The sequence below is a fragment of the Colias eurytheme genome, chromosome 21, assembly GCF_061535395.1.
Source record: "Colias eurytheme isolate Ceu_HAF_F1 chromosome 21, ilColEury1 Martin Lab GWU primary, whole genome shotgun sequence".
NCBI classification, from domain to species: Eukaryota; Metazoa; Arthropoda; class Insecta; order Lepidoptera; family Pieridae; genus Colias; species Colias eurytheme.
This window is the reverse complement of record NC_143000.1, coordinates 5,251,115-5,539,472: the sequence shown is the minus strand read 5'-3', so window position 1 is coordinate 5,539,472 and position 288,358 is coordinate 5,251,115. Positions and strand designations below refer to the sequence as shown.

The window sequence follows — 288,358 nt, the reverse complement described above, 5'->3', positions numbered from 1 at the left end:
TATTAAACAGTTATCTGTTACCAAAGATGATAGCTTTGAAGAGGAAGAGGAATCTGATGAAGAAGAAGTGAGTTTTTTTATACGTATTGATAATATTTTTAAGCTAATTTTTTAATATTTAATGAGTATTCATGTAGCTGTCATTTAAATACGGTGTGTTAATTACAAAAAAAATATGTGCTATTTTTTAATAAGTCCTTGAGCCATTTTGTTGTATTTTTAATTAAATTATTGTTTACATTAATATTTTTGCAACACATTACAGGAAGAATCAGAGGAAAAGAAACAAAAGCGATTGGAGAAAGAAGTCCGTAACATGCGTAACAAGATTAGGCATTTGAAAGAAAAACAAGATAATATGAAAAGAGAACGAATGGCCTACAAGATGTCGCTAAAGAACACGCAAGCAGCTTTGAAGTAAGTAATAAAAACATTACTTTTTAGCGAAATATTAAGGTCAAGTTTTACTCTTTTTATAAAATAAAACGCAAAGATAATATGTATCTTAAAGCTAGAGCTAAAGTTAATTACGCATAACATATTTTATCACTAATTGCAGGAATGAGAAAAAGAAATATAAAGAGCTTAAGCGAGAGGTCGATAAAATGGCTGCTATGATGAAGGAAGTTGGGTCTGACGAAGATGAAGATGAAGAAGTTGAGGAAGAGGAATCCGAGGATGAAAAGAAGAGTGGGTCTGAAGAGGAGGAAACGGAAACTGAAACAGAACAAGACACGGAAAGCGAGACCGAGAGTGAAAGTGAACCTGAGGTAGGACAACTTAATTTAGAGCATTTTAGCTAAATCATGGCTTTGCTATTTAAATTGACCTTACAAAACTAGTAGTACTTATTGTAACTAACTAATTATAATATTTTTTTTCAACTGAAAGTCAAGCTATAAGTCACAGTCAAGGTCTTTTGTATTAATACGAACTTGTAACTTTACAGGATGCACCTCTGCCAAAGAAGAAAGATAACCTAACTCAACGACTAAAAAGACACGAAACAAGGGTGAACGCGTTGAAAAAGGGCAATACGTTGTTAATGGCAAATGTAGATAGACTTAAAGATGACGTCCTCAAGCAAAAAGAAATGTCCCTTACTCTTCAGAAAGAGTTGGATTCTCTAATTGACGATCTCGAGTAGACTGTACAGTTTATAAATTACTCACTTTTGTACTTTTATAAATACCAAAAATTAGATAACTATTAATGAATCCATTAATTAAACTTAATTTGTGATGTGATGCTTTTGCTTAATTTCATAAAATCTCATTTAAATCAAGTACACATTTAATTTTTATAAAGTAACGTTTAAATAAGTTTTAACAGGAAATGCTTGAGTGGCTCTGTAATATTGTTAATAATTAAGAGTTCAATATTTATTAACCAACATTCATGTAACTTATAAATATAATGTAAACATATACCTATTATATATTATACGCATTATTACATAAGAAATCTATGTTTTATTTTCTTCCACGTACGGGCACGGGCAGTGGGCACCCTTTTACTAGTAACGTGGCCGCTCGAAATTCAGAATTATAATTACTAGAAGTTCAGTAAGTATTAATAATGAATAAATCGTCATTTTTGCACAAATTATAATTAATTTAATGTTAATACGGGTACACAATAATAACTTTTTCTAGGGCCTAAGTAGGTATATATACTTATTTGTCTACCATAATCACTTGGACGTCAGTTGGTCCGTAAACAAGAAAAACGAAAAACTCAACATTATCTACTTGGATTTTTTTCATTAACTTTAGATTTCCTTTGGAAGAAGAATTTCGGTATCGTACACCATCCCGATAATTAATATTTAAGAAATCCAATAGGTACTCGTACTGTCCACTCATAATTTTTTTGTAATAGGTACCTATCATATGAAATATGCTTTTTGATGAAATTAATAAAATTCAATTAATAATTCGAAATCTTAGTTTGAAACAGTAGGTGAGTTCCAAACATTTGTTTTTTCCCCAATTACCTAATTCGCTTTTGAAAAACGAACGTGTAATTTGTATATTTTGTCCGAAATCCGAATTATAACAAAATAAGACGTCACAATATGGAGTTGAATCGGTCCTATTCTTAGTTGGATGGTTTTATAATTCATGCGATACACATAGTTATTATATTAATTATTAATATTAATATGATTACCTGTAGGTAGGTACCATGAATTACGAAATATATTAATGTAAAGATTACTGTGTCATCAATTCCTACACTCAGCAAATTGTCACCATGTTTTCTACTCATTAAACTTTATCGACATCTATAATCACTCGTATCAATCATACGATGTAAATACCTACATAGGTATTATAAAATACACTTGTACTTACCGCTTGATAAATATTCTGGAATAGTACAAAATGTATGCAGGCTATTTCTTCCAGTTATATCAATAACTAGCGGTCCGCCCCGGCTTCGCCCGTGGTACATATTTAAGTTTTCTCTACATAAAAACCATCCTTGTACTTCAAGGAATATAATAAAAAAAGAATTATCTAAATCGGTTCAGCCGTTCTCGAGTTATGCGCTTACCAACACATTTTGCGATTCATTTTTATATATAAGATTATCAACATTTAAGGCGGTTTATTTGAATTTTGACGTCTCAATTATAAAAGTTGTTAGAATAATTATGGACTAGATGGCGCTGCGACAAGCACGTCCGCCCTTGTGTCAACCACAAACAATGAGTATAGCCACAGATAATAATATAATACCACAAAGAAAAAACGAAACTTTCAAGATGGTTTTTGACTCAGAGGAATAAACCTATAGAGTACTTGTATCGAGCGTATACAATTTACATATATTTGTTTCTCTCTATCTAAAGAAAACGTCGTATGAAAGAATGAGATAGCTATAGACTACAAGCTACGTTTCAACATAGTCATGGCACCACTTTTACTATAGGTACGTATTTAGATAGATAGAAGGTGATAGTGATGGGATGTGCTTCCATCGATAAAATCGTGAATGCATTTTGCATTTACGGTTTCGTGAAATAATAAATAATAAAAAAAAAAAACAAAATTAATCATAAATTTCAGTTGAATACATTATTTGTTTAATCCTACGAATATAATAAATGCGAAATTATGCGAGAATGGATAACTTTCTCTTTCACTGCTGAACCGATTACAATGAAATTTTGTACATACACACATAGGATAGGTTTTATACCGGAAATCTCACGTGAACGGGAACTGTGCGGGATTTTCTTTAGAAACGCGGGCGGAAAGCTAGTATATTTTAAAATAAATTTTAAAACTTGAAATGTAACTAATTTAAAATAAAGATCAATAAAGTTAAAGGAGTGAGGAGAAAGGCACAGTCAGCATGAATTTTAATAAGTTCATAAAAGGACAGTCTTAAAGAAAACATTTTCCTTACATCCTACTAATAAAGCGAAAGTTTGTGAGGATGGATGTTTGTTACTCTTTCACGCGAATACTACTAAACCGATTACAATGAAATTTGGAAAAATTACTTTTGATCCCGTAAATCCCACAGGAATGGGAACTATGCGGGTTTTTCTTTGAAAACGCATGTATATTAAGTATGTATTTCAATAGTAGTTTCTCATCTATGAGAACTGTCATTTAATCAACCGTTTAATTTTCACATAGTTACATTTATTATTTATTAAAGTAAATGTGTAAAAAAAATTCCAAATAAAAATTCACTCACACACAAATGTATTTATTATCAAAAGGAACAAAAAAAACGTAAGCGTAAGATTGCACAATTCTTCTAGAGTATCCATCTTGATAACACGCAGGCTCGAAATGCAGTGAACACAATCTAGCAAATTTCGACGGCGTCCAATCTACACGTCTCATGTTTTATACCCATTTTTTATTTAGCTCTGGAAATCTAAAACAAAATGAATTTATTAATAATCTTAAAGAGAAACAACAAACTAAACAGATAAGTCAAATAAAACAACCACGTGGTATTTTTTATTTTCCTGCTGTAGAAAATTTACATCTATTATTTGCTACAACAACTACATATAAATCTGATATAAGAAACAAAATAAATAAATCAACGTTAATATGAAATAGATTGTTTGTCATAAATCGATAATATACGCTAGATGTGTTACAACACTACGGTGGTAAACAAAATGCCAAACGTGATAATATTGTGACATTTTTTAAAAATTATTTAATTCTTTTGTATTCCACAACCCCATTAAGTGGGTAAATGTTACAGTTACAACATAAACTTATAAAAAAGCGCTTGATAAAACCTTCAAATAGGGTTAGAACATAAATATTTATCAATTTGCTGAAAATCACTTACCGATGGAAAGATATTTTTTCATTGTTTTCATCCAAAACTCCCATTCGACTAGTAATAGCCGGTAGCTAAACATACAATAGTCATTTTAGCACACTGACAAATAAAAAGAAACACTATACACTTTATATTTTCTAAATATTTCGTTAAAAACACTTGACGCACCAAGACCTCCAGCTGGAAGGCAAACAAAACATAGCCGGCGCGCTACGTTTGAAGACAGTGCAGATACTCTATCGCTATCTCAATCTGACTTATGCTGTTATTGACTAAGAGTAAGTAGATTAGAAAATATGTATTTTGTTCTGTCTCAATATAAGAACTCTATAGGTTTATTCCTCTGAGGTTTTTGACCTTTTCATCTTTTTCATCACCCGCTGATCTTTATTTTCATCTGTGATTTTCATTTATATTTGACATAAATTAGTAATAGCTGTCGAGCGAACTGCAATAAACATTCGATTACCAAGTCGGATTCATTCAACTTAACAACTAGCTAGCTAGAGACTGTCTTGAATTTTATTTTAATATTCGCCCAAATTTATACTGAGTCTTATCCTACAGGTGAATTTTTACAAGAGTGCTTAAAGTAAAATTAATTATTAAATAAACATCATTGGAAAAAGTGAAATCACAACATAAACAATAATTTTAAACTTTAAACATTTAAAATTATTACATATTTATGAGTCTGTATGGTTTGAACGTGGGATCGTGGTGGGATCCCTCGGTGGCGTAGACAGAGAAACCAATAGACAAATTGATATCTTATGTCGCATTCACACAAGAAAAAGAGCAACTTATGCCGGTGTTGTGTAAAGAAATGAGAGAGAATGATAAAATTTTTTGTTTCACCCAGCGTGCCGCTTTTTTCAAGAATAGCAACCTACTTTGATAAACAAAGTTTGACAGCTAGCCATCGTCTTCCATAAAAATATAGTTTTTACATGTTTTAAGTTACGTAATTCATGGTATGTTTGGTTTCAAATGATTTAGACTTACTGTTAATACTTTATAAAATAATACCATGGTGCGGTGTAGCGTTAAAGGGTGTAAAAGTGATAGTGGAACGAAAATGCCTGGATTGTCTTTTCACTCGTAAGTATACAACTCTTTATCAATTTATAGGCCTTCATGATATTTCAGCGTGTTAATATGTTGTGTATCACGTGCTGTTGACTTGAATACATTGTTTAAAAACCACAAAAATAACAATTATAAATTTTAACCTAAAAAAATTTGTGTTGCCAACTTTTCTACAAATTGTTACCCACTATTATGGGAAATAATAATATATATTCTGCAGTGTGTATTTAATTAAATATCTGAAGACTGAAATATTCAATGGCTTGTTCCAGTTTTCCTGAACCGGATAATTTACGACAAATTTGGATTGTAGCTACAGGATGAACAGATTGGAAACCAAAACCGAAGGTTAGAAAGTATTACGGCAATCACCACCACCGCGACGCTGCCCCGCCGAAGACAATGGACACTCTTGGTTCCAACATTGAACCGGAGGGACGTAGTTAATTAAGTTAGAGATATTTAAATGTAATTTTTTTATTACAATAAATTATTATTAAGTAAATTTCGTTTTTTTTTGCGCCTTCGCGGGTCGGTCAATATAATTAACGTGTGTACATCTGTTAATACTTACGAAAATAAACATTCTTTTATTTTTTTTATTTTATTTTATAAAAAATAAAACGAAATATCGTATTTTATAAAAAATAAACAATCGAGTTTTCATCTACATTATCATTACATACACATTTTCATATGGGATTATGATAATGATATATATTCATATTATATAATATACTAGCTTTCCGCCCGCGGCTTCGCCCGCTTTGTCTAAAACATAATAAATTATATAATAATAATTAATAATTATATGTATAATAAAACCTTCCTCTTGAATCACTCTGTCTATTACAAAAAACCGCATCAAAATTCGTTGCGTAGTTTTAAAGATTTAAGCATACCTACATAGGGACATAGGGACAGAAAAAGCGAGTTTGTTTTATACTATGTAGTGATAGGTATTTTGTATATACATAATATGTATTACCCATCTAAAAGTAATATGTTTATAATATACTAGCAGTCCCCCCCGGCTTCGCCCGTGGTACATAGTTACGTTTTCTCTACATAAGAACCATCCTCGTACTTCAAGGAATATAATAAAAAAAGAATTATCGAAATCGGTTCAGCCGTTCTCGAGTTATGCGCTTACCAACACATTTTGCGATTCATTTTTATATATAAGACTAGCTGCGCTCCGCGGTTTCACCCGCGTGGCTCCACTTCTGTTGGTCTAAGTGTTATGGTACAATATAGCCTTCCTCGATCAATGGGCTATCTAACACTGAAAGAATTTTTCAAATCGGAATCAAAGTAGTTCCTTCCCTCCTCACCTTCACCCTGTCCCGCACTACGCCTCCTCATTGTATTAAACAGTATACCTACTATTTTCTGTAAATTGACACTTTTATTCATTATATTAAAAAATTCATTATATCTTTTGAATGGATTATCGCGGACTTTCTTGTAGATATTGGTCCATTCTATAATACCGTAGAACATTAATTATTTGTTCTATTTTCAATAGATTCCGCAGCGCACGCGATGACAGAATTTTTATTAAGGATATATTATTGCATTTTTGGAAAGGATCTCTAATTTTTTTGAAAATGCAATATAGCCTATGTTGCTCAGTGAAGATGCAGCTTTCTAATGGTGAAAGAATTTTTGAAATCGGTCCAGTAGTTTATGCGTGAAAACCATACATACATACATACATAATTACAAACATTTCCTCTTTATAATATTAGTATAAATTAGTTTATACATGTAAGTAATGTGGATATCTCATTATTATCCACTTATGTTATGTGAATAATGATAGAGAGATTTGTATCTTACAAATTGCGGGGTAAATTTTCCCTCACATGGTAACCCTAAATATTGTGACGTATTCTTTTTTATCTCTTTCTGCGACACGCATTGCCGGTGTCTATTGGATTCTCTGTCTACGCTCGGTGGGATCCCATGTTATAACAGGCAAATTTGACATTATTTGACAGTTGACATTTGACAAATAATTCAAAAATTCAAAATATTTTCAAACGGTAACGGTTGTAATAAATGTATTCCGGGTTGTTTTGTGTTTATACTTAAAAAAAACTGATCTCTGTTGTAGTCTCTGTAAGACTGTAAGATAAATTTGATTTTAAAATGCCTCACGTTGAAGTAGAGGTTCCACAAAAAGTGGATAAACCAAACCCACGAAATAATCCAGCTATTTTTAAAATATTTCAAAATGTCCAATACAATGTTGTGCAACATAAAAAATACGTGAAAGAGTTGATAAAACTTTATAAAAAGGTAAATTAAATGTACTATTGTTTTATTTACTTATATTTTACAAGATTCTTTATTATTTGTTTAAATTATTTCCCTGTTGTTTTTACAGATAGATCAAGATTATTTTCGTGAAAGCTTTAAGAATGCATTGCATTATTTGTTTACTTTTGGAGATACGAGTGCAAACGTTGATCGTGTTGTACAATTTGTAGCTACATTTTGCACTTCTCTTGACGACGAAGAAGAGTTTCTCATGTTTATATTTGATATCATATTTGATGTAAGTATCACCTGTCTAGAAATGTAATAATGGTAAAAGCTATATGAATATATTTGTATAAAATAAATAGATAAATAAGTGACGTTTTAGTACAAATGTATTTGCTTGACGATGTAATAAAATCGTTTATAAAATATTTCAGTGTCAGTGTGTGTCAGGACAATCCGTGAGATACAGAGCGAGCCAGCTGCTGGCGGCTGTGCTTGCTGCACTCGGTGATGATGCATCTCTTGATGATGATCTGTGTGATAAGTTGTTAGCATCTCAGGTAAGTTTGGTGATGAATTTAGATAATAGAGTCATAATTTAGTAGGTAAGATGACTTGAGTGGGTATAAGTAAAGAATATAAGTTTCAATCTCAATTGTTAAACATTTTGTTTATTACATATTTTTTTATGAATATAGTAACAACACAGTTTAGTATAGTTTCAGTTTGTTTGATAAAAAATACTTTAATTCAAAATAATAAACAGCTTGTAGTCATTATATTACTTACTAGCTGTGGTCCACGGTTTCACCCGCGTGGCTCTGATCCTCTTGGTCTTAGCGTGATGATATATAGCCTTCCTCGATAAATGGGCTATCCAACACCGAAAGAATTTTTCAAATCGGACCAGTAGTTCTTGAGAATAGCGTGTTCAAACAAACAAACTCCAGCTTTATAATATTAGTAAAGATTGCAAATTTAAGTCATAGTTCTTATGTGTTTTTTATTTTTAATACATGACAAAATTATATTTTATAGTCTTACATAAATTGCTTGAGCTAAATTTTATCTTAATATATATAAATCTAGTGTCACAATGTTTATCATCAATGGACTCCTAAACCACTTAACCGATTATAATAAAATTTGCACACCATGTGCAGTTCGATCCAACTTGAGAGATAGGATAGGTTATATCCCGGAAATCCCACGGGAAAGGGAACTATGCGGGGTTTTCTCTGAAAACGCGGGCGAAGCTGCGAGCGGAAAGCTAGTAATATGTAATAATCTGAATGTGTTTAGATGCAACGGCTTCAAGACACGCGCGGCGCTGTACGATGTCGAGCTGCGCTGGCTCTTCAGCGATTACAAAACCCCATGGAGCCAGATGATGAGGTGACACGGGCTTATCGGTTTCATATGAGCTGTGATCCTAGTTCGTCTGTTAGAAGGTAACACATGTTTAAGATCTATTTAGAATGCGTTTCGTTTATCGCCTTTTTAAAAAATATGTACTACTAGCTGTGCCGCGCAGTGTTACATGATAGCTCCACTCCTATTGGTTTAACTCGGTGATATATAGCTTAAAGTCTTCCTCAATAAATGGGCTATCTTACATTGAAATAATTTTTCAAATCAGACTCATAGTTAATAGAACATTTAACAAACCAAACAATTCCTACAGCTTTATAATATTAGTATAGATTAACAGAAAGTATTAATAAGTTCTGTAAAACTGATTCAGCTTAGGCTTCAGCACCGCTACATTATTATTTTATAGCCTAGCAAAGTTTTGCTAAAATTCTTCAGTGATATATAAAATATTTTTTTTTTTATTTTAGAGCCATAGTAATGTCGATAGCTAAATGTAGCCGTAATGTGCCATTTGTACTAGAGAGGCTATGCGATGTTGACGACGCAGTGCGTCGAGCCGCTTTTCTTTATATATCTGCTATAAATGTTACTCAGCTTAGAGTTAAACAGAGATTGCTCACTTTGAAGGTAAGTTTAAATTAAGGTATTATTTCTATGTTTAATTTCTTTTTGTGAGTAATTATATTTTTGTAATCTGAATAACTAATATAGGGTTAATATGAAATTTTCATCATTTACTTCTTATTAATAAAAAATATCCACAATTTAGTAAAAATTATATATGGAACTTTGTTTTTTGTTTTAGACGAATATTAATTATTTGAAAACTAACAACCTTTCTTTAACATATTTTAGACGTGATTATATACATTATATTTATCCCTTTCTCTCATTTGATTAAAAAGAGCAGAATATCAGATCATATGCAGAAATTATTATTGTTAATTATTGTAATACACTTCTCATTTATTACAGGTCGGTCTCACCGAACGTAGTCCGCGCGTAAAGAGGGTAGTTGAAGAGATATTGATACCTGGCTGGTTAAGTACTTTTGAAGGCAATATTGTGCACCTTTTAAAGGCTATAAGATTGGACAATGCACATGATGCGAAGGATTCACAATATGTTGCTGGCAAATTGTTGGAATCACTGTTTAAGTAAGTCTTTGTTAACATTTAAATTGAATCATATACTCTGAGGAAAATAAATCTATTTTAATTTTGAATGAAAACCAAATACAGTTCAAACTAGTTGCAAAGACCAATTTTGTGTAGTCAGTGGATCATGTATGGATTGAACTTTATGATTTTATATCAATAAAAATATTTATATTATTTTTTAACTTCGTAGTTAATCTTGATAGAAAATTGTTAATATCTCAACTATATTTTTATTATGTAGCATTCTCCATATTTATCAGAATGTTTGTTTTCTAGTCAATTATATTTTATTATTAATTTTTTCACAATTTTTACAGACGTCTATCAATCTCTGAGCTATTAGAGTGGTTGCCAACAGAAAAATCCCTGAGATTAGTACCGGCTGAGAAGTTGAATAAAGAAACGGCGTGGTATTGGCGCCATCTTGCGGAACATCTGCAAAAGATTGAAGATGACGAAACTTTGGAGATAGTTCTACCTGATTTGGTAGTTTTGACTGGATATATTAGAGCGTAAGTTTTGAAAGTAGTCTTATTTACTAGAAAATAGGAGCTTGAAAGTTGTATTTTTCTGAGTTTGGGTAAATATGTGGCCGAAAGGTCAGATGTTGTATGATCAAATATTTTATATTTATAAATTTTATTATAATATGCTATCAAACTAAAACCTAGAAACAACTGAATATTTTAAATATAAATTCCATCAATATTTTCTTTCTTGTTAAAGTCTAAAACTCGAAATATTTTCAGTATTGTAGAGTCACCATGTCCTTCAGAAAGCGAGGACCCTGTGGGGTTCAGTACTCGTCAATATGTGTTACATGAACTGGCCAGTATGCTGAAGGTATATGATGCAACTGATCCCACTGGCCGTACTGCACTACAAACACTCATCACTGATACTCTTACTGGTAAGTAAAGATAATATTAATAAAAAAATGTGTTTTATATTGCTGCAAATTTTACTGGTATATTAGTTACTTAAGTTTTGTCAATATGTCTTAATTAAATACACATAATTTCTTAATTATTATGTCCAATATGTTTTCTAATTATAAAAAAGTTAATATGTAAAAGTTTATAAGTTCTATTACTTTGAGAATATAGAAATATTTTTACCAACATATAACATATTAATAAGAACTACATATGTATATAACACAGTTTTATAACTATAGCACTATGAACCATTGAATTACATGTACTACGTAATAATACCTCAATGCTATGAACTAGATTTCAAAGTGGTAATTTTATTATTTTTTAATATTAACAAAATTTCATAGGAGAATACGGGCCGCTAGACGCAGACGTAATTCGTGCGTTCGTATCAGCCCTAGAACTGGTCGTATCGGATGTAACGCACCGTATGGAGGTCGTGTGTCAAGTGATATCGGCTTTGCGAGATCCGCCCGAAGTCGAGACGGTTGCACCGCCGCCTGTGGACAGCGCTGAGGTTAAACTTAAGGTGGGTTGGGCGATAGTGGTCTCTATTGTCATAGGTATAGAGTTGAATTCTGTTTCAATTAAAATAACTACACACTTCCACATCCTTCCGATGTAGATGTTCGCAACGCCGCCTGTTAAGACAGAACTGAAGTTAAACTGAAATTGAGTTATGGGAAATTGGACTTTATTGTTTGGTATATAGGGTTTTATTTTGTGTTACCTCAGAAAGTAGAACATGTCGAGGTTAAACTTAAGGTGTGTAATGGGAACGTGAACTTTATTCTGACGGATGAAATTTGTGAAAAACAATATAGTGATATTTGTGTCTGTAATAAGTATGTGTTGGCATATTATTTTATGTCACTTATAGCAAAAAAATAATAATGCCTTAATCGATTTATTCCAGAGAGCGAGACTTCGGGTATCGCTAAATGTTGCCATAGAAGCTCAAGAAGAAGCTGTGAGGGATGAGAACTATGCACTCGCAGCTGAATGTAAAGTCAAAGTAAGTATAATACTATAAGAAACAAAACTTAATATTTATTCAGGTTACTAATTATAACATAATATTTTAATTTTATTAAGAAATAAGAATTTAATGATGTTTTTGTATGTACTTAGGTTGCTGATATTCAAAAGAAATTGGAAGATTTAAACACTGAAGCCACGCCGCAACCGCCTATACCTGTAAGTATTCATTTTTGTAGACATTATTTTTAATAATAAACCAATATATTATTATAATATTTTATTTTATGCATAATTTTACATCTCACGAACTCTAGTAGTGTAGTTGTTATAGTGTTTTTCAATATCATGACATTTATATATTTTAAACTACATATTACTAAATTTAACTAATATAATAAATGTTCTAAAAATTATATCCAGACGATAAAAGAAAAAGCGACAGACACAGAAACATTGAACAAGTGCCTAACAATACTCAACAGTGCATTGGACACGCCGCAGTTGAAATCTGTTACGCCTATGTTACAAATGATGTTCACTGAACTGGAGGTAAGCTATATTTTTACTTCTATAAAACTTTATTTTAAACCATTGAGGTATTATTACTACGTATAGAGAGGACACCACGAACAAAATCTGTGTGAGGCGCGGGGCGGCTAGTGAGTCACTTTGTAGATATTCTGCCTCTTATTACTTATAAATTAAAACCAATCAATGTAACAAATAAATATTGTTTATCTTATTAAAAAAATATGAATAAACATATCAATTAAAACCAATCAATGCAATAAAAAAAATTGGCTTGAGACGATTGACTCTAACTCGTGTTACAAATAGTGTAGTAGCGACGTCCTCTCTAGTACGTAGTACATAGTAACTCAATGTTTTAAACCTATTTTTATGTAAAAAATTATGAGCTCCTTCCTTATTTATCTACTCATCTATTTTTGTATGGTAGGAGTTTTAAATATCACTTATAAATAAATTTTTAGTTATAATAATTGAAACTGAAATGTTTAGTGTTAGGTTAGGAAAAGCTTATTTATTTTTCTTCTTTAATTTATGTATGTGAAAGATCGTTTTTATTATTTCTACATTTCCTTTAATATTTTTTTTCAGGACGAAATATTCCAAAATGCTGAAATATTGGATAATGCCTTGGAAACGGTAGCGCTGTTTGGAATGCTTGACAAAGAGTTTGCAAGAGAACATAAGGCTTTCTTTTTCGCTAACGTAAGTCATAATTATTTAACACTAGCGGTCCGCCCCGGCTTCGCCCGTGGTACCTACCTACCTACATGTTTACGTTTTTTTTTCATAAGAACCATCCTCGTACTTCAAGGAATAGATTCCGCAGCGCACGCGATGACAGAATTTTTATTAAGGAATTTTTTACACCTTGGGTTACATTATTGCATTTTTGGTAAGGATCTCAAATTTTTTTGAAAATGCAATATAGCCTACGTTGCTCAGTGAAGATGCAGCTTTCTAATGGAAATTTTTGAGATCGGTCCAGTACTTATTCCATCATTATTTATATAATTCCTTCCTTTTTATTGAGTCTTTTTTTTAGATAAACTATTTTTTTTCTACAGAACTCACGTGTTTTCTTGTTTCATGCACATTAAAATAAACACATTTGAAACATCATTCATAATGAACCATTTTTTTTATGTTTTTAATTTCCAAATTTTCAGCTAATAGACACAACAAACGAACCGACGGTATCAACAGTGTTGCGTTGTATAATAGATCTACTGTGCGTGCACGGCGCGAGAGTTTTCGAAGATAATGACGTCACACAGAACGATACCAAAGTTAGCAAGAAGAAACGAAATACAATGCAATCGGTAGATGCTACTGAAGAGGATGGTGAGTGTTGATTATTTTAATTAAAAAAACGTCTTTAAAATTTGTTTTTGTGTCTTGTTTGCGTTACAACGCGTTTGTAGCCTTTTAACCATATCACAACATGAACTAGTATTTATTTCTTAACTGTAACTACAATGCTTTGTGCTTTTTTTATTCGCTTTCTTTTCAAACTATTTTGATTTCTATGTACCTAAACCTTAAATAAAATAGATTCGATTTTTTTTTATCCTAATCTATTTATATTATCTATTAATTTATAACCATTTGTTGCAGGTACATTGTCTGAATCAGCATTATCAATATCGCCTACTCATAGCACAGTTATTGAGTTGCTTTTGAAAATAATGGAAAGTGCTGTAAGTATTCTAAATTATATTTATTCTACAAAGGAGCTCAGGGGGCGAATTATAACTTCTTATTTCCAGACGGTTTACGCCGTGGATTGAACTGACTGGCAAATTCATATTATGATCATAACCAGCCATGATTATTGTGTATGGCACCAGTACAGTTTTTACGCGACTTCTAAATTAATAGTAACTCCATGTTCGGCCTGAATATTTCTTATTTTTTTGCAGTGTGCTTCATATCGGCTTATTATTGTGGAAGGCATTTGTAGATTACTATATTTGGGCCATCTGGAATCACCTGCAATTCTCAGCCGTTTGATGTTACTCTGGTTCAATCCTGCCACAGGTAAAGTATATTTATGTATAAAGCGTATTTATTTTTTAAAAATAAGAATGTGACATATGATTTATACTCGTAATAACTAATTTTAGTGGACGAAGATATGTTACGCCAAATTATAGGCGTATTTTTCCAAACATTCCCTATAAGCGTGGATGGAGCACAGGAACAAATTCAGGTTCGTTATATTTATTTAACTTTTAATATTCATCTTTATGTTATTACAAGATATCATATGAATGCCATTATTGTTTAAATAAGAAATCAGATCCTACAGTCATCATCTTTTTCTCATTGAAAAATTGACGAATGATGAAATTTTTGGGCACGCAAAGTTAACATACAACTTACATATTTGTACTATCTATTATAATATTAGGTGGGCAAAATAGTTTTAAATATGTGTTGTTTTTTTATATTTTTTCAATAGCATTAACCTCAATTCACTTGATTATGTAACAGAAAGCAACATTGCCAACATTACGAGCGCTAGCAAACGCGCCATCTAGTTCTCCAATCGCTGAGATCGACCAAGAGGCTGTGGTCAGGTTTATTGTGTCCCTCACTAGAGTTAACCATGAGGTAAGTAATAGATTCATATTACATATTAGTTATGTTTTATATATTTGACGAACTCTGCTTTTTTATTGAACTGGGATACTAAATATGTTATGTTATTATAGTAAGTAAATAAAGGTTGAGACGTTTTGTTGATAGGAAGTAAGAATAAAATTACATGTTTAACAAAACATACGAATTTTCATGGATATTAATTAGTTTTAATATAAATGTGAGTTGGCTTATGAAACTCAAGTATAGATTAAATTTTATTTAATATCATTTTTACTTTTAACACTTCTTACACAGGAAAATCACTTCTAATGCTGGGGCCACACTAACGGGAAATGCCATTAATTAACGCGATAATGGACGTTAACTTTAGGTGTAGCCAGTATTATTTAACAACGGCATTAACATTGCCGTTTGGCGAGGCGATAGCTTTATCGCGAGAATTAACGCAATGAAGCGGTCACACTACGTCCATCTTGCTAGAATTTTAGTAAAATTAACGCCGTTTTTATCGCCAACAATCGGCATTCACGTTGACCGTTCAAGTGTAGCCACCCACTTAACGCCTTAAAAATTATCGGAATAATTATCGCGATAAAGGGCATTAGACGTTAGACGTTAGTGTGGCCCCAGCATAATGCAGTGAGCATTATATTGCTCATTTTTCCACGTACCCAACCAAGTATTACTAAATTATGTCTACGTTCTAGTTTATAGATAGTCAAGGAGCAATGGCGATGGTGCTATGTGGATACTTAGTTCGTCACCCGACGGCCCCCGAAGTGGGGTTAGCGTGTCGAATGTTAGCTCTACTCTCACCGCCTAGAGAAGAAAATGTGGCTTCTGATTTGGCCACTATGTTGCGGCATTTGTGTACGGTAAGTTTCAATTGGACGCAAATTTAATAAAAATTCATCATCATCAGCCCATTATGCTCCTACTGCTGGGCAAGCATGGGTTAAGGGATGTATAATGTCGTTTAAACATGTCAAATTTTGATTTTTCGACATGTAGAAACCATAAAAACATCATTTTTAAACCGTACCAATGATGTCTTTGCTGTTTTCCATAGTTTTTGTCACATTATTGCAAAAATTTCTAGGAACATAAAGAACTAATTACCCTCTTAAATAGAGTGTACTGTATATCATGTACATATTATATTTTTACATTTTAGAAACTACCCGACAAACAATCGTGTCGGAACTTGACTCGGTATCTCGGCGCGTTAGAAGCGATGGAAAGGGCGAGTCTTAATAAAATGTCCAATACAGGTAAAAAATGGTGATATTTATTGTATATTTTAACATGCTTTTTATTGGTTCCTTTTGTGCACATTTTTTATTACTCCTAACCATTGTTTTTTTTTTAATAAGGTATAACTGAAGGAACAATGGCTAGTGAAGACACATTAGGTATCCTAGGACGGACCACATCTTCTTTACGTAAGTTCTATTAAGTAATATTTTTTACAAAGTCTAGTAATTTACAGTTAATTAATAAAAGAAGAAATTTTGTTTTCTATAAACAATTTGCTTTCAAGGTTTCTCGTCAAACAGCAGTATTCGTACGACAATTTTTACGTTCAAGAAATTGGCGTTAAGTGCGTTTTTTATATCATTAATTTTCGTTTGTTTGTTGTCGGATTTTTTATTATTAATGTAATTTTTCATAATTGTAATATAAGTTCACATAATGTATAGCGTAAGGAAGTTGCTGTAGATTGTTTAATGATATATTTAGTGGTTTGCCAAACTACATCTAAAAGATCAAGTTATATTAGTCTAATTCGATATTATAGATGGTTGGAGCTTGGAACATTGATGTTTAGTATATTCCTCGAACTTTAATTAGGTAGTATATATATATAGTATTTAATATGCTCATTCCTATTAGACTGTGGGCATCAAAAGAATAATTGATAATTTAAGAATAGAAAAATAATAATTAACAGATGAGTACATATGAATTACAGCTCAACCCTTAGCACGCAGCACGCACGTAGTTATAAATGAAACGGTTGAAGAAGAAGTGGAAATTGATGAAACATCGCCAACGGAACCATCGCAAATATCCAAAGGTATTTTTCGTTTTATAAAAATGTAAAAAAAGTATTTCTGAAACAATGATAATTATGCTCTCCAGCTTTGTCTAGTTATTTTGTCTAGTAAAAAAAAACGTCTCACTCGATACGACCGCTTTTTGTTTAATTTCTTTTGTGTAATTTTGTATTTAACACTAGATTTGGTACACTAACTATAAAATAAAACTAACTATAAAAAAAATAAAAATTATATGTTTTATACGATCCGTAATGTAATTAAATTGAATAATTTATTCTACTACTTATATAATTCCTAGTACAAGTGGAACCAATTCAAGAAACGCGGACATCTGCCCAATCATCAGACACAGATTCTGTTGTACCGACCAAGGATGCTTCGAATAGCGCTTCAGAGGAAAGCAGTGGGGTATCACCGGTGAAGAAAGCCAAAATTACTAAAGGTATGTTAAAATCACTTTGTTATATTATTTAAAAAAAATGAAAATCTTCAATAACCTTGTTTATTGATTACTAGGAAGGTAAATTGCACCACAAAGCATACAAATTTTTTCTTTAGCTTGATTCGTTAGCGTGCATTTTCACATTTTTTGCGTTTTAATATGAAATAATAAAAAATATTATTTATTTCAAATTACTACGTATAAAATACATTATCTCAATTAAACAGGTAGGAAAAAGAAGCTATCAATGACTAAACAAACAAAAACAAATGCTAAAGAAAAAGACAAGGACAGCAAGACGGCAAATGAGAAGAAACAAACAGAGAAAGGAAATAAGAGGAGTCGGTCTCAGCGATCTGTAGAAGATGTTGAAAGAGGTGAATAATATTCCAACTATTTTATACATTTTTATGTCATTTTTCTAATAACTTTGTGATTGGCTTTTATGAAAGAGAATTTTTGACTATTAAATAACAATAACGGTTTTAAAGTGAACATTATCTTATGTGTCAGATCATTATTGCTATTTTATGTTGCATTTACGGGTGCATCTTTTGTTATTTATCAAATAAATTACGTATAAAATCAATTCAATTGTTCAATACAATTTTCGATATGATAGTTTTTAATCAAAACGAGTTGTGCTAAATTAAAAGTTCATAATTTTACATAACCTTATATAATTAAATTCGATTTTTATCACAGCAAAACCAAAAGCCGCAAGCAAGTCAAAAGTACCAGAGGAGCAGAAGTCACCGGTATCTGATCTAGATGTGTCCAATATAACGGTTCGCAAGACACGCGGCGGAAAGTCAGGTTCGAGCTCGGACTCCCCTAGTTCGGGGAGAAGTGGCAAGGGCAGTCAGAAGAAAAAGGAAGAGAAAGGTATTATTGACATATTTATACAAAACTAGCAGTCCGCCCCGGCTTCGCCCGTGGTACATGTTTACTTTTTCTCTCCATAAGAACCATTCTCGTACTTCAAGGAATATTATATAGGGATTCATTCTTATATATATATAGAGATCTATTAACAAAGGGAGTGTTTAAGACAAATTTATTTAATGCATGCATGCAAATAGCATTTGAATCACAGAACATTAAAAACAAATAGAAGTGCTATAATGTCATAATTACTATGAAAACCAGTGTCGCCAAACCCACACATTTAAACCGATAGTTATACAGTACACTACAAGTAATCTATGCCTTTGATTGGACAGCTTAATTTGGCGTATTACCCTTGGTCCCCCCGCTATGTCCCCCTGTGGGTCTACGGGTAATATTTTTTCCCCGTGGACCCACTGCTATAGAATGATATGACAGTGGGTCTACGGGCACTGGGAAGTACTTTTTACCCGTGGTCCCCCGCTACCATGCTCTGACCATTATAAGTAAAAACTGACTTAGGTTATAAATTCAGCATTTCAATATGTACCCTAACGCACCATGTTACGGCTTATTTTAGTATAACATCCCTAGGTATATTAGCTGTTTTGTTTCTCATTGCACAGAAATTCCAAATTCGAAAACATCCAGCTACTCCACAACAGAGGGCGTTAGTTTTCGATAGATATAACTTTGAACCTCAACACATATAGATAACGTTGAAATTTGTGTCACTCAACATTAATGATATTAACTTGATATTTATATGATGCTATGCCCTGAGGGATGTCAGCCTTGTTATCGATAATTCACAAATAAATATTTTTTGTGTATTTTTTTTCTTTCTATTATGTATATGAGTATAGTATAATGTGACACATTTTGGAGTATGTTTATTACTACTAAGTACGTCTTTTTATATTATTATTATTAAATAAAAAACGGAATAGAATAGTATTAATCTATATTTACAAAATACAAACAGAAAATATGCATTATTTTAAATCTTGGAACTGCAGTAGGTTTGCTGTATCGGTGGCCTTTGTTAGACCGCTTAGTGATGTTCGGCATCCAGTTAACTCGTCACGTTGCATTTATCCATTTCTCTTTTAAATTAGCCTCTTTGGGAAATCTATAAATAAATTGGACAAATGAAAGCTAAGGAAAAATAAAATAAAATTTAAAATTTATAATGTTTGTCTTTTCTAAAGTATCGATACTGTCGATATGCGCCACAAGCATCACTAAATCGACACTCGTTTGTTTATTGCAATAATATTCCAGAAAGTCTTGTTTGCTGTTCAATCTATAATAGTACTAATTTCTTACGGATTAAGGTTCATTTTGACTAGATATTTGTATACAATTTTGACAAATTACAAGCGAAGTTATAACATAAAATATTATATGTAAAATAAATAAAAATAAGACTTTCCGATGGTATGAAATGCCTCCATTGCTGATATTATTTCGTATGCTATCATTTTTGCACTCTAATACTGAACAACACGTCCTAATTAATGAATAAATATGGAAAAAAGGTTTGACAGCTGACAACCGACTCTAATATTTTTCTGCGCACAACTGAGAGCAAGTTAGGTGATCTTACCTTACAAGTGACACGTGGGCCACGCCCACATCACACTTCTATCTACTTTACTGTTCTGTGATTTGAATGTTATAATAACTAAACGTCAAATTTAACTTCTGTAGTTCTGCATGCATATCATTTGCTTGAAGGAAAAATACTTTTGGAGCTGTGATATGACCGAGGTTATATTTATTTTGGTTAACATGCTTGTTTCTCTGTGACTATATTTAATCGTAAAATGTAATTCTTATGTAATTCTTATGGGTATGTGTTCAATTCTGTTAAAGCATTATCTCTATTTTCAAATTGTCGAAATTTTAATGAAGGAGTAATTAATTTTATGTACAACAAAATAGTGTTTTATAATATTAATTTCTGAAATATATTCCGTCATAATTTTTCTTTTTTATAAATCATTTGAATACTATAAAACTAAGTATCAAATTCTGATATATAAATTTATAAAGAATAGAAAAAATTCGATCACGAGGCGGGACTCGAACCCGCATCCTTTCGCGCCATTCCGGGGCGGATGCCTGACCAATTCAGCCACTCGTGACCCGCCAGAGCAATCGAATTTATTCTATTCTTTCAGTTTTATGTGTCTAAGGTGGAACGTCAATGAAACAACGAGTGTGGAGTCTGACTGGTTTATTAAAAACTGTTAGAACTACCGACAGTGAATTATTACCAAACCACCCTCCATTTTTCCCCTCTTTAAAATACATACATATTTGAATACAAAATACAACTTTAAATAACAAGAACTTAACAAACTTAACATTTTAATTTTTTTTTTTTTACTCGTTACTAAACAACTTACGAGAACGCTCGTAAGCTCGTACAGCTCGAGCGGATGCACCGTCAGGAGGAGGGGTGGGGGAGCGCGTGACTGAATTTGCGGTCGATTTACCTGTATCCTTATCGGTCGCGTCCTGGTCCGCCTCCTCCTCCTCCGCCACATCAGCACATGTCCCGTCAGCACCATAGCTTGCGGGGGCACAATCAGTCGATTTATTCAAATTCGGCCGGGATAAAGAGAATCGACTTTTACGATTCCCGCTATCCAGTGAAATAATTTGATCTTGATGCCTACGCCATTCGACCCCGTCATCAACCTTCACCTTATAAGAAACAGGGCCGGTCTTTTGCGTCACATTACCCTCGACCCATTTAGGCGACTTACTGGAATAACTACGTACAAGTACGGGATCCCCGTTCTCGAAATTCCTATCCTGACCTCCCTTGTTAGCCATCTGCCGCTGCTGTGCCGTGCGCACCTCTGCAGCGACGTCCGGACGTAACGCGTCTAAGCGACCGCGCAGACGGTGGCCTAAAAGCGCTACGGCCGGCGAAACTTTAGTCGTGGCGTGCTCCACGTTACGATATTGAAATAAAAACTTCGACAGTGCTTTAGAAATATTTTCGCCTTCAAAAATAGCCCTTTTAATTACCTTCTTTACCGTCTTAACCGCATTCTCCGCGGCCCCATTACCTTGTGGTCTGTACGGTGCCGACGTTACATGTTGTATACAATTTTTATTACAGTAAGTTTTAAAATCTATAGACGAGAACGGGGGGCCATTATCAGTAACTAGCTGTGACGGTAATCCGAATCTAGCAAAGATAGACCTCAACACTGACACCGTGGATTCAGTGTCTGTTCGTTTCATTGCAATTACCTCAATCCATTTCGAGAAAGCGTCAACTAATATAAAATATTTTACACCCCCACATTCAGCAAAATCCGCATGAACCCTTTGCCAGGGCCCTAGGGGAAACTCCCAAGGATGTAAAGTGGCGTGGGGCGGAGCGTCCCGAACCACTCGACATGCCTCACAAGATCGACACAAATTCTCTATATCTGCATCCAAAGCAGGCCAATAAACGTAATTACGAGCCAGACTTTTCATTTTGTTCACTCCTAAATGCCCTTGGTGAATTTCCTCCAGGACCCTCGCGCGTAGCGGAGGTGGAACAACAAGCCTGTATTTAAAGATCAGACACCCCAATTCGTGTATGATTTCGTCCTTACGTGCGAAATAAGCCTGCTCCTCCTCACAGCTGGCGCGAGCCGGCCATCCAAACAAAACATATCCTTTGATTTTACATAATAATTTATCTTTATATGTCTCCGCCGCAATATCTTTAAAACTTACAGGCAATGAATCTTTAACTAAATCTACATAACTTAACGCTTCCGTGGGGCTCCGCTCACACGGAAGGGGCAGACGAGACAACGCATCCGCGGGACCGTTCTCACAAGATCTCACAAATTCTACCTTGAAGTCATAGGCTGATAAACGCACGGCCCACCTTTGTAAGCGGCTTGCAGCTGTTTGTGGTATTCCACCCTTTTTACCGAAAATATGTGATAAGGGTTGATGATCGGTACGCAATATGAACGATCTCCCATACAAGTATTGATGGTGTTTAATTACCCCAAAATAAATCGCGAGCGCCTCCTTGTCTAACTGACTATAATTCCGCTCCGCCGAATTGAGCGACCGTGAAACACAGCTGATAGGGCGCTCACTCCCGTCTGAGTAGCGATGCGCCAGGACCGCGCCCACCCCATACGCACTGCTGTCCACTGACAACATGAGTTCCCGACCGTCTTCATAATGCGCTAATACTTTATCACAGGTGAGAGCATTTTTAGCTGCAATAAAAGCCTCCTCACATCTCGAATCCCATGTCCAATCGATGTCTTTTTTTAAAAGTGCATGCAAGGGTTGTAACATAATGCTTAAATTTGCAATGAATTTCCCATAATAATTTAACATTCCTAAAAAACTTTTTAATTGTGTAATATTCTGGGGCCTCGGGGCCTCTGTAATAGCGGCTAGTTTATTTGGATCGGGACGTAATCCTGTTTTATCGATGATAAAACCTAAATATTTTACACTTTTTTGTAAAAAACTGCATTTTTCAAATTTAACAGTAAAACCCATAGCCCGTAACCGTTCTAATACTGTACGTAAATTTCTTAAATGACTTTTCCTATCCACCCCGGTAACACAGACGTCGTCCAAGAATACAACGGTATTTGGAACACCCCGAAGGGTTTCCTCCATGATCTTTTGAAACTTCTCCGGGATACACGACAAACCGAATGGAGTGCGACGATATACAAATGTACCGACGTGCGTAGTTATAGCCGTATAACGCTGTGAATCATTCGATAACAAGCATTGTTGATAACTATGTTTTAAATCAATTTTTGAATACTCTTCTCCCCCACTCAGTGAAGCGAACAACTCCTCGATCCGAGGAAGTGGATATGGATCACGCTTAAGAATCGGATTTATAGTAATTTTATAATCACCGCAAATTCTTATATCGCCGCATTCTTTAACCACGGGTACTATCGGCGTCCCATAATCGGATGACTCAACACGGTAAATAATTCCCTCTCGCTCTAACCGCGCCAGCTCGCTCTCAACGCGAGCGCGCAGTGCTAACGGCACGGGTCGCGCGCGCACGTATACGGGCTTCTCATCCTTTACATATAACGTTATTGTTTTTTTACAAGTTCCTAACTGATCTGTAAACACCTCCGGAAATTCACACATTAATTGACTTACAAATGGATCGCTCTTTACATCCACATTAATTTCCTGTAAATCTATGGCTATATTTTTAACTCCAAGAGCGCGTACCCACTCTCTGCCTAACAAAGGACGTCCCCCGTTCTTAATTACATAAAGTTTACAATTATACACGGAGACCTTACCGAGGGTTACATTTACATTAATAAATCCAAGCGAGTTTATCGTCGAACCGACATAACTGCGTATGTTTATATTATTAGATAATACAGTTTTATTACAAAAATTACGCCTAAAAAAATCTTCGCTAATGGTCGAAATTCGGCTGCCGGTATCGACTTCGAACTCGATTGGACGTCCATCCACTTTAACCATAACTAAATAAGGTTGGTCACCTGTACCGTCCACTTGGATGTTGAAAAATTCCTCGTCTCGCTCATCGTCACTCACGTAATTATGTCGGGCGTTCGCCCGCCCTTTGCCACTCACTGATTTACACATATTTTTTAAATGGCCACGCACACCACACTCATCACAATTATAATTAGCAAACCGGCACTTATCCGGCCGGTGCGGCCTCCCACACCGCCAGCAGCGGCCGGTGCCGCCGGCCCCGCCGCCCGCGCCGCTCCCGCCGCCGCCGTGCTGCGCGGGCGGGCGCGCGGCCCCGCGAAGCTGCGAGCGCCGTACGCTCGCCTGGTGCAGGCCTTCGCCCGCCGCCGACCCGCTGCCGCCGCCCACGCCTGCTGCGCTCGGGGCTGCGCTCACCTCTGCGTGTCGTTCCGCCGCCTCCAAGGCCAGAGCCAGCTCCACGGCCTGTTTATAATTTATGTCTTTTTCGGCAAAAATTCGCGATCGCATCGCCTCACTCGCCAATCCAGAAACGAACTGGTCACGTAAATTCTCTTCTAAATTGCTGCCGAAATTGCACGTAGTCGCCAAATGTTTTAAATTATGTAAATATTCTGTGAGCGGCTCGCCGACGAGTTGTCGACGTAAGCGAAAAACATGGCGCTCGGCTATCTCAGAACGCTGTGGTTCTAGGTGTTGTCTCACGAGGTCAACGAGCTCTTCAAACGACTTTGATTCGGGATGCTCCGGCGAACATAAATCGCACATTAGTGCATATGTTGTCTCTCCCACAACAGTAATTAGTAATGGCACTTGCAATTCATTTCTGATTTCGTTCAACAATAAGAATTGTCTCACCCGGCGAATATATGCTGGCCATTGTTTGGAGTTAACATCAAACGGCTCCAATTTCCCTATAGGCATGTTCACAACACTTTACTCACGTCACGCGTAGTTCCGACTCGTCGCCAATGGAACGTCAATGAAACAACGAGTGTGGAGTCTGACTGGTTTATTAAAAACTGTTAGAACTACCGACAGTGAATTATTACCAAACCACCCTCCACACACGACACACCGCGCGCCATCTATTGGGATGATTAACAACCATCTCAACCAATATGAAACACTTTTCAGCGAATACAATATTGTAACGATGGAGCACGACCTTTTTTGTTGAAATTGATATTTATTGTTTTTATGGCATTCAAATGCTTTTTTTTTTTTTTTTTTTTTTTAAAAGGCACCCGTCATCACAGGGTGTTCGCGCCACCTCTGGAATATTGTCCAGAGACATTATTTTCATTTTTTATTTGTTTACAAATACATAATTTTCAGCCACATAATAAATTAAAAATAAAATTATTACTAAATTAAAAATATTACAAATACAAAGTCAAAGATATTAAAATACTGGGTAAATAAAATAAATGCTACAAAATTGAAACTATCCTAATACTAATATCACAGAATCACATCACACGCCATTGTTACGCTTATTGACTACTTCTACAATATATTTACAATATTTAAAGAAAGTATCCCTACACTTGTCCCCCAGGGCGGAAGGCAGATTCTCACCCGTCATCGCCATGCCCAATTTTTGCTCAATAGCATATCTATTGCTTGCAAAAATCGGGCACTCGAGTAACAGGTGAGGAACCGTCTCCTCTACTCCGGGCTGACATAGACACGACGGATTCTCCTTCAGCTTGAATCTGTTCAAGTAGAACTCAAATGCTTCAAAGAATTCAAATGCTTTATAAATATAAATTTATAAAGAATAGAAAAAATTCGATCACGAGGCGGGACTCGAACCCGCATCCTTTCGCGCCATTCCGGGGCGGATGCCTGACCAATTCAGCCACTCGTGACCCGCCAGAGCAATCGAATTTATTCTATTCTTTCAGTTTTATGTGTCTAAGGGACACACCGCGCGCCATCTATTGGGATGATTAACAACCATCTCAACCAATATGAAACACTTTTCAGCGAATACAATATTGTAACGATGGAGCACGACCTTTTTTGTTGAAATTGATATTTATTGTTTTTATGGCATTCAAATGCTTTATAAATATAAATTTATAAAGAATAGAAAAAATGCGATCACGAAGTGGGACTCGAACCCGCATCTTTTCGCGCCATTCCGGGGCGGATGCCTGACCATTTCAGCCACTCGTGACCCGCCAGAGCAATCGAATTTATTCTATTCTTTCAGTTTTATACTACTAGACTTAGTGTGTCCCTTAGACACATATCAAATTCTGATATTTTCCTCAGCGCCAGCACCCCGTCGTTCGACTCGCTCGTCGACAGGCTCCCGCAGCAGCATGGCGGAACAGTTCATGGCGAACGATTCAGCTGATGAAACAGAACTGCATACTATTGTATATGATAATGATTTTGTAAGTATAAAAATATATTTTTGTATATTTATTCATGATTATGTCAGATTTTTTTTTAAATAAGCCTAATCTAATAAACTTTATTTTCCTGTCTCAATTCGTGCTTCAGAGGATTGTCAATTTCGTTAGTTTATCTACGTTCAATAATAATAGTCATATTTTCGTTATGCCATTTTATAAGAAAAATATAATTTAATTCAATTTACAAATTTCAAATGCCCTGAAATAATTTATATTTATATATTTAATATAATTTTATATATATTTTTACATATTTCAGCAACAATCCTTACTAAATGAAACAGAGAATGATAGCAAAAGAGTAAGCAAGTCCAACATTACGATACCAGAAACACCGAGTGAAGGGTAAATATTATATTTAAATTAAATCTAAAACCTACTTAAATCTATACTATATAATATTATAAAGTTGAAGAGTTTGTTTGTTTGTTTGAACGCGCTGATCTCGGAAACTACTGGTTCGATTTGAAAAATTTTTCGGTTTTTATCGAGGAAGGCTATAAGGCTATACATATATCATCTCGCTAAGACCAACAGGAGCGGAGAAATGCGGGTAAAACCTCGGGGCACATCTAGTCATAAATGAAAGAACCTACTGAAGTTTATTATAAATCACCCAATCTCTTATAATTTTTAATTAGCAGAAACTGAAACATGCAGCTTATTTGCTTAATAGTTACCTTTATATTTTAGCAGCTGTACAAACTTACAATATAATTTTGTTTTTACAGATCGGATTCTGAACCAGAACCAATAATTCCAAAAGGGAAAGGAAAACGTACAAATAAGAAATAATTTTAGCATATTAAATTATCTTTATTTTCATAATACCTCTTTTATTACTAATAACTTATAAGTAACCTTTTAATTACTTATACATAACTGTGGTTCAATACTTTCCCGTAAAAGTAACCCAATACTCAAATACTTGTACTTAATTTTTAATTGAACGCTTTAAATTTTATTTTGTGGGGTTAACATTGGACCACATGTTTAATAACAGTTTTGTACTAAATCTAAAAAAAATAATCGATACATGTCATGCCCTTTTCTTGCGTGCATAATTCATCTATTTTAATAAATTTTTCATAATGATCATCTAATTGGCATACTTATATGATTTAAATAACTTTATATAATTAATAAATATAATAGTTTTCTTATCAGATTCACAATTAAATATTAAATACTTATATTTATTCTACATATAAATCGGCATTTTATCTAGAAATTTGATGATTAACGTGATTAACCCGATTGTGTCGGTACCAATCTTGCGGTTTGTATGAGTTTTGCCAATTCTTATTCCACGACCACGGTCTGTCGTCCCACTTACGCCACCTGGTGATTAAAATACAACTTGAATTAGTATGCTCATAATTCATTTTAGTTTTAAAATCGTTTTATCGGAGTTGGAATTTAGTCAACTTTTTGGGTTAAAATAAGTAATTTTGTACATTTATTAAAGGTATATTCATTGTACATGTCTTACTTATTTTTGGACTAAATGGCGGCCGGTAATAAAAAATCTAATTGTAAAAAAAAAAATATTTGGATGCTATGTTATTTTTAACTGCCATACAGATATGGACATTATAAAGATGGTGTTTTAAGTGAAGATTCACTAATCGTCGAAAGCCAATTATTTAGCTAATGTTATCTCACCTGTCATCATTATTAATAGCTCCTCCCTTAGTAACATTATCATTGCCATATCTATTCTTGAACCTCTGATGCCTTGTGATAACGAATTCTGCTCCTCGCTCCCCGATCATGATTGCGGGAGCGGCTGTGTTCGCTGAGGGTACTGTTGGCATTATAGATGCGTCAACTACTCGCAGACCTGGATACAAAATAATGTAAAATGAGTTATTCTATTGTAAACTTCCTTTATATTTCTGGTTAGATTCTGAATAATAATTATTTTTTTTTTTAATAGTAGGCGCGATTATTTGCGGTCGTTTCAATGTAAAAGAGGGTGTTACACTCATAGTCACGAAACATATTGGATAATAATCAACATTAAGGAGATCGATTTTATCAAGCTATATAAATAGTAAAGATCTAAGAATTCACAATTCTTCGTTTTATACAACCGAAACGAAACCTAGTCTACGATATCTATTTAAGAAATTTCTCATTTTACATGATATTATTACATTCAGTACTTTCATATTACCTTCAACACCATACACACTAAGCGAAGGATCAACAACTGCCATAGGATCGTCATTAGAGCCCATCTTGCAAGTGCCCACTTGATGGTTTTCTGGAGCAGTGCGTTGTTGTGCCAAGCATCTGAAGAAATCGTCTGTGGGGTTCAAACCGCCACCAGGACATTCCTGCCCGTATCCTTCGGTTGGTTGCATGCCGTATTTTTCGCGGAGAATCTAAGTGAAAGATTTAAAAGTATGTGACCGTTCTTTGTACCTATAGATAAATCTTAGATAAATCAAAAAGGGAAATCTTGACATCTAATTTTACTTAGGTGAGTGCAATATTTTTATTAATTATCGAATTTTTTGCAATATTTTCGATATAGAGAGTTTTGTTATGAACTTCAATTACGGTAATTAACAAAATATAATAAAATATCTACAAAATTAACAAAAAAACAAATATACCGTAGTATTAGCCAGACGATATGCTGTTCTCGCAGCTTCTATAAGCACATTAAGCTCGTGTTCATTGTAGAAATAGTTGGGCTGCATCAGAGGAGGTTGAGTCGGGTCCACTGACTGCAGCGTGAGGTAGCCTCGACTGCGTGGTTGTAGGGCTACTGCTGATATTCTGCAATAAAAAAATATTACACATATTATAGCATACAAACATTCAAACCATTTCATCTATACCTATAGGTTTATAAAGGTTGATTGGTTCAAAAATTATTTGTAGCATATAATAACTATTTCGCATTTTATTGTGTTAAATTGAATTTTGCATATCATTTTCATATCTATGTAAAGATTTCAGTCCATAGAGCATTAAATTGTTGAAAAATTGATTAACAACACTGAACTGGTTTCTAACAAAACAAAACTTTAGTACGCTCACCTACATTGATTTTATTTCCTAAATTTGCACTGCATGCAGCATGACAAATAATCGCATTCATATATCGTCCCATAAGATCTATCTTCTCTTGCTATTAAACTGTTTTCGAAGATCACACACACACAATCTCTACTAAAAATAATTAAAAATCCTTACTGATTTTATAGTTCAGTATAGACATAACATAATATTACACTTACGATATCCTCCTCTTATTGGCGATCTGCTCCGGTTTCGCCACGTTCCCGTCACCGCAGGACGCGTGGTAGCCGCTAAAGAAGTACTGGATGTCAGGATGGCGCCCGCCCGCTGACGAGAGGCGGGAGTTTATCATGCCCGTTAGCTGAACCAAAATAGCATGAAGTATTATAGTATGTCAACTAAATAACGTGCCAGAACATACCTAAATATAATGTTGGTATCTATAACATTCAGGTATATTTTATAGTTTTATAGTAATTTATTAGCCTGCTGTAAGTTGTCATGACATCAAGAATATCATGTTGATATTTTAACCCAATTTTATAAACAAAAAAGTCTGCCCAGTGATGTCCTGTTTAATTGCGGTCGGTATTCCTTTCCACGTCTTTCTTAATTATCCTTCATGCAAGTCTATTTTACATTATATAGTGAATAAAAGTCGTTAATTTACCTGAGACAAACCAGTTCCTGAAAGCGGTCCTTTTCTCTCCAACATATACTCCATAGCACTTTCCCATGACAGCTCTGGAATATCTGGTTCCTTCGTCAAAGTAAAGTCCAGCGTTACTCCAACATGATTATGAAGATTCTGACCAACTCCAGGAAGGTCCACGATAACAGGTATGTTGAACTTGTCCAACGTTTGTCGAGGTCCTATGCCAGATAGCATGAGTATTTGTGGCGAATTCATGGTGCCAGCTGATAAGATAACCTAGAAAGAAATGGAGCTGAAAGTAATACGACATTGACCTGGGTTGGTTGCATGCGGGTATATGTGATAAATTTAGACTGAACGGTAAAGAAATGTTGCGTTTTTTATGAATGTTTCAGTATGAATTTTTTATTTCGGATGGGACAAAAAAGCTTAGCCACTCCTATCCTCCTAAGCTAATAGAATAATATTTCTATTTTTTCACATAAAATAGAGGTACTTAACCATATCATGCTAAAATATGTTATATTATTACACATTAGTAGATAGGTGATTTATAAATTACCTCTTTCGTGACACCAATAACCTTAGTCTCTCCATTCTTAACATACTCCACTCCTGTGACTCGCTTCGTGCCGGGATCTATGGTAACCCTCGACACCAGTGCATTTAGCATGACATCAAGATTTTGCCGATACGCTGCTGGTCGGAGGTATGCGCGAGCCGTACTGTATCTAGTTCCATTGCTACAATAATTCAAATATATTTTATTTTTCTATAAATTATTTCTCTAAAAGGCCATTAAAATTATTTTTATTTGAGTAGGTACATTGTCATTCAAATTAGAATCAATTTACTTATTAAAACGTAACGTTTAAAAACATTAGGTCATTATATTTCTAAGTATATTATATGCGATTTTATCTAGGTACCTATAGAAGTTGCACACCACCATATAAGTAGTTATGATCCTGACTGGACTCTGAACACATAAATACACTTATACCTATTCAATTAGTCTGTCGATTCTTATAAAATACTTACTCATTAAAGGCTTGTGCGATGGTAAATCCGGTGGTAGTTTCCCCGTTCAAATCTCCAGTTGGTGGATAACCTAATTCAATAGCAGCCGATACCACATCGTGAGCGAAGCGAGGTGCATAGCGGAACTGCAAATAAAGACATAGATAATAATTATATAATGTACATCCGATTCATTTTTTCATATAGGTTGCCCAGTGGCCAGTAACCTAACCAGGGAAACATTGGCTTATACAAATTCGAAGTACCTTGTAGAAGATCTCTTAACTTATAAACAATGGTCATTTTCTGCCCCAGAATTGACTCCCATTGATGATTGACCCGACGAAAAAAGATACCATACGATATAACATATAAGATAAAATAAGATATAAGTTAGTTACCTTATCTATAAAATGTATTTGGTAGTTTCTACTCCTTGAAGCTACACTTTTTCCTGTTTTGCGGCGATTAATAATATCAAACAATATAAAATATTGAAAGTGTGCTATGAAATTTATGATCACATAAAAACGACAATGACCATTTATTAATGTATTTTATCACCAAAGTAATGAGGATTCAAGTTCTAGATGTTTTTGGAACGACCGGTTTGTTCAAATTTCTCGTAGCTTTCACAATCCTTTAACATTGTTATTGAATTTTAAAACTTGTTTATTTAATTTTGTTTGTAAACATAAGCATAATTTCATCGTACAATACTTTCTTACCTATCATATAACTGATATACCTAATATACCTATACGAAACTATTCCATATACTATACATATTTCGAAATATATCCTCGCTATTCTTAATAATGAAACTATAAAACGTTATTCATTTGATAAAGTTCATTTTAGAAGCTTTACCTTTGTAGAGCATGAGATAGTAGGTATTGGATGTTAATATCTGATATACATTTTAACAAATGCTTATCTAAAGTATTAAGCCACCAATAAGTAAATGTTATAATCGTTCTGGTGTATTCGTAAGTTCCTCTATATTTACTAAATTACATTTAATATGGGCGAACCAATATCAGATGATTACCCTTTGCACGGGAAGTGGCCCGCCAGTATTATGGTACTGTCCGGACACTCCAGATCCTATTTCCTTATTATCTTCGCTCTTGAGGAAGTAAGGCATTACTTCGAACCACGACCAACCAGTCGCGCCGTTGACCGCCCAACCGTCGTAGTCCGCTGCATGACCACGCATGTACATCATGCCGTTGACTACTGAACATCCTCCTACAATATGGAATTCATATTCATTATATTGGTATACAAATTCAAACATTTATTTATTTATACAGAAAAATTTAGAAAAATTTACCACCGATTCGGAAAGCAGTTTCTACGGAGAAAAACCGGCAAGATACTCCATAGTTGCTCTTTTAAAATCATAATAATGTAACATTTAACATGTTGTGTTTACGCTGCTCTTCTAATGTTATAACGTGAAAGCTTACGAAGTTGGATGCATCCTTTCAAGCAAGAAACACTGTCAATGACTGATTTTGATGATGATGATTGATGATGAGGATTTTGATGATAGGTTAGTACCTATCATCAATAGGTAAATAATGCATGACCTATTATAGGTACTTACTGCTTAGCACTTGTGTAGCTTATGTAACAAAAAACTTAAAACTATGGAATGATTTGCTTTGCCTGTGGTTTTTTCCATGGGTGAAACCGCACAGCGCCCTTTTTTATAAGGTACATTTTTTGCGATCTGTTTTCTAAAGTAACGCATATTGTTGTATATTTATTAATGATCATAAATCGTGATTATAAGTATGTTATTCTTAAATGCTGAAATGTTCAATATAGTAAATAATGAAATCCCAAAATTACCTAACATTTTCCCTCTATGCCAAGAGCACCTCCCACCATTAGATAGACAGGCTTTTTCTTGCGGTTCCGTATAATAATTCCAATCAGTATCATTTCGACTCCAATAAGCTGTGACCCACGCTGGCACTGACGATTGAGAGGGTTCATCACCACCGGCTTCTATTAGCAAAACCTTTAAAACATGATTTTATAATTAATTAATTGGTGTTTGGAATCAATGGTCAAAGAAGAACAAAATCTATTTTAGTGGCAATGATTTTCCGCGTAATTATTGTGCTATTATCAATCTTATAATAGCAAAATAAATTATAATAAAGTCTATAAAACATAAAACCACATTACACTTGAAATATTACACGTTTTTATGGCACAGGAATCTACGAGATGCATCATAGGTATGGTAAATAGTTGGAAATTTTAGATGAATTTCTTACAACAAAAATATATAGAGTTGGTAAGAACTGTTACGAAAATTAAGAATAAATTATTAACAATAACTAGATATTCCTTAAAAAAGCAGATTTTCTTCATACAGCTGGATATATCACAGGTGTTGGTGTAGGTATAACTAACAATAAACGGATCTACGCGTTAAATTGTTATGGATGATTAATTGGCTTTGTCCGCGTCTAAAGCTATTTTTAGTCAATACATACTTACCTGTCTAACTAACCTATGTCAGAAAATGCCCTAAGAATCCGTGATCTTAGATACCTAGTTTCATCAGTAATTTACAGCAATCTTATAATTATTTCTCAATCGTATAATAATTAAACTCTCCACAACAACTGCATAGTATTAACATTTACCTATTGCATATATACAAGCAGTACAAACCTTCCATTGCGGATTTTCCGATAATCTAGCCGCCACCACCGATCCAGAGGTACCACCGCCAACCACCACGAAGTCATAGCTGTCCTGCAACGTCTCTTTCTCTGGCACTCGGTTGCAAGGGTCCACAAGATCGCATCGACCATTGACGAATGACTCCAAAATGCTCATGAATAACAAGAATTGACTCCCGCAGGAACCGGCCATTGACGGCCCTATCTCTCGCAACGGACATGCACATGTCTGAAAAATTGTGTTTTGTGTAATTAGCTGAACAAATAAATAATTAGAATTTTACTTCTTAAATTAGGGGATGCAATTAGGTAAAATATTTAACTTTTCGTTGACTCTACAATAGATTTTTTTTACTGATAATATAGGTATAGTAATACATGTTTATTTTATTATTATACTAAAAAAATTGTGATAGTAATTTCTTATACATACTTCAATATAATATTTGAACGATTATACATACAAGTTATAGTAAAAACAATAAATATAATGCTATTTAAAATAGCCCAGTATTTGATAATCGAGAAGCAAACACTGACTGAACAAAGGAAGCGAAAGTGTTTGGGGATTTCGGAATTGCAAATGCTAGGTGACATAATTTATAATTATTATAGAGCCAACTATTCATTCTCTACGGGACAACTTACTTCCCCGATGCCAATCGAACCTATAATAAACGTTAGATAAAATATGTAGGTATAATCTATACCTATCTAATGATTAACCTAAATCATAGCAAAAATAAAAATAAATACTTCTAAATTTATGTAGAGCCGGATTTAACATTTTCGCCGCCCCTTGGTATAATATTGTAAGTAACACCGCAGTTTCGACTAAATTTCGCATGAATTTTATAATGTTCATATTATAGGCACTGTAACTTTTTTATTTATTGTATTAATAAAAATAAAAAGTATATATTCTTTGTCCCACTTAAATATTTGTGTTCTCGCTATTTACGATAATAATTAAGAATTTCCAATTTTTCTTCATCTCTATAAAAACGAGCGTGCCGAGCACACGTGACCGAAGTGAAACTTTTTTGGCAAGATTCAAAGATTCCAAAATCGTCGCCTTATTCCATGACGTGATGGTATTGTCATGACGCGGCCTTAAAATTTTATTCTCAACGCGCCTTTCTAATTTCACTTCAAAAAATACATTTACAAAAGAGACCCCACGGTTTTAGTCTATATTATAAGCTTTATATCTTTATCCCTATAATATGAGTAAATACAAGGTGACCGATTTACTTCCTAGTATAAAATCAGGCCGCACAAATAGTACGTATCTCATTTCCCAGTTCAATAAAAAACTAAGTATAGGTATCTACCTAAATGATGCAAAAACTTAATGTTCAAAACCTTCAGACAAAACGTCTAATTCATTGAAATTAGAGACTAAAATAACGATTCATAATGTGCTTAACCAAAAAGGAACCTTCATGCGATTATCGTTTTAAATAACTACAAATTTTTAGTATGAAAATTAGGTAACAACGTAAGTACGGTCTACTTGCTGTATTCTGAAATATATTTTTATAATACTTTAAACGAAAAGCTCTTTATAAAATACAACACAGTTTAATCCCTTCAAAACACTATACATGCAGATAAAAAAGAAAATTAAGTTTAATTTTTATCATAATATTATTAAAATTATTATTTTTAAACCAATTATTATTAATATGTGCCAAGTTTGTATTATAATCTCGTTAAATTGACAGACACTTCGCAAAGAGCAATTATATAATTTTCTAAATAAAACTAGCAAGACGTAGCATCATTATTCTAGTAATCATTAATTAATTACTTAGGTACTCATATAACAACGAGTCATTTCATTTTAAATAATTATTTATATTTATTACATCTATTCTATGATACGAGTAGATACCTACTGAAATTAAATTACAAAAATAATAAATAGAAAGCATTTCACCCCCTATAAGATAGATTCATGAATGCGTTTGTATAAATCTTACTAACAAATAATTTATATAATAACAATTTTTATGATAGAGAATTTTAATTAATGTGTCTATAGTGTTAAATGTAAAAAAAGTTTAGTCTTGAATGCAAGTCGGTTAAATATACAAAAACGCGACACGCATGCAACAATTTATAGTTAATACAATGAGTTAATATGATTGTAATTACAGTGACAATAACAATGAAAAGTATTTGAGGAATGTGGTTGTGATTTCTTTTTTCTTCGAACTATTTCTAATTATTGTTTGACCTATTGTTTTGACCTACCCATTGATTACGGTCATAATTACATAGTAAACTACGTACATGCAATTTGTAGGTATATTAATCCCATTTTGCTGCTATATATATCGATATGTAAAAACTGGGTATCTCCGACCAAAATAGATTACCAGCCGTTTTTATTGAAGATTTTGGAGATTTTTTTTACTAAAATGGAAAAAAAATGTTTGAACTAATCGTATTGTTGTGGTTTTACTCTTATAGACGTAATTTCATCTCATACTAAATTCAAAAGCTTGGTTCCATATCATTTCTCACGAGAAAGTATAAGTTCTCTTTAATTCAATATTTTAATTTTGTAAGACAATTTTTAATATCACCATCATCATCAGCTAATATTTGTTCCTGCTGCAGGAGAATATGAACTACCTAGTTACTAATTTTAGAAAAATTGTGTAGATTTTTATGATCAAAAAGAGAATCTTACCTCCGCTGCTCTAATCATTGTTGCTGACATCTAGGTCTATAATGTATGATATACTGAAACAAAAAGTTAACCACCATTTATATATTACAAGCTTGATAACCCTAGATAGCGTATATAAAGCTATTTTGATATTTAAACGAAGCATTATTATATAACATGTATTGTATGATATAACACTAATTACATACGATATTACCATATAAGTAAAAATTAATATCTAATTGATTGAACTATTTCATTTTTCACATTGTTCATATGCCAAGACAATCAAAGCTAATTTATTATGTAAATTATGAACTTTTTATAATAAGCTCTTCATACGTAACATTTTTCACATATTATCGTAATTGTATGTAAGTACCATCTACTAAATAAAAATTAATAACTATTTTTACCAACGCACGCATTATGTGCATTGTGCATACTATGCATTTTTCTCTAGCCTGCCAATTTGAGATCGCACATTATGTTTTTTAACTTTATGTTGGGTACTTAATAATATCATTCAAATCACATTTTTTTCACAGTTCCTTGAAATACCCGTACACAGTAAGTATACATGTAGTACCGAACATCCTAGAGCCGCTTTTTAAAATGAGCTTTTGACGTAAAGAAAGCTTTCTTGTCAAGTTCGTCCTACATAAACCGATCCAAGTATCATTCAGAACACCACAAAACCAGTTGTTCAAGAGTTGACACTTGGGTCAAGAGTTTGTATTGATTTTTGCGAACGTGATCTTGAAGAAACGTGCAAGGAATAGTAACAGTGAAATGTTTTGTTAGGATTCGTCACGCGTGGCCAACTGTAGGCATCGATAGATGGTGCAGGTTGAATGGCTCCTCGAAAACCATGAAATTGCGCAGGCATCTCACAAAATATAACGGATTTTGGTTAGCTCATAGCCGCATTGATGTTTCATGTTGAATAATATAAGATATTTTTGCCATAGTTTGTTTCAGTAGTGGCATAAAACGGAACACTTATGGTGAGATTTCACTACCCATTTGTTCGCTATTTTCGTTTTCCTTTCGATCTTTGCATATAGGTATTAGAAACTAGCAGTGCCCGCAACTTTCAAATTATTTTCAGATTCAAATTTAAATTAAACCCTTCAAATTAATTATAGTCCATATGTAGCCGACGACATATATACATATCTATAATATAAAAATGAATCCCAAAATGTGTTGGTAAGCGCATAACTTGAGAACGGCTGAACCGATTTCGATAATTCTTTTTTTATTATATTCCTTCAAGTATGAGGATGGTTCTTATTTAGAGAAAACGTAAATATGTACCACGGGCGAAGCCGGGGCGGACCGCTAGTTACCTATACATATCTAACGAACAGTTTTATTAAAATCCGTCCATTAGATTTTGCGGGAAAACCCGGACAAGAGACAGACAGAAGAGACATATACTATATTATGTAAACAGTATAGATATTATACAAAAATGGGAAGTAAAATATGTATGCACAAATGTATGTTGCGTGTGAAACAATTAATTATTTAAATATGTAATACGTATTTAATAATTAAATATTTAAAATGTCTGGCAGCCGGCTCTACCTTGAACGTGATTCTAGACTGTCAATAAAAAAAAGTGTTATAGTCCGGGATACATCGCCCATTTTTGCAAGTGATTACTATCAAGCTAATTTTTCGTGAGTAGCTTTATTTTGATGAGATGCCCAATAATTTCATGTACAAAACTCTCGATTGTGGTAGCTACCAGAGGAAACAAGGATAAAATATTTTGATTTGATGGTTCTCAAATATTAATTACTAACTGAATGTTTTTTTTTTGTTCAATCTCAAGATAATTATCTAAATTATTCGAAAAAATATTTGTCCCACAAAATCTATGGTTTGATCAAAGAGTCCCCCTTTCCAATGTGTATCGATAACGAAGTCATCATAAATGATTACTAACCAGCAGTTTTATTTATTTTCACTTATTTAATACTTATATAATCCAACAGACATATTGTCCTACAAATTGCGTAATAAATATTTGAGAACCATCAAATCAAAATTTTTTATCCTTGTTACCTCTGTAAGCTACCACAATCGAGAGTTTCATACATTAAATTATTGGGCATCTCATCAAAATAAAGCTACTCACGAACAATTAGCTTGATAGTAATCACTTGCAAAAATGGGCGATGTATCCCGGACTATTATTAATAAAGTCAACAATTATATAATGTAAATAATGATATCAGGAAGAAATTTGAGACATACTTATGCGCCTTGAATAGCTTTGCGAATATTATACTTTTATTTTTGTTAACTATGTTGGTCATACTTAGTAATATTTTTATATTTACTGAACGTGGTTATTATTTCTAATGTGATTTAATATATTCTCATTTAATTTGCTATTTACATTTTTGTAATGCGAATTTTTAAGGTCGGTAATATTATAAAATTATTAACATGGCGTAGAAAGTGAAAATTAAAGGGAAAATGTTTATAACAATAATTATTTATGAATTTTCGTGGAAAAAAAACTACATTAAAAAATCTTTATAAACACTCATAAAAAATATTGAAGCTAGGTTCTTGAAGATAGTATCAATATAAAAAAAATATGCACGTACCTAAAATCACATAGATTATCACAGTATTTTATTTATTTTTGTTTATCCGCGGCGCCCGCGCCGGTACGCGTTCGAATGAAGACGCGCAAGCAACCACGACTGCTCGTGCGCAACTTAAAGTTTATATTGATGTGCCTCTACAGTGACATAAGTTATTAACTGATGCCTATTAACCTACCTAAAATAATCAACACCGAGCCATAAATATACATACTAAAACCCATTTTTTATAAAGTTACAAATATATATTGTAGTGTTTGCTACATACATAATGGGAAACTAAGCACAATTGAAACATGTAGAAGAATCATTTGGTGTATGTTCAAGTTAATATTATATAAGTAGACTAGCGGCCCGCCCCGGCTTCGCCCGTGGTACATATGAAAAATAGATGTTGGCCGATTCTCAGACTTACCCGATATGCACAGAAAATTTCATGAGAATCGATCCACCCGTTTCGGAGGAGTATGCAGACTAACATTGTGACACGAGAATTTTATATATAAGATATTATAATGAATTATTTTATACGGAAAATGATTCGAAAGTGCAAATGTCTCTACATCGAGCTGTCTACATTTCTTTCCAACAATAAAACTATATTTTAACAGAGTTCAATAAAACCTAATAAGGATCTGAACGAAAAATGTATCCTATTGTTTATATCAACGATAAATAAAACAAAGAAAAATTATTAATAATAGTTTTGACCCTGAGGACATAGTGAGTTATTAACTTATTACCTACTTACCTACCTATGGAACACAATAATTAACGTCTGATAAAAACGATCATTATGAATGAATAGAAGTAACGAAAACCTTAGTATTGACTAGTAGCGATAAAGATTGAAATCCCGTGTCCCCTTGTGAGGGGGCAGACAGATACATTATACATCTGTTTCACTGAACGATATTCTTTAGGCATGTTTTCAACCTTCTGTTTCCTATCAGACCGAGACATTTCTTTTTCTTATAATAATATAGGAATCTACTTCCCAGGAAAATTTTCCCGATGGAAAAACCCGAGTATAACTTTCTGTTTTGATATCCACTTTCACTGATTACTTCTAAAAAATATAACTTAGTGTAGAGCTTTTTTTGCATAGGTTTAGGTAACAGAACATTTTCATAGAGTCAGTTCATAGAGTTTTATCTACTCGTGAAGAATCTAAAAATAATTACAACGGCAATTAATGAACAAGGAAACATTAGTTTTTATATTCGGTAGTCATAACGAAAAGATTATTAACACAATAGAATGAAATATGGAGACACTAGTAAAAAAAGGGATAAAAATTCATAAGATGTTCTTTAGGATTGATTTATTTCCCAGATAAGCCACTGTAGAGTTGTTATGTTATTTGGATCATTTTTCTAGAATCGAATGATGTAATATCGAGATATACCTATATGTTTAATATTATATGAATATATATGTAGAGCTTGTGAGATTAATAAAATGAAAAAAATGATAGAAAAGACCTTAAAACAGCCCCAACCTTATTCTGTTCCTGTTAATATTTTTGTTTTTCCTAGCCCTGGTGATGTGAAAAGGATTATAACTCTCACCTTTACAAGTATTAAGAATACGTGCTAAAATTATGCAGTATAAAGTGCTTTCGAAATTTCTTTTAACAATCACCGATGTTTATAATATGACCTATTATCGGGTGAAAGTTCTGACAATCGTACCTTTGGGTTTGAATTTATAAACTTAAAGTATCAGTGATAAATTATATAAACATATATCAATTTTTTTGATAAAAATGAAATCTATATAATTCTTACCTATTCTTATGCATATTATATTTTCAACTCCTTAAAATACTCATAATATTACTATGGCTATCCTATTATGAGGGAAAACTATCTATTAAGTAGGTACCTAAAATTAAAAATTCCGTAATTTATAAAAAAAAACTTTTTCTTCTGGGTCATTGTCACAGAACTTCTAAACGGCTGTACCCATTTTGCTCTAGTCACTTGTATTTTTACGTAATATTATAATATTATGTGTAACACCTTCAGCATTGTCACATTGATCATAATAAATAGAAAACATTGGAACCATTTCGATTCGCACAAATACTATAGACCATATATAATTCAGTTCAAATTTATTTTACTTCCGTGAAACGAATTCTAGGACAATGGATGAGGATGAGGAGTGAGTGGCATTTTGTTTAATCGTTTTTACATAATTCTCATGATGTTGTTTAAGAACTCTTTATCAATTTACCTTACTCTAAAAATGTCTTTCTTAATGTTTATGTATGTACATTAGTACTCAGTTGCTATAAACTGATAACAATAATTATAGTTACATACTTTGGTTGTGATGGATAAACAAAAAAGAATATTTTCATATACGTATTTTATTTATTAACCCAGATGAAGCTAGATCAAGCGGCTGGTTACATAAAATTCGTCATAAAAATCGAACTCGAGCAATAGCAAAGAACATCGGTAAACCACAAAATCAAAATCGATAGACCAGAGAAAAAAATTATAGCGGCAAATAAAAAATACCGGTTGGAACTAATTGAAAACATTGAAAGTTAACTTCGCTTTAGGTTATCAACATTATATGGGTAGGTACTGAAATATATATGTTTATCATAATAATGTTTCTTAATGCATATTAGGTAACAGTAAATACGTAATGTTTATTTTTATTTTTCTGGATATTAATTCCTATTGTTTAGTTTAGGTACCTGATAAGAACGTTATGGTAAGGTGAAAATCCTTTCACTACGCGCGCTGTATTATAATATAATTGTAGTAATGTATAAATATATCGAATGAATTTTTCTACATTTATAGATACTAGGTATATCCTTATCAATGACGAATAGTGACCGCACTATTCGTTAACAAAAGTAATAAATCATTATTTAAAAACTTGTTGAACAAAAATAAAAAAATGCTACGATTAGAAAACTTTCGTATTTTTTAAGGAAGTTAAAAAACAACATAGATATAAACCTATATGTAAAGCTGCATAATACATCTCAATTTATAATCTCTGCTAAAAAGAATTGAAGCTTTTAACGATACGTGATCAATATTAAAGCGCTATCAAAACGGGCTTACTTTAAAAGCCAAATAATTATCGCTACTTATATTTCAATAAGACGGATTAATACGTCCAAGTCCGAAGTCGTAACTACCGTGAATTCGTAAGTTAGGTAGTCCTTTTAGTAATTTTTTTATTTTTATTTTCAACCATATGTATTATGTTCTTATTATGTTAGTATAATAAGCTTAGTTTCGACATTCAGTGGTTTTTGTTAAAGTAAATAATATTTTATCATAAGAAAAACAGCAAATGCCTCTCATCTGTTTCACCGATCGGTTTTATTAAGGAGAACTAAGTTTTACTGGTATTATTATCGAAACATGGCATGTTTTGTGTTCTACATGTAGATATAGGTAAAAAAAAAACTATGTAACAGGACACCGTGATCATGACTTCTGATTTATTCATTGATTATCTTCTACTAGTCTTTACATGAAAATTATGATTAATTCCTACTTAATAATATTAGATATAAATGCGAAAGTTTGTGAGGATGGATGGATGGATCACTCAATTACTACTGAACCGATTACAATGAAATTTGGTATGTTAGTAGCTGAAGGCCCAGAATAGGACATATTATGATACTTTTTAGCCAGGAAATCCCACTGGAACGGGAACCATGCGGGATTTTCTTTTAAAACGAAACTGCGGGCGGAAATCTAGTATGATATAAGGGTTAAAATGGCATAATAAGGCATAAAGGGAACTTAGAGTTGCATAATAATTAAAATATATCCGGTTGATATAACTAAGAAACTGAAGTTAAATAGATGATTATGATATCATCATGAGTAAAGTATAGCTCAGAGTTTAACCCATGACATAATTACAGAGTGAAGGAAGTTTTTTTTTAACAACTTATTTTGTTTATTTGCAAAACATCACGTGCTATGCCTTCAATTTTTTATCGAAAGAATGTGGTGTAATTTTCAATACTATTGCGTTCGCTTTTTTCGATGCCAAGTTTATAATAAATTGTAAAACTATTCAGGCTTAAAATATGATTCCTTTATAAATAGATAACGTAAAGTCTTGTATGTTTGTTTAAGTAAGTAATGCAAACTAGTCATGATTCGATCGCCAACAGCAGTGGCCAGAGTGTTACCTTAATCAAACAATCAACAAAATTACATGAATAAGAAGATTAAACATAGATATAAATATTTAAATAAGCGTTTCGATGTGTTCCCAAAACCTCTGTAGAAGAATATTAAAAACCTTTCTTACGAAGATGGTCGAAATTCCCTAAATTTTAAGTTATTGTACTCTTTAATGCCATTCGCATCGCATCCTATTAGATTTGTTACCATTGCCAGAACTTGTATTCAATTTCCACCATATTATTCTTAGACACCTATGATTAATAATTTTCAAAAGAGCTTGAAAAACCCATAATGAGTCAGCAGAATCGTAAAGTCACGAGGAAACTTACACTAAACAATTAATTGAGATTGATTAAGAATACGATTATGGAATGATGAGAATGTGGAATTAAATGTATTCTTATGAAATACGTGATTCGTGTACTGATTGCTTGATAAGTTAATGTAAGGAGACATTACATGATGCACAATTGAAAAATCCCCAAATCTGTTTGAAAATGCATAATACACTAATATTTTTTCCTTGTATAATGCATGTGTAATGTAACTTCTACGAAGCCATTTAAATCTACACATTTCTCTATGAGTATATTGTGCAATAAAACTGTTTACCATTTAAAAGCGAAATCAGAAAGAAAGTGATATAAACACCAACTAACAAACATAATTTGTCACCAACTAAAAAACAACGAATAAATAATTTGTTCATACTTCGTACTGATACGTTTGATATATGTATTAGGTATACAGTTTCTCGATATATAGACAAGATCGGGAAGAGCCAGACTCTATTTTTTTTAATTATTCAAATTTTAAACAGTTCTCATAATCTAGGTGTGGCGAAATTTATTCAAAACTGTTCAGCCGTTCTTGAGTTAAATAACAGGACCTTCTATACATTTATGACATAGCAATATAAATGCAAAAAAATGTATTATCACATTTCAAATGCATCAAATTTTCATCAAAGATTTTCATCGAAATGACCCTTCTTGAAATGACCTAAACCACATGTTCTAATTTTGAACCATAGACTGACATTGACGTAAGTAATAATGTCACATAAATCATCATAGATAATCATAGATGCGGGTGGTGTTCAAGTAACCCACTTTCAAACACTAGCAAGTGACAACGTGCGTTAAGGTTTTCCCATGATTTAACACCATTCTAACACTTTCTCTACAAAAACCCCCGCATTTTTTCGCAACAGACTACTAATATCATCTATGTAGAGAGTACATAGAATTCTAAAGGAGGAAGGAATTCTAGTAAAAAAACTTATGAAGATTTTTTTTATATTTAATCGTGAGTCTTAGAAACCATATATATATATGTGCCTGAGAAATAAATTGTTATTTATAAATTTGTCTCATGAATCATCAACTGTATCAAAATATTAATAAAATAGTATATTTGCTCTCCATCTACAAAAAATCTGATGAAAAAATTATTGAATGATAAAAAAGGAGCAAAACATATTTTTAAACGTCTGTTTTTAGTATTGAAATCTATTATTATGTTCTTAAACAATTTAATAAATATAATTAGTTCTACTTTACATCATCTTTTATAATTATCACTATCTTTGGTGGGTGTTCTTAATAAAATCAGCTCCTCTTTCTGCTATCATAATAACGGGCGCTTGTGTATTGGAAGTAGGCACATTGGGCATAACTGATGCATCTATCACGCGCAAACCTGAAAAACAATTTCAATTTCATTTAGACGAAAAGATTTATATCTAAGGGTCAATTTCGGTAAAAGAATGTAAAACAGAATTAAAAAAACCATAAACATTGAAAATTATAAGCAAATATCCGCATGAATTTCGAATGCAGAGTGCATTGTTAGTGTTTAACAATAACATCTTGATAAGTAAAAGAGAATGCACTTTAACTACATATTGTATAAATGAGGTAAATTAACAGCTGAAAATCAGTAAATTTAGAAATTTAAAGTCCTCAAAATCGGATGTCTTTAAATTGTCTAACATACAAATATAAGTTTTCTTCCATTATGAATGTATAATAGCATCTATTAGTTTACCATCCACGCCATACACTCGTAGTTGCGGATCCACAACTGCCATGCTATCGTTCTTGGCTCCCATCTTGCATGTGCCTACTTGATGATTCTCCGGTTCCGTATACCGCTGGGCAACACATCTGAAGAATTCATCCGTTGGCTGCGTACTATCTCCACATTCTGACGCGTATCCTTCCGTTGGTTTGATACCATACTTTTCGCGAAGGAGCTAAAAGAATAATAGAATATATAAAAGCGCCTAGTAAAAAAAATCTAGAGGTGCTTTAGATTTTGAACAGGCGCTGTATTTTGCATGCAAATAGTTGGATAAGTTAATAGTTTTGTAATTTCTAAATATACTATGATTGATTCAACTTGATATTGTAACATACTTATTTAAGAAAAATATCACGTAAAACACAATTCACAAGATTTTTTTAGCTTTTATTGAAATAGCAACGAGCTAAAAAGTTTTTTAGAAGAAGAAGGCGTATCCTTTTGCTATTTTACAGTCCTTTTAATTGATTAAAATCTAAATATGTATTAACAATTTTATAATTTTCAATAATTTACCGTAGTATTAGCCAATCGGTACGCAATCTTCGAAGCTTCTACAAGAACATTAAGCTCATGTTCTTCATCGAAATAGTTGGGCTGCAATACTGGTTTATCGAATGGGTCGGCTGACCTGAGGGTGAGGTAGCCACGACTGCGAGGCTGAAGAGCTATTGGAGAGATTCTGCAAATATTAATAACTTATTAACATTTAAAAGATTATTCTTAAGACGTTTTTTATCTCAGTTCAGTAAGACGCCTAAGTTACCTACGGCGTTCAATTTATTTTCATACTGCATTACTTCATTACAAAGTTACAACACTTAAGGGCTTGGTCTAGTAGTGCAAACAAATGCATCCTGTCATCCTATATGTAAATAATACAAATGTACTAAGGGAAAGTTGCTCCACTTAATTTTTAAAAATTAAATCATTCGTATGCATAATTTAATATTCGTAATAAGTACCAAAAATGACAATTTGAAACAATTTTCGTGAAAATTACACCGGGTGATGTTTTTTTATCAGTACACAAAATTTGCGAATACTTTCTATTGATATCTTCAACTTCATGTTTATATAACTGATCAACTTTTACAAAGAAATTTGGACGAAATATAAAAAAAAATAAGCTTTCCATACAAAATGCATAACTCTATACATTTTTTTCGACCTAAGTTTCTTAGTGAAAGTTGTTCAGTTTAACTAATAAAACGGATAAACAAATTTTGTATATAATAAAAAAATGTAATGTTTGTGTTAAAAAATTATAAAATAGAAAAATACGCAAATGAAAACAAAAGATATTTATTTCTGACTAGCTTCCGCCCGCGACTCCGTCCGCGCGGATGTCGGTCTTCGCGTCTTCTACAGATTTATTATATTATGTATAATATATAGATTTATATTGATAAACCTAATAAATCTTTTGCTAGCATTCTGATGCTTTATCGGTTGCACTGGATTTATCTCTTTTTTTTTTCAATCGCTTGAATGATATAGGATGGGTCCTTGATGGGCATCGAATGCTGAAGTCTCGAATCAATCAATTCTGACAGTAGGCAATTTATGTAAAATCTTGATAATGGTCCATCATTTTATTTTGCCTAAACGTTACATAATTTTTTATATATTCTATTTTTAACGAATGATTCACTCCAGTCCAAACAGCAAATAAGCAGAAGTCTGCTTATTTGTATTTCAAAAGTGTTATTTTTTGCATTGTATTTCAAATATTATTTTTTTTTATTTTTAACCGCATCTTCCGCATTCATGTCTTTTGCCGGAATTAGACATTTAACTTCTACTGGTCCCATTTTCCCTTTTTGATATGGGAGTGTATAAAGTAAATTTTTTAGATATTTCTCGTTATACTTTTAAAAAGTTATTATTGTCATTTTGCTCATTAGGTAAAGTAATTTCGATATCAATTTTAAGTTTTTTGATACCTGCAATAATAACGTCATAATCGCCTGCACATACTTAACGATTACACCCTGTATACAATCCACCATCCACATTCATAATGTTTTCCTGTCCTCCTCTCCTTTACGCTGTTCACCGATACATTTTAAATGAGTAAATCTGCTACCACTGAAGGATGTTTCATTGTGATCAGCAAATTTTCACCACTGTTTTCGATTATTTTGTTTTTCATTTTTAATCAGCAATTGGGAATCATCAGTTTTGTTTTTTGCAGATTGGTGATGTACCCTTTTTTTTTTTTTTTTTTTTATAGTGGGGAAATCTTCTTAGATACCCCGGCTCCCGGGGATGGAGCCGTGGTTATGTCGGATTTCTACCGACTAAAACCCCACTCTGTTCCATCGCGCTGCTTTGGACGGAACTGCGGGAACGGTTACGACTCTACCGCGTGTCCCGCCCAGCAGATGCCCGTTTCCAGGCCCACCACTAGAACCCCCCTCGCTGGCGGCTGCTGGAACGAAGGCTTACGCCACCAACGCGCAGACAATGGATCTTTCCCCGCTCCATCATCCACGTTCCCCCGAACCCCCGACTCCCAACACCGTCCGGCCGGAGGGTGCACGCCGGAAGTTCCTCCGATGTGTGAAATACACGTCGGGGGACCCTCCGGCGCACTTTTATAGAGATTACCTCGCAGCCCCCACCTCACCAGAGGTGGCGGCCCTCGGTCCGGCCCCACGGACCGGATTACGAGTTGGCAGACGGCCGTTTTGCAGCGGCCGCCGCCCTACACCTCTCTGCAGGAGTCTCCGCGCGTCATCACAATGACGCGTCGGGATCCCGCCCTCCGCTGCACGACGTGGCTTGCTAAACCAGCGAGCCCGCCGCGCCGCGACCTCTGGCCGCCATCCACCGCCGCATAAAAGCCGGCTCCTCTCTGGTCCACAAACAGGACCTCTGCCGTCGGGTCAGTCGAGGCTTTCCAACCCCAACTGCCGTTCAGCGCCACCTTTGCCTAGTGGACACGGGGTCCGCCAAGCCACGACCTCTGGCCGCCATCCCACGCCGCACATAGCGGCCGCTGGGCCACACCTAGCCCTGGCCGTCGGGCCGGTCGAATCTCCCCGACTCTAAACCAGCCGTTCAGCCCCTCGCTGGTCCAATTTCGCTTCACTCAGAGGGCCATAACTCTGAGCTACTGAGCCCCTCCGCCGCGACAAGGCCTGGACCGTTGGGGGGTTGGTGATGTACCCTAACAATACGTCGAAAAGGGAAAGCATCAACGAATTATCGTTTTCGTCCTCTTTTTTTATTCTTCGCGTCTCTGTTACTTGTGTTTGTTTAGTTCTCAACACCCACTGAATTTTCTATGATCTTCCATTACATCTGAGTTTTGATGATGTGATGATAATCCATTCGTTTTAATATTGGTACTTAGAGTTGGTGGACTAAACTAGAAATGGCGGACTAAATTTGTCAGCGCGTCTGTAAGATCAGAATATAAAACCAACATCCTGTATTTAAGTTACAAAATTAATAATCAAACAACATGCCGCTACGTTGAAAATAGTCATTGTCCGAAGAAAAAATTAAAACACCTCGGCATATAATTTTGGAGTAAACAAATCATTTTCCCCGTATGGGGATTTCCCCGGATGAACTTGGGAAGTTCAAGTTCTCAATACAAGTTTATATTATATTTCGTATTTCTCAAACGAAAAATAAACATTTTTGGAACTTCAAACAAAATTATATTATAAGAAAATTTATGAGCTTACTTTAGTTTTAAAGAAATATACATCCCTTTACTGACACCCCGTAAAATAAAGAAATTGTTGCCAATCACCTTTGCAATCTATTTGGTTTCATTAACTTTATGTTCGAAGATAATTTTTTTTCTAGTAGTTACACGCGTATTTTTTTCGTTTATTTTCCATATCGAAATCAAATGTTTAAAAATACGAATATTTGCACAAAACTAAGATAAAAATAATCAATTAACAAAAATATTAAATTTAATGAAGTAGAGCAACTTTCACTTCGGTATGAAGGAAAATCGAGCGTAGAGCACACGTCAGAACGCTCCGGCCCAAGGAGCGCGACTAAAGAAATTCGCTAGGATTTTTCCTAATTATTTTAAATATTTTTTTAATATTTAAAGAATTATCAAAATTAAAAAAAAAAATTTTAAAGGATTAATACTCATTGGTCTTCAACCAACTCGAATAAATTAATGGAAAAAATAACTTTTAGCAGTATTTATCAATAGATTTTGTAAGGCAAAAAATGGGAAATTTAATGAATTTATAACGTTCTAATTAGGAAAATCATAAGTTTTTCGGCAATTGTATTCAGCAGTTTTTAATAATGACTATATAAGGATAATAATGCGCTGATCAGATTGTGTAAATTGTAATCGGTTGCAACGTAGTGAGTGCACAAACTTAGCTCGAAATGTCTTTGGGGGAAAGAGACTTATCTTGAAGGCCTGATTAAGGTAACATAAAGTAACTTTATAAATGTGAAAAAATTCACGCGCATTGCGTATATAACACTAATTGATAAACAAGAAAAAAAAAATCAGTTTATCATTTCATTAGCCGGGAAAAATTTGTCAAATAACTTGTTGAAAACGCAATTTTGCTAGACTGCAGCCTTAAAAAAAAGTAAAAAAGTAAAGTTAAAAAAATTATTATTATTAATTTAAAGTTACAATAATTCTTATTAAACTCATCATCATCAAAATCACGTACGATGAATCTCTGAAGGCGGTTTATGGACCTTACTACTACATATAAACATGTTACACTATAAAGCTAATCTCAATACTATAAATCTAATTAAGAACTAAGAATCGACTGAAGACTTACGTGATATGCCTCCTATTCTTCAAGTCATTCTGATTAGCTACAGATCCATCAGCGCAATGAGCCCTGTACCCATAGAAGAAGTATTGAATATCTGGTTGTCGCCCATGCGCAGGTGCCATAGGAGAATTTATTAAACCAACTCCCTGTAACAAGATAGGAACTTAGGATTGTGTTTACTTCTAAAGCATCATCCAGAAGATAAGGACGTAATCTTCTTATATATAAAAATGAATCGCAAAATGTGTTGGTAAGCGCATAACTCGAGAACGGCTGAACCGATTTCGATAATTCTTTTTTTATTATATTCCTTGAAGTACGAGGATGGTTCTTATGTAGAGAAAACGTAAATATTATGTACCACGGGCGAAGTCGGGGCGGACCGCTAGTTGACAATATAATAAATTCTGCATAGGTCACTAGATTATGTAACAAACTAATCCCTTCCGAAAAATAACACTAACAATAAATTCTCAGCACGCAATTGCTGTAATTTATTGCATAAACTATGAATAAATATGTTTGAAATGTACTTTCAGACAAATTGATACAAATAAGAAACGCCTAGCGAAAATTACTACATTATGTGAAGCTAAGGATTGTTAGAATAATATTAGTGAGAAATAAGAAAGATTGCTTACCTGTGACAATCCAGTAGCAGACAAAGGTCCTTTCCGATCTGCGATATATTCCATGGCAGTTGACCATGTTAATTCAGGAATATCGGGCTCCTTTGTTAATGTGAAGTCAAACGAAGACCCAACGTGGTTAATAAGATTCTGACCGACACCCGGCAAATCTTTTATCACCGGAATATTAAACTTTTCTAACGTTTCCTTGGGACCTATTCCGGATATTAGGAGAATTTGAGGAGAATTGATGGTACCTCCACTTAGAATAGCCTGAAATTATATTCTTATTTATACTTAGATAAAGACAAAGAATAAGCAAATGAATTAAAATACTAAAAACAATGTGATGCATCAATAATTTAATGTGAAAGGTTTCAATCGTCGAAAATAAACAAGTTATCACCTCCTTTCTGACTCCAACAGTCCTTTTTTTACCTCCTTTAATGTATTCTACTGCTATCACTCTATTTGTATCAGGATTCACAATTACTCTGGATACCATGGTTTTAAGACTAACATGCAAGTTTATACGTTTTGAAACTGGACGTAGATAACCACGCGAGGAACTGTATCTTGAGCCGCGACTGGAATATGGTTTTACTATGTTTGATCACTTGAGTTATGTATTAATGAATATCAATAATAATATAAGAACAAAATATAGTTATAGTAGCATCTGTTTTTAAAACATTGGCTGCAAATACTTAATGTGACTTGAACAACTTTTTTATATGTTCCAATTTGGATTGTTTATTGATGAAAGAAAGAAGTAAAATATGGCCTTACTCATTATAAGTCTGCGCGATGGTAAATCCAGTAGCATTTTCTGCATTCAAGTCACTGGTTGGAGAATATCCAAGCTCACCAGCTGCATTGACGACATCTTTCATAAATTGTGGAGTGTATCGGAACTGAAAATGAAATTATTAAAGGAAGAAAAGAATAGTACCTATCCTGAGTTCACAGACGTTAATGATTTGAATATTTATTTTGAATCACATTCAATAAAAAATGATTCCAATACTTTTTGGTAAAACTAAAATCTTTCTTTTTTATCGATAGATAAATGAAAAGTAATAATCTTCTCGTCCTTTTCATATATGTCTATAATATGAATTAAAGTTATTTTTAAAAATAACAATATACAACACACCCTTTGAACAGGTAGTGGTCCATTAACACCATGATATTGAGGCGAGACTACAGTTCCCACTTCTTTATTTCTTTCACTCTTGATGAAATATGGGAACACTTCCTTCCAAGACCAACCTTCAGCGCCGTTCGCTGCCCAACTGTCGTAATCCTCTGCATGACCTCGCATATACATCATACCATTTATAACTGACGTACCACCTAAAGAATATAATAAATTTATTACATATTAACAACTCTAAAAATCAAAGGCGTCGCGGCTTTTATGATTTTCTTGGAAGAATATTTCATGCATAATTCCTTACTCGTATGATCTTGAAATTGGTAGTTCTCCAAATTAACTCCTCGTTATTTTTATTTCTTGTTTTGAGAAGGAAGTTTAATGAAAATATTATGGAAGTATTTTTTCTTTAATCATAAAACACGAGAAATCCAAATCCTTCTAAATTCTTCACTTCTTAAGAAAACTATGAATCATGATGATCTTACCCAGCATTTTGCCCCTCGGCCAATAGCACTTGCCCCCTTTAGCCAGACACGCTTTGCTCTGTGGTTCGGTGTAATAGATCCAATCAGTCTCAGGACGACCCCAATAAGCTCCGAACCAACTCGGTACTGCTGAAGGAACAGGTTCGTCACCACCCGCTTCTATCAGAAGAACCTAAAATTTGCGAGATATTAAGATAAGACGATATACTTACCTGTACCATAAACCATTAATAAAAAAAATATAAATATGGCAGGAAAGTCCATACAATTGTGATAATATTTTTTTATTCGTACAATCATAGCTTACCTGGCTATAAATAATAACTACTTTAGAGCATACTAAAAAAATATAATACCTACCTTCCACATTGGATTTTCTGACAGTCTAGAAGCAACAACCGAGCCGGCTGTTCCACCTCCAATAACCACGAAGTCATAACTTTTATACAAGTGGGTTCTATCCTTGACGCGATCACAAGGGTCAGCGAGGTCACAGCTTCGATTCACATAGGTTTCCAATATACTCATAAACAAAATGAACGAGCTGCCACAGGATGGCAACATGGAGGGCCCATAGTCGCGTATTGGGCATAAGCACGTCTAAAATGAGTAATATAATATTGAAGAAATAATTATTTTCATTCTTTTTTTTCTATTACGTATGTTAATCTTATAGAACAAAAACCATTAACAAAGGTTATAATATAATACACTAGCCCCGCCCGTTGTACATATTTCGCAATAAAAAGTAGCCTATGTTCTTTCTCAGGGTCTAAAGATTATCTGTGCCAAATTTCATCAAAATCGGTACTGTAGTTTATGAGCCTATTCATTACAAACAAACAAACAAACAAAGTTTTCAAGTTAATGTAGATAGTGCATGCACGAACAGGACTTCCCTGTATATTATCTGCATATCTCATCGTCGTCTATGTTTGTCCTAATACACATAGAAGTGAGAAAATAAATTGAAGGTGATTAAGGGAGTATACCTATAATATAAGCTACAAGTTTTAACAAATTATTACAATTATTTACAAATTTGAACATATGAAACCTAAAAATTTTTAGCGGCACCAAAAAATTTATAACTTCAAGATTTGACTCTTCGTAAAGAGATTAAATTTTATTTCTCCTATCGTCGAATTCCCTTAATTTAGCTAACATAATCTAAACTATTTCATTTTTGTACTAAAACGTTAAAATTTTATGATTTCGATAAGCATTATTATCACATTTCGTTACAGCTTTAATCGAATTCGTTGATAAAATAACTTACAGCAGTATTTGGCATCATCCTTGATTTCTGAAAAGAAATAAAGAGAAACCATTATTTATGAGGATGGGGAATATTTTCCCTACTGAGACATTTCAACTGATGTTCATTACTTAAACGGCCTGTTAAAGAGTGCATTGAAATTTAATTTAGCAGAATATTAACTTACAGATACAGATTTATAAACTAAGCAGATTATTACTTACATAGAAAATATACTTATGAATTATTTTAAATAATGAATGCAGATATATCACGCGAGACCACCGCTAACATCCTCGACGCCGCACTGCGAAAATCTTCACAAACATTATATTTATACGTCTCGACATGTATTATCTGAACTATGATTTGCATACGCAAAGTCATGATCCATGGTGATCTTTTTGAAAGATTAAATAAAGAAGTTCAGATATCCGCTAACCGCAAAATACCTGATAATTTTAATCATTAAACATTATTTACAATCCTAGTAGGATCTGCTTGTTGCCATGTAGGTACGTACATAATATTATGAATGAATGTAATATAACTATAGCTTTCCGCCCGCGGCTTCGTCCGCGATTTCCAAGAAAAATCCGCATAGTTCCCGTTCCCGTGAAATCTCCGGGATGAACCCTACCCTATGTGTTGCTATAGAAGCATACTGTTAATATGTTATAGAATTTTATTAAAATTTCTAAATGAACATTACTTTTTTAAATCCTGTATTATGATTACATTCAAATGTAATCATTTCAATTTTGATCATAATCAATTTTCCATATCGAACCATTAAAAATTGTTTCAATTTTTTATTTCCTTTTGTGTAAAACTGGCTCTTTGTATGTATCTCGATAAGACTGTAGGTGTGAAGTAGAACACTTGAAAAGAGATCAGATAGTTATGTTTTTTTTTATTTTAGCTGATAGACAAGGGTCTTAGCTTTCCTTTTTATAAGAAGTTTTATGGAGATTAGGTAGTATTTTGTTATTATTTTTTCCATTATTACAAATGAATTTTTTTAAGAGAGATAAATAAAATATTCCTCACGACAAATCAGGTTCCGTTTAATTTAAGTATTTTTATACTTATATATTTTATTTCTTTTAAATACTGAACCCAAATCCTATCGACAAATATATTTAAATAAATGTGCACTAACTATTAGTTAAGATACGAGATTATAAACACTAATTGTAATTAAACAATGCATCTTTGCGCTAATTAAAGAATAAAGGAGTCACTGGAAGTTATGACGGTGAAAGAGTCTAGCTGCACATAAATTATATATGTAATATGCTTACTAACAAAACAAATGCCTTGCGGAAGATAATGATTTCCTGCAAAATGAATAGATTTACTAAAATAAAGTAAATATTGAAGGTTAAAAGTTTTTAGGAAAACGAACTTGAAAATAAATGAAGTTTTACGACGCTAGTCGTATACCTATATACTTTGCTATATATGAATATTTTTAATGAAAGAGTTTTACATAATATAATTAGAACACAACGAAATATTTTTTGTTTTAACTCTACATATCACACCACACAACTTACTTTCTACTAATCATTTTGTTATAATATATTCTGAATGTTTATAGACCGGGAGATACTGACACAAAATTTCGAGTCATTTGTAACAGGATGGCGGTTCTACAGGGGTCTTAGTACGCAATGATAAAAAGAAAAATGATGGTGTGATCGCTGGTATCGGTGGTTTAGTCGCGTGGGCGTTAGCCGAACTCGTCGGAAAAATAGCGAAAGTCAAACGATTTGTAACACAAAAATTTTAGTATTTACCGATAGCCCATAAAAAAGAAGTAGGCGGTAGTGTCATGCCATACTTTTCCGGTGTGACTTACAGCCCGCCATACCGACGCGAATATGTTGATTTAAATAAAACAATTATTCAACCATTTGTACCAGGCTAACTTTTGCACAGGTAACCATCGTCGTGCAGCCATTTACGAAAATCGCCATGCCATACTTTTCGGACGATTCCAAATGGTCGCCATACCGCCGAAAATCTGCAAAAAAAATTTATTTCGCCAAACTTTTTGTACCAGTATTGCATTTGGATTTTTGGAGAGTATTTGATAAAATGTGACCATTATTATATTTGCCATACTTCTAGTAGGGGGAAAAAGTGCTGTCATACTTGAAAAATTAATTTAGTATTAATTTATATAAGTGAAGATTTCCAACACCTAGATCTTTGAAATTTTGTATTTATATTCTTTGATCCTCAAACTTCCAGGAAAAATAAGTGCCATACTGTTACAAATCGTTTGACTTTCGCTATTTTCCGACGAGTTCGACTAACGCCCACGCGACTAAGCCGCCGATACCAGCGTTCACACCATCATTTTTCTTTTGTCATTGCGTACTAAGAACCCTGTAGAACCGCCATCCTTTTTTTTTTTTTTTTTTTTTTTTATAGTGGGGAAATCTTCTTAGATACCCCCGGCTCCCGGGGATGGAGCCGTGGTTATGTCGGATTTCTACCGACTAAAACCCCACTCTGTTCCATCACGCTGCTTTGGACGGAACTGCGGGAACGGTTACGACTCTACCGCGTGTCCCGCCCAGCAGATGCCCGTTTCCAGGCCCACCACTAGAACCCCCCTCGCTGGCGGCTGCTGGAACGAAGGCTTACGCCACCAACGCGCAGACAATGGATCTTTCCCCGCTCCATCATCCGCGTTCCCCCGAACCCCCGACCCCAACACCGTCCGGCCGGAGGGTGCACGCCGGAAGGTCCTCCGATGTGTGAAATACACGTCGGGAGACCCTCCGGCGCACTTTTATAGAGATTACCTCGCAGCCCCCACCTCACCAGAGGTGGCGGCCCTCGGTCCGGCCCCACGGACCGGATTACGAGTTGGCAGACGGCCGTATTACAGCGGCCGCCGCCCCACACCTCTGCAGGAGTCTCCGCGCGTCATCACAATGACGCGTCGGGATCCCGCCCTCCGCTGCACGGCGTGGCTTGCTAAACCAGCTAGCCCGCCGCGCCGCGACCTCTGGCCGCCATCCACCGCCGCATAAAAGCCGGCTCCTCTCTGGCCCACAAATAGGACCTCTGCCGTCGGGTCAGTCGAGGCTTTCCAACCCCAACTGCCGTTCAGCGCCACCTTTGCCTAGCGGACACGGGGTCCGCCAAGCCACGACCTCTGGCCGCCATCCCACGCCGCACACAGCGGCCGCTGGGCCACACCTAGCCCTGGCCGTCGGGCCGGTTGAATCTCCCCGACTCTAAACCAGCCGTTCAGCCCCTCGCTGGTCCAATTTCGCTTCACTCAGAGGGCCATAACTCTGAGCTACTGAGCCCCTCCGCCGCGACAAGGCCTGGACCGTTGGGGGGAGAACCGCCATCCTGTTACAAATGACTCGAAATTTTGTGTCAGTATCTCCCGGTCTATTACCTATTATACAACTATCGTTACAAAATCAATAGAGACAATAATAGTATAATAATAAAAGTTCGATAACTCGAATTAAATATTAAAGTTGTATTAAAATTGTAAATCTATGAAATGTTTTGTATTATCGTAGTAAATAAAAACGGGCTGATACTGTTCTAAGGACATATCTTAGTACCTTTGTCCCCTTTGCACATAGTTCTGCTCATGTGAACTCAAATTATTATAATACTATGATATTTGGAAGTTGTGTAGCGAAAATAATTTCCGCTCTCAAAATTAGTTATTATGAAAATTCCCTGTTATTTTAGTTAATGTTTGAGTACAGCCATACTTATTAACTTTGGGTATGATTATATAGACAAAGGTATCGATATAAGTCGCATATGCAACAAAGGTATAAAGGTATTGTTGTTGATAAAATTTATCCTGACTCTTACACAAATGTTTTATTAAAAGCAGAATACCTCATAATAAATAATTGTATAAAAATATTTTTTTTAGTTTCTCAAAATTATTAGTTTTTCAGGGAAAATGTAGGTCGACATTTTTTTAGTTAGTCTCAAGTTAAAGTTGAGTCTAGACATTCCTTTAATTATATAATTAAGATATACATTGAAGATATACATTTTATATAAGAGTGCCTGTTTCAAGTTTGCTTGTTCTTTTAAACTTCTATTTCATGAATCCTTATTTTATGTGCATATATATTTTCCATAAGCACTCTTGCTTAAATATTTTTTGTAGGCGTTTTAAATTTAAATTTTTTTTTATGTACACAGATCAAGATTGAGGCTGACTGGATAAATTTTAATTTAATCGAAAAAGTTTTTCTAAGAAAGATACCTGAGGTGCAAGTCGATGTATAAAATATACATATAAAATTTGTATGTATATAAAGTGCGCATTATGTATCGGTTGGTTTATATTTTATCGTCGGCTTGTTATAACTTAGCTTATTTATTTGATACATATTATAATATTACAATATGTCCAACAATTACTGAGACTCTAAAATAAAACAAAGAAGTATATAACATTATCTTTTTATTTGTTTCATTACGCTCTATAAGAGTCGCATTGCTATACACTTATCATTCAACTTTTTACATAACATTTTTTTTCGGTTTTATTTACATTTTGTATAAAAATATCAGGCAGTCAGTTAGCCGGGTCGGAGGTAGGGTTTAGTTCCAGCCGTGAGCGCCGTGAGCGCCGTGCGCGCCCCAGGGCTCTTCGGGGGCGGACGCGGCAGCTTGCGCGGCGGCGGCGTACTGGTGGAAGTGAGCGGCGCGGGCGTGTTGCACCTCAGGTGTGTCTACTACGTACTGGCCGTCGTGGGTGAGCTGGATGTGGGCGAGAGGGCCGTTCCATTTGCCGTAACCCGCTCCGTAGCCGGCGCCGTAGCCCGCTCCGTAGCCAGCTCCGTAGCCCGCTCCTGCACCGGCGGCGGCGTAGGCGGCGGGCGCTGAGGGAGCGGCGTGTGCAGCGTTAGCGTGGGCACTGTTGAGAGCGGCGAGGCGGGCAGCCTTCAAGTGAGCGACCTCGGGGGTGTCGATCACGCGACCGTCGTGGGCGAGGGGAGCGGGACCGTATTTGTAAAGGCCTGGAAGATATACACATTAGAATTAGTTACATGTCTAAAATAGATCAGATATAAGTCATAGAAAAAGAGTTGTTTGCATGGTTAAAGTCTTGCGTTAAGATTCAAGATATAGCTTTAATCTAGTATAAATGAAATGGCTCATAATCCTTATCCTTCATTTATTATTTGAAAACTTAAACGATACAAGAGTATACCGCATGCCTTTACGTCTACCTACTAGTTACATTAAGAAAAAAATATTTACCAGCACCAGGAGCACCATAGTGAGCAGCACCGCCATAAGCGGGGGCGGCGGCGTACGCGCCACCAGCCGGGGCCCAAGCTCCATGAGAGGTGGAGGCCTGCGCGTGAGCCGCCAAATGAGCGGCCTTAGCGTGCGCTACCTCGGGTGTGTCAAGCACGTATTTGCCATCGGGACTGAGTTGTACGGGAGCGGGGGCACCCGCGTAGTATGAAGCTTGGGCTAGGCATAAAGCCGCTGCGAAGATAATCTGGAAAAGAGAGCAGTTATGAAATACATGCTTTTGATGGTGATTACGCATTAAAACGTTTACATCATAATAAGCATTAAAAATAATGAGTCTTAAAAAGTAGTAAATGAGTCATTGAGGAATGTTACAGACTAGTTTGCCAATATCAATAAAATAAATTGGTTATGTATTGGGTTTTAACTGTTCACATTTCCATAACAATTGATGCAAAAACTTGTGAATTGTAAAGAGATTTCACTGAGATCTGAAATAGTTTAGTTCTTGACAATATTTTTAGTACTTATTTTGATACGGATCGTTGAACATTATGTTTTTACATTTAAACTCTATATTTTTTATTAATTCGGACTACCTATAGTTTAGCACGATCTATTTTTGCATAATTATAAAACTTTTAAGATTTAGAAGATGAACTACCTATGCTTAAAGTAAAAAAAATCTCATAATATGATTAACCCAGTTGTTACTATCGTTCTTTTAAAAGGACGCACCATAAATAAAATTATTATTAACAATGAGGGCATTTTTGAAAAAAATGTTTATATTCATTTGGCACCTCACGGTTGTAGGAATTGGAAAATTAAAGTGTTGTGTCGTTTTATAACAGTGGTATATTTTTAAATTATTTTAGAATTTCTGCCATTTTCCATTGATAAATCAAGTTAAATGTATCAATAATCAAGTTAAATATATCAATAAATTACAATAAATTACTTGATTTATTTTAAATACACGTAACTTGAAACGTGTTTTATCAGAAATATATATTACCTACTATTAGATTACATTTTATTTGTGATATTTATGCAGTTTTAATTGCCGTTCTTTTAAAAGGCCAGTAGTAATATGTACTACTACAGAGTACTTTTTTCCGCATGCACTCTTTGAAGAGCATCACAGCATCGGCGAAGCCATGGTGCCCTACTATGGCGGCCATCCATGCAAGCAATTCATAAGAGGGAAACCGATAAGATGGGGGTATGATTTTGGGTCGGAGCTACACGGTTATGTTGCATAGTTTGGTGTGATCCATACCAAGGACAATCGAATGATGTTGGTAATCAAAACAAATACCAAAAGCCCCTGGGATTGGGTGCAAGCGTTGTATTGCAGTATGCCGATGTACTGCGACAAATATAGGGCGAAGCTGTATTCCATTTATTTTTTGACAACTTTTTTACGTCCATTCATCTCATTGATGAACTTCGAGTACGAGGAATAAAGGCTACTGGCACATTACGTGAAAATCGCGTGACGCGTCGCGAAATGCCCTTTGCCTGCTGCCTTTGAGAATTGAAAAAGACACCACGAGGTACATTCAAGCATCAATCGACCAGAGCAGAACAAATTTATTTTGCAAATGGAATGATAACAGTGTTGTGACTGTTGCATCAAACTCTGATACGATTCAGCCTGTGTCTACGGTAAAGAGATTTTCACAACAACAGAAGAAAAATATACTTGTCGTAAAAAAAGTACGAGAAAATGGGAGGGGTGGACAGATTCGACCAGAGCATTTGGTTTGTACAAGACATCTATCAGAGGCAAGAAGTGGTATTTTTCTTTGACTTGTCATGGACTAGATATGGCAATACATAATTTTTGGCAAATATATAAGTAAAAGGGGGCCATTATGATTATCTCCACATTCGTAGAAGTGTTGGAACTGCTCTGCTCGAAACATATAAGAATGAGGAACGTAAAGGTGCTAGAGTTTCCGTGAAACCTCTGGATTTGATGGAAAAGATCACATCATTAGGTACAGAGACCAGCAGCTTCGGTGTATAGAATGTCACTAGAAAGCCAATTTTGATTGTCCTAAATGTAATGGACCTTGCATCCTAAATTATATTTTGAAAACTTTCATATTGCTACATAAATATAAGTGAAATGTATGTTGTCATTTTAATATCATAGTCTACCTACTTAGTAGTACATATTACTACAGTCCTTTTAAAAGCACACCATTTTCCGAGATTTCCACGATAGATAAAATTTTTATACTATTTTTCCAGTTAAAATTTTTGCAATATGGACACAATATGTAAATTTCAACTTAATATGATAACAAAAATTGTTTCAGTAACATCTGGGTTAAGAAGTATAGAATTATTTAAACATTTTCTTACACTCAACCGATAATTTATGTTATAAACAACTTACGCATGCAATTAGCAATTATTTTCACACAATTACACACAAAAAGTAACAACTGCGCAGCGTTTTGCTAATTCGATTTCTTCACTAGATAGCAATATCCGTGTGAATTTGAAACGGCTGTAAAAAATTGGAGCAATACTAAAGCAATAATTTATTTTTCATCCTCTGTAAATTTATTAGGATTTAAACGTATGAATTAAAATATCAAGTATATATATCGCTCATTTGCGACAAGAACGTGTTAACGAGCATATGTATCGTTATGGAATAATGATACAGTAGAATCCGTCGCATCGCGCTCTACTTGCTGCTAAAACGCGATATTTCTAGCTCCAAAAATGACCGAGTTATGAGGGAAAAGGTCGGCGACTATCGGTTTAGCGAAATCTCTTTTTGCTCTTGAATTTAATGCAAGAACGGTTTAAGTCAGTTGTCGCTGCTCCCTTGAGAAGGAAACTGCTGCCCGATTGCGGTAAAAACGTAACAGCTTATTGTATCACGGTTTTGCTGAAAGGTAAGTACAGCTTTTTGTTTTTTTACTGATTTATATTTGCAGCTATAACGGGACATTTGGATGTGGGTCATTATTGTAGTAAAAATAGTATTCGCATGCTACGGTTTACATAGGATTGTCCCGTTGTTGCTGAAATAAACAATGTTTTTTGTTGGTTAATTTAAGATGTTCCGTTACAGTTGATAATAAAAGTACAAAATGTTTGGTATTTATGTTGGTTATCTCAAGTTAATACATTCTTGATAAAAAATAATACATTTTTACAACGAATACGCTACAATGTTGCATTATAAATGATAAAAATGTTGTCTGATTACTTAATTTATTTTTCAGATGGAATCACGGTCTAGGAAGCTTGTAAATCTTGTACGAGAAAATATTCATTACTTTATTTTACATTCACTTAAGTTAGAAAAACGAAAAGATCATACCGATTCTCGAAATACAAATGAATTAAACAATCAATTTATTTTATAGCATAAACGAGTAAAAAATACCACTGAATAAAGAAATATGAAAAAAAAAAATTACAAATCAGTTAAAAAATGCAAGACAGTCCTACGAATCGAAAGCATCACAAAAAAAACTGTGCCGCCCCGTCAACTAAAAGAGAATCCTGCAAGGAAACCTGCATTTTCAAGTATCATTTTTTTTTTCCGAAGAACAACACCGTGAAATACTGAAAGATTACTGGAATTTAGGAGAGATCAAGAAGCTGTCTCGAGACAAGAACCTGTGATTTGTTTTGCTAATATGTTTATTTGATTTATGTATCACCGGGACCCGCAATAAAGATTAGTTTCCTAATATTACTGAGATAAGCAAAATATAAAACAAAGTCGTTTTCCCCGGCCGAATGCGTTTTGCAATTTTGATGCAGTTTTTGTTACAGATAAAGTGATTCAAGAGGAAGGTTTATATGTATATTGTATAATAGCATCCATAAATAGGTGAATGAACTGTTATTTTTGACGTTTCTAATGTGATGTTGTAAATAATTACATTATTGCAATGTAATTATTTACAACATGTAATTATTTACAACGCCTGCATTGCAAACGCATTCTGAACCCTACGAGATTTATCAAAATAATTTACCTACTAAGTATTTAACACATGAAAAAGTCTTCAGAAAAATCGATGGTATCAGGATTGCACCCGTGCGAATTCGGGGCGGGTCGTAATATTATAATTGCCAACGTTTGTGAGTAAAAGTAAAACAAAAAATATTAATGTCTGGTTATAATTGTATATTTTTTTTAATGTGTATATTACTTGTATTTCAGAGAAAGTTACACAATAATTTCGCAAAAATATCTTTCATTTTGTAAAACAAAGTACAAAAATAAAAAGATTTCTACTACAGTAACACGTTCTAATTAAAATTTCCAATACATTTAGATTACTGATTATCAATAAAACGTAACAATACGACATAACTTGTAAAGTTTTAGATTTTTATTCAATTTTTTTTTTTCAAGAAAAATGATACATATCTGTTTGTAACGCAATACTGCACACTTTTTACAAGAAAAACGCAACAAGAAGGGCCCTTTCTGAAATAAATAATCTTAATAAATTTAATAACCGACTTATTGCTCTGAATACAATTTGATTCAAAAAAACGATAACGTTTTAATATGTTGTATTGAGCTGAATAGTCTAAGCATAATAATTAAAAAGTTACAGGAATTTTAAACTTTCAAATGCGTTTTCCCAACAATTGAGATTTTGACTTTGTCACGTTATAGAAGCAAATGAGCGATATAATATATTGCCATAGAGCGTCGATGACAAAACTACACAACTTACTATAAATTTGTATTCAAAGTTCCAGCATCCATAAATAGGAATTTATTCAAGTGTCCGAATAATTTAGCCTAATAAAATGTAATTAGAAAGTCGGTACAGAAATTATTGTGAAGGCGTGGCTCACGCAATCAAGGAGTTAACAAAACAACTGAGTAGGAAAGCTGGGCGAACTGGTAAATCTTGGCTATTTGACGAATAATTTATTGATACTTGGACTGCGTAACTCGATCACAACTTATATAAAATTAAACTATTATTTAATAGGAACTATTGCGTTGCAATATTTATTAAATAGTAAACATAGTTATTACATTATTAAAAAGATTCGCGTTTGAATATATTTTCTATTTATATATTAGTTTTCAAAACTCATCCATCACCCAGAGTTTGTATCCTTGTATGTGCGAATAATTTAACAGTTTTAATAAACAAAATGCTACTGAATGCCAATAATATTCGAATTTCAATAAATAGTATCGAATTTACTAAACAAATGACATAAATGAGACACAAAACAAGATTATTAACATCCGATATCTAGACTGATAAGTTGTCGATTGAATTTAAGGCTCGTATTTACTGTAAGTCTAATTGAATATTTCTTCTATATGTGCGATATTATATCTAAGTTATACATTAATTAACGCCAATCTGTTATTATTTAAATGTCATAGACTGACATACTAAAACCGTTTAAATATCAAGTACGTGGGAAACAGGAGATTGCTCTAGGTATGTATTAATAAAGTTTAGAAAATATAGAATGGATATCTGAAATGTTCAATATAATATGAGAATATAAGAATGCATAATTTCCATATGATATAAATTCAATTGCGTAATATTAATATTATTGTAATTATGTATATGTAACGGCTTATCGTGTAGCATTGCCTTAATACCTAAATTTTATTATCTCAGCGCACGCAACTTGCGTTCCAACAAATCTCAAATTCTCGACACTTGTCGAAAACTACTTTGATTGATTTACTTGAATTAAACCTGCATAAACTTTAGTGTCGCACTTGTAGATAGTATTTTGATTAAATGTATACATAAGTATATTCTACAAGTGGTGGAGTTATACAGTTGATAATATTTATTTGAAAATATTTACGACCATACTAGTTATATTTTTAAAAAGTATTTATGATGAAACAGTACAGTAAGAGCAGTGATAGGGAATATGTGCCTTTAAAAGTAAATCATTTGGAAATCCATATTACATTGGCGCAAAAACGTCGTTACAAATCTAAGACGAATGGATAATAATGCAGTGTGGGATCAGACACATCACCCATACCTTATTGTTCACTTCTTTACATTATTTGCTCTCATTTTACACCGCATTATCAATTTCTTTTAATTTGCCATTCATGTGACATTATTTCTGTATATTATATGTTTCAACATTCTCCTATGCGAGTATTATATCGTTTTTGATATAGTACAAGATTAATCTCATCTTAAAATTAAGTGTGATATTTTCAACTGTTTGGAGTATTTCATAATTTTAAGGTTTTACTACCACTACCTTTCCTATAACAACTAGACCGATGAGACAGTCGTTTCATACAAGAGTCATTATAATTTTAAATTGCTTACAATTGGGACAATTTAGCATAAAATAGCACCGTGTAACTTTTGCGATCACTAAATGTTTGGACACTTTAACTCATAACAGTGAAACAATTTACATTTAAAATTGTTATATAATTACATATTTTCATAACTACATACCTACATATATTATACATAGTACGAAATAATACCGTGGAACACATTTCAATCTAACTATTGTGAGATAAATGTTAGCACACACTTGGGTTTTATTAATAAATAGGTTAACGAGTTTGAGATATAATTTTAGATAAAGAAAATACGAGCAATCGTATTGTGAGACAGGTGTACTCGCAAACAATCAAATGTTGTGAAATATAGCGTGGCCCTAAAGGTCTGATCTAATTCCCTTTATGTCTAGGAGCGGTCAAATACCTTGAAATCACGGAGACCACGGCATTTGAAGCTATGCGAAGGCCTCTAATATGTTTCACTATCTCACACAAATCGATTTCATACTTTCGATTGCATTGTCCTATAATGCATGTTTGTTGATGTATTTTAATGTATTGCGCTCTGAGGCATAGCCCACAATTAGGTCTCATAACCTAGTCGTCAAGGGGGTTAGGACAATACCTTATAATTTTAGGCATGCCTCATATAGTCCACTTACAATGCAATAGGTTTTGCAACGCAACGGAATTATCATTCAGTGAACTGGTGCACAACTAACGATCGATTGCATTGCAACAGAGGAAACAGTGGGCGGAGGAAGTGTTATGGTTTCGAAGGTCATAAGAAAATTCGTGAGGGCCGGGGAAATCGCGCCATGACACGTTCGATCTGTGGTTAGCTATGTACGATTCGATTGTTGCAATATTACGCGGTCGAAAGTGAAACTGACAAAATTAGCTCATAAAAATTTAGTGTATTACAACTGATACATTTTTTTATATTAATATTTTTTTAATTTAGTTATTAATGTTAAAGTAAGAAATTGGTCCGTAATAAATTCGTTTACATTGTTATGGTCGTAATTTTAATGTGCATACAATGAGTCATTAATCGGTAAATTCAATCAAACTATTGTGGGTCCGGAAGAATGCTTAGGTATGTAAATAAGGTGAAGAAAATTAGCATAACAATGAATAAGATTGGAATTCATTTAGATAGCTACAATTCGTAGGCGATGTAACAGGATGCAAGTTGTATTAATCATCTGCTACATGACTTTTGAACCTTGACATAATTTGATTTTTGTTTGTTTGTTTATATCGTGTAAAATTTTCTTGGGTTCTGCACAATAGGTTCCGTATCCTTATTGTTAAAATTTATCAAAAAGTGAGAATTTCATGCCTATGATTTATAATTTGAAAATCATGCTTTTAAGAAATAAGTAAATTGATATTTAGTTATATTTTATATACCTAACGTTTTCACGCGGCAATCAACAAGTGTGAATCACGATTTTATCTTATAATTATTGATTAATTAAAAAGTCTATTGTTTTATCTATAATCACTACTTGCTGCTAAAACGCGATATTTCTAGCTCCAAAAATGACCGAGTTATGAGGGAAAAGGTCGGCGACTATCGGTTTAGCGAAATCTCTTTTTGCTCTTGAATTTAATGCAAGAACGGTTTAAGTCAGTTGTCGCTGCTCCCTTGAGAAGGAAACTGCTGCCCGATTGCGGTAAAAACGTAACAGCTTATTGTATCACGGTTTTGCTGAAAGGTAAGTACAGCTTTTTGTTTTTTTACTGATTTATATTTGCAGCTATAACGGGACATTTGGATGTGGGTCATTATTGTAGTAAAAATAGTATTCGCATGCTACGGTTTACATAGGATTGTCCCGTTGTTGCTGAAATAAACAATGTTTTTTGTTGGTTAATTTAAGATGTTCCGTTACAGTTGATAATAAAAGTACAAAATGTTTGGTATTTATGTTGGTTATCTCAAGTTAATACATTCTTGATAAAAAATAATACATTTTTACAACGAATACGCTACAATGTTGCATTATAAATGATAAAAATGTTGTCTGATTACTTAATTTATTTTTCAGATGGAATCACGGTCTAGGAAGCTTGTAAATCTTGTACGAGAAAATATTCATTACTTTATTTTACATTCACTTAAGTTAGAAAAACGAAAAGATCATACCGATTCTCGAAATACAAATGAATTAAACAATCAATTTATTTTATAGCATAAACGAGTAAAAAATACCACTGAATAAAGAAATATGAAAAAAAAAAATTACAAATCAGTTAAAAAATGCAAGACAGTCCTACGAATCGAAAGCATCACAAAAAAAACTGTGCCGCCCCGTCAACTAAAAGAGAATCCTGCAAGGAAACCTGCATTTTCAAGTATCATTTTTTTTTTCCGAAGAACAACACCGTGAAATACTGAAAGATTACTGGAATTTAGGAGAGATCAAGAAGCTGTCTCGAGACAAGAACCTGTGATTTGTTTTGCTAATATGTTTATTTGATTTATGTATCACCGGGACCCGCAATAAAGATTAGTTTCCTAATATTACTGAGATAAGCAAAATATAAAACAAAGTCGTTTTCCCCGGCCGAATGCGTTTTGCAATTTTGATGCAGTTTTTGTTACAGATAAAGTGATTCAAGAGGAAGGTTTATATGTATATTGTATAATAGCATCCATAAATAGGTGAATGAACTGTTATTTTTGACGTTTCTAATGTGATGTTGTAAATAATTACATTATTGCAATGTAATTATTTACAACATGTAATTATTTACAACGCCTGCATTGCAAACGCATTCTGAACCCTACGAGATTTATCAAAATAATTTACCTACTAAGTATTTAACACATGAAAAAGTCTTCAGAAAAATCGATGGTATCAGGATTGCACCCGTGCGAATTCGGGGCGGGTCGTAATATTATAATTGCCAACGTTTGTGAGTAAAAGTAAAACAAAAAATATTAATGTCTGGTTATAATTGTATATTTTTTTTAATGTGTATATTACTTGTATTTCAGAGAAAGTTACACAATAATTTCGCAAAAATATCTTTCATTTTGTAAAACAAAGTACAAAAATAAAAAGATTTCTACTACAGTAACACGTTCTAATTAAAATTTCCAATACATTTAGATTACTGATTATCAATAAAACGTAACAATACGACATAACTTGTAAAGTTTTAGATTTTTATTCAATTTTTTTTTTTCAAGAAAAATGATACATATCTGTTTGTAACGCAATACTGCACACTTTTTACAAGAAAAACGCAACAAGAAGGGCCCTTTCTGAAATAAATAATCTTAATAAATTTAATAACCGACTTATTGCTCTGAATACAATTTGATTCAAAAAAACGATAACGTTTTAATATGTTGTATTGAGCTGAATAGTCTAAGCATAATAATTAAAAAGTTACAGGAATTTTAAACTTTCAAATGCGTTTTCCCAACAATTGAGATTTTGACTTTGTCACGTTATAGAAGCAAATGAGCGATATAATATATTGCCATAGAGCGTCGATGACAAAACTACACAACTTACTATAAATTTGTATTCAAAGTTCCAGCATCCATAAATAGGAATTTATTCAAGTGTCCGAATAATTTAGCCTAATAAAATGTAATTAGAAAGTCGGTACAGAAATTATTGTGAAGGCGTGGCTCACGCAATCAAGGAGTTAACAAAACAACTGAGTAGGAAAGCTGGGCGAACTGGTAAATCTTGGCTATTTGACGAATAATTTATTGATACTTGGACTGCGTAACTCGATCACAACTTATATAAAATTAAACTATTATTTAATAGGAACTATTGCGTTGCAATATTTATTAAATAGTAAACATAGTTATTACATTATTAAAAAGATTCGCGTTTGAATATATTTTCTATTTATATATTAGTTTTCAAAACTCATCCATCACCCAGAGTTTGTATCCTTGTATGTGCGAATAATTTAACAGTTTTAATAAACAAAATGCTACTGAATGCCAATAATATTCGAATTTCAATAAATAGTATCGAATTTACTAAACAAATGACATAAATGAGACACAAAACAAGATTATTAACATCCGATATCTAGACTGATAAGTTGTCGATTGAATTTAAGGCTCGTATTTACTGTAAGTCTAATTGAATATTTCTTCTATATGTGCGATATTATATCTAAGTTATACATTAATTAACGCCAATCTGTTATTATTTAAATGTCATAGACTGACATACTAAAACCGTTTAAATATCAAGTACGTGGGAAACAGGAGATTGCTCTAGGTATGTATTAATAAAGTTTAGAAAATATAGAATGGATATCTGAAATGTTCAATATAATATGAGAATATAAGAATGCATAATTTCCATATGATATAAATTCAATTGCGTAATATTAATATTATTGTAATTATGTATATGTAACGGCTTATCGTGTAGCATTGCCTTAATACCTAAATTTTATTATCTCAGCGCACGCAACTTGCGTTCCAACAAATCTCAAATTCTCGACACTTGTCGAAAACTACTTTGATTGATTTACTTGAATTAAACCTGCATAAACTTTAGTGTCGCACTTGTAGATAGTATTTTGATTAAATGTATACATAAGTATATTCTACAAGTGGTGGAGTTATACAGTTGATAATATTTATTTGAAAATATTTACGACCATACTAGTTATATTTTTAAAAAGTATTTATGATGAAACAGTACAGTAAGAGCAGTGATAGGGAATATGTGCCTTTAAAAGTAAATCATTTGGAAATCCATATTACATTGGCGCAAAAACGTCGTTACAAATCTAAGACGAATGGATAATAATGCAGTGTGGGATCAGACACATCACCCATACCTTATTGTTCACTTCTTTACATTATTTGCTCTCATTTTACACCGCATTATCAATTTCTTTTAATTTGCCATTCATGTGACATTATTTCTGTATATTATATGTTTCAACATTCTCCTATGCGAGTATTATATCGTTTTTGATATAGTACAAGATTAATCTCATCTTAAAATTAAGTGTGATATTTTCAACTGTTTGGAGTATTTCATAATTTTAAGGTTTTACTACCACTACCTTTCCTATAACAACTAGACCGATGAGACAGTCGTTTCATACAAGAGTCATTATAATTTTAAATTGCTTACAATTGGGACAATTTAGCATAAAATAGCACCGTGTAACTTTTGCGATCACTAAATGTTTGGACACTTTAACTCATAACAGTGAAACAATTTACATTTAAAATTGTTATATAATTACATATTTTCATAACTACATACCTACATATATTATACATAGTACGAAATAATACCGTGGAACACATTTCAATCTAACTATTGTGAGATAAATGTTAGCACACACTTGGGTTTTATTAATAAATAGGTTAACGAGTTTGAGATATAATTTTAGATAAAGAAAATACGAGCAATCGTATTGTGAGACAGGTGTACTCGCAAACAATCAAATGTTGTGAAATATAGCGTGGCCCTAAAGGTCTGATCTAATTCCCTTTATGTCTAGGAGCGGTCAAATACCTTGAAATCACGGAGACCACGGCATTTGAAGCTATGCGAAGGCCTCTAATATGTTTCACTATCTCACACAAATCGATTTCATACTTTCGATTGCATTGTCCTATAATGCATGTTTGTTGATGTATTTTAATGTATTGCGCTCTGAGGCATAGCCCACAATTAGGTCTCATAACCTAGTCGTCAAGGGGGTTAGGACAATACCTTATAATTTTAGGCATGCCTCATATAGTCCACTTACAATGCAATAGGTTTTGCAACGCAACGGAATTATCATTCAGTGAACTGGTGCACAACTAACGATCGATTGCATTGCAACAGAGGAAACAGTGGGCGGAGGAAGTGTTATGGTTTCGAAGGTCATAAGAAAATTCGTGAGGGCCGGGGAAATCGCGCCATGACACGTTCGATCTGTGGTTAGCTATGTACGATTCGATTGTTGCAATATTACGCGGTCGAAAGTGAAACTGACAAAATTAGCTCATAAAAATTTAGTGTATTACAACTGATACATTTTTTTATATTAATATTTTTTTAATTTAGTTATTAATGTTAAAGTAAGAAATTGGTCCGTAATAAATTCGTTTACATTGTTATGGTCGTAATTTTAATGTGCATACAATGAGTCATTAATCGGTAAATTCAATCAAACTATTGTGGGTCCGGAAGAATGCTTAGGTATGTAAATAAGGTGAAGAAAATTAGCATAACAATGAATAAGATTGGAATTCATTTAGATAGCTACAATTCGTAGGCGATGTAACAGGATGCAAGTTGTATTAATCATCTGCTACATGACTTTTGAACCTTGACATAATTTGATTTTTGTTTGTTTGTTTATATCGTGTAAAATTTTCTTGGGTTCTGCACAATAGGTTCCGTATCCTTATTGTTAAAATTTATCAAAAAGTGAGAATTTCATGCCTATGATTTATAATTTGAAAATCATGCTTTTAAGAAATAAGTAAATTGATATTTAGTTATATTTTATATACCTAACGTTTTCACGCGGCAATCAACAAGTGTGAATCACGATTTTATCTTATAATTATTGATTAATTAAAAAGTCTATTGTTTTATCTATAATCAAATTGCTTTCGAAACAGGTGATTTGCGGAAATCCTTTGTTCTATTCAAGCTCAGGCAATAAAAAGTATGTCCAATCCAGCTTCGACAGTTTTAGTAACCGGTAGCAAAAACAACCTGATAATAACCCACAAATCATGTATTTAGCTGGTGCTAGGTAAATTTATATTTCAAGTACAATTTACTATCCATAAACTACGAATATTATTATGCATATTAATGTCCCCTAATATCTTTCAATTACCGATTTTATTGATTCGAAGTACACGTTTGATATCGGAAAATATTAATAGTGGTAATTAATTAAATTTTAGTACAATGTAAAGCCAATGGTCTAGTTTATATTATTTATTACATGAATAATGCTGTTTATAAGATTCCAAAAATGCATTTTAAACTATTCTGAAATAAAAATTTTACGCCGAGCTCACATGCTGAAACCACTTATGATATATCGTTTGATCAATTATAGCTGTGTAAATCTTACTGCGTTATCTGATTAATAATTCTCGCACTTTAACAATAGATCTTAATATTTACGATTTTTCTCTTATCGCTTAAATAATTATTTTCATGAAATATGCTAACGTGGAAATACATAGTACGTAGTATCTATAGAATGAAACGCAACTCACCATAGACTGCATGATTATTGAATACTAAAGTAAATTGGAGATCTCAAACGAACTGACTTGGCGCTGCTGGCTATCCAGTACTCGCCTCGAAATTTTCGCCTAAGCGACGTGTGTTCGCAACTAGTTCGAAACTGTGAATGCTGATTGTGGCTGCCAGCCCCTTTTATATGTATCAACCCGATACAGTTCGTAACTGGAAACAATTAACGGGCAAGTGCAATGCCGTAATTTTTAGTGTGAGATGCGCGTGCGCTGTGATAAGGGATGATAGCGGCAAGGTCATTTAGATGAGGTCGTACGTAAATTTCAGATGTATGTGTTAAATATGATGAAATTCGGTCTTGAAAGTTTCTCTACATTCCTTAATTATTACTCACTTATGTGGTGCAGAAACTATTTAAATTGTTGTTTACGGTTCGGTTTGTACGGTCATTACGCATGTAAATATTAACAAAAACTATATTTCATTAATGTCTAATCCTTATTTTACGGTGTTGTTTTAATCTTGTAATGAATAATATAAGAAAGATTATACGCTCTATAATGAAATAGTAATAGAAACAATAAGAGCTATTATCGTGGAAAATAAATGAATAGAGAGAATGTACAAAATATTTTGAAAAATATGTATTACTACATACATACATATAAAATGTAATGTAATATGTGTTTCATATATGTATGTATTTATGAAAATACATATTAGACTGAAAAGTATTTCAATCAAATAATTAAACAAGCTGCGTGACATAGAGCACGTTGATGTCTTTTGAATGATCGATTCCGGTACCGCGAGTTCCGTAAAATTCCGAACATGCTTCGACACATTGTATGCAATTATTAATAATTTATTTTTGCAAATTACTGTCTTTGGTGCATTTTACAATAACACCTTGAAAACTACAAGAGGTGTTCAATTTTTGCAGTGCATTTTTTTTAATCTGAAACAATCTTTACTCGATTGTTGAAATAGTTGCATTTGTTTTTTATTATAATTAAACTCCTGAATAATTTCAGATTTAAGAAATTATCGCTAGAATTGTTTTATTTCTAAAATTGGAAAATCATGAACAATATACATACATTGTTAAAATATTTGCAATAATTGACTGAGTAGTAGTAATTTTTTAAATTATTTAATACGAACCAAAAACGTCGATAGACTGTTATCAAATTTAAAAATATTTTTATATAACAACTTTTTTGCTATTTAACCTTTCTCAAGTTACGAGTAACCTAATCCTCTGATTAAGCCCCTTAAAGTTCTGATGTAAAAACATCATAGGATGAAAAAATAAAACAAAGCTTCCCTTGACCTTGATGTATCAGACCGCATACACGTCCGGGCTTTTTTATAAAAGAATGTTACACGTATAAAAGTGTAAGTTAAAAAGAAGTAAGAAACTAATTACGACCGCAAAAAGTTTTGCTCTTACTCGGAAAAGTATGGTACATAAAAAAATAAAAATATTGTATAAAATGCATACCTAATGCTACTTAGTATGCTAGTTAAATAAATAAAAAAATTGTCGTAAAAATAACATACATACAAACAAAATAATTAACAAAAAGGCTTTTATTTGCATTAAACAAATTTAAATGTACATCACAAACAATGTCATGTTTACTGATAATACGTATTTATGTCAAAAATTTTGATTTTTAGAAGAAAATGTTTAGTCGGGATTCAAATACATATATTATAAACCTACTGCACATCATAGGTATATTGCATAGACATTACTAGCTGGTAGCCAATCAGTACAAAGCTTTCGATAAAAAGAAGAAAAATTGTAAATGAGATACATGGTTGTTAACAACGAGTTATATTATGTATCTTATAAACCATTTCATAATTATCTGAAATTGTTTTAATTTAACATTATAAGTTGAAAATAGAAATGCAATTGACATGGTACATAATTTTATTTAATCTGTAAATATAATTAACAACTCAATCAATAACAATATAAAAACTGACCTCAATAGAAAAACTTTAACGTATCAATTAATCTCTAATGTGAGTACTATGGAACATTGTCATATGTTACACGTAGTATTTCATTAATAAATTATTGTTTCTGTCATAAATGTTTATATAATCTATGAACAGGAACCCAGTATAATACGGAAACATATCTATGGCAAATTAAAGCTAATGGCATCATACTAACTCTATATGACATGTGCTCGGATTAAGGCTTCAAATTTGAGTGTTAAATCCATCAATCGCTTTGTGATTCGTACCACCAAAGGTTCTCATTTTGATTCTACAATCTGATAAGAGCATTAAGAGTGCATTGTTTCTAGAGCTTTTGCAATTTTCATGATCATTCGTCTAATAATAATGTCCATTTATAATTTTATGTTACTCTGATACCGAATGAAGTGTCTTAACTTAGCTTAAATAAAAAAAATTAAAACTGAATGTTTAAATTTTTTCCAAGCGATCCGAATACCACCATTTTGGTTGATTATAAACTAGTTGTGTGCCAAATTCATGTTATTTATTATTGTTATTATATTTTCGTTTTTATTTTAACGTGTTTGGATAACATATTCCAAATATTTTCACATTCACATTCACAGTTAGAATTGCTAGAATCAACTAGATTTTCCGTATATTCGTATTGTATGTAGATATTGTTAATCACGCACAATAACCTTAACTAATATGATTTTGACATTTGAATATCAGAACAATACTTGATAGAATTACTAAATAAACTATACCCAAACTGGTTTATAGGCTAAGATACCAATGAACCATTTAAAAATGTATTGTACTAAATTGTCAGTCTTTGCAAATAAAGTTTTACAACTAATTTAAAATTTTACAGATGTGATTGTTTTAAAAAAGTCTACAGTTGTTCATAAATTAATATATATTCAGTCATAATGAATAATGAATCTAATTGGATGCTTGTAATTTTTATTATGAATCATTTGAATTTCTTTCGATGAACAAGAGACCAATGCTTTTGAAAATAGATTATTGTCGCGTTTTTTTAATTTTCCCTCTAGTAGGTTCATAGACCTGAAAAATTATATTATGCGACTTCTATTAGTAAATAACTTTTAATAGTATTGAAAAGGTGACGATACGATATTTCGATAATCAAGCCCAGCACAACCGGGTCCTAGAGTTGTAATCTACTTGTCGTACATGATAGACGCCTGAAGCAAATGTTTAAATACCTACTTGTAATATGGCCGTAATAGATCTGTGGAACGCGGTACTCATTATCTATTATGAAGTCTTTGTTGTACTAAACGCTGTGTGAATTTTATATTATAGCTTTTTGAGATTGATAAAAAATCAATTAGCATTATATAAGTGTCTGTAAAAGAGGAACGTGTTCGTTTAAAATGATAATAGATTTTGCTGTAGTATTTCAATAATCTTTTGTCATTTTCTGATGTAATACAAATATTAAAAGATATTTTAAATGAACTCTTACATCGCTTATATTTAATAGTGTTAAATAAGCTCTACTCTATCTATCTTCTGGCAACGTTCTGACTTAAGATTATACCTAAGCATCAAGGTACCTATTCAAAATAGGTATTTTGGAAAATAGCTTACTTGTATGAAATTTTGAGATCTCAGATATATTTTGATTCGGAATTGTTAACTAACTTCGCAGACACGAATTATTTTGACCAATAAAAGATGTCTGAAACATTTATATGATATTTAAAAAACTTAACCTTTTTCCAAATCGAAAGATAAGGTCAATCTAGTACCTATTTAAACAAAAACGAAACATATCTGATTTGTGTATTTATTTTTACAATTAAGTATATGAAATGAAAACCAGTCGGAATGAACCAAATTAATTAAATTGCACTCACAACAGGAATCCAATTTATTCGAAATGTAACATGATTAATGAATAAATTTATTATCAGTCCCGATTTGGGCGTACAAAATATCTGATTGACGCTTTTTGTGAATTATGTATCTACTGCTTTTGATATTAACATTAACATTTATAATTTTGCTGAATAGTATCTACCTACCTATTTTGCTTATGTTAGTAAATGGTCTTAAAAGCCCAAAAATTTTAACCCTGTGTATACCTACAAGCAGTACTTCCAGTATACATATACAGGGTGTCCCACTTTCGGTATACTAAGCGCAAAGGGACTTGTAGTTTTGCATACGCTGAGTACGTAAAAAATAATTATAAAATTCCAGACGCATTTTTTTTTAAATAGAGGAATTCTTAAAATTCCATGTGTACACCCCCCAACAAGCAAACCACCCAACTTTGCCACCCGCATGTGAGCTATCGTTTAAGATTATGTTTTCATAGACAAAATACTCACATTAGCGAAGCGGTATATGCCGGCTGCGCGAAGCTAGAGACGAATACATGGATTTTAAGGAAAAATTTAGCAAAAAATTTTTCGCGTAATTTTGTTATTTAAGTATTTTTTATGTGATCAGTGTATGCAAAACTACAAGTCCCTTCGCGATTAGTATACCGAAAGCGGGACACCCTGTATACGTATATCTACTTATTCTGGAAGTATTGCTTATATATTATTAACTAGATTTCCGCCCGCGGCTTCGCCCGCGTTTTCAAAGGAAAGCCCGCGTAGTTCCCGTTCCCGTGGGATTTCCGGGATAAAACCTATCCTATGTGTTAATCCAAGTTACCCTTTATATATTGTGTGCTAAATTTCATAGTAATCGTTTCAGTAGTTTTTACGTGAAAGAGTAACAAACATCCATACATCCATACATCCATACAAACTTTCGCCTTTATAATAGGTATTAAGATACAGGTATTAAGATATACGTATACCTACCTATTAATATAATATACGTTATTGGTTACCACCAAGCTGGTACATGACGCCTGACAACCACCGCCCATGAATATTTACAGAGATAATGGCCCGTAGACAAAGTAACAATTAAAAAACGATAACGAAGTTAGAAAAGGAAAAATGTATGGGATTGACATTAGATAGACCACGTGATCTAACGCGGCGTATGTCAATCCCATACATTTTTGCCTTTTCTAACTTCGTTATCGTTTTTTAATTGTTACTTTGTCTAAGGCCCAATGTCTCCACTTATATGTAACCTATTTATAATTAATATCAAGAAATCGTCTGGGTATGGTGAAAGAGACACGGGATTCCGGGCCCCGACTGTTATACTAGACACAGCAGCAGTAGCATACACGTGCTTCTTTCGAGTCAAAGTATCTACGCATTTCTGATTAACGCCCACATCAAAAAATAACAAACAATCTATACTCGTTTTTATAAACGCCTCAAGATTGGAATAAAACATAATAGTTTACTAAAGTTAGAAAAGGTTTACAAAATCTTTATACTCAAAGCTCTATTTTTACAAAACAATAACATTTGCATAGTATTTTCATTGCATCAAAGACAAATACTGCTCGACATACAAAATCCATTCATCAATCATGTCTATCATTATTTTAAGGCCATTTCAACAATTCAAATGTTTTGTTTCTATGTAAAGGCGTGTTCACACTATTGTTCTGAATATAACAGGGATATTTAATCGATTTCTATTATACGAACATAATAACTTTAGGGATTCCTGAATATAATTTTCGTATTAATTTAGATTAAATAATAATAAAGACTATTTCTAAAACTGTAAGTCAAGATGTTGTTACAAAAAATGCAATGTGTGATATGAGATAGCCCATTCAAAATCTTCTAGGTACCAAAATCTACTCTAATATAGAATTTGGTAATTCTTCATACATTGACAATTTTTAATCGATACATCTACCAAGCCTTCACGTTGTTTTTTCATGATACTAGAAAAGGAAATTCGATCATAGGACTGTTAACTAAAGTTTCAAGAGCATTGCAGTTTCAAGTTTTTATATAACAAATTATTAATAACTAGCGGTCCGCCCCGGCTTCGCCCGTGGTACATATTTCGCAATAAAAGGAAGCCTATGTTCTTTCTCAGGGTCTAAAGATTATCTGTGCCAAATTTCATCAAAATCGATCCAGTAGTTTATGCGTGAAAACCATACATACAAACCTTTCCTCTTTATAATAATTAGTATAGATGTAAGTACCTATAGGCCAGTAGAAATCGACACTAAAAAACCCTAAATTCGCAAAGCACGATGTAGATTTGAATTTTTGGTATGTTGTTTGGATAAGTTAGGGTGATGTAAATCCCAATTTGCAACTTCGAAAAAGTTGTGCTCGCTGCGCACCACGTGATAAACTGCGAAAATTTTGGACTTTTTTCACTTTTTGCTCTAAAAGTCATAAACTATGCGTTTCCGACAAGTATGATTCAGTACATAAATTAAGGTTATTAAATTTGCAACAATTTAAGCCTAACCGCAGCTCTCTAAACCTTATAACGACTAAACTGTGGCCATTCGAAGATGGTTCATTTTTCCCGAAATATTGAAATTTTTAGTTTTGCTCCCGTTTGAAGCAAAATATTGGCAAAAACCGCTCGTTCTATGAGAAGTTCGTATAATAAAGTTGTAGTGCATTTAATTTTCTTTCATAAGAGCATAGAACAAAGTCTGTGAGACAAATAGTTCACTCACAATATCTGAAAAACAAAAAGAAGGTAGAAATAGATTTTTAAAGAATTGAAACTGAGGGCATATAAAATCATAAAAAGGATAATACTTTTTCATTTGCAGTATAAGTAATTAACAAAATTACAAAGCTAATTAAATTTGCAACAATTTAAGCCAAACCGCAGCTCTCTAAACCTTATAACAACTAAGCTGTGGCCTTTCAAAGATAGTCAGTTTTTCCCGAAAATTTCAAATTTTTAGTTTTGCTCCCGTTTGAACCAAAATATTGGCAAAAACCGCTCGTTCTATGAGAAGTTCGTATAATAAAGTTGTAGTGCATTTAATTTTCTTTCATTAGAGCATAGAACAAAGTCTGTGAGACAAATAGTTCACTCACAATATCTGAAAAACAAAAAGAAGGTAGAAATAGATTTTTAAAGAATTGAAACTGAGGGCATATAAAATCATAAAAAGGATAATACTTTTTCATTTGCAGGATAGGTAATTAACAAAATTACAAAGATAATTAAATTTGCAACAATTTAAGCCTAACCGCAGCTCTCTAAACCTTATAACAACTAAGCTGTGGCCTTTCAAAGATAGTCAGTTTTTCCCGAAATTTTCAAATTTTTAGTTTTGCTCCCGTTTGAACCAAAATATTGGCAAAACCGCTCGTTCTATGAGAAGGTCATAAAATAAAGTTGTAGAAAATTTAATTTTGTTAATTACCTATCCTGCAAATGAAAAGGTATTATCCTTTTTATGATTTTATATGCCCTCAGTTTCAATTCTTTAAAAATCTATTTCTACCTTCTTTTTGTTTTTCAGATATTGTGAGTGAACTATTTGTCTCACAGACTTTGTTCTATGCTCTAATGAAAGAAAATTAAATGCACTACAACTTTATTATACGAACTTCTCATAGAACGAGCGGTTTTTGCCAATATTTTGGTTCAAACGGGAGCAAAACTAAAAATTTGAAATTTTCGGGAAAAACTGACTATCTTTGAAAGGCCACAGCTTAGTTGTTATAAGGTTTAGAGAGCTGCGGTTTGGCTTAAATTGTTGCAAATTTAATTAGCTTTGTAATTTTGTTAATTACTTATACTGCAAATGAAAAAGTATTATCCTTTTTATGATTTTATATGCCCTCAGTTTCAATTCTTTAAAAATCTATTTCTACCTTCTTTTTGTTTTTCAGATATTGTGAGTGAACTATTTGTCTCACAGACTTTGTTCTATGCTCTAATGAAAGAAAATTAAATGCACTACAACTTTATTATACGACCTTCTCATAGAACGAGCGGTTTTTGCCAATATTTTGCTTCAAACGGGAGCAAAACTAAAAATTTCAATATTTCGGGAAAAATGAACCATCTTCGAATGGCCACAGTTTAGTCGCTATAAGATTTAGAGAGCTTTAATTAGGCTTAAATTGTTGCAAATTTAATAACCTTAATTTATGTACTGAATGATACTTGTCGGAAACGCATAGTTTATGACTTTTAGAGCAAAAAGTGAAAAAAGTCCAAAATTTTCGCAGTTTATTATTTGCGTATAATCTTTTTTCCTACTTTCCCAAATTTTGTAATTTTGTTAATTACCTATCCTGCAAATGAAAAAGTATTATTCTTTTTATGATTTTATATGCTCTCAGTTTCAATTCTTTAAAAATCTATTTCTACCTTCTTTTTGTTTTTTAGATATTGTGTGTGAAATATTTGTCTCACAGACTTTGTTCTATGCTCTTATGAAAGAAAATTAAATGCACTACAACTTTATTATACGAACTTCTCATAGAACGAGCGGTTTTTGCCAATATTTTGCTTCAAACGGGAGCAAAACTAAAAATTTCAATATTTCGGGAAAAATGAACGATCTTCGAATGGCCACAGTTTAGTCGTTATAAGGTTTAGAGAGCTGCGGTTAGGCTTAAATTGTTGCAAATTTAATAACCTTAATTTATGTACTGAATCATACTTGTCGGAAACGCATAGTTTATGACTTTTAGAGCAAAAAGTGAAAAAAATCCAAAATTTTCGCAGTTTATCACGTGGTGCGCAGCGAGCACAACTTTTTCGAAGTTGCAAATTGGGATTTACATCACCCTAACTGATCCAAACAACATACCAAAAATTCAAATCTACATCGTGCTTTGCGAATTTAATGTTAATTTCCACTGGCCTACTATTACATATACCTAATGTAAGCGTAAGAAATTCGCTCGATAGCCGATTTTTTTTCTCGGCTCCGGGCTCTTACATGCGACCTCTGCACGTAACACAATGAAACATGCCTACGTTCACAAATCTTTTTAAGATAAGAGTGATTCGAAAAATAGTAGAAAGCGAGCCAGAATATACCTAAAAGTAACAAACATAATCTATATATAAGTATTATGAAGCTCAGGAGTTTGTTAGAACGCGCTAATCTCAGGAACTACTGGTCCGATTTGAAAAATTCTTTCGGTGTTAGATAGCCCATTTATCGGAGCAATGCGGGTAAAACCGCGGGGCACAACTTTTCTATATTATTAGTTATCTATATTATTTCGCATAACATATTAAATATGCCTGAAGCTAAGATAAAAGTGATTAAATTATCTATCGACAACATTGAGAATAATATCAAATAATATAAGCTATTGAGTTAATAATGTATGATTATCTGTGCTACAAGCGTGAACTAATTATACCTATGTTCGTTATATATTATTTTACTTCACCACTCAACCTTTCGGTTATTTCTGTTGATTGCTGTGATTCATTGGTAAAAGGCATATCCGTAATGAATAATTTAATTAAATTAGTTTAGTTTTAATATGTTCCTCATAGGGTGTTTATTGAAATAGCCTTGACTTTCTATTCTATTCATCTTGTATAGAGGTATATATGTTTGGAAATTATTCAATTAAAAAAATCAATAGCAAACAAGGCTACTTTTGTTTAATATGAAATAACAACAATGTACGTTCATTATCATACAGAAAACCACTCCAACCAACAACCTACTATACTATCACTACCTTACCTTAAAGGCTTGGTTATTTTCTTTTTTAACTGCCCTTATTAAAAAATGAATAATGGGTTGTAACTTATACGCTAAAATTTTGTACGAGTACGGAACGGAATACCTACTAAATAAGATATTATGGTGCAATGTCAACTCCATATTATGATAATAACATGAAATTGAATGAAACAATAAATCAGGAAGGGAAATGAACAGTATCTAATAATGTTAATTTCCCTTCATTTCTTATATTATTCAGGTTTACAATATTTCATCGAGAAATGCTTCCGTTCCCAGTTTACGCGTTATCAGTATTATCACAATAAAGTGTTTAGTAAGCGCTGTCAAATACGTGCTAGGTGTAGCTCGCAGTCAGCTTATCAATGCTGATAATCGTCTAGGAAACTAAGACGTCACGAACTTAAACGTTCTGACGTATCAGGCTAAATCAAGATTTTAAAATATTCTGGATTACTAAGTATTAAAATTCGAGTAGAGTACCTAGTGAAGGTTGCATAATTTACTACAGATACAAATTACTGTTTTAATTTTAAAATTTAAGTGTATCATGAGTAAGTACGGATATACTAGAATTAAAGGTCCGTGAGCAAGAGATAATGACACCTCCATAATTCATCTCATAATTACCATAGAATATAATTATTAACGAATTACCTTCACTGTAGAAGGTGAATCCTCTGGTTTTGTGGGTGCGGTGTGAGGCGGAGTTGGTTCGAATACCTCGGAAATTGATTCTATAAAAATGTTTTACAGTAGATAAACATCCATCTTAATAAAACTTAGGATTTAGATAAATAGTGTGTCCACTGTAATCTGTACCAGTATTCTAATTATTAAACATTATAATACAATGTAAACATGAGTCACTTTATTCTAATTCCTTCTCGAATCCCTTAACTTGACCTTTTAAATAGAGTGGTACCTATTTATGATAACATGTCATTTATTAAAAAATATTATTATTACCACTTTGTTAGACAACAATATACCTAACAATCAATCATATAAGTATTCTATGGTTTTTTATTCTGTGACTATGGTTTATCTTTTTTCATTCGATCTTAACTAACAAGACCACTAATAGTTTTGATACCATAAAAAACTACATAAAATAAAATAAAAACTATACAACAATTTTGAATTACTTTATGACAAAGGTCATCTAGTCTAAAGTACAGCTAAATTAGATTGTAGGTATTCTCAACAAGTGGGTGGCAGAAAACTCACTTAGAATTCGTGTTTCATAAATCTAGATGACTTATATTTATTAATAGGGCCAAACGACCGTCATAATCAATAATGCAATCAATTACAGGTCCCGCTTATTATTAAAATGAGGTGATTTAAAATATGTATGTACGTAGTTATATCTCAGGTTTGCAAATTAATTTGTAAGGCATACAACTAGGCTATATGGCATCTATGTTTACTTTCTGATTACATGCATTATTTGAATCTATTTCGCATGTTTATATTAAAAATTTCTTTCGTGTTTAATACAAAACTTACAAAATTAAAACATCCTCATCAACTTTCTCGTTTTTGGAACGTCGTAATAAATTTCATAAAAGCTCTTGTTGTTTTCTAAAGAAATTGAAACATTAACTACTTAGGTACAAGGTAAATTAATGATTTATTTAAATTTTAATTGCTATTATTATAATATTAATTAATATAATTTGTGAGTATATTAAATAACTTTTTGTCTCTCGTAATCAAAAAAACTTTCCAGGCAGTATCAGTACAATTGATCGATATAATTAAAAGAATTAATTAACGAATTGAGAAAGTTTTAGATAACTTGCAGCACGCAAGGTTCATATTTAACTTATTTATTGTTTCTTATTTGACGCAACATTCAACAATTATTTTAGTTATCTACAGTTAAAATATGAAACGAAAGCGAAACTTAACAGTAATATAGCCCAAAATAACGCAACTACTAGGTACTACCTATATGTACAATCTATGTCAAAGATATGATAAAGTCTGTAAAGTAGACTAAGGTTTGAATTTATCTAGTCACAAAAATAAAGCACAAAATCACGTGCATTAGTCTATAACAGAATAAGTCTAAATTTAAGTACTTAATGAAGTTATTATTCATGTTTGTAAAAACAATGAAAGAAATTAAGATACGTATCCTTTTAAGTGCATGCAATCAATATGAAATTGTACTTTGACATGTGTTCTTCCTTACAAATTTGGGAAAGATATTTAAAGGTATTCGTTAATGATAAATTCATTGTACCATTCGTGGTATTAAAGTCATGGACCTAATTAAAATATATTTATTTTTGTAAGTTGTGAAATAACGTTTTAAGATCAAAATGGAGAAAGAATGTAAATCTGATTATGAATTAATATAAAGACGTTGGACCAACAAAAAAATGTTGTGTGGTTTTATGAAACCACGGTAAAAGTGAAACTGTTCGAACGGTTCCGAACATTGCTTTGTGTAGCGCATGTCGCGTGACGGTCGGCTGCCGAGTAGGTATACCTACTCGGCAGCCGCGATACACGCGACATGCGCTACACAGACCAAAAAGTTTGAGACGATGTAATAAAAGTTTCACTTTAATAAAAGTTTTGAAATTACTGAATCTAGATAATATAAGTACACTCTTTACGCAAATGATGACTTAATTTATTCTTCGTCTTCGTCGATTTGACGATGCATTTACATCAAACGAGGGAATGCTCATTCTAACCCAACTATGTCAAATTATTTTAGTGTAAACAACAGCAATAACACTGAATACGAGTTTTCGTTTACACTAAAAGATCGCGAATGAATGCTCTTGCTCTAGCTCTACTCTATGTTCGTTTGATGTAAATGCACCGTCATTTAAAAGTTTTGTACTTTTCTAAACTATACTTAAATCAAAATACACGAGATACTCCTAAACTAATAATGTTAAATCATTCAACGTACAAATGAAATTCCAGCGAAAAATCGTTTCGATTCCCTGAAAAATATGAGCGATTGCTTATTAGATTCGGCATGCGATTTGGAGAGATACTTCCGCAAACATAAAATGTGTATTGTTTTTCTAAGGTATTCACATACCGGGTTTCTTCTCTAGAAGGTAAATCATGATATCTAAACAAACTCCAGACCGTCAAGTTAGTATGACCGGACTCAGATAATGTCAAACGATATGAAGGCCCGCCTTGAAGTCAATCATCATGAATATATTAGTGAAAAATTTAGCAAATAAATAAACATTTATCAATTAAAAATCAATTAATAAAATAAAATAGAGTAAAAAAATACATATTACGCAATTAGGAAATTACTGTCAAAGGAGGCCGACACTTTTCAAAATCAAGTTTTCGGGTAATTAAAATAATTATACACAAAAAACGTGGAGCAATTTTAAGTACTAAGGTTAGTAGTTAAGTCTAGAATATTACTTTTAATTGAACATAATGCGCCGTTATCAACAAGATGGATAAAATATACAAATAATCCATACTAATATTATAAATGCGAAAGTAACTCTGTCTGTCTGTCTGTTACTCAATCACGCCTAAACTACTGAACCAATTTGCATGAAATTTGGTATGGAGATATTTTGATACCCGAGAAAGGACATAGGCTACCTTTTATTGCGAAATATGTACCACGGGCGAAGCCGGGGCGGACCTCTAGTAATATATATATTTGATTAATTACTAACTATCCATCAGTATTCATAGTAACAGAGATTAATAAATTAAAAATAACCCTACGCTTTAAATCGAGCACCTTCATCGTATTTGGGAACGTCACACAAAAAATAAAATCTACCTACTGACCAATTTGTTTTGGAAGGTTTCATATATTCTGAGCCAAAATAAGTTCAATCCATTAAAAATATTTCAATAAAAATATGGCGCGTATAATAAACATGGTTGTACATAAAGCAGGAAGCAATCATACAAGCCTGTCGCGTCTTGTTTTTGTCGATATTTCATATTACTCTGATGAAAGATCAAAACTGCAAATATTGTTAAAATATCTTGAATATAATATAATTTTCAATTCTGACTTTAAATTTTATTTATCAAACGAGACATTTATTTGTCCGAAGATCGCTGCAATGGAAAATAAAAATAAAGTTGCTCTTCTGCGTATTACATAATTAAATTACAGTTTTATAAATCACGATTCTATCAATGCTGCTGTAAGAAGATTTATTGAGAGATTTTCGCAAAAAATGGTGTCTTAAGTAATTGTAGATTGCGCGATAGTATCACAGCATTCAAAATGTAATAATGTTATGCATATATGTATATAACATTTGTAATTTGTATGATATTTAGATATTTAAATTCATCACCTATCTAATGTAGGTACTTTTTTTTACAAAAATTTATTGAAGTAAAACTTCTTTATCGGGGTTGGAAAAAAATTTAGTGTAACATTTTTTCGTAACGCGTGACATTTTTCCGTTACGCACCATCTTTGATTCGACGTATTTCTTTCTATAAGTTGCATATATGTAGTAAATTATTTTTTGAAAATAAGTTCATAAAGAAGTTTCACTTCTTACGTGTGTCTAGTAGATACACGCACACATTTTTTTTATTCACAATTATTATATTTGTTACGGCCATTGAGATAATATTAATATGGAGATGACACCGCCTACATCACTTATGTTCCCATTCAACATACGTCATGTGACGTATGTTGAGCGGTATTTTTTAATGGTTTTAAAGTGAAACGCATCAAACATGCCTTCGTGTGTGTTACGATATTGCACAAATAATACAAATAATACGGAAAAGTGCAAAGGAATAACTTTCATCGTTAAGTACCTAACTAGATAATAATTTTTAAAACTTAGTTAGAGCAAAAAAATGGCGCACAGATTTTGTTCGTGGTGTCTACTCCATACGTAGTAATATTATCTCAATGGTTACGGCAAATGTTTTCGGTTAACTAACAGCTAACCTATATTAGTTTATTATGTCTTCTTTCTCTCGTTTCTTTTTATTTAAATATATAAAATTTTAAAAAGTAAACGAAAGGTACCTAAGTATGTACACTTTTTCTGTAATGTGACATACACTTTCATTACAGCTTTCATTTAAGATTTTCTATTATCAATTAGTAGTTTTAATTATACTATATTCGTATGAACTATAATAATTACAATCTGTCCGAATAATGCTTCTTATCGTTCCTCACATCTTAATTAAGCTTTTGCAAACGGAACCGCGCGTACAAACTCGAATAATAAGCAACATCCACTTATATGTATTTGAAACAAAAAGTAAATAATAGTTCATCTAAATGTTGCAAATCATGCATTGCTGCACTTTAGCAACTTTGGCATTGCGTCTGCCCTTACACTGTCTACAATTTTACGTATTCGTTCTCTTATAAGCAAATTTAAACTGTATTTTTCACCAATAAGGCTGTCGATCGTGTCTCCGAGAATTCGCGACGGGCTGCGTGTAAACATTCTATGATTACTCGCTCTATTTATTAACAGCGCTTAATTAACTTTTTGTTTCGTTCGTTAATTACTTGTTCCTTAATTTTGAAGTTCGTCAACGTCGATTACACTTGAAAAGTGTGTGAAAGTTGAAAATTCCTTCAGATGTTATTAGTTGAATAATACAATATCGTCTACAAAGTGTCTATCGATGTGTAAAATGGTACAATCAATAAAATAAAGATTTAAAAGATACAATTCACTTAAATAAAATTTATTATGACAGCTATGTTTAATTTATGAAGTTAATCGTATAATTTTCTAGTAAATAATTGCGTGTCATAGTAAATCTTTAAATGAGTCAATGATAATATATCCTAGCGTCGAAATCACACCGGTGGGTGTCGTTGTGAACATTAAAATAACTTGACATCCACACCTCTGTGTCGCAATATCTCTAGCATGCTTCAATTAATTTCTACAAGTTGTACATAATAGCCTCGTGGTATAAATACATAGTAAACCAGGTCGCAAGTCACAACAAAACCTCAGAGTTGAACAGTGTCAATTATTCTGTGGATCAACGATATGTTTCACATTTAAAAAATTGTAAGATTCTCATTGTTAAAATTATAAATAAATAAATATAAATATTTCTGGACAATTTTCACACACGGCAGGATCAGATCCCATACTAAGCTTTCGGTTGTGTTATGTAAACCAGATGACTGATAAACATACATATATATATAATTTTAAATTAACACCCAGTCGCAGATATTTGCCCCGGGTGGGAATCGAACCCACGATCTCTGGCTTGGAAGGCAGGGCCACTACCAACCAAGCCAACCGGTCAGTCAATTAAAACTAAAGACCTTTTGTCACGGAGAGACGAAGAATTCTGTTTGAAACAATTAAGTATATTTCCCACAGAGCTACAGCAATATTATTGACATATTTTTAGCATGGACAATAAAATTTCGAAATCTGATCTCGTAAAATCCAAACTAAAAGTTAAGCTAGATTAATAGCTGCTTTTCATAATAAGTATCTCTAAATGGCAGTAAAGATAAGAGAATGTGAAATAATGCCCAGTTTCATGAACTGATTGTCTATGTTAACACTAGTAGTAGGTATCAAGAGTCAAGATCGCGCTCACTTTCGTTATTAAGTTAAACAATACACAAATTATTATGTACATAAAATAGGTGTTACTTAAGTTTAATTACTATATGCGGAATTTTGTAAGTCATTGTAGACTGTGGGTTTTTATCTTAATGAGGTTGTATGTTACATTCATATTATAGAACAAGGTTTACAATCTCAAAATTAATCTTACGGAGATATGATTAGTGATTCGTAATTTTAACTATTTTAGTGTTGCAGATTTTACTAAATTATCTTTGTAAGTTTAAAACCATAATAAGAAATTGTGATCATGTTTTACAATAGTAGGTATGTACTATAGGTAGGTTCTACGTTTAATAGAGCTAACCTCATGCTAACCTTCACAAAAGGCGCGACTTGCAAAAAATACTACAAACATTTTCTTAGTTGTCAATGATACCTTACATAATTTTAATGTATGTTTTATTTATTTGTATCACAAAAAACGCAGTTGTGTGCAACGAATAAGTGATAAAAATGTTAAACAAAATGTTATCATGATTCTTATAATCGGTTATTTCACGGTTATTACACATTGATAATAAAAATAATGATCTTTTTGAGTCACATGCTATCTATAAGATTCATTTTCTACTGATAGATTATGATCCGTTATAGGAAATCTATCATTATTCATTACTAGCTGTTGCCCGCGACTTCGTCCGCGATTAGGTCGTTTTTCGTCATTCGTCGTTTAAAAAAAATACGTGACACTTTATTTTTGAATGTTCTTAATTATTGTCTCTTATAAAATTTAACTACTTACATTAAAATTGAACACTCTGATAAGAAAATCTTAAAATCTGAAGAAAACATGAATGAATGTGATTTAAATTCTACATTACTTAGTATCAAAATATAATAATCTAAATTAAATGTAGATTAACAGTTTGAGCACACCATTATAGAATATGTACTTAAGTATTAAATTACGTTAGTTAACATAGTAACTTTACTAAAAACACGATGACTATCTTTCGCGCTCGGTACCACAAACTAAGCATGTTTGTGGTAAGTGGCCCGCGTGACGCGTCACTTGACCCCCTGCGAGTTCCCCTCCGTTGCTATGCGAAAATACATTCGTTGCTCTATTTTAGGAAAAATTTGTAATACTGTGGCCTGGGCGTTATAACACGTCCAGGGAGTTCCTGAGTGCCGATATCACCATCTTGAGGAAAAGCTTCTAATATCGATTTAAAACTGCATACATACGAATTAACCTGTTCTAAAATTGTGAAATGAGTTCAGTTTTAAATTTGAGAAATATTGATTTCTTGTATTCCACTATTCGTTGTAGTCGAATACAAAATATACCTATTTAAACAAACTTAGGTTGGCCTACAGGCAAAAGGGATCCTATCAAATGGTAAAATTGACCTTGTATCTTAAAAGTAAGCATGAACGGACCTTCTGATAATTATTGAGCACCAAAGGATCATTTGAACGCGCTACTATAAGAGCGAATATTGTCTAATAACAGTTTACATTGCACAGTATGTTCCTCTAAAAGTAGTGATTTCAAAGGTTCCGGTGTATCTTCAAATGAAAGCCGACTCCTTACTACACTTTAAAGCATTACAAAAAGAACATACTACGCCTTTACAGAAGATGATCTGTAATCAATTGTGAGGTTATAAGCAAACCCACTTTTATATTTGTCAGACCACACCACCGAATTCGTAGATTGTTTACATCAAGTCATTAAGACTATGACGAAATCTGTCTGCAGTAAGACGGGCCTCTCGCTATTCGTCCGTTTCCAGAGACCGAATAGTTTCAATTCTTAATCTTTCATTAAACAAACTTATTAATCGTTCTTGTCTCATATAATTGTAATATTCGCGTCCCTACTCTAGTCATTGCTTATACTCATGTTCATCTTCAAGAGATCGAATAATATTATGATGCACCCTATTATTTGTCAAACGGTCTTCATATTGAGTAAAGTTTCAGATTCTCGAGATAAAATATGACTGTCGTGATCAGTAGTGAGACGTAATTCCCTCTCAGTGAGGGTTTCGGTCTCACGGGATAGTACAATATGCCGTTTGCGATCAGCTGTGAGACGTCATACCCTCTCAGTGAAGGTTTCGGTCTCACGGGATAGTAGGGGAGACCGAGTTTGGTTGTCTCACGGGTTGGTTGTCACAGCGGTCTTAACACAAAACTGAACTATCGAATAAGTCTGTTGAACAGCGTGGCAAGAGCGATACAGTGACAACGCTGTCCCCACTTCGCGTCAGACCGCCCCGATCTGCCGTGAGGGCCTCACACGTGTTTATTGTTTTCGCACAGATTTTTTATGATATGAGGACCGAATATGCTCCTCATAACATCATTTTTTGTGAACGAAACGACAGCGCGGTTTAATTTAATGCCAACACCATTAGAAAAAAGGATTATTATTAATTGTGAAAAAATATAAGCGCATCACACACGGTGAAGATACTATAATATTTTATCTTAAGATACTGTTATATTTTATTACCCACAAAATTTCGCGTCATTTGTAAAAGGATGGCGGTTCTACAGGGGTCTTAGTACGCAATGACAAAAAGAAAAATGATGGTCCGAACGCTGATACCGGATGCGTTAAGATACTGTGATATAAAATATAACAGTATCTTAAGATACAATATTATAGTATCTTCACCGTGTGTGACGCGCTTTACACTATTAACACTCTTTTAACATAAAATATAAGTCTGTGAGTGTGTAAAAATAAATCCAGCTAATTACACATCAAACTTATGTTTATAATTAGGTATACGACATGAAAATATATTAATTACCAAGCAATAATAATACAGATAAGCAGTGGTGGCTCAGTGGTGAGACCTCGGACTTCGAATCGATAAGTCCGGGGTTCGAGACCAGGCGAGCGCGCAGGAAATAAATTGATTTTTCAATTTATCTGCGCATGTTGTAACATCACCACTGCTCGAACGGTGAAGGAAAACATCGTGAGGAAACCGACATGTCGAAGAATTAAAACAGTTCGATGACATGTGTCATCCGCCAACACGCACTTGGCCAGCGTGGTGGATTATGGCCTGTACCCTCATAGGAGGCCCGTGTCCCAGCAGTGGGAACGTATATGGGCTGATGATGATGAATAATACAGATAAATACTGAACATAAGTAGGTATAATAGATATTAAGTAGTATTAGTTAAAATATACTTTGACTGTTAGTCAAAGTTTATTTTTACTAACAACATGTAAATGAAGAAGAAATAATAATTACCAACGAACTAACCTTTTCTATAATACTTAACACGGCACATTTTTCAAATTATCTTGATCAACCCTGCTCAAAAATTTGAGGGTTTTGTTGGAACTTTAATATGTCAAAACTATGATATATCTAAACTACGATACAACTTGCTTGCGGAAATGCTCATTACAATAATTGTGAATCTAAAGAATAACTAACAACATACTATTCAATTTTATTGAGCTGATGAATATCTTTTGCCTGGAAGAAATCACCGTCGCCTAATAAATATACTGTGTTTTCTTATAAAACCGTTACATAATTTATTTTATCTACTTAAATAATGAAAATGATATTATATTTATAAAATATAAAACATATTATGTAAAATGATTAAAAATAAATAAATGAAGCAACTACGATTCAAAGAAAACATCTTTTTCAGTGTTAAAATGCTCTTAGCAATCCTGGATGATGAACTGTATCATGTACTCTGATCCCAGTACGGTCGGTACCTCGATAGCCATAACGATAAATATTATAATCAGATAACCGCAAAGTCAAAATAAAAACATTACTTGTACAGTTGTGAGTGCAAAATTTACGTTTCATTTGGAATAACATTTTTTTCGGTACTAAAACGTAGTCGTTTGATATTTGGTTGGCTGCCCCTCCTCTCCTTCCTGAAAACTATCCTCCAAAATTTCCCGAGATACTTCCAATGATTGAACCATTGGACTTTGGACATTAACTTCAGTCAAAAATTGACGAAGCGGATGATTACTAATTTCCACTTAATCCTCGCTGCTACTATCTTTACCATCAAATCATCAATTTTCAAGTGGTGTTGTAAAAATATCAGCAGAAATCGTCTTCCAAAGGCGATATAATTTTATGAGCATTGAATCAGTAAATAACAAAATCAAAAGTTAACTGTAAATCTATAAAAAAAGCTACTTACAAATAAAATTTTATCAAAAACTACTGTTCCCAATGCACCTCAAAATAATAAAAGAATTCATCATTTTATTATTTCATTCTAAAAGTGTAATATAATACCTACCAACAAAAAACATGAATTGCTATCATTATAAAAAATAAATACCTATAAGTAACAACTTACTTTTTGTGGGAACGCATGATGGTGAAAATTCACAAAACACGAAGATTGCATTTGATATTTTTGGTTTTATGGCATTCAATTGCTTTATAAATATCGCTACATAGTATAAAAAAAGTCGCTTTCTCTGTCCCTATGTCCCTTTGTATGCTTAAATCTTTAAAACTTCGCAACGGATTTTGATGCGGTTTTTTTAATAGATAGACTGATTCAAGAGGAAGATTTTAGTATATAATTTATTAGGTTTTAGACAAAGCGGACGAACCCGCGGGCGGTAAGCTAGTAAATTTATAAAATACGAAGATTTTTAAAATTGTAACTAATGAACGCAATCAATATTAGATTAACTGTAGTTAATGGTGTCTAGTTTTACTTAAAATAATAAACATCTACCCTCACTTTAAAAAATGTAGTATATTTATTATTTACACGAAATATACCTTATAGGGAAGGGAAGATATGGGCTAAAGAGTTAAATAAATAACATAATTATATTTAAATTATTAATTAATTTCCAACTGTGTATTCGGTAGTGTTAACATCTAAATTGATTTGATTTTTACGAAATCTCATAGATGTCGCTGTTACAAAATTAACATTATACAACTTACATTCTTTAAACTATGTTTCTCTTCCCAAGTTACTTAAATGGCATAATTTTTATAGTGTCCATCTAGACATTGTCAAACAACATATTATATATGAATCTTTGGATTATTAATTTCCAATAGTTAACGTGTGTTTGATTTTTCTAACACTTCATAGATGGCGCTGTTTCAAATTTGTCTTTATACTGCTAAGATTCATTTAACTGTTTCTCTGCCCAAATTACGTAAATGACATAGTTTTTATTTTGTAAAGCTAGATAATAGCATGGCTTACTCGAAACCAACATTTAAACATGAGTCTTTAGATTGTACGCTGTCGTAGTACACGGAATATGTAAGAAAAATAAAGGCTCACAGCTCCTCCCCCGAAGGTGATATCATGATAATATGTTTAAACTATCCTGACCCGACCTCTTAGGAATATTCATGCAAAATTTGAAGTAAATCTATGCAGTACTTTTCGAGATTAGCTCGGTCAAACATACAGACAAACAGACAAACAGACAAACAGACAAACAGACAAAAATTCTAAAAACTATATTTTTGGCTTCTATATCGATTATAGATCATGGATTATGTATTCTTTTAAAAAAATATTCAATGTACAGTTTTGACTTTCCTACGATTTTATTATATGTATAGATAATCGCATAATTTAAATCGCAGAAACATAAAGATAAAGAACAAATAAATAAATTTGTTGAACTTAAAAAATATTTTCTAACTTATTGTCTAAATACATAATTTACATAATTATAAACACAATTATCTCATTAACCCATTGAGCCCCAAGCGGCCCGATCGGTCCCAGACACAATAGATTTTCTATTGTGTCTGTGGTTCCGGGGCCTGAGTTATTAATAGGTATCTATTATTATGTGCTGGATAAATAGTATATTACGTAATTATTTATATTATACACTAAATGGCTGACTAAGCTTTCTGCAACACTCCAAAATTTTCTGCTTTCCCAAATCACCAAGATGCAGACGAAAAGCAAAACCAATCAAACCTTTTTCGGTCATAACTATTTCAGTCCGCGCTCTATCTTCATAAACATAAATTATATATTGTACTTTACTAACTGCTATCTACAACTGTTGGTTAGTTTGTAAATGTAACGTAGATTGCGTGTGCAAGCAGTACGCACTTCACCTTAATGCCTTAGTGCCAGAAGGGGCAAGTTCAACCACCTTTGCAGTATAAATTTCATGAATGCGTCGAAAGTTGCATTTTGTTAATGGAATTGTTTACGTGCTGAACGTGCATTCATCATTACTACTACTTAATTGAATAAAGCCGGTCATCTTCATGACATTGATGATTGAAGTGGAAATTGGAACAATAAATACGATAATGACTTTTTATTTCAATAACAATATTAAAGTAGGAAGGTACCTTAAAAAAGAAAAGAAGAATTTTGGTATTTATACTGTATAGGTAGGGTAGGGCGGGGCTAGTTGAGCAATTTTTCACTTGAGCGGATATAGCTCCTCAATAATAAGTCTCAATGAGTCGTTATGCGGCTTGATGGATTAGTAATTTATCCCTTAGCAAAAGTGTCCATAGTAATTTTTTGTAACAAGTCGAATTTAAGAGCTACAGCTGTTTAAATGCAGAAAGTCAAGTACGCTCAATGTACCCCATAGGTGAGGTAAGTTGAGCAAGGGTATGGGGCAAGTTGAGCACTAAGAATGTCTAACCAAACCATGGATTCAATGTTGACTAGAGAAGTGAAATATGTGTTCGACAATCAGTTCTTTATTTATAGTCTTTTAGTGACAGAAAAACAAAACTTAAAATAATTTTCTTTGGATAATTAACTGAAAATAGAATAAACAAAACATCAACGTAACTTAAGACTAACTTTAGGATTAGATTCAGTCTTTCTGTTTAAAATCAGACTTAAATATCTTAAAAAAATATATTATTAAGATCTTAGCAACTTAATCGTCATTGTCACTGTTGCAATTGACACAACGAAAGTAAGACCAGCACCTGGAACACATTTTGTATGTGCCCATTCCCTGCAAGCTTGACACTGGATCCAATTTTCTCCTGGTAAACTTTCAGCATAGCCTTCGCAACAAATCAGACAGGAATAATCATTATCATCACTTTCTTCACTTGACTGGACTTTGGACACTTTTACAGACACCCTTCTTCCTTTTCTTACCCATGTTCTTCTTTGGCTTCTTAATTTTTTTTGTGGTTTTATTTTGCTGTTCTTCTAAAGCGTTCTTTTCGGGAGTGTCTGTTAGTATTGCAGCTTTCCTCTTTCTTCTGTTAGTTTTAGCTGCTTTTCTAGGGCCAGCCTTTGGGTATGGTCGTACAATTTCCAGTTGTTTGAGTCGTGGGGTAAGTTGAGCAACTATAGCTCAACTAACCCCAACCCGGAATTTTAGAACAAAAGTGAGGTTATAAAAAAATCGTAAGAGTTATACCCAGAACCTCTCTACATATCAAAAATACAATAATTATCTGGAAGATTAACACTTACCTGATTGAAAACAGACAACAATTGATTAATATAGACGAAAACTTGCAATAAACGACGTTTTTGCTTTTTGGGCACAAAATAAACAAAACGCACGGGCGCTTCACTCGTTCGTACAGCCGCCTCTAGTGATCGCGTGGTGATTACCCCTCACGCGACTCCTTCTTTCCGCCATACGATGCCTATACGTATGGTGAATAGTTTGCGAGATATTTCGATTGCCCAACTTGCCCCTATGCTCAACTAGCCCCGCCCTACCCTACTACAGACATTTCAGAAAAAATGTTTATTCCTTAACTAAAGAACATAAGATATAAGAATATCTAAAACAGAAGAGGAACAACTGGGTGGTATTGAGGTTGCTTCGATATAAGAATGAGCTACCGACTTATCGATTAATAAGTCGATAAGAAAGTATGGCTTGTAAGCTTGCGCCACATTGTTTGTTTCCCCTACTTTGTCAAAACTGAACAGTTACGTAGGTACCTACCTACCTGATTCCTATTATCTTTATTTTGTTGTAATAAGGTTGTTATATTGCCTAAAACATAGACCTGGCAAACTAATTGATAAGTTTTTTTTGTTGAATTTATATTTTTGGTTTTATGGCATTCAAATGCTTTATAAATATAAATTTATAAAGAATAGAAGTTTTTTTTTGCAATAGGCGTAGGATCGTTGAGCAACATTATTATATTCGTATTTGGCGTTGAAAACAAAGCTTGTTCTACATGATTTTGAGGCACTTTGCTGATGCTTATCGAGCAACTGCAACTAAAATGTATTGCCTAAACGGGTTGAGGTATGCTATGGGCTATCAAGAAACCTTTATTGGTTGATTACAAAAGTATTTTAGACAAACTAGAACACGTTTTACGTGTTAATATTATTTGTAGTGTCGTGACTGTATCAAAATACCTCTGGATTTTCACTTAAATAATAGCGTAATCACAATAGACATATGACGTGACACTTTAAATGCTTGTCAGAGAACATGCCACTGTCGTATAGGAGCTACCAACGTTGACAAGTGAGAATTTTAGTATAGTTGGTTTTTTGATATATTGTTCCTCTAGCTATTTCGGTTAGAGTCCGCGCAGTCTGGCTGGCCGGAGTGGTTGCGTTCAGTAGTGCGCATCTTATCTGCACAGGAAATTATCCTTAATTTAAAGTCATTTTTTAACGCGTAATTTTTAAACTTTTGCCTTTAGATAGATCCATCAATCATAATTTTTTTATTGCAAGACGTTTTTTTCGTTGTTAAATAGGTGCCAGACGCAATTTTTAATTTCGTTTTTATAAAAAATTCAAATTATTTTAGAATGTCTGTAAATTTCATATTATGTTCTTCAAACATAATATAATCTAAAATTAATTAGCCAGACGCTAATTCGATTGTTAAGTATTAAATATGTACAAATAAAAACGTAGTGAAAGTAGGTAAGTATAACAATTTGATGATTGTGTATATGGAGAGATAGTTTAAAGTGCAAGACAGATAGAAAGGGTCGGCCGCGAAAATTAAATAACAATAAACAATAACTTTTTTTTTTCGAAAATATAAGATGCATAGAAATTGAATTGTTCCTACTCTAGGATTCCCTGTGTTGTGGGAATAAGTACCTTCCATTGGTACATTTTATTCCTTAGGTTAAAAATAAACTATTAGGGTACATCAACAATCTTCTATACAAAACAATTTTTTTTATTACTCAACTAGCGACCCGCCCTGGCTTCGCACAGATGCGATGCTGATACTAAAATATATATATATAAATCTCGTGTCACAATGTTTGTCCTCAATGGACTCCTAAACCATTTAACCGATTATAATAAAATTCGCACACCATGTGCAGTTCGATCCAACTTGAGAGATAGGATTGTTTAAACATGTAGGTACCACGGGTGAAGCCGGGGCGGACCGCTAGTATACTAGCTATATAAATTCATGCTAACTAGGGGAGACCGAGGGGAGTTGAAACAATTTTCACGTTTTGTTTAATATAACTTATACTATTATCAGAAATCTTATGGTACTGGTATCAATCGATAGGTTATTCTATACACTTGCGAATGGTTAGCATAAATAAACGGTAAGCGTTGAAAATGGTGGTGAAAAATTGACTTAATCGTAACAAGTCAACTTGTTTCAATTCCCCTCATACCGAGGTAAGATGAAACAGAGGTCGAGGAGAGTTGAAACATAATGATTCTGGGGAGTAATAGGAGCTGCAAAATAAAAATGATGATTGAATTCAAAGGTTTTAATTAAAACTTATAATTTCAAGTAATCAACGACCTTTATAAGTAATATTTTAATAACATATCAGTCAAGAAGGTCTAATACAAATAATAAACACCTAAACTACTAAAAATTAACATGCGTAACATCAATTATAATCAGTCGAATCAACAAAATGTTTTACATTTTTATAAAACTAAATCTTTTACATAAAATAGTTAATAATCTGTCGTTTTTAAAGTATAACAATCAGTACCTACTATAAACTATATAAGGAACAATAATTTAAAAAATGTCAAAGACAAAGTAGACGATTCGGCTTAGACGATAACATAAATAATTCTGACAGTGAGAGGGAAGATGATGATGATGATGATTATGAAGATGGCTTTTTAAATTTAACAATGTAATTGTTTAACCTTCATTGATATAGTTTTTATTCCATTCTTTTTAATGTATGGTAACTTTAATTTATTTTTCACTTTTATGTTTTTTTTTTTCATTTTAACTTTTTAATTTATAAGAACAAGTGTAAATAATATTGTATTCTTGCAATTATTTCCTGTCGCATAATTAAAATACACTAGCTGATGAGCTGCATGCTTCATTACTTTTTTTTATTTATACTCATTTTTTAATACTTAACAATCGAATTAGCGTCTGGCTAATTAATTTTAGATTATATTATGTTTGAAGAACATAATATGAAATTTACAGACATTCTAAAATAATTTGAATTTTTTATAAAAACGAAATTAAAAATTGCGTCTGGCACCTATTTAACAACGAAAAAAACGTCTTGCAATAAAAAAATTATGATTGATGGATCTATCTAAAGGCAAAAGTTTAAAAATTACGCGTTAAAAAATGACTTTAAATTAAGGATAATTTCCTGTGCAGATAAGATGCGCACTACTGAACGCAACCACTCCGGCCAGCCAGACTGCGCGGACTCTAACCGAAATAGCTAGAGGAACAATATATCAAAAAACCAGCTATACTAAAATGACTTCTTTTTCAACGTTAATAGCTCCCGTACCACTGTCTGATATAAACTATACAAATGTGCCACTTCGAACTCGAAATAATGCAAAATATTTTAAGGACATAGGTCAGTGTTGCGTAGTGAAATTGTTACGAGTGAATGATTCTTTGAAGTTATTTAAATTTTTCGTATTTTGTGAAAATTACTGTAACAAGACACTGAAAGATCGAAACGAAGCATTATTTGTAAAATAAATCTATACGAAGTAAAATATTTCCTGAACTTAAGAAATCGTTACTAAGTCCCGACTAAACAACTTTTTTGTCTTGAAATAAACTAGTTCTTCCCGCGACTTCTATAAATAATTGTCATTATAGATAATATTTTATATCAATTAATATCTGTTACATTCTTTATTTCTTAACTTAATTTCCGGACTTAAGCATTACATTCCATTCTATCTATAAATATCACAACAAAATAACATATTATAAACTGTTTAGGTATACATATAGACCGTCACAAATTGTTTCCCATTAATCTTTTACATATATAATTAACACCATTAAACTGTACACATTAAATTTGTGATTTATGAATAAGATATGAATTAAAACATTACAAAATTATTCGGACTCTACATAAAAAACACTTCCGCTACTATGAAGTCTGTGAGAGCGGAACCTAGAAGCACTCTTGAGATTATGTCGCTCTCAAAATATAAGCCTTGACCGTTTCCTTGGCTTAGGTATAAGGTATTAGAATTAGTGGTAATTGTAAATGTGTAACATCCAGTCTCAGGTTGCGATTCGCTTATAATTGCATGTAAAACTAATCAGATGTTTGAAATTAGAATGAGAGAAGTGAAAAAGTACAGTTTCTTGTCGGTTCTTCTCTGTACAAGTAAATGGCAGAACTATGTTATGACGATTTAAAAGAGTATCTAGAAGAAGTTTATTTTACAAAATATAATTAAGTTTGAGAAACGTTGATTTGATAATACTCTGACACCATTAGGTATTAAAAAACATTCCCTTACTTCGATATAAGTATTATTACGAATTTCGGCTCTACAACAATATCTTTAAATTCAGTGTTTTGTATGTCACTTTATGATAAACGAGTAAATTTCTCAGCCAAGGTTTGTCCAAGATTGTAATTGTGCAATTAAACTTAATAGTAATAGCATGCAAGCGTTTAATTTTATAGTTGCTTGCCTAAACTATATTGAGATTAATAGAGTGTTTAAAATACAAATAGGGGTCATGCATATGGATAGAAATCAATAAAGTCATTATCGTAAATCAAGATTTTACTATTTTATTGTACAAAAAATAATACCCGCTTGAGAGTATCAACTGCCCGTTCCCGGTCCCCTATCCTTCTTGAGATCTATCTATCTATACAAAATACCAGCTATAGATCAGCTGCGTCTTATACCTAAAAAATGACTAGTTTGCTTAATACAAATACAATACATTTTCAAATACAGTCCATATTAATATTTAATATCAACCATTTAACCCGAAGTACATAAATAGTTTTAACTGTTACAGGAATTTGATTGGAACGGGCGATATTTAGCACTGCTACGATTTTATGAGTAATAAAGTTCAGACAATAGTTTGAAACAGTTAAATTGTTGAATAGCTCAGGTTCGGTAACGACTTCATTAAAACATTAATTTATAAACATAAATTCAACGTATAAATATTATTTTGAATAATTTATCCTAATTACTTACTTAATACTTCAAAACAAACCAAGACACCTTTTTTAAGGATAGAAAATAGAATCCTACTTAAATTTTTTATCGCATAAGTAAGAGCACTTTCTATTTCACGTACCCATTCATACGATTTCTGTTTATATATACATATTAAAAAGACTAATGTTTAGGTAATAAATTTTATATCAAAAATAATGTTCAAGTCGTTTCCGCTGTGCTGTAACCTTTAAAGGTCTGATTATTTGTTACAATGCAAGCGATCAGATTATTCAGCAAATTCGTGGACGCCTTTTTTAGTGCACTTATGGTTAAAATTCCATACAATCACATTCGTGCGTCATACTTAACGTACATACTATAACTTATATTCAGTCCCAATGTCAACCTTGCCGCCCTTTCGCCATTTCTAGAAACTTCCATCTTAATTCAATCTGCCAGCTGTCAAATAAAAGTTATTCAATTAATGACAGATAAACATCATAAGAGGCTTAAACGATGTCACATAAGTCATAACAATTGCCTTGTAAACATACGATACAAATTCGTAATTGACATAGCTTTTAGTGAGTCACGAACGTGTTATAGAGATGTATTTTCCATAAGTACAAGATTGGGCATTTCGTTTTTATTTTCTTGATTGACGTTTTCAATGCTACTTAAGAGCATGGTCACTGAAAATTAGAACGCGTTGTTTATCAAATCAAAAGTAAAACTACGCTGTTGCCTGTAAGCAGCAGCTTTAAGAGATTTCGCGAAATTTCGTGAGAATTGATATTTATTACTATTGCACGGCAAAATCGCTGATTGATCAGCATGAAATTTTACACAATCAAAGAGTAAGGATAATCAGATAGCCTAGTTATTATCAGGCTTTATCTACATTACATTCCACACATGTGTAGACGCGGGCTGAATTTTAGATTCATTGAAAATAAATGCGAGGTTGAAGTTTTACTGCCTCATTAAAAAAATTAAATATAGCTAACTTAGCTAAGAGCGCAATTTGAATATTTCTGAAGTGAAAACTTCTTTAGCGGCGTTGAGCACTTTTTCTGTAATGGGTATAAAATCATAAAATCGCGTCAGGACACGTGACCTGACCTGATAGGTACCATAAACCATTCCAAAATATCAAACATGCTCAAGTTTTCACTTCTGCCGGAACTCCCGGAGTGCAACCCGTCTTTTTTTTTTAATTGTATACACTGATAGAGATCGAAAATTTTGTATAAACCGTCATGGTGCTACAATAACACAGTATGATGTAGGTATGCCAATGCAGGAACGAGGAAAATAGCTTTTGATATTTAAGTTGACATGAAATAAATGATCCATGTAATAAGCAGCCCAATATTCTACATAAAGAAATAATTTATGGCATTTTACAGTTTAAACTTAATTGTAATACAACGCCACACAGGATAGTTATCTTATTAATTACCACCTGAAATGTAATCAGATACAAGTAGGTAAGTATATTTTATTTAAAAAAATGAAGTGTGATTTAAATATTTCGTCAAACTTATAAATTGTATTAAATTCTACAAGAATAAAAATATACTAATAAAAGGGTGTCTAAAGATACAAGATACAATCGTATTGATAAAATAGCATTCAGCAGACCGAGTTAAAATCAAAGAATTTCACAAACTTGTCATAATTTGTTTGATGAAGTCGAAACAAGCAGTAATCTAGATACATATCTTTGTTTAATAGCGTGCTATTACGAGTCCAGATCAATCATTTTAATTAATTAACAAAGGACCGATAACGATTTACCAGTACTTAAGATATTTGCTGAAAATTATGTAGACACGCCCGATATTTAATAAACCTGACTAGAATAGAAAATATTAAATTAAAGCTATTAACATAGTAACCTTTTAACTATTACAAATTTACTGTAAGTATCGGTGGTATTGGTGACAAATCAAAAAGCGTCAATAATAATTATTTATACAAATTTCACCATCTTCTACATTATAATACCCATATATTGTATAGGTAACATGCTATAAAATAGGCTCTAACCAATAAAATAACCCTTAAAATAATTGCTCGAATAGGGTAAATTCTGTAAAATACTGACGAAAAATACGATTTACATAGCACGATAAATGCTATAATCTTAATCTATAATCTTTCACACATGCTTTTATTGAATGCGCTTTTAAAAATAAACAATTATCATGCACCTTATCAATTAGATCATCAGTGAGATCTAGACTGGAACTTTGCCTATATCTCGTAATTGACCTTTAGTATGATATTAGTCATGTTAAGGCCACCAGCGATTGTCTACATTTTATCGTATTTCCCTAAATAATAATATCATAATTCATACATTACAACTACTGATTTTCACTATTGATACAGTTTACGAAGCACGTTTGAAATAATTATAGAACACGAGATTTATTATCTAAATATATACCTACTACAAGCTGTTAATAGTTTCAAGCCTAGTTGAAAGCATAATTAAATGTTACAATAATTACATTATTAAAGACGTAATAATTATGTAGCAAGGGTTCCATTAAAAAAGTAAAACGGACTTGAGAATTTAGGACAAATTACCAATACAGTTATACGCCCAGTGTGCTAAATGTTATATTTGCATTCAAATTCCTAGTATTCTAAATTGATTTAAGATCTCAATAACCTTCTTAATAATATGTTACACTACAGGTATTTACTGTTTATTACCACAGCTAATATAAAATATCAAATAAAAAATAATCGATTTGCATTCCATCGACAGGCGACTAGAGACTGATTACGAAACTAAAAATAAAACAAGCAGTGTAAAGTAAGTATTTTCTAATGCACTTTTTATACTGAGAATAATATATGTACTAAACTATACAATTAAGGACTTGCTTCTATTGAAAACGTAATAATTTCGCCGGAGGCGTGGACAATTAAATTTGATTAAGAATCAGGTGCGAGCAATTATTTGAATGTCGACATGTTATACATTCGCAATGAGTATGGCATTTTTATTTGGATGGTTTCGTAAAATTATATCAAGTTTATTTTAATAATTGAAATGTCGGACATTATTTAACAAGGTGCGTTATTTAATAATACGCAGTAACTAGTCCATTTCAATTTCTAAAAAAAACTATTCTATCAGTGCCGTCTTTAGGATCAACGAGGCTATGGGCCAAGGTACTGGCTGGGGCCTATGTAAGGGATGGAAAATCCTTAAATTTTAACTTTATCATTTTTCAGTTTACAATAACGCAATAGGCTAAATCGTAACCCCGTCTCTTAACACCCCACATATGAGAGTTCAATAAATAAATTTTTTGAATCTAAAAAACTAATACCCCACCAATTCTAATTTAAATAAAATTGAATGAAAACCATATATTATAATCTATACAAAGAACAATACTTATATTTATTCATATACAAATATATGAAAGTGACGTCATCCGTGACATCATAGCCTATAACAGCAAGAAATCGAGAAAAAAAGTTTTTTAAGCTGTATATAATTACTGTTATTTTAGTGCAAAAATAAATTTTTAAACAAATTTTCTAAATCTTGTTTCTATTTTACCAAGTGTGTGATTTGATATTTTTCTTATTATGTTATAAAATTTGTTGTTGTATATCGAAAATTTTCAGAATTGTGGGGCCCCTGCCTACCTCGGGGCCTCGGGCCAGGGCCCTGCGGGCCCTGCCTTAAAGACGGCACTGTATTCTATTCATGTTGTAAACATTGTCATCCTTTGCGATAGATTGTCATCCTCGATTCTGTTTCATGTTTTCATCTCATGAATGCCTTATAATTTAGATTTTTTTAACGAAACGTTTATTGATCACTTGTGTCCTATGGTTGGTAGAATTTAGCCTCAAAATATTCAGATTTTGATACTAAAAAATAAATATGTTTCGAGTTATGTATTTTTGTCATTCCGTCCATAAAGATACTCATTATCAACTAGCTATTCTGTGAATCACCACTGATGTATCTGGTTTTGAAGTCGAGGGATATAGGGCTCTTTTGAATGGATTCTACTTATATAAAAACAAATTTAATCTTACAAAAGGAATTTTGTTTTTACACATGAGCGATCGATTTAAGTCATGCATACAACGAAAAAAAAAAAGGTTCATAAACTCCGGACAGGCAATAATTATGTAACAATGAAATGTCTTCGTGTTTTTTACAATACTGATTGAGACTTTATAGAGATTACATGTGCATACCAATAAAACTAGAACATAGCGCAAGATTATGTAAATTAAAGTGATGAATTACCCGACTCGTTGCACGATAGATAACTAAAAATTATCAATTTCTAGTATTAGTATTATTTTTGTAAATTCTTATTCTTCACCACGGCGCGGTGGTGGCATTGCAAGGTTAATTTGAACCTGAAATTGTTTGCAGGTAACACAGCTTATAGGCCTTTTAAGTCTTGATGATTTAGGCCATAGGTAATCCTGGCTGGAAAAGCTCACGTGTCGACGAGATTTTTGGTTGGGTAATGCTGGTTTACTCATAGGAGCATGAAGTTGATAATATGCAAATAAATTGAAAAATCTAGCCCCTAGCTTTAAGATTTAAATCTGCCTACCTGTTTTCTCTATTAATAAAGTCAAACTTCTTCTTTCTTAAAGTATACAGTGGTACCTAGGTATACAGTTTTTAATATTTTTCTGACAATTCATTACGTTAGGTACTACGTTTTAACTTATTTGAAACTTTGGTCTTTAAAAAAATTGCATGTTTGATTTAGTTTATGTGGCAATATATTAAGATAAAGTTAGTTAAAGTTATGAGTTATTATGTAGGTATTTATTATTTACTGGGTTCGACCTGACATTGACCATATAGTTCTAATATCAAATGTTACAATACGGGTCGGGTCACGGGTGTGATTCTAGATAAACATTGACATAATATATGAACTTGAGGTTAACCACACATGTCGAAAACCATATTAGCGGCTTCCCCTGACCCCTGATTTGTCACTGACTTTATTGTTGTAGACTATTTACCACCCTATTTGTTAAAAATCAGTTATTAAAGTACTAATTGTTTTAAATAGCTGAAATTTCTTACTATATTTTATATAATTGCCGGAGCAGGCCTTGCTGCAGTATGACCGTAATAAAACAGAAAAAATAACTCTCACTAATAAAGAGCAAGATATGTGGTTAAGGTTGTATGTTGTCTCTAGACTGAGTTTGCTTCTTGAATTTCGGAAATTGGTTTAATTGTCATTTACTGCAGAATTACTCAAAGAAAAACTGCAAATTAGTTCTATTTAGATAATTAAGATCATACTAAATACATTTTTTATGTTATTATTTGCGGATCTCTCTCTTTCGCTCTGTATCGCTTTGTTTGGAAAAGTATATTCTTGAAGTCATATAAAATAATATAATACTGTAGGTACGTACCTACTAAGTGATGCAACTTGATTCTTATAAAATAAAATATTACCAAAATATTAAGGCTATTAAAATAATTAAAAAACAAGATGTTATCAAGACAAAATGAACAAAAAATTTGAATAAAATGAGTACATAAACAATCATCACTTCCTTACTTTGCGCTACATACATTATGTTCATTTTAATTATTATTCAATATAAAGTCGATAATTTTACAATAAACAATTACATACATAGTCCATACATTAAATATCTGAAATAAAATATGAATATTTACATTTTTATTGATCTTCGTATTGTTTATTTATTCTTTGAATAATATATCGATTTAAATTCTTCTCGTTAATTTAAATTACGATCATTACTTTCAATTTAGCGATAGTTGAACAATAATAATAAAATTTAAAATATATGTACACAATTTTATATAAGTGATAACTAGTTAATACATATTATTAATATTATTATATTCCTCTCATTCACTGAGAGTGTTGACTTTTATCCAGTGACTTGCCAAACATACGCATTGTTTACCGAATTATAATATTCATATAATAAATAACAATTAATATCCATTTACTAGACAAGCCTCAGACAATTTTAAAGTATATAAGTAGATAATGTGGACATGTAGTGATGACTTAAAAAAAGAGTAATTAACGAGTAAATCCATAAATATCTTGGTGTGTCTTGTCAAGAAATGCGCACTTGATCGATATGGACATACCAAGCATTCCGTAGTAAATTGATTTGAACTTGTAGTAAAAAATATCTCTTCGACTTTAACTTTAGCTGAAATGTAATTAAAGTTAATTAATACTACATTAAATACTATCAACATTTATCGGCATAGTAATGTGTTAAAGCTGCATTGTCGAGCTGCTTGGAAGAATAAAAAATGTCTTGGATTAAATATGTTGTGCCAGCATGGGCAACATTGTAATACCGCGTTTGTTATATTATTTTCTCCGTTATAATAATATAGATATTTTCTTTGAAGTGTATGTTTATTTATACATACCTAATACGGGAAAATATCTACTACTATCCCTGTATTTAAATTACCTACAATGCTAAGATCGTGATTGCAGTTTGTGGGGCTATATACTCCACAAAATCCTACCATAAACCATTTATTGGTCCATGCATAAACTAAGCATATTATAAAATCAACTGGGGTAAGTAGTTTTAGTTCTACCACAGGATTTACTCATATTGTTATTCAAGAATCTATGCCTCTCTAGATGCACATAGATTGTGGACATGCATATTTAAAAACTTGTCATAATAATTGAAACGATTCCAGTTTATATCAATGTAAAGGTCGATAGTTTGAAATTTCAATGAATTTGTTTTAGCATTTGAGAAACAATCTTTATGTAAATTATAAACCTTTCAGTCAATTCTTTCTTCTTCTTTTCATTAGTACCTTCTATATTGTGGTGTCATACCTATAGAGTACGTTAAGTTCTGATAATTATTTGAAGGCGCTTAAGATTTTCGTTTAAAAATATATATCTCGCCATTTTTTTCTGTTGTTAATGATACACAGTTCCGGCGTTAGGGGGGGCGAGAGGGGGCGATGGCCCGGGGCGACAAATTCTGGGGGGCGCCAAGCTCTGAAGTTGGAGTCTCTTGCCTCTCCTAGTGCAAACCTTCAGAACACCTCAAGTGGGCGCCACAATATTTTCGCCCGGGGTGTCAGTGGCCCTTACACCGGCACTGATGATACACACAAAGTTATCAAATGATCAACATATCTTAATTAGCTCTCTTAATTATCAACGTTTGGTTTTAAAAATAAACAAAACACAACAACGAATTAGGTATATTGTGTTCTAATAATTATTCATCCCTTTATAGGCATGCAATGTATTTGTTAGGTACTAGTTGTTGCGAATTAATCGCCGTTTGTAATGATAGTTTATTACAAGCACCGCCGGTTGTTGTTTTATTTATTTACTCTTCATTTCATTGCACCACTTTAAGACATGCCAATTAAACTGTATAATATCATTATAATAATATTTAAGGAAATACTTTCAAAGTTGTTCACTATTCAATTAAAGATGTTTTGGCTTCGCTATTTTCTCGTAATCGACAAATTGTTTTCATGTACGTAAATGAGAAATATTTATGATATTGGTATTCTCTCAACCCGCCTTAACGAATATCCGAATACCTATACATATTACTAGCAATGCCCTGCGGTTTCACCCGCATAGATAGCGATATCGTTACAGTGAAAAGTCTACTGTAGGTCGGACTATAGGTTTAATTTTTAATCACATGAAAATCACCTTTACCCCGTCCCGCACTACGGCCTTTTTTTTTTGTTTTAGTGGGGAAATCTTTCATAGATACCCACGACCTCCAGGGGAGGGGCCGTGGGTTATCTCGGATTCCTACCGACCAAAACCCCACTGTGTTCCGTCAAGACGCATATTGGTAGAATTCCTCCGTGACCCCCGCACTACGGCCTGCTCGAACAGTATACCTACTATTTTCTGTAGATTGACACTTTTAAAAATTCGTTATATCTTTTGAATGGGATATCCAATTCTTTTCATTTAAAAAGTATTTTGCTGGTATTGAAACAGTCTATAATAAAACATCATTTAATGGGATAAGGATTAATATATGTGTATGGATAACATGGTTTGATTACTGTCGGCACTTCTATTTACTTTGAAAACGTAAAAAAGTTGTTGTAGTAACATAACTACTGAAGATGGACATATGGTATCGCGGACTTTCTTGTAGATATTGATCCATTCTATAATACCGTAGAACATTTTTTTGTTCTATCTTCAATAGATTCCGCAGCGCACGCGATGACAGAAGTTTTATAGAGGATTTTTTTACACCTTGGGTTACATTATTGCATTTTTGGTAAGGATCACTAATTTTTTTGAAAATGCAATATAGCCTATGTTGCTCAGTAAAGATGCAGCTTTCTAATGGTGAAAGAATTTTTGAAATCGGTCCAGTAGTTTTTGCGTGAAAACCATACATACATACATACATACTTACATACATACTTACAAACTTTTCCTCTTTATAATATTATAGTATATATAGTATAGATAATGTAAATAATGGGCAGAGGTCGATATACTGGTGCCGCGTGGGTCGCGGTCCAATGCCCACTTGCGGTTGCACTAATTAGATTATGTTACCATCAAAACTGTTGCACACAGCAATTAACTGTCTTCAAAGTAATTACTGACGTCACTGGACTTGCCTAATCTTGCAGTCATCAAGTCGACTGCACGAAATATTATGAACCTCAAATGGAAATTTAGTTGAGTAACGTTGAGAGCGTATGTAGCTAGAGAAATTCAATTAAGTAGTGGTCTGCATGTGTGTTTATTTTATTTCTCAACTAGCTGCTCCGCGCGGTTTCACCCCCGTGGCTCCACTCCTGTTGCCCGTAGCGTGATGAAATATATCCTATAACCTTCCTCGATAAATGGGCTATCTAACACCGAAAGAATTTTTCAAATCGGACCAGTAGTTCCCGAGATTAGTGCGTTCAAACAAACAAACAAACAAACAAACTCTTCAGCTTTATAATATTAGTATAGATTATTTCGCACCCACTAAGTGAAAATGAAGGTAATATTTCCAATTAACTGATTTGAAGCATTCATATTTACATATTATAATCTCATCTCCGTGACTTACTTTATAACTTTACCGATATAATATTTTGTACTTACTTATGAAGGTACCTACGTAGGTATCTGCGAGTTCTGTTTATTTTTGATGACAGACAGCATAGGTATTCTCCATGTACCTATTTTTAAGTATATTTCATTACTTTTTAGATCATAAATAGTCAATGAAGTCAAGCTAGCCGGAGGTAAATATTGAACTTTCCTAATTTAATAATGCATTTCCACTGTTCTCAATAATAGATAATAATACAAAGGAACTTACCAGACATGCGAAAGTATTCAAGGATAGGTATTTGTTCTCAATCACGCAAATACCAAGATCTGACGCTTTTGAAACATGCTAGGTATACGGATAATTGCTTAAATGTGACTAGAAAACCTATTTACTTTTGGTAATTTTAAAACAGAAATGGTATAACACAATTTGTAGGACAATACCTAATTTGTCCATTATACCTAAAATAAACATAAAATTTATTTTTTGGGACCATGATGTTCGCGCTTATAAACCACATTAGATCATTCGTTATATAGGACTAATATTTTGAATAATAAAAAAAATAATTTGGAAAATCCAAAAGTGCACGCCTCATAATTTTTTTTAATAAATATTTATTAATTATTATTTTTGTTTCTTTAATAACAATTAAACCACATCGAATCAGACCCTGAAAAATGAAAGGGTTCTATTCCTGAGCATACTCAAGCGTAAGAGAAAAAAAAAAAGACTCGATTAGTAAAGTATTTCGGTCGCTATCGTGTTAACAAGAAAAAGGATCCGCACATACAGACACACGGACGTCCAAGACAGAACTTTTTTAAACTGTTTTTTAACTAGTTTAAATAACAAAAATGACATCAAAAATATCATGAACGTTAAAAATAGTGTTTTTTCTTAACACGTTCACTGCGGCATGTCCAGTATCGGGCCATCAGCGACTACACCACAGTGCGGCGCCCAAAATCGCAGTTTTCACCGTGGTGCGGCGAGGTTTTTTATATGTTAATCAATGACTAGAAAAGAGACAAATATATTTTTGTGGTCACAGTTTGAAGTAGGACTCAATTTCGTTTAAAAATCGTATGGCAAAATATTGGACACACGCATAGAAAAGAAACCGTTTCTTTTGTGTGCGGCATGTCAAATATTTTGCCATGGACAAGCACCTCATGCCGCACTGTACTGCGAGCGCGCCGCGTGTCAATCTCGCATAGTGATGTACCAGGACCGCACGCGTCGTTATCAAATTTTTAAATGACAATGATACCTTAGAGGCTTTAGTTTTTTTACTTTCTTTTATTTCGTAGCATAAATGCAAAAATGTGATGACAGTTGTGAAAATAATATAAAACATTAAAACAAAAGTTACTGAACAAATTAAAACAAAAGTTACTGAACAATTTCCTGATAGTTTTCTCTATCAAGTACCTTGTTTTATATGTGTTTTTTTTTTGTATCGACGATCTCGTTATCTGTTAACAAACAGACTGAAATATACAAAATTGATTTATATCGATATCGATGTTTTATTTTACAGTGTTTCCCATCGCTATTACTGTAAACATGCCGTATCAACGCAGTGCGGGATGGCAAATAATTTTTCACAAAATCAGGGGTTTACATTTTCCCTCATATCTTTTAAACTATTGAGTCAAACTAAAAGCTATTTATGCGGTATATACAAGACTATATATACTATTATCCGAAAAAAAAAATTTGAAATATCTTGAAATTTCATGAAATTATTAACCTTCAAAGTCAGTAGGTGCGATGTGATAAAAATGGCTCATGACGCACAGTGGTGAACTTGCCGATGTGAAGTATTGAAGACATGCCGCAACAACGGTAAGTTTGGCATTTTAGGTGCCGCAGTGAACGTGTTAATATGTGTGTGTATGTATTATCTTACAAGTGCAATGTATGATACATAAAGACATTTTAAGTTTGAAAAATCAGATGTTTTGCGCGAAGTGACAGTAGTACCCACCTCAACGCTTCGCTTATGAGGCGTGCAATTACTTTACAAAACGACGGCAAGTATTTTTTTTATCGTGAAATAAAAATCTAAATATTTTATCTCTGTCCAATGACTATACAATTGGAGCAATAAATCAAACAATACGACAAATAGGTACGTAATTTAATGTAACAGAGGTAGTGATTTTTTTTAACTTCAAATGAATATAATTATGTATGATTCAATAACAATATTTTTCTAATAAAAACAACAACATTTAGAATATTTACTGTCAAAAACTGTTTCACTGTTCTGAAAAATTTCATTTCATGGATAAGTTTGTATTTTCAGAAAATCATAGAATTTTACGACAAGTTATTTATTTAATAACAATTTATCCTAAATAATCGTCAACGTTTCACGATTTGGTCATCGACATTTGGCCAGATCGTATAAAATATCTTAGAGAGTCCATAAAACATTAAAAAAATTCAGAATATTTTAAGAACTTGGTTAGTGCCGCGGTAGCGCCGGCGAATACCAGAAGCGAATGGTTTTTTCAATAGAAAACAGTAAACAGTTAGGTTAGGTTAGGTTAGACTTTAATAAACAATGCTAGAAGCGAATCGCTTTTTAAAAAATAAACAAATACCCATGGTCGCATTTCGTGAAATGGCCATCCACGTTTGGCCAGATCGACAATGTCTATGGCCAAATGTGGATGACCAAATCGTGAAACGTTGTCTGGCCAAACTAAATTGGCCATTTCATGAAATGAGCAAATCTACGATATGGCAACGACATCTTCTTATATATAAAAACTAGCGGTCCGCCCCGGCTTCGCCCGTGGTACATATATGAAAAATAGATGTTGGCCGATTCTCAGACTTACCCGATATGCACAGAAAATTTCATGAGAATCGGTCCACCCGTTTCGGAGGAGTATGCAGACTAACATTGTGACACGAGAATTTTATATATAAGATAAGACTAGCGGCCCGCCCCGGCTTCGCCCGTGGTACATATGAAAAATAGATGTTGGCCGATTCTCAGACTTACCCGATATGCACAGAAAATTTCATGAGAATCGGTCCACCCACGGACATGTATCAAGATAGACTAAGCGAGTGTATGTACTTCCCGTGTCCAAACTAAGATTATGAAACTTACTTGACGCTGGCCTACACTCAGTCCGCGCTTGCAGTTCGCCAAGGAAAGACGTGAAGCTGAATAAAGTAAAATGCCGAATTACGCCGTTATAAACTGTAGAAACTCCACAGCTGTGAGTGGCCGAGTTAGCAGAGATGTTTCCTTCCACCGGTAAGTAATTTTCTAATCAGAATATGCACTATTTATTTTAAAATCAAATAAAGAATATCTGTGGAAAACGATCGTGACAAACACGGATACCAAATCATACGAAATGATTCGGAATACATTGCGGCTTTTACTTGGCACGGTAAAGATCGAGTCGTATGATAACAAGCAATGTATAGCGTCTTCTCATTTTTCTGTTCTCATTTTTCTGTCCAATTTTGTGGTTAGTGATGTTCATTTGATGCAACAGTTCTCGATTCTAATCGATTTTATAATCGAACAGAAAAATGATAATTTGAAGGAGCAATTTTTCAGAAAAAAAGGCATAGATTTTTTTTGTCAAAACTCCTTATTGCTTAGACTATGTTTGTTTTTTCAGTTTTCCAAGTAACCCGAACATAAAAGAAAAATGGATTGATGCAACGGGACATAAAGATTGATTGATTGACAGTTTCATTACTTTCTTTCGATGGCCTCTCTAGTACGTAGTACACGGTAACTCAATGGGCATATGTAAGAAAAAGCTAAAACACATTAGTTTACTTGTTAGAATATTAAAAGGTTTATAAATTTATTTTATCATTCCTCTGTCTATGGTAATTATCATTTTTCTGTCTTGAATCGATTTAGTAATCGATTACGATTCATTTATTTAATTACCTCTTAGACATAGATCTAGTTTGATCTGATTTCTTTCGATTTACTTCGATGGGATAGGACGATACTAGAATCGCCGCGCGAGTGGCGTCCTAATCGATTTAGCGTAAAATGAAATTACCATCACTAAAAAGCGCTCGTGACGTCATAACGCGTCAAGGTCAGTACAAAAAATATGACACGCTTGGTTTTCATACAGATCGCGGTACTTGCGTAGTCTATCTATGTCTGTGGGTCCACCCGTTTCGGAGGAGTATGCAGACTAACATTGTGACACGAGAATTTTTATATATAAGATGAATCGCAAAATGTGTTGGTAAGCGCATAACTCGAGAACGGCTGAACCGATTTCGATAATTCTTTTTTTATTATATTCCTTGAAGTACGAGGATGGTTCTTATGTAGAGAAAACGTAAACATGTACCACGGGCGAAGCCGGGGCGGACCGCTAGTAATAAATAATTATACCTATACCTGTCCAACAATCCAAATTTGAACACGCGTAAATAGTTGAGCGTTGAGAGCAAAGACATGAGAATGAAAAAACCATAAATTGTCGCTATTAATAACATTCATTAACTGAACACGTAAAAGTATCATTAGCTCAACTACCTACATTCTTGTTTTGGTTGCATTAATAACAATAAACAGTGTAAGGCGAAAACAATTCTCTGATACAGAACCACCGCGCCCACTTGCTCTTAACATTCTCTTGGTACAGACGTTAGTATTTATCATTTGGAAACTTGTATACTTAGTAGCTTTTTTTCACTTCACTTAAGTTCATAGGACATATGTGTTTCCTGAAATATTTTTAAAATGAATTGCTATAAAGTAATGATAGGTAAATAGGAATAAAAAAAAAGTAAAAGGTCTTTCAGTCGCAAAGAAGAAGCCACAGTTACAAGTTACAAATACATTTCCTTTTAAAAGGTATACTTTTGAAATTATATTCTGTATAGTTATTGCGTTTTGTAATTTTTAAATTTCTTAAATTTATCTTTAGCCTTTTATTCAAACATCTACGTTATATTTTCTTATTCACAAAGTAGGTACGTATAAGAGCTTATAGACATGCATCTAAATATTAAAAACACTTTTCACTTCTGCATTCAACATTACTTTCGATATCGAAAACAAAGCGCTGTTATTATGGGCCATGGTAATGATAAGAAAAATTACGCAATGCACTTGTAATACAAGAAACTTTCAAAGCTCAGCCATAGCTTTGTAAGGAAGCAAAAATTAAAATACATAATTAAAATTCATAGACAGTTCAATTTACCATGAAAATGGATGCGTAGTTGGGAAGAAACCTTTCTACATAGGTATGCAGCAGCTGCAGAAAATATATTGATTTATATTAATTGATAGTAAAAGCACAAACACCGCTATCAATTGTCAACTTGTGGCTTTGTAATTGCCACATTTATTGAAACCCTATAATTGACAAACTTCAAGCGCTGCGCAGAAAAGCGTCGGCTTCGAGATTCGCAGTGCACAAATATGAAGTCAAATATTGTCTATTTTGATAAGGAATTCCATATAACATTCTCAACACTTGTTGCGTATAAGTGCGTGTTACCCCACAATAAATTACTAAATAGCCCCTTGTTGCAACCTCGTTTCGGCTTCAGAATATCCGATAGATATTGGAGCAAGAACGCGGTGAATGGGTGTGGCTCGATCTCGAACAGTCAAGACGATAAATGCGTTATTAGAAATTCTACGGCGTTACGGAACTATAGCAGGATGTGTGATAAGTCTATAATCATAAAAGCTAACAAATAAAAATGTTATCCTGTTCAATTATTGGAATATAATATGACTAATTGAATTTAATGGGGGCAACATGTAGATAACGATAACTTTTTCTGATATAGATGGCTCTATCAGAAAATGTAATCGATATAGATAGGTAGTAGTAGGTACCTAGATATGGCTTTATTGCTCGAAAATTGTTCAAGTTTATCTTTTATTATTTTCTTATAGTCACCAACTAATGAGATGTCTTTATTTTATTTATTTAAAATGAAAGTATGGTTCTATTACTTATTATTTATATTAAAATGAGTGTCTATAGATGTAGTTTCATTTTCTCAAATTCGAGATATAGATACACAAAACCTTAATTAGATATAGTCTATAGACCTCAACTCTTAATATAGGTTCCTTGTAAATTATAATAGTACCTAGTTATAATGTTATGTTTAAATTTTATTTAATAAAATACCTACATGAAACAATTTGTTCTGAACGCGCTTACCAACAAACAATTTATCAGAACTAGCATAAATCACACAAATCGCAAATTTATGATTGCCCATAAACTAGCCAATAAAATAATAGACAGGAACACAACACTAATATGTATAGCTATCATTTTATTTACTTTACGCGTATATACAAATATATACCTAGGTACCTATATCTAATATTATAATGTAGGTAGATACATATTAGGTCACGTGGTATAAGTTTAGTTACTTATTAGGTAGATACATATTGATAGAAAATATCTAGATCATCCAATCGAACATCCATACTTAATATTATAAATGCGAAAGTACCTCTGTCTATCTGTCGGTTACTCAATCACGCCTAAACTACTGAACCAATTTGCATGAAATTTGGTATGGAGATATTTTGATACCCGAGAAAGGACATAGGCTATCTTTTATTGCGAAATATGTACCACGGGCGAAGCCGGGGCGGACCGCTAGTATTAAATAAATAAATATTTCAGGGTAATTTTCACACACGGCACGATCTGATCCCATACTAAACTTTGGCTTGTGTTATGAAAACCAGATGGTTGATAAATATACATATATATTTTTAAATAACTACTTATATAGATAATTAACACCCAGACACAGAGCACACAACTATGTTCATCACACAAATATTTGCACTGGGTGGAAATCGAACCCACGACCTCTGGCTACAACTACACTATAAACTTTCCTTACTTTTCGGATTATTATTATATGTATTTTTTTTCATTATCATTTAAATAAATTGAACAATACAATATAATTACAAAAAAAAATATCTCGTCTACAGGCTGCCTACCTACTTAAGAGATCGCATTCATAATGAGATCTAGACAATGAATTAATTTGTATAATTTATCATATTTGTCAGCATACTAATCTTTCAAAATTATTGCTTACTTACATTATTTATTAGTGCAAATAAAATTTTATTTATTCTATAAATTGCTGTATATTGTTCTTATGCTCCTTGTAGTATAAACTCTTTTGTCGCAATAGTCGCCTGCTAAGTAGTCTAGACTCTAGAGTGTTTTAAGTTCCATATTCGAATCCCGAATTTCGAATTCATCCAGCTCACTGACCTCTATTTAACTATACGCTTATAGAGGTCAGTGTTCCAGCTGCAGAATGGTTGCTTATTCGTTTCAGTGTATTATTAAGTTCTACCACAGATAATATGTATACCTAACACTATATACTGGTTACTAGTACATGTTGTAGGACCACACAAATACATACCTACAAATTGCAAAATATTACTTGACATTAAAAAGATTAAGGTTGAATAGTATTATCCAGTAATGATTCGATCTCCTGCCGACCTTTAATTGCGATTGACCGATATTTTGACCTTTCATACCACACCCAAAGCCAAGTTCCTTGGTTCACACAAAATTCACATTGAATATCATTATGTTGCAATCATAGACACCGATTTCTATAACGATGAAATATTAGAAAACCATAGATTCACTCGAGCGTGAAATAGTTCAATTGTGTGTAAAAGTATCTACTTTAAAAAATTACATTTTGTTAAACGGTGTTATATGTCGTTATAAGTTGTACCATACTTTGGTCAGATCTCGATTGTAGATACCTACTATGTTCATTTATCGCATATTTTTATACAAAAATTTTTTTATCATTTTATAATTTTAAGGCACGTCCAAGTCACGAATTAAACTATAAACATGTCTGTCAATACGTCAATGTTGGACGTATTTATTAAATTCTCAGTATGAACTGATCCATATCGGAAACCGTTAATAATCTAGTCACTGTAGATATCTACTGATAGTAGGTATTTGTACTTTATATATACTTAGGTACTGACTTATATATTACATATTATGTGCGATGTAAGATATTTATGTGAATTTTTCTTATAAAAAATATAAATAGGTATATAATATAATCACAAATACACAATAATTGGTGGGGGGGTATTTAGGAACAGTATTAGAGCACCAGAGCCTGATTTTTTGTACACGCTTATTATATGTACAATATACATGTAAGTATGTACCTACATAATATTAAGTGGATATCTCATTATTAAGTACAGCATTGTTCACTTATGTAATGTGACTAATGATGTTGAGGACAAAATAAAAACTAAGCAGTATCAAGATCGTTCAGTCCATTTTCCCTAGGGTTGCACACTCAAAATTTTGATTTCCCTAATTGCCATCAGATATTATTGCCTATAGATTATAGGTAAACCAGAATCTGATGGCAATTAGGGAAATCAAAATTTTGAGTGTGCAACCCTAGGGAAAATGGACTGAACGATCTTGATACTGCTTATTTTTTAGTTTGTTCTCAATATCATTAGTCACATTACATAAGTGGACAATACTGTACTTAATAATGAGATATCCACTTAATATTATGAAGGTACATACTTACATGTATAATATACATATTACTTTTATACAGGTACAATACATATTATTATTTACACATATTTGTATGTTCATTATCATTATCCCATGTGAAAATATCAATGTTATATCGATAGAAAACTAGACTACTTATAATTTTTTATAAAATAAAATTAAATTAAAATAAAACTATGTTTATTTTCGTAGGTATTAACAGATACACACATTATAAAATTAACTTGGACAGCTTGAACTTGACGAATAGCCGTATTGGAAACTCCTGTAATAAGTTTTCATAAAATTATATTCCAATCAACAAACAATATTATAGTTACCTACATATAATATTTTTTAATTGAAAGTATCAAAGCGGGTAAGTCCAATTTATAAATAAAATCTTCTGAAACTTGTGATGTGTTTAAATTGAAAATTGTGATGTGTTTGACCCTTCTTCATCAAATATTTTTCTATACACATTATAAACAACACCTCTTACTTGTGATCATTGCGGCTTTTTCGACATTTTCGAAGATTTTTTAGACTAAATCCTATTAATTATTTATCAACTGCAAAAAAGACAAATAATTTGACAACCAATTTGATACTTGTCAAATAAGTTGCCACATGAAAATCTTTTGTTTCTTAAATATAAATATGCCATCAGATTCTGGTAGACCTATACCTTTTAATACGAAGTATCTGAAGTATCTAGTTCACAATATTAATCATTGTTTTTTAGCACAATATTTAAAGTTTTATTTTATTATAACGAAACATTCTTAAATGGCAACATTAGTTCAAAACACACGGTGACTCACAGTGACTCATGTGTCACAGTTATGTGAAAAATATATATTTTTATTTACATTGGTCATCGACAGTGTAGATAGAATATTGCCTTGACTTTTTTATTGGGTGTATTATTCGTAATCAGTGTTTGTGAATAATCAGCACATTATCTTTTCATAATATGAATCATATTAATAATTAATGTCCTTTTGGAGTACCTACTACCTACTACACTGATCTGTAACTCTTGGTTAACACACAACTGCAGCTGAAGGTAAGAAAATGTTGATTCTTACAAAAATTTTATTATATTATGATAAGTAATTATAACTGATGCATGAAGTACACAAAACTTTAATTAATCGTTATAAGCACAAAAGATGTGTTGAAGAGACTTAATAGAAAGCAAGTTGCCGGCAAATATACCTATGACGTCACTTGATGTTTAATTTTAGAATGTGATATTCACATTCTAAAATTAAACATCATATTAACGTATTGAAATACAAAAGGTATTGAAACTTAAAATTTCATTAAAAACCTACAAGAAAGGTAACAAATATCCATCATTAGGGGCTTTGTAGGCGAACGGAGATTTATTTACATAATATGAGTGAAAAAGGGCTAAACTGTACATACTTAATCAGTCGTAATTTTATTTTTGGCTAGCAATAATTATTAGAATGTAAATCTGAAATTTCAGTTGACGGAAACTTTTAGTTCTTGTGTTATGGATTTTTGAAAATCGGAAAATTACTAGGTAGGTATAGAATGTTACTCCATATTGATTTTGTTATTGCCGAACATTGAGATAATACAGTGAAACCTGGTTAAGTGAGACATCAAGGGACCTGCAATTTCGTTTCACTTATAGAGGTATTCCACTTACCCAGTGTCTCAGATATACAGGTATAAATAAATATCTGTCTCATTTACAGAGGGTTCCAATAATAATTTGACATTTTTCAAATAAAAATCTGTATGATAGTAAAGTGAAACTAAAACTGAAGGTAATTGAATTCAAAATTTGTACTTACGTACTTGGAATTACGTATGGAATTTGTGGGTAGAATAAGAATGAGTAAACAAACAATGTTATCTCAGTTACAGAGGTTTATGCATATAAAATTTACTCGCTGTCTCAGTTATAGAGGTAACTATGATGATAAATCGAAAGAACAAATCCCAGATACAGAGGTTTACCTCGTCCCACTAACAGAGGTAATTCAGTGCCAAAGTGTTGGGACCTCAGCATGAGTTCCAGTTATGGAGGTTTCTCACTTATCCAGGTCCCACTTAACCAAGTTTCACTGTATTACTACGTATGGAGGAGACACCACGAACAAAATCTGTGCGCCATTTTTTTGCTCTAACTAAGTTTTAAAAATTATTATTTAGTTAGGTACTTAACGATGAAAGTTATTCCTTTGCACTTTTCCGTATTATTTGTATTATTTGTGCAATATCGTAACACACACGAAGGCATGTTTGATGCGTTTCACTTTAAAACCATTAAAAATACCGCTCAACATATGTCACATGACGTATGTTGAGTGGAACATAAGTGATGTAGGCGGTGTCGTCTCCTATTAATATTATCTCAATGTTGCCGAAAGACGTTATACTACTAACCAGACTGCACCATGGCGCAAAAACCGGTTCAAGTGAGAGCATTTTGCGTTCCCACTTGTCTCTTTCTAACTAGGTGTCCATGGCTCAACAAAATAAAGGACAAATTTCTTGAAAAGCAAGTGAGCGGGTAAATGTCCAGTACATATTGTATTAATTTTTGGTTGGTAAATATAGACAAATAGTTATTAACAATTTGTAAGGTAGTAAATTTAGATTTATACTTTTATACTATTAAAGATTCAATATGCATGTACATAATATAACTATAAGTTACTATTGGACTATCACCATGTTTTATTTTTATATAAGATAATCTATTGCTTATTACAGCATTACAAAATGGCGCCGACGATGGTTGAAGAAAAAACACTCGGCGAAATACATCGTAATTTCAACAAATTAGTCAACGATGCGATTACAGAAACTACAATCAAAGACATTGAGGACATCAATTACAATGATCCAGATATGGATAACTTATTTAAGATTGACTATGCTTGCCATAAAAAAGATGTAGAATATGTTCTCAAAGTACTAAAATGCAAAGATATATTATATTGTTCAAAGGCTATTAAAGGATCGTCTTGGTTGATCAACGATCCTCAATATTCTAATATTATGAACGCAGAATACTTATTCCAAAAATTATTTCCAGAAATGATAAGCAACGCACGCAATAAATTTCTGTTGCATATCAGATTACATCTGAAAGATGAAAAACGCGCTGAGGATTTCTTTATGCATTTAAAAGACCAAAACTTAAAATGTGCTATAAAATGGTTGCCATACTGTTCTACATCATTTATTGAAAAAAATATTGTGAAATATGTCAACGATATATCACCAAACGTATTGATGCGACTCATTGAGATATCATTGAATTTTCTTCATATCTACTGCAAAACTAATAGTGATAATAATCGTGGATGGTCTAATTGTTCAGCACTCAAAATGGGAATGAAATATACAAACCAGGATAATATTGAAAAATATTTAGATATATTTGATAGTGTTGAACACAACAACAGACCACGCATCAATCCGAAAACAACAAATTTAATGATGAGGAAATGTCCAGAACGAATATTAAATCAGTTGGAGCAATATATAGATAAAGTTGATATTAAAACATTTGCAAAATATATTAAACAAGGCGATATGAAGGATTTTCTCGTTCATCGGATAATCAATGGTAACTTAGCACATAAAGTAGGAACGAAGATAGAACATTTTATAGAGCGGCTGCCGCAAAAGGATAGGTTTGAATTTGTAAGAATACACTTCATTGATATAAAAAATAGCTTTTATGCAGTTCCAGGCACTTTTCAAAATATTTACATCTGGTATCGATTTGCTTCTTTTGATGATGCTTTTCAAGATTTAAAAAAATTAATCCCACTTGAATCTAATCCTAGCGAAAGACATGCTATGATGTCTGTTATTCTAGCTTGTGCCAGAAATAACTCTCAGAATATACACAGTTTACTCAAGTACTACCGGGACAATCATATAAATGAGGCATTCAAATTTAAAATTAGTTTCATCAACAAACTTTTACACTCGACGAATGCACATTCATTAGATCAAGAGACATGGAAAATTTTAAATTACATTTTCTCTTGTATGGAAGTTTATACAGAATCTAATCATGAATTACAGTCTTGTATTAAATACATAATATTATACAAAATAATTCATAACGAAGCTATTCCTGATATTATAATTTCAAAGTTCAATTTTAGTACGTTTAAAAAAGAACGTAATCGATTAAATGATGACGAAAGAGAAAAATTATTTGAATATTTGTTTAACCATGTAAACAAAGAACTAGTCAACCATTACGATAAACTAACAAAAAATGATCATGAGTTTAAAGAAACCATAATTTGGATAAACAATGCACTCGATCTATTGGTCGATTGGAAGAAAGATTTATCGAAATATCCAGAATTATTGACTAAAATAAGGGAATTATCTAAATTAACTAAGGAAGGAGTATCAAGCACAATGTTAAACACCATTTATGATAAAAATAAAACATGGAGAAAATTGTTACTTAATGAATCAATTGTATTAAATCCGTCTCAAAACACTTGCATTAATGCCCTCAAACATAAGCCAGAGTTAATTGACCCAAATAAAGATGAAATAAAGACATTATGTTTAAACGATAAATTGTCTCTAAAGCAACTATTTCGTAAATTAAGAGTTTACAACACACATTTGTCAAATGAATTCAAGGAGATGTATTATAAAAATCTTCTTCAAAACTGCGGTTTCAGATCCACTATTATCGGATTGTGTATACTCTTGACTCAAAAGGAATTATCGTCGTTAATTCACAAATATATTCCTGTGGAAGAAAAAATTAATTGGGATGAAATAGACGCACATTGCTTAACTATACAAAAGCATATCGCTAAGAATATGCATATAGCAAGACCACAGCCAGCCTTAAATGTAATGTTGTTGTATGCTAAAGGTGATTACTTGCAATATGTACTTCCTTCCTTATATTCATCCCTTCACAATATCACAATCACTGATTTCCGTGGTGACATTTCCAATTTAAATAATACTCCAGTATCGTTGCAAAAGCATCTCATTCGCGAAGCCTGTAAAAAATTACAATTTGATGAAGTTCTAGTTATATTACATAGTGTATGGAACTCTACTAGAAATAGATCCATTCGTGCTACTGCTTTCATGTGTGCATTTAACTTACTTTGTAGAGAAACTAATATGACGTCTATTGAGAGCGTTTGGTCTGTTTTAAATGTATTTATAGATAATCTAACAGATGATGATAATAAAATTATTTTTGTGACATTAAGACAAGTAGAAAAAGTTCCAATTCAAGTAAGACCTGTATTTTGCATGAAAAGTTACATATTTCTCAAACATTTACCAGAAAGAAGTAATGTAGAACGGATTATACGTCACCTTATTATGAACACAAGAGATATAATAGAACATATGGATCCTGACTTTATGACAGAAATTTTGATGGACTCTTATGAAGATAAATTTTCTCAAAACTGTATGGAATATTTTATTGACGTTGTATCTGCTTTTCTAGTGAGCGCAGGTAGTGAGCAATCACAGATAACACGATTTGAACGAATGTTACTTCCTTTGCTAGAGAACGCTGACGATATTTGGTCTTTTGAAAAGAATAACATTCGTAAATCTAATGTTGGACATTTGTTAAATGGATTAAGCAAAGACATAGCAAATATTGTAATTAAGAAAAATATGCCAATGCCTGTAAAATTGTTCAGTCTCGTTCTCAATAAACTAAAAGAAAAACTACCTTTGGATGAAAATTACGTGCTCATTACCAATAAAAAGCTTGCTCTGCAACTTGTAACTATTTTGGAGACAATTATGAAGCCCCATAAACATGACACGAATATTTACATGCGAGCGATTAGAAAATTCAGTGACATATGTTTACAGTACCTAATTGAGGATGTACGAAATTATGGCACGAGTATCATAATAGCTTACAGTAATGCTTTAAATGAAATTTGCGATAATTTTTCATTTTTCGACAAATCTATGAAGCATGAGCTCTGTAAAGCTATATTAGATAATAGTAAAACGAAAGAGGGATATTTGCTTGTTTTACAAATGCTAACATGGCATTTCTACCTTTTGGAGGAGGGTGTGAGATTTGAAATGATTAAAAATATCGCAACATATTCCGATAGTGAAGTAAAAATATTATGTTCCACATTCAAAAATGATTTATATTTCGAGACTTACTAGAAGGTTTTGCCTGTGTTTTCCAAATCAGTAGATAATTATTAAAATAATTTCTAGTTTTATACTAGATTACATACACATATTATAAAAATGATGCATCCAAGAAACTTATATCTAATACACTGGAGATTGCACTATGACCATTAACTCGTAATAAGAAAATATGACGTTGAATGACGCCTGTATGTTTTTTTATCCCTTTCACACCAACTTGCCAAGTTAGGTGTGAAAGGGATAAAAAAATGTATGCGTGTACTAGAGTACACACGTAAGAAGTGAAACTTCTTTATGACCTTAAAAATGTCACGAGTATGGCGTAACGCAAAAATGTCACGCGTACGGCGTAACGCAAAAATGTCACGCGTACGGCGTAACGCAAAAATGTTACACTAAATTTTTATAAGAATAAGAAGTTTCACTTCAAAAACATACAGGCGTCATTCAACGTCATATTTTCTTGTTACAAGTTAATGTTCATACTGAAATCTCCAGTGTATTAGATACTAGCTGCTCCGCGCGGTTTCACCCCCGTGGCTCCACCCCTGTTGGTCGTAGCGTGATGATATATAGCCTATACCTTCCTCGATAAATGGGCTATCTAACACTGAAAGAATTTTTCAAATCGGACCAGTAGTTCTTGAGATTAGCGCGTTCAAACAAACAAACAAACTAACTCTTCAGCTTTATAATATTAGTATAGATAAGCTTCTTGGATGCATCTAATGATCCAAATGTCATTCTATTGAAATTGGTACATCATATTAAGTTTTATTACATAAGTATATGTTTTACGTTATTTCATTTTTATATAAATAAAGCTTTTATAGTTTTATGAATTATCCAAGATGTTTTTTTAACTTCCTAATCCTATCCCTATTGATATGAACATATAATTAATATTTATATTATTACATTATCTGACTTATCATTATGGAACTGGAAGTAGGACTACCATTAGTTATCAAATTAGAGATTAAACTGCACTAAAAGGTACTAGACTAGTGCAGTTATCAATGTCATACGTTTAGTTACCCATTATAGACACTCTCATCTTGCCCCGATGAAAACAAAGATGATGTTTCCATCGCATCGGGTCGAAGTCGAACCTTAAAACTAATTAATCGACAGTCTTTTTAACGGGCTTAAAAAAGGAGGTTCTAAATTCGGCCGGTATATTATTTTTACATATTAAAACTAATCCAGAACATTTTATACAAGAATGTAATATATTATAACCTTATTTTAACGATAATTCTTAAATGGCAACATTGGTTGAATACACGCGATGAATCAGATGAAAAATTAGTACTTAGGTACCTATATTTATTTACATTGGTCATCAATTACAGTGATAGAATCTTGCCTTGACTTTTTATTTAGTGTACCTACTTATTGGATTTTTCTTTATCAGTCTTTACGAATTATCAGAACATAATCTTTTCATATGAATCACATCATTATTGTATTTTTGAATTAATAGTGATCTCTAACTCTTGGATAACACACAACAGCTGAGGGTAAGAAAATGCATATTCTTACAAAAATATAATTATTTGAATAAGTAACACTACATAATTTTAACTGATGTATGAAGTATGTAAACCATGTAAACACTATAATAATTAATCGTTTACAAACCACGTGTTGCCTATTATATACTAATAATCGAAAGCAAGTTGCCGGCAAATATACCTATGACGTCACTTGATGTTTAATTTTAGAATGTGAATTCTGTATTGAAATACAAAAGGAAACCTTAAAATTTCATTAAAATCTACTTAAAAAGGTATAAATATCCACAATTTTTGACAAGCACAGCTTTGCAGGCGAATGTAGAATTATTTATGAATGAAAAAATGATAGGTGGGTACGTCCCGAAATTTTATGCATGTAGCCTATAGCCAAACAATTTTTCAAGCAATAATCTTTATTATTAAACACATCTAAGTAGATAAGTTTTTTTGGTTGGTAGGTAATTGGTAACCTAAATATATACAACTAGCGGTCTGCCCTGCTTCGCCCGTGGTACATATTTCGCAATAAAAGGTAGCCTATGTTCTTTCTCAGGGTCTAAAGATTGCCTGTGCCAAATTTCATCAAAATCTGTGCAGTAGTTTATGTGTGAAAACCATACATACATAATTACAAACCTTTCCTCTTTATAATATTAGTATAGATTAACAATTTAGATTAATGCTTTTATAGATACTATATTAAAGATTCGATATGGATACGTACATGTTAGTTACTATAAGACTGTCACCATGTTTTTTTTTTATAAAAGATAATCTATTGCTTATTACAGCATTACAAAATGGCGCCGACGATGGTTGAAGAAAAAACACTCGGCGAAATACATCGTAATTTCAACAAATTAGTCAACGATGCGATTACAGAAACTACAATCAAAGACATTGAGGACATCAATTACAATGATCCAGATTTGGATAACTTATTTAAGATTGACTACGCTTGCCGTAAAAAAGATGTAGAATATATTCTCAAAGTACTAAAATGCAAAGATATATTATATTGTTCAAAAGCTATTAAAGGATCGTCTTGGTTGATCAACGATCCTCAATATTCTAATATTATGAACGCAGAATACTTATTCCAAAAATTATTTCCACAAATGATAAGCACCGCACGCAATAAATTTCTGTTGCATATCAGATTACATCTGAAAGATGAAAAACGCGCTGAGGATTTCTTTATGCATTTAAAAGACCAAAACTTAAAATGTGCTATAAAATGGTTGCCATACTGTTCTACATCATTTATTGAAAAAAATATCGTGAAATACGTCAACGATATATCACCAAACGTATTGATGCGACTCATTGAGATATCATTGAAATTTCTTCATATCTACTGCAAAACTAATAGTGTTAATAATCGTGGATGGTCTAATTGTTCAGCACTCAAAATGGGAATGAAATATACAAACCAGGATAATATTGAAAAATATTTAGATATATTTGATAGTGTTGAACACAACAACAGACCACGCATCAATCCGAAAACAACAAATTTAATGATGACGAAATATCCAGAACGAATATTAAATCAGTTGGAGCAATATATTGATAAAGTTGATATTAAAACATTTGCAAAATATATTAAACAAGGCGATATGAAGGATTTTCTCGTTCTTCGGATAATCAATGGTAACTTAGCACATAAAGTGGGAACGAAGATAGAACATTTTATAGTGCGGCTGCCCCAAAAGCATAGGTTTGAATTTGTAAGAATGCACTTCATTGATATAAAAAATAGCTTTTATGCATGTGTTCCAGGCACTTTTCAAAATATTTACATCTGGTATCGATTTGCTTCTTTTGATGATGCTTTTCAAGATTTAAAAAAATTAATCCCGCTTGAATCTAATCCCAGCGAAAGACATGCTATGATGTCTGTTATTCTAGCTTGTGCCAGAAATAACTCTCAGAATATACATAATTTACTCAAGTACTACCGGGACAATCATATAAATGAGGCATTCAAATTTAAAATTAGTTTCATCAACAAACTTTTACACTCGATGAATGCACATTCATTAGATCAAGAGACATGGAAAATTTTAAATTACATTTTCTCTAGTATGGAAGTTTATACAGAATCTAATCATGAATTACAGTCTTGTATTAAATACATAATATTATACAAAATAATTCATAACGAAGCTATTCCTGATATTATAATTTCAAAGTTCAATTTTAGTACGTTTAAAAAAGAACGTAATCGATTAAATGATGACGAAAGAGAAAAAGTATTTGAATATTTGTTTAACCATGTAAACAAAGAACTAGACAACCATTACGAAAATCTAACAAAAAATGATCATGAGTTTAAAGAAACCATAATTTGGATAAACAATGCACTCGATCTATTGGTCGATTGGAAGAAAGATTTATCGAAATATCCAGAACTATTGACTAAAATAAGGGAATTATCTAAATTAACTAAGGAAGGAGTATCAAGCACAATGTTAAACACCATTTATGATAAAAATAAAACATGGAGAAAATTGTTACTTAATGAATCAATTGTATTAAATCCGTCGCAAAACACTTGCATTAATGCCCTCAAACATAAGCCAGAGTTAATTGACTCAAATAAAGATGAAATAAAGACATTATGTTTAAACGATAAATTGTCTTTAATGCAACTATTTCGTAAATTAAGAGTTTACAACACACATTTGGCAAATGAATTCAAGGAGATGTATTATAAAAATCTTCTTCAAAACTGCGGTCTCAGATCCACTATAATCGGATTGTGTATACTCTTGACTCAAAAAGAATTATCGTCGTTAATTCACAAATATATTCCTGTGGAAGAAAAAACTAATTGGGATGAAATAGACGCACATTGCTTAACTATACAAAAGCATATCGCTAAGAATATGCATATAGCAAGACCACAGCCAGCCTTAAATGTAATGTTGTTGTATGCTAAAGGTGATTACTTGCAATATGTACTTCCTTCCTTATCTTCATCCCTTCACAATATCACAAGCACTGATTTCCTTGGTGACATTTCCTATTTAAATAATACTCCAGTATCGTTGCAAAAGCATCTCATTCGCGAAGCCTGTAAAAAATTACAATTTGATGAAGTTCTAGTTATATTAAATAGTGTATGGAACTCTTCAAGAAATAGATCCATACGTGCTACTGCTTTCTTGTGCGCATTTAACTTACTTTGTAGAGAAACTAATATGACGTCTATTGAGAGCGTTTGGTCTGTTTTAAATGTATTTATAGATAATCTAACAGATGATGATAATAAAATTATTTTTGTGACATTAAGACAAGTAGAAAAAGTTCCAATTCAAGTAAGACCTACATTTTGCATGAAAAGTTACATATTTCTCAAACATTTACCAGAAAGAAGTAATGTAGAACGGATTATACGTCACCTTATTATGAACACAAGAGATATAATAGAACATATGGATCCTGACTTTATGACAGAAATTTTGATGGACTCTTATGAAGATAAATTTTCTCAACACTGTATGGAATACTTTATTGACGTTTTATCTGCTTTTCTAGTGAGCGCAGGTAGTGAGCAATCACAGATAACACGATTTGAACGAATGTTACTTCCTTTGCTAGAGAACGCTGACGCTATTTGGTCTTTTGAAAAGAATAACATTCGTAAATCTAATGTTGGACATTTGTTAAATGGATTATGTTATGATATAGGAAATATTGTTATTAGGAAAAATATGCCAATGCCTGTAAAATTGTTCAGTCTCATTCTCAATAAACTAGAAGAAAAACTACCTTTGGATGAAAATTACGCGCTCATTACCAATCAAAAGCTTGCTCTGCAATTTGTAACTATTTTGGAGACAATTATAACCCATAAACAGGACATGAATATTTACCTGCCAGCGATTAGAAAATTCAGTGATATTTGCTTACAGTACCTAATTGAGGATGTACGACATTATGGCACGAGTATCATAATAGCTTATAGTAAAGCTTTAAATGAAATTTGCGAAAACTTTAGATTTTTCGAAAAGTGTATGAAGAATGAGCTGTGTAAAGCTATATTAGATAATAGTAAAACGAAAGAGGGATATTTGCTTGTTTTACGATTGCTACCAAGGCATTTCATCTATTTGGACAAGGATTTCAGATTGGACATGGTTAAAAAAATCGCAGCACATACCGATAGTGAAGTGAAAATATTATATTCCACATTAAAGAATGATTTCGATTTCTCGACTTAGTAATTTTAGTTTTACATTTTCAAATTAAAAAAAAATTATGCATCTTATTAATGTCATTGAAGGGAAATTTGTAGTTACCCTATAGTTAATAGATAGGTACATACTATTATCTTGTTATATATGTAGCAGTTTTAGAACTTACTAGTAGATATTAAACATAGCAAAATATTGTAGTTAATGGATACCTTAAATAATAAATATTTATTTATTCTCTAATTTGTTTTCTTTACACCCACATCTTGCGATTGTCCCATCGACTTTCCACTTTTAAGTCCTTGAGGACCTGTGTGTTTAAATAATGAGAAATTGAATGAGCCAGTCTTCTATTGAGCATTAACTTAATTTATATTGGTATGCAGTGAAAATATTATGTTTCTTAATATATATAATAGATAATCCCTAATTTGAACAGACTTTTAGATTGCGATATACCTGAGCCATAGCAGCATAAGTACCTAGTTCAGCGAAATCCTTGTTTTAATTAAAATTAATAAATAAAATGTAAATTTATCAGTAAATGTTTGTAAACTACACATAATCTAAACAAATGTAAAAAATGCGTCTACGTATAACTAATTAACATTATCGTAACGTAACGGCACCAGTCTTGTACAGATTAAGGAAAAAATTGAAGTTTTTTGCAAATTTCTCGTAGGTTTTTTAACTTTATTGGATATTGTTTAGTTATACCTTTAGTTCTATGTTAGTTTCACGTAACCAATGTTAGAAAAAAGATTACAATGCATAAATAATGAAGTTATTTATAAATTAAAAAACCACTTTTTTGCACCAGTGTTGGACAGTGAAAAATCTAATGATGGACACCCAGTTTTGGACAACATCCAGTTATGAACACTCATTTATGGACTGTACCTAATGTAGTTTCTCCAGTTATTTACACTTGGAGAAGACTTATAGTTATCAATAGAATCTTGAAAATGATGATTGGAATACAATAAATCGGGGATGTATTTATAAAAAATAGTACTTATTAATTATTTTGCATACTTATAATATTTAAAACAGTCTTAATTTCCATTTTCTAGGCAAAAATTGGACAAATGCATTGTTAAATACGAGTTATGTCCGTTAAGAAACACCAATATGGTTTTTTTCTCAATAAGTCAGGGATGAAAAATATAACTAAAAAAGTACTGCCATTCCATCCAATTTGGGAATTCTTCTTCTTCGTCATATATCACTCTAGGGGGATAGATGTTACCCACTTCACGATGTTCCGCCATATCTCTCTGTTTCCTGGCATTCCGCTACACTTGTGAAGTGAATCGCCAATCTGAATCCGCCAGCAGCCTTAATCTGATCGGTCCATCGATATGGATTCCAAATTGTAGCACGAGGCAAAAAGCTTTTTTTAAACTGTTGTCAAGATGGTGTGGATGAAATTTAAGCGTGTGTGCTATATGGTGGTGGAATTTAGCAGCAGACAGCGATCCAAACAGTTCATCAGAGAACTCTCTATGATAGATGCGTTACAATACGCATAAGTATGCGACTTCTCTACGCAGTGATAGAGAATGAAGCCGAGAACGAGTCGCACAGCACATAATGACCCATTGTTCTAAAATATATTCTTCATGTTTAGATAGATATTATGTTGTTGGACCCATTAGTGTAATTTTAACAAAAAATATCAATGTCCATTATAGGAACCAAAGCAAATCCAGTCATGGACAATTGTTGTACAATATTGGAACCCTTTGTTTGAAATGGTCGTGATAGGTATATTATTAATCAGAAAGAAAAGACAATACAGAAAAGCGCATGTAATTAATACCTTTAAAAAAAGTTTATTTTCGACATATGTCCATAAATGGATATATCCATAGAATTAAATCCAGTTATGGACACTGATGAATTTTATTTAAACAACATAACCTATCATGATACTAAATCGTGTAATATTTCGTACACTTAACTACTATAAATAAAAGTAATATCAAATTTTGCTGACATTTATACAAAAATTCTTATAACCAAAATTGTGTCCTCACTTCCTTAAGGATTTTCTTAGTAAAAACGAATTTCTTCGAAACGGGTCGCAGCAACTAAACATAATGTTCTGCCATCTTCAAACATTTTGGCCGAATAAGATGAAATGTCGTATTTTGATAGCTTATGAACCAAACTTTTATTTTAAGTATTGCCAAATTATATAACGTTAATTTTGGTCTTAATATTTAAATTTAATATTTATTTTGTCCATTACTGGATGCTTGTCCACGACTGGTGCCGTTACCTTATTCGTATAATAATAATCTGTATTTTCAGATCTCAAGATGAAGATAAAGCTGGAAGGAAACCACCTTGGAGCTAGACACAAGCATCTTAATACCCTCGCAGTGCAATCCAACGATAACTATTGTTTCGATACTGTCGACCTGAAAGATGGGGACGTGGTAAATTTAATTAAAATAGATATAGCAGGAAAACACAGAAATGTGGATTATATTTTAAAAGTTCTTAAGTGTGATGATTTACTATTAGTTTCGAGAGCAATTAATCGATGTCAATGGTTGATAACTGAATCTCAATACAAACATATTATTAACCCAGAATATCTTCATCAGACTCTGTTCCCACAAATGTCGTCTAAAGCCGTAGTGAAATTATATAAATGTGTTCAACTTCATCTAAAAGACAGCGAACGTGTGGAACAATTTTATAAATATGAAGAAGATTCAAAAAAGGCAGCACAGTGGTTGCCGCATTGTTCCGTAGACTTTATTAATTTAAACATAAAAAAACATGATGAACATATAGATATCACTTTACTGAAACGGTTATGTGAAAAAACTATTAGAGCCCTCGAAGTGTTCATTGATAAAAATGAGTATTCGGCAAAAAAAGCCTTAAAGGCTACAAGTTTTCTTCTTAGGTATGATCTGATAAGGTATCTAGATATTATTGAAAAACAGCCTTTTTACGCAATTCCTGACTTTAACAAAAATTCTACAGAGTTAATGATGAAGCATGCGAGTGATCGAATAGTAAAAAAAATTGCCACTTATTGTAATCATATTGATATTAAGACCTTTATTAAATACGTAAAGAAAGATAATATTAAAAACTTCTTATTTGATATTGTTAAAGAAAATAACATCAAAAGCAGAGGTATTCGGTTTGATACCATGATTTCTTTTATATCCGCCATGTCTGACAATGATCGAATTGAATTTGTTACCCAAGTATTAATCGATAAAGTATACGTCGATGATAAATGCACCTTACCAAAGCCACTCAAATGTTCTATGGAAGATTTTGCTAAATTTATGAGTGACTACAAATACATTTACATTTTTGATCACTTCTGGTATCGTTATACTACATTCAATGTTGCCTTTCCTAAGATCCAAGAACTAATAGACAACCAAAGCTCAAATGACGCGCTTAACTCTATGTTTGAAACGTTAATAATCGTCGCAGGAGACTCTGTTGATAATCTGAAATCTTTAATAGATTATAGTAAAAATCACAAACACTCTAATAAAGTAAGGAAGACATTTATGAAATGTTTAATTACAGAAAAAAAATTTCAAAATTATGACTGTGGTACATGGAATATATTAGAAGAAGAGTTTATGAGTGAAGTTTTAAAAGAAACTAATGACGACATACGCTCTGATGAATGCCTAGCAAAAATATGCGTAGAAGCTATAATAATATATTATACTCTTCACATGAAAAAAGTGCCGAATATTGTAGAAAATAAGTTTAAATTTAATACATTAAAATCGTACCAGAAAAAGTTTAATTCGAATGAAAAAGATATTTTATTCACATATTTGTACAATACAATTATGAGACAGTTAAATAGTCATTCGTCCTTTACCAAAGAAGAATTTATTGAAAAAACTGAATTATTGAACAAAGCTTTAAATCTTTTAATAGATTGGGACAAAGATATAGGTAATTATCCAGCAGTAGTCAATGCTATTAAGGGTCTGATAAATATCAATGAACAAAACATGTGGGATGTAGACCTTACCAACATTTATAATAAAAAGAAATCATGGAGAAAAAATCTTTTTAATGAATCTCTAAAAATGAATCCCAGTCAGCTCGTTTTAATAAATGCCCTAAAGCATGATCCTTTATTAATAGAACGTCATCAAGATAAACTTGAAAAAATATATTTTAATAATAAAATTTTCTTGAAACAATATCACAAAAAAATTAAAACGTACTGGTCAGAATCTTTAGCAAAGCAGATGGTAAATGTATATCTTAATCAAATTAATAATGTAAAATGCAGTAAAGCAGTCATCCGCGCCCTATGTATTTTACTACCTGATGAAGATCTACAAAAATTTATAATTGAATACGCACCAAAAGAAGAAAAGGTGGATTGGAACAACACCACTGAACTAACTCTTATTATACAACAAAACCTTGCTAAAATAATGCACATCGCTCGACCACAGCCTAGTCCTAAGTTAATACTTCATTACTCTAAAGGGGATTATTTACCATATGCTTTACCGTCGTTGTATTCTATTTTTTTAAATTTAAATATGACGAACTCTCAGGAATTTATACCTATGTTGTTAGATACAAAAGTTTCTCTACAAAAACATGGTATAAGATTTGCCTTTATTAAGCTACCACCGGAAGATGTAAAAAATATTCTCAGCATAGTGCTCAATGATCATAAAAATTCTTCCATAAGGCATATAGCTTTTAAACTTACTCACAAACTGTTATGTAGAGAAACGGACCCTGAAAGAATACTAAGCATCTGGAATATTATGGAAACATTTTTAGATAACCTTTCTGACAATGAAAATGATGCATTTTATGAATTATTGCTAAACATTGATCGAGTTCCTACTTCTGTTAGGCATTATTATTATGTGAAAAGTTACAATATTTTAAAAAGGCACATAGCGTCGAAAAATTCAGAAGAATTGAGATATACATATTCTTTTAAAAATTCGTTCATAAGCTATGCTCGGAACATAATAGATCAATTACCTCCCGAGTTTATATCAGAAATACTATTAGAATATATTGATAAAGATCTTGTAAAAGACATACACAATCATTCAAGATTAGAGCTTATATCATCTTACATGCTTTCGTGTACTGATGAAGAAGTTCAAATGAAAAAATATAGCATTTTATTATTGCCATTATTAAATAAATGTTTTAAAAACTGGAATGAAACAAACGCTGATAAGAAACAAGTTAAGTTAGTTTTAGATGTGTTTTTAGATACTTTAAGAACAGATATAAAAGAGTATGTGTACGAAAAAAAGAAAATTGTACCTAAGAAACTGTTCGAGACAATAAGTTCAGAGTTATTAAAAAATCTAGACTATCCAAGCAATTATATACTTATGATTAAGTGGCAATTAACTGTTGCTTTCGTGGATATTCTCGATAAATGTGATAGAAGTGATTGGGACCTGGCATGTGAATCCCTGGTATCAGAATACAGCAAAGTATGTATAGACTATATAATCAATCATTGTTCTAAATATTTTTCAAACATGTACGTTCTATTTGCTCAGGCGTTCTATAGTTGCCTAAACAATTTTATTCCTACTAATGCTCTCTATATTTTATTTAAGAAAATCTTGCAAGACGAAAAAAATGTTCAAGTGTACTTGGCAGTTTTAAAGCTACTAAACAATTTTTACTCCAATGCGTCTTCAGACGATATAGTGAATCATGTTGACGAAATATTTAAAATTGTAAGTGACCATCCATCAGTAGAAGTACAGATACACTACTATCATTGTAGAAATGTTCACCTCAATAAAATAGCGGAAAGTATTTATGTCAGAAATATGCATGAGTTGGATTCGGACTCATCTGAGTTGATGTCTTTAAATGAATAATTTTGTATTATTCGTATTGTATAAATCATTGTATAATATTGAATTTAAAGTTTCCTTTTATGTATATACAGATTCGGTACAGTTTTCTTTTATCATTAAAACAAGCTTACCGCCCGCGGCTTCGCCCGCTTTGTCTAAAACCTAATAAATTATATACCTATATACAGTGGCGTGCATTCCATAAAGACATAAAGACACTGCCTACCCTACCATTTACCAAACTCTGATCAATATTTAATATGCATAAATGAAATTCACAGCGTCATTAAATTTTATTAATTGCGCAATGTAGTTATGAAATAAAAATATATTTCAAATATAATTTAGATCCATCTATCGGTATTTTGGTAGCATTTTTATCTAATTTCTATAACACCGGCTCGGCTCAAGTCACTATTCATGCGCTGCACTAGCGCCGCCACAGGACCCAGTACGTCACGGGACGGCAAAGACACAAACTATCCGTGTCTAAGTTTTTATATGTGTGCTCTGCGTGTCTACGCATATTTTATATGTGTGCGTGCCTATAAACACGGCACACTGATGTAATAAAACCACGCACACAAACACACAAGGTAGGCAGTGTCTTTTTACGAAGATATACGAATTAGGTACGAACCGAATTCGGAACTACATCGAAAGTCGAAACTGAAGTTGAATATGCGACCAATTTAAGAAGTGTGATAATGTATACAATTTTGTAGCGGTAAAGACCATCTGCAAATAGTATCATTATTCGTTTGTTTTGTTTTGGAAATAACAAACGTTTACTTTGAGGTTAAATTTGTTTTTTAAGAAAATTAATAATGTTTACTACGACAATTTGCAAGTGAAGTGTTTTGAGAGTAACTAAATAGATTATGTATATATCATCAGTGTATTTTGTAAGATAATAAGGCATAAGTACCTAATTTAACGAAAAATTCTTATTTTTGTTTTATGAATAAACTTTTATCAAACAGAGAGTGATAGGAAAAAGGCCGATCTATAAATGGATCTATACCGGAATTTGTAATACACAAAGGTAAAGTTAATCATTAATTACATAATATAGAATACTAGTTAGGATATCATACCTACCTACTTTGACAATTATTTTATAGATAATAGGTATGACCTATGTTCGTGATAATATGTTTTCCATTATTTTGCGGAAATACTATGTATCTCCAATCAAATATCAGTACTGCAATATGAAATATTAGTTTTTATGACTTAATATCATTACAATATTTCTGCCTACCCTGTCCAAAAACTCTGTGCACGCCCCTGCCTATATATAATAAATTAGTACCTACTAAAACCTTCCTCTTGAATCACTCTATCTATTAAAAACGCATCAAGATCCGTTGCGTAGTTTTAAAGATTTAAGCATACAAAGGGACATAGGGACAGAGAAAGCGACTTTGTTTTATACTATGTAGTGATATGTATAGTCTTATCTTTTTTTTCCATCCCTACTGAACTTGATAAGATACTCAAATTTTTTCTTGCCTGTTTTTTTTATAGATCTGTAATAATAATTAGTAATAGTATTTATTTAGGGTTTTTTTACCTTGTATTATGATTAACTATAAATAAAAAACAAAATTATCCAAGATGTTTTATTTAACTTAGTGTTATTCCTAGTCCTATTTATAAGAACATATTATTACTATTTATTTATATAATATAGTCCATATATATCAAGTTACACAGAATGTAAGTAAACTTAATTTATGCTCACTTAAAAAACGACAATTTTGTCAATCTTAAAATTTATTACCTATTTCTTGAACAATTGGATGTAATAAAATAATATTTTTAGATTCCAATCCAAAGGTGTCGAAGTACCTATTAAAAATTTATCTTAATTTAAGGAACAACCAATTTTAACTTATTTTCTTTCTTGGTTATTGCTATTACTATTTAGATCAAATCACATTAATCTAACACTTCAGCAAAGGTTCAAATTGGTACTTCCTGAACATATGAATTCTAATCATTCTTATTTTATGTATAACACTATTATTCCTTAAATTTAAGTTTTTCTACTTTTTCAACACAGTTGCATCTCTATTCTTTTCTAATACACAATTACGGACATTTACATGTCATTTGATGTACCAATTATTGGAATATCAATTAACCTTAACCTTAGATTACAAAATAAAATACAGATGGAGCATGACAACCGCCCGTCGCCCTTGTCAAAGAAAATACGAAATCAAAAGCAAATACGTCGCTGCTCCAGTGCTATAGCGCATATAGTGTCATGCAATACGTCAAAAAGGGTTTGCAATTTTAGTAAAAAAATGCTGTCTTGTGATAATAAAACGCTGTAAAATTTGTTCCCGAAAGGAAACAAAAAGATAAAACATCGTTTCACAGGTTTTCTGTAGATTATTTGGCTGATTTATTTCTTTATACGAATAATAATTTTACAGATATGAAGGAATACAAAACTTCAACGTATGTTGTCAGTATTTTGAAAATTAATTTGCCATTTTTATTGGTAAAATGGTTAAAAGATCTTCAGGGTAATGCTGTTGGATTTTTCGATCGTGAATGTGATTACATATTTGTAAAGTGCACTAAAGGTTCATGATCATTATTAGATTATTTTAATAAGCATAATACATTATTTTGTTACTTTTATAAAGCTTAAAAACGCCATAGTCGTTTGTCCCGTATTCTCGACTAAAAACTACCGCTATTTGCATTCATATATTTTGAAAAATTAAAAATAATATAATTATTATAGTAAATATTGAAAATTTTTGAAGTGAAACTTCTTTATCGGGATTGGAAAAAAATTTAGTGTAACATTTTTTCGTTTCGTTACGTGCCATCTTTTTCTTGTCCCTACCACGCGTGATTCGACGTATTTCTGTAAAGTTGCAAATTATTTTTTGAAAAATAAGGTCATAAAGAAGTTTCACTTCTTACGTGTGTACACTAGTATACGCACACATTTTTTTTGTAATTTATTCAATTAAAAATTGAACACAATTATTTTGTCTATATATAACTTTAGTACTTACTTAGGCAGGTACTTTATATAATAATTTTTTTTTTTATAATATTATAAAAAAATATCAACAAACCCGAAATAATCTTCTTATATATAAAAATGAATCGCAAAATGTGTTGGTAAGCGCATAACTCGAGAACGGCTGAACCGATTTCGATAATTCTTTTTTTATTATATTCCTTGAAGTACGAGGATGGTTCTAATGTAGAGAAAACGTAAACATGTACCACGGGCGAAGCCGGGGCGGACCGCTAGTATTAAAATAAAAATTAAAACTTGACTGCTAATATATGTTTATAGCCTACGTCACTACCGCCACTAACATAATAATTCAGATGATTGCAATGAAACCGCACAACTCAAAATCGGTCCAACGGTTTATACTGCAGGGCATGTCAAAGAAATATTATACATACATACATAAACTCGAAAAACATAACCCTCTTTTTTCCGTAGTCGGGGAAAAATTTGGGAAATTTTTCAATATCTGGTAACATTACACGCACACAGAAGCACCGTGTACGTACAGAGCAGCGGCGAAATGACAGCACACATAGCTTTATTGAAAATGACGATAAATCATTCGGTTTAGTTCGGCAAAGCTCCATCTGTCTTTTATTTTGTAATCTAAGACCTTAACACATATTATCAAATAATATCAAATAAACTTAAAACATAAGTCCCTTTTAGAAGATCACTTACTTACATCATATATTGGAGAGGAATGAAATCTGAAAAAATGTAGATTATTTCAATCACATGATAAAAACATCATATTAAAAACTATTTCCATGGTTTTAATTAACTCCTAACAATAAGTTTAAAAGTACCTCTATTTCTACCACACTACCCTTCAAGACTTTAAAATATTGAATAAATTAGCCAAAGATGAAAAGCAAATCTAAATAAAAATGTACATTTTAAAGGATGCAATCAACTGTCATATTATTAATATTACCACTATAGAAAAGCATGGCATCTTGATACAATATGATGCTAATATTGTATCAAGTGTAATTGCAATTAATGACAACCATGTTTTTGCATTTTTATTATACAGAAGTATATAATAAACAGATATTAATATCTGGAGATGGAATGAAAATGAGCATAATCACAACTAGAATTATATATTTTCAGCATACAAGATGTTTTCAATCAATCCTATTAGCAAGCATAACAAGTTTGATAGTTGAAGTACAACCTAGATTCAATTGTTTTTTATTTGTATATTAAAAAATAGCAGTACAAAAATAATTACTTATTCATCATTATTGCATTCATCTGGTGCGGGCGTATGCCAAGTCAACCTCTCTTCATAGAATTGTATGACCACTTGTGGGCATCGAACATTAGCTTGTTTGGCGGGAACCAAATCTGCTTCATCAGTGCCTTGCCATTTCATAAGGAACATGAGCTCACCACTGCTATCAGTAGCACCTGAAAATTAAAAAACATATGAAAAACTGAATATAAAATACACATTTTTGGACATAATGAACAACTATGCTTTACATGCTTTAATTTCTTGTGTGATTTTATGCTAGTATTGTACATTTAGAAACAAAACTTTCTAACAGATTTTAAATGTGATTATGACTTTACAGATATTAAAAGGGTTATTATGTATAATTCAATGTCATGAAAATAAATAATAACATGTTTTAAATACAGTGCAACCTTAATATAACGTACCTCAATATAACGATTTCCTCGATTTAACAAATTTTTCGTAATCCCCTTGAATTGTCCATAAGATTCAATACAAAATATCCCTTTACATTACGAACATTTTTTGCGAACAACCTCATTATAACGAATTTTTAACTATCAAGAAAAGTATAAATACCTCTAATTAACGAATTTTGTCCACCCAAAACCTTTATATAAAGTTCCAACCAATATAATGATTCTTAAATCTCATAGTATGTGATTCATGTCGCGACAGGTTTCGACATGCTTTTGTTCGTAAAACGATCATTTTTGTTTAATTTAAATTGGAAAGTAATGTGAACACTGCTGCTCGTCACTATTGTTAAAGATTCAAGTTGAAATGGATCAGAAACGGAAAAGACCTCTTTATAACGAATTTTAGACCAACCTAACCTCAACTTAACGAACCTCAGTTCAACGAATTACTTGATATAACGAATATTTATTTGTTCCCTTCAGATTTGTTATATCGAGGTTGCACTGTATAACCTTACCAATAATTTTTTCAGGTTCCAAGCCTCGATCAAAACCGGAGGCCTTTTTATCATCACTTTTACTTTTTTTAGCACCTTTCAGATCTGGTGTTGCTGCAGATTTTCTTTTCTTTGTATCTTTGTCAATTTTTAGGGCACTCTTTCCCTCTAAAATTAAGGATAATATAATCAACACAATAATTTAGTTACACTTATTAAATTCTCGCATTTCATATGAAAACGACTTGTAACCTTTCATCTAATTCAGACAAAATTTATTTGCAATGAGCCTTAATCCTGAATTCCTTATTGTATATAATTACATTATCAATTTAACATGCTGTACCAGTCTGTTACATGATATATCATTTCAAAGCTTTTTTCTTATAGAAGTACAAAAGTAGGCGAAAACTGAAAAGTAATTACCAGCTTCCTTCTTCTTTCTTGCCTCTTCAAAAGCTTGTATGAGGTCAGGGCAATCGAGATTTTCTTCTGGTTCCCATGTATTATCTTCATCACTATAGCCTTTCCATTTCAGAAAATATTCCACCTGAAATTAATTCCAAGTTTAATTATGAGAAACATAAATTTATATGGATAAGTATCATAAAACATTATGTAAATATATCTAGGGTTAAGTTTTACCTTTCCATTTTTTACGCGTCTATCTAATACTTTTTCCACAGAAAATTCTTCTTCTCCTTCAGGCTCAGTTCCGTCCTTTTTTTTATCTGCCATACTAATACTAAAATATTTAATAAATACATGTTGATAAATAGAAAAAAAAAAAAAAAACTCACATTGTTTGAGTAGAGTGAACAATATTATTTGAAAGAAAGGTGCTGAAACTTACTTATTAAAATTATGAGATCAATAAAATTATTATAATTAACTCCTAATAATAGTAGTTTTTAAAGTCAAAACCGAAAATAAACCTATTTCCTAGTTGAACAAAGCTTTACCCGCCATTTTGATTTCATTGGCGTAAAGCTAACCAAAACGGTTATCACAAATTTATATTCAAATGATAAATCGAAAACCAATACCAATTTAAAAAAAACAAATACTTTCAATAATTGTTTTCCGTATTTATTACCTCTATGAAAATAAACTTATCGAGAGAATTTTTACAAATAGCCGGTTTCAAACCTTGACGGCTGCCGCTTCCACCGAGTAGCGGTTGACGGGTTGACCAAAATGACAACACAAAATACAGAGTAATAAGTAATATATTGACAAACTATAAATCATAGATCAATAGATTAAGTTATATTCAAGAAGATTATATCTAATCTAATACACTGGAGATTGCACTATGACCATTAAGTTGTAACCAAGAAGCTTATATCTTATACACTGGAGATTTCGGTATGAACATTTGACGTGTAACAAGAAAATTGTTGTGTTTTATCACTTTCACACCTAACTTGGTATTGCCACTGTTAATACGAAGTTTTCCCAAGGCTAAGATATAAGCTTCTTGGTTGTATAGGTAAACCAGAATCTGATGGCAATTAGGGAAATCAAAATTTTGAGTGTGCAACCCTAGGGAAAATGGACTGAACGATCTTGATACTGTTTATTTTTTAGTTTGTTCTCAATATCATTAGTCACATTACATAAGTGGACAATACAGTACTTAATAATGAGATATCCACTTAATATTATGTAGGTACATACTTATATCAACATGTATAATATACATATTGCTTTTATACAGGTAATACATATTATTATTTACACATACCTATATTTGTATGTTCATTATCATTATGCCATGTGAAAATATCGATGTTATATCGATAGAAAACTAGACTGCTTATAATTTTTTATAAAATAAAATAAAACTATGTTTATTTTCGTAAGTATTAACAGATACACACATTATAAAATTGACTTGGACAGCTTGGACTTGATGAATAGCCGTATTGGAAACTCCTGTAATAAGTTTTCATAAAATTATATTCCAATCAACAAACAATATTATAGTTACCTACATATAATATTTTTTAATTGAAAGTATCAAAGCGGGTAAGTCCAATTTACCAATAAAATCTTCTAAATTGAAAATTGTGATGTGTTTGACCCTTCTTCATCAAATATTTTTCTATACACATTATAAACAACATCTCTTGCTTGTGATCACAGCGGCTTTTTCGACATTTTCGAAGATTTTTTTAGGCAAAATCCTAAAAATTATTTATCAACTGCAAAAAAGACAAATAATGTGACAGCCAATTTGAGAGTTGTCAAATAAGTTGCCACATGAAAATCTTTTATTTCTTAATTATAAATATGCCATCAGATTCTGGTAGACCTATATCTACTGTGATTATCTATAATCCCTCTACAATATTCAATTTTCAGAATTTTATAAGAATAAACATAAATGAGATACTGGCAGCCCAGCAATCAACCTCTATGTGGGTATATTACTTTATAGTATTAACAGACGTTCGAACTTGGTTCGACAGGACCTCCGCACTCGTGCGGTGCGATCGACTCGCCACACGACCGCACCGCACCAGTCCAGTCCAGTGCTTTCCGTGCTACTGGATAGCGAGGACATCGCACTATATGTTTTTAGGCCCGAATAAGTGACATTCTTGTTATATTGGAAACTAGCGACCCGCCCCGACTTTTCACGGGTGCAATGGCGGCCGGCCGGTACCACCGCAAACGCTACGTCCCGCAATTTTTAAATCTGTAATATCTTCGAAAATATTCACTTAAATCATACGGTGTAAAGGGCCATAATATAGATCTACAAGAGAACCATCCTCGTACTTCAAGGAATATAATAAAAAAAGAATTATCGAAATCGGTTCAGCCGTTCTCAAGTTATGCGCTTACCAACACATTTTGCGATTCATTTTTATATTATATAGATGAAAAATGTATTCAAGGTATTTAATTGATTAAGGATTCATGCTGTATTGGTTAAAATCGCTTCGAAAATTAACCATTATATTTCGTCGTAAAAAGTAAATGACAAAAAAAAGTTATTGTGGGTTATCCCTAAGAGATAGACATATACCATCACGGCAATGACTCTATTATACTAGTAGACGCGGCATACGCCAACATCATTGCACTAGAAAACAGCGTAATTAATACGTCATACCTACTTACTAACGCACTATATGGCCCTATACTCCGTCCGATCGCTCCGAGAAAGGGAAACAACATGGATGTCAACATACGCCTTATCTGTTATTAGAAAGAGATGAATATAGAATCTGAGTTACACCTTTGTTAATTTTCGTCAATGGGTCGAGCCGCGAGCGCGTACGAGGTAGCGTGAAACTTGGGCACTTAGCTGAGTTTTTTCTTGCCAAAATAGAGAGCGGGTAACGTATCTAAAGCTTTTTTATATATCATAGCCATCACGGACTTTTCTGTAGACCTTTTCAATGTGTACAATACTTAAACGATTAGTTATATCAGTCATATCATAAATCTTTGTAGAGTTCTAAAATTTATATTATTTATCTTTTTCCAGTAATAGCCACGTCATCCGAAGCCATCGCCATTGATGACGATCGACCGACGTCCGTTTTGTTTGGCGGTAGAACTGTGACCAAAGAATATACTACTCTCTACCGAGACTGTGACTAAAGCGCCGTCCGGTTTGATCGCCCGGCCACACGCGCGAATTTGGTACGGTCCGCACCAAGTTCGGAAGAAAAAACCATCGAACCGACCGCACCGTCAATAATAATAATTATGTCCGGCGGACTACTGTACACATGATCGAAATATGGCCCAGAGCGCACCAAGGTCACGGTGCGGCCCGTACCATATTCGAACGTCTGTTAAAACTTTAATAAGATTGCGACTGAAGGACTTGTATCCATGGTTATGAATAAATTATTAAAAAAAACCTCTATGTGGAATTGGATAGCAGTCAACACTAGGAGGCGCTAGTAATTAAAGTCACTGCAATTATTTTTCAGTACCTACTTACGGGAAAGTAAATAGATTTCTTTAAAAATTGCTAAGAAACAAAATGATTAAATATAATGAACAATGATAAGTGTTAAAGTGGCTGTAAAGTGAGTGAAAACAGTGATGAGAATAAATAAACAGTGTGCCTTATAAAACAAAAAGCTATCATCGCGTTCTATACCCAACGCCATTTTGAGGCGAATTTTTGTATTGTAAGTGCCAAGTATTTCGCAATAATTTCAATTTCCACCCCCGAAAAGGGGTGGTGCAAGAAGATATTCACATTGGTTGATGTGAAAAGAGTATCTGTGGGCGGTAACCCAGAACGAAACGAATCGGAGACGGGAGCTGCGAACGTAGATGTCCTGAGGTAGGTTGGTGTCGATCCTCTCGAAGGTGGTAATTGGATTATATTTTAATATATTTTAGACTTCTTGTTATTAATAAATTAAATGTTCATTTAAATAGGGAATAGCGTCATTTTTTTATATAATTAGGGAGTCGAAGGAAAACATGGCGATGTCTGTTATCGGTGTCGTTTCCGACTTTTGCAGATAGCGGTTGCGGAGGATGGCCCCAGGCGGCAAGAGCGCTCTAATTAACTGACGGACGCTGCCGGCTTACAGCTGGCGCAAGCTGTAAGTCGTATTTCCTCATAACACTTTATCTTTGATTAATCATGATACAAATATAATAAAATAGGAACATACATAATATTATCCTTGTATGTTACATTACCAAAATGCTACTAAATTGGCAAAACATAGCCTTTAATTATTTTTCATAAGCAAAATGTTAAAAAAAAAACAATATTGGTACAACAAAGTTTAAAAGTATTATAACCTTAATTCCTAATCTTAGCTTTACACATTTACACACTTCAGTTCAGTACACGATTTTAGTTCAAATATTCACATAGTATTTAATTATATCAAGTAAACTTAAAAATAATATACATACCTACTGGTATAGAATATTAACCAATTATCATTTTTTTTTTATTTTTAATAAAGAAATAAAAATGCATATTTTTTTCTGAATCATGTACAATTTTTTACATTGTGACTAAATAATGTATCTGACATAACACATTTCTCATGTTTTGTCTTTTTTTTATTTATAATACTACTTTGCTGGTTCCATTCACAAGTTAAATCATTATCAGTAGATATCCCTTATTTAAAAAAAAGACTGTTAAAATTAACCCTAGTAATCATTTAGTTACAGTAAGAATAAAAACTTCTTGTTTGACTGCAAAGTAACTAAACTGAACACAACAATTGCATAAAAGCATAATTTTAACACATTATGAAGGTCTCATGTATTACAATAATGGAATAAAACTAATAATATTTCCCATTATTTGCTTACTTTAACAATTTTTTTTACATATATGTAGTTGTAAAAACAATCCTATAAGATCCTTATAAATGAATGTTGAAATTACACAGTATGTCAATTATTCAAACAGTACTCTTACATAAAAGGTATCATTTAAAGTAAAGCCAGTATCTCTTTACTCTCCCTAAACTGTAGTATATCAAATATTACAGAAAAAGATGCCTCGACCAGGCAGTCTTAAAGATCCTGACATAGCAGAGTTGTTTAGTAAACATGATCCTGAGAAAATCTTTGAAGATCTCAGGGAGATTGGACATGGCTCCTTTGGTGCAGTGTATTACGCTCGCTGCAACCTCACAAAGGAGATTGTTGCTATTAAAAAGATGTCCTACTTGGGAAAACAAAGCGAGGAGAAATGGCAGGACATCTTGAAGGAAATAAAGTGAGTATGGGAGTAAATTCAAAGTTATTAAAGTATAGTTAATATAATATTAAAGTTTAGCCTATCATCATGAGTATTCAATAATCTATAATCAGTATTCAATAATCTTATAATTCTTATTAAATTGTATCAAAAGCAAAACAAGGAATCAACATTGGCTTTTATATCAAAATTATTATAAATTTATATTTTACTTGGAAGTTAATCAATTATTGAAATTAATATTGAGTCTACAACCTAATGCATTTTCAACAAATGAGGTTCACTTAAATTTAGTTTACGGTAAAAGGATTAGTAAATTGTAATTCATAAACTTTCAACAGCATATCAATGCTTTCTAATGTTAAATTACAATATAAATAGTTTGAAGTACTGGATATAATCTGAGAACAAAGTAGCCATATTTCAGGAACATTGTAATTTGTAGATGAGATAAATCATCAATCTGTTTGTTGTTTGCTGTAAATAGCATTCATTTTCTTGATCATTTTGGATTTCTTGAACAATAAATAATTGCAATTACAATAGTTGGAATGCAAAGTTGAAATTCTTTATACAGGGTGTCCCACTGTTGGTATACTAAGCTCAAAGGAGGTTATAGTTTTGCATACGCTGAGTACGTAAAAAATACTTAAAAAATTCCAGACGCATTTTTTTTTCAAATAGATGAAATCTTAAAACTCTATGTGTACACCCATAACAAGCAACCCGCCCATTTTTGCCACAAGCACGTGAGCTATCGTTTAAGATTATGTTTTCATAGACAAAATGCTCACATTAGAGAAGCGGTATATGCCGGCTGCGCGAAGCTAGAGAAGAAAACATGGATTTTCAGGAAAAAATTATCAAAATTTTTTTAACGTAATTTTGTTGTTTATGTATTTTTTACGGGATCAGTGTATGCAAAACTACAAGTTCCTTCGCGCTTAGTATACCAATAGTGGGACACCCTGTATATAAAACTAGTAACATCTATTGTTATGTTCTTATAAATGATTTTGTTGACAGATTTCTCAAACAATTGGAGCATCCCAACACCATTGAGTACAAGGGATGCTATAAACGTGAACACACAGCATGGCTGGTTATGGAGTATTGTGTGGGATCCGCTTCTGATATTATTGAGGTAAATTATCATTAAATTATCATGGCTTTTCTCTAATTGTTCTTGAACTATATAATTGAAGTGAAACTTCTTTAGAACCGCTGAGAGTAAAATTACAAGGTCGCGTCATGGAAAACCGTCACGTCATGCAATAAGGCGACGATTTTGGTATCTTTGGATCTTGCCAAAGAAGTTTCACTTCTGACAAGTGAGCTCGAGACACAGATTTTTTAAATTTGCAAACCTTATCATTTCAATGTAAAATATAACATTCTCTTACTAAAAATAATTAAATTATTCAGAGAGATTTAAAAATTGTATTGGTAAGTTTTCATAGATTACTAAATTAATATTTCATTTTCATAAAAATTGTCAGATATATTGACCCTTAAAAAACTTTTGGCCAATTAAATAAAACATTCAAAGCACGCAAGCAATTTTTTACAAAGTGTTATAAGTTATAAACATTTCACTTCATGGAAGTATTATTATGTACATCACACACAGATCTAACCACCTGTGCATTACATTTTAGAACAATTATTTGGCACTGTGATCCAAATAATTGATCTGGTGGTGGCAATACTTTTTAGCATTTTAATGATTTATTATTTCTATCACTGCTGATTTTGTATATGTAAATGCATTACTGTGAGAGGTGTATTACATATCATAATCAAATCAAGTCTACAAATTATAAAGTGACTTTCCTCCAAGCAATAAACTACTCTTTACTGAAACTTCTGTTTCAATCTATTCAAGACATTATATTTATTGATGATTACTCAATGATGACATCACTTGCATTTAATAAATCACTCTAAATAGCTGGCTTCTTTTTGCACTCCAGTTTTCATTTATTGAAAGTAGTATATGCATTAAAAAAGTATAATGTTCTTATAAATACTATCACAAGTGAAAAATTAAACATGCAAGCTTTATGAGAAAGTGTGACTATTGTGTTGTTCTTGGTAGCTTTTATCGATTTCTGTGAAAAACATAGATGTAAAAAAATATTTCCGCGTCGATCCGTTATTGTATACGGTTCAGAGACATTGAGTTTCTATTCCTAATGTAGCCGACGTTTGCATACGAATTTGCATTTAATCGTAATTATTAAATCCGTAAATACGAAATTAAACGAAATAAGAATCTGATAAAACTATTCACTTTTTGCAGCCAAAATGAAATCATGATTTCTACGAATTGTAATCTACTACTGAGACAATCACTATACCTTTTTGAGTCATCAAACCCTCTTCGTATTTAGTGTGTCGGATATAATATTATATCTTATGTTATCTTTATCACTATATTATTGAAGGCGGCGTATTCATTTTTGTTAGGTGAAATTTTCAATTTACTTACTTCATTTTATATTAGCATTACTGAACTGAAACTTCGCCGTGCTTTTGGTCTTACACAAATGACATAATTAGAGTTCGTATTATGTAAGGAGTTGAAGACAGTAAATAACTAAATAGTTAAGTTAGGTTGGCTAAAAGTTATGAAAAATACTAAAAAATATGAATAGCTTAAAAAAATGCACGTGGTTTCTTACGTAATAAAAAAGAATAGTAATTTTGTGACAGACGACTATAACTTTTAAAATTACTACTTTATGTTATAAAACTTGCGGAAATAACTTTCAGTTTGCTACGGTTAAAGACTTTCATGCCGAAACCACTGAAACAAGTTTGATGAAAATTAAAACCAAGATACTCAGACTTAGAAAAGGTTATAAGGCAACTAATTTACTATCGCTATGGAGGACTCTTTTTTAATAGTAGGGATTACAATAATAATTAATGGCACCATTATAAAATAACATACATAATTTGTTAAAAATGTAACTGTACGAAAATATGAAGCTATGATTCAAGACAACATGTTTTACGTAAACTTATTCTTTTGAATACACTAATTGTTTGCATAATGAGTGAAATCTTTATGGTATGAAAATTGATTGGACAAAATTGATTTTCCAAAGTGGTATACATTTTTTTGTTACTAAATTCCTACCCGTATATTGTTTACACGACAAATAATGAATAAACAACGCAAAATTACAATTTAGATTTATCGTATAGGTTCACAAGCGACCACTACGAGAAGAAGAAATTGCTGCAATATGCGAAGGCGTAGTATGCGGCTTATCATACCTCCACAGTCTCGGCAGAATACATCGTGATATCAAAGCTGGTAACATTCTGCTCACCGAGAACGGTACTGTGAAGCTGGCCGACTTTGGAAGCGCAAGTATTAAGTGCCCGGCGAATAGTTTCGTCGGCACACCTTATTGGATGGCGCCCGAAGTTATATTGGCCATGGATGAAGGAGAATATGATGGAAAGGTTTGTATCTATAAGTACTAAAAATTTCTAAAGTTATCCTTAAATAAATTGATGATGATGCATAATAATATTATTTTTGTTGTACAGGTGGATGTATGGTCTCTCGGTATAACGTGTATTGAGTTAGCTGAACGGAAGCCGCCCTATTTCAATATGAATGCAATGTCAGCATTGTATCATATTGCACAAAACGACTCGCCTACACTACAAGTAAGTTGAATTGACAAATCTATTAAAGATCGCGAACAAATATTATTTACGAAAAAAGGTCAAGATAACAATGATTCTTATTATCTAGATTAATTTTCATCATGTTTTACAATTTGTCTTCAAGTAAGATATTGTAAGAATACTGGATATTTTAAACATCTTCCATCAATAACAACGATACAACACTACAACGATTTCTATATATATTTACTGCATGATTTCAAAGACTGAATGACAAATTTATAAAAGGCATCCTTTTGTGTCTTTAATGTTTTATTTTTATATTTTACTAGCGGTCCGCCCCGGCTTCGCCCGTGGTTCCTAGATGTTTAAACTATCCTATTGCTCAAGTTGGATCGAAACTGCACATGGTGTGTGAATTTTATTATAATCGGTTAAGTGGTTTAGGAGTCCATGGAGGACAAACATTGTGACACGAGATTTATATGTACATATATATTAAGATTTAGAATTAGTCTTTGAGGTGTGTAAGTAATAATTTATAAATGTGTTATCCGCAGGCGCCAGAATGGACGGACACGTTCCGCTACTTCGTGGAGGCGTGCCTGCAGAAGAACCCGCCGGACCGGCCGTCGTCCACCAAGCTGCTGTCGCACCCGTACATCACGCGGCCGCGCTCGCCCAACGTGCTCGTCGACCTCATACAGCGCACCAAGGCGGCCGTGCGCGATCTCGACAACTTGAACTATCGCAAGATGAAGAAGATACTGATGGTCGACGGGGACAATGAGAGCGCTATCGGTGAGTGGAGATTTGATTAAAAAATAATAACTATGGTGTTGTAGTTGTGGTGTCGTTTTGATTTGTGTGAAAATTTAAATAAAATTTAGATTTTTTGAAAGACTAAAGAATATAGGGTATGGTTGAGATTTGACCACAATGTCACATTTTTATATCCTTGTTATAAGCCACATAATAGTTACAGGAACTTGAAATATGCAACTGTGGAGTGATTTATATATCCTTACGCAAAATAACTAATACTTTCCTTAGGAACTACATTAACTCAATATCTATTGGTACGCAGGTGACAGTGAGGAAACACCAGAAGAACCATCGGGTGGTGACAGCTCGAAGTCGAATTCTGCGACGTCGGAGCACAGCGCGGCCGGCGCGTCCAGCCAGAGCTCGTCCTCGGGCAGCCTGAGGAGGAGGCCTCATGCTGTGAGTTTACACTTTTTTTTTTATTGTCAATAGGGAAGCGCTGGAGCACAATCTCGCCTGATGTTAAGCTACTATTATGGTACACACCTTATTGAAAATTAGGGATTAAAATGCTAATGGGATTATTTATCATGAAATTAAGTTTTAATCTGTATATGGTCCAGAATTAATTTTGTTATGTATCTTGATGATGGCATATATTATGTTGTCATAAACACTTTATTATTAACATACGTATCATCATGATTTTTATTAATAATCAATTAAGTCTTAAACACATGAGAAAATTTTTAATATAAATAAAACCTATCGTTTCAGATGAACGCCAATCACCAGAATCAACAACAGCCTGTGTACCAGCAGTACAATCACCAACCATCTCATCAAACAAGGTATAGCTTACATTCTATGCACTGTTTACTTTACTTCGCTATTTTTCATTGCTTCTGTTATTCTTTAGTGTCAATTTGCACAAGTTATGCATGTAATGTGTATGAATATGAAGCTTTGTATATTGTAGACTGTAGTTTTGTCGATCTATGTTAAATATAGCAATGTCAATTATTTTCTATTCATATTTAAATTATCTATCTGCATGCTAAAATGTTAAATGTAATTATGGATGTTTATTAGAATTTCTGCTTTATATTGTAGTTTAGTATTCATGTTTGTTGCTTAATGTTGTAGATATTAAATGAAAATAGAAATTCTAGTAATAAATGCACTGATAGAGTAAAAGCAACCAGATCCTGTCCAGTCCTGTTAAACATAATTTTTGAAAATTGAGTGTAAAGTTGATATAGCTTTTATTACTCAAAGAAATGAAAAAAATAAAAGTCTTTTACTAGTTTATATTATTTATGTATCTGGTTGCTTAAACTATCAATAATTTAATGTAGTAGTAACGTTAGTAGCTTTGCACTGGCCGCACGGCACGCACGCCACGCACTAGCGCTAGCACTAGCCCGCCCGTATTCCGATCGTTGCAGAGCACGCAAGCGCTGGTATAATTCATGTTGGTGTTTACGCAGAGGCGAGAGCCCCGCGTCGCACGACGACTACGTGAACAGGGAGGTGCTGCGCGACTACGCGAACCGCGACTCGCTGTGCGACGACTACGGGGACGACTACGCGAACCGGGAGGCGATACGCGAGGCCCAGAGGGAGAGGGAGAGGGAGCGGCAGGCGAACGAGTACCGCGAGTATGTAAACGCGCCCGCCGCGTGGCACGACGCGCCCGGAGACGATAATAGGAACACGCAGCGCAGGCAGACGCATAGAGGTACGCAACTCATAGATGCGTTATAATATTGATTCCTACACTGGCAAATAGTGCAGTCTTATTGCCATAAAAACGAAATTTAAATCCTGTCAAATTAACTATCCAATTTGCAGAAGTGTTACATTATTTTTATATAATTGATATACATATAATAGATACATAGTGGAATTTAAAAATTGAGGTTTTTTTTATATACTCAAAAAATTGAACCTTTTTATGTGCTCAATGTTATGGTTTTACCCTTTTTGCAACGAAAATAATTAATGTATTAGCAAATATGGCTTACTGCAATTAAAGCTTAAATAAATACATGAATTTAACATCATAACAATATTATTCAAAAAATAACCCACAAAATAATTGCTCCAATTCTGCTGTTTTAGATGTATCGTCAGTCGCGATATCGTTGGTGTCGGAGCACGGCGCAAATAACTTCGCTACAATAAGAACAACCAGTATTGTCACTAAGCAACAAAAAGAGCATAATCAAGTAAGAATATCCTAATTCATAATAATTTGCTTTTCAAATACATTTTTAATTGACTTTCATACATATTTTTATTGCATTAAAGGCTGATTTTTCAATCCTTGGTTAAAACTTATTCGTCGAATAATGTATAAAACTACCATTTTATAAACGTATTCTACTTGCCCGTATTTGACAGTTTACGTGACATTTTAATTTTATCGTGTAATACTTTATTGGACGGATAAGTTTTAACCAAGCATTGAAAAATCGGCCCTAATTGTATCATATATTGTAGATTTTTTTACCTTCATATATTTGGCACTTTGTAATCGAAAATGACCTAGTCTTCAAAGAGGTACAAGTTTAAATTAAAATGAATGTAAAACTGTACATACCCACTTATCTTAAATTGAAACTGAACTGAGAATATATCATTTAATAACTTAGGCCCCAGAACCACAGACACAATAGAAAATCTATTGTGTCGTGGACCGATCGGGCCGTTCGGGGCTATATGAACGCTATCGTAATGAGTGTACGCCGCACACGTGTTACTAGAGCGCACTGGTTCCAGGAGATGCACGAGCAGATGTCGGGCTACAAGCGCATGCGGCGCGAGCACCAGGCGGCGCTGCTGAAGCTGGAGGAGCGCTGCAAGGCGGACGTGGACGCGCACAAGGCGCAGCTCGACCGCGAGTACGACGCGCTGCTGCAGCAGCTGTCGCGCGATCTCGAGCGCTTGCAGGTACCTTGTGCATCAAAAAAAAAATTGGTTGTCTGTAAAGTCGGTTTACTGACGATAGTTGAACGTGACAACGTCCGATTGTGCTTCTTTGTCGCTCGTTCCGCGCTCTCGCTTGGACTTCAAGTCTTACATTGAACGCCTCAGAGCGAGGTAACGCCGCATGAGTCATGTTTTTTCGTGCGTGCAGCCGGCTCTATCGAATTATAAGACGTTGTCACGTCAATAATACTGAGTAATAAGTAGCTTGTGGTAAATCTTTACCTAATTATTTTACTATGGTGGTACTTACCTTAGAAATATTATTTGGTAAACATGTATTACCACATGCTCAGTACTCAGTAATAGAGGTTCTGCAGTGATATTTTAACACAGTGGGTGTTGACTGAAAGACTGAAATAATTTTAAATAGATTGAATGCAAATACATTTAGACAGTTTGTTATAGACTGCTTGCACAGTATTTACGACATGTATTTACAAAATATGCTATTCAACATTAGTCTTATTAGCATCTATCAGAATTAAAATTAAGTTGATGTTCTACTATACTTATTTATATTCTGAAGTTCAGTCGAAAACGCTCTTAAAATAGTAATAATCCGAGAATGTAAAGTAATAACTTAATTGAAAATAATATCATTCATTTTCACAGACAAAACACGTACAAGAGCTAGACCGCAAGCAGAAACAGAACGCGGCGGCCGAAAAGAAACTGATCAAGGATATAACGGCGCGGCAGGAGCAAGAGCGGAAGGCGTTCGAAGCGCAGCGCAAGCGCGAGTACAAGGCGAACAAGGAGCGGTGGAAAAAGGAGCTCAGCATGGACGACGCCACGCCGAAGCGACAGCGGGACGCGACGTTGCAGTATGTACTTTGTTGTACTGTAACTTTATAGTTTTTGCCGCGTCTATTATTAAGGTGTAAACAGCATGCGAAATATGTCGCATAATCACATACATTGCGGTTTGAAATGTTATTCACCTTATTCAAAGGTTATATCTATATCAGATTCATATAATTTTTGCTCCTTATCTGTAAATCCAGCAATATTTTGAAACAATCTCTTTTAAATTAATTTATTTACATCTTATACTAAAGGTAATAACAAAATCTTCGATGTTGACGTGAGCCTGAGTTCGTGATATTAATTTTTACAAGTTTTATGAAATTAATTTCTCTATACTATATGACAGTAATTTTTTAAGGTAAATGCATTATTGTCAGGTCACAAAAGGACAACATGAAGCAGGCGGAGGCGGCAGAAGAGGCGCGGCTGGTGCGGTCGCAGCGCGAGTACCTCGAGCTGGAGCTGCGCCGCTACAAGCGACGCCGCATGCTCGCGCTGCACCACAAGGAGCAGGAGCTGCTTAGGGAGGTGTGTACGATATTACTATAGTACATGAAAGTTATTTGAGTGTGCCTTTTTTGATGTGGTGGTGAACGAGTAAGTGTTGAACTGTGATCCTAGGAACTTTTGGCTATACATATTGTTCAGCCATAATATTCATCTTTATACATTTTCATGATTGACCTTTTAATAGTATCGGACGACGTCTCCGACGATACGAAACACACACAAACAAAAACGTTACTAGTTATTGAGCACCATCGGTCTGAAATCATTTATATTTCTGTGTTATGAAAACTTTTTCTATATGTCTGCAGGAGCTGAATAAACGACAACAGCAATTGGAACAAGCGCACGCAATGTTACTGCGTCACCACGAGAAGACACAAGAGTTGGAGTACCGACAACAGAAAGGAGTGCATGCGTTAAGGTGAGGTTTAATTTACAATTTTAAAATGTTTTGTTAAAACTTGAATGTTTTGAATTGTCCCATCAACAAATATTATACATACCGTATTATTGAATTTTTGTATTCGATGTTATTTTAATTTCTTTGTTGCTCTAGCAAATACAATAAATATTTCTATACAACAGGGAAGAGCAGTTATCAAACCAACACGCGACGGAGTTAGCGAACCAACGCGACTACATGCAGAGGGCGGAACACGAGTTGAGGAAGAAGCATGCGTTACAGCTCAAACAACAACCCAAGAGTCTAAAGGTGATTATAGATTTTAATGCTTTTCTATGATCGTGAATCGATAACATATGACCTTTTTTTATTTCCATGCTTATCTGTAATTAGTAAAATATGTATAAACTATAAAGTATATCTTAAGAAACAGTTGCTACCCATATCTCTATATTCATTTGATGTCATAAGTGCCTTAAATATTTGTTACCCAAATCCATTTCTAAAATTTACGTTTTTTCTGTTACAGCAAAAAGAAATGCAGATTCGTAAACAGTTTAGAGAAACGTGCAAAATACAGACGCGTCAGTACAAAGCACTCAAAGCGCAAATATTACAGACAACGCCTAAGGTAACATTTTTATCGGACTATTCATATCATAAAAATAAATTAATTAATTTAAAATTAAGAATTATTGTATAGTCTAAAACCCTTTTTGTTTTAAAAACAAGCTTTACTGTGTTATATTGTGTGTGATATATTTTAAAATGGTAACACTTATGGTCGTTGGTCATGTCACCTAATAATCCGAAGTAAGATTTTATGAAACCTTCTGTTTTACGGTAAAATATGCATTACAGGAGCAACAAAAGGAAGTGATAAAATCACTGAAGGACGAGAAGCGACGCAAGTTGGTGTTGCTCGGCGAACAGTATGACCAAAGTATTAGTGAGATGTTGCAGAAGCAGACTGTTCGCCTCGACGAGAGTCAGATGGTGAGTTGATTTGTTCTTATTTCTTCTACATAAATAATCGTGTTATTTTATAACGTGAATTTATACATAAAACTATATAATATAATGTCAACTATACAAATTGTCAAAACGTCAATTTTTTTATTAATATTTTTCACAAACTCTGCTCATATCCCTAGCTTCGTGCAGCTGCCTATAAAATAATATGATAAGCAAGAGATGTTTTGTTTGATAACTACATAATATATGAACTGTATATTTGAGTACACATTTCTTTTTCAAATATATGTATTAGGATCTACGATCAACGACGGTATCGTTGTTCGCAGTTCGAAGACCAAACAAAATCTGCATTGTTCTCGATTGATGAGTCAATCTACAAATAATGATATCCGTTTACAGATGGAGTGCCAGCAGCTGAAGATGCAGCTGGAGCACGAGCTGGACATGCTGACGGCGTACCAGAGCAAGAGCAAGATGCAGGCGGAGGCGCAGCGCAACCGCGAGCGGCGCGAGCTCGAGGAGCGGGTCGCCGTGCGCCGCGCGCTGCTCGAGCAGAAGGTAACCCGGCAAATAGAGCGTGTGTCAGACGTGAAACCTCTTTTACAAGATTCAAAGACAGCAAAATCGACGCCTTAGACCGGCTACTCACGTATCTGCAGCAGGGGCAATATTGGAATTGCACCCTTAATTGGCTCCTTAATTGTGATGTGTAAAGACAAGCGGGGGCAATTTAGAGAACAACTGAAATTGCTCCGACCGCCGACCAACCGAGATTGTACCAATATCGCCCCTGCGGCTGGTACGTGAGTAGCCGGCATTACTCCATGACGCGACATTGAAATTTTACTCTCAACGCGCCTAAAGTAGTTTCACTTCAAAAATACCTTTATCTTAAATATAATAATAGCAGCGAGCTTAATAAGCCGTGTGTAACAATATTTATGTTACGGCAAAGAATGGTATTTTGATCAATTAATGTCTCGGCTATATAGAATATACATCAATTCGTCCGGTTTTTTGAACGGTATGCCGATAAAGTTACCGATTTTTTTGAAAAATAAAGTATTAACCCTTATATATTCGCATTGCAGATGGAGTCTGAGTGCGCGCAGTTCGTGGCGGAGCGCGCGGAGCGGACGCGCATGTTGCACGACCGCCACGAGCGCGAGCTCGAGCAGTTCGACAACGAGAGCGCGAGACTCGGCTTTAGGTACGTCTTATATTATTATAGCCTTTATTATATTTTAACGAATAATACTCTCTTTGTATTATTACTAGCGGTCCGCCCCGGCTTCGCCCGTGGTACATATTTCGCAATAAAAGGTAGCCTATGTTCTTTCTCAGGGTCTAAAGATTATCTGTGCCAAATTTCATCAAAATCGGTCCAGTAGTTTATGCGTGAAAAACCATACATACATACAAACCTTTCCTCTTTATAATATTAGAATAGATTTCCACATTAAAAATGCTTAAGTAAATTACGTGCCGATAGCAAAACATTTGTAAACAATAATAATTGCCTTCAAATTTACCCACTTGACTGCAAACGTCAATAAACAAATGTGAAATACTGTTATATCTTATATCGTGCCTTACACGTAAGGACAATCACGTTATTAAAGTGAAACTTTTATTACATCGTCCAAACTTTTTGGTCTGTGTAGCGCATGTCGCGTGTATCGCGGCTGCCGAGTAGGTATACCTACTCGGCAGTCGACCGTCACGCGACATGCGCTACACAAAGCAGTGTTCGGAACCGTTCGAACAGTTTCACTTTTACCGTGGTTTCATAAAACCACACAACATTTTTATGTTTAATTGCAATTAAAATTGATGAACACAATTTTTTTTAATCGCTATGTAATATCGATATTACTCATAATAATATTATGTTTGCAGTGCAATGGCGATAGCGGAGGGAAGCCGGGATGGCTACGGCGAAGAGGAGCAGTCGCTGTCGGGCTCCATGCTGTCTCTAGCACATAGCAATTCCTCAGCAAGCTTCCCCGCGGGCTCACTCTAATTTCAACCTTATCTCCTTGCAATAAGAACGAGGCAAAACACTATTTTAATATTACCCTTGTAATAGCGCTACGCCAATAGTCTCCGCTAACGATTTTAGTTAGCTTTGCTAAATTACTAAATTTCACAGAGGAACATAAAGATCCTAAGATATAAATGGATAAACACATTGTTGCGGCATTGAAAATGAAATTTTTCTTCACTTCTAAGGTTGTCGATTTAAATGGCTTCTAATGCCGATCTTGCATAAATCCATATTTAATGAACATTCGGTACATATTTCAAAGTATACACATTCAGAATGCAAGTATTACACAAATATAACGGTTTTATAATGGTTTAGTTGAAGTTCGCAGACGGTTAAAGCTTTGTAGTTGTGCGTCATAGATTGCTATACTTAGATAAAATGACAGTGGAATGTTGAAGAAATTGATTATGCGCTGTGCCACTTTAAATTAAGATTTGTTCTAGATTCGATAAAAATCATCCATTTAAATCATTACCAGCGTATATCTATGATAAAAGTACAATTCACATCAAAATGTTTATTTTGTACTAGTGTACAATTTGTTGTTTAATACGGAAAAAATATAAACAGGATAAAAAACGTTTCTTGAAAAACTCCATTCTGCATTTCATCTTCATTTGTACTGTTGTTGTTTTAAAATAAAATAAAAAATATTAGTAGTTTTTACCGTACAGGGTTGTCAACGGTATTATAAAATTATTAAAGTGTAAGAATTTTTCTTAATCATTTTGTGCATTATCTTGCTTCATTTTATGCTTATTCCATTTTATATCTGAGACTGTTCAGCCCTCCTGTTATATGCAAACAAGCGTTTTGTTTGCTTGTTTGTTTGTCACACAACTTGAAGCAATACCTCGTTCTCTCTAAGATGAAAAATTTGCACGGTTTTTATTGTGACAGCACGCACGTGTTTTGTACATGCAATTTTTGTAATTTTTTTATTATAGTTATTTTTTTTGTTAACTGTCTTCCAAGAGTATGTCAGTATTCGTCTAGCCAATATCTTGAAGAGAGGGCATTTCCTATTATATTACACCATTAAGTTTATTGCACTCCATTATTGATTTATTTGTGTGTATGTAACGGTATTTTGACGATGTTTTATATTGAATGATTTGAAAATTTTATGATTTTTTTAAACATAAAATAATGTAGGAATGTTTTATTTAAATACGCTGTTGCATCTCGCAAACTTTTTGTATATTAATGAGGGTGTGTAAAAATGTGTGGATTATATAACGTGGACAAGAGACGCTTTTACTAGATTTTACTCAAACGAGAATTTGCTCCGCCGTTTACGATGTTCTCTCTAGATGGAAAATTGTTTTGGTGATTCCAGATTATTCGATAGCTTCTAATTTCGGGTCGACGTCGCGCTTCAACCAACGAATTTTATTCAAAGATCAAAATTAGACCGTCCAAATTAATATCCGCGCGGCAAACGAACGACGGAGCCAATTCACACATAGAGCATGTTGTTCTCTTTACTAGTTCTCTCAATCTATCTTGTATAATATCGTAGGATATCGTAAGTTTATAGTTGTTTTATTGAAATTTCCATCTTGATAGTTTCGCATTACTCAAGATCGAGAAGTTGTCGAAACGACCCGAAAGCGTCAAGTGGTATTCTAAGGTAAACTTTGTAGTGTAGCCGAGCAATGTTGATCCTCAAAGTGTACGCTTAAGATATTTGACGAAAGGCATTATGAGTTGCGTCCCGCGCGCCCCAGCTGCCGTCGAACGATACTGTTATTATTTAACGTTTAGATAGTCAAAATTTTAATCTTCATATCATTAGTTTTTACTTTAGGGGCAATTTATTCTCGTAGCGTACGTTGAATTTTTTAACTAGCGGACTGATCGTATTCGTTTATGGCCTAGAATTGTGTTTATTAGATGTTTAGACAGTTTTTTTAATACGATGTTATTATGCGTGCGTTAGATGATTTTTTAGATTTAAATATTCACGCTTTATCGCTCATAACAAAATGCAGGTGCTGTTTAATAAAAATTTATAACCGACTGCCAATTATGTTTTGTAAATATAAAATATATATTAATTATTATTATTAACATGTATAAGTGAGCACATATATTGCCTTCCGGCGCTGGGGCGCGCTCGACGTTTGTGTATATAAAGAACAATAATATATAATAATTAACTATAGATAGTATACTTTTGTAAGGTGCGAGTGTGGTTTGTGTACATTCGAAATGGGAAACAATGTGCTATTTTATTTGTTTATTAGAGGTCTAATACGTTGTATTTGTCACCTAAGCTTACCAGTCATGTGTATAGACGACTATACTATTTAATTTAGCGCCGATTTAGTCATAAATATCCAAATTTAGTTAATACTATCATTAATTGAAAAATAATTATTTTTTAATTTCTAATATCACATTGCTTGTAAGCATCACACGATGTGATCTTTTTGTATTATTTGAGTCTGTTAGTATTAAAAATTTTCAATATACAGAAAAACTGTAAAGAGATGAGTTGAAATTATATATATTATGTACATTACAATGTTTGAGTATTGTATTTAAACATATAAAGGAACATTTTGCGTAATGCCATTTAACAGCTACAAATTCGATTGATTTATGTATGTTGTTAATTGTCATTATGTATTCGAACCCTTCTCTCCTCCCCACTGACCAATTCAATGACAATAATCTATTGCAGCCTGTCTTGTCTGTACTGTGGAAGTCGAATAGAGTGCAGTGGTGGATCCTGATTGATTAAATCTTTCTATATATATGTAACTAGTATATTATACCCATTTTAAAGTATCAATTATTTAAAGGTGGTAAATTTAAGCGCTTTATAGTTACTCACAAATCCACCGTATTAACGATGTGTAAAAGAGATCTATGTAAATTTGCTATGCACTTTTTAAATGAGCGCATCAACAGAATAAAATCTATTTAGAACCTAAATTAATATATCGGTGATATCAATTAATATTAACTGTTTTAATTTATTTAAATATTCTTTAGGTTAAATTATTAACGTTTTATCTGAAGAGTGACCTTATCCAGTGAAAATTAATGTTTTAACATTTTAACTAAATATAATATTAATAATGGCCACCGTTGTACTCTACGGGGTAAATAATATCAGGTTAGGAGCACCATGGAATTGATTTGTAAGCTGTTTTTTAAGCTTGCGTGCGACAGTTGGTCGGCATTACGATAAGGCTTCGCTATCGGCTTACCCCCTGTGCCGTTCGTACGTTCGGTTGTTGGTCACAATGAGGACAGCGAACGCGCACGCGGGGCGCGAGTGTAGTGCGTAGACGCGTCCGACGCCCGTTCCAATCTCCCACCACTGCTGTTTTTTTAGAGATAGATCCTCATCATCACGTTAAGTCAGAGCGACAAATTATTAAGTATAGAAGTACCAAACCCTTAGTTAGCGTTCACGTATTATGTACATTGTAACTATTATTTTTTATATTTTACCATTGTATAGACCTTCGTCGGCGACAGGTAGTTAGCAATATTAAGTGCGAGGTGCGACAAGGTGCGCGGCGCCGCGGACGGGGGGCGGCACCGACGCACCGTTGTTGATTTCTTTTTATTTTTTGTTATATATTTAAATAACACAATCGACTTGTAGGTTTAATAATTATTATTATCATTAATTACTATATTGTAATATAATCTTATTAATGAAAAAATCAAACTGAAAATAAATAAATAGAAATGAAATTTAAACTTGTTTTCTTTCCATTCCTCATCAATCATCATACCATTGTAATTTGGCCATCATAGAAATATCTCGAAAAAACAATAAAAGGAAAAAAATGTCTACAAACAACAGGCAGTCTTAACACTGCAATGATTATTGCAATGTGAGCTGGACATACAAACTATATTTATGTCTATTCAGATAAATAAAATAAGTGTGTCCATTTATCATATTTAAAGAACCGCTTGTCATATCAAAATAACATTTACAATCGTTGTCTGAGTTTCTGTTTATAGCGGCTGGAGCAATTTGAAATTTAAACAGGTGAAATGGATACCTACTGAATCCTTAACTGCAAAAAAATTCTTAAGTGACTATATGCAATTACTAGATTTCCGCCCGCGGCTTCGCCCGCGTTTGCAAAGGAAAACCCGCATAGTTCCCGTTCCCGTGGGATTTCCGGGATAAAAACTATCCTATGTGTTAATCCAAGTTACCCTCTATATGTGTGCTAAATTTCATTGTAATCGGTTCAGTAGTTTTTACGTGAAAGAGTAACAAACATCCATACATCCATATATCCATACATCCATACAAACTTTCGCCTTTATAATAGTATATAAGATTCTAATCTGAGCATTGCTTTTAACCAAACAACATTTCGTGTACACGGGAAGTAGGTACATATTGATTCTCTTGCGAATGTTAAAATTTGCGGAAATTTGCAACAGTAAGTACCTATCTTTTGATTGTGTTTGCGAAGTATATACTTATATATTTCCATGGTTAGCTTATTAATTTGACATTTTCACAGCTTCAAGGGACCGTAGACTTTACCTCCACACGTAACACTTTCCCGAGAAAAAGGGTGTTGACAGATAGACAGACAGCTTTATTGGTTGTGACTTGTGGCGCACAGGTTCTTAGCTACATATAAAAAAAGATATTTCTATACTTCCGTTTCTTAACCAAACAGACTTACTTTGCTTATCCTTGTCCTCGTTCAATTTCTATACAATATGTAGTTAAGTATCGCCAGACGCCAAGTATAAGATATTAGGAACACTCGTAAATCGTAGTGACGGATATAAATAAAACAACAATTGAAGCATTAAATTACATATTTAATGAATTTTCATAACTCAATGCAAAAGTTGTAAACTATATAAAAGTCTATGTAAATATAGAGACGGCTTATTGCTCCATTTATTGAAATAACAAACAAAATAAAAAATGTAAAATAAATCCTATATCTACTTTATCGATACATAATATACAATGATTTTATTTTTACTTAAATGCTAAAACATGACTTATAAGCCACATGGCGATTAAATGATGAAATCATTTCTTGAAACTTTTGTTATTAACTGACTGCCAGCAGTTTCCGCTCAATATTTACAATAATTGATTATTTTAGGTAATATTTTGTAACTTTACCGATTTCAGGCGCACATCCATTTTTTATCTCATTATAAATTACACAATGCATGCAAAATAAAAAGTCTCTAATAATTATTAAAATTTGTGTAATTTGCAATAATTTTATAATAATATAATTGATGATGTAGATAAAACTTAGCAATTTAGTTTGACGTGCAAAATGAACTGTGTTCTGCATTTTAAGTGATATTCTACAATTAATCTAAATCGTAATTTATCAAAAACTAGACGATTAAAAGATCTACATATAATTACAAAATGTAGGTAGTGGATTGTAAACATTTTTGGCAGCATTATTAGTATTTTCATATTTATGGAGTTTATACTCCATAGTTTATCCGTAGGCACGCACTCATTTTAACGAAAAACCATTCGTTAAGGAAATAAAACATAAACTTAAAACTTAACTAGATTATAAAGTTGTATACAGTCGTTTATGAAAGCCAGTTATCATCGTCGAATCATCGAAGCAATTTTCTTTACAAATTAATGAATACTTTCTCAAATATTCGTAAGTGCGCAGCAAAACATAAATAGGTGTGGCGTGTGCGTTTAAAATAAATTATATAAATGTAGTAGTACAGATGCAAAATATTATTCTTTCGTAACAAATGTAAGCAACACAGTATTGTTTTATTCTTATTATACAAAAATAGCTTGTTTATGATTTATATACCATTTATTAATCTCTCTAAACATTTTGTATAGGCCTCGCTTTTTCACGTAATGCATGATCGAAATTAAGTTTTTTAGAATTATAAATTTCAAACGTTCTGGTTTATTCCTTTTGTTGAATAATTTAATATAATTATGAGAAGGTAAAAACTAAAAAGTATCCTACAAAAAATCACCAAATTAAGAGACAACGCATATTTTGTTGTACTATTATTTTGATGAAAAAGAGACAGAATCGCCGTTATTATGGTATTAAAATGATTTACGTTACGCAAACCAGTTTGGCATTATGTATCATTCAATTAACTTCAATAGTGCGTGTCGGCGTAATGTTTCGGTTAATGGGGCAGCAGACCAAATAATGTCGGTGTAATGTGTCGCCCAGTTGGGCATCAGACCAGTTGTGTCGGTATAATGAGTCGAACAGTTGGGCAGTGGACCAGTCGCGTCGGTATAATATATCGGTCAGTTGGCAGCGGACCCGTCGCGTCGGTGTAATGTGTCGGTCAGAGGGGCAGCGGACCCGTCGCGTCGATGTAATGCGTCGGTCAGTTGGCAGCGGACCAGCCCCGTCGGTGTCACGTGTCGGTCAGCTGCGGCGAGTGGCGCGTGGTGTCGGTCTACTGTGTCGGCGAGAACTCCGTGGGCTCGAGGATGCGGCAATGCATCTCACGTATGAGCGGCACGGTGTACGCGACACACTCGTCCCATCCGGGGTTCCGCCATGTGCTCTCGCGCGTTTCCCGACGGGCTTGCAGGTCCTTGTAGCCTGGAAGATAATAATAATAATAATTCATTTATTTATTCAAGTAACCAGGACTCATTTTGTTAGTAACAATTATTATCTTAAAAATTATGTTAGTAAAATAAAATTTATGACTGCTAGAAATGTACTCCACCGCTACAAAGCTATCAAGGAAGCAGACAGTCTGCAGCAGTGGTTCACATACCAGCAGTCGAGCCGACTCGCTATACAGCGCATGATTTCATTGGGGCTGTCCCGCACACGGCGCACCAGGGATGTGCATCTCTTTCGCATTGTAGCGTAAAAGCAGTCTATATGAGCTTCTGCAAACATCCCTGATGCGCTGCAATAACGGGGCAGCCCCATTAACACCCGGAACGCATTGTTATATTGAACACGGAGCGAGCTGTAAGAATGTTGAGTATGACTAGCCCATAGGCTGCACGTGTAAAAAGATGTACAATACGCACGAAATAGGGTTTTTTTAACTTCATTAGAACAACGTGCAAACCTACGAGCTATCATATTTGCCCTCACTGCCAGTGCCCGTCGTTCCCTTTCAATATCATCATCGTCTCTGAGTCTAGGGGTCAATATGTGTCCGAGATATTTGAATTTAAAGACCCTCCCCAATGGCACTCCGTTCAAACGTATTGGGGATAAAAAATGCGTAACTCGGCGCCCAGACTCAAAGACCATGACTTCACTTTTCTTAGTATTGTAGACCAATCCATGAAGAGCAGCGTACTCTTCACAGATGGCCACTAATCTTCTAAGACCGCAGATTGAAGCACTCAGCAACGCCATATCATCTGCGTAACTTACATTGTTGATGCAAACTCCATCAATATGACAACCAATCCTTTCGTTACTGAGTGATTCAATCAGCTCGTTGACATATACATTGAAAAGCGTGGGCGAACTTAACCCCCCCTGCCTCACGCCGCATTGCAGCCCAAACGGCTGAGATAAAGCCCCCGCCCATCGGACTTGATTGATCTGGCCTCTGTACCAACATTTAAATGTGTTAATAAGAGAGGACGGTACATTAGCTTTCTTTAACTTATCCCAAAGGATATCATAAGAAACCAGATCAAACGCCTTCGACAGGTCAAGGAAGCACGCATATATTGGCGTATTTCGGTCCATATAGTACTTGACAGCCCACTTTAAAGACAATATTGCACTTTCCGTAGAAAGTCCCGATCGAAATCCAAACTGATTTTGGTGTATTTCTACGTACCTGTTTAGTTGTTCATTAAGCAGGCTGTCAAATACCTTTGCAATTACCGTTGCAAGAGAAATAGGCCTATAGTTGGTCTGGTCCGCTAAATCACCTGTTTTATTTTTAACAATTGGCACTACGATAGTTTTTGTTAAATCACTGGGAAGATACTTATGCTGAATACACAGATTAAAAAACATTGATAACACTCTCGATATGTGAGGCCCTGCATACTTTAGGTGCTCAATACTTAGACCATCGTGACCGGGAGATTTTCCTTTAGACATTTTACTTATTATTCGCTGAATTTCTAAAGCAGTGACTTTAAATTCCCGATCATCCTGATCCACAGTATCCGGCACAGACAGACTCGGACCTAATGGAGACGTAACTTTAAAATGGTCTTTGAAGAGGTTAGCAATACTAACAGGATCATTAGCGCCACCTACAGATACAGGGAGGCCATGTTTACAGTTCAGTTTGTTAGTCTGTTTCCAAAAAGAACGAAAATCTTTACGCGAATGATGTGACGCTAAGTTGTCCATTTTGATTTGTTCTTCATGGTTCTGACACCATTTAAGACGTGCTTTAAAAATTTTTCTAGATTCACACATCTCATTATATTCAATTCCAATGTGTGGTTTACCCCTCCGCGCCCATACTGAATATTTATACCTGGCCTCCCTGTATGCACCAGCCACAAGTCTACTCCAACCTATCACTACTTTCTTGGACTTGCTACGTCCCGAACAGGCCACGGCAGAGTCACTGAGACCACGCACAATCAATTCATACAACTCGTCAATTACGCTATAATGGTTTTGATTATTACAGACGCCGTGCATGCAGCTTCTCAAGACTATAGGGCACTGTATTAAACTTAATTTTTCATGACATTTACTTGTATAAGATTTTATTTGATTTATATTTCTATCGCCCCATATAGCCTTGTTTACACTACAGCTAACTGGTGATTTTTTCACACACACATTTTGAAAAATACATTCTAAAATGAGAGGATAGTGATCAGACCATAACGTATCATACTTTACGTATGCCGAGCAGACTGATTTACGCGCAGCTTTAGTAACTACGCAATGATCTAACCACCTCCTAGATCCGTGCGACTCACTGACAAAAGTGTATGTGTTTGTGTTTATACCTAACAGTTCCGTATCAACACAACTCCATTCGAATTCTTTACAAAAATTTAACAATTCTCCATAGAATAACTCATTTGGATGTGCATTAAAGTCCCCTAAAATATAACAGTTTTCAATGTTAGAAGTTTCAATAATCGCACTCACCAAGCTAAGGCAATCCGTAAAATCCACTAAATTTTGCGCCGAATCTGTCGGCATGTACACATTGAACACTAAAACAGACCTTTTATAATGCTTTTTATTATATATGTGAAAAATTAAATTATATGTTCATGTATGTTTGATTATATGACGATAATGATTATTAAGTGCGTTGTTTTTTTTTATTATTAACTTCCATATTGCATTAACTAGGGCTATTGTAATATGTTTAATGTATTAACACCGAACTATTAAACCGTGGATAACAGCAGGTATTCTCAGGTGTATCCGAAATAGAAATCAAATGCAACTTAAAGTTAAAGCGGACCCTCTAAATGATATTTTAAAACTTACATACAGACGTTACAGAAACCATTGTAATAACTTGATTAAAAAATTAAAACGAAATTATGACAGAGAAATGTTAAGTAAAGCAGCTAAAAACTCAAAAGAATTATGGAAATCGATAAGACAAATTACCAACTTTAAACCAGCTAAATTACACAGTAAAGATCTTCTCAAGTCGGATTCTTCTCCTTGCAAATCGGTAAATTTGGTTAATGATTTTTTCGCTGATGTCGGTAAAGAGTTGGCAAATCAACTTTTGACTAAAAATTCTAATTTGGTAAGGAACCCTGCTCCAAACACGACTAACCTAAACAGCTCTTCTTTCGTTCTTCTAAAAACCGATGTCAGTGAAGTTAAAACAATAATCACGACGTTAAAATCTGATAGTGCCCCAGGGTGGGACAAAATACCTACAAAATTTCTTAAAATTTGCTCTTCTATTGTAGCTCCTGCTATTTGTCACTTAGCGAACTTATGTTTTAGTACAGGTATATTCCCTGCTCAGCTGAAAAAGTCAGTAGTTGTTCCGGTGTATAAGGGTGGGGATGGATCCGATGTCAATAATTATCGCCCCATCTCAGTTCTGCCAGCAATCTCTAAAGTTATCGAAAAGCTCATTAATAGTAGACTCCTTAATTACTTTGAAAAATATAACATCTTCTCTGACTCACAGTTTGGGTTCAGGCGCGGTCTTTCAACCGAAGATGCTGTGTTGAAATTAACATCTCTTATATCTGACAGACTGGATGAAGGCAGAAAATGTTTGGCTGTTTTTCTAGACCTGAAAAAGGCCTTTGACACCGTTTCCATCCCTATTCTTATCCGTAAGCTGGAGCATGTAGGCATTCGTGGTACACCCCTTAATCTAATGGAAAGTTATTTAACAGAGCGGACTCAATGTGTAAAAATAGAAAATTATATTAACTGCGATAGAGGCGTTACCTGTGGTGTGCCACAGGGAAGCGTTCTCGGACCAACGCTCTTTTTAGTCTATATCAATGATCTCACTAATTTAAGTATATTAAATGGAAAAATCTACTCTTACGCAGATGATACGGCGATAGTGTTTAGTGGGAATTCATGGCTTTCTGTATTTAACGCGGCACAGCACAGGCATTTCTAAAATTTCTGATTGGTTAATAAGTAATCTCCTCACTTTAAACATTAAAAAAACTAATTACATATGCTTCTCAATTAATAATAAAACACAACCTAATCCTAATCTTAACCTTAAGCTCCACGAATGTGACGGAACTGATAATTTAAATTGTACTTGCGACACTATTGAAAAAGTTTTTACTACAAAATATCTCGGGATCATACTTGATCACCGCTTATCTTGGCATTCACACATTGATTATATGAACGAAAGAGCACGGAAACTAATCTGGATTTTTAAATCTTTGAGACATGTAACTTCACATAAGCTTAGGAATCAAATATACAAGTCCTTAGTTGAATCAATCTTAGCATATTGTATTCCTATCTGGGGGGGAGCTAACAAATCTAAATTCATAGAAATGGAGCGTGTGCATAGGTGTCTTCTGAAAGTCATGTATCAAAAACCTCGCCGGTTTCCAACGACAGATCTGTATAAACTATGTGATATTCTATTAGTCAGACAACTATACATCTTACTTATTACAATAAAAACACACAAAAAAACACCATTTATTTATACCACAGTGGAGGGAAGAAGAAGGAAGGAGGTAATTAAAACTCGTTGTACCAAAACTGTTTTTGCCAGACGCCAGTACTCAGCTAACTCAGCTTATATATATAATCATTTAAATAAATTATTTAACATTAATAGACTAACTTGTTGTGATTTAAAAAATAAAATAATGAATTGGCTAAAAACACTAAATTATGATGACACAGAAAACCTTCTTGCTACGTCATGCACTGGGTAATTATTACTTTTATATAATTTATTTAACTATAACCACGTGTAATCATTAGCTGGTAAATATTAATTAATAATAAATAATAATAAATATTATAGGACATTATTACACAAATCGACCTAGTCCCACAGTAAGCTCAATTAAGGCTTGTGTTGTGATTACTAGGCGACGATAAATATAATATTTAATAAATACATATATAGATAATAACACCCAGACCCAAGAACAAATAATTGTGTTCATCACACAAATATTTGCCCTGACCGGGGATCGAACCCGGGACCGTCGGCTCAGTAGGCAGTTACTTTACCACTGCGCCAACCGCGTCGTCACACGTCGTCGCGCGTCGTCATCGTTCACTCACAAACTCGTGCTCATACATAAACCGACAAATCCAAACACACACACACACACACACAACACACAATACACAAACACATCACACACACACAATCATACACTCCACACTTAACTATTAATATTTAGTTATTAACAGTTTATTTTTTTCATGTAGATAACCTATTTTAAGGTAAGGAAGAGCGGGTCCTCCTGACACAGGTTTTATCTTAAACTTACTAGGAGGGCCCTACTACTCCAAATTGTGTAAAATTTAGAAAGGAAATAAACTATTTTTATTTTTTATATTAGGAACAAAATTGGAACAAATCATACAAAATTAAGATTATAAATAAGTAAGTATTCAAGGAAGGAACGAATATATAAATTCAAAAAATAAACTCGCTCTAGTTACTTCATATTTTCCCCTGACTATGTAGCATTAAATATTAGAGAATGACGTTTCAATGACACTAACTTGCAGTCTATATATTTTTTCACTTGTATTAAATATACTAAAAGAAAAAACACCAAAATATGCTATAAACTGTACTGCATACTCACACCAAATATGATGAACATTGTAAAGCCGTCCAATCTGCGAGAAGTACCCAGCGAAGGCCTCGTTCTTAGCGCGACGGTACGTGAGCCCGCGCGCCCAGTTGTTGCCCCACTCTATCATTGTGCCCGGCTTTAGACTGGAACACAATATTACGATATTCATTCTTGGTCATAACGATAAAACCTCGGGCAATATGTATTGCGTACCCAAGATTAAGATAAAGGAACAAGGGATAATAAATTGTAATATTGTACTACTAATACTGCATTGCTCTTTACTTATGACTTATCTTTAATTGAACAGATTTGAGAATGCCGCTGTGGAAAAAGCATTAGTTCATTAATTAATTCCTTCAGTATTCTTTTACAAGCAATGCTTACTAGACTTGGTTGGCAAAATGTTTTTCGGCATCTATTAGAACAATACACAAAAATAAAGTAGTTTATAAAAGTATTAATGCGATAGAATAAATTAGTTTCACTGCTTAGTTAGCTGTCCGGACATTATTTTTGTTATTGTTCAATTATTAGTACGACTCGTTTTATTGCTTACAAACAACGAAAGAATGTTCTACGCCTGTTTACACCTAAAAAATTTTGACATAGTGGGGATAGAATGATCATATTCGCTCGTTTGATATAAATGCACCATAAGACATGTCGCTTTCATCAACGCAATATAATTTTTTTTTTTTTGGTAAAGATGAGAGTTTTCTATATAATTGAAGATACTCAAGATTTTCGAATTTAAAAAACGATGTTTTGCGTTATACTATTTTATTATACCGTTGCGTTGTCATCCAGCTACAAATATTTTCCTCCAATAATCCTATCATGTCTTATCTATACTAAGTGTAGATCTATAATTGGTACTTAATCAAAATCGGTTGTTGAACTTTATAGACTACAAGCCCGCATAGGACAAAAATATGGGTCAAATGAACCACCATGGGACATATCTAGAACGATAGCAGAGCAAAAAATAATAAGATTCATCACTATGCCGTCACTTGTAAGCTGTCCAACTGAGTGCAGATGAGAATTGAAAAGTACAGGTAGACTCGGTAAATTTTGGTCATATATTTTTGTACGGCATTCTTAACCATCGATAGATCCATTAAAAATGATAACAAACCGCTCAGTGCCGTACAAAAATGGTGGTCCACCAAGCCGGAATTTTTATTTAATTTCCGAGAGTTACCGGGGGTAAATTTGGTCATTTGACCATGTACGGCATCTGTGTCATACTATTGCTATACTGCTCTTAATCCATTATTCCGCAACGCCGTACAAAAATCATGGGGACAAGGGGAAAAAATCGAGAGTTGCAATCCCCTCTCTTTCCCCACTCCAGGGGGTCATTTGACTAAGTACGGCTTCGGTTCCAAAACATTATCTAGCATTCAAAAGTACTATTAAAAGCAATGCCGTCAAAAAATAATTGTTCTTTTAAATGTATACCAATAATCATCTTAATTTCATCGAATTCTTGATATAAAGAGCTGTAAGGTCATTTGACCCTGTACGGGAACTTTTTTTTTAACATGATATTGTAAAATTCAAATGTTGTATAGTATTGCCGTTCAAAAGAAACCGTTCTAAAAAAAGTTATAGAGAAATGTAAAACCAGAAATTTTGTTAAAGTTTAAACATCGTAGATTAATGAAATATAATAGTTTTCTACACTTTATCCGTTGTTTTAAATAGTATTAACATAGATAAATTAGGAAAAAACGATGCCGTACATTTTTGTGCAGACCACATCTTTTAGGCTGATGAAAGCGACGAAAGCTACAATTTTAAGGGTGCTTTATGGCCATTTGATACAGTACGGCATTAACATATTCTTACCCAACTACGGCAAAGCAAAAGGAGGGTTATGGTTGTTTACAGGTCATGTATGTATGTTCATCTATTCCCTCGTAACTTCTAAACTACTTATCAGAATTCGACAAATGACATATCATTAGAAGCGTCTGAATTGTTCACTGGATAACCAGCGACCAGCTAGCTAAAGGCTATATGGGGTTTCACAAAATCTAATGTGGCGCCCTCTAGCGGACAAAACATACAGAGTAAAAAAATAAAGTTAAGATAAATATGCAGTGTTTGGTATCATTTGAAAGCGCTTTACTTGTACATTTTGAATATGTATATATTACTAGCATTTGCTTGTGACTTTACCTGTATTCATGGACTGATTGCATATAATTCGGTTTAAAGAACTTTATTTATCTCATAACATAAACAAGAACAATACAATGATCTTTTACACATATGAGAAATAACAATTTTGCAGTTAGTATAACACAATCAGCTATCGAAATTAGTTAAGTATGTCTTTAACTTATTTTTAAAAATAGTAATTGATGAGGATTCTTTAATTACTTTAGGCAAGCTATTGTACAATTGTGCTCCCTCAAATCTTAAGTTTCTCTTACCGTATAGAGTTCTTATAAATGGTAATTCAAGGTTATCACTCTTTCGTGTGTGGTATTTGTGGGATTTTTTGTTTAGTGTTATTTGTGTTTTTATATTATTAGAAAGAATATTTTTAATCAGTATGCATGTGTGATATTTATATAATTTATTTAAATCAAACAATTTGGTACGGGAGTATAGATCCTTAGTTGGCGTAAAAAAATTAAAGTTAAAAAGGATTTTTACTATAGTCCGTTCGCGTTAAGAAAATAGTGAGTCATCAGTGCAACTACAGGTTGAGGGTGTATTCACAGTGGAGAAAAAGTACAAACATTTTTTTTAAACATTAAATTATTATTAATGGAAAAAAAATGTCTTAAAATTACTTAAATCACTATTCAGTATCGCTAGATTCTTCAGTTACATTTATTATGAAAGAATTTTGTTCTGCGTGTTCCATCAAATCACACAATTTAAAGTACTTATAAACATTGTAAATTATGCGTCTCTCTCCGCTATGGATTATTGATCCACTTTTATTCTTTCGAATTGGTGAAGTATTCATTTTCAAAATTTATTGTTGAACGAGTCACGCAAAATACACAACCGTTTTGTTCGAAGGTCAGATTTCAACTGGTCACTGTGAACTCGACTTTCTAATTTGGGGCGTGGCCAGGCCGGCGGACAACGATGAATCACTATTTTCTTAACGCGAACGGACTATAGTTTGTTTTGCGTAATTTGTAGTTTTTTTAAATTAGTAGGCGCCGATTGCCCCCAAACTGGGATAAGATAATCTAGATGTGGTTTAACAAGCGTGTTATAGATACTATATCGTAATTTAAATGGTATATATTTAGCAGCATTTCACATCTTTTCGTTCATAGCTTTTTTATTAGTTCATCAATTTAACGGAGTCCATTCCACCTGACTCCGACTTTCCAAGGTGATAATTAACCACCTCGAGCTTCTTAATATTAATGTATATTTATATTTTATTATAAAAATATAAAGCAAACATTTCGTTATATGGATTTTTTTCTTTTTCAGATTTTTCCCCTTTGAACCAACGAAAATGTACGGCACATGAAAAAATATTATCTATGCATAAAATACTTTAAAAATAAATTTATTTCGTGTTGTGTCAAATGACCCCCTGGAGTGGGGAAAGAGAGGGGATTACAACTCTCGATTTTTTCCCCTTGTCCTCATGATTTTTGTACGGCGTTGCGGAATAATGGATTAAAAGCAGTATAGCAATAGTATGACACAGATGCCGTACATGGTCAAATGACCAAATTTACACCCGGTAACTCTCGGAAATTAAATAAAAATTCCGACTTGGTGGACCACCATTTTTGTACGGCACTGAGCGGTTTCTTATTATTTTTAATGGATCTATCGATGGTTAAGAATGCCGTACAAAAATATATGACCAAAATTTACCGAGTCTACCTGTACTTTTCAATTCTCATCTGCACTCAGTTGGACAGCTTACAAGTGACGGCATAGTGATGAATCTTATTATTTTTTGCTCTGCTATCGTTCTAGATGTGTCCCCTGGTGGTTCATTTGACCCATATTTTTGTCCTATGCGGGCTTGTAGTCTATTATACCTATTTACTATTATCAACATTGATAACATTAAATAATGTTTAAGATCATGATTATTATTTATTGAACATATTATAGTAATAACAATACATATAAAACTTCGTGTGAATCTTACTATTTATCGAATATTGTACATCTGTATTGCAAGTCATCGGAAGTTTTTGATCTTAAAATAGACTTGTATATTTAGCCGCGCCGCGTTGCGATGCAACTCGTATTATTTATTTTTTGTGAACTTCGAAGCGTGTTTTGCGCAGTTGTTTTAAAAACAAAAATATGTTTGCGTTCATAAGACACTTTTACTGCTTATATAAATTATGCGATTATACTACTGGTGGCTATCATTCGCTTCAATAAATATCATACAGATAGTGAATGTTTTTTGATATTTTAAAATACACAATAAATAAACAAATTATACAAACAGTCAGTTTGTATAAATAAAAATTAAATGACCTGCCTCAACACAACAAAGCAGCAGCACATAGATCTTGTAACAGCTGCCAGTAGATTCATTTCTATTGTTTAAGTTAATATAATCATTTCAAGCCATAATCCTTTAAGGGTTGACTCAACAGTTTGCCAAAGCATAATGCTACTCTAAGATCATAAACAACACAATATGTTTATGTTATCACATTAAACACATTTAAGCGAGAAATAGTGAAAGCAGATTTATTTTACATGACATAATAATGTTAAGTTTATACTCTATTTATAGAGAAATATATCTTATATATAAAATTCTCGTGTCACAATGTTAGTCTGCATACTCCTCCGAAACGGGTGGACCGATTCTCATGACATTTTCTGCGCATATCGGGTAAGTCTGAGAATCGGCCAACATCTATTTTTCATATGTACCACGGGCGAAGCCGGGGCAGACCGCTAGTTTTAATATAAAGTATGTTTCTGTATTGATACAATCATGAAAATTCTTTAATTAACACTAGTTTATCTCTTTCTATTACATACTTTAATCATCTTAAACTACTAAGTAAGCTCTTCCTAGGTTACCATGATGTTTTAAAGTACATAGTATTATATCCAATATGGGAAAGTGATGGTAATACATCACCTACATAGTTTAGTCATTTTTCCATACTGGAAATAATACTGCTTTCATGGTAATCCACCAAGAGTGACATAAGCATATATTCCCCTATGTTTCAAATAAAAAAAATTACCTGTAAGATCTAATTTCATAGATGTTGCTGGGATCTCGTTTTTCGCCAGACGGCCAGAAGCTGAAGGCAAGAAGGTATTGGAGATGACGAGACCTCACGAAATTACCTCTCTCTTTTTCTAATGCTCTGTATTCCTGTTCAAAAGATTTGATTTATTTAATGTTTAATGTTTGTATCTACAATATAGAATCTAAAATTATATCCATAGAGATAGATAGTAAAACAAGCTAGTTAGGAGGATCAGTATCCTCTCTAAAATAACATATGGCATATTCTACTAATATTATAAATGTGAAAGTTTGTTATTCATATGTATAAAAGATAATATAGAGATATTATCGATAGAATTTCATAATAATAAATTATTTTCACTGTGCAGTGTTTATTTTCCTTGTGATAACTAACACTAACAATATTTTAATATTATCAAGTGTGTTTTGTTTAAAAAAGCATACTATAACACTAATCGTATTTTTTTCATAATAATAATAACTGTGTGAAACTTAACATAATATTTTGCTTTATTTATTCACTTACAGGATTTTCTCTGAACAATATCTTTGCTTTGTCAATTTTCTCGAAGCCACCAACATACCGCCACAAATGCAATGCCTGGTCCATATCCCCCACAGAGACAGTCCATGATCCGACGAGCTCACAACCCAACTCAGGCTTACGAGATTCCACAAACTCTACGGAAGTTTTACTGGAAATATTCAATAAAGTGTTTGAATTGACCTGTGTTTTTTATTTACCTTTATTTAAAATGTAATATATTAATTTTAAAGTAAAACTTTCCTTAAAGACAGGAAATTTCATAGGGATCTTTACAATGGGATGATTAGGTAGTATCATGTAGTATGGATGATTTAATTATTTACAACAGCTCTCTATTTGTATTTTGTTACTATTTAAACTTAAAATTTCTCATACAATACTACACTCACAAACAGTGTAATAATATTGGTAATGTATTAAAATTTCCATTTTCAATTATTTGTATTGACTATTCCATGTGATTACTGATTGTATTGACCTATATGCTATAACATTCTTCCGATTTGTTATTGTTGAATTTGAGTTTTACTTATATTTTACACAATATAGGTATAATAATTGCTAAATTCTTATCAAGAACACCATAAGATGTTTATTTTAGTGTGATATATCTTTAGTTATTTGTTAGTTTTATGTAAACATGGATGAGGTCAAAGTTTGGGACATGATAACACAATGTGTGAAGAAATAGACAACAAAAATATAAAAGGTTGTTATAGTTTAAATGGCATACACGCTATTTTAAGACGCTAGTTACATAACCATATTATATTATTTGCCGGTTGATTGCAAGATACTTTGTACCGTGTTTGACTTATTTATAACTCACTAGTTTTTCAGGTATTTATCCACAGAATCCGGCCTTATGTTGTGCGTATGTAGAGCGTATACAATCTCCTTGTCGCTAAGCATACGACTGTGGGATTCTTTAGTAGGTTCGATTTTTCGAACCAGAAGTTTCGAAAGCCATCCATCATCGGCATTTAATCTTGCACTTGTCGTAGCGATGAATCTAAAACAAAATTTTACTTGCAAACTTTGCAGATCACTCAAAGACAACTCACAACTTAATATACCTACAAACTCTACCCATCTTCGAAATTCAAAATTCAAAATATTGTAAACTAAAAAAAAATAAACCTACCTTGCATTTTTTGGTACGCTTGAACTGTACACTATAATTCTATTTAAGGTATTCATCTTCACAACTCTAAAAACATGAATTTACAGTATTGAAGACAGTTGAACAATCTGCCGACGAGTACGATATTGACTTGTTATCAATTCATTAAAAAATAAATCACTTGAAGGTTATCTTGAAAATAGGTTTTAGTTTTTAAAAAGAGACATCTATTGAGCGTGACCTCAACCAACTCGCAACCAATGATAATTTAGTGACAAGTGACACAGACCACAGAGCAAGTAAACAAGTGTATACCACAGTGTATACTTGCTCTAAAAAACCACAGTGTATACTTGCTCTGTACTGTATACCACAGTGTATACTTGCTCTAAACTGCTAAATTATGAAATCTGAAATAGTTTTGACTGATGGATATGTGTTTATTTTACTGTACAAACAAATATTTGTCACTTATTTGAACTATAAAACCTATAAAAAGCCTTTTATTACTACTGTGCTTAGAGTATATAATTACAGTAGTATAAAGCGAGTGTATTGCACAAATTCCTCAGTGCGCATCGTAGGCAGATGAGCTATAGATAATATATAGATGTGTGTGTGACAAATAGGGATGGGTAGGTATCAATTGCGTGCCGAGCTATCGATAAGTTATGTAAATAAATATGTATCTTTTGTAAATTTTATGTTCAATATGTCATTTAAGGAGAAATGTATGAATAAAGTATAAATATGTCATTTTAAATTTGTTTACCAAGAGAATAAAGTGTTTATTCCATTTGAATAATTCTTGTATTAATTTTAAGTACTTAAAAAAAATATGTTTATGAATATCAGAAAAACGAGTTCGATATTAAAGTTAATAAAATAAAAATTCGGGTTTGGTGCTATTTCTTTAATAATAAATGAAACAATAATAATAATGTTTTAAAAATGTTAAATAAAAATAAGAAATAATTAGTTATTTAAAATTATAATATAATAAATCATATAAATAATTTTTTTATTTAATTTTATCCATTCTACTATAAAATGTTCAAAATCAATTTAGCGATATTTCAGAAAATATATCGTAACATTACATACTTTACATTTACACTATAATACATTTACATTCATAATATTAGAAAGTCTATCATACAAAACCTTAGATCATTAAGTAATGGATAACACTCGCAGGCGTTTCCCCTTTTGCTGAGGTATAAGATTATTCGAATCGAAAAATCTTATGCTTTCATAAAAACTACTTGCGTAATCGATTACAAACACTCTGCGTATTCGTAAAACATCGAAAGGACGTCTGCGAGTGCTCCGCTAAAAATGCCGTTTTGCACTGTCAAGTCTTGCAGAAGCAATTCAAACATGTCGAATATTAAAAAAGATGGAATAACCTTTAATTTGTGTATATTTCTTTATTTTTTAACGTACATTTCTAATTAAATGCAATTTCTAATAATCGTCGATGTATCGTTTAGCGATATGATCAAGACAAATAATCGAGTCATGTTTCGAGAGAGAAAGAGACGAGACTATCATGGAAAGAAAATATACAAATTTAATCTTTATCTACTAAGAGAGAAAGTTGAATTTAAAACGCGATAATGAACCGCATTCCTTACGAGACTATCTTTTAAAGAAATACAAATTTAATCTTTATGATCTAAGTTATAAAGTTGAATTTAGAACGCGATATTGAACCACACTCCCCACGAGACAACTTGGAATGAAATACAAATTTAATCTTTATGAACTTAGGGATAGAGTTGAATTTAAAAACTCGTCGCTTAAAAGGTCGTAATTTTTTACGACTTTCGTGACACAAATTATTTTTGTGAATGTGTGATTGTGTTTCAATAGTGTGAGTTGCCCTCCCCGCACCAAAATCAGCAGAAAGTTTAGTTAGAACATTTGCCAGCGTACTCCATCCATTACTTAATGATCTAAGTACAAAACACACCACAAATTTATTTATAATACATTTTTAAAAGAGTTTTAATTTTAAAGTTAAATAAATAATTTGTTAAAATATAGTTCTTCTAGTAAACTTTATATCGAGTACAGCGTTGGTCAGGTCACATCACTATGATCACGTGGCGGCAGTGAGGTGCGCGAGCGAGCCTGCGCGTGTCCGCCTCCCACCTCCCCTTCACCCCCGCGATGCTAGATTTATTTTCATAAAAATAAGTATAACAATCGACTTACTGATGAAATGTGATACTAGATTTCAATTTTGTGTATTTTCTAGTATCGTTTTTGCAAGATATAACTGCAGATTTCACCATGTTTACTCGTGTGGCCCCAGCACTACATATGATTAAAAATCCAGAGCAACGCACTTCGTCAGCACTCAACCACGACTACGAGCGCGCGCGGCGGGAACGTCGTGTTGTTCCCACCTGTGCCTACTGTTCCCACTTGGTTGTTCGTACTCTATAGATACTATCTATACTCTAAGCTACTGTGTCTATAATTAAAAAAAATCGGTATTAGGACCCACATGTCCTTGTCTAAACGTGGTCTAAACGGTAATTTTTGGTTTATTTAAAATGGCAATAAGGCTTGTCAGAAGATCATTGATGAATGATGTCCTCTGTCAAATGTCAGCTGTCCAATCAGCAGAAGTGTCAACATTAAATGGTCTTCGTTTATTTGTCATTAGTTTATATTATAAATAAATTAAGAAAATAAATAAAAAATAAGAAGGGCTACAAATACAACGAAGTTGGTGGATTAATTTCGCTATGGGTAAGTTAATGTGAAATTTAATCACTACATTTCTGGTAGGCTTGTTTTAGTGGGCGTTGTTATTAGTTTCCTGGCTAGTTTATGAAAGTGATTATGATAATTTGTGCAGCATCAAGCGAAGTTACGAAGCTTCAGCAACATTTGGCGTTGCTGAAGGAGGAGTATGGGAAACTGCAAAGTCATTGCGCTGAAGTAGAGAGGAAGTACACCCTCGCTGCGGCGTCCGCCGGCGACTTGAGTGAAACTAGCTTTGTAGCGAGACTTTTGATGACAGTTTCTTCATTGTATGGAAGAGAAACATATTCAGATATCGCGATTAAGCTACAGAACAAATCAATGCCTGGTCATAAGTTTGTATTAAATGCTCGTTCTGATGATTGGAATGAAGAAGCACTGAAAAACCAATCCGAATTAGGTAAGTTGAATATGCTAGCTATAGATATTTATTTAGCCGCATTTAGAGCATTTGTTTAGCCAAAATAAATCATTAGTAATACAAATTGATTTCCTTGATGATAAATACATACTCCATATTGTGAAATAATTATTATAACTATCAGTAGACATAAATCTAATGTAATCTTTGAATGTCATCATGTTGAAAATATTATAATGCTATAACATTCACCTATCTACAAAACTTACTGTTTTAAATAATCTTACAGATTGGTCATCTCTCCCTGACGATGTTGGGTCAGCTCTTCTCAAGTGGCTTTACACAGATTTGGTGGATTTATCAAGAGGGGATTCTTTTGCCCTCCAGTTGATGAAATCAGCTGCAAGTTTCAAGCTATATGGCCTTGTGGGCAAGTGTGAACAGGCCCTAATTGCATCTGTTGGTGTAAGGTGTGTATTATGTGCAAATTTTGTTATTTTTTATTAATAGCAACCCCAAAACATTTGTTAAATAGGGCAAGTGTGAATGGGCACTTACTGGCTAGTGCATCTCACCAGATGTTATAACTTTTACAAGTACACTAAGATTATTTATTAAATTTTAATAATTTAGTAAATATTTGATTTATAACAACCCAAGACTCATAAAATGTACCAATACTGAATGTGTGTTGATAGTATAGCATTTGATTTTTTAATATTCTATTTTTTTATTACAGAACATGTGTAAAGTTTTACTCAGCAGCAGATGAAATTGGTGCCACAGCATTAAAAGAACACTGTTCTGGCCTTATTTCAGCACATTGGGATGATCTCACAGGTATATTACTTTGTTTTAATGTTAATTAATAAATAAATATTTCAGTACAATTTTCACACACAGTAAAATCTGATCCCATACTAAGTTTTTGCTGGTGTTATGGGAACCAGATGGCTGATAAACATACATATATAATTTTAAATAAATACTTATATAGAATATAGATAATTAACAGACCCATGGCAAACATCTATGTTCATCAAACAAATATTTGCCCCATGTGGGAAACGAACCCACAACCTCTGGCTTGGAAGGCAGGGCCACTACCAACCAAGCCAACCGATCAGTCTAAATGAACAATATCTGTTTTTACTATTTTAACTATTACTTGTCCTGTCTTGTAGTTTCAATTACTATTATATTGCATCAGCTAATCATTGCTTGGTAAATATTAATAAAATTGATGTAACAGATTGTCCTGTGTCCCCTAGTGGAGTAATTCATAAACCTGTTTCACTGATCTGTTTTATTTTGGGAAAAGCAGGTAAACAGCCTTCTGCATCCTGTCAGACCAAGATTTGTTTTTCTTTGTATCAACAAGGAATCAAATCCAGCACCCATTGTGCATAGGTTTTTATGGTCACATGTTAGGGAGCGTCCATAAATTACGTGAGGTGTTTTTGTCTATTTTTTGACCCTCCCTCCCCCTCTGGTGAGACATCATGAGATTTTATTGAACCCCCTCCCCCATCCCCCCATCTCACGTGATATTTTTCAAAATGTGGGTTTCTTATGTTTATTTGTCATTGTAAAAAGAAAAAAAAAATTGCTTCGTGCTTTTGTTTACGACTAGTTAAAAATAGTAATTAATATGTATTGCTGAAAGTTATAATAATGGCCGATTTTTCAATGCTTGGATAAAACTTATCCGACCAATAAAGTATTACACGATAATATTAAAATGTCACGTAAACTGTCAAATACGGGCAATTAGAATATGTTTTTAAAATGGTAGTTTTATACATTATTCGACTAATAAGTTTTATCCAAGCATTGAAAAATCGGCCCTTAGAGTTATATAACAAGGTAACAATAGAATATTTAAATCTTAACCGTAACATTAAAATCTTAAGCATGTTATTTGGATTAAATGGACCAAAAGAGTATATTTTGTTGTGTTTCAATTAAAAAAAAATTGCGTGATATTTGCCGACACCCCACCTCTCCCCAACGTAAGGTTAGATGAGGTTTTACTCGACCCCCTCCCCCCCTGAAACAACTCACGTAATTTATGGACGCCCCCTTAACAAGTGCACTAATTTAGTGGTCCAATTGATCAAAATATACAAGTTAATAATTTCATAATTGAAATGTTACACAGCATTTTATACACAATTTTCCGACAACATCCATCAAGGCCTAGCCAGTTGCCTGTAAAATTAACTGGTTAAGTATGATATTCAGTTGGTAGAGTACATACTATATTCCTTCATCCACAATACTTTATATTGTGATAATGCATGACAATCTATTTGGACTATCAATTCTGTTTTAGATATGTCTATAATTAGGTGAGTATATTAATTGAGGTGCATTGCAAAATTATACTATATATTAATTATTTTTGGTGGTGATAGCAATTTTTTTTTTTTTACTGACTGATATAATATATAAACTGATGATTTTTTCTATAGCATAATATTGTCTATGGTTTTTGTTAATTAATGTTGGAACTTTTAAAGTGAAACTTTTATTACATCGTCTCAAACTTTTTGTCAAAACGCGTGTATCGCGGCTGCCGAGTAGGTATACCTACTCGGCAGCCGACTGTCACGCGACATGCGCTACACAAAGCAGTGTTCGGAACCTTTCGTACAGTTTCACTTTTACCGTGGTTTCATAAAACCACACAACATTTTTTTTTCATGTAATTCACTATAATATTTTGATTTTTTTTATGCACATAAAACGTATTTACAAGAAATTAAGAAATTTTACTACGATAAATCTATCAAATAGCTACATAACTTTTTGAACCTCAAAATATATTTTTTTTACTGATTGCATACAAAATCTGTATTTATTATTTTTTTACTTATTTAGGTTCATTAGGATGTGAGTGCTCAATTTCGACCTACTACCAAATCAAAATTAGGGACTTCTTTTTTGTCTGTGTGTATTTTGTTTCCAGTTGTAAATATCTATTTTTAATTGAATATTTATCCTGTGTATAACGATACAGGGGAGGACTTCGCGCACATGTCCTCAGCACTCCTCTACCGCATGTTAAAGAGCAAAACGCCGCAGCCGCTGCACGGCGCGGTCCGCTTGCTGCGTGAGGATGTCGTATTCTTGTGCCTTGTCGAAAACCATGCTAATGTGAGTACACCTTTATTATATTTTTGGTGATGCAATGTGTACAGTACTCCCAAACTGATAATGCGCATAGAAATCTTCGTCATTGTTCGGCAACTGTCATATACCAGTGCTTCACATGTGTTCAAACGTGTGTGCATAATTTAACCAAGGAGGTGATTAGAATCAGAAAAAACCGATAGTGCTGCGAAGGTAGCACAATTTCACTAGTTGAAATGTAACCAGCAACATTCATAAATATGCGTAACCAGATGTCACTGTGAATACAGATAACCAAAAAGATTAATTAAAACACATTTTCAAATAAGTTATCTTATATTTAAATCTAAAGACTTGAGGAATGACAACATCATTAAATATTAAAAATTTTGCATACACATAGCAGTAAAAAAAACGACAAAGTTTTGTATAAACGTACAAGCTACAGCTAATGTTTTATAAACACTATCCTTGGCAGTATAGAGCATTTAACATAACAATTATTTTATTAATAACCTAACTCGATTGTGATTATGACTAGGTAGTTGTTTATAAAGCTCGTGTGATGCTTAACATTTTCACGTGTCTTTGGATTCATTACTCTTAGAAAGCGCTTATATTTTTATGTTACAAAAGTATTTCGTCCCGTCCGATTAGGGCCCTTCCGGCCTCCTCCACTCAAGCGACAGCTCAAGCCGAGGTTCGTGGTCCCCGTCAAGGGGGGACGCCCTTGTGCATGTCGCTACCAGGGTGAACCTTCAGTTCACCCCTGCGTCCGCGTTAAAATGTAGAAGCCCTTCTGGATAACATTGAGAGACACCACACAAAAAAAAAAAAAAAAGTATTTCGTCAAAGTGACTTGTTCATAGATAATAAAAAACTCAACTTTTGATGGCTTACGTATCTTTTAACATATAATAAAGCATTTACTTAAACTAAAAGAAAATACAGAATGAAATGACGAGACAACGCGAGCCATATTTGCCCAATGGTATACAGAATCAATAATTTAAACAGTCCTAAAGATAATTTTCCATCCCGTGACTACCGTAACAAAATATATATCAACGGGATTAACAGCATTGAGAAGTAGCTTAAATGATTTTGATAAGAGCTATTACAAAGATCCCCACGACAGTAACAGTCCAAAGTCTTTGTGGGTCTGTCAAACAAGTTAGGAACTTCTTGGCAACCATCATCGTAGGCATCGTAAATGGTGTCCACTGGTGTCCATTTGCCGTTGATTTTCTCTTGATTACCGCTCATTGTTTGCGCAGCACATCCTCGAGATATGGACACAAACGACTCTGGAAATGAAAACGTTACATTGAATTTGTACGTTTACATTGTTGAAGAACTTTAAATGTATATATAAGTCTTTGTATAGCATTTTATGATGAATTTGGTGAAAAATCTTAATATACATAGTAGGTATTAAATGGTTCAAGAAATGAATAGTATATATAAAGTATACCACCAAGTAGTATTTAATTCATTTTTTTGGCTATGAATATAAAGTTAAACATATGAGGTAGATATTAAGTTCATGACGTCTGCAATCATAAAGAAAAAGTCGTAAACGTAAATAAACCGGAGGAGGGAGGATTAACTTGATTACTTAGTCTCCATACAGCAAAATAAATTTGATAGTCGTGGTGTGGTCGTGGGCAGAATACTTTAATTAGTCTGCTTAAATACAATTGAATTTTATTCAATATAATGCAACAATAATCGTCTGGTTATTTTATCCCTATGTAATATTATCATAAGGAAATTTGCATGCCCTCGAATTAAAGGACCATAATATGTTAGGTACATCCCGTACATGCATTAAAGTGCACCACATCTGTTTACAGTTGACAAATAGGTTCTCATAAATTTTATGGAAAACTGAAATACTGAATATTATGATAGAAATTTTACATATTATAATTAAGTACGATAAGCGCTATAAATAAAACAACACAAAAATGGTAAAATTTAATTTTTATGCATAAATGGTCTTTTGTCTGATGTATTTTTTTTTAATTCTATTGTTTGTTATTAATGCGCATAAATAAATTTTAATTTTTCTTAAATTATAACAAAACAGATAACCAGACAGTAATAGCCGATGAGTTTCCTCTAACTTCCCGCGGGATTACCGATGTGTGTAAGCCCAGTAATGAGTAACTACAATAAAGCTTTGTTACATTATACGGAAAACAATACATTGTAGCATTACTATTAATAGGTACTTTATGATAAATTAATGTAGTTAAATTCATTAATTAGGACATAGTGTCCGTGAAAGGAATGCTTCTGTATTGTTTTCGTTTTTATTATAGAGCATACCTTAACGAGATTTAAGGTAACGATTCCGACTGTATTTTAAAATCCGCCCAAGATTCGTCTTAATACATAAATAATATTATCTATTTCTATATATTCTATAATATAAAAATGATTCGCAAAATGTGTTGGTAAGAGCTTCTCGAGAACGGCTGATTTCGTTAATAGTCCGGGATACATCGCCCATTTTTGCAAGTGATTACTATCAAGCTAATTATTTTTCGTTGAGTAGCTTTATTTTGATGAGATGCCCAATAATTTCATGTACGAAACTCTCGATTGTGGTAGCTTACAGAGGTAACAAGGATAAAAATTTTTGATTTGACGGTTCTCAAATATTTATTACGCAATTTGTAGGACAATATGTCTATTGAATTATATAAGTATTAAATAAGTGAAAATAAAAAAATCAGCTTGTTAGTAATCATTTATGATGACTTCGTTATCGATACACATTGGAAAGGGGGACTCTTTGATTAAACCATAGATTTTGTAGGACAAATATTTTTTCGAATAATTTAGATAATTATCTTGAGATTGAACAAAAAAAAACATTCAGTTAGTAATTAATATTTGAGAACCATCAAATCAAAATATTTTATCCTTGTTTCCTCTGGTAGCTACCACAATCGAGAGTTTCATACATGAAATTATTGGGCATCTCATCAAAATAAAGCTACTCACGAAAAATTAGCTTGATAGTAATCACTTGCAAAAATGGGCGATGTATCCCGGACTATAAATATTTTTTTTATTATATTCCTTGAAATACGAGGATGGATCCTATGGACAGAAAACGTAAACATGTACCACGGTCCACGGCCGAAGCCGGGGCTAATAAAATAGTAAACAACGCACTCTATAAAATAAGCGAAATGTCAAATATCTGAGTGAGTATTCTGAAGACTTTTCACTAATAATAGTTGTGCTAAATATTTTGCAGGTAGGTAGAACAAAATATTGTACTGAATTCTATTAAGTATACTAAGAAAAATGTCAAATGACCAAATTGTTTTAAGAAATCATAAAGGTCAAATTTTCGCACAGGTATTATACATTTTTGAACAGGATTAAAACTGGTTTTACGGTTCTCCTCAAATAACGTTACAAACGAAGCTATCTAATTCTATAACAACTGTCGATAATCTTTCGGTTCAAAAACCTATCAAAATATATGTATTTTGTATTTTCTTTTCTTTTTTATAAACGTGTTATTTAACAACATAGATAATTGAACCTACTTAGTTCACTAATTGTGCTGCTAAAAGTCATCTTCTATTAGCAGCGTTTACTATTGCTAATTGATTTTCTATTACAGTAAGTACATAACGCTAACTGTGCCAAATATAATATAAAACAAAATATTAAAACCATCCGGCTAAATCACAAACGATACTCTGACATGTGGTATGAAACTCGATATTAATTTATACTTGAAATCGTCAGATGTAAAGAGCTTCGGCAATGATTTCACGAATTACGCTAATTGACCGTCTTTGCATTCTGCGACATGTGTGTCGGCTTCTTAGTGTAATCAGTTGACCTAATTGTATGTAGGATAATGATGTACCTTAATGTAAAAGTTAGCGATGTACATACAAGGGTTCTGCATGAATTCTAAGGAATGCGAATCAAATCGAATGAAACTAACACTGTCTTTTTGTTTAACGATGCTTATTTTAAAAATGTGGTTACCCAGCTCCGAAACAGTGTAAAATTTGAAGTTCTATATAATTGGGTGTAGCAGCAATATATTTTTCATATTGCTTTTCGTTCTTCGTAAATGGTTCAACACAAAATTATAAGTATGAGGACAAAATACAAGTTTCCTCGTTTAGTTATAAAATTCTGTAGCAATTATATTTGATTTAGAATAATTTTAATTGAAAAAGGAAACATAAGTTCACACAAGGAAAATCGTATGAATATTAATTGAGATTAAAAACATTTAGTTAATCATGACTGTAACAGACATAACGCCTTTTAAGTGCTAGGTGTATCGCGTATTTAGCAACATTTGACACACTTTGCCTCTGACACATAAGGTCGTTCCAACTATGGCTAAAATATATTTCTTTGCGGTAATGCATATAGGTTTGTTCTTAGCACTGCCATAGATACTCGACATAGTATATTCAGTCAGCAGGCTTAGATATAATGTAGATTGTAGCAGGACGATAATGATAGTCATTATCGTCCGATAGTTATTTTATGAGTTACTTAGTACTTACTTCCATTTCCTAAATCTAATGAGGTTTCTCTCTTAAAACACATAGTGGAATGTTTGCAATCACCCAGGTATCTGTCACTGCCGTTGAAGGTTTGACATAATGGTATACCTTCGTATGTTTGTTCGGGCACACATATGTAGCAACGAATCGACGATGACACTGAAAATATTATAAAAATATGAATATTAAATCGATTGCGTAGGATAGTCGCGAGATATGATGAAAAATGATTTATCATAAGTCTATTCATATTCCAATTTCCAATAAGATTGTTGTGTCATTAGAATTGGATTGAAATTTACATTTGATGATATTTTTCACACATTTATTCAAAAATTATAATTTCTTCACAAATCTAAATAATTAAATAAAAAAGGAAGCGTATAAGTCTATACATTTGAATAAATATTTAATTATGTGGGTTTGTAAATGACAAAGCCCTGAAATACTAGGTCAAACTCCATTGAAAGAAGATCGTATTTCCTGTGTAGGCGATATCATTTTCTTAATTCGATGGACGTGCTCGATTTGAATTTAACTATGTATTATAATAATGAATGTTACAAGCATTGCAATGGATTGGGAGGTTATTAATTCGACTATTATGCCTCTATGGCCGTAACAGTTAACACTAATCACTATGTACATATTATATTGACCATTTTCGTAGGCTTTGTAAAATAAATATTAAATAATAATGATCTGTTTTTTTTTTCCCAAAACATTAAATATTATCTGTCGTGTAACAGTGTATTAATCAGAAGAACATCTCTCTAACCTTAGTTAGGTTCAGTTACAGATCGATAGTCTAGTCTGGCTTTTTGACGTGCTATAAAGATGTATTGCCAGTTAATGTTTTTTTTCTCAAATTATAGTATTATTTTTCTGATGTCACAAATGAAAACACCTGAAACAACTCTACGAAAAAGATCGAGTTATTTTTATTTGGCGTCGTCACACATTCAAACGATATTTTATTATGCAGCTATTGAACTTTTAATTTAACATTGTTATTATAACTGTGTTCAATATTGTTAATGAGCCACTGATATGCCTTATCAAGTGCACTGTAATACAATTTTCAGTTTGCTGTACGCAAAATATATTGTTATACTTCGCATTTATAAATTACAATACAACAATCAAAATTTGTTACGGTTTGTCGGTAAACTCTCGAACTTTTATAACCACGTTTTAGTAAACTATTCCCAAGTTAGAATATTAAGTAATAATTTACTTACATAAGCACCATATATTAGCATTCCTAGACCAGACTCAAAACAGATGCTAAAGTGTTATTTTTATATTCTAACATCGATTAATCTATGCCACGCTTGTATAACACTCGGTTCGATAACCGTATAATGTATTCTTTTTAATATTATAATTTTCAGACCATGTCTACCATATTCCAGTAAACTATGATGATAAATATTGATGAAAGCACAGTACAATTAACGTATGCTAATCAAATCAGTTCGTATGGTTGGTGCTGCAAGAACAAAAGTGTTTAAAATTCACAATGAAAAATAATTTTATTTAAAATATTTTGATTTGTGAACATTTCACTGTAATGTCGGGCGGACCATTTAGAAAAGGGAATGTGAAACAAAAAGGAAAAGTTGCTAAATAGGTACGAGACTTATCTTATCAGGTACCTATCAGCCAAAATTTTGTGCTACCGAAAGTTCTAATCTACATATTACCGAATTTTATTAATCAATTTATTTACTAACGTAAAATAACTTCATTTCATAAGATTCTTGTTCTATGTATTTAATAGATACCTACCTAATAAACGTTTTGCGTACGTAATACAAAAAAAACATCGTTTTGACTTTTTCAGACATTAACGTTATCATTTCGGTTCCCCATTTATTTCTGTCTCCAATTTAATCAAGTCGTTTAATTAATTGCTTTGTACTGTCTGGTGTTTATTTAACTTTCAACTATTCGTGTATAACATTCTTTAGTCAATTTCAAAAGTTTTAATAATTGTCTTTACAAATATTTTGTGACACCTTCAAAAGAAAATAAAACTTGATTGTAACGTAGACTTATTAAAAAAAATAAGAATAAAATATTGTAACAGCTGTGTTGCAATAATTTATAGGTATTTTGTCCTAAAATATTTTACTGAAACATCCATCATATTTTAATATCCAGATAGAAATAATATAAGACTTGTTTTAAGTACATACTTAATTAGAGAATAAATAAATTTAGTTTCACCGTTTAAACAGTTTACGTTTAGTACATCGTTAAATTTACTTTTACTGCCTTAAAAATATTAATTTTCCGTCATTCGCGCGCGTACTTTTGTAAAGCCGAAAGTAACCAGCAATTATGTTTGAAGTCAAATAAATAATATATAAGTATCATAAAATATATTGAAATTGAATTTATACAACGAATGTGTATATTTACAATTTTATTAACATCACAGCAAGGTCAGTAATAAATACAAATAGGATATCAGTTTAAGTTTTGATAGTACGTTTTAATTCCGTCTTTGTAGTGTTGTTCTTCCTACTTAAAAATTTGACTTGAATACTAATTAGATTTCAATTTTATTGATGTCCGTTAGACAATAAAAATGTGTTACGCTATATGTCACTGTCCTACTTAAATAAAAAAAATAGAATCATAAAAATTCACAAATAATACTTACTTTTCCAAAACAATGTTAACACGAGATAACGTAAGAGCAACTCCATAGTGAAACACGGTTCGCCACTCAAATGCTCTTAGAATCCATAAATCAAATAAACAAACTTGCATTAAAGCCGCATACGAGTTTTAAGTGTCGAAATTGCGTTAAGTGTGTAACGCCGACTTACGCGGTCGCGCGCCCGGCGCATATTGCTACATGTGCTTCGGCTGGCTTCGACCCACTGAAATCGCTCAAGTCATGATTCACAGGAAGTAAAGCCAGCAGTGGAACGGGTCTTGTCTAAATATCAAAGGAATAAGGCTCTCGGATCCGCGCGCTGGTGGTGATTCACGCGATCGATGCTGGCGCCGGCGCATTACTGAATCGCGGTTTGGCGCTCCGCTAAAGAATTTTATTTTTGTTACACTACGCGGACGATTTGCCCATTGATTTGTTTTTTATCAATGCCTACGTCATGCGATAGATAATGGCCGTTGTCATATCCCGCCCATAGTTTTATAGATGTATAATAAATTTAATTATTGACAAATACAGCCCTGCTCTACATTTGCGTTTTATGACTGCCTTCGACTTTTCTTGTCGGCTTGTTAACAGCAAATAGCAATGGTTAATTAGAATACGATAGTACATAGTACTAATTAATGATGGTTTGGTGTAATTATTACTAAATATTGTTTATGATATCTTTGCAGTTTCTTTCATTTTTGATTCAAAAGATAACTCTTTCTCCAATTGCATCAAAAACAACGTACCTAGAAGTATTTCAAAATTGTTGGCAAGTGCCAAGCGTACTGAAGAGTTTATTTGTGTTTATTTTTAAACTTTTTTAATATTTATAGGTGTGGTTTGCCAATTAGAAGTGAAATGAATATATGAAAAAATATCACCTTGGCTTATGTCTCTTTAGCATGAATCGATACATTGTTGGCTACAAAAACTAATACAATAGCTTACGAAGATTTGTAGACGCTCTAGGTAGAGCTGAATCAAGCTGTTGTGATTTATCATTTAGTTATATTATTTGTCATGGATATCTTTTTTGTTAAAATGGAAGCCAGAATGTAAATCTATAATATAAAAATGAATCCCAAAATGTGTAGGTAAGCGTATAACTTGAGAACGGCTGAACCGATTTCGATAATTCTTTTTTTATTATATTCCTTGAAGTACGAGGATGGTTCTTATGTAGAGAAAACGTAAATATGTACCACGGGCGAAGCCGGGGCGGACCGCTAGTTTTAAATATTCACATCTGTGTTAGCAATAGGTAAAATAAAGTTTACGTTATATACCTACAATAATTATTTTCTAAATAAATATAGTACTTATCACTACCATAAATTAAAAATGTAAAACCTTAAACTTTAACTACTAAAGAGTAGTGTTTTATTGCAAATACGTGTGGTTGTGAAATATTTCACATGATATCAGTATCCACATCCTTTATAAAATGTGGCCACGTGATCGGGCAATCTGGCGAAATTTTTTATGTCACACGAGCGCTTTATCTGCATTATGATAGTCTCGCTTTTTAAGATATTTTTATCTGTGCAGTGTAATTCGTCTGTAGTGAACATTGCAGTTTATCTTTCTCAATTAGATGTGTATTTGATGATATCTTGGAAATGACTTAATGACAACACAAAATTAGCACTTACAATTTGAGATTATATGGTCCCTGAATTTTCATATCCAACTGCATATATCCAACCGAATTTGCTCTCATAAAAATCGACAACTCTGTAAAATTTGTGTTTGTGTTTAGGCTAGGAGTTAGAACAAAGAATTCTTTGAGGACTCATTTACTGTAAAGCGTCGTAAAAAACGTAGGATTTGTCCTTTGTTGTGTTTAGAAACCGAGGATATGTCTCAAGGATTTTTATGTATGCAGTATTTATATCAGACATGTGTCGAACAGAATAAAGTGACACACCATTCGCCAAACAATGACCCTTCCACGAGGTCACAAACCTCTTGGCGACGAAATTCGTAAGGAAAACTGAACAAATACAGCCTTTAGTTTGGATTGCTTGTTACGAATATTAATATCAGTGCACTGTTTATTTGTAGCACGGAATATTCATATATTATGTATTAAGTCACTATGTTTGCCTTCTTATCATCAAGCTGTTTAATTACAATTTTCTAATTGTCAGAGTTTACTACGTAATAAAGATTTGTCATAAAATCTACCCTACTAGAGTAAAATATCGTGTCCCTCCTCTGTTCGTAATAAAGCAAAAGGGCGCCAACCTTATGGTAATCGTCATATATGTATAGATATTAGATACATCCTGTAGGAAACATCCAATGAATCAGACAAAGTATTGTATTACTTGCTTTACACATGGACTTTATTTTTTATTTATTGCTATTTAGGTATATTCAGATTTCCAAAATAAAAACGTGTATAATTCTAATATTAATTGTAAAGAGCATTTTTTATCTACCGCTATCTTAGAAGCATTAGGTATACAGCAAAAGTATTTAGGTGGAGTGATATAAATTAATACCTAAATTGTCTCTGTTATAGTTTTAATGAAAGTGTGCGTCTAGGTCGTGTCGTGTCTCCAGACAATTTATAAATTAGGACATTTAGAATTTAATTAATAAATTGGCACGCAAATATTAGGTTAAATGTTTAGCATTAATATAGTCGGCCGAATATGAAACTATTTTTTTACATTGGGTATGTTATTATTTACTAGGTTTCCGCCCGCGGCTTCGCCTACGCAGTCAAAGAAAAACCCGCATAGTTAAAATACTAGTTTTTTTTGGCTTGCCGTTAATGCCATACTTTTTTTCATCCCCTTTACATTTTGCAGTCGCCATAAATTCTATTCCATCTATACATGCGAATCAATTCGGTGTTTCAGACGTGATAAAACATCTAAGAGACATAATTTATTTTACATATAATATTTTTAATATTAGTATAGATTAGAAGATTTACCCAAAAGAAGATATGAGGGAGGGTCACAGTTCAAAATAAACTCAATTAATGATGTTTATAAACATATATATATATATATAAATATATCTCTGACTAATTGTTCTCCTCGAAAAATATTTACAAATTCATTAGGAGATAAAATTTAAAGCCGTATGATAATTTGTTAAAGATAAGAAATGTGTACGCATCGCAAAATTTTGAATGCCTGAGAAAAAATAAGTGAGAGTTTTAGTTATTACTTTATATAATCCTAACTTCTAATTAAGTAACACAACTTATAAGTCTAGAACTACTGAAATTAGCATAATAATTAATGAATGTTATAAATAGACCAGACTCTTAGTGGAGTTTCGTTTGCAAAAATAGCGGACCTAAATCTGACTTCTGATATATGTATATTGTATAGATCCCAGACATCTTATAGACAGATGTTGCCAACCAGTTTTGTGGTCCCCCTCTTCCCACCACGGTAATTAAATATGGCATACAAAGAAAAATGTGGGGGTAATGTGGGGTATTGAATCGTAAACAATGGACTATTGTTAATTATTTAAAATAATAATTTAAAAAATATATTCATGAGTTTTCAATCTATAGTGGTTTAAAGTTAACTCAAAAATGGAGCATTTTCGTAAATTTTCTAAAAAATCTTAGTGAAAGTGTAAGAAATGTTATAGTATGCTATATATTCGTGATCTACTCAATAAGCTCTTTCATTTGATACCCCACACGGCATGTTTTGGAATTTTTTTTTTATTTTTTTCTTTGTATGCCATATTTAATTACCGGGGTAGGGAGGGGGACCACAAAACTGGTTGGCAACGTCTGTCTATAGGATGTCTGGGATCTATACAATATATATCAGAAGTCAGATTTAGGTCCGCTATTTTTGCAAACGAACATCTCCTTGGAGCCTGCTCTAAAAGATGAATGTTATAAAGTTTCACCACGGTGGAATGTAGGTTATGTCACTCCTGAATATCATAAGACAAAAAAATTCATATCGTAAAATTGATTCGTTGCTATGTGACATAATATATCATACACACTTTCGCATTCATAATTTTAGTTAGGATTATTTTATATTACAAAACCTTAAAATATTATTTAACTTAATTATTATGACAAAATGCTCCTCGCACAGAGGAGGATAAAAATAGTAGAGAGGAGCATTTTGTCATAATAATTCCGAGCATTATATAGATTGTAATAAAAAGCACAAAATTTTTTTCACTTTTTTATTGAAAACAACTCGAAAACACGATAACAATATTCACAAAATCATTTTGTTTCTGAATTCAAGATAACCTCACATCAAGTATGAAGCCTTCTTCTTAATTAGTAAGCATTTAAAGTACCGTTATCCAATGAAGGTCTTTGCCAATGCTGATATTTATCACACATTAAATAACTATTTGCTTATGAATTATTCAAAGATATTTCGGCAAATAAAAGCTTTGAAAATAATATTTTATGAATGCTACGTAAAAAATGCAGTGATGAAGAAATATCAAGCTGTTTTTAAGATTTGACACACTACTTATTTATATCTATTGAACTTGAAATATCTGAACTTTAGCATTCTATGCATTTTGTTCTTAAAATGTTTATAAGGAAATGAAGTTTTGTACAAGTAATTAAAATATATTTGCTACTAAGGTATTTACAGTTAGAGCCCTTATAACTAACGGTTTGAATATCACAAATATGATTTATCACATAATATTGGTTAAGCACGAACATTTTGAATACATAATATTACAATTTACAATGATTTTTAATCGACAATAACATGAAATAATTAGGTGCATAATGCATACTCATTTTATTTTTTATTTTTCGACCACATTTCTCTTATGCTTGTTATATAGTACAAGATATTATAGACTACAGGCCCATGTTGAAAAAATTATGGGTCATTTGACCCACCACCTGACCTATCTAGAATGATATAAGAGCATAAAATAATAAGATTCAGCACTATGACGTCACTTGTAAGCTGTCCACCTGAGTGCAGATGAGAATTCGAAGGTTCAGGTAGAGATTTTCTCCCCTTGTCTCCATGATTTTTGTACGGCGTTGCGGAATAATGGCTTAAAAGCAGTATAGAAATAGTATGACACAGATGCCGTACAAAAATGGTGGTCCACAAAGTCGGAATTTATTTTTATTTTTCGACAGTTGCCGGGGTAAGTTTGGTCATTTGATTTTGTACGGCATCTGTGTCATACTATTTCTATACTACTTTTAATCAATTATTCCGCAACGCCGTACAAAAATCATGGAGACAAGGGGAGAAAATCTCTACCTGAACCTTCGAATTCTCATCTGCACTCAGGTGGACAGCTTACAAGTGACGTCATAGTGCTGAATCTTATTATTTTATGCTCTTATATCCTTCTAGATAGGTCAGGTGGTGGGTCAAATGACCCATAATTTTTTCAACACGGGCCTGTAGTCTATTACAATCGTTTGTAGAATGATTATAATATTCATATTTTATCATGGAATTATGTATTTGAAAAAATTCACATTTTGTGAAATTATATTGTTTTAAATGTAGATATTTTAGGTATGGAAATTCACATGTCGGCTTAATCATCAATCACATTTACCTAACATGTCAGTCTATTCTTGGAATGATGTTTCTTGAGATTGCTCACTCCATTCTAGAGGTCCGCGCCGCAGTCCAAAAGCCCAGCGGCGGCGCGCCGGGTACGGCACCCGGCGCGGCGCGGCGTCGCCGGCGTGGGCTAGTTATTTTTAAAGTTATTAGGGGGTGGGCGGGCAGTAGAAAAATCTCTCTTTAAGTTTAATAAAAAAAATATTTTTATTAAAATCAAGTAGCTTAACCATTTTAGTGATGAACATGATAATTATAAACATTGCCAATAATTTTATTGGCAATGTTATGTCAGAGCAAGCAAAGGAGCAGGTGGGCCACCTGATGTTAAGTGGTCACCACCGCCCATAAACACTTGTAACACTAGAAGTGTTACAGGTGCTTTGCCGGCCTTTTATGGACAAACAAGCTCTTTTCTTGAAGGCCCCAATGTCGTAGTTGTTCGGGAACACCGCAGGTGGCAAGTCGTTCCACAGTTTCACCGTACGCGGAAGGAAGTTGCGGGTGAAGCGGACAGTGGTGGAGCGCCAACCATTCAGATGGTGCGGATGGAACTGGTTTTTACGGCGTGTGGTCCGTTGGTGGAACTGTGCGGCTGGTAAAAGGTGGAACAATTCCTCAGAGCACTCCCCATAGTAGATTCTGTACAGTATACAGAGAGACGCAACGTCTCTTCGCACTGACAGTGGATCGAGCCTATCGGAAAGCCTACGATCATAGACAATTCGAGCTGCTCGACGTTGGATGCGGTCAAGAGGAAGGAGTTGATACTGTAGGGCTCCGGCCCAGAGATGAGAACAGTACTCCATATGCGGTCGCACCTGCGGTCGCACAGCTGAGTCGGTGGGCCGGCTTGAAGTAGGTAATGTCTCGATCTACTGAGCACACCAAGTTTTTTCGAGGCTAATTTAGCCTTCGCTTCCAAATGACTGCGGAATTGAACGTCACTCGAGATTTCAACTCCGAGGATTCCGATTTTCAGCGATATACTAAGGGGAGTACTCTTAAACCGATGTTCTACGACAAATGGGGTCTTTTTAGCGGTGAACGCGCAAACCTGTGTCTTTAGGGGATTGAACTCGACAAGATTAAGTTCGCCCCAATCCGAGACTTTTTGGAGAGAAGACTCGACTTCAGACACAAGTTTGTTTCGACTCTCATTGAGGCTTTCCTTTGAGGTGTTTGCACGGCCGGGATAAAGAGCATCCTCCGTACTGTCGTCTGCATAGCAATGAATGTTACTGGTTTGTAACAAATCATGTTTATAATTATCATGGGTAAAAATAATTTTGTTAACTTTTGCAGGATTTAGACGCGATCTCTTCGCAGTTAAGACTAGCCCAGCTTCAGAAAAAACCCTTTCATTTGGCGTGCTTGTAGCTGAGATAGATAGAAGCGATCGTGCTAATCCGGCAAGCCAAGGAAAAACAACTTTTTTTGTTCCCAGAACTTAAGAATGTTGTCCTCTACATCTCCTAAATCTGAAGGGTTAGCCGTAGCCATATATCTCCAACACTCTTGAGCGACATCGTCATCTTCATCAATAAATCTATTGGAGTGTTTTTTGGCTAGCTTTTGGAGTAAAACATCTGGCATCGATATACCTAGTAGACATTGTCTACTATATCGATGTGACGTTGCCGTGTTGTAGACAACAACGCGTGCGTGACACATGGTTCGCGCGCAAAATTTGAACTCGGCGCCAATTTTTGTGTGACCCGGCGGCGGCGGCGGCGCGCCGGGGTCTCTCGGCGGCGGCACGCCGGCGTGGCGCGGACCTCTACTCCATTCCCACAATTGGCACTTATCACTCACAAGAGTATTAGTAACATTATTCTACATTCATTGTTGACTACCTAAGACTGTTGATATATTTCATTAGATTAAAAACGACGATGACACCCATTATGTCGGTGTAGCCCTCGTGGTTCGTGTTCGATGAATTGCATAGGTTGCTTCGACAGTAGCAGTACCTGTAAAAATGAAAATTTGGTAACTAGTAAATATACACTAACTATAGTACACTTCAATTTATAAATTTAAAGTGGTAATAATTAATTTTTCGTATCGAAACAATTTTTGATATCGTAGACTTATTTTGATCGTATAGTTATCTATTAAGTTATCACTAATTAACACTTAATAGGTAACTATACTGGTATAATTAAATACTGATGGATATCCATTTCATCTGTATGATGCATTTCATCATTATCATGCTGAAATTTCTCGTCTCAAGTAAGTATGTATCTTAGCTCTTGTAAAGATCACTCAAAACCACTCGATCTTTCTTTTGTACGTATTGCCTTTAATTTTTGTGTCAAGGTGAACGGTGACTAGACGTATCTTTTATTATGCTTATTAAAGAATACATGCTAACATCATTAAACATACTTACTTTGTAACCACTGCTCTTTCGCCTTTGTAGTCCGGACTCGAACAACCTTCCTCGTAGGCCTCAACGACCTCTGTTTTTGGTGACCATTTGCCATTCTTGTAATCCTGGTACTCGTGTTTTTGCTGAGCGCAGTCACGAAGAACACCGTTTATCCTCACTGAAATAGATAATAAGTTCCAATTAATGAACAGCTCTGTTGTTTGTAAATAGTAATTTGTTTACGTATACTTTGTTTTGAAACTTAGCAAGTTCCATCAGAGACGAGTCTGTCAAACATTTGTACACCGCGTATGTTTAACGTCTGTAAACAGTACCCCGGCTTGTTTGTTTGGCTTCAGTTTGGAGTGTTAATTGCTGGGTTCGCGCCGGTGAATAACATGAAACCTTTGCCCATTGATACTAGACCGGGAGATACTGACACAAAATTTCGAGTCATTTGTAACAGGATGGCGGTTCTACAGGGGTCTTAGTACGCAATGACAAAAAGAAAAATGATGGTGTGAACGCTGGTACCGGTGGGTTAGTCGCGTGGGCGTTAGTCGAACTCGTCGGAAAAATAGCAAAAGTCAAACGATTTGTAACACAAAAATTTTAGAATTTACCGATAGCCCATAAAAAAGAAGTAGGCGGTAGTGTCATGCCATACTTTTCCGGTATGACTTACAGCCCGCCATACCGACGCGAATGTGTTGATTTAAAAAAAACAATTATTCAACCATTTGTACCAAGCTAACTTTTGCACAGGTAACCATCGTCGTGCAGCCATTTACGGAAATCGCCATGCCATACTTTTCGGACGATTCCAAATGGTCGCCATACCGCCGAAAATCTGCAATTTTTTTTTATTTCGCCTATCTTTTTGTACCAGTATTGCATTTGGCTTTTTGGAGAGTATTTGATAAAATGTGACCATTATTATATTTGCCATACTTCTAGTAGGGGGAAAAAGTGCTGTCATACTTGAAAAATAAATTTATTATTAATTTATATAAGTGAAGATTTCCAACACCTAGATCTTTGAAATTTTGTATTTATATTCGTTGATCCTCAAACTTACAGGAAAAATAAGTGCCATACTGTTACAAATCGTTTGACTATCGCTATTTTCCGACGAGTTCGACTAACGCCCACGCGACTTAGCCGCCGGTACCAGCGTTCACACCATTATTTTTCTTTTTGTCATTGCGTACTAAGAACCCTTAGTCCATTGAATAAAAAGTTCTAGAGTGCGTGAGTTAGTAACGTAAGATGTTTCTTCGGAAACATGTCAAGAGTCCCTAGGTAATAAACATACTAAAACCCCGGGCCACTAGGAGGAGCCCCGGAGTGGGGGGAGGGGGAAAATGGGTCCATTTTTTCATTTTTCGCTTAAATCTCAAAAACGGTACATGTTAGAGAAAAACTTTCAAGGAAAAGTTGAAAGGCCATAAAATTATCTACAAGTTGTACCTGAATCATTTTTTCCTATATCCTACCGTTTCTGAGTTATACGCAGTAAAACATGATTTTGGCTCAAACAATTTCCACATCAATCGATCAAAAAATATTTCTTTCTTCCAAAAAACTCAAAAGTGCAACTTGTGACCGGTACTGATAGATTGCTCTTAATTAGGTCTATAATTGGTAAAATAAACACATTCCTCCATGGAAGCCTTTAGGAGGAATCGATTGTCAAAATATTATATTATGGTAGTTTGAGTTACTGAACTTGATCTTTTTATTTTTTTCTTCCAAAAAACTCATAAGTGCAACTTGTGACCGGTACAGATAGATTGCTCATAATTGGGTCTATCATTGATAAAAATACCAGATTCCAACACGGAGGCGTTTACGGGGAATTGAATTTTATTAGGGTAGTTACGATACTTGAACTTTTTATTTTTTTTCTCCAAAAAAACTCAAAAGTGCAACTTGTGACCGATACTGATAGATTGCTCTTAATTAGGTCTATAATGAGTAAAATAAACACATTCCTCCATGGAAGCCTTTAGGAGGAATCGATTTTCAAAATACTATATTAGGGTAGTTTGAGTTACTGAACTTGATCTTTTTATTTTTTTCTTCCAAAAAACTCAAAAGTGCAACTTGTGACTGGTACTGTTAGATTGCTCTTAATTAGGTCTATAATTGGTAAAATAAACACATTCCTCCATGGAAGCCTTTAGGAGGAATCGATTGTCAAAATACTATATTAGGGTAGTTTGAGTTACTGAACTTGATCTTTTTATTTTTTTCTTTCAAAAAACTCAAAAGTGCAACTTGTGACCGGTACAGATAGATTGCTCATAATTAGGTCTATCATTGATAAAAATACTAGATTCCACCATGGAGGCGTTTACGGGGAATTGAATTTTATTAGGGTAGATACGATACTTGAACTTTTTATTTTTTTTCTTCCAAAAAAACTCAAAAGTGCAACTTGTGACCGGTACCGATAGATTGCTCATAATTAGGTCTATCATTGATAAAAAAACCAGATTCCACCATGGAGGCCTTTAGGAGGTATTGAATTTTATTAGGGTAGTTACGATACATGAACTTTTTAACTAACTACCCTAATAAAATTCAATTCCCCGTAAACGCCTCCATGGTGGAATCTGGTATTTTTATCAATGATAGACCTAATTATGAGCAATCTATCTGTACCGGTCACATGTTGCACTTTTGAGCTTTTTGGAAGAAAAAAAATAAAAAGTTCATGTATCGTAACTACCCTGATAAAATTCAATTCCCCGTAAACGCCTCCGTGGTGGAATCTGGTATTTTTAGCAATGATAGACCTAATTATGAGCAATCTATCTGTACCGGTCACAAGTTGCACTTTTGAGTTTTTTGGAAGAAAAAAATAAAAAGATCAAGTTCAGTAACTCAAACTGCCCTAATATAATATTTTGACAATCGATTCCTCCTAAAGGCTTCCATGGAGGAATGTGTTTATTTTACCAATTATAGAACTAATTAAGAGCAATCTATCAGTACTGGTCACAAGTTGCACATTTGAGTTTTTTGGAAGAAAGAAATATTTTTTGATCGATTGATGTTGAAATTGTTTGAGCCAAAATCATGTTTTACTGCGCATAACTCAGAAACGGTAGGATATAGGAAAAAATGATTCAGGTACAACTTGTAGATAATTTTATGGCCTTTCAATTTTTCCTTGAAAGTTTTTCTCTAACATGTACCGTTTTTGAGATTTTAGCGAAAAATGAAAAAATGGACCCATTTCCCCCCTCCCCCCACTCCGGGGCTCCTCCTAGTGGCCCGGGGTTTTAGTATGTTTATTACCTAGGGACTCTTGACATGTTTCCGAAGAAACATCTTACGTTACTAACTCACGCACTCTAGACCCCCCTTGGAGGGACTCATTCAATGGACTACCTGTAGAACCGCCATCCTGTTACAAATGACTCGAAATTTTGTGTCAGTATCTCCCGGTCTATACGGAATGTTTAATACTGTTCATTGGAGCCCCTTTTTGCGATAAAATGCAAATATTTTCTTTAAATTTAAACTGTAGTAAATTTGATGTTCTATTATAATGTGTTTATCAAAGTAATCATACATTTTATATTCAAATTTAGATGACTTGCAGTTTCATACTAATCAGTAGTGTAGTTAATTATAAAAGTTTTTTTAATAAATAATAAGTAGGTACTTAGTAAATCTTACATGTTGATACTGACCTCCATTCTGTATGTCAAGGTAGAAATCCTGCTTCATACACATAGTGGAGAATGGACAGTCCACAATGAACTTATCAGAATAATCGAAGTGGACACACAATCGTTTCGTTGTGTTGTAATATTCTCCAGGTGGTGGATTAATTAAACACTGGTAGCACTGCAACGAAGATACTCCTGAAAATATAGTAAATATAATTAAAATAAATGTTTTCTGCAGTATGATACACCGGAGCATTTTATTTGGGGAATTTTACATAGTGACATAAACAAGTTTCATTTCATTGAAATGTTTAAACCTAAAAGGTATCTGAATACATAAAAAATTACAAAGCACTTCTTAGAAGATTATTTTACTCGTACTATAATAACATTGAGATAGTTATCTTGTTAAAAAGGTATAATCAAGTACAAAACGTTCTTGGTAATTATATACACAGGAATCAGGATACAATTAAATTCATAACAGCTAATAATTTATCCGCTTACTTAACACATAGCTATCAAATGGTTATGTGTTAGAAAAATTATCTTTAAATGAATGGAAGTATGACGTATTCAATGTATTCCGTGATACCATAATATTTCTGATGAATCAGAGCGCGTTGCTCCTTGTACGCCTACACATAGCATCGTACACTATAAAACTAATTGTTCTCCGAATTGGATCGTCTTAATCACTTGCCAGAATTAATGGTTGTAGAATAATAATTATTTATGTATTATATGCAAAACTTATTTGAAAAGGTTGAACCTGTATTATAGAGACACATTGCGTATTAAAATAATATGTCAAGTATAACTGTATTTAAATAGACAATGATTTATGTAAATGTTCGTTAAATATCAAGCTGGCCATGTACGACGACAATTAATGAAAGTTTAAAATGTACGTTATAGGTTTCTTGAAGATATTATTTCTTTTGATAACTGGTTCTTACCATATTGATGTTGACTATTACGACGACGATAATAATAGTGATCAAAATGAAAATATAAGTTATATTGATTCAATAGAACGAAGACGCGGTTATGATGATTATAATAATCTAACATTTAACCTTGAATCAACAGAATACAATAACTTCTATCCACATAATAATATCAGTGATCGTACTTTATTATACAATACAGAAAATAATAAAACAATTGATAATTTTCCAACTTTAAATATTACTAAATATTCCGGTCAAAACATTAATATCGATAATCTGAACAGCCAAGATAAGTCCGGATCGACATCGACTTTCGTGCCAAAATCAGATATATTTAAGGATTACTTATATGCATATGAAGATGATAAAGAAAAAATATTACGCCAAGTAAATATTTCGCAAAATAAAGATAATGAAGAAATAGCCAACGACACAACTCAACTAAAGTTGAAGGATCATTCCGTTCAGTTTTATAATTTAGAACCAGCTGTTGAGAATGATATTTTAAAGGATATTATTAATGATACACAAAATGCTAATGTATGGTACGTTCCAGAAAAATATCCATGCTGGGAACTTCCACTATTATATGGCGAGTTAGGACGAAGAAAAATTACGTCAAAAATTTTCGGTATTTATGGTGGCCATTTAAACAATGTCATAGATCCAGGGTATAATATCAAAGGCGATAGGTCGTTTCACCCACCGTTTACGCAAGTTATGAACCGATGGTGCGGTGTACAACCATGTTACGGCGATCATACTCTTTGCTTGTTCCCAGATGCAACTTTGTCAAAACTATGTGAGAAGGGGTATACGGTTCAAGTGCCGACTATTTTGGATCATATTGCTTTAGTAAATACAATTAATTCTATGCGTAATCAAGTTGCAAGTGGCGATTCTGATAGATATTCTCATTTACCTCCTGCAGCAAATATGCATCAAATAACTTATGATTATGATTTACAAAAGATTTCTGAAGCATGGTTACGTCAGTGTCTTCCTGGGCCTGCACCATGCTCTGCTCTTGACGGGAAGTTTGTAACTCATCTTGAATGCACTAAATATGCTGATTTTTGTTGCGTTAGGGCAAGCGATTCAGCTTTTAAATGGTAATTAATTAAATTAAATAATAAATTTATAAGTTAAATCAACAGTGGATTTAACTTTAACTTTAATTTCAGCGCACCGAAATTGGAATGCTTTATCTCACCAGTAATAGGTTGTATTCATGAATGGTTTTGGAGCGGTGGGCAAGAAATAAAATTAGCAGACGTACACTGTGGACGAACATCGATTAAAAATTTTAATTCCGTACAATTGCTTTGGGCAAAAACTATAAAAGTTGGATGTGCCTTCGGCCAAAGAAATAACGGTGATGTACGGGTTGTATGCAACTTCGCTCCTGGTGCTCCATTTATTTTAGATACAAAGTTATACTGTGGAATCATAGGGCATAACAATATGTTAATAGCAAAAAACAATTCTGTCGAAGCAGATTTTCTCTCTTCGATAGGAATTTTTTGGGATGATGTAAGAGAAAGTGAAAGAAAGTTTCCTGAATTTAAACATACAAATAGCGTTCTAAGTTACTTTAATGTTCAGGAAAATGTAAAAACTATATGGGGTGTACAAAGTTTACACAGAATCTATAAAGATGGATGGATTAGAGATCATCTAGAAAAGCGGCAGAACGGTACAAAAGGGATGATTGCTCGCTTAGTAACGAAGTACACTTTTGTTGATGAAAGTGGAGCTCGTTGTGATACCAACGAATCCATGTATATTGCAGGAGAATCAGGCTCTTTGTGTGTGGAGCGAGGAAGAAGATACAAAAATTTATGCTTTGACTTCAGAGATCCAACACCTGGGTATAGATTAGTTGCAGTCGCTGCTCCCATTGCATTGTTTACCCTAATATTATATGACTTATTTAGCGGTGTTGTTAGACAATCTGAATAATTAATATTTTGTTGTGATTCATACATATTACTAATGGTTTTTGGAATATCGGCAGAAAATACATATTATATGGAATTTTGTCCATATGGTTATTTACTCTGCCGTATCCACTTATAGCGTGACTCATTGTATAGTTCAGCGCACCGCATCATTGAATTATTATTATTGGGCTTTAGTTACTGTTTATAATTTAAAAATAAAACTTGTGGTGTTGTCACTTATGATTCATACCACGTACGTTTGAGTGACCTAGAAATAAAAATGCTTTGGCTACTTTAATAAATCACTAAGTGTTTGATTTCAATCGTAATAAGGTTTCCTTTTTGAAGACTTTACATTAACGTGCACTTGCTTACATTTATGCAATTATTTGAGCACTAGCTGCGCTCCACGGTTTCACCCGCGTGGGTCCGCTCCTGTTGGTCTTAGCGTGATGATATATAGCCTATAGCCTTCCTCGATGAATGGGCTATCTAACACCAAAATAATTTTTCAAATCGGACCAGTAGTTCCTGAGATTAGCGCGTTCAAACAAACAAACAAACAAACTCTTCAGCTTTATAATATTAGTATAGATTACAGCGTATCACGCACTATAGTCTGTCCACTATAAGAATTGCTTTTTGACAGCTCGACGGGTGATACCAGAAGTGATGTTCAAAAGATTATCGATTGTGATACCATTTCAATTATAAATTCAAAATATTATCATAAATCGAATCAGGTACGTAAATAATAATTACAACGTAAACGTACTAATAAGATATGTAATAATAAGACCACATATCTATGCATTGTATGTTAAAACTAAACTAAACTAATATTTTATTATTTATTGGTTTCTATTTTACAATTTTGTTGTCTTTACGTTTAAATTATATAACTTAATAGAAGAGTTTTTCTGTATCGGATATATTTTACAGAGTATTTCTATCGATTATTTTAATCTATCGACCCATCATTGAATAATTCTGTGTAGGCATCACTAAGTGGGCGGGACCTGTCCATGAAGTACGATAATTATTTGTATGACATTTTAACATAGACAATACAATTGTACATAGGCGTGAAGCTGTCAAAAAGCAAATAATATAATGGACAGAGTATAATTGTGGTTTTATTTTCAATTGTGAATCATAATTTAGTTTATTGGTTGTAGTCACAAATAACCTTCAGTACTGTTGGTTGTGGTCGGTGATTGGGAAATTATCTGAATGAGGATGCTCGCATAATGAGGCTATATTCGTTTGATAATAATTAATTAATAAACAAATTGTGTTATTTTAAAAAAACCTTCACGATATATTGAAGGTTCTATAAGAAACATTACACAGTAACACGAGATTTGAATGGATCGTGAGTCATGTAATAAAATGGATTTTAAACCTTTTTAAAAAGGTTCAATTTAATATTCCGAGTGCGAATTTCATCCCATCATTTAACGTTTACAGAATAAATAATATATTTTTTTAAAGTGATCTGAATTTTTTATCTGCATCATTATTTGAAATAATGTAAGCAAGGTAAAAATTTGAACGAGAAACATACCTGTTGTAATCAACGACAAAGTCACCACGGCCAGATATTGCTCCATACTCGGTTCTGGCTCTCACAGCGCGTTTAGTCCAGTTTAAATTTGTGCAATTGAACTACGCTAATATTAGTTCAAAAGGTACACTCGTTCGGCTCTGAAATATTAAATTTTGTTCCATAATTACTTGTTCTCTGGGTTACAGAGAAATATTTACTTTATTAAATTCTACAACAATTTTGTTTTGTATAAATATAGTTTACGTGAAAGATTCACAATTTCTTAATTAACAATCGTCAAATTATATGGTAACAATTTGAACGTTCAAGTGATAATAACCAATTAAAAAAATGTAGAGCACATTATAATCAATCATTGGAATTGTACGTTATATGTACTCTGGGATTTCCATTTTGCACTGTAGAAATTAACAACAACATAATTTAATTCAATATGTATATGCAATGTGCACCTTAAAATTTTGTATGCCTGATCAGATTTTATTATTTCCAAGGAGTTCCAAGGACAAAAAACACTGACGTGATAGTTGATAAGAATCGAGCTTTTGCAGATTTAGATTGGCTAATAGCTTGCAACTTCAAAATAATCTTTTCAAGTTATAAAAAGATACGTAATGGTCAATTTTTTTATCATGTTTTTTTTTCTTGGCAGCAAACTTGCCTGGTGTGATCCTGGATCTGTGTTATTTCAATACTTCAACCACAATTTATTTTTTAATTCTACAACTCACTACATAACTATTACTATTTCTCGTTTATGTGTGTCGTATGCAAACTAAGTAAGAGTTGGTAAAAGCTGTGTAATCTGTGTGTGTAATAATATGCTTTATGTGGTTTTTCGTAAAGCGTTGCCGGTAAATTATGGTCTATCGTAGTATAGGATACTCGTATTATACCATGGTTTCGTAATGCATAACCGGTACGATTATAAAATACTATAGTATTTGGCTCGTTCAATTTTATTGTCAAGGCCATGACCGAATTTTTTAGCCTTTCTATTTTTTATTAATTTTGTAATTTATGTAAACTGGTTGTATCTAATACAAATATAGACGTCAAGGCTAGTGACCCTGTAGTAAAGAAGACTTTGAGCTAATGAGAATAGAGGAATTTTTTATTTATGTATTTTTTTTCAATTTTACCGTTTAGTAAACTCATGTTTACAGAAAGCAGAAATAGACAAAGCTATATTTTCTACAAAAAAGATAATGGACATTGCCTTTCATAGGTACAGTCTCTTCTAAGGAAATGTTTGGTAAAATATAACTAAGAAATAAAACAATCGATAGGTATTGTTTAGGTGAATTTGCAAAATAAAATAATTGTTTTCAGAATAAATTTAAAAACGTAATCGGAATTACAATTATTGTAAGGTTCACATATATTTAACCTTCTGTCTAAGCTGTAGGTAGGTTTAAATCGCAGTTTCAAGGTGTAACGTTGATAACGTACTTACATATTTTAATACGATTCAATGAAGAATTTACGACATAAAAAGTTAACGTATAATGACCTCATATTATATGTTTGCATTAACTTTAAGTAGTATGTATTTATTTCAGTGAGTGTAGATTTATCTATCAATTCTTAATATGCACGGTGATTTATTATGTCAACAATAAACATGTTTTATCTTGTATGTACATTTACTTCTTAATTTTTTTTTAATTTGAGGATTGTTGCGAAAAAATTCATGACATTCAAAGGGTCTTTATTAATATTTATATGTTACTGAAAAGCGAATCTGCGAATAAGGTGCTTTCAACGCGAACTGCGAAACGTTTTAAATCCGGTTATAAGACTTTATGTGCACTTACTCACTATACCTATTTAGAGCAAAGCCGCTGTCTCTGAATTTTTAGGGTCCTCATTGTTTTATCGCTTCTAATTCCAAATTGCTTTTGGTTTTAATATTTCTGCCTCTCTGTTCGTATTGAGATAACCTTGATACACACTTCGTATGCAGACACTAAACTGCGTGAACTTGACACTATTTTGAAGAATCTATTTTGGCATATTTGTATGTATTAGGATAATAGATTTTTATTATACTTCCGATTTTGTACTTCCACAACCCATAACATGAGATCTTGATAGGACGGTAGATACTTATTTCTGATTGAACAAGTAAACAATGTGTAAGTAGATACTTATAAAAAGTATTTTTAGGAACAATGTTTTCTTCTTACGTAATAGAATAGAAAAACAAATAAACAATAATTATTGACTGACAGCGCATTTATAAGTTCCATTGCAGACGTGACAGTGCGAACTGTAGGTAAATAAAAGATTGAATGCGCTGACCTAAAAGTTACACATGTCGTTTGTCAGTTTCACTAAAGTACCTATACAATATGAGTAGATAGTTTATGGCCAGAAAGTTGCACGGCGAGGATGTGGTAACCGCACTCAAGGATATGGGATACCGCACAATATCGGTTGGAGCTTTTATTTTTCAGGTTAAATGGCATACACGACCCTTTATCAAGTCACTTAGATTTTGCTCTTTCCGTGTATCGTTTGAAATGGGAGATACATCATCAAAATCATCAATATTTATATTGGTTTCCTTTAAGGGCTTTCCCCTCATTTGCAAGAATTAATTTTTATTACTGCATCTATTTATCTTATAATTTCAACCTAAATTTATCGTTATTCATACTTTTTTTTTACGTGAGGAAATTCTCATGAATACCGACTGCTTCGGGGGCAGCAGCACGGTTATGTCAGACTCCTACTGACTAAAAAGTAAAACCTCACGGTGGCCTACTTCCGCGCAAGTAAAGAGGGGATCCCGGGATCTCCGGTGGGAACGATCGTTATTCATACTAAATCAATAACTAGTCGTGTACCGACAATCCACAGACACATTGTTTTTATAATTATTTTTTTTCTAGAAAATAGTAGAGGCCTCGTCTATGTTTTTTTCTTGAATGATGAGTCTTAATCTGACTCACTGTGGAGTTGTAACAGCTTGGGATAATGTAATAAGAGATAGTAATAGTATATTAATGATCTTTGTCCTAAGAAAATTTGTTTATGTATGTATAATTTGGCACCGAAGAAATTAAGCGATGTGTAAACACGCGTATGCGTCATCTTTAAATTCATACGTTGCTGCTGATCGTTGTTGACATAAATATTCATCAATGATGTTTTCAATACCTTAATTTCATACCAATCAATGATAATTATTATTCTTTTCAATTTAAATGTCAATTCCAATTGTATTATTTTTACTTCGACGTAATTCAAACAATGTTGTTTAATCGTTGAATTCAAACCCAATGCAATAGCAATAATTCGAATATTTTGATTATTGGGTTATAGCTGACACAGTTGAGTAGGCCAGCAGCTTCTAAAAACCGGGTCACTCGGTTCATTAGACGGAGTAAGTCCCCGAGTTACATCACATTTGATTGTAATAGGCTATTTGACAGTATAAAAAATAAATTACTTTTTTGTGTAATCCATATATATATAAGGTTTTTGAAGCGATTTAAATTAATAAATGATATAAATGATAACTTATTTATTTATAATTCGTCGAGAAAAAACATCATATTTTTTAAAATGACCACGTGACCGAAAACATCCATGATTGGCTGCATCTGCCATGACGTCACAGCGGCGTAAATAACAAGTGATCCCAACGTTTACACGTCGTTGCTGAATTTCGCTTTTGGTTTTGTTTCTTGTATAACTTATTTATTGTGATTCAAGGTGTCTGTAATCAGTTTTGTTCTTTATGTGTTATTTTTGTTTGTCATGGAACCTAATTTCGAAAAAGCAGACAGTAGAAATCTACCTAAAGTGGACGCTATAATTAGGAAATAATATTCTAATACTGTGCTATAATGGTTCTTTAAAAACAACCAAGATTTTTACGCTCCTCAATTGAGAAATGTGAAAACAGCTACGTAAGTTAATATTTCAATCGTCATTCATTACCTTTTTAGTTAATTCAACCTACAAACATGAATCACAATAGCATAATAATAATTATGAAGTATACATTTTTTAGATTAAGTCCTTTATTTTTCATTTCAGCCATCCAGTTTATAGGATTGACGTGTTTGTATTGATTATTTTCAATATCAATACAAACACGTCATCATCAATTTATATATATTATTATCTTACCTCAAGCAGGTAAGTAATGAGACGATTTATACTATGTATTGCAAATAATATCTATAAACTGCCTGCTAGGTATTCAACACCATACTTACATCGAAGTGGTCTTCACAAAAAAATATAACTGTTTTAATTGATATATCTAATATCACTTGGATTTCTGCGAGCTAACTGCAACCACTTTCTACGCATTTTTATATCTTTTGGAGCACATATAAATAATTTGGAAAATCCAAAAAAGCACGCCTCATAATTTTTTTTTAATAAATATTTATTAATTATTATTTTTGTTTATTTAATAACAATTAAACCACATCGAATCAGACCCTGAAAAATGAAAGGGTTCTATTCCTGAGCATACTCAAGCGTAAGAGAAAAAAAAAGACTCGATTAGTAAAGTATTTCGGTCGCTATCGTGTTAACAAGAAAAAGGATCCGCACATACAGACACACGGACGTCCAAGACAGAACTTTTTTAAACTGTTTTTTAACTAGTTTAAATAACAAAAATGACATCAAAAATATCATGAACGTTATAAATAGTGTTTTTTCTTAATATGTGTGTGTATGTATTATCTTACAAGTGCAATGTATGATACATAAAGACATTTTAAGTTTGAAAAATCAGATGTTTTGCGCGAAGTGACAGTAGTACCCACCTCAACGCTTCGCTTATGAGGCGTGCAATAGTTTGTCAGGGGTTTTAATAGTTGTATTTCTGCATCCAGGAACTACACACCACCTATAAGAACTCATTCTCTGGTTTTTAAACAGATTAACTTAATTGTACTATAATTAAAACAAAAACGAACAATAAGTACTAGGAGCAAGTTGATGTTTACGCCGCTGTGACGTCACCATGGTCGCGAGACGCCATATTCTTCAAAATTGTGTTTCGGCGGCGTATTTGAATATCATGTTTTTATTTTCCATTTTCTCAATGAATAACTACAAAAAATTAAGAAACATGTGTTTTGTGTGCTCTATAAACGTATCTTAATAATTTGAGACAGTTTTCAAAACCTTGTCAAATAGCCTATTAACATTGCCGCGACAATTCTTGCTACACTTGATGACCGTATCATAAGGGATTGTAGATAGAGCTTCTCAATAAAACGTTCGAACGGCGAGTCATCAATGAACACAGCGATCGCGTAATTCTCTTTGATGAAGATTAAGTAGATAGTAAATTTGTATGAAAGAACTCGTCTATTTACAAGCTCTAACTATTTCATTATTTGGGTTTTTTTGTTATTGAATGCTCTAGCTCGGTTGTGTTTAGATTGCAATCGATAAAAAATTAAAATTAAAATGGATTTAATAATTCGAAAACAATGTACATTTGTATTATAATATTGTTTTTATAAATGCATTTATGTCTGCTACTTTTAATAGGTACTAGATAAATCAGAATTTTATTTTATAGCTGCGAGCAAACTACGATATCAAATTTTATTATAATATGAACCTAATGTGGATGTAAATACTACATGCTAGAGCAAAACATTTCAGATACATATTTGTATTTCGTCTAACCTGTTTTTTGTCGGAGCCTTAATTTTATTATTTGCTCTTAAATTATGTATTTACAAAAGTTTACCTATAGGTACCTACTTACTAAATTTACGATTTACAAAATAATTAAGATGTTTTTCGAATTTGGTTTAAGAAGGAAATATTTTCTTTACCTGATTTCATAAAAAAAACAAACAAGAAACAAGAGCATATTCTAAATTACCCAAATTTTTATATTTATGAACAAAAACCCTAATAAACTTTCAAGGAATATTCTTCATATAATATTTACCTTACTATTAACGAACAATCACAATACTCTTATCACACTGGCTTGTTATCACAAACGCACAAGATCACATTAACGACTACAATTTCTATCGTGTTACGAATGCAGCGAGCCGTCTTGGTATACGCGTGACTCAATGTGTAGTTTAGAGTTTACTGGGCGCACGCTCTCCGCCCAACCGCCTTACCTCAAGGACTTGTGTCATACTACGTAACATATTGTGTACTTGACCGTTCGATGGCTAGCTCGCGAACAATTTAAACCTTGCTCGAATTAACAGCTCTAATAGATATAAATAGTTCTCACCTATTTGATTGGGGTTTTTTTTAGCTGTTTCTGTAGTTTGGCGATTGCTATTTATAGATTTTATAGTATGTGTAGTGTTGAGATGTTATGATTGATAGAAAATGCATTTTACGCTAGCTAGTCTTGTTTACAAATCGCGATTGGCAATGCAATAAAATCGATAGGTATAGGCGTTGAATTCGGGAACCTCGTCCTTATCCTTAATCGTTGGATCATTCTCAATTGTTTTATTTTTGTTTTTCAAAACTGTAACGGTAACTGGTTCTTCGTTTATTTGGGAAGATCCCGATACTTTTTATCCAAACAGGTTACAAAGCGTCAATATTAGCGTGCATTTATCGGATAAACACAATCTGTCGACAGTACTGATTTTACTCACAGTAATTTTAACGAAAAATTAAATTTCAAGGGACTTAAAATAAAAAGGCTCGCTTTTAAATTAATAAAACCGACAGGTTCGTGTTCGAATAAATAATTATTAAAATACAATATAATATAATTACTTTTACGTCAGAATATTAGTAGGTAGAGTCAGGTTATTAGTATCGCACACTATTTTGCGCCGTAAATGTAAAAAAAATCAATGTAACTATTCTAAAAGAATGCTGAATTTTGGTTACCATGATGTATCTTGTATACACTTAACGGTACCTTATACGTTTTTTGCGTTATTAAAATAATATATTATGCTTTTAACATATTAACATTTTTATTGATTAAATTACATAAACATTTACAAATCCTTATCATCGATCACTCGATATTTTTTTAAATTTATGTTTCACTAGCTGTGCTGCGCGGTCTCTGACCCGTGAACGATCCGGCGTGCAAATTCTAGTATGTATGTGTATAGTTTATGTGATACTTAACTGTAAAGTTTTATTCATGTCCGTCCAGTAGCTTTTCGTGAAAGAGTAACAAAAATACACTCATCCATCCATCCATCCATCATCATATACACTTTCGCATTTATAATATTATGTAGGTTAGGATATTATGTTATCCTCTTTGCAGCCAGGCGGGGGAGATATCGTCGTCCTACACTCCACAGTGTATGACTCCCTGTGGGGTCCATGTGGGATTTGTACCGATGCAACAACTAAACGAGCAATAACACGTGCATTATGCACACTTATTCAATAATAATTTCCCGCTATTTTATATTGTTTATGGTTAATGTGGTATGAGGATGTAGGGATGATGTAAGTTTGTTCGGATTAGTGATTGCAGATATTGTTTCCAAAATTTTACAGAAAGTTTATCCCGCAAAATTAATACAAAGATTTACTAATTTATTAGGAATTATCTCCAAGCTATAATTAACTTCGATAATTATTATTAAAAAGTGTACAGTCAGAAGCATAAATATATTACCATTTGCAGATTAGCAAAAATATCTGTCATAAGAACGGGTTCAATAATATCTGTCTGCCCGTATACAGCAAAAATATCTGACATTAGTAGGCAGCATAATAAAGTGGCATCAAAATTATGTGACGAAAATGTACAGCAAATAATTGTGACAACCTCTCACGGCATAAATATTTGACATCAACTAGGTGGCAATAATATCTGACACAATTTCATACTAATGTCAGATATTTTTGCTGTATACGGGCAGACAGATATTATTGAATTAGTTCTAGTGACAGATATTTTTGCACATCACCCCCTAGGCATATATTATTGCTCGTGACTGTACAACTGTAAAAGTTGTTTATCATCTTAATAATTAATATTAACCTTAACTTTAACTATAAATTAAAATTATTAATCGACAATCGACAAAGGTAAAGCTAAGTATATGTTTATTCAATTCTAGAAACATATTGCACATGACGCTTGACTTTTAAACGTTGCTTTTAAAGGTCTTAACACTTAAACATATCTGTATTTTTTTTTTGTAATATACAAGAAATATACGCATCTACAAAAACGTATGGAATAATTTATTTACGATTATTATTCGTTTGAATGCGTATTAGAACATAAATTTATCATATCATTTACATTTCTATTACCTTACATTAGCAAAGTTGGCAGACGGCATACGTATTGTACGATTCCACGAGCGGGTTCTACATCATTTCATAACTACTTCGCAATTAACAACTATCTATAATTAATGTATGTAATGATGTATGTCTATTGTTTATATAGTTATGTAACCGTGAAAGTATTCGATTACCATTCATCACATAGCACATGGCAGCTACGGGCGCGGTGTGTTCAGCATCTATAACATGTAGTCCATTCCATCTGTTGATTTTTGTCGATCGCTCTGTACGCAAGGAATGACACTGTTAGCTTCCGTTACCTCATTCGCATCATTGTCTCCACTTACTTAATAATTGAGTAAGCGTGACGTGAGATATTTTCATAATTTTATGATCGTCAAATATCGTTACGAACTATGGATCGAATAAACCAGTTCACCGATGTGTGAACTACGTCTCGACTGTGAAATTTTTTTGTTAGATTTATTAAAATCTAGAAACTATGTTTTATGCTAAAGTGCTCTTAAAATTAGGGTATACGGTGCTTTTAATTTAATTTAATTATTTAATGTAACGAGTTACTTTATCTTTTATATTAAAATGTATTATATTACTAAGATACGATTTTTACTTCTTAAAAAGTTATATAACATAAGGACCTAAATATGTTAAAAATAAATGCTATGTGATCATTCTCTTTAAATTAATAAAAGTATCACGCAAATGGGCCACAGAAACCCAATGAAATTGATATACAGTATTCAACTTTTATAGCACTTCCCTTTGTAATAATCAGTTAAGTATTATAACAATATTACATTCATTAGCATTATGCTAACATTGCGCTATGAACAAATATTCTTAAATCTTAGTCTCGCGTTACCTTCGGCCTGTAGGCTGTAGACTGTAGTGTTATTTGCTCAAGCGGCAGCTTAGTGTTTGGAGACGACGTGAATAAAAGGGATTGTTAACCTAAATCTCGAGTGCTCATTTTCCATTCATTCTCAATGCTCTCCACTCTGAGCGAGCCAGTAAAAAAGCATAGCTTTAAGCGTCTCCATAAAAGGACGCAGTTCTTGACACGAACATCCAAAAATAAGTTTCTGATGTACCTAAATATGGTGTACTTTATTTATTTGTGAAATGTTTCTGGTATATAAATAATAATGGATACTTGTCCGAATGCATTATAACTATCATGATTAATTTTTTACCCGTTCGTACACTTTAATATTTGAGATATTTGAGGAAAATACTACCAAAAATGATCTTGAGGAAAACAATAATTAGGTACCTACCTAAAATGGAATATTTACGAATAATAATATGATTAAAATACAAAAAATAAATATGTATCAGTAGGTAGGTTATTACTTATTAGGTACCTTGAAAACTGAACATGTTTGTAATAATTACACACTATATAAATTGTTACAGTTAACAGATATAGTAAATGCGATGTCCACGAGAGGGGAACTGCCCCTAGAGCTGGCGTTGCGAGGTCGCAGCGCGTCCATCGCCACCACACTCCTCCAGCACTGCGCTGATGCAGATGCTCGAGGACCCAGGGGGAGGACATTGCTGCATAGAGCCATTGACGCGAGAGACGCCTTCTCAGCTAAGTTCCTGGTGGAGAACTCGGCAGATCCCAATCTGACGACAAAGTAAGTGAAATTAGAGGAAAGAAAAACTTGACAATAACACTATTAAGGAAGCTTTATACTGAAATATTTTCGGACTCTTCACTCATCTCATTTAAAATAATGCAACCGTATATGTCTATCAATGAATTGAGTCATTCGAAGATAAATTATTTAAGAATTATTCATGATTAATTGAGAATTATGAGTCAAGTTATTAACGTGCTGGTATTTGCATTCTTGGTTTGCACATTTTGAAATCACTTATGCAAAATTAAACGTAGCTAATAAGTATGTGATAAACTGGGGAAATGCGATTGGCAAATCACACGATGCATCGATAAGCATTCAAATCCGTATTCATTATTTATCACTTTCCCTATAAACTAGTGATCAATAACTAGTTAATTGGAAAAAATTATACATATTTGTGTTTCAATCGCTATTTCGTCATACAAAATTGGTACTGCTTACGTCCCTAGGCGTGACTTGAGTACTCCAATACAGGTTGTACCAACGAACGTCAGCGCCTAAACTATTGATTTATTACGACATAACCTGTTACGTTTAAACCAGCGTTAAATTTTATCAACATAAATTATTTTTATTGAATCCCCATTAAGAATGCGAATTGCCATATACATCCAAACACGCAAACGTGTTCCGCATCGGGTCAAGGTTTAATTTAAATTTTTATATTATATAATAATGACTGAACAGCAATTTGGGGCACTACGTATTAAACATGCTTTTCAAATTAACTGCCTTATAACATTACCATGTGGTCTTTTGCTAATGATATATTTAATGGCAAATTGTCTGTAATAAATTGCGAGAAAATTATTTGCCCTTTTTCTCTGCATAGATAATTACTGCGATTGCATTGTTATCGTAAAAATACTAACCTACTTTGATTGTATAAAATGATACATAACTGTTATAGATATGCTGTATAATCAAGGTAATATGTACTCCAAAATGACAAAACAACTACAATTACCTGACTCAACCGGCTTATGAAGAAGATACTATTTGAATAAACATGCTTCGATAAACCTGTAGAACATCAGTTATTATAGACGTAGAATATCGATTTAATTTGCACATAATTTGTCCATATAATAGTGGAATTTAATGCGCAATAAGGATAAGTGTTGCTGGATGCTATATTCTCAGAATTGTTAAAATATGTTGTAAGATGATCTTGGTTATTATAGACAAGTACTGATTGCAGAGAAATACCCAAGGCTTTACTTCACTAAGCAAAGGAAATTAAGCATGGTTTTGTCTTGTCTTTAATAAATGTAATTATTATTACAATATAAATGTACTTCCTTGAACGTATACGTAAGTATTTGACTTACCAAGCTAATGAAAAGATTTATTTTATCATACACCAGGTATTTAATTTTGTTAATCGTAAAATTTTATTGATGTAACCTACATTTCTTGTGCGAACAATGGTTTCGTAATAAAAATATATAAGATTATGAAATTGTAGACTCTGGACTCTCACAAGAATATGACGTTGCATAAAGTTAACTATAATGTTAATAGATTAAATTACCGTTGACGGAAACTAAACATTAGATACATATTGAGTGTTATGTACTTAAACGCAACAATATTGTCTAGTTTTAACTTTAGTTTTCAATTTAAAATTATTTCTTCTATTAAACGTTTGGTAACTGTTATTTATTAGTTTTAATAACAGCATAGTTACCAAAATATAAATCATTTACGTTGAGAGTTTGAGTAACTCAGATTTATTGTTTTGTGTTATTGCAGAGAAGAGGGCGACACTGTTTTACACCTTATAGCCGGTCTTACGGCAAGTTCATGCGATCCGGAAACAATGGAACAAATGGTGGAAATTGCAGAAATTGTAGTGCAAAAAGGAACCGATATTAACCGACAGAATAGGAAAGGCTTGTACGTAATATCTTTCCACTGAAATTTGCATTTAAAATAAGCAATATGTTCATATTTAATAATGTCTCTTTTATTTCAGTACACCTCTTCATCAAGCAGTTATAGCTAGGAATCAAAAGATATTCGATCTCCTCCTTAAACAGCCTACCTTAGACACTAATTTGCGAACTACATCAGATGAGCATCCACCTTTGTACTACGCACTCGTAGATGACAGGCGAGCGTCAATATCTTCGAGCGAGACTTTAGTCATGAATGGATCCAATCCTTTCGATACACCAGTCACGAATAAGAATGCATTCACTGAAGATCCCGTTGAAGGAAAGACTGAAAGTATAATTGAGAGAGGTTTCGCTGCCAAATTGTTAGAAAAGGGATGCCAACCAAATCCTCTTTATTCTGCATCAGGGGATAGTTTACTTCATATTTTGGCTCAAGGATGGTTTGAGGTAAAGACCGATAGCTTTTATCTTCCCGGATGTTTACAATAACTGCAAACTTGTTTTCATAAATAAATATATTAAAATAATTAAAAACATGTTGTGTTTATAAAAAAATATATATTTTTTATGAACACATAACTTGTTTTTAATTCTATTTTTATAGAACATTTTGAAATATTCTCCATAATAAACAAATTGAAGGTCAATGATAATTTTATACGCTTTCCGAAATCTATTAATAGTTTTCTCAAGTTCAAAAACAAAAAAGAATGATTACATAAATGACGTGTGATATTAAAAAAATCTTATAATTTATTTAATAGTCGAATTTTATCAGGAATCAGCAGTTTTCTTAGCGTCTAACCTCAATGGTGATTTAAATCACACGAATGAAGCGGGTCTAACAGCACTCCATGCATCTTGTGCAAGTGGCTTGACCAAACTGACGGCTACTCTGTTAGAACATGGAGCGAGACCTAACCTGCAGACTGCTTATGGGGAACATGAAGATACTGTTTATAGGTATGTATTTAATTTCAACAACACTGGGTTAAATCTTATTGGTTTATATCGTAAAGTGTAAAAGAAGTTTTCCTCCCGCATCGCATATTATCGTTTTGGGTGTATAAAATACCTCGGAGTGATCCTAGTGTCCGCTGACTAAAGGTAAAAAAAAAAACAATATATGTAGTTTCATAAAAAGGAAAAGTTTTGCTCTTTTCATATATTTCTTTTGCCAACAGACATAATTTCTAACAATACCTCTTCTTATTTCAGACAGACACCATTACACTTAGCAGTACTGAACAATCACGAGGGTTGTGTATTGGCTATCATAGAACACAAGAAGAACATCGAAAAGGGAGACTTGCCAGCGAATGATAGATCCAATGTTAGTCTCGTGCCGAATCTTAATTTGAAGAATTCGGAAGGAGATACGCCTCTTAGTTTAGCTCTTACAGAAGGTAAGATCATTGAGCTCTTGTTATTTAATGTTCTGCTGTGTTATGTGCATGTATATCAAAAAAAGATACCAAAATCGTCGCCTTACTCCATTACGTGACGGTATTGCCATGACATGACCTTGAAATTTTAGTCTCAACGCCCCTAGCAAAATTTCACTTCAAAAATTCATTCATTTCCAACTTTTTAATATTAAAAGTCCTGTCTTTATATACTGCAGTATTACATACCTAAATTCTGCTAATGATGTATCCAACTGTAAACTGGAATAAAATTTATATGTATCCAAACACCTGGTTAATTCTTACGTAGAAACGTTGTGTGAATATTATTGGAAATTTTTTTTCCCACTCAATTCACTTTTTTTCCTAATTAAATATTTTGTTTATAATACCAGGTCACAAGCACTTAGTGGCACCATTAATAGACGGTGGTGCGGATCCAAACGTACGCAATGGAAAGGGATTCACACTATTGCATCAATCCATCATCGAAGAAGATTCTAGAACTGCCATATACTTACTGGACCATGGCGCTGATATGAATATACTGTAAGTTACTTTGACCAAGGATTTTAATCCCTTTTAACCATTGAGGTATTATTATACACGCTTTTATTTTTATTAGTTTCACCTGTATGTTTGTATGTAACCGCCCCGATTTTGACTTTAAACGGACAGATTGTATTCCAACTTTGTATACTTATCAAGAATTAGCGACAAAACAACAATTCGGGACCAGGCAAGCGTGCAAGAAATAAATTGATTTTTTATTTGTACGCGCATATTATATCATCACTACTGCTCGAAACGGTGAAGGAAAACATCTTGATGAAACCGACATGTCGAAGAATCAAAAGTTCGATGACATGTGACTTCTGCCAACACTTGGCCAGCGTGGTGGATTACGGCTTGATCCCTTACGGGAGGCCTGTGTTTCCAGCAGTAGGAACATAATGTGCTGATGATGATTGTTTATTTTTTTCAATAATTTGAGTTGAACTTTGATTAAATTAATTTGATTAACCAGGTATAAATAACACGTTCAGGTTTAAATGATTAATATAGATGTTGATGAGCCCATACTAAAATTAATCTAAATAACGAGATTATGTGGCACAGCTAAATCTCATCATGTAATGTTCAATTAATCCGTACTAGTGTAATAATCGCCTTAATCAACTATTATAACGTATGTTTTGTTATTTAACAAAGTAGTGTTTGTGTTGGAATTTTTTGGATGCATATTTTTTTCTTCTTTCTTACTCAATAAAGCAAGGTAATAACGAGAGACTTATATAAACCAATAATTTTAAATTATAATGATTAATTATCAAATATAATATGATTATTAATTATATAAAATAACCATATATGTATAAAGTATAAACATTATTTGTGTATTAGCATATTTTATTTGTACCATTTGTAATACAAACGAATATGCCACGTTTTCAAAATTTCTTTATTGCAGTTCTTACATACCAAACCTTCCAAACTCTCCTACCCAAAGGAATTATCTATTCTCTCAATTTGTCTCCAGGACAGACGCGGGTGAGACCCCCCTTCAGCTAGCTATACACTGCCGCCTGGGTTTGGTCGTGGAAGCTCTATGTGTCCGTGGAGTAGATATGAGCAAGTTGGACGCGAATGGCGTACCTCCCTTGTGGGCAGCGCTCGATTCGGGACAGGAGGAAGTTGCTAGTGTAAGTATTTTATAATGCAGAAGTACTGGGATAAGCTCAAGGTGACATATATTTTAAAGTATTGAGTGTTTTTCAATGTAATTTTGAGAAAGTAGGCAATTGAATGGAGCTCAAAGTGATTATGTCCAGATAACCTGGGCAAGTGTGAGGCAGCGAAAGCAAAGTGAAAACTGAATAAAGTAGAAGTGTGCTGAGTAAAGCTCGAAAGAAGAATAAGAAGAATTTATTTAGATTAATTTGTTGATATTGTATGACCTTAAAATAGTTGCGTATATTGCATTATTTTTACAGATTTTAGTAAGAAATGGAGCTGATGCAGACTGTTGGGGGCCGGGGCCCGATGGATGTCTACAAACATTACTACACAAGTGAGTATTATATATGCAATTCAATTGGATTCAGTAATTAACATTAAAATACTTTTAAAAGCACGTTATTTATTCCTAATTCATAAATATGTTGAAAATAATTCTTAATTATTACTTTAGCCCGATCAATGTTCAAAGTTACAAAAATTCCCATTCAGCTGCAAATTGGTGTTTGGTCAAATTCCCCATCATTCCAGTACTTGGAAAAAAATACTCGAGTTCAATGGTAAAAAAAAAATAATTTTCACGGTAACGGCAAGTTCAATAATAGATAATAAAAAAAGACGGGTTGCACTCCGGGAGTGCCGGCAGAAGTGAAAACTTGATTATTAACGTTCAGCATGTTTGATATTTTGGAATGGTATCCGTCTTACGCATGGAATATAAGGGCTAAAAAAAAACATCCGTCTAACGCTTTTTCGATCAGGCCACGTGTCCTGACGCGAGTTTAAGATTTTATACCCAACGCCGCTAAAGAATTTTTCACTTCAAAATATTATAAAAGTTATCGTCAAAAAGTGCACAAATTTCCACTGCGTTTCCACCGCTGATGAACTTAGTGCGTCTTTATTGACGTAGGTAGGTTATTTAGGACCGTGCGGGTTATTATCCTCTTTTTTTTCTTATTTTTTGTTTTACCCGTCTTTTTTAAATTTCAACTATGTAGATTTTCTCAAAAATAATATTATAATATTAAATTAAAAAATGCCAATATTTTATAAAATGATATTTAAACGGACGTTTTGACGTCTTAATTTTCAGTTCTGATGAATTTAAGCACATAGATATGAAATTGTTAATTTAATGAAGTGTATCTTCGGCGCGTTGAGAGTAAAATTTCAAGGTCGCGTCATGGCAATACAGTCACGTCATGGAGTAAGGCGACGATTTTTGCATCTTTGAATATTGCCAAAGAAGTTTCACTTCTGACACGTTTGCTTGGCACACACGCTCTTTTTTATCTATTTATGTATTTGACAAAAAATTGTGTTTGTGTAATGCTCAAAGAATGAAATCGTTTATTGACCAAAAAAATACACACAAAAATTTAAGATCTTTATCGCAAGAGACGAGTGGCAGAATCGACTTTATTTTATATATGAAATTCAAGTTGTTTCAAGTCATAAAATGTTAAATGATGTTCTTCGTGTAAAACTACTTAATTTTCAGAATGCATTATCATTTTTCTTGACTAGGAATAATAAACTTTTACGTCGTTATTTTTTTAGTGAGCACGACGCGTTGTGGTGTGGTGTTTTCGGTTTTTTAGCATAATACATACATGTATTGTATACCTATAAGATCTATCTATCTATCTAATGCGCGCATACTTGAGTATTTTTATTTATCTATCAAACAAGGGCAATAGACGAGAACAAAGAATCACTGGCCACGTTCCTGATCCGCTCTGGCTGTGACGTGGAGTCGCCGCGGCGTATGGGCCCCGCGGGCGAGGGCGCGGACGCAGCTGCCGACCGACACACGCCGCTGCACCTGTGCTGCACTTGGGGACTTACTGACGTTATACAGGTGACTTGTATAGGATATAGATGGGAACAAAGCGTCGAGGTGACTTGTATAGGCAATAGATGGGTACAAAGAGTCGAGGTGACTTGTATAAGCAATGGATGGGAACAAACAGTCACTAGCCACTTTCCTAGTCCGTTTTGTCACAAACCAACACAACTTACTCGTACACTTGCCATAGACTTTTCTGCAATGTGAAGAACTAAGGATTTTTTTAAACACAATTTTCAATTATCAATTTGCAAGATTTATCAAAATAAATGTATTGCGACTTCGTGTTTCGGAAAGGTAAAATGGTATGATTAGGTTTTTGCCTTCTTATATCTTCTAGACGCTTCTCGAACACGGCGCAAATATAAACTCCAAAGACGCAGAAGGAAAGACACCTCTCCACATCGCGATAGAGAACCAACATGCGACGATAATTTCGCTACTTCTTTCACAACCGGGAGTTGATCTCTCTGCAAGGGACAATAAAGGAGTGACTCCGTTTGCGGCAGCACTCACTGCAAGGAATAATAAGGCAGCCCAGGCTATATTGGAAAAGAATCCTTCGGCCGCTGAACAGGTATTTTATAATATATTAGTTAAAAATATCTATGGCAAAAATATGTTTGTTAATTTTTTTTCTTATTCCATTTGAGATTAGTAACAAGGTAATTTGTTTGGCATAAATTAAATATTTTTATGAATTTACAGGTGGACAAAAAGGGGCGAAACTTCTTACACGTGGCAATACAGAAGTGTGATATGGAGAGCTTGATGTTTTTGCTATCCGTGAAGGTAGATGTAAACTCGCGCGTGCAAGACGCCACACTAGCGCCACCGTTGCACCTGGCGGCCGCTGCGGGAAACGAAGTGCTTTTGAGAAGTTTGCTATTGGCGGGAGCACGGCCCAACGATAGAGATGCACATAAGTAAGCATTTCATGTTAAATGTAATATTATAATTTGTAATATTAAAATGAAAATAGTTTTTGCTTATAGTTCATACGATTTATTTATACATTTGTCACGGGCCGCGCTATGCACAGGACGCTACAGTACAATTTGCGTTTCGCACAACCGCTGTGCGCAACGCGTAACGGGTTAATCTCGTTAGTTTCGCTGTTCGATATTATGTATGTTGACACTTAAGTGCTATAACCCCGGGCGTAGTCGAGGTGGACTGTTTGTAACAATAATTATATTCTGTCTGTAGGCGCACGGCGCTGCACGTGGCGGCGGGCGCGGGCGGCGGCAGCGGCGCGGCGCTGGTGTCGGCGCTGGTGTCGGGCGGCGCGGAGGTGGGCGCCGTGGACGCGGCCGGCGACAACGCGCTGCACGTGTGCGCGCGCGAGGGCCACGCGCACGTGGCGCGCGCGCTGCTCGCCGACTCCGATATAGACGCGGCCGCTACCAACCTGAAAGGTGACCCTGTGCCGTGCGCGCTGTTCCCCGCTACCGGCACAACGCGCTGCACGTGTGCGCGCGCGAGGGCCACGCGCACGTGGCGCGCGCGCTGCTCGCCGACTCCGATATAGACGCGGCCGCTACCAACCTGAAAGGTGACCCTGTGCCGTGCGCGCTGTTCCCCGCTACCGGCACAACGCGCTGCACGTGTGCGCGCGCGAGGGCCACGCGCACGTGGCGCGCGCGCTGCTCGCCGACTCCGATATAGACGCGGCCGCTACCAACCTGAAAGGTGACCCTGTGCCGTGCGCGCTGTTCCCCGCTACCGGCACAACGCGCTGCACGTGTGCGCGCGCGAGGGCCACGCGCACGTGGCGCGCGCGCTGCTCGCCGACTCCGATATAGACGCGGCCGCTACCAACCTGAAAGGTGACCCTGTGCCGTGCGCGCTGTTCCCCGCTACCGGCACAACGCGCTGCACGTCAAACAATAATTATGAAAAAAAAAAAACGACAAACTAAACCGCCTTCAAAAGTCGAGAATTGAACAAAAAATAAAAGGCATTTGATTTGAAATATGTATAAAAAAAAAATTCAAAATCGGTTCAACCAGTCGCTATTGCTGACTGAGGTAACAAATCTAAAATAATAACGGAATTGAGAACCACTACTACTACTACTACCTCCTTTTTTGAAGTTGAAAATGAGTAAATTAATATCTTATCATTATAATCTTGGTCCTTCGAGCCGATAAAGCCGTTTTTAAATGAACAAAGTTTGCAACATACTTAACACACGTATACTTACAGGTCGCAACCCACTCCACGAGTTATGTTGGTGTAAAAAGGATAACGCAGCAACGATATGTGAAATTTTCCTCGAGTTTATGCCAGATTTCCCAATCAACAGGACTGACTTACAGGTATATAAATATTATTCGTTTTTTTTTTTTTTTCATAAATATGTATTGTGATATTTTTATATTATTTTACCATGATTTTTTAGGGTAACACTCCACTTCTCTTGGCGTATATGAACGGTCAAGCGGCGATGTGCCGCGTGTTGGTGAAGGCGGGAGCTTGTCTCGCACACGAGAACAAGGAAGGAGTTTCTATATTTAATTATCAGGTAATCCTAATACTTTCAAATTGACGTGTAATTATATCGGTCTGTTGTGTGGTGGTGTGTCTCTTATAAAATGGTAATGTGATCTGCATAAAATTTACAATTTCCAGCCTCCTAACTTTCTCATATCATAACGTTCTAAAATAAGCATTTTAATCAAAAATACCATATCATCGTGAAATAAAAACTTAAGTAAAAAAAAAACATTCAGGTAGCAACAAGACAGCTCCTTCATCGATTGTTGGACGCCTTGCCCGCAGAGGCGCCGTGGGCCGAGAGCGACCTGTGCCAAGAGTGCGGAACCAAGTTCACACTCACTATGAGGAAGCATCATTGGTAATTGTTATATATTTTCATTAAATTAATAAAGATATCAGCTTTTTGCCTATCTTGTTGTTGGTTGTTGAAATTAATTTACAATATATAATTGGTAGGCACAGGTTTTATTGAAGCTAAAGTCCGGTCGCGGAGCAGGAAGAATTTCGTACATTAACCTGTTATTACCTGTCATTGTCACTCCCTTGTAAAAATAATGTGTCTTGCTCGCACAGGTGCAATGACCGCCGTCCTTAGGGATTGTAAACCTTTAACCTGAGAGCGTAAGGTTTGTGTTTGCTAGATTGGTGTCAGGTGTTCAATTATGATTTTGTGCATTCAAAATTTTTAAGAATAAACTTCAAACTCTTTATGTCCAATCAAAATCCGCCTAAGTCGAAATCGCGTGTTAGACTAACGTATTTCTGTAATATTGTACATAGTAAATTATTTTTTGAAAAATAAGGTCATAAAGAAGTTTCATTTCTTATGTGTGTACACGCACACTTTTTTTTACATAATATATCGTGGTTATTGAAAAAGTTAAAATGTAACTAACTAATAAGTATAGTAAATGAATAAAGGACATTTATTTAATAAATTAGTAAAAAACATTTTCTCCTCCAAATATTTCATGTAAACTGAACTTCATTCAAAAATGTTTGTGACCACTGTGTCCGATTGAATTGTCATTTTTAGTCGTAATTAAAGTATCATACAAGCAAGACGTATTTTTCTTTATAAAATCACCATTCAGTATATCGCAATCTAAATTGAACCCTAGTGACCGTACATATGGCCTATAACGAGCCGGATAGTTTTGCGATAACGAGAACAATAGTGCATCGGGCCGGCGAGCAATCCTATATAGAAAAAGTTGTTTACGAGTTACAAGTTTGCGACGCTTTGTTACAATTGATGTCAAGACAAAAGAAGTTATAATTAATTATTAAAAATCGAAGATTTTGAAGTGAATCGTTGCATTTATAAGAAGATAATATTTAAGAATATAATTAAACATAATGGCTACTACTATTACTTCCGAACAAGAAAGTTATATTAACATGTTAGAAGATTTAGCATCGAAGTTACAAAAGACACAAATTAATTTTAAAAAATCACCTAAAGTGAGATTAACGGAGGGCTATATTAAAGCACGTTTGGAGTGTATGGAAGACTATTGGAAGTTATTTAATGAAGCACATTTACAATTATCGAAACGTACGACGAGAGATCAGCGCGGCGTGATTCCTTATTTTTTAAACGAAGAATATTATAAATACGAAGATGTGTATATCAACTTTAAAGCGGACATGATAGATTTATTGGGTGCGAATAAAAACGTGATGCAACAAGGTGAAATGGGTGTTTCAATGGTCGAACCGTGTATTTCGGGGGTGAAACTTCCTCACATCGAGTTACCTACTTTCTCAGGAAGATACGATGAATTTTTATCATATCAAGATTTGTTCACTACACTTGTGCATAATAATTCGTCATTATCAAAGGTACAGAAGTTACATTATCTTAAGTTGAGTGTTACCGGTGAAGCCGCATCTTTATTGAAACATATTAATGTAACCGAAAATAATTACGAACAAGCTTGGGACACTTTAAAGAATCGTTACGGTAATAAAAGGATTATTATAAACTCCATATTTAAAAGATTTTTTGGCATACGTAAGGTAAATACACAAACTCCGATACAAATTAAATTCATTTTGGACACAACTAATGAATGTTTAAATAGTCTACAAAATATGCAAATTTCTACCGATACATGGGGTCCAATTTTAATTTATATTATACTACAAAAATTAGACCAGGAGACACACAAATCATGGGAAGAATATATTTATCAACAAGAATCGGAAGAGTTGCCTAGTTGGAAAGATTTGAATAAATTCCTTGAGTTAAAGTATCGCACCTTGGAAATGATAACATCGAACAGTCAACAAATTACAAATAAAGATAGATCGTTAACACAAAAATCATTCCATGCCGCTAAGAATATTAAGAATTTACATTTAATAAGTAACAATCAGCCGATGTGTATCTTTTGTCAGCAAAACCATTATATTTATCACTGCAACGAATTTTGTAAACAAACTATTGAAGACAGACATCAATTTGTACTCAAGAATAAGCTTTGTTTTAATTGTTTAGTTCCCAATCACACTGTTTCACATTGTAAACAACAAACGTCTTGCAGAATTTGTAGAAGAAGACATCATTCCCTATTACACTTAGATAAGAAGCAAGGGATTGATTACACAAACACAACGACTCCAACAAGCGCAACAACATCAGAAGCACAAGTCACAGCGCATTACTCAAGCGAAGCACAATCTAGTAGAAGGGTTCTACTTGCTACGGCGATAGTCTACATAAAAGGCAAGTCAGGTGAACTTCACCGTTTTCGTGCACTTGTAGACCAGGGATCAGAAGTATCTTTCATCACGTCAAGAGTTGTCGATTTACTTAACCTAAAGAAGAAAAGAGTACATGGTACAGTTTCGGGTATAGGTGACGAAAAACAAGATTTAAAATATACGGTCCAATTGTCATTGCATACTAAGTCGTCGCCTATCGAAGTGGAAGCTTACGTGATGAAAACAATATCATCTATTCTGCCTGCCAAGAAGATTTCACTGCAGATGGAAATAGAAACTATCGATTTAGCTGACCCTACTTACGGAACACCTGGCAGCATTGACCTTCTACTAGGTGTAGAAGTTTTTGCAAGAATTATTGAAGACGGCATCATACGCCTACACAACGGTTTAGTAGCCCAAAAGACTAGTCTAGGTTGGATCTTGTCTGGCCAGACTACACATGCTGACCGTAACAACACAAAGACACTAAGAAGTATGTTAATCAGAGAAGACAATGACTTACTTAAATCTTTTTGGGAAATAGACACGTTCTTATACAACAAGAAGAAGATATTTACAAAAGAAGAAGAAGAATGTGAAGATATATATACAAAAACAACCCAAAGAGATCACGAAGGAAGATATAAAGTACAACTACCTTTAAAGCAAAGTTTAGAAGAAACAATTGAACGAATAGGAAATACTAAGGATACTGCAACAAAGAGGTTCAAACAGTTAGAAAGAAAATTTGCTAAAGATAAATCACTAAAAGAAGAATACGCTAAGGTTATAAAAGAATATATTAGTATGGGTCACATGAAGAAGTTAGAAGATGATGATGACAAGAACACTATATACTTACCTCATCATGCTGTCATTCGACAAGACAAAGAAACTACAAAGGTCCGTGTAGTCTTCGATGCTTCAGCTAAGGGCTCCAACGGGTTTTCATTGAATGATTTAATGCGAGTAGGTCCTGTTCTACAAAGAGATCTTCGCAGTCTTATTACTTTATGGAGAATTAATAAGATTTGTTTCATTGGAGACATAACAAAGATGTACAGAATGGTTAAGATGTCTGAAGACCACTCAAAATTACAATGTATTGTTTGGAGAGACAATCCAGACGAGGTATTAAGAAGTTATAAACTTTTAACAGTTACGTTCGGAACGGCCGCAGCACCATTCCTCGCCGTCAGAACACTGAAACAATTAGCAAATGATGAAAGTGTAGAATATCCTGAAGCTGCTAATGCAATTCAAACATCATTTTACGTTGATGATCTAATGGGAGGTCATGAAGATGTAGAAAAGGCAAAGAGGCTCTGTGAAGAAATAAAGGTTGTATTAAAAAGGGGAGGATTTAACATGCAAAAGTGGTCCAGTAATGCTGAAGAAGTCATACAATACATTAAAGAAGATGATAATACAATTAGAGAAAATTTAGAAATCAAACTAGATAAAATAATAAAAATATTAGGCTTAACATGGGATAGAAGAAGTGATACATTTAAAATAACTATAGACTTACCTGAATTAATACTTCCTGTGACAAAAAGGTCTATTCTCTCAGATGTTGCACGTTTGTTTGACCCTTTTGGGTGGTTATCTCCTGTAGTAATAGTGGCAAAGGTCATGATACAAAAACTTTGGCTTTGTAACAAGGGATGGGATGATGAGTTACCCTGCGACATAATAGAAGAATGGAAATGCTATAGAGATGACTTACTTGAACTACAATCGCTTGAAGTCCCACGATGGTTTCACACAGCTCCAAGAAGTAAAGTGGTGGAGATACATGGTTTCGCAGACGCTTCAACGAAATCATACGCAGCTGTCGTTTACCTTAGAGTCGTCGATGAAAGAGATGATGTCTATGTTACCATGATAGCATCTCGCACAAGAGTTGCTCCGTTGAAACAGCTTACCGTACCTAGACTTGAGTTATGTGCAGCAGCCCTTTTGGCAGAAGTCATTGAAGAAACATCAAATCTACTTAAACTGACGAACACACAGATATACGCTTATACAGATTCAATGGTAGTTTTATCGTGGCTGCAGTCTCACCCAAGTAAGTGGAAGACTTTTGTCGCTAATCGTGTGGCAGATGTTTTACGAGTTGTGGACTGCTGCAGATGGAGTCACATACGATCTGCTGAGAACCCAGCAGATATCGCGTCGAGAGGAATTAAAGCTTGCGAATTAAAGAGTGCGAAACTTTGGTGGAATGGACCAGAATGGCTGAAAGATAAAAGTAACACTATCACAACAAAAACGGATATTCCAGAAACAGATTTAGAATGGAAGAGTTTATACAACACAAAAGAAGAAGATTTTGAAATACCAATTTGGGAAAGATTTTCGAGTTTATCGCGGATGAAAAGAGTTTTGTCATATTGTAGAAGATTTTTGAGACCTAAGGAAGAATGTCAGAAAGAAAGATACATACAAGTAGAAGAAATGGAAGAAGTATTAAAGCTGGTGTACAATCTACCAAGAAACATTTGATAAGAGTGAATAAAGACACAAAACTAACATATTATGAAGAAATGTCTACACTATTGGCCCAAGTAGAAGCGTGTCTTAATTCTCGTCCACTTTGTCAACTAGACGAGACTATCCACACACTAACAGCACTCACACCTGGACATTTTCTTATTGGCGAATCATTGATTGGTGTTCCTGATGTTCATTATAAGCAGGCTGATGCTGGCCTACTCACAAGATGGCGATGTATTCAAAAAATGACACAGGATTTTTGGCGCCGCTGGAAATCTGAGTATTTAAACACATTACAACAACGAAGTAAATGGCACACCAACATTCAGTCACCAAATATTGGAGATGTCGTTGTAATTAAGGAAGAGGATTTACCACCTACTAAATGGTTATTAGGTTGCGTGAAAGAAGTCCATCCTGGCTCAGATGGTTTAGTACGAATAGTAACAGTAAGATGTAAAGGCAGTAAAGAGTTAAAAAGACCTTTATCAAAGTTAGTTTTACTTCCAAATAAAATTGATTAAAGAGAAATGAGTTATGTATTATACATTTACAAGCTAAATTAATATGTATCGCTTGTTATTGAAACTAAATTAATTTATATAAAAGGCATAAAGAAGATAAGAAATTGTAAACACATTAATTTAAAGTTATTTCTTTGTATTACTTTACAAAAGGTTTGAAAGTTATGCTGAGAATTGTTTAAATTTTAATGGTTTGAAGATCTAATGTATGAAGTAAAAATGTTTATTTACCTAAAGTTAATGTAAGATTTTACATAATATTTTGTTACTTTTTTCAATGTGATAGATTGTAAGAACTTAATGTATTCCTGCCAAAACATAACATAATATTATATAGCTATGTACAATCAAGTTTTTAAGTACTTAAGTAGTTAATTATTAATAGTTTTACAGTTATACAGTCCACTGTACTCAATCATAATTGTTAAGTTAAGGTTTTGTTATTTAAATGCTATCGTTTATTTTTGTTAATGAATTTAAGTTGAAAACAATATGTTTTGGTGGGCGGTATGTCCGATTGAATTGTCATTTTTAGTCGTAATTAAAGTATCATACAAGCAAGACGTATTTTTCTTTATAAAATCACCATTCAGTATATCGCAATCTAAATTGAACCCTAGTGACCGTACACACTGTCAGTAGGTAAAGAGGTCATTGTACGAAATTCTTTCTGCTCCGCGACCGGACTTTACCCATATTTTTATAGTATTTTATTTTTCAAATATATTTACGCTTAGCAGGCAAGAGACAACTCCAGCTAATTAAAAATCATGATTCAAACGAGTTGGGTAATATAAAGTACAAAATGTTAAAATATTTACGAACAGAAATGTGTGTTAAAATCACATTGACATAATGTAGGTATTCAAATTAATTAATTACTAATTACCGATCAAATCACATATGCTATTACACAATGTGGTTAAAATTAAATAATTGTTTAATAAATTGTTCTTTTCTTCAGTCGACACTGCGGCCGCATGTTGTGCAACAAATGTTCCAGCCAAGACATCCCCATACTCAAGTTCGGAATGAACAAGCCCCAAAGAGTTTGCGAAATTTGTTTCAACGTGCTACAAGTTGGCGCCAGTTAGTTTATACGAGTGATATGTTTGATAGGAATGAAATTAGGGAAGGCTTTTATACGTTAAACGCGTTTATACATTTTAAATACTGACCTGTATAAGTACGTTAAGTATTTTATTCTGGATATCGGTTAAGCGATATTGTTTTGTTTCGGAAGTATTTTTTTCCTGTCACAATATATGTTGCCAGCTCAATGACGACATTTACGACTTGCTTGGGGAAATATTTAAGTAAAATTAAGATTGATGGAAATATGCTGTGTTTAGTGATGTGCTATAGTGTTAGTGCCTGTTAGTGATACTAATTATTCTGAGTACTATAAATATTTAATTGCAATAATATGCCAAGTGACCTTAAAGTAAGCAATGTTCGAAATGCCTCTTTTATCGTAAATGTCGATATTAAGCTTCTTCTATAAACAGTCTAAATTTATTATTGCAGTAGATTAGACTTGGTGCCTCGCTTCACCTTAACGATAATGCCAAAGGTGTAGTGTGCTTTTTATTATATCGACACTCATCGATTTTATAAATGATCTTCATTGTGTATAAATATTTATGTTTGAAATTTTTATAGATTTGTTTAATGTTTCAAAAATTTTATATATTTTTTTATATACCTAATTATAATGGTGTTAATCACGATAATTTTGGAATTTGCATTTGATATATTACATTCCAGTACATCGGTATTATTTTAAATATTATTTATATCTGTAAATGCACCATTTGAGTAAGATGTGTGAAAATAGTCAGGCTATGAATAACATTTTCTATTTACGTAATGATTTATTTGCTGAAATAAATTGATATACTAAATGTATTTTATTTTTGGTCTCTTGGTTATAATAACACTAATAATAATAATATGATCGACTTTTGAACTCCTGCCCCCCTAGACAAGTGGCTTTCTATTAGCGTAAAGTTCAATAGAATAGATTATGAATGTATGAGATTGACGTTTGATTACGACGACGACGACGATTGATTACGTCAATCTCATACATTCCTAATCTATTCTATTGAACTTTACGCTAATAGAAAGCCACTTGTCTAGGGGGGCAGGTATGAGTTAAGTGTGTGTTAACAGTAAATGGGCCCCGAGGCAGTCCGAATTTTTCCAGTGCTCCTAATAAAAAACTTTTCTTTTAAAGGGATATTTATTGATTAGTTCTCAAAATCAATACATGTCTTGATATTATGTGGTATAAGGTAATTGACAAAAATAATAAAACATAAAAAGATTAAACTTTGATTGTTTATTTACAATAAATCTCCACAAAACGTCATACAGATAAATTAATTAACTAATTGAATCTACAACCCAACTGTGACATTACTAGAACATATGCAGTGAACATAACGGTTTTAACAAATAACAGCGGGGCAATAATCAGCTGTTTACTTTAGCCTTTTGAAGAGGTCTTTGTTGACACATTTGTCGAGGACATGTACATAATCAATAAGTTCTTCTTCACAGGTCTCGGCGGTGTTTGAGCGGGAATTTACTCGGTCATTGCATTCTTGGAATTTTGACCACAAATTTTGCAGTTCAGGTTTTTCAGCACACTGCTCCTGTAACAGACAAATAAAAAACATTAAAAAAGCAAACAAATAAAGGCTGTTAAACAGACTAGTTTTACTTTTTTATATAATTCACTAAGTATAAATTCAAAGTAAATTAATTAGGTTATATTATGCTGTAATGTAAAACATTTTCACACAGAATAATTTGAATTTTTTAATATAATAACTATAGGCACTACATATAACCTTATTTTATATAATTAACGTATACCAATAAAACTGATACTGATTTTGTGAGTAAAAATAATTTACTACCTAAGGAGTTTAGACTAAAATACAAATTATGCTACAATCAATTAACATAATTTTATTAATACTTTATAAGTAACTACCATTGAAACCATAGATACCCATAATATTTAGGGCAGATTTAAAACTCTTCTTGATGGTGCCATCTATAAAAGCAAAGATGTAATGTAATATCAATTAAATTTTTAATATATAATTGTCACTGATGGGAAATGTTTCCGTGGACAGAAATCAGCATTATGCTTCACTGAAACTATTTTTGTGTCTCCACCAGAACATAAATCCATAACGAATTCTCCTATCCTATGAATACCCATCATAAGTATAGTATTCTAAACAAGTAAAACATTGTAATTCATAAATGACAGTAAAATGTATACCAAATCAAGAACAAGAAGCTGATATTAAAAATAATCACAAAGATGTAAATTCCAATATTCTTCTAAAAGACTGTTTCCTTGTATGATGGAATGAGAATAACGGGTACCCAAGGATAAATTCTGAACAATGTATGTATGTTTAAAGGTTATGTCTTAGAGGTCACAATTTCCCAACAATAAATATGAATTCTAAATGAAAATTACCCTAAGCTGTTGTTGTGGGTCAACCATTTCTTCTTCCTCGGCTTCTTCTTCATCAGCCTTTACCACGGGAATAATTTTTTCAGCCATTTTTCCTGAAACCACGGAATAACTTGCTTGAAAACTATGTAGACAATAAACTGACAAAGTTTACTTATTAAAAGCGTTTATGTTATACAATTTCAATCACGTTAAATTATTAAAATTTACCAAAATCGGTGACGCAACACCCTTACACCAAAATTATCAAATGCAAAATTCTGATTTTTCTGGATATCTGGCATCTGCTAACGTGAGTTGCCAGTTGCAATTGCAATTTTGAAGTTTGAACTTTGACACTGACTTTGGTTTTTATTATTTATTAAATTTATTAATTAATATCATGATGTTTAGTTCAATAAAAGGGATAAAATTGAAGTGGAAATACTTTTAATTAATAATAGAAACAATGTGAATAGTATATAATACTTATTAGAAATAATACGACCGTCAAAATACTTAAAAAAAATGATCCTACCTTTTTTCTTTTTGTTATCCTCAGATCACATATCATGAGCAATTTTGTTTATAAAACTTATCATCTGAAAAAAATTTACTAATAAAAACACACGTGCATAAAACACAAGGGAATTCAAGCAATATTTTTTTAATATGTAAACACAGGTATCAATTCCAACAACATTACGGAACTTTAAACGTTCTGAAATTATATATGAAAAGTTAATTCTGTGAACTATCTAAATGCTTCTTAAATTTTTCAATACAAATAATTATTATGTACAAAATCTTATCATTTTTATAAAAAAAATATTATATACTATAAAGTTTAATGATCCTTTATTTTGTCATTATGTTATGAATTTTGTAATGTGTAGATACTGTTTTATAATTTATATGTGTATTGTGTATCATCATCTTAAATCGAGTGGTCGTCACCATGGAGAGTGCTTGCTGTGAAATTTTATTTAAATAATTACGTTTTATTAATTAAAATAAAGAATTGTTTTGTTAAACATGTGTTTTGTATGTAAGAAATTTGTACTTTCATACGGAATTGAAAATGTTGCGTCATTGTAGCTATATTCTTACAATATTTCAATTGTATAGATATCATAAATTACAATAAAATCATTCAGGTTTGTTAAAATGATTGTATATGAGACTCTTGTTTAATTGTCAAAGATTTGTCTAAAAATATTTATCATGTTTTCTCTTTTATTGTTTTAATTTGAAGAGGTTATGTTTTTACAGTAATAATTGTAATTTAACTTTTCAGAATGAATGGAGGAATGGAGCATAAAACGCCAGGTCACAATGCAGTGCTTCATAAAGCACCAAAAAACTACAAGTTATTAATAGATCCATTTCTGGTAAAAGGTGCAACAAAACTGTACCGCTATGATGGAGTGGTACCTGGAGATCAAACTTATCCTCCAGTTCAATGTAGAGATCCTAGATCACAACTATCTAGAATATGGAATAAGCTGGAACCAGCGGACTTACCAGTACCTAGGTATTGAGCAATTATTGTTTATCTTATTTTGTTTATATGCAATATTACCAATTCAAACAATCATTATAATGGAGTGTTTCTTGTAAATTGCACTCTGTGAACAGTTTATACAGCAATTTGTTATAACACTACAGTAATTTCTGATAAAATTAACCTTTTATAAACTATAAAGTGTACATTTTTACAAATTATACTTGATGATTTTTTGTTAAACTGTTTATACATTTTTGATCTGAATATCAATTTTTTAATGAAAGTGATTGGAAATTATGGAGCATAAATATAATTTAAAATTAAAAATACAAAAACAATTACAAAATAACTTGAATTTTACTTAAAATTGGGTTATAAAATTCTTTGTTTTTATTATACCATTTGCTCCAGTAGTACCAACATTAGCATTTGACATTCAATTTTAATGGCGGGAGTTTTAAATGCATACTACTTTTCATGCTTTATTTCAGATTTAGGATAGATAAAAATTATATAGGCATTCCACCAGCAGTTGAAATAACAATTGGAAATTTAAATGACAACATAGATAAAGCTTTTCTGTCTGATATGATGAATAAAGTAGGACCTTATGAAGAATTAACAATTTTTTATCATCCTTTAACAAATAGACATTTGGGATTTGCAAGAATTGTATTCCAAGAAGTCAAATATGCAAAGTTGTGTGTTGAAAAATACAATGGGAAATCAGTTATGGGAAAGGTAAGCACTTTCTTCATTATTTCAAAAAAAAAATAAAATTCGTATTTTCTGCCTCTATAAGTAAGTTCTCCTGCTTCACCAAATCATTCTATGAAATATATAAATATAAGGTATAAACTACAAATTGCCCAGTAAAATAAACATACAATATATTGTGCAGATAATTGACCATGTACGCAAATGAAAATTGTTATAGGCAGAAACTTTATACATATCCATTGAGTTACTATGTACTATGTACTAGAGAGGACATCGCTGCTACACTACTTGTACCATGAGTTAGAGCCAAGCTTCTCAAACATCGCTTATATCTATGACTAACTAGCCTCCCCACACGCGCCCCGCACCGCCGTGATTCTCGCACAGATTTTGTTTGTGGTGTCCTATCTATACGTAGTAATAATACCTCAATGACCATATCAGATGTTTTTGCTACTACTTATGACAAGCAAGAAGTAACAAACTGAATGTTTGCTTAAAGGAACTAGTAGAAGTTATTAGTGACCATTCAATTTTCACTTCCCAGTACAACTTGTCACTAACTAATTTCTTGTGTTGTTGCACAGAAAGTGATAACTTTAAGCAACATCACTATTGCCACTCAACAACAATGTTTATTAACTGTTGTTATTCAAATGTTTACAAATTCAAAGTCTTAGATGTTACAACAACTGACACAAATATTAATGTAACAATTACTATAATTTACACATTGTGCTTTTGGGAAAAATTATTTTGCAATAAGTATTTTAAGTTAAGGCTAATTTGCTTACAGTTCATTGAAATTCTCTATATGAAAAACCATTACGTATTTAGAAACAAGAAAATGTTATACATAATATTTAATAGCGTAAATGGTTTTATTATGAACTCGGATATAATTCAATTTTTGAAGTGAAAACTTCTTTAGCGGCGTTAGGCACTTTTTCTGTAATGGGTATAAAATCTTAAACTCGTGACCTGATCGAAAAAGCGTAAGACGGATACCATTCCAAAATATCAAACATGCTCAACGATAATAATCAAATTTTCACTTCTGTCGGCACTCCTGGAGTGCAACCCGTCTTTTTTTATTTAGTTTCTTATATGTGCCAATACCTAATCTTTGAAAATATAAAAAACTAAATGGTAGATTATATATTTGTTTTAGGTTTTGGATGTGTTACATGATGCTTTCGGTAAGAAATGTCAAGAGATGTACGAAGACAAGACAATGGATAAGAAACCGCAACCAATAATTCCTGCTATAAAAGTACCACCACAGGAAGATGCACGGCTGGCCAAGATTGACCCAGCGCTCAGTAAGAGATTAGAGGATACGAAAATAGTTGAAAAGGTAAGTTAGATTTTAGAAGTTAAACCTTCATGGTAGGAGTGAAATGGCCAATAAATAAAAGAAGTTTTTTATTTTAAAGGCAAAATTTAAGCAGTTTTGATCTTAAATTCATTTAATATGCAACTTATTAATAGATATTCGTATTTCTCTATACTATGTATTAAAATAATTGTTAACAAAATAATAAAAAAACAAATGTTCATTTTAGGAGCCATATTCTCGTTTCAAAGACATAGAACATAGCGATAGCAACACGCGGTGGTCGGACGACGAGCGTGAGTACCGCAGGGAGCATCGGCACCGCCACAGGAGCGACAGGGACAGAGACGGTGACAGGGATCGCGAGAGGGACAGAGACAGGGATAGGGATAGAGATAGGGATAAGGATAAAGATCGGTAAGTAACATATTATGGTCATAGTTTATCTAAAAAAAGTGCTTTTAAAAAAGAATTTGTAACATGCATCCTATTTATTATGTTGTAACATAGAAAATAGATTTTTTTATATTAAATTATAAATTTGTTGGAAACTTTTTGTTTTTATAATTATTTATGTGTTAATTCACAATAATAATGCAAAAATTTTATCTTATTTATTGATGTAAGAAGATTTTCAATTTTTTATTTTTTACAAGCAAACGATGCAAGAGGAAATGTAGAAGGAGGTAATGGAAACATAGCTTATTTCTTTAGCGTTAAATTAGATGAAGATATTGAATTTGAAAATTTTCTGTAATATGTTACAAACAATTTAGTTTTGTATTTCTAATTAACTGTATGTACTATCATTGTACAACACACTCATCGAAAAAAATTTTTATCCTCAATACGGTTACAGACATCGTGACCGCTACGCGCGCAGTTCGGAAACCGTTGAGAGTTATGCAACATCTAGCCATGCCTCTGATGTGCCCTACACACCTGCTGGACCTATGTCCTATGATCCTTACTATCAGTCTGGGTGAGTTGCCCTATCTCACAATGGATTTTAACTTTTATTTTCATACATTTTAAAAAGAACATATTTAGAAATCGTTATTGGCATATAAATCTTTTGAAAAAGATAGAAGACCGATTTATACTGGATTCTCTCTGAAAAATTTCCATGATTGATTTTTTGAGTATTTGACATGTCCAGAAATTGTGATAATATAGTGACTTTAAATCTTTAAAACAGATGTAGGGCCGTATTAAAGCCTCCCCTCGTTTTCACCAAAGTATAATACATGTATTTTACAAATTTGATGCAATGTTTTCGTTTCTCATAGACATGTGTAAAACATGTTGTATACAAAATTTGATGCATGTAGGATAACTTATATGAAACTTGTTGGTTGAAAACTTCTAGTTGCCTGATCTAAGTTGCCTACATGTTTATGACGATCTCTTGTTTTTGTTGTAGCAATACTTGTAGAATTCGAGACAAATTCAGTCGTACCTACTTTTATAATTTCTAAAAAAAAAACTTGTGATATGTATGTATGTTGAAAACTTTATCCAACAAACATGGATAAAGTTTAAAACTTGTTTGTTACTAGTATTATACAGAAATTGCATTAAAATAAACAATACTTATCTAAACCACGACTGTGTTTTGTAGGTGAGAACGCTATCAATGGATCAGACAAGTTCTACCATGTCACAGACTTCAGTGTAAACGCAAATGTGTTTTATACTTGTATAAATACTTGTTGGCTACAAAGTGTGAACGAAAGAATGTTTGAGACAGTCTTAATACATGTGTAAAATAAATAATTATGTTTTGAAAAGTATTCTACAAGTTTTGTATCAAACTAGTATTTAACTTGTTTCTTGGTGAAAACGAGGGGAACACAACTGCAAATTTCCCCGGATAGCCTATTTGACATTCTTATGCATTTCAATATTAGATAACAGAACTTATCTAGTATGGTATAATCCATACTAATATTATAAATGCGAAAGTAACTCTGTCTGTCTGTCTGTTACTCAATCACGCCTAAACTACTGAACCAATTTTCATGAAATTTGGTATGGAGATATTTTGATACCCGAGAAAGGACATAGGCTACTTTTTACCCCGGGAAAATGACGCAATCCCGGAAATCCCACAGGAACGGGAACTATGCGGGTTTTTCTTTGACTGCGCGGGCGAAGCCGCGGGCGGAAACCTAGTAAGTTATATCTCTCGTATGGTATAAGTTATATCTCTCGCAGTTACGGGTACGGGTACGGTGCGGGTGCGACACCCGGCGGGTCGGGCGTGTGGTGGGACTGGCGGCACCACACGCCGCACACGCCGCACACGCCTCACACGCCGCACACGCCGCACCATCACACGCCCGTGAGTATGCGCTAGCTGTATGTGTTAAGGAACCGGTCCTCTATATAGCTGAGGGTACGAAACGGATGAGACGCGACGGCGATGTGTACAAAAGCAATGCATAGTATGATGACAGGCACGAAACGGGCGACAGCGGGGAGGGTCGATCGAGATGTACGGACGGCGGTGGTGACGGTGCGGGTACACAGAAATGAAATGAAAATGAAAATAAAATGAAAAATATATTTTTCATTTTATTTAATTTTTTTTTGTATGTATTAAATGTGTATGACATTGTGAAACAGCCTTACTCATAAATCATTCCATGTAAATTAAATTCCATATGAAACTCATTTCATGAACGTTTATTTCATTCATACCTATGCTGCTTTACTTGTAACAACCTGTTTATTATAATCATGTGTTTTTTGTGTGTATTAAACAATTAAAAGTGTATCACAGAATTGGTCCAACCCGTTAATGGCTGAAATGTCCTCTTGATCATTTCTTTGTAAAATATGTATATTTTATTGATAGGTTTTAATTGTAAAACAACGGCATTTTTGGGTATATTTGTTTATGTTTTTAACTAAAAGTTTTAATAAAAACATGGTGAAAAAAAATTACCCAAAAAATTATGGGTTGGATCTTTTCTTTTCTGAGGCCATCGACTTTTATATCAAAGCCGATGGTTATATCATAAAAATGTATGTAAAGTCGGAGCGGCGCTCGCACGTGGCGCCCGACTGGAGCGCGCCCAGCGTGACGTCACGCGTCTCGCCCGAATGGAAGGAAATCAGAGAGAAGGAAAAGGTTCGGCATTAGAGGATTTATTAGGACAAGTAGTGGTTATTGGTTGCAAATTGAAAATTTAGAAAAAAAAATATTTTTTTTTATTTAAAGGTCAGAAATTCTGGGCAAAAGCACGGGAGATGTAGATTTTTTACAGGTATTTCGCGCATGTGAAATACTGCATAGATAAGAGTTGTATAGGATAATGGTGAGGGGTAGTTTGGAGTGATTAATTGTAGAGGTCTACACTGCATACCTTTAAGATAAATCAAATTACTAGACTTTGTATTTTAAATAACAATTTTATATTATGTAGTCAGTATGGTTAATTTATTGATAATTGCATGAAAATTTTAGGAAGATAGTTATAATTTTATACTTCTTTTATTAACTGCATGATAAACCTTTCGCATGTGCAAATTTCCTTTCATTTCATTATCTAAGTAGATTTAAAAACTCTTCCATAATTTCATTTTAACATTGACATTATTAAGAAATACAAACACTCACTTTATACCACTTTTTTAATACTACAAAGTTATTAAACGAAAATCTCATTTTTAAAGTGAAACTTTTTAGCTTATATGTTTTCAATAAATTAGGAAATAAAGAGCAAAAATGAAGAGGCACCTCCTCCCAAAGAAGATTCTTGTGAACCGGAACCGAAGCCTCCCCCACCAGCAGACGAACCCAAAAATGTCGATTTAGATACTAGGTAAGTGATTTCATTAATGTTACAATACTTATAATATTTTTGTATAATTTTATTGACTATTTTGGACTTCAAAATGTAAGTATGTTTATCTAATAGTTTTATATTTTGGCCAATTGTCACGTTTTTACAGACAATTTGTTCGTGGACTGAGACGACTAATTTTAAAATCTCCAGGATTACAAGATAACTATCATAGAGATTTCACTTCTAGCGACGAAGCCGCTCTTTACACTCTTTATTGTTTATATTTTTCTTTGATTCATCTATACTAATATTATAATCTATACTAATATAAAGCTGAAGAGTTTGTTTGTTTGTTTGTTTGTTTGAACGCGCTAATCTCAAAAACTACTGGGCTGATTTGAAAAATTCTTTCGGTGATAGATATAAGATAGCCCATTTATCGAGGAAGGCTATAGGCTTATATCATAACGCTACGACCAACGGGAGTGGAACCACGGGGGTGAAACCGCGGGGAGCAGCTAGTTTACAATAAAAAAATTGTAAACGTTCATTGCTGAATTCCAGCATTTACTTGGCATATAATATCTATATTATTCACTTTGTCCAGGATCGCCATGCTCCTCAAAGGTGCGAGTGGGGGCGGAGGCCTGGCGCCTCCGTTCCTCTCGTTGGGCATCTCGCCGGAGGAGGAGGACGAGGACCGCCTGCCCGCTAAGATACCAGACTTGGACGCACCGCAACCGCCTTCTGATGATGAGGGTATGGGCAATTATATGGATTTTTTCTTTTTTTTTTATTGATAATAGGGAAGCGCTTGACCACAATCTCGCCTGATGTTAAGCTGAGATGTGGCCTAAGATGGAACGCGCTTCCCTAGAAGGTACCTGTTCACTCTACGTTTGAAGACCCCGATATTGTACTCGTCGGGGAACTGTATGTATGTGATTCAAATAAGGTTATTCTTATCAACATTACATCAATGATCGTTTTAATGAATTATTATATTGTATTTCTTTCAAATGTAACTTCAAAATTATGATATGCTAAGAAAATCAATGTCACAGCTACAAATTAATTTGTATTAACAGCTGTGGCGTCACAATATGGCGCAAAATGAATCCTGTTCTTATTTGAATCGCATTGCATGGGTATTTTAGATCACAAGAATATTTAAGAAGCAAATAAATTTATTAAAAATAGACATGTTTTTATGATATTTATTCATACTAATAAGTATTGAAATATTCTCACTGTATTGGTTAATTTAAGGATCGATAAGTGAAGACAGGGAAAGCATCATCACAGTAAATCAAGACCAAGACTTCAACGCAGAGCCGCTGTCGAAAACACCGTCGCCCTACCTCGATAGGGATAACTATCTCGAATGTCTCAAACTGACTATTAAAAGGGTGAATATTTATTATTTTCTTCCACATTTTATGATAGGAATATAAGAACGTTCCTTTCTTATTTAATTTAAATTATATTGTTATAATTTTTTATAATTTGATAGCAATTACAAGAAGAAGAGAGGAAAAAGCTACCCCAAATAGACAAGATAGGTTCGGATATATCATCTTCAGAGGACGAATTGTTAACTGGGGAAAAGAAACACAGATCTCCAGCACCGCTTGATAAAGACCAGGATAATTTGGATGATGATCAGGTAAATAAATTGTAAATTGTCCTGATTCATGTATGAAAGGCTAGTTATTTCTTGTAATGTGGTTTCTTCGTATGAACAGTATGTTTTTATGCACTATTTGTAGTTAGAAATAAATTAAGATAAGACAACTTGTTTCCTACGCAATACATGCGTCATGTGCTAGTAAATTATTATCATTTTTGATGAAATATTTATAAATGATCATAAATTTATAAAGAATAGAAAAAATTCGATCACGAGGCGGGACTCGAACCCGCATCCTTTCGCGCCATTCCGGGGTGGATGCCTGACCAACTCAGCCACTCGTGACTCGCACAGAGCGTTCGAATTTATTCTATTCTTTCTTTTGTATGTGTCTAAGGGACACACAAGCATTTTAATGCCATAAAACCAAAAATATAAATTTCAATAAAAATGATCACATAAGTGACACAAGCATCTAAATAAGGCAATTCTTTCGTCTTTAATATTATAATGTACATTTTTATTATCAGATGTCGTTATCATCACTATCGTCAACGGAGGCGAAGATAGAAGAACAAGTGCCCGCAGAAGCGTACTTCTACCCGCCCTCACACGCAAACGCGCACGCACATATGCACCCGCAGTACTATCAGACTATGTGGCCGCATGCTGGTATGTTTACTTATTTATTTGTTTTATTTTTATTTTTATGAAAGAATATGTCATCTGTGATCTAGTAATAGGTGTGTCAATAATCCGTAAGTTAGAAAAAAATGCTATTTAGTTTATATTAAAAACGTTACAATAATAATATAAACTAGCATCAGATAACATCAAATGCAGACCGAGCAAAGTGGAATACAATTTATTTTGAAATAAGTGTACTAACAAACTCAATACTAAACTTTTACTCCATAATGAACAAAAAAAAATTGGTTGCCTGTAAAGTCGGTATACGGGCGAAAGTTTTACGTGACAACGACTTTTTATGTCTGTCTCTCTCGCTCTTAGGCGGGCTAACCATGCCCGAGTGGAAGGGACGCGTGCCTCTCACTCGCTCTCATTGTGAGCGCATAACGTGAGCGGAGCGTAACGCAGTTTCTTGAAGCAAACCAATTTATAAGACGTTTGTCTCGTCAAAAAGTTCATAGTTCTTTAACAAAAAAAAACACATTATTTTTCATTAGCATACGGTGGAGCACCATACGCAGGTGTGGCCCCCGTGGGCGGTGTGGGCGTGGGCCCGGTGGGCGAAATGCCGCTAGCTTATAGTGCAGCTTTCCCACCGCCCATCATTCCGGCTTTCCCACCGCCGCATCATCAAACGCAAGAGGTGATTATAATTTATAATTTCGGCGTACATTTAATTTTATCTGGGTTCATATAATTAAGGAAAGTGGGCTTATATACATATATACGCTCGTTCAATTTTGCAAAGTTCTTGATTTTCACATTATAGATAAAAAATAATATTTGATTGTACATATAAAATATTTGATTATTCAATATTCCAATCACCAATAAAATATTTATTCAGTATTTTTCATATAATTTTTCAATTATCAGGAACTCGACAACCCATACTATCCAACAATAAACTGCGTGATAGAACGAGTAACGGAAGAGTTGAAGCAAATCTTAAAGAAGGATTTCAATAAGAAAATGATTGAAAGCACAGCCTTCAAAAACTTTGAAATATGGTGGGATGAGCAGAGTAGGAAAACGAGAACTAAACCCGCTAAGGAAGAAACAGGACAACCCTTACAAGTAAGATACTATTAAATTGAATGTCATAAAAATGTATCCAAATAAACATCTTTTAAATACGATTATTATCTTGCAGGATATATCCAACAAAAAAGAAGAAACGGTGGACACGATAAAATGTATTATTGAGTCCAGAGACTTAGGTTTAGAACTAGGTGGTTATGGAGCGGGTATTGGTCTCGGTCTGCGAGCTGCCATTCCAAAGATGCCAAGTTTCCGTCGTAAGAGGAAGATTCCTTCGCCTGTGCGCATGGATGATAGCTCCAAACGCCTCAGTGACCAGGTAATCTATAATCTCAATGTAAAAACTACCCTTATTTCCTTATTGTGCACCTTCGAAAGTTAATTTTATATCACTTTAAGGGCTTGGTCTAGTAGTGCAAACAAATGCATCCTGTCATCCTATATGTAAATAATACAAATGTACTAAGGGAAAGTTGCTCCACTTAATTTTTAAAAATTAAATCATTCGTATAATTTAATATTCGTAATAAGTACCAAAAATGACAATTTGAAACAATTTTCGTGAAAATTACACCGGGTGATTTTTTTTATCAGTACACAAAATTTGCGAATACTTTCTATTGATATCTTCAACTTCATGTTTATATAACTGATCAACTTTTACAAAGAAATTTGTACGAAATATAAAAAAAATAAGCTTTCCATACAAAATGCATAACTCTATACATTTTTTTCGACCTAAGTTTCTTAGTGAAAGTTGTTCAGTTTAACTAATAAAACGGATAAACAAATTTTGTATTTAATAAAAAAAATGTAATGTTTGTGTTAAAAAATTATAAAATAGAAAAATACGCAAATGAAAACAAAAGATATTTATTTCTGACTAGCTTCCGCCCGCGACTCCGTCCGCGCGGATGTCAGTCTTCGCGTCTTCTACAGATTTATTATATTATGTATAATATATAGATTTATATTGATAAACCTAATAAATCTTTTGCTAGCATTCTGATGCTTTATCGGTTGCACTGGATTTATCTCTTTTTTTTCAATCGCTTGAATGATATAGGATGGGTCCTTGATGGGCATCGAATGCTGAAGTCTCGAATCAATCAATTCTGACAGTAGGCAATTTATGTAAAATCCAATAATGGTCCATCATTTTATTTTGCCTAAACGTTACTTACTTTTTTATATATTCTATTTTATATATTCTATTTTATATATTCTATTTTTAACGAATGATTCACTCCAGTCCAAACAGCAAATAAGCAGACTTCTGCTTCTGCAACGTTTAGTTGTCCCTGAATTTGGAAAAAATAGTCATGATTCTTATCTATGACAAAAGTGTTATTTTTTGCATTGTATTTCAAATATTAAATTTTTTTTTAACCGCATCTTCCGCATTCATGTCTTTTGCCGGAATTAGACATTTAACTTCTACTAGTCCCATTTTCCCTTTTTGATATGGGAGTGTATAAAGTAAATTTTTTAGATATTTCTCGTTATACTTTTAAAAAGTTATTATTGTCATTTTGCTCATTAGGTAAAGTAATTTCGATATCAGTTTTAAGTTTTTTGATACCTGCAATAATAACGTCATAATCGCCTGCACATACTTATCGATTACACCCTGTATACAATCCACCATCCACATTCATAATGTTTTCCTGTCCTCCTCTCCTTTACGCTGTTCACCGATACATTTTAAATGAGTAAATCTGCTACCACTGAAGGATGTTTCATTGTGATCAGCAAATTTTCACCACTGTTGTCGATTATTTGTTTTTCATTTTTAATCAGCAATTGGGAATCATCAGTTTTGTTTTTTGCAGATTGGTGATGTACCCTAACAATACGTCGAAAAGGGAAAGCATCAACGAATTATCGTTTTCGTCCTCTTTTTTTATTCTTCGCGTCTCTGTTACTTCTGTTTGTTTAGTTCTCAACCCCACTGAATTTTGATGATGTGATGATAATCCATTCGTTTTAATATTGGTACTTAGAGTTTTTTGGTAGTTTTGTAGTTAGACTAAACTAGAAATGGTGGACTAAATTTGTCAGCGCGTCTGTAAGATCAGAATATAAAACCAACATCCTGTATTTAAGTTACAAAATTAATAATCAAACAACATGCCGCTACGTTGAAAATGACTAGAAGAAAAAATTAAAACACCTCGGATCAATTTTGGAGTAAACAAATCATTTTCCCCGTATGGGGATTTCCCCGGATGAACTTGGGAAGTTCAAGTTCTCAATACAAGTTTATATTATATTTCTCAAACGAAAAATAAACATTTTTGGAACTTCAAAAAAATTATATTATAAGAAAATTTATGAGCTTACTTTAGTTTTAAAGAAATATACATCCCTTTACTGACACCCCGTAAAATAAAGAAATTGTTGCCAATCACCTTTGAAATCTATTTGGTTTCATTAACTTTATGTTCGAAGATAATTTTTTTTCTAGTAGTTACTAGTTACACGCGTATTTTTTTCGTTTATTTTCCATATCGAAATCAAATGTTTAAAAATACGAATATTTGCACAAAACTAAGATAAAAATAATCAATTAACAAAAATATTAAATTTAATGAAGTAGAGCAACTTTCACTTCGGTATGAAGGAAAATCGAGCGTAGAGCACACGTCAGAACGCTCCGGCCCAAGGAGCGCGACTAAAGAAATTCGCTAGGATTTTTCCTTATTATTTTAAATATTTTTTTAATATTTAAAGAATTATCAAAATTCAAAAAAAAAATTTTTTAAAGGATTAATACTCATTGGTCTTCAACCAACTCGAATAAATTAATGGAAAAAATAACTTTTAGCAGTATTTATCAATCGATTTTGTAAGGCAAAAAATGGGAAATTTAATGAATTTATAACGCTCTAATTAAGAAAATCATAAGTTTTTCGGCAATTGTATTCAGCAGTTTTTAATACCGACTATATAAGGATAATAATGCGCTGATCAGATTATGTAAATTGTAATCGGTTGCAACGTAGTGAGTGCACAAACTTAGCTCGAAATGATTTTGGGGGAAAGAGACTTATCTTGAAGGCCTGATTAAGGTAACATAAAGTAACTTTATAAATGTGAAAAAATTCACGCGCATTGCGTATATAACACTAATTGATAAACAAGAAAAAAAAATTCAGTTTATCATTTCATTAGCCGGGAAAAAATTGTCAAATAACTTGTTGAAAACGCAATTTTGCTAGACTGCAGCCTTAAGATCAAAAATGGAATTGTTAAAGTATGTCAATTTAATTGTTTCGGAAGTTATTCTCAGGAAAAATAATTTGAAACAAAAAATATGGCTGTATAATTTGTGTAACAAATAACAAGACCGTGAATCAAGATAATTATTATGTTAGTAGTATTAATTGTTGGGTAAAAATTAACAAGCTATTTTATTGCAGGAGGAAATTGTCCAGAACTCAGACGAAGAGAAAGAAGTTCCAACGAGTCCTCGCAACCGAACCGCTGGTTCATACTTATCTACGAGCAGACGGCGGCAGTCCTCCAGCTCATCACGGTTTGTTTTATTATTTACATATCTACAAAGGGAAGTTGTATTCTATTTAAAAAAGAGGAAGAGTGTGGGAAATGGATTGATTATCTATTATAATGATCGTGTGGCTGCTGAAAAAACAAACGCAACAGTGATTTTAGATTTTATACCTTATTATTTAAATGTGATATTCCGCAAAAAAAATATTCGTCAATTTCATTTGTAGATGGCAAAACGATATAACGTATATTTTTTTTATAAATCAAATGGAATATTTATACAGAGTTCAGAATATTAGACATAGAATTTTGTTTGATAATATTTTCAGCCCTCTTACTCTACACTATTTGTGAAATCTTGTTTTTATATTATATCCTACTTTATAAATATAATACAGGTCGTCGTCAAGTTCGTCGAGTCGTTCGTCCTGGTCGGGCTCAGAGCGTGCAGCCGCGCCGCGCATCTACTCCGATACAGATGACTCCGACTTTGATGAGACGCAGGTGCGTACATATAGCACTTATATTATTATAATCAGTTTTAAATCTTCGTATTTAGAGTGGAGTTGTCTATTTTTTATAATAACCTTTAAAGCGTTGTTCCGTGGCTGCATTGCAATATAGAAAAGTCTTGTATCGTAAAATTAATAAGAATGTTGTTGGATATTATTCTTACTGCAATTACTTTCTGATTCAATAATTTATCGCTTTACAGTTTAAGGTCATATCGAATAAGGAAAGGCTCAGGAAGGTATACTCGTCGTCGTCGGATAGCGAAGAGGAACAACGGAGACGAGGTAAATTTTTAACAATTAAATATTGAATATTAAATTCTATATATGCTTACTACTTATCACTTTAATATTTTTTGAAGTCTTGAACTTGAAACGAAGCCCGAAACTTTATCTTATACTAGCTGTTCCCCGCGGTTTCACCCGCATTGCTCCACTCCTGTTGGTCTCAGCGTGATGATATATAGCCTATAGCCTTCCTCGATAAATGGGCTATCTAACACCGAAAGAATTTTTCAAATCGGACCAGTAGTTCCCGAGATTAGCGCGTTCAAACAAACAAACAAACAAACAAACTCTTCAGCTTTGTAATATTAGTATAGATCTGTGCGACCAAGTCCGAAAACTCTATCTTATATCTTTGCGTATTACCATTGTGCATTGTGCCAATTTGAAGCCAGTAGCACAGCAGAGCACTTAAAAATACCTCAATATAAATTTCCCACTCATAAAAACCCTCAAATTACAGAGAAAACCCCGATCCCTCCGGTGGAAGCATCAGACGACCGCCTGGGCTCGCCCGCGCTGTCCCCGGAGCCGCCGCGACACTCGCTGCTCGACCGCGTGTACTCCGACTCGGAGGAGGAGAGGGAGTACCAGGTAATTGGAGAAAATTGGGTATTTAGAATAGACCCTTAATAATACGGTCAACGGTGTATCTTGCTGACCTAACTTTGTCGGCTCTGAAAAAAAATTATTTTGCAACATCTTTCATTGGTTCGCTCTGAGAGATGTGCCCAAAATCAGATGGACCGCATTCAGATATATTAGTCTCAGCAATACTTAACTAATTATTGTTAGGGTCATTGTTCACATTGTGCTTCCAATCAAGAGTAATCGGTTTTGTTTTGTATCATTTCCTTACCAAAATAATATGCATACACTTAAAAATATATTACATGACTGTTACTTTTTAGGAGAAAAGACGGCGAAACACAGAATATATGGCGCAAATTGAAAGAGAGTTCTTGGAAGAGCAGCGACGGAAAATGGAAATGGACAAAGAGCCAGAGCCCGATAAACCACCTGACAAAAGGTAATTGAAAGAAAAAAGTAGACATATTTTCTTCTATTTATTTATTTTATGAACTATAGGGGACTGCTTGACCACGATTTCGCCCGCTGTTAAGCGAACATGTAGTCTAAGATAATTCATAGTTCTAGTTACTTTAAATTCATAATTCAATAGGCATAGGATGTCGGATGTCGGAATTTAGACAAAACTGCATTTTCAATCAATTTCAATTTCAAATAATAAATAAATTCATTTCATCAAAAATATTCAAAATTGAATTATATCTACAGTATACTGGAAGAAAAGACTGAAGAGAGCCGCGTCAGCCCAGTCAAGAACCATTTGAAATCTCCCGACAAGAGAAAACCAGATGTAGAGGAAGGTGAGATCAGTACAGACGAAGAGCCGCTCGAAGCGAGGAGAAAGAAGAGAAAGCAGAAGAAGAAGAGAGGAGAAGTTAAGCGGGAGAGAGCGGTTTCTGTTAGTGATAGCCACACGGATACGGCTGCTAGTGTTAATGGGATTAAGGAGGTTTGTTGTATTTTTTTATACCCCATTAAGTTTTAGACTGCTTCATAGGTTTCTAGATCGGCTTTTGAAGATATTAATGTAATGAGATATGACTTTCATCAATGCTTAATATATATTTAAAAAACCAATATGGTAAACATTAATGATAATATCTTAAATAAACTGAGATTATAATAATATAATCTGCATTAAATATGCAATTCGTAACAAGGTTCAATGTCTTATAATTCAGACCTTAAACTTATTTTATAAAACACTTATTTGGTCCTTTGAAACCATCTATCAAATTTATTATTCATATAGACCTTCGAAACGTACCGCATATCGCCACCTATACTAAACTACAAACCTACCTAAACTTCAGTTTCTTAACGTTAACAAAAAAACGCTCTCACTCGGATTGGTTTTTGCGCCATGGTGCACAGTCAAGTTAATAGTATAACGTGTTTGATACTAATGTACCCGTTACTAGGGCAACGAGGCAGCGTCTCCGCCATCATCCCCCGTGTCGCAAGCGTCGCAAGAGTCGCAAGAGTCGCAGGAGTCGCAAGCGTCGCAGGCGTCGCAGGTCGCGCTCGACCACTCGTACTGCCGCCCGCCGCCCGACGCGCCGCCCAGACGACCTTCTAACCATCTGCATCATGATCACGGTAAATGTGGAAATATAATTGTTATGGCAATGTTTGTGCTCATCGATGACGTCACTACGATTTAGGGGATTAACACACGGTACCGCGTACCGCCGCGGTTGGCGGTGAAGCGGTTCTCAAGTTGCATTGGCTTCTATTAAATCCGTTGATACCAAACACACATACACCGCCCGACCGCGCGGTCGAACGGTCCGTACCTCGTAGGGCTTCACTGCCAACCGCCGCGGTACGCGGTACCGTGTGTTAATCGCCTTAGGGTTGATTTTGCTTTTGACATAGGCATTTCTAATATAAAACATTTACCGTGACTGAATTGAGCATACGAACATGACCAAACACATAAAAATTGTCAAAAAATATATTTTTATGTACAATTTCCAAATTTTTTATGAAATGCAATAAACAAAGAAGAATCGTCAATTCTTCATATCCAGTCGTTACAGTATAACAATACATTCAATTTTTAAACAGGTTACACGTGGATGGCGGAACCGGAGGCCGAAGCGCCCGCCGCTCCTATCGAAGAGATCAAACCCAAGAAGGAGACCAAGAGACCGTACAAACGGAAACATGAAACTAAGAAACTCGCTGAAATACAGAATAAGTATGTTCTGCTCACATATTAACTACATTCACCTTCAAAATATATTAACCTTAAATATACTCAAAAAATAATACATGTCATATTCACAAGTACTTACTAACATCATGTTTTTATTTTTATTTTAGGCTGTATGAACCTCTGGAAGACTATAGCAAAATACACTCAAGTGTTGTGTTCAAACCTCGCGATATTATGGCGGAGATGCAAGTTATGTACGAATTCCTGACCAGAGGTATTGACAGAGAAGACATAGAGTATTTGAGAAGAGCGTATGAGGCGTTACTAGCAGAGGATGCTCAAGGATATTGGCTTAATGACACGCATTGGGTAGACCATCCGCCCACAGATGTGGTCTATAGCCCGCCAAAGAAGAAGTCCAAACGGCACAATAATATCTATGAGGATCTGCAGGTAGGTTTATTTTTATGAACGCATAGTTGAACACTGGTCATTTAAATTTGTATGGTTTAAAATAATTCAACATAATTAACGAAAATAGAAATTTTCTAAATAAAAAACACATTTTACACCCCCTTGATAAATAGCTCTTGCTCACAGCGGATTGCCCTCATTCGTCATTATTATCATTTAACCAAATGAGGAAAGTTTTAAAGAGATTGTGTCAACCCATAAAAAAAAATAGTTGCCCTTAGCTATTAACATTTTTCACCCAACTATAAAAGAGACTAACCTAACGTAAAATTGTCCACACTAGGGCCACTCGAGCGGGTCAGCGCGCACAGAGGGCTACTACAAGATGGACGCGCGCGAGAAGGCCAAGTACAAGTACCACCACGGGCGGGCCGGCGCCCACCCGCTGCCGCACGACGACAAGCTGCGCGCCAACAAGATGCAGCTGCTGTCCCGCGAGGCGCGCTCCAACCAGCGCCGGCTGCTCACCGCCTTCGGTACGGTATCATCTTATATTATTTAGACACTAGCTTCCGCCCACGACGTACGTGCATCCCCGTTTTTCCCCGTTCCCGCAAGAATTTCGGGAAATCCTTTCTTAGCGGATGTCTACGTCCTAACATCTACCTGCATGCCAAATTTCAGCCCCATACGTCCAGTGGTTTGGGCTGTGCGTTGATAGATCACTATATCAGTGACCATTGAGTTTTATATATCATATAGAATATAGATGAACGATATCCAAAAGAGGCAATATGGGGATCTTCAAGCGTAGAGTGAACAGGTACCTTCTAGGGAAGCGCGTTCCGTCTTAGACCACATTTCAGCTTAACATCAAGCGAGATTGTGGTCAAGCGCTTCCCTAATCCCAATTAAAATAAAAAGGCAGGAATAATATGGCTTGATAGATCGACGATAAACCGTTTTTCGTTAGAACGACTCGTTCTAATTCTATCAAGATAAATTTTTAATTTTTACTTAAAATTATCTCTTCTTATGTAAATTTTTATATTTCAGGTACAGACACGGATTCAGATCTTCTCAAATTCAATCAGCTCAAGTTCAGGAAGAAACAGCTCAAGTTTGCCAAATCTGGTATTCACGATTGGGGTCTGTTCGCTCAGGTATGGAACTGCATCTAATAATATCAAAAATCTCTAGTTTATATTTTTCATAATGCATAAGACACACTGTCATAACCATAGAAATCTAAATAACAAGACACTAGAAGTCGTAAGCGTGCGTGACCTTGTCGCCACTCAGGTGATTTGCACATCACCAGTTGCATTCGTCACTGTTCAGTTGCTCTGGAGACGTATGAGTGTATACATGGTGTGTTTCAGCAATTCCCATTGCGGAAATTCTTCCACAAGTTGTAATTATACTTATAAAGGAATAATATTTCATCGGAAAATATTTTTTTTTAGAAATAATGCCGTTTTTCCTTAAAATTATAGAATATTTACAAGTATTACGAGTGTCACCATAGTAATCGAAATAACAATGAATGACACAGTCTACCATTCTTATTATCACGTTTGTTCGTATTGGAGCAAAAAGTCTCATATACTTAGGGATGTTATTCTAAAATAAACCGTAAATTCGTGCGTTAGGATACATATTCAAAAGCTTAATTTAATAGTTAAGTTAGTTTTCACTAAAATCGAGCTGTCCAATAAAAGGCATAGTTTACTTGTGTGTACTGTTTAGCTTTCGGTTTGAATGTGTTGATTTTGGCGACAGCGGTTTTCATACGAATTATGACAATAAAGCACTTCTATGTGTCTTGTTATTTAGATTTCTATGGTCATAACCATTTTCCATTAAGAATTGATCATCACTATCAATATCAAAGCCATGTCATTTTGAATCGTATAACCTACAACACAAGGTCGACATTCCAGGAGCCGATAGCGGCGGACGAGATGGTGATAGAGTACGTCGGTCAGATGGTGCGGCCGATAGTGGCGGACGTGCGCGAGGCGCAGTACGAGGCGACCGGCATCGGCAGCTCGTACCTGTTCCGCATCGACCTGGATACGATCATCGACGCGACCAAGTGCGGCAACCTCGCGCGGTTCATCAACCACAGCTGCAACGTGAGTGTGTCCACTGCCCTTACATGTGTGTGTGTGTGTGCGCGCATACATATAGCGTAGTGCTGAATTATTTGTATATTGTTACTTAGGGAAAAGTTATACTTGTGTTGTGTCGTGAATAGAACGTTTGATAAATCTCTATTTTTTGGATGTTATCTGAACCTTAAAATGTGGTTAAAACTTGTAATAGATAAAAAAGAGCGTGTGTGCTGAGCACACGTGTTTGAAGTAAAATTTCTTTGGAAAAAAATTAAATTCAAGGATAACAAAATCATCGCTTACTAACTTCAAAAATGTACAGTCATAATTCCATATATTATTCCTATAGTAATAACCTCATATCAATCATGCCATGCGTGCAAAATACTGAAACACTGCAACAAAATATAAATCCATATTTTCCTTACAGCCAAACTGCTACGCAAAAATAATAACAATCGAGTCGCAGAAGAAGATCGTGATCTACTCGAAGCAGCCGATCGGCGTGGACGAGGAGATCACGTACGACTACAAGTTCCCGCTAGAGGACGAGAAGATCCCTTGTCTGTGTGGAGCGCCCCAATGTCGCGGATTCCTCAACTAAACTTTTATTTATTGGCGTATAATAAACAACTAGATGTTAAAAAGTCGCCCGCGGTTTCCTCAACTAAACTGTTATTTATTGGCGTATAATAAATAACTAAAAGAAGATATTAAAAAGTCGCCCGCGGTATTCTTAACTGGACTATTATTAATGTTCAAACTGAACGTACAATTAAAAGTCGCAAAAAATAGAGTGCATAAAATATTCACTGAAATTTACACCTTATTTCGTTGCAGTAATGTTCAGTCTCTTCTAAAGTTGTGTAGAGTTTTGCTTCGGACAATTTTTCAGTGTGATTGTGAATTATTGTTTCTTGTACGTCAATGCTATTCTGCCGCAATTGCGGCAATAAATAACAAAATTAATGAATATCCAAATATCCAATTGGATATTGGATATTTGGAGTTTTAGGTCCTCTGTTGCGATTGAAACAATAAGATGGTTATTTGAAATTTGTCCAATAATTTAAATTTAATTTTGAAATTTTTGTAAGCACTCCGTACAACTCGAACTGGAAACTTCATGCAGTGTAATTAAATCGAATTAATTTTACACAAGTCAATATATGCAATTTGTTATAGGCTGTTTTATACAAATGTATTGCTGTTTTTTTATTTAAAAAATATCCACAGTGACTAACAATAGTAGTTCTGTTAGAGCCTCATTTATGCCTATTACAAGAATGCGACTGTAAATATAATGCATAAAATTGGTAATTAGATTCATCTCAATATAAGGCCCTTCGCTCACGGAGCTACTCAAAAATGACTGAACTAATCAGTAATTACGATTACAAACCAGTTACAAATTGTATCTCGCATACAACGCTACTCAAGTTATAAGGTTTTAGTCACTTGTCAATGTTTGCTCGTTCATTTTTATCATAAAAAACAAAGAAACTCGGGAAACCAGTAGCTTGGAGACCGGCACGACGCGTCGCGCGTGATTGGTTGCTAACGCGTTACTCACCAGTTAGTAACTAGTCGCGTCGTGTGCGAATCTCCATAGAACATGTATGGGCTGTGACGCTCAGGCAATTCGTTAGTAATTTGAGTTTGTGACTAGTTCTTTTTGAGTAGCTCCATGAGCGAAGGGCCTAACTGTCATATAAATCTCATCTAACTGGTGCTCTTGTTACATCTAGTTCGCCTTGGTCAATCAACCAATAAATATTAAGCAATAAAACTTCATAATTATTATGTTATGAAATCTCAAAACGTGTAACATTTTACATATTATATAAACTAGAAGAATAAGGAAAACGATCTGGTCTGCGACCATAGTCCATGATACTATAGGTGTCACTAATGTTAGGTATCAACATCTGAAGTAACTCCATTTACGCAGGATTAAGCACGTGTAATCGTGACAATAACAAGTTCTTCCGAGGACACCGGACATGACTCGGCTCAAAGCCCTCAATTTGCACTAAAATAAATGATAAAACTGCCTCATATTGATTGATATATTTATGTATTGTATAAAGTAATGTAACTGTGTGCTAGGCGTGTGGTCCGTGTGTTTTGATAATAAAGACCAGTGAAACTCGTGTATGCTATTGAAATCTATGGTAATATTTTGTATTATATAAAAATAATGTAATGACTGAGTATGAGATGTAATTCAATAGGTATAGGATGTCGGAATTTAGACACTGTATAATTTTGTGTTGTATATTTTTTCTGTGAATAAAACGATCTCTACTGTTCGTCAGACTTTTGTAGTACAGTTTTTAAGTACATTTGTCCTATCGGCGTTGTGTTTGACGGCACCAAATATCCGCTATTAGGAGATTATTTCGTAATTCTTAAGAAATTCTCTATGAGAGATGCGTGAAGGCTATTATTTTGTAAATGATGCTTAGATTGGCTCACATCCTTCCAAATGCACGTCTTTTATTGTAATTTCATATGTATAAGAATGTAAATAAAAATTCAACAATTATAATTGTCGTTTTATTACAATTAAAAATAATTCCTAGTATTTCCTAATTTTAATAGTTTTCATAAGGCTAACGCATTATTCTTATTAATAAGCTTGAGTAAAGTATGTCCAATATTCTAATAGAGTCCACGTTCTTTGATGAAATAAGCTGTCTATTTAATAAAAATGATACTGCTGTTAGAAATGAAAACTTAATATTTTAGTATTCAAAGTATAAATAACTTCGCATGCATGTGGGTCACGCGAACCCATAAAATTTTCCGATACCGAAAAGCGCATTTTAAAAAGTGCTTCAAAAAATACAACGAGACATAATACATCTATTATAAATTTGTAATATACAGTATTGGACGCTTAATGAAAAGGAACGCATTAATTTCGACAGTAGCGAATAACGTACAACAAATACAAGGATCATGGGCGCACCCAACCATGGGGTTCAGGGTGTGGCACTAGTATAAAATAGGATGTAACTAGCAAACTATACCCGAGGTCTCTCCCGGTTAATTTATTCATACAAAAAAGATTAAACCCTATAGCACCATGTATCTATAAGTACATGCAAAAAGTAAACATTTCATAGATTTAACAAGGCGCAGCCACCGCGTGTGCCATGAGCCAGTATTGCAAGCGCACGTAGTACACACACAGCACAAGACGCAACACGCGTACGGGTAATCGTGCGCGAGCTTTTTGTTTTTATCGCATTATTTTGTGTCGACTAACGACTTTCGAGTATGAATTTCTTATGGATATTAATTATTGCAGTTAGTTCCTAGATAATTTTGTTTTTTTTTTTTTTACCAAAACCTAAACGACTCGTTTTAACACAAGAGCCAGGGTGGGACAAGCGCATGAAATCGCGAATAGAAAAGGCTTGCTCATGTTGCAATATAAACTATTCTTTTCTATATTAATAAAATGCTCCAAGTACTCGCAGTAGGCTCACTGTACGAAAAATGTATTATTGCCTACATTGTTATGTATTTTTTTCCAAGTCTTCTAATCGGAGTAACTATTATATTTTCTGTCGCTGCTTCTGGTCAGTTTTTTGTTACAACTAAACAACTTATGTGCAGTCATGAGTGCGTTGGAGCACTTTTTGTGTAGGGGTAATTTTAGCCCTCTCTGTGCAATTTTAGAAGGAAACGATACACGGAGGAAACGGTACACCAAAATAGGTGTTAGTCTGACCTTTATACCTTTTTCTATTTTAATTGTATGTATTACTCCTGAATGAAAGTATAGCGTAAATGTATTGTAGAAGGGCGTTGTTGTAACTTGTAAGGTATGTTAGATGTTCATATGTTTTGGTTTGAGCAGGGATTAACGAGAAATGAAACCATTGTTTTTAAAAAATTACTCTTTTATTGTTATAATAATAATTCAAATAATAGACGACACTTGCGTACTTACATACCAACGAAGACTTATCTAAGCACATAAGATAATCTTTTCATCAAATCACAGTACTCAATAATACAATAGTTAGAAAAATATCAATATATTCGAGAATTTCGAAAGGCAAGTATTAATATTAATTAAAATCAATAAATTAAAATTAAGTCAAAACTAAAACATGACTTATGAATAAAGTTTATCCAAAACATAAAATCGAGACATCGTTTACAAAGTTATTATAATTATTATTAAGTACATACATAATTGTAATTAATCTTACAACTTACGTCTATATTAAGTTAAAGCTAAATAATTATATCGTAATTGTTAAAACATTATTCTAAATGACTAAAAAAGTAGGAGGTATCGAAATACATATAAACAGTAGGTTTTCCTTCAGTCCAAATATAGTTTGATATCTTCGGATAATCCGAGTTTGGTGTTACAATAACTGGAACATTATTATGTTTAGTGGCATTAAAAATATCAAATAAAATAAAAAAAACACCAATTATTGAAATCGAACCTGTCTTGTAAATATTTCTGCGCATACATCTTGTGTATTTTTGGTTGAACCAGTACCTTCTTCGCTATCAGTTTCAGAATCTGAATCAAACTCCGATATGACCGGCGAGCGCCTGCCGGTCGACGGCCGTCTCAACCCAACTTCCGTCGTCAATATCTCCTTAATTATATCATCGGAAGACTGTATAGTTTGCATTTCTTTTCTCTGTTTGGTGCGCAATTGTTTCGCTCTGTTCCTGATATCGGCCAGGAATCCCGTGGTAACTTCTACGCTTTCGTGAGAATCGTCTTGTGGCGACAGATCTGTTAGTGACTGGGTTAGATCCGTCGAGGACCCTTTAGAAAACGTCGCTAAAGATTCTAGAGACGCCCCAATACTTTTAAACGCCGCCATGCCTTCGACGATAGAGACTCCATAGCCGGAATCTGTTTTCGACCGGATTATAATTCCACCCGGGGCTTTTCCTAAGAGATATGGTTCGTCAACTTTATAATTGAATATTTCTGGGGCAGAATAACATTCAGAGGTTGTGGATGCGAGTGATGTCGTGTCGCACGTGCAGGGCGGGGCTCGGTATGCATCTTCACTGAGATAAATAATGGTAACTCTATCTTCGCCCACCGCATATAGGAACGGACTGATATATTCCCAACTGTGCACTGCTGAACTCCATTTGGGATCTTCACTTCTGGACCGTTTGCCATTTTCGTCAACAAAGACACCACATTCAGCGTAACAGAGGAGAATTTCGAGTGGTTTTTCTTTTATAAGAACTATTGCTTTAGGGGGTGAATGCTTTTTAGCAGCTGCAGCAACGATTGGCTCCTCCATACCGTATGTTTCTAGCGCTCCTGAGGGTAAATTGACTTTGAGAGGTTTCTCTCCCGCGATGTAAACGGCTTTGGGTGTCAGGAGGAGGGAAGTGGGGGGTCGGTCGACGGTCAGAGAGCGAATAGCTTTGAACTCAGCGTCAGCCGCGTCGAATTTCAACAGGTACACTTTGCGACCGCATGCTATGGCCACACAGATGCCGTGCGTATTGCTCGCATCGCTTGAGATTGCCTGTAAAAATAATAAAATTATACTATCCACAGCAAATTGATATTAAATAGTTATTTTTTTATTTGTTATAGAAGTTGTGGAAAGACAGAAAACATTTTTTTGTTGTTCGATTTGCATATATCGATCGTTTTTTTTTGTTGCAAAAACACCTTACATAGCTCTAATTAACCAAGGAAAACTGCTTATACTTTTAATCTACTATGAAACTTGATTATTACCAATTCGAAAATAAGTATTTTAAGACACATACCTTAATCAAATGCGGCTTCGTATTGTCACTCAAGCGCAGCGTGCGCACAGGTAAGGCTGGTTTCAGACTATTGGCTCTCCTGAGCGCCGAGCCGAGCGCTAACAGGCCAGTGTGTGCCAGCCTTCTGTCAGCCAGTAGTAACGCTCGGCCAGCGCAGCAGGACAGTAGCGCTACTGGCGCCAGTGCGGGGGACGGACAGCCTTCCCACTCTATGGATACTGAGCCGCGGAGCGAGTACAGCCCGTCAGGGTAACCTGTAGAATATTGATATTGTTTATTTCATAAGTCCCTATGCATACTGAATAAAGCATTCGTTTAAATCAAAATTATAACATCTATTCTATTCTAACATCTATAATCTAAAAATTAATATATTTCGTTATCTTGTCTTTTAATATCGCTATCTATCAGAATTTATACGTTTTGGAGTGAACTAATGCGCATCATAATGGATCTTTTCATGGGTGTGAGATATTTATTTTTGTGTCACTGCCGTTGTTGTTTTATTCTTCCCTGTTTCAGATATATAATTCACGTTTTTTTCCTATGAATAACGTATCTATCTTATAAACTTACCGATAGCAACAGCATTGGGCGCGACATACAAGGCCGCATCAGCCGGCTTTTCCCTCGACAATAATGTTTCAGGCACATATCCAGTTACTCGTGTTGCGTGTGACGCGAGACGCGAAAGCCACTCGCTGCGGTCGGGAATGCTTGAACATACTACAGTCGCCGTTTGTGTGCCAAGCGCTGATTGTTCTAGTTTTACCTGAGGGAATAAAGTTTTTGACGTGACAACGTCTTAATTCGATAGAGCCGGCTGCACGCACGAAAAAACATGACTCATGCGGCGTTACCTCGCTCTGAGGCGTTCCATGTAAGGCTTGAAGTGCAAGCGAGAGCGCGGAACGAGCGACAAAGAAGCACAATCGGCCGTTGTCACGTTCAACTATCGTTAGTAAACCGACTTTACAGACAAACAATTTTTTAAGAAATTATTATCACTTCAAACAATAATTCGATAGAGAAAAAACATTTACATTATTATAGAAAAAACTAGCTGGTGCGTTGTGCGCGGGCTGCAAGCAGCCCGCGAGCCCCTTTTGCCCCTGGGTTGAAGCAATAGGGCAGTCATTTGAAAATGCATCAAAATCTCCCGTCAATTTGTTATTATTTGCCAACAGCGATTCCACAGTCAATCGGAAGTGCTTATAAATTCCCAATTCAAATATTTTCTATTTTGAAATGCTGTCGACCTTCGAGGGTGCGTGGTGCGCGGGCTGCAAGCAGCCCGCGAGCCTCTTTTGCCTCTGGGTTGAAGCAATAGGGCAGTCATTTGAAAATGCATTCGAATTTCCTGTCCATTTGTTACATCTGCTAACAGCGATTCTACAGTCAGTCGGTAATGCTTATAAATTCTCCATTCAAGTATTTTCCACTTCGGGAGGCTGCCCACCTTCGAGGGTGCGTGGTGCGCGGGCTGCAAGCAGCCCGCGAAGCATCCCAGGGCAGAAATCTTCAGTCAGTTGAAAATGCATAAAAATTCCCCGTCAATTTGTTAATATCTGCTAACAGCGATTCCACAGTCAATCGGAAGTGCTTATAAATTTCCCATTCAAATATTTTCTATTCCGGGGGGCTGTCTACCTTCGAGGGTGCGTGGTGCGCGAGCTGCAAGCAGCTCGCGGCTCATTCCAGGGCAGAAATCTTCAGTCATTTGAAAATGCATTTGAATTTCCTGTCCATTTGTTACATCTGCTAACAGCGATTCTACAGTCAGTCGAAACTGTTTATAAATTACTTATTCAAATATTGGTTAAATTCTTGAAACGTGATTCCCGAATTTCATCATTTTGAGGTGTCTAATCGATAGTGGGCAGTGACTTTTCATAATAAACTGTTAAAGAGTTTACTTAACACGCTCGTCGCTTCGCTCCTCGCTACCTATTTGAATATTTACGGCGGCCGCTGACGTGACTTGCTCGCTTCGCTCGCTTGGCTAGTGCGGTAGTTCAAAAGTAACCTAACTCGCTCGTCGCTTCGCTCCTCGCTACTTCTTTGAATATTTACGCCGGCCACTGACGTGACTTGCTCGCTTCGCTCGCTTGGCTAGTGCGGTAGTTCAAAAGTTAACCTAACTGGCTCGTCGCTTCGCTCCTCGCTACTTCTTTGAATATTTATGCCGGCCGCTGACGTGACTTGCTCGCTTCGCTCGCTTGGCTAGTGCGGTAGTTCAAAAGTAACCTAACTCGCTCGTCGCTTCGCTCCTCGCTACTTCTTTGAATATTTACGCAGGCCGCTGTCGTGACTTGCTCGCTTCGCTCGCTTGGCTAGTGCGGTAGTTCAAAAGTTAACCTAACTCGCTCGTCGCTTCGCTCCTCGCTACTTTGAATATTTACGCCGGCCGCTGACGTGACTTGCTCGCTTCGCTCGCTTGGCTAGTGCAGTAGTTCAAAAGTTAACCTAACTCGCTCGTCGCTTCACTCATCGCTACTTCTTTGAATATTTACGCCAGCCGCTGCCGTGATTCGCTCACTTCGCTCGCTTGGCTCGTGCGGTCGTTCAAAAGTTAATAAATATTTTCTACTCCGGGAGGCTGTCGACCTTCGAGGTTGCGGGGTGCGCGGGCAGCAAGTAGCCCGCGGCGCCGTCTTTTGCCGTTGCTATTCAATTACCCTTCCTACTACGGAAATTTCCATACAAAATTTTCGAAAAAAAAAAATTTCGCTTTTTACCAAAAATTTTTATATGCCTGGAAGCGGACCAGGTTTTGAAGCATTTTTTACTTGGGTGACCCCGACCTAAGTGCCACCAGTTCAGAGAGCCGTTGAATTTCGTGATGTATGGAAAATGGAAACCAGGGGTCGGAGAGAGATTCTGAGTATGCAGTATTGTAAATATGGCCGATAAGAGCACAAAAGTAAATTTTTAGACCCATCGTAAAGTAACCGGCGCCACCATCTTGCTTTGAAAAATTGGCCATTTTTGAAAAAAAAATGGCGTCCAATTTGAAATTTCTCCATAGCCCTGGTAGCGCCCCATCTTCCTGATCATTTTTTAGTTCTACACCCCCCACCTATCTCCCGCCGTTTCGGAGAGCCGTCGAATTTCGCGTTGTATGAAACTCGGAAACCAGCGGTGAAAATTCAATTATGAGTATCCCACCTTAATGTGCGGCTCGATTAAAGGACCTGTGCCAAGTTTCAGCGCGATCGGACCAGCGATGGCCGTTTTAGCATTTGTATGGCGGCGGCCATTTTTTCCGCCATTTTGAATTTTTTCACTATTTGTGGTAATTGCTCGAGGTCTACTACACATTTAGTTTGAGCACCCCAGATTTAGCTGCTACCGTTTGCGCGGGCCGTTGACCGTCTCCGCGGGCTGTGAGAAAGTTCAAAATTTTGGATTTTTCTGGATATCCTGGGAGCTGGGCGAGTATGAATGCATCATTGGTGTGTTTCTCCGTTGCGCCACCTCGTCTAAATTTACGTTTTTATGTTTGCGCCAAAAATGGAAAAATTCCAAAATTGAGCGTCCCACTATGGCTCCCTGGTAGCGTCCCAGGATGGTGATCATTTTTAGTTCCGGGACCCCCCACCCAACTCTCACCGTTTTCGCGGGCCGTTGGATTTTACGTTGTATGGAAGTTGGAAACGGGAGCCCGGAGCCACTCGAACGGGGCACCGATCGATTTGCCGGCTCGAACAGAGCACGTGTGCCAAATTTGAGACGTAAGGATTCATAAACGGCGATTTTGGCAAAGTACGGCGGCCATCTTGTTTTCGCGAAAATCGCCATTTTTCCACCACCCCTGGTAATCGCCACCAGTTCCGAGCATTTTTTGTTCAGATACCCCCCTCCAGGTGGCACCGTTTTCGCGCACCTCCAGGGGTCCACTTGGTTTTCGAAGATCATCGAGATCGCTATATTTTTCCGGTGGTCACTCGGCGCACCTCTACACGATCACGTCAAAATCCCCCCAACTTTCCGCGTAGTTTCCGAGAAACCCGATGTCAGTGAGTGGTAGTGTAGCTTTATATTATATAGTGATAGTGATAGTGATATCTTGCTTGAGCGAATCACACAACTAAAGCTATTTAATACAGTACATAACATGAAACTCAATCGTACTACATACTCTATCTAGTTATAAAAGTTGTCTCACTCTGGTATTTTTATGTTAAACTAGTGGTCCGCCCCGGCTTCGCCCGTGGTACATATTGACGTTTACTCTACATAAGAACCATCCTCGTACTTCAAGGAATATAATAAAAAAAGAATTATCGAAATCGGTTCAGCCGTTCTCGAGTTATCCGCTTACCAACACATTTTGCGATTCATTTTTATACAGGGTGGCCCGTTTATAGTGGTCCAAAAATTTTTTTCAGCTTGAGAGCATCATGAGTAATCATTTAAAACAAACTTTAGTTAAGCGAAAACTGATGGTTTAGAAATTATGATTTTTTTTATAAATAATCCGGAGTTTCAATATTTTTGTCACAAAACCACTCTGTTATGAAAACTACTGGACCGAATTGAATGAAATTTGGTATAGGTATAGCGCAATAACCTACCTATCGCACTATAGACTCATCTTGTGTAAATAATTAAACTGCATTTTTTTATTTTAACTTTTTCTGTAGTTTTTTGAATTTCTCGGCAAAATATTGATTTTTCGAAAAAATCCTGTGAAAAAAAAATGTACCACCAAGGTTTTGCTGGTACTGCTAAAAACTACCTTAACATAGGGTTATTCTTGACACAAAAAATCATAGTTGTCCTTCGATTGTAACATCTTCAAAAACAACATCATGTACATTAAAGAATGGAAATCGAAAAATTACGAAATTTACCATAATTTAATTTTAATCATTTGGAACGGCCAATTTTTGATTAAAGAACCATTTATTTCCATAAAAGTCATTACAAATCAGTATTCACATGGCTATAAAACTATTTGAATGAAATAAAATTTTAACCTGCCAGCCAAGATAACGTAACTTTATTCTAATGTCAATTTATTGAGTTTTTTTGTTGTTTAGTTTTTATGTTTAAATCTTAATAAAAGGTTTGGAGAATTAATAAAACAAAATAAATATTAATTAACATATTGTTTATTTTTTACAAAAGGTTTTCAAAATGCCGTCCGCCTTTCGCTAAACATAATCTGCATCTGCGTAAGAAATTTCTTCGCAGCCTATTAAATGGCTGCCGGCTTTCTTTAATGATTGTTATATCCACTTGAATTTTTAGGTATGAACCTATGGTAATAAATGGTATAATACCATAAATTGGTATACAAATGTACCTATGTATAATGAATGTATGGTTATTTATAGGCATAAATTCAAGTGGCTATAACAGCCATTAAAGAAAGCCGGCAGCCATTTAAAAGGCTGCGAAGAAATTTCTTACGCAAATGCAGATTATGTTTAGTTAAGGCGGACGGCATTTCAAAAACCTTTTGTAAAAAATAAACAATATGTTAATTAATATTTATTTTGTTTTATTAATTCTCCAAACCTTTTATTAAGATTTAATCATAAAAACTAAACAACAAAAAAAACTCAATAAATTGACATGAGAATAAAGTTAAGTTATCTTGCCTGGCAGGTTAAAATTTTATTTCATTCATTTTAAGTTTTATAGCCATGTGAATACTGATTTGTAATGACTTTTACGGCAATATATGGTTCTTTAAACATAAATTGGCCGTTCCAAATGATTAAAATTAAATTATGGTAAATTTCGTAATTTTATCGATTTCCATGTGTTAATGTACATGATGATGTTTTTGAAGATGTTACAATCGAAGGACAACTATGATTTTTTGTGTCAAGAATAACCCTATGTTAAGGTAGTTTTTAGCAGTACCAGCAAAATCTTGGTGGTACATTTTTTTTTCACAGGATTTTTTCGAAAAATCCATATTTTGCCGAGAAATTCAAAAAACTACGGAAAAAGTTAAAATAAAAAAATGCAGTCTAATTATTTACACAAGATGAGCCTATAGTGCGATAGGTAGGTTATTGCGCTATACCTATACCAAATTTCATTCAATTCGGTCCAGTAGTTTTCATAACAGAGTGGTTTTGTGACAAAAATATTGAAACTCCGGATTATTTATAAAAAAAATCATAATTTCTAAACCATAAGTTTTCGCTTAACTAAAGTTTGTTTTAAATGATTACTCATGATGCTCTCAAGCTGAAAAAAATTTTTGGACCACTATAAACGGGCCACCCTGTATATAAGAAGATAAGGAAGGAATGACAGTCTCCTCTCTTAACAACAAAAAAAAATGTAAGTACAAAAAATGTTTTCAATGTTTTTCTTGCTACATTTTTATTAATATGTAACAACAAATTTAAGCCATAACTATTCATAACATAAGTAAATAATATCTCACCATAAACGCCCGGTTGGCTTCATTATGAGGCAAGTCGGTAGCGTCTTGAGCATGCAGATGCGCCCGCAGTTCGCGCTGCTCGTTGCTCAACACTAGCGCACCGTCTCTGTACTTTGCTATCATACGCTCTCGTGTGCCATCGGCCCTGAAATATCAAATCAATATTTATAGAAAACATTAAAAATTTTATCATACAACTTTTAAAACTTATCATGCCAATCATGTTGAGAACCTTTTTAGTATCTGTTAAAAAGTGATTGTAATTTGAGATTTTATTTATAATATGTAACATTTATATATGTACATATATTTGCAACGTTGGAAAAGATGTGAACTGAAACGCATAATATTTTGTAATAGATTGATACGTCCATCTTTAAAATGATTTTACTTACCATATAACTAATAAAGAATCCTTCTCTGGCACATTATCGCTTAATTCGAAGTTCAAGGGGCTGAAACAGTAGAAATAATACCCATTAGAGTTTAGCACATTTTGGAAAGATTATATTAATTAAGAAAAAAAGTATATTTGAAATTAAACACATTTAAAGCATCGGTGGACGATTATTCATTAACAAAATACAGATTACTATACCCATTAGACAGTTTCTTCACTTTGCTTCCAGACCTTTCTCGCTTTGGTGTTGGTGGAATACTGAAAATTCACAATGTTAATTAAATTTTAAATATCTTTACAATAATGTAAAGTAATTAATTTAAATATTATAATATCAATTAATTTGCCTTCACAACTTACTTATGATTAGATAAATTAGCAGCAGACAGTTTAGCGCGCAACCTTTCTACTTCTTCGCGTAATTCCCTGAAAGTGAAACATAATATGTTAATTTTTACATGAAAATGATTTACTTTAAAAAGGGTATTTCACAGGACAATTATTCTTGAATGTAAATTTACTGACTAAGATTTTAAGTTATAACATTAATAAATTTTAACCTGTTAACTCGTAGAAGCGGTGGCGATGCCGCTGTCCGCCGACCCGACCTTCCAAACAACTTGTTACTTAACGAACATTTCTTTCGCCCAGCCTCTTCCACTTTTGCCTATGAACACCAAAAAAGATTTCAAACCATTGAATTAGGTTTAATTAATATCTAACTAGCATCGTACTAGACACCATGACAAAAATGTTAATTCTGTGAGACTGTGGTAAAATCTTCAATATGGGTGCGAAACAATACTGTATTTAGTGTTTTTGAAGTGAAACTTCTTTAGCCGCGTTCAGAATAAAAATTTCAAAGTCGCGCCATGACAATATCACGTATGGATACGTCACGTCATGGAGTAAGGCGACGACTTTGGTACATTTGAATCTTGCCAAAGAAGTTTCCCTTCTGACACGTGTTATCGGCCTACACGGTTTTTTTTTGTTGCTAGAAAGAATATAGACAGACATCAATGGTATAGACTATAGAATCTAGACTGTCAAATAGTATACCTGCAGGAAATCGATGAGTTTGGCCTGTTGGCGTATAGTGGCGTCAGCTTTGGTCTCCCGCGTGCGCCACCACGCCGCCGCCGCTTCGTGTGCTTCACGAGATGCACACGCTTCCTCCTGTGTTGTTTTAGAATTATTATGTACTTATCCATAAGTTTTTTGACGTGACAACGTCTTATAATTCGATAGAGCCGGCTGCACGCACGAAAAAACATGACTCATGCGGCGTTACCTCGCTCTGAGGCGTTCCATGTGAGGCTTGGGAGAGCGCGGAACGAGCGACAAAGAAGCACAATCGTTGTCACGTTCAACTATCGTCAGTAAACCGACTTTACAGATAACCAATTTTTTTTGAATAATAATAGTATATTCCGCATTTCACGCTTATACTTTAATAATCGAAATATTTATCACAACAATACGTAACATGTGAATAAAGAAACGTTTTCAGTGTCCTTTGCATTTCTTATTTGATATTTTTACATTCACGTAATTTAGTTTTCACACATCATCATCAGAACATTATATTCCCTCTGCAGAAATACGGGCCATCTATGCGGGTACAGGCCATGATCCACATTCAATTTTTATTTCTTTCACATATTTCCTTTTATTGTGATAATCATGCAGTCATGTGGCTATTTTAATTTCGTCTGTTAGGCTAGCTTACAAGAATAGTGCAAGCAAATTTACCTGTTGGTCAGCGAGGCTGGCTTGCAATCGCAACGCAAGCGAATGATCATGCAACGCACGCGTCCGTAACGCCGAACACTCCTCTTGCAAATCGCGAAGTCTTCGCGCCGCTGAAGCGAGTGCTGCGCTCTGAGCTGCAGTTTCGCTTTCTAGGTTCGCCACGCGCCCTTCTAACTCTGATACGAGAGCTTCGCGATTCTCCAAACGATCCTTGCGATATTAAATATAAAAGTAATTAATTAATTTATATTCAAAAGTAAAATTTCAATTTGATTGTTAATTTTTAAGATTCTAAAAATAGTGGACATGTTTGATGAGAACTTTTATAGCATCAATTTATGTAAGTAGGTATAGTGCATCATCGAGGGTCCTGTGGAAGTGGGGTTACTTCAAAAAAACTTTAATTTCTCTTCAGATGTTTTTTCTCCCTGCAATGAGTACGTATCGTGAATGTATTTTATGGAAACATACCGATATGACAATAAAAGCATTCATATTTATTTAATCAATCACTAGTTACGTGTTAATTTCATTGTATTGGAAATACCCCGTCATACGTCATTACCAACTTAAATTATTTTATTTTATTCAGTAAAGTACAAAACTAAAATATGTATGTCCTTCTCGACTCACCTTCAAGCAATCGAGCTGCGCAAGCGCATCAGCCAGCCGCTCTCGCGCGTCGTCCTCCCGCTGCGCGGCGCGCGCTGCGCTCGCCGCCCGCTCGCCGCTCAGCCGCTCCGCTTCCACCGCACGCCCGCGGCACGTGTCTAGCTCGCTGCGCATGCGCTGCACTTCGCCCTACACGCATGACATGTTTTATTTAAAAAAAATAAAAAATAATAATACTTACAAATAACTAGCTTTTCGCCTGCGGCTTTGCCCGCTTTTACAGAAACCTAATAAATTATATACTAAAAACTTCCTCGTGAATCACCCTATCTATAAAAAAACCACATCAAAATGCGTTGCGTAGTTTTAAAGATAAAAACATACTTACATAGGGACAGAAACCGACTTTCTTTTATACTATGTAGTGATACTGTACTTTTGTATGTTGATGATTGACTTTCACTTTAAAACTTGAATTTTACAATTTCAAAGTTTAAACTTAAAAAATATTAAAAAAATATATATATATATATAAGTAGTTAGGAATCGACGTAAATTAATGGACTTATACATTACAATTAAGATTTAAAACATACCTCGAGTTCTTTGTTTTTCATTTCATGAATGTCTGCTAGTTTCTCTAGATCAGTCAGCTGCTCCTCCAATAAGCCACAGGCCTCTTGCAATGCTTTGTTATTCTGCCAACAAAAAAAAAAGTTAATATAATCGCTACAAGTAAATCATTTACATGTTAAACTGAAAGATTTATAACCCCTCGTATGTTGAACCACCGGCTCCCGGCGGTGTCACATTTTAGCCGTGTATGTTGAACAACCGGGGGCCGGTGAGGGTTCGAGTGTTTTGTTTTTACTATAAACAACGTCATTGTATATCAACCTATCCTTTCTAACACATTACAAATGCTTAAAGAAGAAACAGGCCGGCTAGTGACGCCAAAACTTGCGCAGCGCTAGTGAAAAAAATTTAAACTAGCGTCATTCAAAACTCCGTCATCGCACGTGGTGACTACGTATTTTTGTTTTGGTGAAAACTTGTACTAATCTTAAAGTGATTCGCTGAATATTAAAAGCAACGATGGATGGGTTATTAAATATTGATTATTTATACTAATTATATAATAGTTCTGTTAATTTTCACTAAAAATCGGTCTGTAACTATCAGCATGTGCAAGGTCGAACGCGTGATAGCGATTTTATTATCGTTATATTTCAGCCAGAAATGGATAAAAAGGCAAGTTGATGTTAAATCTAAAACGTAAAACTACTTAGTTTTGATATATTTCATAGGTATAGCATTATATTTGTTTCAAAAACATGAAAATATGTAGTGAAATACGATACTACGTTGTATCCACCGGGAGCCGGTGCGTCAACAGATTGCGTATTTTTAGGATGCTACCTAAGTATGGATATGCCTCAGGAATATTTTTGTATGCATTAAAATTTTAATTTATTGCTGACTGCGACATTACCGAAATATGACCAGAATAGATGTTTTGAATGTATGATAGTAAAAAACAAACACATCTAATAAGAGTCATACCTTGAAAATATTATGTTTTACGAAAAGTCGTATCCATACTTTTATAGCCTCCAGGTACCAAAATGAAAAATTTTTTGCTACTTTTAACAACTTATATCTTGAAATATTTCCTAGAACTGTACTGTTTTGTTGATTTGTTTTGATGCTTGAATCTATCTAAATCTTAGAAAATGTCTTAAAGTTCCGTTAGTTGCAATATTTTTTCCAAAAACTATGTTTTTAAATGTACGTAATTTTTGACCCAAATTTTTGACCCATTTTTGTTTAACTCCTACTCAAGATATATATAATATAGTGCTGCGATGCTTTCGTAATACATAGTTTATAAGCTTAAGTTTCTAATAAACAAAACATCGTGTCCATATCGGCATGCGTCATTTAAATTAAGGTTGAAATACGATACCCACTTTTGATGACTCGTTCAAGTGGCGGTTTTTTGTGACGATATTAAGATCGTGTGTTGTGTAAAAAATTTGTATGGTGGCACTTGAATTTTGTGTTTTATTTTAAACCTAATGTGATAAGTTGTAAATAAAATGTCTTAATTACTTCCAAATGTTGTTTTAATTCAAATTATAACCGAAACTTATCTAAATATCACAGTACCCTATGTTGAAAGTTCTATGTTAGCTTTGATTGAGTATTTATATAGAAATGGTTGAAAGTGAATAAAGATTATTCAATTGACAATAAGATTTATAACTTGAATTAACTTAATTCGTACTAGATACGGAGAAAATCGAGTTACAGTAAAAGTCTATCTCAAAATTTCGCTGTCTGTTGACCAACCGGCTCCCGGTTGCCACACGTTTGCGAAAATCGCGAAAATGTCATTGGACATATTAGGGGTTAAACATAATTTATATTTGCGTTATTATAATCTAATAAGCGATTAATATCCCTTTTTTGCCTTCTTTGTTTCCATTTCACCATATAATTTACTCACAGTGGTTAAATGTGCGTGCAATGCAGCCAAAGCAGCATCAACCGCTCGACACCGTCCTTCCATCAAGTCCCCAACCAACGCGACTCTCATACGTTGCGCCCACCGACCTCTTATCCTCAAACTACTCGGTTTCGGCCATACAGCCGGCTTCATAAAACTATTGTATGTACTCTCCATATTGACTATATTAAAATTAACCATCTCCCATATTTAAAGCGGAAAAACTGTAGCCCATAACGTGTCAATATTGAAATTAACTGGGGATGAATTCATAACTGTAGGTAATGTTTGTTTGGATTCAATTTTGTTTAAAGTAATTGATACGTAAGTATAAACAATAATTATTATTATAAACAAGTGACAATGGACTAAAATCTCCGTGTCATAATAAATAAACATAGCGATTATTATGTCATGAGTAAGGTAAAGGCAAATCAAACGATGATATTATTGCTACGGAATTAAGAGATTACGAAATGAGAGCTAACAGATATATTTGGTTTATTCATATTCATCTGTAGGAATACGTGGTAAGTTTTTGGGCAAACTGATACCTATATTTATGCATCCAGTTTGCAACATGTCCAGAAAATGAAAAACATATATCCTATATAAAATTTTCAACACAATTTATGTGCCAACAAAATTTTTTTCCTATGTGATATATATTTATGTGAAATTCTTTCTGATTGTTCAGAGATCTTATTGATACACAACAAAGATATATAATTCCAACTGACCATCAGCAGTTCATTATTCTGCGCTCTAAGCGGCGACAGTTCGTCCCGCAACTGCGCCCGTTCCCGCGACGACAACTCCTCTTGTTCTTCCGCGTGCATTCTGCGCTTTTCACTGTATTGGACCTCGCTACGAAGCTTGCGGATGTCGTTGCGAGATCTAAATGTATGGATGAATTAATTAAAAACGTTTGAAGAATAGGGTATTCAGACAGTATTTGTTTCACAATGTGAATTTATCCGGAAAGTAATAAGATCTACATATTTTGTTCGTACATAGTTTGTTTTAACAGGAGAATATCGGATAAAAGTCCAATGTATTAACCGCTATAACAGACAATCAATAAATTAATAATAAAAAAAGTCGGAATTGAATTTTATTGATATTATAAAATATGTAATTCTTAATAGAATATTAACTTCATTTGAAGATTTAATTGAGCTTCCTTTTCGTCTTTAAAATAAAAATGTGCAACAGTTTAATTTTCTATTATCATTGCATCCATTTATTATATTGAAAGTTCCTGAATAGAAAATAATAAAAAAAATTAAATACAATACCTGTCTACTTCAGCTTGCAGCACATCGTAATTTTTCTGCAATTTATTCAACTGCTCCTGGTACCTCTCCATTTCTTTCTTTGTTTGCTCGTATTGAGGCTTCAAAGTGGCTATTTCCTTCTCAAGTTTCGACGCCTTTTCCTCAGCGACCTTACGCCCTTCTGATAAGGTCGATATTCTCTCCTCAGCACGTTTAAGATCCCGCGCTGTGACCTTAGCGTCTAATGACAGGTCGTTAAATTCTTTTTCCTGTGAAAATTACATTATTTTTTACGAACTTAATTAACATATTGAAGAAATATAACTTATTTGATATTAAAAAATTTATACCTTATTCAGGAAAAATATAAATCGTATTAAAATTACAAAAAGAAAACTTACCTTTCGCCACCTGGCGAGATTCGCACTTCTTGCTTCTTGACGCAGAGCAGCTAATTCATCGGCACGCGCCTGAACAGGATATTATTATAAATAAATCTATCTAAGTAAAAAAGGTTATTTCCACTTTTCCCTTCATATGTCGAACTTCCGTTACTGGAAAACTTAAAAAACTTATCTTGATTTTAAACTACAAAAATTGTCACATTAAATTAACATTTCGTACATAGTCTTCTTGAAACTAAGGACATATAATAGAACTAAGAAAAATATTTCTTTTATGACAACAATAGTCATCTACACCCCTTTCAAACAACATTTTACACCTATAAATGTAAACTCCAAGTCATGTTATAATTAAAAATAAATATTTACCTGTAACTGAGCTTCAGCCCGTTCCAATTGCTCCTTCAACACCGTAACTTGCACATTGACATGAGCATCCGCAACACTCTCCGTATCGCTCCTTGAATCCAACCGAATATCCGAATCCGAGGTATTTGTCGCAACGTTGTTGTTGTCGTTGACTTTGTTGCTGTTGATATTGTTGCTGTTGATATTGTTGCTGCTGATGTTGTTGCTGTTGTTGCTGTTGACTTTGTTGGCGTTAGCAGTTGCTGCGTCGTGCGCTATGCATCTGACGCATGCACGATTCTCCATAGCACTCACTTCGCGTTCCAATTGACGAACCAGTTGTTCTAGTGTGGTGACCTGTGGAATATTAAAATCCATTTAAGATTAGTGATTTAATTTACGAATGTTTAAGTTAGGGAAATAGACAAAAAAACACAATCCTTGACATATAAAATGCATATTATAATTTATACAATATACATGCATATAATAATAATTTATTTAGAAAAATAATTGGAATAAATTAATAAAGCAAACTTAATTTTTTTCTCTAAAATCATTTTGTGAAGGTTCCCGTAAAGGTGAAGTTTCACAAAGAATATAATTATGAGAAAGGGCATTTGTATACTATTTGCACAAATACAAAAATTGTTATTAAAAAGAAGTTGAACAACAACAAATCAACAGTTACATTGATTAGTTTTTAAGAAACTATTTAGTTTTTTCTTAGATTTTTGATTTTAAATAATTTCGTTTCTAAAAATAAATTAATGACTTACTGATGCTGTAAACATCTGATATTGTAACATTTTTCAATATTAAAACATACAAGATAATATGAACACTAAAAAAATACATTTTTATTGATTTATATTTTTCACATTATCAGTAAAAACAATAATATTGAATGAACTTTCAAGAAAACGGTATAAAAATATCATCAGAGTTTCAAGAACGAACTGGTATTATCTTACTATCTAACCAAAAAAATGTTATCTATCATATATTTATTATCTTGAGTATCTCACTGACATCTTAAGTTGCATCGAGAATGCGTTATCAATATCTACCATACTCATTATGTAGCCACTTAGAAAGACGTGTGCCAAATTTAAAAATTTAATTAAATATTTAACTACTTAAGAAACATTTTTGCTTTTTATTAAAATATCGAGCGTGGTTTTGATGTTGTTATCTTTCAAGAGGATGAATAAGAAGAACAAAGAATACCCACAGTGCTAAGTCGTTTTAAAAAGAAACGAAAAAAAAAATCCCTTTTATTTTACATGTAAAAATCATTAAAATTTCCCATAATTTTAATTCCTTTCCCAAAATAGAAAAAACATCTTCAAAAATACCACCAAATTTAATAAATAGTATTTTGCTAATATACCTTCTCCTTATGCCTAGAGTCGTCTTGCAGCGCGCACGCCGCCCGCGCTTCAGCCGCTTCAAGCCGCTGCTGCAGTCTCACCTCCGTTCGGTTACTTTGCTCTTCAAGCGCTGCTTCGCGCTGAGCCGCTGCAGCTAAGCCGCGCTCCAGTTCCTACGTCAAGAATTATAATATGAAAAGGTCCTAATAAACTCAATAAGTATTAACAAAGTTATTTATGTGTGTACATAAATAACTTTGTTAATACAGGTATCAAATTATTAATCAATTTTTTTTTTATAATTGGTTAAACTTTTTTTAGCAGTTAAAATAACTTCATTCAGAGTTCATTCTCTTTTTAAAAATATACGAATGCATTAAAAATTACAGATTTAATTAGTTGAAATTATTACACTATAAAAATGGCTTTTACTTGCATAAGAAAAGTGTATGTAATATTTTACTATGTACCTGAACTTGTGCTTGCAGTGAAGAATTTTTCATCTTCTCCTGTGCGAGTTGTGTTTGTGCATCATGCAGCTGCTGACTAGTTGATGCAACCAAACGATCCTTATCGCGTGCTGAGTCCTATAAAATATATTTAAAAAGGGCTTTATTTCGTATTATCTTATCACTTCCGAAAAATTTTAGCTTTGAAATAGCGAAACCAATATACATTATTCACTAATAGAATGGTCTGATAGACTACGCATCCATGTTCCCTCCACTCTTTAGCTGCGGTGCGTGCGCGTATATCACTTTGAAACGTCTGATTTGTGTACCTTTGGGTAGTATAACACAACATAGTCACCTGCACAGCTACCAAGCTATCTCTTGCGCGTACCCGTAGTTTTTTTTTTTTCTTTTTAGTAGTGCGTCTACATCCCCATTGGCCACAGCAAGTCGTTCTTCAGCAGCAGTTCTTTACGTAGTTCCCGCGCAGCGCTTGCTTCTGCAGCCGTCACGCGGACCAACTATTTACTCCTACTGACGGTTTAGCAGCGCAGTGCGTGCTCTATGGCTAGTATAACACAATATAGTCACCTGCACAGCCACCAAACTATCTCTTGCGCGTTCCAGCTCTACCCGCAGTGTATCCACATCCCCATTGGCCACAGCAAGTCGCTCTTCAGCAGCAGTACGTGCGCGTAGTTCCCGCGCCGCGCTTGCTTCAGCGGCCGCCGCTCGAGCGACTTCTGATTCGCTTCCACTAAGCGTTTGGCGACGGAGTGCTCGCTCTTTGGCTAGCGTGTCCTGTTATTGTATGGATATTAATGTACGTGTACATCTAAATGTACAATTGTGAAAAACATTCCCGACTATAAAAGTTGTATCACAATACTGCAATACGTTTTGTTTATAATAAAGATAAGAGGATTTGGAAACAAATCAAACTTAGAAAAAAAAAATGAATACTGTCTTACCAGTCGTAACATTATATAATAATGTTATAAATAATAAATAAGAGTACTAACTACTAAAACCAAACACCAAACCTACAACTTACATACAATTTTCAAATTTACGAAAATCTACAATACTACAAAAACTATGTTAATTAAAGATTTGATATAATTTAAAAAATACCATTAAATACTGCTTAAAACAATAAACTGATAATAATTCTAATTAAATAAAAGTAATTCAATTCACAAAAAAAACTCACTATAGGTCTGACATTAATTTCTGTTAGCCACCTATGACGTAAATCTTGAACGTTTTGTATAATGTCCTGAGGATGGTGTTTTATTAATTCACTTATGGAAGAGTCAAATAAATTAGCGTGTTTTATAATGACAACATAAATTAATACAAACAAAAAATTTTGTACCTAAATGAAAAAGTTTATAAGTTCCGTCATGAGGCGGGATAATGACCCCCGGGCCGTTTACATTTTTTACTTTCGCAATACTGCTAGTCTACCCACGATATTTTCACAGGCATAAACTTTATCGTACTTTGTACTACGATTGGATGATTATACAATGACTAACAAAATCGTAAAATGTAAATTAATGAATCTAAAAATTAAAAAAAAAATGCAACTCACTTTATAGTGTTTATGCTGCGACCTTGCAGTTTCCGCAGCCGCCAAAGCATTGGTGCATTCCACTTGCAGTTCCCGCACCCTTGTTTCTAGTCGAGCCATGTCTTCTCTTAGTAGATCTCTCTCACTCTGCAGTTCTGACGCTTGTGCTTTCACAGCGCGGATCTCAGCATTGCTGCGCTCTTTGATACCGGAGCTAAGTTCTTGGTTGCTCCTTTCTAGTGCCATTCGCTCTTCTTTTTCCACTTCAAGTTGACGCTCCAGTCGCCTGGTTAACAAATAAGGATAGTTCGTAAAGTTTGTTTGATGTTTAGGATTCGGGATCTTATAGTCCAGTCTACCCCACTTACCGCGGTTTGGTCATTATGATTGATTTAAGTAACTAGTATTTTAAGGGGTAATATTGATGGTAAATTTTCGTTGAGAGTAAAATTTCAAGGTCACGTCTTGGCAATACCGTCACGTTATGCAGTAAGGCGACTATTTTTGTATCTTTGAATGTTGCCAAAGAAGTTTCACTTCTGACACGTGTACTCGGCACCCACGCTCTAACTACTAATATTATAAATGCGAAAGTTTGTGAGGATGGATGTGTGTGTATGTTTTTCATTCTTTCACGCAAATACTACTGAATCGATTACAATTAAATTCAGCACACATATAGAGAGTAACTTGGATTACATAGGATAGGTTTTATCCCGGAAATCCCACGGGAACGGGAACTATGCAGGTTTTTTTTTGAAAACGCGGGCGAAGCCGCGGGCGGAAAGCTAGTATTTTATATTTTGTCCCCCCACTCACTTGTTCTGCAGCGCCAGCGCGGTGATGTCGGCCTGCAGGCGCGCCCGCTGCCGCTCCGCCTCGTCCTCGGCCTCGCGCCGCGCGCGCTCCGCCGCCGCGTGAGCCTCGCACTCTGCTGCCGCTAGCTTACTTTGTAGCGAGGCGATTTCTTTAGCGCGAATGGTTGCTAGTTTTTCCGCTGATCTGATTGAATAATAGTTTGATTTATAGTTTCCACGTATTATGAAAGCTCGCTCGGGCTCCACCAACTGTTTTTTGTAAAATAATTTTTCAATTTTTTTAAGTTTTTACTTTTCCTGATGTTAACCGAAACAAATCCGATAAAAAATGGATAATTCGAATCCGCCGTTAATAAATTTTTGAGTTATTAATGATATAATAAAAATGATTTTTTACAGAAAAAAATTAATGCAGTGCTAATGTTCTCCTCGTTTGTCAGAGGATTAAAAATGATAAAAAATACGTGGAGCAGATAATCAGATCCATGAAATTATCACGACACTTGGAAGAATTTCCTTTAAGATGAATAATTAACAAAAGAAATGTAATAAAAACGACTTATTGCATCTTATATTACTTATTTTTTTATACTTACTTAAAAGTGGCCAAATCAATTGCAGTACAATCGTGAGAAGTTGTGAAACTACTAATTGTTTCCTCGCTCTCCTCTGGTGCCACAAATGAATATCCTATTGATCAAATTTTAAATACATTTTAATATCACCACAACATTTTACATTAACATGCTATCTTTTATAATTAAAAATAACGTAAACATCACAAAACCTGGTTACTAATGTACGACATAGCAGTAACTATATTTTAAATATTAGATAAATATTGAAAACAATCAGACTATACAAATGTACGACATTAATTGTTAAATACAAATGAAGTGTATACTGTATGAATCTATACAACAATGGATTGAACATGCATCATTAACAATGGACAATATACATTTTTTATTCTATCTGATATTAGTATCTTAATATTGCAATTCTAAAATATGTAGTCTATCATATTATTATAGTCAACTAGAACCAATCTAGAATTCGGTTCCTAATGGAAGCAATACACAAAGTTTGTTAATATATAAAAAAACATGTTTTATTTTATTAATTTTATTTTTAAATTTTTTTTTAAATTAATGAGATCTTTGAAAATGAATCCTGATAATTATAGCCTTTACTTATTTTAATATAATAAATTATCAGTGTGTGGGACGAATATAAACGCGAATACAATTATTGGATTTTATATTTACATGTATGTATAAATATTTTATTGCCACAAAATTAATCACCAATTCCACAAATTAAAATTAATGGTTCATTTTTTGTGCATAAATGAAGTAGAGATTGTCTAATCTAAAAATGAACGCCCCTCCACTGTGTTTACGCTCACATTCAAAGTACGTGTATAGACGCAATACACACAAATTGGTCTGCCTCATTGGTCGTTCAGTCCTCCAGTCCAATCCATGCCCGAACGACAGGACCAGTTGGCCAACTAGTGCATAAATGACGCGATGCACGACAGAACGGACGTGTCATTCCGTACATAGCGCGCTCTCCCCGCCATACAATGCTAGGCACCTGAACTGATCGCCCGATTAGTTGACAAATCAGTGCGCGAGACAGTCAAAGTTTGCAGTAGAATCGCCGCGCGCACACATATAAAGTGGTTCAATAATTATTTGTCCTCACACATTGAAACAATTAAGTTTAGTGGAGGGGCGTTCATTTTTAGATTAGACAATCTCTACCTGCAATAATTTTCACAGTGTTATTACTAAATTGCACAAAACACGTTTTTCCCAAATTTTTTAGACTGACCTTTGTATGTATGTTGACTGTTGAGTCATCTGAATTTAAAAGATTTGATAAAATACGAAAAAATAATTTGTTACCTTTAAAATACTTTTGTGACTAAAAAGTAAACTTGATTTTTTTTTATTGTTTTTATATATTGTTGAAATCATAAAACAGAACTGAATTTTAACTTTTTTTTTGTTCCGGAAAACACAATTTGCAAGGTTGAAAAATAACGACCGAATTTCAGTCACGACACTGAACAATTTCAACTTTATTAGATAAGAACTTTACGTTAGCGAAAATAACACTAAATTAAATTATGAGAATATTATTAAAACAAAATTTCTATGTAACCGGTTAAAAATTCCTTTTTCAAATAGCGCATATTTTCTTCGTCTAATCTTTCGTACTTCTGAATTATATCAAACTCAAACAATTATTTATTCAAATAGACTTCTTCTAGAAGCACTTTTGAATGTGTTTAATGTGTGTATTATAGTGTTATAAAAAGAAAGTGTCCATTAGACATTGTTTATTATGAATAAATAATATGAAAAAATATTACATATTATAATATGTGGAATGTGGAAACCATATCAACCGTATAAATAAATATATTTCAAAAGTCCTCACCAACAAACGGTAACTGTCCCGCAAAAGGAGGGCGCGTGCGGAAGGGCGCAGTGGACGCGGGCGCAGATATTCGTCCTGGAGACGACAAGTATCGCGCGTCTTCTGGCCCGCGCACGCTTGGTACCCATGGTGGAGCCTGGTGTTTGAACATACATATATTTTTTATTATTTTTAAAGTGAAACTTTTATTACATCGTCTCAAACTTTTTGGTCTGTGTAGCGCATGTCGCGTGACGGTCGGCTGCCGAGTAGGTATAAAGCAGTGTTCGGAAAGTTTCACTTTTACCGTGGTTTCATAAAACCACACAACTTTTTATTCGTGTTCTATGCTTACAATATCCTACCAGAGGGATGTGTTAAGAAAATGGGTATGTTCTAATTTGTATGAAACAAACTGCGATTTTTCTGTGTATTGTAATTGTGATGGACAATTTGAATATAGATTTACAAATAAACCTGTAGAATAATTTTGTATTTAATGATAATGTTGTTCTGTAATGTGGGTAGTTTTTGAAATATGAGCGAATTTACTCTAAAGTTGAAACAATAGGTCTATACATTCAATTTAATCCAAATAATATAGTGTATTAACGTAATTAATTGACAGAATTCAGAATATCTAAAGACACAAACTTCTTCATTGATATTTCTAAAATTTCTCAAACTTCTATGCTGTTTCTTTCTAATGTTAGTAAAATAATAACATATGGAGAACATTACCTGATCTCGTATAGCAGCAGCGTGCAAGGCAATATGCGCCAACGCCGGGTGTCGCAGCGTGTCTAGATAGTTATATCTCCTCGCCGGTTGCACGCGCAACAGTCCACACACCAACCCGCGCCATGCGCTTGACGGACCGTTTGGTAACGCATCGAATGGCGGCTCGGAAGATGGATCGCGTTCGTACCTGGTATTAATAGGTTAAGAGACATTTATTTCAAAGAAATTAATAAAAAAAAAAATGAATACATAACTGATAATAGCCTAAAATTCTTAATTTTAGTGTAAGAGAACAATCTTCACGTGTATCGAAATAATTTAATAAATTTGATAACATCATACCTGAAACTATTTTTTTTATATTTTAGGTATTAGAAAACTCAATTTTTCCTTTACAAATTAAAGGTTTTGTGCTATATTCACTATCGACTGGGCTCATTTTAAAGCAAGCAGCATCATGGAATATTTTTTTATTTTTTATATTTCTTACTTACGTTTGTATATTGCTAAGAACTTGCGCGACGGAGTCATCGTCGCTCGACGAAAACGGGCGTTTGAGAGTAACTAACTCAAATGCTATGACCCCCAAGGACCAATAGTCACATGCAGACTGTGAAACAAATATATCATAGTATGAAGAAAACAATTTGAAACTAAAACTAAATAGCTATTAGACAAAAAGATTAAGTTTAGATGCCAGAATACCATTTGTTATCTAATTAACCCAGTTGCTATTCAATGTTCATATTTGAGCCAATTATTAATAATTTATTGTCAATTCTACATGCAATGCAAAATACATATTCAAGTTCACATTGTATCATTCCTATTCGAAACTACATACATGCAGCATCATTTTAAGTGTCAATAACAAAAATATGTTCTTGAAATAATTATAATCAAATCTACCACAATACACTTTTCATGACCATAAACTGAAAATATTTCAGACATTCATTTCAAAATAACTTCAATTTCTACATATCCAGTAAACTCCATACATTCATTCTCAAGGCTCCTACACTACATCTGCTACAATTAGTTCTACAATCTACATAAATCTAAAGGCGTTAATAGCGAACCCACAAGCGCAGTAGTAATGTGGCAGTACTGCATACACACAGTGTGTGTGTGTGACGCGCAATCGGCCGCGGCCAATAGCTCTGGGGCTACATAGTCAGCTGTGCCTCCGGACACACACCCGCCCTCTGAGAGACGGGCGCAAGAACCAAAGTCACCTAGTTTTATGTGGCCACATCTGTAAAAAAAGGTTTTTTAAGCTTTGTAAAATTTTCAGTAGAATTTGAGTCAATAGATAGTTGGGAATTAAAATATTATTTAGAATAAGTTGAATATTATAGGGGTGAGAAGGGATAAAGTATTGGAGGGTAAATATAATAAATAAAAATTGAATATTTAGTATAAAAGTATGGTTTCTATGTGTATCCATCATGTGATTGGAAATATACTATACTTAAATATACTAACTTTTTCATTAGTTAATTGGTGGCCATATAATTTGTATTCAGAATAGTTATTCTCAACACAGGATCTTTTTACAAAGATTTTCCAATAATAAATTATTGCAGTCTTTGATACATACCTATCAATCAGAATATTTGCTGGTTTAACATCCCTATGAACAAATCCCATCCCATGCAGTGCCTTCAAGGCGTGTGCAACTTCAGCTACATAGAATGCAGCATCTCTCTCTGATAGTGGGTGACTACAGCGGGCCAGGAAACTTGCTAAGTCGCCACCATTACATAGTTCCATAACCAGGTATAGATTACTGTTGTCCTGTAAACAAAAAAAAATTATAATAATTCATGAGCATGAATAAAAGAAACTAAAAATATTTATCAAAGTATCAGTATAGAAAGATTATTTCAAATATTAAGTACCTACACACTAAAAAGGCAGTCATACAAATTTATTATTCAAATCATGCAAATTAGGGCTGATTTTTCAATCCTCGGTTAAAACTTATTCCTCAAATAATGTATAAAACATATTCACATTTAATAACCATTTTAAAAACATATTCTAATTGCCCGTATTTGACAGTTAAGGTGACATTTTAATATTATCGTGTAATACTTTAATGGGCAGATAAGTTTTAACCAAGCATTGAAAAATCGGCCCTTAATATAATAATAATAAAGTTAAAAAAAACAGGAAACCGAGTATTATTTATAGATACCATATAAAAATAGAAAACATTCCATAAATTACTTAATACATGAACATAAATGATGCTATTTTAATAAGCAAGGTGCACTGCAGCTGCACCTGCCCTTCTACAATATGTTTTAATTGGCTACCTAGCCAATTGTATAATACCTGAAATGCATATTGCAATTTAGGAATCCACTGTCCTGATGCAGTTGCTAGAATGTCTCTCTCATCTGCGGCTCCTGTAACCCTTTTACGAGCTTGCTCTTTACGAACACTTTTCAAGGCATAAACATCTCCTGTTTGTTTTTCACGTACCATCTGTATTTAAATAACATTAATAGATTATAAAATTTACATCTTCATGAAAGACAGAACCCATATTGGTTAGTTCTTTCAAACAATCCAATAGTTTTTCTGTTGTTTTAAAGATCTAACCATACATATGGACTGCATACACACATGCATATAAACATACAGCCGAAAGTGATTTTGTTTTGTACTATGTAAGGATTATAATGTTGTAGCATTGCGCTTATTTCGACTCGAATATTAAATAGCATAATATTGGGTCAACAGCTCTAAAATATAGATATAAAATAAAGTGTACTTACATGTACTTCTCCGAAATGTCCCCGGCCAATAGTTTGTAGTATCTCGAAATCTGATATACTAATACGAACGCTACGTAGTTCTGCCAAGGCACTACGATCTAAAAACAAACAAGTTCATTTTAATATCTTAATCTTTAGTACTTATGCTGTTCCGTTCTATATATTTGTGAAAGCTTTAAACTAAAACTATGTACAACATGCACTTACATTTATCCACAAATATACGAACAAGCTCATCAGCTTTCTTGATGGGATCCTCATTGCATTCCTCGTATAACACGGTTAATGCATCCAACAAAGTTTCACGATCTATTTTCTTGCTTATTTTATTAGTTCCGTTGGTCACTTTACCAGTTATTAATCGGTTTAAACGCGTGATCCGCACGGCAATTGCATCTTTTGAGGGCTCCATTATCTTTGTATTGTTTCAATTTAATTAAAACACATCATTTTCCTATTTTCTCTTTGTTTATTTTAGTTAAATATAACGTATACTCCGCACCAACCCTGGATCATGGCCGTTAATTTGAAATCCGAATTCCGAACTATTTTACACTGACAAGCGACATGAGACAACAACAGCTGGAAAATGACATAGCTTTATTAGAGTTACCATCTGTAAAAATAATAAAGAAAATTTTATGTTTTGGGGGAGTTTGGGGGTGATTCAGAGTATCAGCTTCTCTTTATACTCTTGATTTATAGTATGAAAATAAATAGAAGATTATGTATAATTATTTTCCGTAACTTTCTGCTATTGGTAAATTTTTTTTAAATGAAAGTTAACTATTTAATAAAAAAAATTTATGTGGTGGTGGTACTTTGGTGATTCTAATAATATAAATGTATATATTTTATTCTTATTCTATTCTAATTAGTCCATAATAAAGTTGTTAAGAAAAAAATTCTTACAAAATATTGTTTTTATTTCTCTACATTAGAAGCAATCATTATTATTGCTATTGCTATAGAATGAAGATATATTTTAAGATCATTAATTGCAGGCACTGCAGGCATTGAATAAATTAAAAAGAAAATGAGGCGCTAATAGTTTCTTGGCAAACACAGATTTCGACGTGCGCTATAGACTACACTAAATTTAGTTCACTGAATTTTTGTTTCAGAATGATAAGATATTAATTGAATTCTTATTTTAATTAAGGAACTGTTATAGCTAGCCTTATAGCTGGCATCCATAATTCAAAAGTCAGGATGGAT

General features: G+C 33.6%; 18 protein-coding genes across 25 annotated transcripts in view; 8 read left to right on the top strand and 10 right to left on the bottom strand.

Annotated features, from left to right (window-relative positions):
* sals (sarcomere length short) overlaps positions 1-1,399 on the top strand; it is a 10,450-nt gene extending 9,051 nt beyond the window's left edge. Inside the window, exons 9-12 of the mRNA XM_090114484.1 lie at positions 1-67; positions 266-417; positions 560-770; positions 950-1,399. The exon at positions 1-67 is cut by the window's left edge and continues 44 nt beyond it. Coding sequence (XP_089970610.1) covers positions 1-67; positions 266-417; positions 560-770; positions 950-1,147 — 628 coding nt within the window. The 3' untranslated portion in view covers positions 1,148-1,399. The remainder of the gene's footprint in view (positions 68-265; positions 418-559; positions 771-949) is intronic.
* A 6,152-nt stretch (positions 1,400-7,551) lies between these two features.
* Cap-G (Chromosome associated protein G) lies at positions 7,552-27,414 on the top strand. The gene is made up of 28 exons (XM_090114696.1): positions 7,552-7,719; positions 7,808-7,978; positions 8,121-8,246; positions 8,989-9,137; positions 9,528-9,687; positions 10,036-10,217; positions 10,538-10,732; positions 10,970-11,130; positions 11,506-11,687; positions 12,075-12,173; positions 12,290-12,355; positions 12,560-12,688; positions 13,259-13,372; positions 13,837-14,011; positions 14,285-14,367; positions 14,590-14,707; positions 14,794-14,879; positions 15,164-15,283; positions 15,982-16,149; positions 16,449-16,545; positions 16,648-16,716; positions 17,247-17,351; positions 17,633-17,776; positions 18,004-18,153; positions 18,482-18,661; positions 26,441-26,565; positions 26,846-26,931; positions 27,318-27,414. Exons 1-28 carry the CDS (start codon positions 7,570-7,572, stop codon positions 27,379-27,381), a joined length of 3,654 nt encoding a protein of 1,217 aa, XP_089970822.1. The 5' UTR covers positions 7,552-7,569; the 3' UTR covers positions 27,382-27,414.
* On the bottom strand, positions 27,382-39,448 carry LOC149899133 (glucose dehydrogenase [FAD, quinone]-like). The gene is made up of 13 exons (XM_090114693.1): positions 39,313-39,448; positions 36,707-36,759; positions 33,995-34,234; positions 33,158-33,329; positions 32,349-32,548; positions 31,319-31,443; positions 30,840-31,020; positions 30,293-30,553; positions 29,841-29,983; positions 29,211-29,376; positions 28,766-28,976; positions 28,252-28,429; positions 27,382-27,927 (listed from the first exon to the last, which is right to left on the bottom strand). Exons 2-13 carry the CDS (start codon positions 36,734-36,736, stop codon positions 27,807-27,809), a joined length of 2,028 nt encoding a protein of 675 aa, XP_089970819.1. The 5' UTR covers positions 36,737-36,759; positions 39,313-39,448; the 3' UTR covers positions 27,382-27,806.
* A 5,528-nt stretch (positions 39,449-44,976) lies between these two features.
* LOC149899132 (glucose dehydrogenase [FAD, quinone]-like) lies at positions 44,977-53,944 on the bottom strand. Its single transcript, XM_090114618.1, has 11 exons — positions 53,927-53,944; positions 53,008-53,247; positions 52,648-52,819; positions 52,160-52,359; positions 51,793-51,917; positions 51,410-51,590; positions 51,016-51,276; positions 50,378-50,520; positions 46,101-46,266; positions 45,549-45,756; positions 44,977-45,200 (listed from the first exon to the last, which is right to left on the bottom strand). The coding sequence occupies exons 1-11, from the start codon at positions 53,942-53,944 to the stop codon at positions 45,082-45,084; spliced, it is 1,833 nt and encodes a 610-aa protein (XP_089970744.1). The 3' UTR covers positions 44,977-45,081.
* A 4,417-nt stretch (positions 53,945-58,361) lies between these two features.
* Positions 58,362-72,891, bottom strand: LOC149899131 (uncharacterized). Its single transcript, XM_090114782.1, has 3 exons — positions 72,733-72,891; positions 59,180-59,426; positions 58,362-58,935 (listed from the first exon to the last, which is right to left on the bottom strand). Exons 1-3 carry the CDS (start codon positions 72,742-72,744, stop codon positions 58,517-58,519), a joined length of 678 nt encoding a protein of 225 aa, XP_089970908.1. The 5' UTR covers positions 72,745-72,891; the 3' UTR covers positions 58,362-58,516.
* Positions 72,892-119,816: 46,925 nt separating this feature from the next.
* Positions 119,817-136,942, top strand: LOC149899129 (uncharacterized). Of its 2 annotated transcripts, none has more exons than XM_090114117.1 (2): positions 119,817-120,062; positions 133,221-136,942. In XM_090114117.1, the coding sequence occupies exon 2, from the start codon at positions 133,229-133,231 to the stop codon at positions 136,790-136,792; it is 3,564 nt and encodes a 1,187-aa protein (XP_089970243.1). In that variant the 5' UTR covers positions 119,817-120,062; positions 133,221-133,228; the 3' UTR covers positions 136,793-136,942. The 2 variants fall into 2 exon arrangements, with proteins under 2 accessions (XP_089970243.1, XP_089970244.1); XM_090114118.1 differs by lacking the exon at positions 133,221-136,942 and adding an exon at positions 121,751-126,027.
* On the top strand, positions 127,328-131,020 carry LOC149899130 (uncharacterized). The gene has a single exon (XM_090114119.1). It carries the CDS (start codon positions 127,503-127,505, stop codon positions 130,929-130,931), a length of 3,429 nt encoding a protein of 1,142 aa, XP_089970245.1. The 5' UTR covers positions 127,328-127,502; the 3' UTR covers positions 130,932-131,020.
* A 1,440-nt stretch (positions 136,943-138,382) lies between the features above and the next one.
* Positions 138,383-143,268, bottom strand: LOC149899128 (chromobox protein homolog 3-like). 4 transcript variants are annotated; one of them, XR_016457947.1, is made up of 7 exons: positions 143,088-143,233; positions 142,637-142,736; positions 142,418-142,541; positions 142,013-142,159; positions 141,067-141,245; positions 140,446-140,536; positions 138,383-138,927 (listed from the first exon to the last, which is right to left on the bottom strand). XR_016457947.1 is itself a non-coding variant. In XM_090114122.1 (6 exons), the coding sequence occupies exons 2-5, from the start codon at positions 142,727-142,729 to the stop codon at positions 141,067-141,069; spliced, it is 543 nt and encodes a 180-aa protein (XP_089970248.1). In that variant the 5' UTR covers positions 142,730-142,736; positions 143,141-143,268; the 3' UTR covers positions 138,383-140,536. The 4 variants fall into 4 exon arrangements, 3 of the variants coding, with proteins under 3 accessions (XP_089970248.1, XP_089970246.1, XP_089970249.1); XM_090114122.1 differs by having other exon boundaries at positions 138,383-140,536; positions 143,141-143,268; XM_090114120.1 differs by having other exon boundaries at positions 138,383-140,536.
* Positions 143,269-145,900: 2,632 nt separating this feature from the next.
* Tao (Serine/threonine-protein kinase Tao) lies at positions 145,901-163,576 on the top strand. Of its 3 annotated transcripts, none has more exons than XM_090114787.1 (21): positions 145,901-146,309; positions 146,494-146,577; positions 147,493-147,722; positions 148,731-148,848; positions 150,918-151,181; positions 151,269-151,391; positions 151,913-152,153; positions 152,440-152,576; positions 152,895-152,968; positions 153,608-153,858; positions 154,242-154,348; positions 154,902-155,072; positions 155,724-155,935; positions 156,296-156,446; positions 156,737-156,849; positions 157,014-157,140; positions 157,361-157,462; positions 157,693-157,827; positions 158,209-158,367; positions 158,901-159,019; positions 159,709-163,576. In XM_090114787.1, exons 3-21 carry the CDS (start codon positions 147,499-147,501, stop codon positions 159,830-159,832), a joined length of 2,952 nt encoding a protein of 983 aa, XP_089970913.1. In that variant the 5' UTR covers positions 145,901-146,309; positions 146,494-146,577; positions 147,493-147,498; the 3' UTR covers positions 159,833-163,576. The 3 variants fall into 3 exon arrangements, with proteins under 3 accessions (XP_089970913.1, XP_089970914.1, XP_089970915.1); XM_090114788.1 differs by having other exon boundaries at positions 145,901-146,313; XM_090114789.1 differs by having other exon boundaries at positions 145,901-146,335.
* Positions 163,577-164,659: 1,083 nt separating this feature from the next.
* Nipsnap (protein nipsnap) lies at positions 164,660-179,242 on the bottom strand. Its single transcript, XM_090114386.1, has 6 exons — positions 179,025-179,242; positions 178,710-178,892; positions 177,860-178,028; positions 177,323-177,456; positions 172,104-172,237; positions 164,660-166,443 (listed from the first exon to the last, which is right to left on the bottom strand). The coding sequence occupies exons 1-6, from the start codon at positions 179,078-179,080 to the stop codon at positions 166,295-166,297; spliced, it is 825 nt and encodes a 274-aa protein (XP_089970512.1). The 5' UTR covers positions 179,081-179,242; the 3' UTR covers positions 164,660-166,294.
* Positions 166,576-167,272, bottom strand: LOC149899126 (uncharacterized). Its single transcript, XM_090114598.1, has one exon. It carries the CDS (start codon positions 167,224-167,226, stop codon positions 166,576-166,578), a length of 651 nt encoding a protein of 216 aa, XP_089970724.1. The 5' UTR covers positions 167,227-167,272.
* A 2,386-nt stretch (positions 179,243-181,628) lies between the features above and the next one.
* Positions 181,629-235,316, top strand: LOC149899121 (ankyrin repeat and FYVE domain-containing protein 1). Its single transcript, XM_090114733.1, has 21 exons — positions 181,629-181,766; positions 181,876-182,181; positions 182,432-182,612; positions 182,882-182,982; positions 185,165-185,301; positions 218,297-218,523; positions 220,288-220,431; positions 220,511-220,880; positions 221,212-221,396; positions 221,652-221,839; positions 222,235-222,388; positions 223,380-223,542; positions 223,834-223,910; positions 225,272-225,440; positions 225,769-226,005; positions 226,137-226,354; positions 226,638-226,846; positions 227,637-227,749; positions 227,833-227,955; positions 228,164-228,288; positions 234,630-235,316. The coding sequence occupies exons 1-21, from the start codon at positions 181,763-181,765 to the stop codon at positions 234,757-234,759; spliced, it is 3,561 nt and encodes a 1,186-aa protein (XP_089970859.1). The 5' UTR covers positions 181,629-181,762; the 3' UTR covers positions 234,760-235,316.
* Positions 186,121-192,881, bottom strand: LOC149899124 (uncharacterized). The gene is made up of 3 exons (XM_090114730.1): positions 192,511-192,881; positions 189,840-189,998; positions 186,121-186,584 (listed from the first exon to the last, which is right to left on the bottom strand). Exons 1-3 carry the CDS (start codon positions 192,554-192,556, stop codon positions 186,322-186,324), a joined length of 468 nt encoding a protein of 155 aa, XP_089970856.1. The 5' UTR covers positions 192,557-192,881; the 3' UTR covers positions 186,121-186,321.
* LOC149899122 (uncharacterized) lies at positions 198,048-214,736 on the bottom strand. Its single transcript, XM_090114154.1, has 6 exons — positions 214,560-214,736; positions 208,613-208,752; positions 204,171-204,344; positions 200,488-200,644; positions 199,881-200,062; positions 198,048-198,136 (listed from the first exon to the last, which is right to left on the bottom strand). Exons 2-5 carry the CDS (start codon positions 208,656-208,658, stop codon positions 199,942-199,944), a joined length of 498 nt encoding a protein of 165 aa, XP_089970280.1. The 5' UTR covers positions 208,659-208,752; positions 214,560-214,736; the 3' UTR covers positions 198,048-198,136; positions 199,881-199,941.
* On the top strand, positions 205,055-207,388 carry LOC149899123 (uncharacterized). Its single transcript, XM_090114597.1, has 2 exons — positions 205,055-206,214; positions 206,287-207,388. The coding sequence occupies exons 1-2, from the start codon at positions 205,055-205,057 to the stop codon at positions 207,062-207,064; spliced, it is 1,938 nt and encodes a 645-aa protein (XP_089970723.1). The 3' UTR covers positions 207,065-207,388.
* Positions 235,317-235,990: 674 nt separating the features above from the next.
* Positions 235,991-237,498, bottom strand: LOC149899120 (cytochrome b-c1 complex subunit 6, mitochondrial-like). The gene is made up of 3 exons (XM_090114732.1): positions 237,378-237,498; positions 237,171-237,262; positions 235,991-236,325 (listed from the first exon to the last, which is right to left on the bottom strand). Exons 2-3 carry the CDS (start codon positions 237,255-237,257, stop codon positions 236,152-236,154), a joined length of 261 nt encoding a protein of 86 aa, XP_089970858.1. The 5' UTR covers positions 237,258-237,262; positions 237,378-237,498; the 3' UTR covers positions 235,991-236,151.
* A 584-nt stretch (positions 237,499-238,082) lies between these two features.
* Set1 (SET domain containing 1) lies at positions 238,083-258,791 on the top strand. Of its 2 annotated transcripts, XM_090114115.1 has the most exons (30): positions 238,083-238,303; positions 238,444-238,680; positions 239,145-239,394; positions 240,545-240,730; positions 240,939-241,126; positions 241,569-241,691; positions 242,927-243,053; positions 243,750-243,845; positions 244,427-244,539; positions 245,111-245,262; positions 245,773-245,912; positions 246,017-246,169; positions 246,664-246,805; positions 247,321-247,466; positions 247,700-247,900; positions 247,977-248,183; positions 251,287-251,402; positions 251,776-251,881; positions 252,093-252,174; positions 252,638-252,768; positions 253,086-253,204; positions 253,474-253,714; positions 254,187-254,364; positions 254,836-254,968; positions 255,094-255,379; positions 255,684-255,876; positions 256,397-256,503; positions 257,284-257,478; positions 257,888-258,064; positions 258,132-258,791. In XM_090114115.1, the coding sequence occupies exons 2-29, from the start codon at positions 238,445-238,447 to the stop codon at positions 258,059-258,061; spliced, it is 4,521 nt and encodes a 1,506-aa protein (XP_089970241.1). In that variant the 5' UTR covers positions 238,083-238,303; position 238,444; the 3' UTR covers positions 258,062-258,064; positions 258,132-258,791. The 2 variants fall into 2 exon arrangements, with proteins under 2 accessions (XP_089970241.1, XP_089970242.1); XM_090114116.1 differs by lacking the exon at positions 258,132-258,791 and having other exon boundaries at positions 257,888-258,095.
* Positions 258,792-261,373: 2,582 nt separating this feature from the next.
* LOC149899118 (uncharacterized) lies at positions 261,374-287,672 on the bottom strand. The gene is made up of 30 exons (XM_090114312.1): positions 287,348-287,672; positions 287,141-287,238; positions 286,695-286,847; positions 285,955-286,151; positions 285,438-285,609; positions 284,846-284,961; positions 284,352-284,538; positions 283,632-283,767; positions 281,777-281,870; positions 281,182-281,364; positions 280,384-280,648; positions 279,378-279,587; positions 278,805-278,921; positions 278,355-278,507; positions 276,983-277,318; positions 276,611-276,679; positions 276,231-276,478; positions 275,673-275,829; positions 273,020-273,121; positions 272,445-272,612; positions 271,812-272,021; positions 271,119-271,235; positions 270,617-270,723; positions 270,417-270,482; positions 270,255-270,314; positions 270,052-270,111; positions 269,657-269,801; positions 263,821-264,016; positions 263,245-263,498; positions 261,374-262,994 (listed from the first exon to the last, which is right to left on the bottom strand). The coding sequence occupies exons 1-30, from the start codon at positions 287,550-287,552 to the stop codon at positions 261,918-261,920; spliced, it is 5,658 nt and encodes a 1,885-aa protein (XP_089970438.1). The 5' UTR covers positions 287,553-287,672; the 3' UTR covers positions 261,374-261,917.
* Positions 287,673-288,358: the final 686 nt, after the last annotated feature.

What these genes read in the sequence shown, in the direction of transcription:
- LOC149899130 (XM_090114119.1), top strand. Translation starts at nt 127,503, where the DNA reads ATGGCGCCGACGATGGTTGAAGAAAAAACACTCGGCGAAATACATCGT.
- LOC149899123 (XM_090114597.1), top strand. Translation starts at nt 205,055, where the DNA reads ATGTACGTTATAGGTTTCTTGAAGATATTATTTCTTTTGATAACTGGT. An exon ending in AGCGATTCAGCTTTTAAATG is followed by an intron (nt 206,215 to 206,286) that starts GTAATTAATTAA and finishes CTTTAATTTCAG; the next exon opens with CGCACCGAAATTGGAATGCT.
- Nipsnap (XM_090114386.1), bottom strand. Translation starts at nt 179,080, where the DNA reads ATGAATACCTTAAATAGAATTATAGTGTACAGTTCAAGCGTACCAAAA. An exon ending in GATAAATACCTGAAAAACTA is followed by an intron (nt 178,029 to 178,709) that starts GTGAGTTATAAA and finishes GAATATTTCCAG; the next exon opens with TAAAACTTCCGTAGAGTTTG. An exon ending in TATTGTTCAGAGAAAATCCT is followed by an intron (nt 177,457 to 177,859) that starts GTAAGTGAATAA and finishes TCTTTTGAACAG; the next exon opens with GAATACAGAGCATTAGAAAA.
- Set1 (XM_090114115.1), top strand. Translation starts at nt 238,445, where the DNA reads ATGAATGGAGGAATGGAGCATAAAACGCCAGGTCACAATGCAGTGCTT. An exon ending in AATGTCGATTTAGATACTAG is followed by an intron (nt 244,540 to 245,110) that starts GTAAGTGATTTC and finishes CACTTTGTCCAG; the next exon opens with GATCGCCATGCTCCTCAAAG. An exon ending in AAACAGGACAACCCTTACAA is followed by an intron (nt 247,901 to 247,976) that starts GTAAGATACTAT and finishes ATTATCTTGCAG; the next exon opens with GATATATCCAACAAAAAAGA.
- LOC149899131 (XM_090114782.1), bottom strand. An exon ending in CTATGGTGCTCCTGGTGCTG is followed by an intron (nt 58,936 to 59,179) that starts GTAAATATTTTT and finishes TATATCTTCCAG; the next exon opens with GCCTTTACAAATACGGTCCC.
- LOC149899120 (XM_090114732.1), bottom strand. Translation starts at nt 237,257, where the DNA reads ATGGCTGAAAAAATTATTCCCGTGGTAAAGGCTGATGAAGAAGAAGCC. An exon ending in ACCCACAACAACAGCTTAGG is followed by an intron (nt 236,326 to 237,170) that starts GTAATTTTCATT and finishes TGTCTGTTACAG; the next exon opens with GAGCAGTGTGCTGAAAAACC.
- LOC149899121 (XM_090114733.1), top strand. An exon ending in TTTCTATATTTAATTATCAG is followed by an intron (nt 227,956 to 228,163) that starts GTAATCCTAATA and finishes AAAAACATTCAG; the next exon opens with GTAGCAACAAGACAGCTCCT. An exon ending in ACTATGAGGAAGCATCATTG is followed by an intron (nt 228,289 to 234,629) that starts GTAATTGTTATA and finishes TCTTTTCTTCAG; the next exon opens with TCGACACTGCGGCCGCATGT.
- LOC149899129 (XM_090114117.1), top strand. Translation starts at nt 133,229, where the DNA reads ATGAAGATAAAGCTGGAAGGAAACCACCTTGGAGCTAGACACAAGCAT.
- LOC149899133 (XM_090114693.1), bottom strand. Translation starts at nt 36,736, where the DNA reads ATGTCAGCAACAATGATTAGAGCAGCGGAG. An exon ending in CAGGAACTGGTTTGTCTCAG is followed by an intron (nt 29,984 to 30,292) that starts GTAAATTAACGA and finishes ATTTTGGTTCAG; the next exon opens with CTAACGGGCATGATAAACTC. An exon ending in ATCGTCTGGCTAATACTACG is followed by an intron (nt 28,977 to 29,210) that starts GTATATTTGTTT and finishes TCTTTCACTTAG; the next exon opens with ATTCTCCGCGAAAAATACGG.
- LOC149899126 (XM_090114598.1), bottom strand. Translation starts at nt 167,226, where the DNA reads ATGGCGTTGCTGAGTGCTTCAATCTGCGGTCTTAGAAGATTAGTGGCC.
- LOC149899132 (XM_090114618.1), bottom strand. An exon ending in CTGTTGGAGTCAGAAAGGAG is followed by an intron (nt 51,277 to 51,409) that starts GTGATAACTTGT and finishes ATATAATTTCAG; the next exon opens with GCTATTCTAAGTGGAGGTAC. An exon ending in CTGCTACTGGATTGTCACAG is followed by an intron (nt 50,521 to 51,015) that starts GTAAGCAATCTT and finishes ATCTTGTTACAG; the next exon opens with GGAGTTGGTTTAATAAATTC.
- Tao (XM_090114787.1), top strand. Translation starts at nt 147,499, where the DNA reads ATGCCTCGACCAGGCAGTCTTAAAGATCCTGACATAGCAGAGTTGTTT. An exon ending in GACATCTTGAAGGAAATAAA is followed by an intron (nt 147,723 to 148,730) that starts GTGAGTATGGGA and finishes TTTTGTTGACAG; the next exon opens with ATTTCTCAAACAATTGGAGC. An exon ending in AAAGGAGTGCATGCGTTAAG is followed by an intron (nt 156,850 to 157,013) that starts GTGAGGTTTAAT and finishes TCTATACAACAG; the next exon opens with GGAAGAGCAGTTATCAAACC.
- LOC149899122 (XM_090114154.1), bottom strand. Translation starts at nt 208,658, where the DNA reads ATGGAGCAATATCTGGCCGTGGTGACTTTGTCGTTGATTACAACAG. An exon ending in TTTGTCGTTGATTACAACAG is followed by an intron (nt 204,345 to 208,612) that starts GTATGTTTCTCG and finishes CTATATTTTCAG; the next exon opens with GAGTATCTTCGTTGCAGTGC. An exon ending in GAAAGAGCAGTGGTTACAAA is followed by an intron (nt 200,063 to 200,487) that starts GTAAGTATGTTT and finishes TCATTTTTACAG; the next exon opens with GTACTGCTACTGTCGAAGCA.
- LOC149899124 (XM_090114730.1), bottom strand. Translation starts at nt 192,556, where the DNA reads ATGGAGTTGCTCTTACGTTATCTCGTGTTAACATTGTTTTGGAAAA. An exon ending in GTTAACATTGTTTTGGAAAA is followed by an intron (nt 189,999 to 192,510) that starts GTAAGTATTATT and finishes TAATATTTTCAG; the next exon opens with TGTCATCGTCGATTCGTTGC. An exon ending in ATTAGATTTAGGAAATGGAA is followed by an intron (nt 186,585 to 189,839) that starts GTAAGTACTAAG and finishes TTTCATTTCCAG; the next exon opens with AGTCGTTTGTGTCCATATCT.
- LOC149899118 (XM_090114312.1), bottom strand. Translation starts at nt 287,552, where the DNA reads ATGGAGCCCTCAAAAGATGCAATTGCCGTGCGGATCACGCGTTTAAAC. An exon ending in GACATTTCGGAGAAGTACAT is followed by an intron (nt 286,848 to 287,140) that starts GTAAGTACACTT and finishes ATTTAAATACAG; the next exon opens with ATGGTACGTGAAAAACAAAC. An exon ending in GCAAATATTCTGATTGATAG is followed by an intron (nt 285,610 to 285,954) that starts GTATGTATCAAA and finishes CTTTTTTTACAG; the next exon opens with ATGTGGCCACATAAAACTAG.
- Cap-G (XM_090114696.1), top strand. Translation starts at nt 7,570, where the DNA reads ATGCCTCACGTTGAAGTAGAGGTTCCACAAAAAGTGGATAAACCAAAC. An exon ending in TAATAAAATGTCCAATACAG is followed by an intron (nt 16,546 to 16,647) that starts GTAAAAAATGGT and finishes TTTTTTAATAAG; the next exon opens with GTATAACTGAAGGAACAATG. An exon ending in GAAAGCCAAAATTACTAAAG is followed by an intron (nt 17,777 to 18,003) that starts GTATGTTAAAAT and finishes TCAATTAAACAG; the next exon opens with GTAGGAAAAAGAAGCTATCA.
- LOC149899128 (XM_090114122.1), bottom strand. Translation starts at nt 142,729, where the DNA reads ATGGCAGATAAAAAAAAGGACGGAACTGAGCCTGAAGGAGAAGAAGAA. An exon ending in AAGAAAGAAGAAGGAAGCTG is followed by an intron (nt 142,160 to 142,417) that starts GTAATTACTTTT and finishes CCTTAATTTTAG; the next exon opens with AGGGAAAGAGTGCCCTAAAA. An exon ending in GGAACCTGAAAAAATTATTG is followed by an intron (nt 141,246 to 142,012) that starts GTAAGGTTATAC and finishes TTTAATTTTCAG; the next exon opens with GTGCTACTGATAGCAGTGGT.